The 225,724-nt window shown below is 41.8% G+C and overlaps 1 protein-coding gene and 1 long non-coding RNA gene across 40 annotated transcripts; one reads left to right on the forward strand and one right to left on the reverse strand.

Moving 5' to 3' along the window:
• Window positions 1-10,409: 10,409 nt before the first annotated feature.
• MAP2 (microtubule associated protein 2) lies at window positions 10,410-183,620 on the reverse strand. 39 transcript variants are annotated; one of them, XM_015635030.3, is made up of 18 exons: window positions 138,305-138,529; window positions 138,147-138,200; window positions 137,851-137,913; window positions 107,051-107,110; window positions 76,911-77,196; window positions 57,671-57,784; window positions 55,322-55,399; window positions 40,159-43,959; window positions 39,702-39,908; window positions 39,166-39,300; window positions 34,957-35,018; window positions 31,000-31,173; window positions 29,411-29,564; window positions 26,918-27,261; window positions 13,916-14,008; window positions 12,391-12,472; window positions 11,780-11,892; window positions 10,410-11,176 (listed from the first exon to the last, which is right to left on the reverse strand). In XM_015635030.3, exons 5-18 carry the CDS (start codon window positions 77,170-77,172, stop codon window positions 10,961-10,963), a joined length of 5,835 nt encoding a protein of 1,944 aa, XP_015490516.1. In that variant the 5' UTR covers window positions 77,173-77,196; window positions 107,051-107,110; window positions 137,851-137,913; window positions 138,147-138,200; window positions 138,305-138,529; the 3' UTR covers window positions 10,410-10,960. The 39 variants fall into 39 exon arrangements, with proteins under 39 accessions (XP_015490516.1, XP_015490530.1, XP_015490526.1 ...); XM_015635044.1 differs by lacking the exons at window positions 138,147-138,200; window positions 138,305-138,529 and adding an exon at window positions 183,558-183,620 and having other exon boundaries at window positions 40,159-43,947; window positions 55,322-55,396; window positions 57,671-57,781; XM_015635040.1 differs by lacking the exons at window positions 138,147-138,200; window positions 138,305-138,529 and adding an exon at window positions 183,558-183,620 and having other exon boundaries at window positions 55,322-55,396; window positions 57,671-57,781.
• Window positions 26,599-38,497, forward strand: LOC117244701. Its single transcript, XR_004498253.1, has 3 exons — window positions 26,599-26,735; window positions 35,932-36,067; window positions 38,424-38,497. It is a non-coding gene; the product is annotated as an uncharacterized LOC117244701 (long non-coding RNA).
• Window positions 183,621-225,724: the final 42,104 nt, after the last annotated feature.

The following is a 225,724-nucleotide window of genomic DNA, read 5'->3' on the forward strand; positions in this document are numbered from 1 at the left end:
CATCCCAGAGCATCATCCCAGAGCATCATCCCAGAGCATCATCCCAGAGCCCGCCAGAGAGCGGCTGCATCCCTCCACCTTCCTCCCTCCCTGCCTCCTTCCCACATGGGGAGAGAAGGGAAGCAAGGCAGAAAGCCTCTCTGAAAGTGAAGGTTGGTGTTGGGAGCAGAGGAACTTTGGGGGAGTTGTTCCACGGATTTTTCTTAGGCAGAAAAGCCGAGGCAGAAGTGGAGAGGATGAGGAGCACCGAAGCAGATTTACTGGTGTTTCCAATTAGGCACCAGACTAATTCGATTAATACAAGCTTATGTTTGAGTCAGGTTTGCTGGAAATACTTCTCAGGCACTGTCAAATTAGCTGTCCTTCTCTACCTAAGGGTATCAGAGAACAATATACTACAGCAAATAATTAATAGAATAAAATGAAAGACCTATTCAAGTTCATCCCAAAGAGTTTCCACAGGAAAAAAAAGAAATAAAAGTGACATTCCATTGCTTATATGAAAAGATTGAAAATTTAGAGAGATGCTCCAACGAACCAGGGCCATAATTCTTCCTGTCTTTCAATCTCCCTACTAAATGTTAGGCACCTAAAGATTCACCAAGGTCATTCCTTCTGGTAGAGGAGCAGAACACATGAACATGAACACTATTTACTTCTTTAGGGGTACTTTAAGGAGAGGTTTGCTGAAAAATCCAGTGCTGCTACTTAGGTAATTTGAATTTACTCCCACTTGAGATAATGTTTTTTTCTGGTGCCCAAGACAGTACTTGATTTTCAGTCTTGATCTCCTGTCATGGAGAACAGGTCCTCATGTGATCCACATTTTGCTAAAATCTCCCTCTTAAACAAAAGAAATATTAAGACAACTAATTAGAAAGTAATCTTTTAAATAATAAAAAAAAAGGTTTGCAACCAAAATGGTGTTCTAAATTTTAAATTTTTTTTAAATCAAAATCACTAATCTCCCTGAGTACTGAAATGCTGAACCAGTTGGCTTTGCTCATATTGTCTGGCTGGGTTCTTTGCCAGCAGCAACTTGACAGAAGTATGGCTTTTTATTAATAGAATTACCTTGCTCAGGCAGGAAAGCTTTTAATTACCATGTTCTTTCCTTCCATTTTGTGTAATTGGACATGGACAAAATTATCTTGATTTCTTAAATCTTGTAAGAATACAGAGAGAAGGTAGTTAAAACTGTTGACTTCTAAATGCAAGGTCCACATCCCTTCAATTAATCCAGGACTTTTGTCTTCTTGTTTGGACAGTTCAGAAAGTAAATTTCGGCATTAATATCTTCTAGAATGCCTCTTAATTGTCAGTACTAAAGCACTATGCAGTAGGAATAATGAACTTATTTTTTAATAATTGGGGTTTTTTTTAGGTCCTGTCATGTGCTATGAAATTATTGACTAAAGCTGATACTCAGCAACAAATCTGAAGTCCAATTTTTTTGAGTTTTAGTTATTGTCAAGCAGGCAAATCACGTTCTTCCAAGCAAAGTATGAGGACAGAAAAGTTTTAATGCTATTTGTAATTAAGGAGAATAAGTGAACTGAGCTGTTGAGGCCTGAAAAAGTGCAAGGTCAGTGTCTTCCTGATGGGTGTTGACAACAGCACTAACTAGGACTCAGCTTTCCCACAGGTAGAAGGTTGCAGGGCAGGGGTGGTTTATCTGAATGTTGTTTTAAGCGTTGTGTAGTCTCACTCTTAAAATTAGTGCCATTTTAGTCAGTGATAATATTTACCTGCCTTGAGTTTAAGACAATTGCATTCTCTTAGTAACTAGTAGGCACAGTTCAGATGTGTTTGGTTTGTGTTTTGTTTGATTTTAAAAGGGTATCTCTCTTTTTTCCTGCTTTCAAGAAGCAGCCACAATAGTTTCCAGTTCATCTCTCTAGGCCTAAGCTTATTATACTTATTTGTTCCCATGCTTTGCTATGCAACAGGAAACCCAGGACCAAAAGAGAGCACTGCAGCTTGCTCCAGACTACAGCCAAAATTTCCTAATGATTGTCCTGGTTGATACTAAAGGGCACTTGATGTGGTCAGCTCCCTAATAAAAAGAAAGGGATGAAAGTGTGAACACAAAACTCCACCACAAAAAAAACCAACCAAACCAAACAAATTTTATTGGAAAACAATGGCATTCATCAGTTTCAAACCTACACAGGTGAACACTCTTGCTGCCCTGAGTAGAGGCTGTCCTAGAGAGCAGAGAAGATCACTAGCAGGACTTCATGAGCCTCCAAAGGGGAATCCAGATGGCCTCTTTACAGTCTGAAGAAGAGCAGGAGTGGAGCACACATGGGACAACTGCACATTATTGTCAGTGTTAACTATCACTCAGAAAGCAGGAGGACAACACACCAGTACCTCACCTGGCTTTCTGTTACATCCTTGAAGACTCTTTAGAGGAAACTAATAGCTTTGAAGTTCAGGATTATTTTCCTTGCTCTTTCTTTGTGCATAGCCAGTGCCTTGCCCTGTCACAAGCCATTAGCAAGTGGAGGTCACAACCCAGCACTGAGAGGAAACTGAATCAGTACTTGGAATTTTGTTCATGATTACTTTGTAGTAACTGAAAATATAACTGCAGATTGCAGTTCTAGTCAAGCTTGCCATCTGAGTGCAGCATATTGCTCTCCAATTGCAGCCAGTCACAAAAGACACATAAATCCCTTTTTTTGTACAAAGGTTTGAAGTCACAGAACTTCTGATGCAAAACAAATCAGAGAGTGAAGAAAACATTATCAACAGCTGGCTCTGTCACAAGAACTGCAGGCATGAAGATGTAGACCTCAAATCCAGCCAGGCCACGACCAGCACTAAACCCAGGAGGTGGCAAAGGTGGTTTACATTTTTTGACAGTGGTTAGAGACAAGTTTTGTTCTTGCTTTGCTTTGGAGACCATGCCCACCACCACAAATGGCACACAAAGCTGAAGTAATCTGTGTCTCTGTAGGTAAAATGAATTGCATGTGTAAGAGAAGAATAAATTTTACAGCCTGGAAGATTTTATTTATCTCTATATTGAGTTTCTGCTGACAGCAGTGGCTTTCAGATTTGCAGTCAGCATTTGACCACACCTAAGTAAATAATAATAATAATAGGTGCTACAAAGGGAAAGTCCTGCAAATCAAATGCCTTCCTCAAAAAGAGGAAAGAAGTAGACTCTTCAGAGAGGCCATTACAATAGGACAACAGCAAACTGTCCTGAAAATTCACCTGTGCTCTGTTCTCTAGGCTACACTGGCATCCTGGGCTGACACAGAAGCACAGGTTGGTTTGCCTGCAAAAAGGTCAAGAGCACTGCAAAAAGTCACTGCTGTCAGAAAGCAGGTGAGGGAAGAGTGGAGAAAGCTCTGCACTACTCCAACAATTCCTAGCCCGTGCAACTGCTTAGTCACAGAAGATGCCCGTGACACTATTCCCATTTTCTACCTTACTGCAGAGAGGAGGAGTCTGACATGCCTCTAGATCATGATTCTGCCTGATCACTGCTTTATTCAGCAGACAGTTATGTTTACAATCCATCACAGCAGGATTTAGTTTTGATCCAGAAACAATCAAGGCTGGCAGCATAGCACAGAGTGGGGACACGGAGCAGAACCTGAGCATGAAGCCCCCACCTTATACAGAAGTGCTCAGAGCAGGGAACTGCTCAAACCTCACTGCCTTGCACTTGTTTCCATGGTTATGTTCTCCAAGTTCCCACCCTCAATCAATCCCTGCCATACACACTCACAAATAAGAATTCACATCTTATTTCTCCGAACTCTCTGTGCAGAATCCAGGCTCTCAAGAGTATGTCAAGCCATTCTGTTGTGCAGCAGCCTTTCCAGGAGCAAAGCTGCAAACAGCTTCTAAATGTCACTTCCAGAGCAGGGAAAAAAATATTTGCCACATCCTCGTGATCTTACTCTTCCACTGGCTGCTGAGCAGACCCATCAAGAAGGAAAACCCTTTCTCTTCTTGAGATAACCAGTCATGGAAGATTAGCACTGATGGATGTCACTCATTCTACCCTTTCCCATATGGGTCTGTCAGGTAGAAAGAAAGTAAAAATGTAGAGAAGCCTAGGAAAGCCCTGTTTTTTTCTTTAAGGGCTTTTAAACAGGATGAAAACATTTCAACTAAGGCTCTTTAAGAAGTCTCCTTCACACTTAGCTCTTCTAGCTAGCTCTGCTCAAATGTAACAAAACTGTGTTCAGAAACAAGGGTAAATAATCCCTAAAACTGCAAGGATCCCCTAAAATTATAAGTTTTGCTGCTGTTGCTGCATGAATTTGGGCAGGAGTGGACTGCAGTTCAGTTGGATGAGATTCCACAAGAGCAGTGAGATATTTAATCCCTTGGCCACAATTAGGTGGAACCAGTGGAGTGGCACAGGACTCATGCATCTGAGAACTCTGTTTCAAAATGGAGCAGAAACACAGGCCCTCCACACCTTGTGCAGTAAATTATTGCCTTTGCATAATGTTCAAGCAACAAAACATATTCATACAGACATTTAACTGCAATTACATACATTACAGGCGCAGCTAGATAGGACAGGATGGGAGGGAACAAAATCCTGGAGATGATATGGGGGGATTATCTGGACAAGACTGAGGAAAAGAAAAAAACCTCAGCTTTCAGTGTCAGGATACCATAAGGACTCTCCATGCTCCAGTAGTAGCTGAAAAACAGGTTCTTTTGGGGAAAAAAGGGCAACAAACCACCTCCCCTCAAACCCTGCACCACCCAACCATTTTTACCTTCTTCCTAGAGAAGAAAGTGTGGATCTCTTGTTCCACTGAGTTACCAAACATGCTTTCTTCTCTGTTGCTCAGAGAGCTGAGCACTGCCTCCCCAGCATGCTTCTCTGTCCAGAACCAAGCTGCTCACACTAAACCAGGTTTGGGAACCCCTCCACTAAGACCACACTGTCTTTTAGTCCCAGCAACTGGGAGCTCTGCATGGCCAAACACCTCCAGGTGTTTCTGCCTCTTACCCATATCTCTGACCTTTTACCAAGCTCCTGTACCATGTAAGGAACACCCCATGTGCTGAGACAGGCACAGGATGGACAGATGCTCTGTACCTCTAACAAACATGGTAGCAGGATTCCTGGGCCTCTCTCCCTCTCAATAACAAGTAGTTCATCTAGATTTTGTTCAGAAATTGTACTGATCTCAATGTTCACAATCTACCAGCAAATTATGAACTAGATCATCTACCACATGCTGTTAATAAGACTCAACAGTCACAGAAATATCTCTTCCTTGTTCATGTGAAAGAGAGAAACAGGTTCTTACCAACTGTCCTCAATCATTGTTCTAGCTGTGAATGCTTAAATCATGATTTACCCTTTTTTCTTATCTTAATCTTTTCCCTTTCCACAGAGAGATATTGCATGAGTTCTGCCTTGTACCTAAGCATGCTTAGGACAGTGGTTCTATTGGATAATTAACAGCACTTAATCATTCCTCCAGGTTGTTTGACAGCATTTACTTAGGAACATTGCAGCAGTGTGTGTGAAGTCCAGCTTGCTCAAGATTTGGGATACTTAAGGCATTCAGTTTTGTTTCCCTCCTACACCATGCCCTGTGCTGAGCAGGCACCCAGCACAAACATTCTCTGAGGTATTTGCTGCCCAGAGCAGCAGCAGTACTCTCAGCAGTATGTCATACACTGCAGTATCCTCAGCAATGCTGCCCAGAGAAGCTGTGGCTGCCCCATCCCTAGAGATGTCCAAGGCCAGGTTGGACAGGACTTGGTGGAACCCATCTAGTGGAAGGTGTCATTGCCCATGGCAGGGAGTGGAATGAGATGAGCTTTCAGGTCCCTTCCAAACTGATCTGTGACTTCTCCGTTCCACCCTCAGCACAGAGCTGCACTGCCCTCGGCCTGAGTTCAGGCTGGGACTGAGCATCCACTGTGGGTCCAAAATGACACACTCCAAGCATCCCTCCAAGTCTGCACTGTTTCCCGTTGGTTTCCAAGACAGACCCAAAAGCTCAGCTCCAAGCCCCAACTGCTGTACCCATGAACCCCCCAGCACTGTCTGGGTGCTCCTGCTGTGCTGGGCTGCAGGAATCCATGGGGAGGGTGGGCAGAGGTGGCCCTGATACCGTCACAGACAGGGGCCACCATTTCCCTGGCGTGGGGGCCCTGAAGGCCAGCGTGCGGCCACGTGTCACCGCACTGAGGGGCCGCTCTGCCAGGACTCCTCTGCTCTGGGCAGGGTCCTGCCACACAGCACCCCCAGGAGGGAGCTGCCCTGCAGAATCACAGCATCAGTCTGGTTGGGAGAGCATCTCAACACCTCTGAGGCTCTGGGCAGGGTCCTGCCACACAGCACCCCCAGGAGGGAGCTGCCCTGCAGAATCACAGCATCAGTCTGGTTGGGAGAGCATCTCAACACCTCTGAGATCAATGAGTCCAACCAACACTGCAAACCAACTCCACCTGGTCAAGCAGACCATGGAAGCGCTATGTCCAGGCTCTCCTTAAACACCTTCAGGGATGGTGACTCCACCACCTACCTGGCAGCCAGGTCCAATGTCTAATCACACTCTCTGGGAAGAACTTTGCACCCAACAGGGAGATACTGACTCTCAGAAGAGGATGCAAGCCATAAAACCTGATCTTTTTGTATGAAAGTTAAAGGGATTAGCTGAAAAATACAACTGGATCTGCTGTGATTGCTCCTGGGTGGATTGAGGGCAGTGCCAGCAGGTGCTGGTTGCACAGCTCTTGGGTTCAGGAGGAGCTGGATCACAAACACAAGAAGCCAACACATGCAATTAGATGACAAGCGAGTTTATTTTGCAAAACAATCACTATACAGCAACAAATACAATTGCAAATCGGATTGAAAAACATGAACTACCTACCACCAGCCATTCAAGAAATGCCTCTTTTATGGTAACAGGCTCTAGAATTATCAGAAAAAACACAGGTTTGTAACAGCATTCCTTGATATCCCAGCATACAGCATATTTACTTGTTGGCTTTTTCTCTTTGCTAAAGTTGAAGTGGCTTTTATATGTTTGACTTTTCCCAGTGTGAAACTAATTTACCTTCCTGCAGTGGGAATTGCTTGAGTTGCAGAGGGAGTTGCTTTAGCAATCTGACTAGTGAGTGAACTCACAGACACCTAGGCTAGAAATCTACCTGCGCTGATTTTCACAGCTAATGTGATCTACTCTTCAAGGCATTTGCCTTTGAAGGGACATATACTTGGGTTTCAAACAGTATTTAGTCCAGCATGGAAAAATCTCCTGCTCGTGTGCTAGTCAACACAGGCTGCCTTTTGACTCCCTTAGAGTCATGTATTTAGGCAGACTTAGATGTGTGAGCAGTCATGATGAGGTTACTACTGTACCATAGCAGAGGGCTGAAGGAATAATTCCGTTTACTGCTGTACAGTGAAAATATATATTGCCCTTGTGGGCTCATAATTTCCCTCATCAGGATTAGTTTTTCCTTTACTCTGGCTGGACAGAGGTTTGCTCATCTTTGATTTCTTTCAGCTTGTGGTTACATAGAAACAAAACTGCAGATGAGGCAGAAGCACTCTTTCATCTCTACAACCTGATGGATTATTAAATTTGGGGTGCTCCCCTAAGTACCCAAACAAGATTTCACCATTCCTTTTCTCTGGATTCTCTGCTTTGTTACAGAATTGGGTCTCAGGCACCCAACAAACCTGCTGGCTCAACATGCCTGTGGAAAAGAAACACAACAGATGCAGTTTCCAGGAAGCTGGCTCTATCTTTAGTGGGCATTACATATTTACAAACTGTTGTATTTAAAATGAACACTCTTCTTGAGAAGTTAAGATTAGTATGAGCTTTTCAGTGAACATCTAGAGTCATGGTACGTGACTTGTTTTTTTTTAATTATTATTTAAAAGCACAAAACTCTTAATTTCTTTTCATCTAACTCCACAGCATTCTAGGATTCTTTCTATGGAAGGATGATAATGATTACAAAGGTCTTTGCTTCAGTCAAAACAAGAAAGCTCATTTTAATGCATTCATTAAACGACTTGGTGTGTTACACCACTCTAACTTTGGACTCATAGGTGGATTAACTAAGCTTAATTTTCTAAAGTATGCCAATTTTAAAAGCAGAATAAAAACACTTGAGTCTCAGGTTAGCACTGTTCCCATGAGATGCTGCTCAGGTTCAGAGAGCAGAGGTTCAGTAGTACCACAGTTTTTCTCCTACACTGGCAAAAGGCATAGAAAGAAAAACCACTGCAAGGATAATTTATATTAATTGATAGCATAATCAGAGCAGTGTGATACAAGTACTGTCAGTTTTCCTTTCTGACATTTTTCTGAAAAAAATGGGAAGAAGTTTTTAATGCACCTCACTTGACACTGTTTTCATGTGAATTCTTAGGATTGCTTTAAGCAGAAGTGTAACAAATACAAGGCAGAAATCAGAATCCTCCAATTGCACTTCGGATGGTTCTAAACTCACCGTCCTTTGTAAGCAATAACTGACTTACAAACAGTGTTAGGTACTTTATTGTGTGGAAAAGCTTTTTTCAGAGCTGAAATGTCATGTGTGGGGCTGTCAGAAGTTCATATTCAGTAAAAGTTCGAGAGATTTAACCACTCTGTTTTGTGTTTGTACTGCTGCAGCAGCTTAGCCAAAACCCCACTTTGGTCCACTGAATATTTACTATCCAGTAACTGCATTACTACCTGAATGTAATGTGGGGAATCCTGTGCCATTAATTATTAGGATTTCCACAGACATAAAAATCTCTGTGCGTCCTTTCAGACCGAACCCCAACACACACATACACACACATGTAAAAATGAAGAAGGAAAAAGAACAGATCAAAAGTTTCCAAAACACATCATTAACCTAATACATATATCACATATAGCTCAACTGACAGTGCAAAGTTTAGTTACAAGGTTTCAAAAGGAAAAGATTAAAACAATCTGCAAGAATGTAAACTGGTCACTTCATAATGTCTCATGTACACAGGGCACCAGCAGGTGATTATTTGCTGCTGAGGATGGTCCCCATCACCAGGGTTCTCTCAGGTAACTCCCCTAGATTGGTTGGTTGTGTATCTCCCTTTTATCTTTCATGCACACTTTTTCTTATACTTTTTATAATCAATGTAATCCCACTTTGCTCAGATTTTAAGACACCCTATTTAATTGATGAATCACTATGACAACCAGTCTAGGGAGCTCATTTTTATTTGTTCATGTATTGTAATTTACAGGCATCTTTGCTATGATTATCACTGTTATCTGAGTGCCTGAATGTACATGTGAGACATCACTAAAGGAGTGGATAAAACATCTTAATATTTTTTCTGTGTTTCAACTTTAGCAAAAGAAAAATAATAAATCAAACATTCATTGTTACTATGGGAATGAAAAGTGGAAGGAAGGAAGGAAAAGAAAAAGAAAAGAAAGGAAAAGAAAGGAAAAGAAAGAAAATGAGAGGAAAGGAAAAAGAAAGGAAAAAGGAAAGAAAACAAGAAAAGAGAAAAGAGAAGAAAAGAAAGAGAAGAGAAGAGAAGAGAAGAGAAGAGAAGAGAAGAGAAGAGAAGAGAAGAGAAGAGAAGAGAAGAGAAGAGAAAAGAAAAGAAGAGAAGAGAAGAGAAAAGAAAAGAAAAGAAAAGAAAAGAAAAGAAAAGAAAAGAAAAGAAAAGAAAAGAAAAGAAAAGAAAAGAAAAGAAAAGAAAAGAAAAGAAAAGAACTATTGTGGATTTTTAAAAAATCCATAGTCCAAACTCAGCCTTCTTTGGAGACCCTTTGACAAACATCTGGACCCCACAAAAATCATTCCTTTGTGAAGAAAGGGAGGGAAGGGAAGAAGGAAGGAATCCTTTTTCTAGCATCACAGAATAGACTTGCATCTGTCACTAAAACAGGGTCACGGCTTTTAGTTGTTACAGAAAGCAACTTCATGCTACAATTTTCATCTTTTTTTAAAATGTATTCTTATGAATAGGGAAAAAGCCCCCTGCTAACATCTACTTTTACATACCTAAAATTGCAACACCAAAGGGTGCAAGAGACACAGATACTGTGAATAAAGAAGTGGAATATTCAAGTATATGAGGAGGGCGTATCACAAATGGCCACAGAGAAATATATATATCTATATAATACTGTATCAAACAGATGGAGAGAATGTGAAACTGGAGGTATGCACACAAATCTAGCTGCTTAACCAACTTTTCTAGTAAGACACAAGTCTGTTGGGGTATGAGTGCTTGCTTTCAGCAGCTTTTTTATGTCACTTCCCAAAGCACAAGTCAAATGTTTTCAGCTAGTGTTTTTAGTTATTAGTTAAATAATTATTGGCTTTTCAGCTATACACTGACATAATTAACCAGGTTCAAAAAATGTTAATAACTTAATTCAACTTTTGTTCTACTTATTTATACAAAGTAACATTTTTATTTTTTTTTTTATTAAAGTTGAATTTCCCTATATGCCCTTCCTTCTGGTAAGCAGACTATTAATTTAACCTGTAATAACTTACAATGGGCAACTTTTTTATTTCCCCATCTATCAAAAGAACTGTGAAATGAGCAACTTGGGGTATTAACAAGGCTCTTCAGAAAGAGGTGGATGGCCTTCAGGCACATGAAAGGTAAAAATGCAATTTATCATACTACAGTACTCCATGCAAGACAGAGCAGAGCAACAATAATTGTCCAATGTAACATACTGCTGTATACCCATATAAAGCCAGTGTCTTCCTGTTGTAAATGGAGGTCAGGCCAATTTCTGCATCTATGGAATTTTTATTATTTTTTTTTCTGTTTTTTTTTTTTTTTTAAACTATATGGTAACTACAAGTCTTGGGATGTAACTTAGTTTTAGACATGGTAAAGAATGAACGTAACACCTGCTCTGAGCCCATTCCTGCAAAGAGCTCATGCCTAAATATTATTACCTCATACAACGCAAAATGAGCAAATTCATAACCCCTGCTTGGCAAGGGCTGCTGTGACATCTTCAGCAAGGGTAGCAAGCTGGGGAGATTCAAGCAGGTTGATGCTTCCAGAGGAGGAGACGTTGCTGAGTCTGCGCGGCGAGGCCATGCTGGACCTGCCCGGTGACTGCGTGATGATCTCAGCCCCGTGATCAACACGGGCCTTGGCGTGCTCTCTGAAGTTCAGCTTTTGGCTGTCAATCTGCTCCAGGAAAAGAGAATTTCACACATTATATATTCACTGAATATAGATCATCGTTTGGGAGTCATTTTGATTACTTTTAAAAACTATTAGAAGGACTGAAGCTTCTTCGCTCCTTAGAAAATTGAAATTGGACATTTTTTCCCCTTGTTTTCACTATGTTACATTCTCCTACCATTATTGCCTCTGATGGGTGCTTTAAAGAGAAGTACTATTGTTCCTAGATGTACAGATTTCATAAGCACTATATAGGTGCTATGATTTTCTTTTTCAAAACCTGTATTTTCAAATGTTTGTGGGAGTGATCTTACTTTCAGGATGTTTTCCTCCTGTTTGACAATGGAGTCCTCATCTCAGATCATACCTGTGCTGTCCAACAGTCTCAAACAGTTTAGGGGAAAAGACAGTGCACAAACTGCATGACATTTCACTCTCAGCTTAGATGAGGATGCAAGATGGGTCATTCCAAATTTCAAAGGGAACAAATTGGTATATGAGTGTGCTTGAAAGAGGACAGCCAGATGTTTCCTACTCAATTCATTACAGCTCTAAATAATTTCACTGGGACACAGTGGGAGCCTTTTCTGACAGCTGTTTCTTTACCTTGACATTACCACCACCAGGTACATGGTGGGCATTTTCCAGTGAGCCAACTTTAGCCTGAGCTTTCTCTTTGAAATCCAGTTTCACACTCTCAATTTTCACACGCCCACCTCCTACAGAGGAAAAAGAAACACAGATAAAGAAATTGAAATGGTGCAGGAGAAAGTGTGACCTGAAGCCTGAGTGCACTCACATTACTTCCCTTTTAGTTGAGATCTAATAGTTTTGGAGAAGCACAGAACAATGTGCTGCATGTTCAGTAAAATATAAAATCTTCAACATATATTTAAGCAGTAAGCAGGTGCTGCAGCCCTACTGGTTTTCATGGGATTTAAGCACATGCTGAAGTATTTCACTGCCTTCAGCCTGCATTTCAATCTTATGCCAGAGCACCATCTTTTGGCATTATTTTTTTATCACCTCTCTAAACTAGCTGGTCTCATACCATTATGTCTTTATGTATTTAGTGAAGTAGTTTAATGCATTTTTATTACTAAAGAGTATTTATTTTTCTCTTCGGCTGTAAAAGAGATGTATCATCCATGATTTTGAGTTCAAATAACAGTATTAGGTCCTTGCTTTGTCCCACAACCCAGAAATTCCTGCAGTACCTGGCTTGTGGTGGATATTCTTGAGCGAGCCACACTTGGAAGTCACATGACTCAAGTCGATCTTCTTGGTTACAATTTGTACCTGTCAAAAGTGCACACATACTCAAATGACAGGAATGAAGATAATAAAATTAAAAAATAAAATAAAATAAAAAGCCAAGCCCTGCAGAGAAAGAGTGAGAGGCTTCTACAAACCACTGGAAAAGGAGAAATGGTTGGTAGAAAACAGACCACACCACAAAGGAGGAAACTTCCCACCTAGGGAGGTGATAGAGCTGGGTTAGGCTTTCCTATTAGCAAAATGAAGAGAAGGATAAAGGATATCAGCTTGTGGGTTCTTTCTAAAATGTTTCTGAGCCTCCTCCTTTCAGAGTGGTTCCTCCAAAGCCCTGCACACAGCAGGACTCATCCCATTTGCTTCTGTCTTGACTATGCATCCTGGCAACTAGGGTATTTTGGTGACTGGTTTTTTTTCTCTACCATCTGTTTGGTATTTTTCTGCCTCTAAATGTGGTATGCATTTCCTGTCAATCCACTATGGAGAGTCTGAGTAATCTACACATGTGCCTCCTGCAGCTGTACCTGAGCAGGCTGAGGTTCAGCCAGCTGGCTCAGTGCTCACTGGAGAGCAGCAGCTCAGGCACCCTCCCTCCTCCTGCTGCTCCCTGCCCTGCTGCCAGCCACCTTGCCATGGCTGTGCTGAGCCCAGCCTGGGAAGAACCACAGAGGGACAGTCTCATCTTGCTTGCATTCCCAAACAGCTCCAAGATAAGGCCCACAGCCATAGGCACTGAGCTGGCAGGCCTCGAGAAGTCACAGCCCTGCAGGCCAGGCAGGAGCTCCAGGGTAACTGCAATGCCCCTGGCTCACTCACCACACCACCAGTGATCTACACCAGCCCTGGCAGCTGTACTGAACCTGCCTTGATCAGGCATGCCCACACCATCACCTCTTCCCATCTCAGGGGTGATCATTTCCATCAGAACACCTGTAGCCACCTCAGCTTCTTGTACAGGAAAAATGCTGTGACATCAGCACTCAGCATGCTGGCTGATCACACCCTCTTCTCAGAGCCTTCTCTGTCCTTCTGTTTCATTTTTCTTCTTCCCCCCTGCTGAATGCACATAACTGAAAGGTTAGCTGAGGAAGGACTGGTGAATAGAAAATGCCCAACAGGGAGGCTGCAGTCTCTTTCTGGAAATTTCTTGGGCTGCTCCCATGAAAGAAAAGCACAGAACCACTTTGGCTCACACTGCACCTTCCCCTGGGCATTTAGAGATAACCCATCTTTTATCATTTCCTTTCTCTGTCCAAGTTCTGAAAATAGGTTGTGCTCTGTGGGGAAAAGCTCAGGAGGCCAGCACTGCACACACAGGGCTCGCTCGACTACCAGACCAAACTCAGGTGTGAAACAGCAGCGAGAAGGAAAGCAGTGCTCAGAGGAAGGGAAACAGAGAGTTCTGGCTTGTGTGAGATGCATCACCACAGTGGAAGTGCCTGTTCACAGGGTGTCCATACTACTTACATTTCCTCCCCCTGCAGAATGTTTGATGTTATCTCTGGAACCACACCGGGACTGAATATCGCTAAAATCGATCTTCTTGTTTAAAATCCTAACCTAAAAGGAATTGGAGGTAACTTACTATATACCATACACACACTCAGTTGGGGATGCAGGACAAGGAAACCAGGGTAATTTGCCTCCTACAGTGACTCCTTCTTCTGACACTTGTATTAAAATGTGAGAAAATGAATCCTCTCAATCTCAGTGCTTAGTGTGTTAACAGCATCTGTAAATATATTACACTGCTCTTTTTCTGCCTCACCAAGTGGTGGTGAAAAACAAAGGGGAAAGTTCAATAGTGGGAGGTAGGAGAGGTGGATTTTCCCTGAGAAATTTAAAGAACTCCATGCTTGCCTGGACTGGACCTAGTCTTTGGACAGCCTGTCCTAGGGTCTACTGAGTGATGTTCAGTATTTCTGCTGAACTGGCACAAGAAGATGGGAACCCTCCCCTTCCCACATCTCAGCACTCCAGCCTTTGATGCAGAAATCCCAGATTCAGCCAGCACAGGCACAGGTTGAAATCCTGAGGTGTTTCAACCCACCCTCTGCCACACAGCAGTAACAGCAGCTACACACATGAAAAAGTCCTCAGAGTCCTGTGAAAGGGGAGCAACAAAATTACTTAAACTGTAGTCAGGGTTCTTTACTGCTCTCTCTCCTTTTACTGTCATCTACTACAGGGCAGAAAACAACAGCATCTGGAAACCTAGAGCTGGAATCAAAGCTTTTTGATTTCTGGTGCTGTCCAGAAATCTGGTGTGCCAGATTTGGGCACAATTACTTTTTAGTGCAAGCAGCACTGTGCTTCTTTTCCCTGTGCTTTTAGTCTCTTCACACAACAAGATAAGGTTTTTGCTTTTCCCTCAATGATGCAAGCCTCCCTTACACATGCCAGAGTCCACATTTTGAATATTTTACCTAGCCACAGATGCACTGCAGGCATAAGACAGTGCCTGGAGGCAAACTCTGTCAAGGGCAGGCCACACTGTCCTGTGCTTGACCCCCATGACAAAGCAGTTCCTCTACTTTGCAGAATTCAGATCCATCAATAATTGCACTCCCAGGGAATGATGTGCAGCTGGATGGCAATTACAAGTGGGCAGGAACAACTGGATGCACACCATTTTCACCATTTTCAGATTTATTTCTGAGCAAGAGCAGGGGATTGTGCTCATCAGTAACAGAGAAGTGTGAGAATGTGTTTCTTTCCAAGGCTGCACCTGCATTCTTTGCATCAGAGTGCCACCCAAGCAGCAAATTCTTTCTCTGGGTTAAATATGAAGTCTTTAATCAAGTGTTACATTGGATTTTATTTTTATGTATTAATATACAATAGGAATTTACTCTCTTTCCTGGACAGAAAGGCAGAGAATTTGGGTTACTATCTATGCATTTTGCTAAATGGCACCTACAGAATCTTCACTGACAGAGTACTCAGCACAGCCCTGTTGGCTACTGTTGTAGGTAAATCTACAGTGATTAATCAATATTGAGGTAAGACAGAGGGAAATGCACACTGGGTTCCTTACTGCAGCCTCTCACCACTTCAGGAGCACAAAGCAGCACCAAAACAGCTGAAGCAGTCAGTAGGAGGACGAAGAACCCTGTGAAGGTTCTGCTTCCTGGCTCCAGGTCCCCAAACTGCCCCAGGTTCCTTGATAAATCTGAGACAAATCACTCCCTCTGTGTCTCACCTCTCCAGACTAGGAAAAGACTATTTGGCCTCTTACAGGGCCATCAGGTTTTGCAGCCTTTACCTGCAGAGGGGGTAACAGCATATTTAGTGACTTGAATCCTCTGGTACTGAGCACCTGGAGTACACCCTAACTTAAACCCAGTAAACTCTCAGAGGAAATGTTCAGAGGGTCACTCTTTGCAGCTAGTATGAAGAAGTTCTTCATAGCAAGGTCTTTCATGGATCCTTCTTGTTACATATAACAACTAAAACAAACCATTAGAATGGTTTAATTAATTAATTTTCTTTTTATTTAAACTTTTTAGTTTAAAGCAAAAACCTTGCTTTAACTGATAAAGATCTGGTGTGATGGCATGCTCAGCAGCAATGATGATGACAGCACCAGCAAACCCCACACAACTAACCTTCAAAAGGGTATCTTCAATAGTCAAACTGATTTCTGTCTTTCCCCCTCCCATCTACTTATCTGTCCAAGTAAACCAATGTATGCTGAAACATGAAAGCAAATGCCTTTGGAATTTTATGCTTGTGCTTTCTCTCAATATAATGTTTGTTTAAAATTGTACCCCGGTACTATATCAGACACATGTCACATCAGTTACAGAAACACACATCAGATGTGTATTCAGATCTGGTTCCCTGAGAGCTTTCAGCCAGACACAACTGGGCAAAACAGAAAGCCTTCCTGGCACGTTGTGAGCACATCACGTCCAGTGATGGATCAGCAGCACTTCTGAGCTATGGCCACAGGGATGCATTTGCTCTGAAAATGCTGACTTACGGGTCATGGCAAGATCTCTGCACTGTGCACTGGGGGCCTGCAGTTTAAAATGGAGCCAGAGCAAGGTGAAAAGTTGAGAGACTGCCTTTGATCAAGTGCCTAAAGGTTGATTTGCACTCAGAAGTCTGACAGTTCATGAGTCTCATGGCCCATGGACCTGTCTAGCAGATATATAAAGAATCAATCATCTCAATTATGCTGTCTGTCTCACTGGGTGAAATGTGTCCCTGTGTAGCAGGGCCAGCAGGAGACCTGTGCATCATTTGTGTCCTGTGCTGAGGGCTGGAGAGAGCTGAGTGACAGGAATGCATTCTGCTGGTCATCTGGCACAGGGAGCAACTAAACTCACTCAGGTTTTTCCCTGATGATCTGTTTCTCCCTTTCCTGGGGTATATCTGTATCCCTGCGCATATTTCAATCATAACCACCCTCTATAACTAAGTGAAGAAGTGGAGGAGGGCTGAGTTCAGTGCCTCACCCACCACTGATGGTGTTGTGCTGAGTCTCTATCTCATACTCTGTCAATAACCATCGCTCGGTGGGGAAGGATCGCCCGTATTTCTCACCACTGCTCCCTCACCAGCACTGGCTGAAACTGGCCAACAAGTTCCAAAGGAGTTGAGAAAGGCTGAGATTGCCAGCCAGCCAGTGTGACTGCAGGAGCAGTTTTATTTGAGGAATCAGACTGTAATCAGCTTACCAGAAAGGGACAGGAACCATTTAGGCTAAAGAGAAACTTTGGCTTGCAAACAAAGAATGTAAAGTGATTGTGAATCATTTGAAGTTGGCATCTGGAGAGAAATCTTTAACTATGGGAGCAGGGAGGCTCTGGAACTGCCATGTGAGGGAGCACAGCTACAAGAAAATGGTAAACTTTTATGGTGGCACTTGATGAAAGTAATTAGATGATGCAGCTGCCTGCACCAGAGGTAGCACAAACACCATGACTCACCAGGAAGGTTCTCTGTGCTCCAAATGTGTATGTACATCTTGTGTGTGGGTGGAGGTGTGGTAAGGACACGTACATATGCACTTCCATTGTGCTGAAAGTTAAATGAAAGATCAAGCCTGCTCATGCTCTCATTCAGGAAAAGGAATATTTTATCTGTGGCAAAATGAAAGTCTGTGGCAGTAACTGGACTACCTTCAATTCACACTCTCCAGAAATCCCAACAAGATAATGTCATGAAAGAGTCCCTTGAAACCCTTGCTCTCACTTGCCAGTATGAAGTGGGTACTTTCTATTGTGATGTGATGCTGGTTTGCCCAGGGATGCTGGAAAGGGCCTGGAAGTCAGGATTTGGATTAAGACAAAGCTGAGGTTTCTCAGCACTTATCATAATTACGTGCAATTAAACCACAGTGGAAAATTAAAGCCTTACAGACAATGCAATGTTTATTCTACAAAACCATATTGCCCAAAAGAAAACTGGCTTCTGTCTGAAGCCCTGGAAGTCTGACAGGTCTTCCCTCACTGTGTTCTGATGCCTCCTCAGCAATGGTCCAGGACTGAAGCCCAAGGCAGATTGTGTGCCAACATGCAACACCATGGCCCCAGTGGCTCCCACTGCCTCCAGAGGGTCCCCAGTGAGGGGGACTCCAACACCCACCTGTGCAGTTTGAATGCTACCTGAGAGAGCTCAGGGCAAGGTGGAGCATTCATGCACAGCCTGCAAGGAAAACAAGTGCTGGAGGTATTTTTCTCAGAGTTGATTTAGATGAGGCATATATTGCTCTGCACTCATCAGAGTTAACTAGCTCCCTTCCTACTCCTTCAGTGGCCTGGCTGGCAGTCAGAACAGCTGGAGGCTGTGGTCCAAGGGAAACATCTACACTAGAGCACAGGGAATAGTTTTGGGATAAGCCTGCTGGCACAAGAAGAAGACAGGCTTTGAGATACAATACTTGTGAATCTTCCAGTCTTCCTGTTAAGCAGAATATGAGCTGGATTTCAAAGACTCCAGGTACAACAGTTTGCAGGTCCTCCTCTGCCAGTACTACACCATTGTGTTTGTGATGAGCAGAAATTTGTAGAAACACTCAGAGGCAGGCAGAGAAATGCCTAAGAGAATTTAATTCAGATGTGTTTACCAGTTTAGTTCACTGCTAAAGAAAATACCAATGTCCAAAAGCTGCTTATGCTAGATAAAGAATTATAACCATTGCTGCCTAGAATAATTCAGTTTAGCTGCTTTTCCCAAGAAGAGGAAAAGCCCCAAACTTATCAACATCTGGGCAAAGAGTCCATAAACACCTTCCCTTCTATGGCATACTACACTGGTATACATTGAAACACATATTTGAAGAGCAAAAATTGTGATGCTGATGAAATTACAGGCTCTGAATATTTTTTTCCAAGGAGATGATAGCTTGTGTTCTTCCTTGCCTTGCAATTAGGGCCTCTGAGAAGCTTTGCCACAAACATTCCCTAAAGAATTTAAAAATACTCTAGCTTGGCTGTACTTGCTGTTTGAACATGCTGTGGTGATGTGACACTGGGAAACTCCAGACTCCTAATAGCTTATCAAAAAGGAAAGGATCCTTTTATTTACCACAGCAATTTGACTAAGCTATATCCCAGGACTAGACATTATTTCAGTGTTTGATCTCCAGGTTAACACTGGTATTTAAGTGAGACAAGAATTGGTCTTGCACAGGAAGTAAGGTTAAGGTTAAAAACTGATTAAAATCAAGAGACAGTTCAAAGTGCTTCCAAATTCATCTGCTGCCAAGGACAGATGATATTAGTCTTCATGCTCCTGGCAGAGGCTACAGGGAGAGGAAAGGGAGATGGAGGGTATTTATTTGGCCTAGTAAAATCCTTGAAGAGAAAGACTGTGCCTCAGATTTTCCACACCTACAGACAGGGCTTGTGATAATGTTCAGCCCTTGTGGTTACACACACCAGCAAGGCTGCCAGCCCAGAAGCTAGTGATATTCAAAATAAAAGGCTGTGCTGGACATAGGCAAAATAATGTACCATTCTCACCCTGCTCTTGGTAAAGGCTGAGCAAGGTACAGTAACTTCTGACTTTTAAGAACATATTGAGAGGCAGGCACTGAGCAGATAATATTGTGATCAGCCAAGCCTTGAATCCTTGCACAGGACCAGAGTGGCTGATTTACAAGCTTCTTTATACCTGCCAACACTGTACTAAAGTAATTAATAAGATGGCCATGCTGAACGAGGAATGTCCCTACCAATAAGGGGAGGAAAGACCTATGGACAAATACTGAGAGGGTCTGAATAATTTTGCTAGAAGTACAAAGTGAAGTGACCATTTTCCATGCCAAAGAGTTTCTAGTCAATACACAACAGCTGGATTTAACAGAGAGTTCAAGGAAGTGCAAGATCTCTGTCCCATGAACTGTAGCATATTCTGCAATCACACTTCTCACTAAAGCTGGGGAGCTGAAAAAAATAATGGTAAAAAAGTATTTGGGATTCACACCAAATAAAAAAAAATCCTGGGAGTGCAATTAATTCACCTAAAATACAAAATCCTTGGTTTAGTACTGCCTTCAACAACAACAAAACCCTGACAACCACCAAACAGATTTTGCTAAAATTCAGAGTCCAATACTTAAATTTTAGATACAACAGTTCCTACTCATGGTAAGAGTACTCTTAGCTTCAAATCTCAAGTGTTGAGCATCATGTATCAGTTCCCAAATCTGTTCCTGTATCTTTGAGAAGAGTTTTGAGTCAGTACATCTGGAATGTCTTTAGCATAATGGAGACATTTAGGTTGTTCAGTTCAAGTTCAAAAATATCTTGCAGTCATCTCTTCATGCAAGCTGGCTTTTCCAACATTCATCAGACACATCCCTTAGCATTTCTTTATTGTTCAAAACCAAATTTCCAATATAAAACTCAAAGTTTCTAGTATTTTCTTTCCTGTCTAGCAAATCAAACTTTTTCTAAGCTTTCCACACAAAATGGAACACTATTATATGATGCAACAGTTCTGATCCAGATTACATATTCCCTGAACATTTTTCCCAAAGCAGCAACCTTTCTCATTTTTTTTTTCCTCAATATTTAGACTGAAAGTTAGAGCTCATCTGGAAACACCTCCTTTGCTGAGCTTGCTGCTGGGATAACTCAGACTTCCACAGGAATTTACACCTTGGTAATTTCAATCTACTCCAGGAAAAAAGAATACAGCTTCTCCCCATATTTTTTAACAAGAGAACAAGGCATGGTACCATCACAGCTGGGATTTGACTCTTCTGACATTAATCAGCTAAGAGCTGGAACTGGTTGCTGAAGCTGCCAACTGTAGTTGGTGGAAAGATACTGCATCATACTTCAGCCCTAGACTGAACATCTGAGCAGCAGAAATCAGGGCACTGCTGCATCCAAAAAATGGAGACATATGGCTACTGCAGTGAGTAGAAGTTGTGTGAGTGGCTAGAGACCATGAGACTGCTTGGGAGCCTCCTGATTGTGGTTCACAGTTTGTCTCACAGGCAGGGTGCACATTTTACAGATGGGTTAGATACAGCAGAGATGTTACTCTGTCATCACCAGAGAGGAAGTCCTAATTCCCTGCTCATTTCTAGCAACCAAACACCTTTCCCCAAAAAAGCCCTTCTGAAACTTGCTGGAGGCTGGCAGTGATTGCTTAATTTTTCTAAAATGTGAGTCAGGAAGAACATCTAGCTTTTTATCCAGAATAATTCAAGGCTTAACTGTACAGACTGTACTCAAGCAAGCCTTCCTTCAAACAAGTGCAGTCTGAATACAGGAGCTGCAAGATGTCATTATTTCTGTCCAATCTGCAATTTTCAACCAAATTTCATAAACTTAAAAATTACAGGTTTGATCTCTGACAGAGTTTTGAAGGTGTACCTGAAAGTCCTAATTTCTCTTCACATTTGTAGATCTGTAATTAATAAGTGCTGAATTAATTTCTAATTTTCAGTGCAGAACAAATCCCTTCAAATGTCTTGCAAATCCCCAAATTTGGGATGCACAAAGAAAGCAAAACCAGACTGACAGGGATTACTTTATTTTACAGCTTTGAATTGTTGAGCTGACAAACACACAAACTTATTCCAGTGAGTGCAGCCAGCAGTGTGGAAACAATTGCTTCCCAGTGTTCATGAAGTGGTGCAAAGACATGTGAAACAGCAGGAGGAGGAATTATAAGATGCCACCTCAATGGGAACTTAACTGAGAAATTCCTGCCATCCTGATGTCTTTTCACTGGTCCTAAAATCATGAGCCAGACACAGTTAGGTGATAAAAGGTGACCTTTACAAGGATCCTTAGGTGTACACTTTGCCAGGTGGAAAATGCCAAAGATACACAGCATAATGTGCATACATTTTCTATAGGTTTTGCAAATTAACATGTCTGATAAGAATCCCCAGTTAGAAGCATAGTTGGAGAGGTAATCCCCCCAGCTCCACTCTTTTTTGAATTCCCCCTCCTCTAGACAGGGACTCAACTCTGTTTATACAAATATGTCTCAAAGGGCTGGTCTCAACCTTGGTTCCCAGGAAGAACCAAGATGGAATAGGAGCCTCAGACCCCCAGCTTGAAACCTTTGGAATGTGTTTTGTCTTTCTGCTTATCAGATAAGGTCAGGAAAAGTACTGGAGATGGGCTACAAATACAATGACAGGCTACAGAGCTACAAATTTATGTGTAAAGAACACACAGAGAATATATAAAAGAAGGCAAGGCAAAACCAACCAATCTGGCATAAATTCAAACTGATTTTGAAGCTAACAAAAATATCCATTCAAGCCTACTCCTCTGCCCACCTCTGAAATGTCTTCCCAGTGCCAGTCTATTTTATCATCTAATGCTCATGCCCCTATTCTCCTTGCATTTCTGTGGTTTTTGGAAAACATACACTGAATAGTGGTGTCATCGATTTGTTCAAACTTGCTGACTCATTACTAATTGCACTTTGTGTGAAGTTCTTCCTTAATCATCCTAAAAACCTTCAAGGAACATTTCATTCTTAGGCATGGCTTAGATATTTCATTTTTCTATGTGTCATCTTACTTCTTACAATGTGCCTGGCTGTCACTATAATTAGTGGTATTTTAAAGCTTATGCATGTAATTCTTGTCTGTGCAGCTCCATTCACTTTGATGAAGCTCTGCTGCTTCATATCCACTGAAGTTCTTGCCCATGGCTGAGATTTTAGGTATACATTTTAAGAGAAAATTAAGAGAAATCTAGGTTAGGTTTATCCTTGCTTTATCCTTGGTTGCTGGCCCATGATGTATTATAAATACTCTGCCTTGCCAGGAATGAAAAGACTCAATTGGTGCACTTCTGTACTCTGATATGGCACCAAACACAATCATAGACAGAATTTCAAAAGCAAGACCAAAAACCCGAACCAAAAAAAAAAAACACAACAAAAAATGAGCCTTGGCATCTGAAACAGATTTCCAACATCCTCTCCTGGCTCCCCATGCTTCCCTTGGGCTGTCTGAGAAATAACAGATGCAAATGGGCTACATTTGAAAGCACAGCATTTCCTCCACAGCTGATGCAGTGTGAAAATCTATCTGAAGCCCAGCAGACATACCCATAAGCAAGTCACCTCTGAGCTTTGCCAGTAATGACACATTTCACCATACTGTACCATAAAGAGAAAACCAGACAATCACCTACTGGCTGCATCACAGAGCAGAGAAGCCATCATTTCTTCCCACTGCAGAATACCAATTAAAAAAAGTTTAAAGCCACCTATTCCTAGCTGAATGCAGTGCAGAGTTAGCATTCTCTTCACACACCACACTCACACAACCCCCCATCAGGTGGAATGATTTCTCCCCTTTTCTTTGTTCCTGTGGCTGGCAAGTCAGAGCTGAAGGAAAATCTGTCTGATGAGCTTTTGATAAAATTCCAGGCTGAAGCACTACACTTCTTGATTTATTTAGCATTCAAACATCCCCAAGAGCTTCTTCAGTTTTGTACCCCAGCCTCTGGCAGTTTCAGAGCACAGCTTTCTCTAGAACAGCTCCAAGTAAAGACAAGACTTTGTGCCAGGTTCAAATATACCACTGGTAAAAGGATAGCCTGTCTCCAAATGACACTTTTGGGCTGCCTATCTGTGTTCCTCCAGTGATTTGCATGTTATGTTTATGGACTTAACTTGCCAAGATATATGCTGGGTTTTTCTCTGCTTGTTTTTCCTGTGGTTATTGCTATCAGCACTTCCAGGTTATAAAGAAGTTTTCTGTTTGTTTCATGTATCATCACTAAATGCAAATAGCAGATAACAGCTCATTTCAGCCAGGGTAATATTGCTACCAGACATTAAAAGAACTGAGCAGACACAAGGAAATTAAATTAGCTTTCATGTGTTGCTCTCACAGACCCTATAAAACTCAACTGTAGAAACTGGAAAAGAATTATCCTAAAACCTCATGTCTAGACTGAGCAACTATGGCATAAAGGAGACATACAGGAAAAATTTAGTGAGCTTCTCTTTGCCCAATCCACAGCTCAGTGGCTACATAGCACTGGAACTAAGAAATGCTTTAGCTTCAGTGATGTTTTGTTCACCCAGCAGATTTCCCTTGTAATGCCCACAGCAGTGAAATGCCATCCTGTGCCACGCTGTGCCATTCTTCACTGCTCAGCAAGGACTCTGAGCAGTTTTTTAGAGCTGCTAAGGAAATTTAGCTCTTCAGGCATGGTGTCTACCAAGAAATACAATTTGCTGTGGCCCCCTGGTTCTTGTATAATTGTTACAGTCCAGAGAGAGTAACAGAGAGGAGGAGGAGGACAGGGTACCATGGTGCTGGTTTTGGGCCCTGAGTCCAAGAGCTGGGCCTGTGTGAGGAATGCTAACCCAGAAGCACAGTCTGAATTTGTGTTGCTGGGGTTCCTGCACACCATGACCATCTGTACACAACATATCAAACAAAGTGGAGCTCCCATGCAAAATAATCACACCTGTCAAAATAAAGGCAGAAGTAGCTCTGGTAAGGCATTACCTTCTTGACTTTATGAGTAACTGGTTACTGTCCCAATCCTGGAAAGTACTGAATGTGTTAATTTACCATGAAAACAGGATCAACACCTTAGAGGTATCTTACTGTTTAAAACATGAGCTTGTTCTTTTTCTCTGGAAGACCTACAGCAGGCACAGGGCTGCAATGATAAGTTTTAATCCAATTTATTATTTCTTTCTGACACGGCATTAGGCTTCAAACTTCATTGTCCTCTAAGTTCCACAATCAAGTCCAATACTAATACACACACATATATAAGTTTCTGATCTGGAAACACTGTACAAGCCAGATTACTGCAATGTCCTGTTTTCAGGACAGCCAAATGGGGAGCATGTTATTCACCCTGATGTCCTGCCCCTGGAGGCAGCTGAGAAATGAACCTTTCATAAAGCACTCACACTGCTGTTGCTGTAACTCAGGAAATAAAAGGGAGCTGGAGGCTCTTGGTGTTTTTGCCACAGGGCTCTGTCTAGAATCAATATGAAATTCACAGGTACTCATTAGGAAAAAAATACATCAACATAATTGTTTACACCCACAAGACTGAATTGTCCACATTTTCAGCATAAATGTTGGTAAGCTGTATTCTTTTTTCTCTTTCTTCCTCTTTGTTGCTGAATCACATAGAATATCTATCAGGTTACTCTGGGTTTTATATCTTAAACCTTAACAGGATGGATGGCTTCCTAGTGTAAGCTGGAACAATTCTTCCAAATGGAAAGAAAAACAAATTGCTTGGGCATAATTTTGGCTTTTAATGCCATCTGTGTTAGCATTTCTGCATTGCTCAAAAATGAGGGAAGACTATTTCAGCTCTGGCTTTGCTTGGTAGAGTATTAAGCAGAGAGTCTGAAGAGGAAGGTATAAGCACCATACCCCAGCAAGATTTATGGTACTTCCTATCTGACTTTCCCTCAGTCTCCAAAAGTTTCTGCTTAGCATGAAAGTCTCCATTTTTACTGCCCCTTCAAAAATTTGGTGAGTTCTGTCTGTAATAATGGGATTCAGCAAGGCAAAGTGCAAGGTCCTTCATGTGGGTGAAGGTAATCCCAAGCACAAATACAGGCAGAACAGAGCATGGACTGAGAGCAGCCTTGCTGAGAAGGATTTGGGGGTGCTGGTGGATGAGAACTGAACAAGAGCTGGCTGTGTGCACCTGCATCCTTGAAACCAACCATGTCCTGGACAAAGAAGAATGATCCTCAGGGTGGGAGGAGGATTCTTTCTGCCCCTCTGCTCTCCTGACACTTCCCCTGGAGTACTGCATCCCCAGTATAGGAAGGATGTGGACCTGCTGGAACAAGCCCAGAGGAGGGCTGTGAAGATGCTCAGAGAGCTGCATCACCTCTGCTACCAAGACAGACTGAGAGAGTTAATATTGTTCTGCCTGGAGTAGAGAAAGCTCTGGGAAGCCTTTAGAATCACTTCCAGTGCCTAAAGGGGCTCCAAGAGAGCTGGAAAGGAACTTTGGAGGGGGGGCCAGGAGTCACAGCACAAGGAGGAATGGATTCAAATTGTCAGAGGGCAGGCTTCAATAGGATGTTGGGAAGAAATTCTTGATTGTGAGGGTGGTGAGGTGCTGGTACAGATTGTCCAGAGAAATGGTTGATGCTCCATCCCTGGAAGTGTTCAAGGCCACATGGGAATGAACTAGAATTAGATGATCTTTAGGATCATGTCCAACCCAAAGCATTCTGAGATCCTTTGATTTTGCCACCCTACACACAGGTTTGGTCTTTAGCTGAAAGCAATCCTTATGAAAATGTGCTCCATTGCATAACTGCAAGGTATGAAATTACCTCTTTTTTCAGGGCTTAATCACATCAGGATGTCACTGAATTCTTGTTCTTTCAGTGAGAATAGAAAATCCTGATGTGCCTTAAGACACATTCTTATGTTTACACTTATATGCATCCTCCAGTTTATACAGTTTAAGCTCTGTTCCTGCTTATTTGAACCCAGGAGCAAGAAAATCAGTTAAGTCTAATATATCTGTCCCCTTCCCCCATCTTTACTGTGGGGTGCATTTACCAGGTTGGAGGCTGCAACCATAATTAACTTCACCCAACACAATGCATGTCATACAAATGGCACAGGAAAGGCAATGTGCTGTGTAATCCTGCTAGCATAGATGTGGATTGATTTTCAGCTAGGATTAAACAAACCTCTTATTTGTTTGTACTGATAAAGACTGAGTAAGCAGAACTGCTGAGACTCAGGAAGAAACGTATCTATGGCATGGAGTGCAAAGTCCTGTTTGAATTTTTTTAATGGATCTCAGTTAGGCACTGTTAGTTTCCATGTGGCAAGGTAAGTTTTTGAAGATTGTCCTTCTTCTTTGCCATTTAACATCACTTAAACAAACAAGGGACTTGGAGAACAGAAGAAGCTTTACAAGGCAACTCAAAATGTCTCCTGTGCCATGCCTATCACAAAGGTGCACACAGAAGAGTAAATAACATATGAATGAACACAAAGAGTAGAATCCTTACCTGCCCTCCTTTAGGCTGGTATTTGATATTATCTGTTGACCCAATTTTGGACCTGACATTCTTGAGGTCAGGTAGAGGCTGATTGATAACTCGTAGCTGCTTTGGAGTGGCTGGAGATTTAGGAGGAGTGCGAATTATGGCAACTTTTTTCTCAGTAGGTACCAGTATTGCAGATTTGGGAGTCCCAGGAGTGTGGGGAGTTCTGGAGTAACTGGGTGTCCCTGGAGTGCCTGGGGTACGGGAGGCATAGCTTGGTGGTGTCCCTGGAGTGATGGCAGTGGAACCAGGAGTAGTGGGGGTAGAAGTTCCACTTTTTCCCGTTCTGCTACGAATTGGCTCTGATCCTACATTCAGGGAAAAAAAAAAAAAACAGCTTTAGAGGCACAGAAGTACAGCTCTTCTTCCCTTTGTACTCCCAAAACTGCATCCCTACATGCCAAGTGAGACACAGCTCTTGAGATGGCAGTGCTACTGCCAAAACAGCAGCTTGAACGGGTCTCTCTGTGTCTTACTTTGCTAATCAACCTGCCAGCAATTACCTTGCCATGAGGGGTTAAGTTAATGCCCCCAGAGAGACTGAGCTCTCCATTCTGTAACACAGGAATGCTTCCAACAATACCTCTGCTTCCTGCAAAGCTGGCTAAACAAGGCACATCATCACATTTATTTCCATTTTGGGGAAAGGATGAGAAGCATCCTTGGAATCCAGCCTTTGGGACTTGATACAACCAATTGCAGTGGACCTGGGCAATAAACAAGAAAGCAGTAAAAAATCTGATGATATTCCTGTAATGAAAAGCTGTGAGTGCCTGGCTGGTGCTGTTTCTCATACCACTGCTGGTAAACTGCAGATGAACCCCAGGTGGGAATTCAACTGGTGAACAAGCTTTAGCTGTGTTGTGTGGATGGGTACATGTCCTCATATTCAATTGCTATTTTTCATTAGTGCTGTGAAAGAAAGCCATTAACAGAGGCAACCTTGATAGAAAGTCATATTCTACCTACATTTGCATGCAAGTAAAAAAAAAAACCCAACTATATAATTTTGTAGTGGCTCCATTCGATGTTTATGACATTGCCAGACCTTTTCACTGAGCACAAGGATCAGCTTAGCTGTGCTTTCTGCATCCAGCTCTGCTCCTAACTCTCAAACATAAATAAACAGAAGCTGAGATACCTCCAAAGTAAGATTTTGCTGAGAATACTTAAGGAGAGAAAGATCAAAATAACTCCCAAGACCTGGGAACCCCAATGCCGAATGGGCACGTGTGTTTTCACTCCTCAAATGTGCAGAAATTATAAATCCAATGGACCTCTCAAAAGCATCCAGTGAGACTAAGCAAATTCTTATTTAAAGTATTTGCTAATCATTCTGTTTATGCAATGATGGTGGCCCAAACCCAATGCACTCCTGTCCCTGGAGCTCAGGAGACACTCTTTGCTCTACATGATTCATTAGGCAGACTGAACATACTCCACTCACCTCCAATTTCTTTCCAAACCAACCCTAAAGTTTCTCACTATAGCATCTGAGACAGAAAGGGAATTATTTTTTTCCCCACCTCCTTGCAGGTCTAGTATATTTATTTTTCATTCCTCAGCCTTTCACCACACTGCTGAATTCTTAATGGGCTCACACTCCTGGTCAGAATGGGCTGGCTGCTGTGGCAGCTGGAGGTCACTCTGCTTTCAAAGGGCCTCTGTTTTACCTCTGGAGCATCACTTAGGCATTTCAAAGGACTTTTTTTGCAGAATTTAATCACCTTCTTCCCTTAAGCTGTCTTAAAAAGGGCTGAGATTGGTTTCCAAAGAAAGAAGACAGAGGAACTCCTATTGGAAAGCAGGAAGCCACATGTGTGTTCTAAGGCCTGGCTAAAAGTTCTGGGGTTATTTAGTAAATTGTCTTTGTCCTGTGATTTATTTTGGCTTATGATTTGATAACTTTGGTCCTCATAAAAGGAACCTAGCTGGTTCACTATCTTAACTGCCCCAAGTGAGTCACTCTGCCAGTTAACATCTCAATTCTCAGCAGAGATTTTACCCTAGCATACCCAGCATAGGGAGATAATTACTAGGAAACAGCAAATTAATGACTGTAACTATCAGGTTCACTTTTCCAAGACCCACCAGAATATTTCAGGTTGTCTACTTCAGTTTTGACTCACTATTTCTTGCTCCTATTTATAAATGCTTTATCTTAAATACCTCACCCAGCTCTGAACTCCCTGCAAAGGCATTTTCTAATATCAGCAATTAGTCTGGGCAGAAGTCATGGCTCTGGGCACTGCAGGTGCATCCTGTCCCTGGTTTCAGGCACTTGGCATATGAACAGAACCAGTCTGTAGGTTTTAATTTCCAACAGCACTCCCCAGAGCTACTCCTCTGTCTCAAAGGCAGGGACATGTGGTGCTAGGCAATGTGACAAATCTAACGAGGGTGGAGACATCCACAGAAGTAGGAGAGGGTTAACATGCAGAAAAAAGGACAACATACGGGTAGTCCGTCGTACTGAAGAGGAGAGAGAAGTTGTGAGGGAGAGGGAGTTCTCCTCTCTGTCTCGGTCTCCGGACACGCCTCGTCGAGGAGGAAGGATGGAGGAAGGTCTTGGTAGAGATGAACGCTTCTCGGGGCTCTTGCTTACTCCATCCTAATAGCAGCACAATAACAAAGGAAGGTTTAGTTTTCAAAACTCACTCTTTGGGCTATGACCTCCTGTATCTACACACAGAGGGGGAAATCTAATCCTATGGGCCCAGTTTGCTCCTCACACAGGAACCTGAGGGGTTCAGTCACCCTACGTGCTCTGCTTTAGCTCCCTGGTGCTTCTTTACTGCACCAAAACATCTTCTGATGCCTGTCCCGAGACATAGAGGGATATTATTGGATCTAAATATGGATGGATCCCACAGCTGGCTCTTCATAAGGAAAAAGGTGGGGTTTTTAAGTGCAAGTTGAAAGTAAAACAACTCTCTAGAGCTCAAGTGCAAAACTCCTATGTGAATTTATCTGCAAAGTAAGTGCACTACTGGTGTCCAGAATACACCATACACTAGATTGGTAGGTGTTGTGTGATTTTTGCATATTCAAACACTAACTTGTAAATTTCTTAGGGAGATAAAATTTTAGCTACAAGCTTTGTTGGCTTTTTCTGTTGCTATTTATTTTTTTCCCCTGAGTGTAGGATTATAAATCCTGTTGTTTAAATTCCATCTATAATAAAATGTTTACTTTTTGAAATCAGTGCATACCTTCCCTTTACCAGGGTAAAGTAAACCCCTCTTTACCATTAAGGCAGCAGACATGTATGTTAGAATATTTCTGAGCTTATGGGATGTGCAGCCAAAGACAGACCAGCATAAGCAGACATTCTGCCCAAAGACAAATGATGATGGTCCCAACCAGTAAAAGACACTCCAAGTATGGCAGTAAACAAAAAATATAAGTCAATGGCAAAACCAATTTTTACATGGGGATAGTTAACTCACCATAATGTAGATTTGAAACACAAGTGAAATGCAAACACAGAGAAGCTGGAATGGACTGCCAAACTTCTTTTTAAATTTATACTGCAACTTCTTCAAAAAATCCTGTGCACTGACTTAAAATTTGGTGCCTTGAGCGTTTGGATTCTGCCCTATTCTATCACCTACTGCTGGTGATTAGAATTGTACCCTCCTACGCTGGAGACTGAATTTGATTTTGAAGAGAATATTAACAGGTCAAAAATTACATTTTTTTAAACTTGGATGGCAAATTAGTCCTGCTGCTCTTTACCACCTACCCACTTGCAAATAGCTGCAACTTCTTGGCAGTTAATGAAGCAGCATCCGTATGGATCAACAGAAAGAAGACATGTCTTTCTAGTTATAACTTATTTCACTTACATTTCCTCTGGAGTACCTCCTTTTTTATCCATTTTGTAGCAGAGATCTTGTAGCCTGCTAATCAGTTTTCCTGCCTCTGGCTGTAAGTAATCCCACAGGAGCTTTGCAGAGAACGACTCAGATTCAGTGGGTAGATAATGTGTTTCGTGGAGTTCACCTGTGCACCTCTAACTCTCTTTACCAACTCTGCTACCTTACCTTAGCATCTGATTTTGAGTCTCTTGGGCCTGCAGAAGAGGGCCGAACAAAATAACTGTCTGTATGGAGAAATGTGGCCCTTTTAGTGGTTAATGAGCAAGCTGAGCTGGGTCTTGGAGGAAGCAATGACTTTGCTCTAGACTTTGAGGCAGGAATCTTTGACAAAGAGGCAGTCTAGTCATGAGAAAACAAACAAAACACAACATGAAGCTGGACAAAAGGAAAATACATGCAACATGGACCAAAAAAAAAAAAATAATATGCCAATCTATGAATTAATAAATTTCCTGTGTCTGGTAATGGTCTATGCAGATCTGATAATCATGGAAGTTTCAGTTTTGTGTTGTTTGGCTGAAATCACCTAGGTCTGGACAGAGTTATCTATTCTAGGAATCTGCCTTTTTCTGCAGATGCTATTTTGGTCTTATTAGGAAAAACCTGGGGCTAGGTGTGGCATTTAACTGGTACAACTGCTGGCTGGCTGCACTAGAAACAAGTGCAAAGCTACAGAAGCACCAAGACATTCCAGCCCTTTAAAGCTGAAATATATCCATCCAGGCTAAAATCAAGAATAAAATAGTGGGAATCCTAGAAGCAAAGTTACACCAGTATTCCCATAACAGTGGGAGGGCAAGACAGTATTCCTTCTTTTGCCACTGTGTACAGACAAAATCCCTAACACACGCCAGATACTGCTCTGTGCATTTGGTGTCACTCCACAGAAATGAATAAATTTATATTGGCAGTATGGAGTCCTGGCATGAGGAAAGCTATATATGCTTGAAAGGCTGACATGGTATGTTACTGTGAACAAATACTTGTTTGATACCAAATAATGACAATATCCCATTGAAAGAACAATTAAACACCAACAGGACAGACAGGAAATCTTTGTTTGTAGTTAGGAGTCCCTTTCTGCTTTACAAAAAGGAATCTCCTTGAAACAGAATGGGGCCACTTTGTTTCTTCCATAGGTATAACTGGTATTACAAAGAACAATTGCAAAGGTGTTACCTTGGTTGTCCTGATCCTCTTTGTAGTCATACATGAAATTACACATAGGAACAATCCCAGTGGGCCTGTCATTCTGGGATTTCTACTGAACTTTAGCATTGAACTTGGAATTTGAGCTCAATAGATCCCCTAGACTTTCCCAATGTTCAGAAAAGGTACATGAGTTGATTTTAAGTTGTCTTGTTAGAAAATGAGAAATAAGAATGGGCTTCCCACTCTGACAGACCTCTGGCTTAGGCTATATACTCAGCCTATGGAAAACTGAGGCTGGTGTGCTGAATGTCATCCATGACATCACCCACATGATTAAGAGTTGCAGAACTGTGTAACAAGCAATTCCAGTCCTGCAATACAGCTGAGAGGAGTTCTGTTGGATGTCATCCTCCAGACCAAGCAGCAAGACAAGAAATTAGGATGGAAGTGCTTTACTAGCAAGAATGTATTCCCATAATGCGTTTTGCCTCTTTTTAAATTCTTATTTTACTGTCTGAGAACAAACAGAAGAAAACCAGTGAATAATTATTTTACACAGAAACTACAGAATATGTTTCTGTCAAATTAAAGGTTTTTCCAGACTTTGACTGGTTTGTCATAATTAAAATTATGGGTCTCATTCATTTGTGAAACTTTGGATCTTGTTTGGAAATCCATGAAGGTATTTATTGATGCTGAAACTCTACAGAAGCAGAGTATCTATGTTGGGTGGCCCCAAGAAACAGACATTCTGCAAGCACCTTTCTAAGCTCATATTGTTTGAGGCTCAAATCATCATTCTGCGTTTTTCACCATTTTCAACTTGCATGCATGAAATTACCCCTATAATGAGACTGCAAAACTCTTACAGATTAAGGTTCTAGTCACAGACACAGACTTTTCACTGATATTGCTCAGTGTCCTCTGTGAATACATGAACCTAATGTGGATGCTAAAGATGGACAATGCTGAGATCTGTCAGTGGAACAGATGGGGGAAAGGCATGACCTTGAGCTTCTGCACAGCTCTGGTTATCACAGTCTAGGGTCCCTCCATGTTATTTAGGTAACAAAGCACTTTTTAGCATCAGTAATAGAAGCAGAATCTGCCCAAAGCTGGTTAAGCAAGCAAAAACACAGTCTCACTCCCTATAGGAAAACTCAGTCTCTGATAGCAATACATCACCTCTGACCTCTGTTTTAATTTATGTTGCTGGAAGGGTCAGCAGAGGACAAAGATCTATGTAATTCTCACTGAAACTCAGGGATTGCTGAAGTGGGGATGCAGAAACCTGATTTTATTTCAAGGTGTTCCAGGTTTTCATCACCTCACTGAACTGCAGGTACACAGCTGCTTCCAGCAGATGGAACTGTTTAGCTTTTCCTGAACTTGTCCTGCAGTCTGAACATGGATAACAAAACTGACCAGGCTGGATGATCTTACATTACCAGTGGGGAGGAAAAGGATGTACTTGAAAGACATAAAAGCTGAAAAGCACAAAGAAAGTAAATGACATAAATAGGGAGAGATCTTTATAAAAGCAGAGGCAAGGCACAGAAGAGAAGATGTCCAAGAGGTGTGTGAGTGTGGCAATCAGAAAGGCAAGGCAAGAGGGAGAGAAAGTAAGCAGGGGACAGCTTTCTGATCTGTGCTATAACATAAGGGGCAGGAACAGGAAAGGTACACAGAAAGATAATTTCACAGAATGATTTTGCAGTGCTCGTACTAGAGCACTCCATAAACACTGAAAATGGGTATTGGCTTCTCTTGTGCAAGTGTTGATGGTCTGCCAAGAAAAGACAGTAATAAAACATGCTCAGACTCAGCCCAGAAACCTGCCCAGATCTTATTCACTGTACTTTTAAAGAAGCTCTAACAGTTTCCCAGCTATGAGCTGGAATGGGTCAGACCTGAAAAACCATGGTTCTCCAAAGCCTCCAATCAGTTGTGCTGTTCTCAGCACTACCAGTTTCTTATGATTCATAAACAATGTGTAGCACTTCATGTGACACAGCTTTTTGCTCCCCAAAGAATTGAGAGTCTGGTTCAACAAGTGAGAGAAATCACCCATGGAATATACTAGGAAATGTATTAGGAAATTTAGAGAAATTCTATAGAAGTTCTTAATTGTTAATGATGGAGGTTGGTCCTGCTCAGGGCCAGGAGTTGGACTTGACGATCCTGATGGGTCCCTTCCAACTCAACATATTCCATTATTCTATGAGAGCAATGACACAGTGTTGTGCTGCAGATGTGGATCAGTATGTGTCACTATCATGGAAAAAAATAAATGCATAGGGGAGAGTGAATGGAGCTTGGTTTCCTGGGGATTTTGGAGAGATGGGACAGAAACAGTGCAGTGTCACCAAGGAGCAAGGGAGTCTTTCCTTAAGAGAGCCAGACACAGGAAGCAAGAAAGTCTGTAGGGCAGCTGAAGGCAAGGCAAAGCAAGGTTGCAAACTGACAGATTATAACACAGACAGTGGCTCAGGAAGTGGCCATACTGAAAGCACTGAATCACATGTACATTCTCCTGGCCAGCAACTTCTACACAGGCACGGCCCCTGCAGAACACTGGGCTGTGAAATGGTTCACCAGGAGATATCCAGGTCCTGGGGGACTCAGAACTCGAGTCATTGCACTGGCAATGCAAGCTGGGTGCTGCAGGAAGGGCCAGGATACACAGCTTATCCCACAGAACAGCCTGGCTCAAAATGCTGAGCAGACTTTGAGTCCTGCAGTTGGGAGTCTGTGTGCCCTCTGTGGATCTGAAAACTGTCACCATCTACCACTTGAGACTAGGCTTCAAAGGTTATTCAGGAAAGGTGGTTTTAATTATCCTTTTAAATGAATAATGAATATGGAGAACAAATTTTAAATGGAACACACACTTACTGAATTAACACAAAAAGAGGTGAAAAAAGGGCAAAAGGAGATTATAAAGATGAACAATAAGATTATTTTACTCACTGAGAGTTTTTCCTTTGCTTGTTTAAATACAGCAGGAGCCTGGTTTGTTTCACCACCTGCTGCTGAGAAATCCAAAGAAAGACTTGATAGTTAAAGACAGTAATAATAAGCATTTCCATTTAGTACACTTGTTAGACCAATTAAATGCCTTAAAAAAATACTGTGCAAAGCAAGTACTTTGTGAATTTCCCTCAGCAAACTGTATGCAGACATTTACTTGCCTTGAAAATTTTCTGAATTCATCTTACTTGAGGTAAAATGGTGTTCTATGTGTTTCAAACAAAATGAAATTTTGTATTCATGTTCCTAAAAGTCTATAAACTAAAAGAAAAAAGGTGCAGAAATAGCTGAAAAATATAAAAGTTTCTGGTCAATCCTCAGACAACTCAGCATCCTGATTTTCAGGACTGTCCTCTAAAAATCAGGCTCCTTTAAATCATCCACAAATTAAAATTTTAAGAGAGGCCTCTATAGTCACCACTTTCAAAATATTAGCCAACATTCATAATGGAAAGAGAGAGATGCACTGATGAATTATCATCCTAGTTAGTTGTGTCAACAAGGTCAGTGTGTCATGGTTAGCTAAGCTCTCTAGAATTTAGAAATTCAAGGTTCATCTGGGACATCAAGAATGTTAATTCAGTATTTGATTTATATGATACAACATGGTTTGAGATAGGATCTTTCTCTTGGCCTTTGAATCCATCCACACTGGTTTTTGAACAGGGCAGATTTTTGGAAAGCAGGTTATTACTTCTCCCCAACACTGCTACTTAGGAAGGGATGTGCCACTTAACAACTAGACATGAAATCTTCTGGCACCTGTGCCAGGATGCCCTTGGTAAAGGCAGAAGTAGGACAGCAATCATAAATTATGACCTTCTGCTATACACCCAATTGTTTTCCAACCCTAAACTCAACCCTAATTCCTCAGACAGGAAAGGTCAGGTTAATTTTTTCCCTTTTCTGATGCAGGTCCCAGGTGTGGTGACGTTATCCATGGCTTTCTGTCACACTACCCACTCTAGTCCAAGGTGTAGGAGAGAGAATTTGTGAGGAGGAAAAGAATATGTAACTGCATACTTCAGTTCTTCTGAATTTTTTAAGAGAGGTAAGTGCAGCAGAGCCTTCCCATGTCACACTTTACCACAGCTATTACTGCTGCTTCAGGTCTGGTTTCCATCTCTTCTAGAAAACCACAAACAGCTTCTTTCCTCCTTCCCTTGGCATTCAGCCCTAACCAGTCACAAGTGGAAAAAAAGCTGTGTCACTTGTGCAGGTAATGCCTGGTAACAACCACAACTTCTCCATCTGAACACAAGATTTCTACAGGCCCTGCTGTTGGCTTGAATACATAACAAAAATGTTTCAATTCTGAGGTCACCAGAGGTTGACCTCAGAATTGAAAACAAGAAATATCATAGCCAGGTCATTGTCCTGGCCTTGCCTCCAAAAACACTCCTCTGATAACACAACTGCAGTAGCAAATCACAGCCACCCACAAAATCCAGGCCAGGCTGGGGGTTTCTACTCATGGAGCTACACTAGTCAAGGCAAAGACTTCCCAACTCTCTCATCAGGGTTGGCCATGACATTTCTTTTTCAAATGGCAAGGACAAGTCTCTCAAAAAACTGTCCCTGCCTCGTGGATATGGTGTTGTGAGTTACTGGTATTTGCCAGCGCTTACCAGTGACATGGGAATTGTTTTCAGGTATTGAGGGGCATTAGGGCAAAGATGTACTATTCTGGGCCATTTGTGCAAAACATAAAAGAAAATATTAACTTCTTTTGGTAGATATCTGTATCTTATGACTGGACATGTTTCATTTTGAAGTCATGGTAAATGCAGTGTGGAGCTTTTAACTGACTGCAACACACTCAAAGCTCTGTGGACTACACTGCCCAGAACTTTTGTGGGGCTCTGTTACCTAGGCACTAGTAAAGCTGAAATGACCACTTCAAACTGGATGCACTGGCAGTCAAAACTGGCTTCAAGAAATGGTGCTGTATTTTATTTGAAAATGGGAGAGAGACAATGTCCCTCTAGATTCCATGTCCTGGAGAAACCTGGATGACACACTCAAGCTCAGGGATATGTAAGATAACATATGACCACCTGCACTCTTACAATATCACACAGTGTTGCAGTCTTTCTCATGGTCTCCCCCCAAGTCCCATCAGGAAGTATAAAAATGGGAGGTAGAAGAAAATAAGACATACTGTAATTTTTGCAGCAACAGTGAGTGTGCTGAAACATTCTGCAAAATATTTTTGATCATTTTCTGTCATAGTTTCAGCTCCTCTGCTTTAGAGCTCAAAGTTCAAGCCACATTTCTGGAAGTTTTATGATGAATCTGGGTCCATCATTTTGGTTAGTGTCCACCACAGGACTTAAATAAAGGAGGACTTAAGTATGGGGGGGTCATTTTTGTATTATATTTCTCACTTTGATTAATACATCTGCTTCACTGTGTATTGCAGTGAGAGAGGAAAAACCTCTGAGATGTTTCAGGCACATGTTTCAGGTACAGGGCAAATTTCCTTATCCAAGTTCAGTGGTATGACTCAGTTCTCTTTGGGATTCTGTGGGTCAGAACAGTTCAGAGGAGGTAGTGGCAGAGCACCTGAGGGTGTGACAGCACTGACCACGCAGCTGTAGAAGTGTAGAAGAAGTTGAGAACACTACAAAGCCAATGCTTCCCCCCACCCATGTCCACATCTTATTGAACCCCCTGGGGCTTTCAAAAAAACATGTGAATTATGAGTTGTAACTACTAAGCTATCAAGCTGTGCTTCAGCAAACAGCAAGAGATAGCAAGGAGAAATGTTTTAACTGGTTTTTAAAATTCTGCCCTCTTGGGTAGTTCTGATCCATAGTGCCAGTTAGGACAGCCCAGGGACTGCAAACTGAGGAGGAGCCATCAGTGCAACACAGAGGGGACTGAACCAGCTTTTTCTTTCCTGGATCCATTACTCCTGAGAGGGGGAAGTGAAAGGATGAGATCCTGTCATAGGAGTGAGGTGATGGGATTATTAGTTCTGCTGTCCTAAAGGAACACAGCCAGGACACAATCTGCACTTCGTACAGCAGAGGCACAGTTCTAAACCTGTTCTAATCCTCTGGCTGCATTTTCACTGGTCACACCTCCCTTCTGGGGCTGCCCTGCATTTACAACAGCAGTGACTGGTACAAAACTGCAGGGGAATGACTGCCTGGGGACATTCTTAGTATTGCTTTGCTTGTCAATATGATGGGTAACGAATCTTCCTCTTAATTTCTAAGCTGTGAGAAGATGCCCATGCACTTCTGCATTGCTGTTCATCATTCTCCTCTTATTAGTCCTAGATCCAAACAACCACAGCATGTGGCTGCATTACTCAACAGAAAACCTGGCCTCTTTCAGTAATTTTTTTTTAAGATCACAATGAAAGTCAAGATGTTCATCCTTCCACTTTGAACTCACAGGAACCATGGACAATATGTGAAAATGCTGGAAGAGTTATTTTGGTCCTCTAAATAATGATACACCTATGGAGTCGTAACAGGTATAATTTCTTTCTTCCTTTCATCTTCCTCTACCAAATATTAAGATTTTTGCTTGGAATGCATTTCGTAGTGTGAGCCCAGATTTCTTCTCTCTCAGCTCCATGCTGCATGTGGCTGGATTCCCCCTGTGGATTTTGACTGTACAGCATAAACATCAGTGACAGATTGGGAATTATCAGTGCAGATAACATCAATAAACAATATGTAAGTCTGAAACACTTCTTATTATGCATGAGAGTAAAAAAGCAGAATAATGGAAATGCATACCATGGTTTAAGTTGCCAACATTTTCCCACCAGAAAATAAAATAAAAGCATAATTTTTTGAAGAAAAAATAAAAATAAACAAAAAAGATGAGTAGAGATTCCTAGAACACCACACTCTAAGCACGATGCCAAGTTACAACCACAGCACTTGGAGGCCCAAGCAATGACAAGCATTCATGATCATGGTCTCCATCAAACAACAAACAAATACCAGGAAAGAAAGAATAAAAGAAAAATGGTACAAAACACTAAAATAGCAATACTATTCGTGAAGATTGATACTCTTGGAGGAAAAAAAAAATAAAAAATAGAGAAGCTGCTAGAGCTATGAGATTTACAAAAGAAAATGTCTATGTTTGCCAGCCACATTGCATAACTGAACAGAACGCAGTCACCTGTCTGCTTCCGTTTAACACAGGAGAGATGAGTTGGTCTAGTATATTTGATAGCAGGTTTTAAAATTATTTTCCTGGAGGGAGAGTGGGCCTGAACTTCAGTTTTTTTAGCAAGTTCAGCTTTCTTATACACTGCTATGGACAAAAAGAACACAAAAACATAGAATCAGAAAAAAAACCAAGCAAACCATTTCATATGATCAATACATCAAGTGTCAAGCCCACTGCTCCACAACTCCAACCCAATGCATTGCTTCTTCTGAGGGGAACAAATGCTGTGCTGGAAGAGGGACAGCACTGGTGCATTGGCTCAGGTGCATTACCCAGTGATCAGTGGGGATGTCTACAATGAAATAGGACCAGTGGAGCAGTGAGCCTTGGACATGGCTTCTCACATAATTGTACAATATCTCATTAAAGAACTCTACCGTTAATAATGTTATGGTGCACATAATCTACAACAGAGTAACCAGGTAGTACTGTAAAATAGTAAGAAAATAAAAAAAAAAAAATTGTAATAGGAGTGTGAAATGAACCTTTTTTCCTTCTCACTTCATCTCTGGAGAGTGTGCTAGGTTCCTTTTTAGCTATTTTCCTTTCAGGAGTAGAAATCCTGCCTCTCCCAGTTTTAAAAGGTTTCTCTTTTTTATGCTTATCAAGAGATGATCTTCGCAATTCTCTCTCTGCTTTCTCCTCTTTAGGAACAGTCTCTAACTGTTCAGTCATGATGCTCCTATCATCATCTGTAGGATCAGAGCAAATTACAACAACAAACAAAAGATTAGCAACAAATGTTAACAATACTTCAGAGGAGCAGGGAAAAAATAGTTGAAGATAAAGCAGATGATTAATTTTTAAAAAAGAAAACTATTTTTACCATTTTTTCTGAAACATGCTGAGATTACTATTATAACGGAAATAATTTTGCTTTTCAATCATTATGATTTGGAAGCAAAAATATTCAACAGACAAAACAGAAAGGATAATGCACACCTTGAGTGTCTGCCCAGAGACTGTCTGTGTCCATGATGGAGTCATCAATTGTTGTTTCATCTTTGTAATCGTCACACGTCTCTGTTTTGTAGTTAGTGAGCAGGATTTCTTCTCTCTGGGGTGAAGCAGGAGCCTCTCGGGAGCCCTCCTTGGGCTCAACTTCCACTTCTTCCACATCTAGCTCCTCTTCAGCCTGGGAGTCTCCTGTTTCAATGTCTTCCTGCTGAGTAGCAGCAAAGCGCACGCTGTGAGAAGCAGATTCACCCTCATCAACTGTTGTCTGCACCACTGTGATAAAGTCATCCTCCACCGTCACCACTGACTCAATAATGCCTTTCAGTTCAGGCAGTGCTTCTGGGCTACCCTTGGCTCCCATTTCTTCTGCAGCAGGCTTGCCAAAGTCTGGGGGCATTTCTGATACAAGGTACTGTTTATCCTCTTCTTTTGCTTCTTGCGCTGCTTCCATCTCTTCCTCCTCATATTCTTTCTCTTCTGGGGCTCCAGCTGCCAGTTCACAAGGCAGCAGCTTTTGGGTTTCCATAGGTTTCACAGCTCTATCCAGAGTCTCTTCAGCTCCTTCTACAAGTTGTGGTATGCTTTCCATCTGAATCTCAGCAGGCTCCTCCTGGAGAGACTCAGTTTTTGGAAAGAGGAGCTCCACAGAAGTCTCCTTTGCTGGTAACTGTGTAGGCATCTCTTCCCCAGACATGGGAGGTTTTGGATGTTCTGCTTTGATATCCTCTGCTTTCACAGATTCTCCATTCAAACTTTCTTGGGCTTGATCATGCTCTCCACTAGATTCATAAGATTCCTCCTTATCAACTGCCTCTTGATGCACCAGATCTGGCTTAGTTACTTTTTCCTTAATTTCTGTTTCTGACAGTTTGGTGATGTCCTTCACGTAACTAGGCTCGGTCTTGGAAAGTACATCTGCCTCCTTTGCTTCTCTGGAGAAGGTGGTCTCCTCTTTCTGCTGAGTGTCTTTGGGTTCAGGCTCTGCTCTTTTAAGAGAGGTTTTGTCTTTCCCTAAAGGAAGAGAAACAACCTCACTAATCTTAGTGTCTAACTTACTCTGATATTCTTGGCCAGCTCTCATTGCAGCCACCTCCATGTCATGCTTAATAGCATTGTAATCTGGCTTAATTGGAGCTTCTATCTCAGCTATTTCAGGAACAACACTAAGAGTCTTCTCCTTCTCCATCAACAAACAAACAGAATCCTTTTCGATTGATATCTCTGAAGCAGAAATTCTGTCACAGATTGAATCAGCAGGTAAATGAACTTTACTAGCCACACTTTCTTCTTTTCTTTCTAACACTGCCTCAGCACTCGTCTTCTCTGGTTCTGCTTCTTTAACAGGACAGACTTCCTTAGAGTCAACTTGATATTCACTTTTTTCTAGCACAGTATCCAGTTTCTCTTTTTTCTCCTCCTCAAACTCCCTCACCAGAAGGGACTCACCATGCTGCCCTAAGTCTTTTTCACTGAGGAAGCCTTCTTTCGATTTTTCAGCAGCTGCCAGCTTCACTTCTATTAAAGACAAGTCAGGAGCAAGGCCACGTCTCAGTTTTTCATCTGTGCCTTCGTAGAAGGGACAGGTTTCACTTGTTAAATTCTCACTGTCCTGAACTGGAGAAGGGAGTGGTACTGTGTATTTATTGAAAACACAGTAGCCCAAGTCTTCCAGCTGACTTTCAGCTTTTAGAATTACATGGTTTTCGTTTGTCACAGGTGGCAGGGCTGTGCTGCTGTCTTCCACAACAGTGTCAGAAGGAGCTGACTTCTTCTGTGCCCCCTCAGCATCTGCACTCACAGAGGCTAATCTAGATCTTGTCCCTGCCAAATCCAACATTTCAGGCAGGTCAGGAGCCAGGACAGCCCCATTTTTGTAGTAGTCTTTGGCCTGGAAAGATGGTTCAGCTGAGGTCTCAGGCTGGACATTTTCTTCTACCATTACTTTTTCTTCTTCTATGTGTTCATCTTCCTCTCTGCTTTCAATGGGGAAACAGGGGGCCTTCTCCAGTGCTGGTGTGGTTGCTGGCAAGTAGTCATCACCTTCATCCATACTTCCACTAGTGTTAGTTAGAATATCTGAAGCGAGGGGAGAAAGATCATGTGCGCGACCAAAACTAAAGCCTAGGGCTATCGAATCCAGACAGGACATGGGCAAGTTAATAGACATACTTCTCTGTTCAATTGCAGATCTCCCCCCAAGTCCCAAGCTCCTGCTTAGAGTTAGGTCATCTTTATTTTTACTGTGAAGTTCTCTCTTATCCCCATAGACTTTGGGGTCAATAGTGAACATTCTTTCTGTTGGAGAACTGGGTTCTTCAGATGTGTCTGGTGTATAGCTCTGAGCCAGGGTACTGTACCCCATTTCACGAGTATGCACATTCTGCTGCTGACTCAATTCTGCCTCAAATTCTTCCTCCTCCTCCTCCTCTTCATCTTCAGGTATTAGACGACCTCTCTGATAAGGCTCATATTTACTCTCTTTAGTGTCACTTAGCTCATAGTAATCACTGCTTTGTTTCAGACTATCTGCTTTGAAGGCTTCCTCTTTCAGAGCAGAGGTTTCAAAATACTTCGACATTCCTGACTGATCCTCCTCTTCTTTCATTTGATGAGGAGCTGAAACACTTGTCTTATCCTCCTCAGTATCTTTTTTAACACCTTTCTCTTGAGAAGCTTCAAGAGTAGGAGTCTTCTCAGTGGTTAAACCAGGTGCTTCAGGGGCTTTCTCTGTTACCCTGGATAACTGAGTGGTATCAGGGTGCTCTACTGTTTTCTCAAGGGTCAGTTCATGGCTTAACTTAGCTGAGGGTACCTGTGTGCTTTGCTGTGCCTCCTTTTTCACATCTGCTGCTGCTGAGAGCCCACTTTGGTCCATTTCTTTTTCTGCTTTGAGACTATCAGGTGATTTTTTAGCTTCACCATCCTTTTGAAGGTCTGTTTTGTCTAGGGAAAGTGTCTTAACTTCTGTTTTTGTGGGAGTTTTACCATAATCTAATATTCGAGCCTCCTCTTTATCACAGAAGTCATACCTTTCTTCCTCATCGCTCTCATCCTTAGTCATGTCCTTCTCCTCTCCCCATGCAGGGGTTTTTGGGGTGCTTGGAGTTTTCAATCCATCTACAGTTGCTGCTGAGACTTCTTGTAGAGCAAATGTCCTGTCTCTGTGGATCTGTTCATCTTTACTGAGATCTTTGGCAAACAGTTGGTCAGTGGGTTCCTGATGTGGTTTGAAACCATCTTTGAGTGAAAGCTCCTGGGGTAGAACAGGAGATGGACCTGAAGGAAGTTCACTTTTGGCTGCTTCTGCCTTGGGTTCTGGTAGCAATACAGAACTTTCACCATGGCTGATGGCACCACCTTGGATATCTTTGAGGTTGTCTTGGAATTTGATAGCCATAACTTGGTTGGTTGATGAGGGCACACCTGCAGTCCTTTCTTCCACCCTGCTCTCTTCAGGCAGTTGAGATGACAAATGCTCTTTTTCTGGGTGAGCAGGAGGCTTAGCAGCAGGTTCTGCAAAACTGGCTTCCTCTTTCTTTTGTGAATCAGTTTTCAAGATCCATTCTGAAGGAGGTGAAAGCATTTTTTCTTTGTCTTTGCTCTCTGAATCCTTTTTATCTGCAGCCTCTGTTTTTGCTGACTGTGGAACTAAGGCATCATATTTAGGTTGCTCAACAGTCTTATTGTCTTTCCCAGATTCACGTTGCTTTGTGTCTAATGGTTCTGCTGCAAAAGGGCATGTGCCCTCCTGGACACGGAATTTCATCTTCGTGGCTGCAAGTAAATCTGAAGTAGTTTGTTTGGGTTTTATAGCAAAATTATTTAAAGCACTTACAGGCAGGCAATCATGTAGCTTACAACATTTTGGTATGAATGATGGAATGGAAAGGGAGAAAGATGTGAGCATGCAGCAAGGCATCCACCTAGAAATCTGCTTTTAAGTGTTAAATACTAGTTTCCTTTCAATGTATAAGGTTTTATAAGGAAAATGCGAGTTGTACACATATAAATGTGAGGACTGAAATGAGATGACTTCATGTAAATCCTTCATCTTCATGATTTGTATACAGCAGCAAAACCACAAATAACCTCACTTCATTACAAGCTTTGCTGGACTCTGTAGCTTAGTTTTGTGTTAGTAAAGTCTGCAGCTTTAAAGGAATCAATAGTACCTTTGTGTGCTGGTGATACTTAAAACATACAGAGCTATACATTTCTATGTATTTTTATACATTTTTCCTCTACATGCTGCCTAAACTAGAGATAATGCCTGCAAAGGGTTTTGCAAGTTTCAGAAGAGGCTTGTTTTTTAACTGTACTAGGTTATAACATTAGCTCTTTGTCAAATGACCAAAATCTCACTGCTGCCACCAAACCAGCATGTGGAAATCAGCAACAGACCTATGAATAATCCCAGATCTTGAAGGTCTGGTCTTCAAAATGGCCAGTCACCAACAGCTGTAGCTGAAATCAAAGAATGCTTACCATGTTTCTGTGACTCTAGATCAGGCCCTAATTAAGTTAATTTGAAACTAAAAAGGCTAGTCTTATACCCTGCCACTTTATTTTCCTAGTTGGTTTTTTTTTAAATACTCAGTCTATTAATCATTATTAGCTTGATCTTTCTTTTAATGTCCTGTGGAATATATTGATTCCTAGCTCACTGAAATCTTCCTATGATGGAAAATATGAAGAAGAAGACTGCAGAATATGGCATATCTTTCTGCACTAATCCTTAAAAATGGTTTTATGAGTTTTTTCTAAAGCTTGTCACAACCAGCACTGGGCTGACTCTGAATTTCCTCAGATCTGAAGTCCATGGAGCCATATTTTTGCTCTGAAGAATCTGTTTTTAGAACAATTATTATTGCTCATTCTTTAAATATTTGCATACGTTAATACTGAGTCAAGAAAGCAACTGCTATTCTAAAACCTACAGGTAACCAAACTGGAAATCTACACCTATGGTAATTTTTCTATTTTTACATTTGGTGACTGCCTTGCAATCCCCATGAAGTGTAAAGCATGGCCAGTGGGATGATGTCATCCTCGTTTGACAAAACTTAAACAGCAAAATACTATTTTGCTTTTCTCCATGCATCCTTCTGTGCCTCGTACTGTAGTGTAAGCAAACAATACCAATGGCATCAGAGCATATTCTGACTGCCAAAGGAATTCAGTGTTCCTCAGAACACAAACCTCCTAAATGCAGCATTCCTTAAGCAGGTAGGGAGTAGCTACACTACTACTCCACACAAGGTGTCTTTGTCCTTTGTTCCATTGGCTGAAGAGAAATACCATTAAAAAAGGAATACTGAAGCCTGGTTACGTACTGGTTACGTTTTCTTACGTACTAAAGATGACTGCAGTAAGCATTTTATTTATTTTTTATTTATGTTAAGAGACTAAGTCTAAACTTCACCCAGTCCTAACCTTCACTTTGAAGGCAAACATCACAGTGGAAGTGATGGAGATTTTGCCTAAGAAGGGCACTCCAGCAGGGTAAAGCACTTGTAATAAGGTGGCACACAAAAATAAGAGTTCTGGCAATGACTGAGGAGGGGAGGGGTGGATTGCAATGGATGACAAGGGTATGATATCAGAAGCAATAGCTTTAAGGAAGCTAAACCAGAATGCGCTGAAGCACACACAAAAAAACCAAACCAACCAAACCAAAAACCTGCACACTGCAAATGGAAACATTTCTACAGTTTAAGCATCTTTATGTCATAGTCAAAGGCGGTAAATCTGCTGTTCGAAAGGAATGCAGATGAACCTCTGCACCAAAAAGAAAAAAAAAATACATAGATTAGCAATGTGACTGGCAAACACATCTGAGATGGGGAAATAAGGCTTACACAGAGGAATAAGCTCAGCTGCAAAGCATATTTTATCATGGCAAAGTAAAAAACTCAGGAGTCAGCCGCAGCGGTGGGAAACCATGTTGTCATACAGCACCTACACAATCATATTATCCACTACACACTCTTCAAGCATAATAACAAGAACAGTCATACTAATAAATGGGAAAAACAGAAAATGAAGCAGGCTTGGAAAGCACTGGAGAAAGCTGGAGAAGGATTTGCTGGCAGCAAACACATGCAAACCTAAGGAGGACACACCTTCCCCAGGCAAGGAAGGGGATGTGTCTTCCAGGAGTGCTCCAACCACAAAGGTCACACTCTCCCTGCTGGATGCCACACTTGGCACTTTGTCTTCATGACACACTGAACCGCAATCCCACTGACCCTCACAGAGGCCCTCTGCCTGCTCTGAAGGCTTAAGGGGCCTGTGCTCTTTCCCCACTGGCATCCCAGGAAGAGCAGCAGGTTTCACTTCCACAGCCATCAGACTCTTTACTGGTTCTTCTTCTTGGGGATGGAAAAAAACAGGTGACATCAAAACCAACAGTAAACACCGAGCAAACAGCTGAACAGGATTGCTTTTACATAACCCTTCCAGGACTGCATTTACATAACCCTTCCAGCTCAATACTTTCGATTTAAGTCTGTAAAGGACTGTCAGTACTCAGTTCATTTTAGCCACCATGGAACTGAATTTTCTTTAGGGAAAAAAAACCAAACCTAAAGCCTGCCTCTCCCCAGACAAGCATGTTTATGCTGTAAGATGAGAGCTGAAAGTGTTTTACAGGAATACCTCTCCCAAGGGTGACAGTGGGTTAAATAGTCATTGGAAATGGAGATGGAATGGAATAATGGATGGCTCTGACAACACGAACACATCAATGAGCTCAAAGTACACTGATATTGTTCTAATAAATGTGCTGTTTAGGCCAGTACAAGACATTCAAACTGAGGTGGAGGAAGGTATGAGGCATTGATTTCTTTCCACTGACCTGGTAATACAGACTGCTGAATGCCAGCAAGTCAATCTATTGTATGAATCCTGGATTTGGCAAAATACTGAGAACTTTCATAGTCATAACAGGCCTTATGCATGGCTAATAATTAATGGTTTGTGCAAGATTTCTGCCAAAATTCCTACACTGAATGGGTTTAGAAATGATTTCTCCCTTACACTGTCTGACATCTGAAATCTGTATGTGAAAATCACTATTTTAACACAAGGACTCTTCATTTCCTTTGCTGTTTCCCCACTTATCCCCAGGCTCCTCATCATCAATTAAGTCAAAGAAACCAATGAATGCAATATAACTATTTGTTCAACCAAATTTCTAAAACATACCACTCAGCCTATAGGCTGTTAGGATCAGTATAGTAGAATCAAGAACAGTCTTTGCTTGTGCCATGGTAGAAGAATTATTAGAAAAATCTCCATCCCAGTCTTGTAGTCCTGCCACTGCTACTCAGACAAAAATTACTGTGCACTATTAGTATTTCCTCTGGTAAGAAATCAGGATTAAGTGTGAATCCTTTGATTCAGCAACATACTCAAGGAGCTGACCAGCAGCCATGCTGCAGACAACCTGATGACATCCCTGAGTTTCAAATGTGTCTCATAATGAAGTACTTTTCCTAATCAAGCATAGAACAAAGCAGTTTTAAATCTGGGAGTGGCTGTATCCAGCCTCTTGGAATTACAAGGGCTTCATTTTCCTCCTGAGACTGGCCCAGTGAAAACCAATCAATCATCTGTTTCAGCTTAAAAGAGTGACCTAAGAAACATAAACACTATTTGAGGCTGAGAAAATATCACTGTGTAAAGAACAACACAGTATTGATAACAAAATAATTAAGGTTAGATACTGTATCTCAAATGAACAGAAGCCAGAAGATTCAGAATCAGACCCTGACCAATGCCTGAGCATTGTAGAAATAGAAGCAGATTGTAAAAGCAGCCTTGCAGGACAACAGGTGTGCAGCTACAAAAGACCCTGACTTGAGTAACTTGCTTTACTTTTCTTTTTCTGATTTTATGTACTTTTGTATGTGCTTCCCCTCTCAATTAAAAAATTCTAAGGAAAGCCTCTCCTTTTACTCTGAGCAATACTCCTTCATTTCCTGAAACACTTCACACAAAACCACATGAATAAAAATACTCAAAGTAGAAAATTATCACTGAATTAACAGAAAAATCATATAGTCTCTCTTTGTGCAGCAGACTCTTATGTCAAACAGACTGCTGGCCAGCAAGACCAGCTGTTTCACACAATAGTCTGGAATAGCTGGAATAGCTGGAAGGGACCCAGAAGGATCATCAAGTCCAACTCTCAAGTGACCAGCCCACACTTGGCAAAACCTTGGCATTTTAGCACTGTGCTCTCACCAGCTGAGAGGATCTCAGGGTCTCATAATGCCAATCCTCCCACTCATGATCCAGCTTATTTGCCTTTTTTCTCCCCCACACAGATGTTCTGAGATCCTGCACTTTCACCAGAAGCAAATGCTATGACTGAAAAGGAAGCTGCCCATGAACTGTTATGTACAGCTATAGGCACACAGCTAAAGTAAGGCTAATTGTGATTTTTCTATCTCCCTACCTTCAGTCAGACATGCTGACATGAACAATCTTCAATTATTAGTGATGATCTCTTACTGATGCTGTTATTAGGCTGTTAATTCTGTAATTATCCTGTTAATTCTAAACAATGGTTTTCTTAAAATGAGCCAGTGACCAGTTTCAGGGAGACAGCTCCATCCTCCTGAGACACAAGCCTTTAGAGGACACAGTACTGTTTTTAACTTCAGGTCCCAGGACTGAGTGCTGTGAAATGAAACATCACCTATTTCACCTTTGAGAAGTCAGCTGTTCTATTAGTCACTGAAAAAGATCCTCCCTTGATTTTACTTTTACATGAACCCTACTGGGAAAATACTACTTACTGATGTGCTCATGTCATAAAAACAGGAAGCACAGAGAGGCTTTTCTCCCCTCAGTGTTTGCAGTCAGCTGGCACAAGGCAAATGGAGTGTGCCTGCAAAACAACTGGAAATCAAACATGACCCAATATGGCCTGAAATTACCTGTAAGGGATAAAATTTACTTCACCTGCTGGAGAATTCAAGTCCTTCCAAGGCTATCTTTGGTATAGATATATTTTTTCCCCATTGTGTAAACAATTGGCTTACTTTCAGTAACAATATTTTGGCCTACTCTGCTTACTCTTCTTGGCAGTATTTCTCTGGTATAAAGAACAAATTAGCTTCCAGTTCTTTTAACTAGCTGCTCCTTTTGCTTTTGCTATAAGCCAGGCCTGAAGAACAAGAGCCCTGATTTAAGTGGGAGCCATGGTTACACTGAGCCCAAAGCTGCTCACGCTGCAGCTTTACCCAGACATGGAGAGACTCTTGGAGGGATGGCACTTCCATCTGGGGAGAAAATACAACTAAATTTCCCTCCCCAGAAGGCAGCAAACCCAGGCACATAAAGAATGGAATGGATGGCAGGTGAGTAGAGGCGAAGAGGAGCCAAATTGGACCAAACTACATATTAATTACTTGGAAGAACACATGCTGTGCTATACCCATATATATTATACACCTGACTGACTGTACTACAAACCTCTGAAGTGTCCTGACATAGCTGTATCCCTCACAGATTTACTGCTTAAAAGTGAAATATTTTAAAAGTTCTTTAATTAAAAAGAAAACCAGCTTACAATTTGGCTTTATTTCTCATCATATCTGTTTCAAAATTCCCCACTTTTCCCTATAAATAAGCAGCATTTAAATAACAACAACAACAAAAAAAAAAAATCTTCCCCAAATAGGTAGCTACCTTTTTTTTTCCTGATAAAGGCCACAAAGTGCTGCTCACAGCAGTCTCTGTCCTATATTTTATGCTGTTGTATCACATTTCTGTGAACTAGCTCCCACCTTGGTGTTTGCTAATGCTTTGGAATGACAGGTTTATTCCCATCACTGAAGCCTTGCAGAAAATCACATTAGTGGGACTAATGACAAGTACAGGGACAGGCAGTTGGAGCTGTTTTTGCAAGACAAAGAGAAATAACACTACCCAATGAAAATGACTGGCCTTCCACCTCATCCATACAAGCCTAGAGGGGAGACTTGGGACCTCCTGTAGGCTGAGGAGTCCTCTCATCACAAATAAAGCTATGAAAAACTAAACATCCAGTGCTAGAGAGAAGATGTTTCAGTCCATTCTCAGTGTATGACAACTGGCAGTTTGATGAACACAGATTCACAGGGTGCCTTAAGCAGCTGCAGCTATTCCACTGGATTTCCTACCAGCTTCAAGTACAAGTCCATGCTTTGAGTCCCTGATCTTTCTATAGGCAATTATAACTTACAGGATTTCTCCCAGAGCCCCCAAAACTTTCACTCTTAGATCCAGAACACTGTCAGAAAGCAAGGCCTTAACACAGGCAGCATAACAGATCTCCTTGTAGGATGCCAAAAGAAGATGGCTCAGGAATGCTACCCTAACTCAGATTAGCCAAGTCTTGGAAACAATTTTGATCCAAAATAATCCCATTTATAAGAGCTCTAAGGTTCTTCCTGGCAAACAGCAGTAAGTTTTAAGTTTCTTATAGTATATCATGAAAAAACAGCCTCTGTCTCTTTACAAAAAGCTTCTCTGCTTTCTCAAGTAACTGGCAGTAAGTGTCCTGTAATGTCATGGCACGGATTTCTTCTGCCTGGGAAAGGATTGCTGTAGGCTCAATCACCTTAAGCTCAATCACAATTGCTTCAGGCTCAATCACCTCCCAAAAGGAAGTAAAAGGAGCAATGAATGGCAATCTTAGCAGCTTCTATACATATCAGAGTCCTGTAAAAGAAAGATGGTCCATGTTTAAGATGGGTGCCATCGCTGAGGCTGGCTGGAACCGAAGGCATGCTGTGTGCACAAAGATCACACATGGAACTCAGTTAGGAGAACTGTATTCACAGATTCTTTCAGGGCACAAAGAGTGCCTGAACCACTGATGGCTTGGCTGCTTCTCTTCTGTAGTGGAATCCAACCCCCATATTCAGGGGTTTATGCAATATTAAAAGAGGCAGGTATGGAAAAATAACCTGGCAACCCACTTCTGCCAAGCAGGAAGCTCTGCAGAGCACTGCAATAGGAAATGCTAAGCACAGCATTGTGCCCAAGCTTCCCACTTTTCCCTGGTACTTAAGAGCCAGAAGCAAGGTTGCAGGGAATCATGTCAATCTGCTTGCAGTGCAGAACCTGTGGATTTCTTCTCCACAGCAAAATCCACAGAATTCTGTAACAGATTTGAAGGCTCTCAGGGTTTGTGAAAGGCAAATTACAGGGGGTGAGCCCACAGTTCAGGGCATCAGAGACCAGGAATCAACTCCCTCCTAAATCCAAGAAGGTTCAAAACTTCAACTCCCCCTTCTCTGCAGGGTGCCCTCACACCAGCCCATGAATTACTGAAGACAAAGCACTTGCCACCTCTTCAGCTGGATCTGGGACAACATGAAGGAAAGAAGGGAAGGTGGATACAGTCAAGAAGCTGAACACAGAGAAGGAAGATGTGCAGAAGGGGAGGTTCTCCTTCCAGCTGTGGGTTTATTTATTTAGGGGCCCTTAAACAGCAAAAGGCATCAACAAGAGTGAAGGTGAAATCCCAAGACTTCTCTATACTGTTGCAAACAAGACTAAAAATCTCTTCTTTACAGGCTCTGAACAGATTGTAGGCAAGAAAACAGAGGTCTTTCCTTTGCTCCTTAAAACTGCAGGAACTAACAGCAGAAAAATGCTTAATATACTTTTTTGTCATGGTCCAAAATCACCAGGAGTGGAAAGCCTGGTACTGTTTGGGGCTGTTACATTTTAAAAATGTACATTGGGGTTTTTTATCAGTTTGAATGAAATGAATGAATGAAAATATTTTCAGAATTAATGCAGATAATTTCATTAACAGGATAATGATATCTTTAAGGAGGCTATGCTTTTATTTCAGCAACAAGAAAAATCCTTTGTTATTCTACTCCCTTCTAATCTTTTCCATCTCAAAGCATGGGGAAAATCCCTGATGCATTTTAAAGTCCAAGATTAAAATCACTTCTCACAAAGGCTAATTCTGCTTTACTTTCCTTGTATATTTTGAGAATGTCTTTCAAGAAGTAATTTTCATAGTCAACAGATCCATTTTCATACAACACTTGATTTTTAGTTTACAAAACATTCTCATTTGGTATATAAAGGCTAACCTGACTATTTCAAAGTGAAAGACAGTCTGTCAGAGACACCCTTCTATCCTGTAATGTTTATTTTTTTTACATGAAGACATTGTTGAGCATCATCAAAAGGCACAGAGCACAAAAGAAATGCCAAGAAATTAGAATATTACGTCTGTCCTGCATGACCAGATACAACTGATAAAAGGATTAGAGGGTGCTAGAGAGAATTTAATTTCCTGAACAAAATTATGTTATTATAGTTGAAATAAATATAATAATTTCAATAAGGCAAATCAGTTCTCTTACCTTCTGCAGCAGTAAAAAGGGACAGGTTCATTTGAATGTTTTCCTGCAGCCAAATCAAAGAAACCTACATCCAACCGACTTCTTTCTCTCATGAAATAAACTTGACCCACAAACCTCTCTGTCTTTCCTACCTTTTTTTTTTTTTTTTCCTTTTAATTTGTGTTTGCTGCATGGCTGGCCACATCCACCTTTGTCAGTCTACAACAGTGATTTCCTTCCTACATTGACTGAAGAAGTCTCTTGGATTCAAAGCAATGTGACACACACTGACAAGTGCATTAGGAAATGCTTCTAGAAGGAAAAATAGAGGTCTGAGGCAGATACACCAAGTGCTCACCTTTTTTGTTCAATAAATTAATAAACTGTATTTTACTAAGCAGAAAGACATTCAATGTAAGGATGCATGAGGATGGATAGCCAGATGGTGTAGGAAACAGGAGGTTTAAACAAGGACAGTAAAATTGGGTCAAACCCTACTGAGGCAAACTCTTCTGAATGGGAACTTTGCCTAAATAGGTCTGGCTCACTCAGGTCAGCAAAAACTGAACCTACCCACAGAAAGTAAGGACTGTATCTTCTAATACAGAGCAGAGCAGAAGATTTTTACTTCCATTTTTACTACACTGAACTGACAACACTGTATTTTGGTAAAAAGGAACATCATAAATTTCCGGTGAAATTATTTCCAAGTTCTTTCTGTTGCTTCAAACAACTCTACTGTGAGTTCCTGTTTGAGAGCCAGACATAAACAAGAAGCTTCCAGCACACTTCATTACAGACTCAGGACATCACTTCTCTCCCTTCTTCCCTTGCAAACTGGCCATGTGCTCTTAAAACTGAATCAAAATCTTCTATGTTGTGGAAAAGTCTCTTTTGACTAATGTTAAAGAAAATTATTTGAAAGCTATTAAAAACCATGACATTGTGTAAATCATTGAAACATCTCCCTAATACAGTGCTTTCAGCCCTTGTAACCACCTCTGCAGGTTAAGTGTTATTATATTAATTCAATCCTGCATGCAAGGAAAGAGAAAACCAACAATGTTAAGTGACTTGCTGAGTCATTTGCACAGCTGGGAACTGCAGGCTGGCAGTGGATAATAACCTCAAGCTGCAGAGTGTTTTGTCACCTTCCTGTGTTAGTGCAACCAGGAAAATGCTTTCCCTTTGCTATGGGTCCAATCTACAACCTCGTGGCAATTAATCAATAGAAGTACTTTATAAAATCCTAAAATACATGCAAATATACAGCTGATACAAACAGCACACAAAGCCAAACCTAAACCTGAGCCTAACAGAAGAACCTTGACATTGGCCTGAAGCAGAAAAACAAGCCCTTTACAGTGATATAAAAAATCAAAAAGCTTACACAGGACTAGCCAAGTGAATTACATACTAAAGCATATGATAAAGCCCTGGTAACAATTCTAAAAATCTTTGCTAATGCCTTAACAATTCTCTTTGCAGTTAATAGTTTTGACTGCCATTACCTCTCTGTCATGAGTCCAGGAACTGCTGTATTATTTTTTTAAACACACAACAAGCAGATGTTTCTCTAAAAGCAATCAATTTTTCAAGTTCTTTATGTTACTAACTGTTACTAACCACACCAACTAGGCCCTTCCAGTAGAGGAGACTGATAAATGTTGTTGTTAACACAGCCTGTAATTTTGTTGTATCAAAAATGACTGCACGATGGAACATGCCTAATTGTAGCGTCCTCATCAACTGAGTCAGACCATGCTAGCATGTGAAATAGCAACCATCCACTTGCAAAATTCATAGAGGCTCTGTGCTAAAATACCAACAAAGTTTGTTCAGCAGATGATAGGAAATTATTTTCATGCACTTATGTAACAAAAAGAAAAAGAAAATGCTGAAAGAAAATCCAAGAAGGAAGTGAGTGGACACATAAAAATGTGACTGAGATGGTGGAGTTCAACTGACAATCCCCTGGAGATTCTGAACCCAAATCCTTCCTTCCCCATGATACAGCTCAATTTTAACACACTGCTCTCTCCCTATAGTGCTGGCCTTGATGCAGCAGCAGTCTTCTATTGAGCAAAGCACTCTCACACACACCTACACTGCAGCAGCTGCACTGGGATTTAGGCCCATGTTTAACATTAAACCAACACTTCAGTTCTTTGCTGGAGGAGGTTTCAGCAGGAGGAAAATACAGTGATCACGGGCTACTGAAACTGAACACTTGTGCAGAACAGAAATTTGCTTTGTAAGACAAGAATGTGACTGCTGCACTTTGTGTACAGGACTTCCAATACATGCAGGCACTGGAGCATGAATTACAGGTCAAGGGCCAAACAAATGATCCAGCTCTGAATCTCCTTGCTTTCATGCATTTAAGATTCCAAAGCAAAAGGCAATGGTAATTTAAAAAATGCAGCCAAACACATCTCAAGAAACAAAAGATGACCTATACTTAATTGTAGGTTTGGTGACCACACTGGGACAGCAGACACCTTGGCTCTTATTGCATACAACAGACAAAAAAGTGAGCAACTCTATCTCTTTTTCTTTAGCATGGATGTACTTAGCATATCCCTCCTCTGTGCATGTGTCTGCCTCAGCCATGCACTGCAGTTGGTTTGCAGATGGGGAGTTACTGCTGAGAATGCCTTCTCTTTTGACATGAGAAATATCTCCACTGCAGAAAGTCTCTCCATTTTCTGATTCCCCCATCCTTTAGACTCATGTCTCGTCCCTCTGCTGACAGCTCTGCACTGCAGTGTCCAGGGGACCCTTACCTTCCTCCAGAACTCCAGTCTGCTCAGAAGCTGGTGATGGAGGTGGGGAAGGAGGCAGGTTGGCTGATTCTTCAACTGCTAGAAATCAAACAATGAAAATGAGATACAGTCATTAATTCCAGGAAGACCAACATATGATATAAGCTGCAGTCAGCCTGTTTTGCTCAGCTGAGGAATTAACTGATACCTGTCAGATTTCTAGACAGACCCTTGCAGAATACGTGGACTTCTGAAATGATATTAAAAGGATTTATTCTTCTGTTGTTGATTTGTTTTCTCATGGTATGAATTATTTATAAAATTATGGTTATAGAGAACAATAAAAAAATGAAATATGAGATACTCTTTTAAATCAGTATTGCCTCTCAAAAAGCATTCAGTCACCCAAAGCAACAACAAAAAAGCACAGAGGTATTATAAATTCACACCAACTATCAGAAACTGGCATCCAATCTCTTTAATCCACCTCGAGTACATGAAAAAACTCCATCCTGCACACTTTTTTTTTTTCTTCTGCTGAGTTCAAGGTTAATTGCAGAACACATGCAAATATTGCTTGTCTAAATGCAAAAGATATCAGCACAGGGAACTTATATCAGCTGTGACATAACAGTGATTCAGCTGAGCAAGGCACAGTGGAAACTTAGATGTACTTGGATTGGGATTTACATTCATTCCCAGTCATGAGACAAGATGCTGAAAACAAATGGTTTTTTTTCAATTACTTCAATTGAAGTATGATGAAATCCTAAACAAGCTTCTTAAATGAACTTAGCATAACCTCTGCATTTGATCTCATACCAACCACTTTGAGAATTTTTTTTTCCACTTCTGGGGCTTAACCAGTATTTTAAAAAGAAAAAAAAAATCCAAACAAGTCTGTTTTCACAGATCTCTCTTATCAACAGCACCTTTCAACAGGCAGATCTCAGTTTACTATTCAGGGCTTCTTTCCAAGCACAGACAGGCCACTTTCAAAGCCCCAACAGAATTTTCCAGGCTTCTTCCTATTGATTTCAGTGTGGTTTGGAAAAAAGTGTATGTGACTTGTCCTTAAGATGTGCTGCCCAGGGACAGAGTATTTATAAACTCATTACTATGCACCTGTAACACCAACAGTTGCTAACTGAAGACATACTTCTCACAATGTCTTTTAAATTACTTATCTGACTAGATGGAACTGAATATCCAGTTTGCTTCTCCCTGGCCTGAGTGATTTGGGAAATTGGGGTCTTCCATGTAAAACTGAGGCTCTGCAAAGAAGGGAATTACCAAGCAACACCATCTCCCTGCTGCAGTTCTAAGTGAGTTCAATGAAGGAAAAAACCATGGGAACCAAATTTCCAACAAATATTCTAAATTACTCACTGAATTTAATTCATTCCCAGGCAAGAGCCAAGCACTGCACCAAAGCAGGCAGATTGCCTGTGGGGAAAACACCACAGGGCACTGTTTTGATTTGATCACAATGAACATGCACTCAGCAGAATCTACCCTAAGACAGGCTGGGAAGACTTCCTTACCTCAAGATGGAGTATGTCTTTTCTTTGGCCCTTGGTGTACATGTTTTGAGCTACTGCAGAAGTGTTCTGGCAAGGAGCAAGCATTTTAGGTACAAATGGCTGTATACCTACCTTATTTTATAGATGGATGGATAGATGGATGGATGGATAGACAGACAATAGATAGATAGATAGACAGATAGATAGATAGATAGACATATTTCAAGGATATTTCAAAAAGGAGGCAACAGGAGGATGGAGACACAGCATGGACCAGTGGCATTGTTACCCTTTCCAGTACAGACTGCTGACATTTGCTTTTACCACATGACTCCTTCTTCCACAACCTCTCCTCACTCTGCCTGCTGCTCTCAAAAATGGTGTGCCCTATTCCTTTCTGCTTCTTGTGGAGGTGCTTCCCCTCCATCTATCTGAGCAGCTACCACCCAACCAGCAAAGCCTCACTTTCTTTCTATGTGTCACTCTACCTTTGCCTCTTCAGACATTAATCCTTCATTGCTGCACATGGCTGAACACAAACAGTGCCATGATGATGACAAAACCCTACCACCAAACACACTCGTGGCTGAGCTACCCAGGAGTCAGAAACAAGGTGGAGAGCTGCTGTTAGAGCAAACAGGGAGTGAGACAGTCACAGGGCCATGAAGAACCAAGAATAAAAGGATCCTGCCATTATCCTGTGGTTCCAGCATTTACCCAGTGGTGGCTGTGGTTCACCCACAACCATAACCAATGTGAATGCACAGCTGGAACTGCATTTTTTAAATATACATACAGACACTTGGCAGACACAAGGATACCTGGAACATTCTTTGTCTCATTTTACCTAAAGGTAGTGATCCAGGCTGATCTTTGTGCTGGGCTTCTTTTTCCTGTTCACCTTTCAGGACCGCTACAGCTTCAGCTGTTACTACTTGTACTATCCTCGCAGACACTTCTTCTGTGGCAGTGGCAAAGTCAGAAAAAAAGAAAGAAAAGCATGCTAATCAGAATGGTGTTTTAAAATCAGAAAGATTAGCTTAAACAAGAACAAACCCAGAGGGTGACTTAATCCATTTTTAAAAGGTAATCCTTTTTCCTGAAATAGAAGGAAATAATTAAAAATAAAAGAGAAGGACCAGATATTCCAATGGTTTCAGTGGAAAATGCCAAGTATTTATAAAAATCAGGAGCTTGCTCGAAGCAAGATGCACAAAGCATCATTATTAAATGTTCTTCCTCTTAGGGACAACGTGCAGCAAGTGCAATATTTTAAGACGATCATCTATTCAATGTCTAGAAAAATTTCTGTATGTAGGTATTGTTTTCTAAACAGGGGTAGAATGAGCAGCTGAGTAATGTAATTGCTTGACATTTAATATATGAAGTTAGCTGCATTCCAACATGCCCTTTGGATGCCAATTCCTCCTCAGCAGCACACAGTGTGCATTAAAGGCACTTCCCAGACAACCATCTATGCTGATGAAGGACTTGAAGGGCCAAATAACATTCCTGCATGATTAAAATCAATACTTCATCTTCCTCATCCCTTTTAGGACTGCCACACACACAAAGCTTTATTTAGGGCTGAGTATCATGCAGAGGGATTGCAGAGGATAACATTATTTTGGTGGAATGGGCTCCTTGCTGCTGGCCCCTGACATTCTCTACGTGTGGATCTGACTCAGGCACTGCATGCTTGACAGAGCAGGGTGCCACAGAACCCACACTTTGCTCTTCCCCACTGCCCACAGGGTGTAACACACTTGAGAAAGGCTGAGGAACTGCCTGCTCTGGTGAGAAGAAAATAGTAGGACCACTCAAGGAGTGAATTCTTCCAATCTGAGAAACTGTCTCACCTCGACTCCAGACCCACCCAAAGGTGCAGTGAAACGTGGATGCATGTGGAAGTGACCAGAAATAGAGAAATTTCCTCCCCTCTGGAAGTTTAGGTACTTTTGATGTAACAAATCAAGATCTTAAGGGCTGGTCCAGTAGAATTCAGAGGGGAAAGGGTTTGTGGTTCTTATCTGTATATATGAATCTGCTCTCCTTTAGTCATAATCAATATATTTCTCTTTGTCAGCCAAACTCAGTGGAAATAAAGCCCTTCCCTCTCCAGCTACATCCAAGTGCTGTCTGAGAACTGTTTCCATTACAGATGGAGCTGACCCCTAGGGAAGGCCACAAGCTGCACTGTCACAACCCACCAGCTGCACAGCTGGGCACACCTGGAACAGGGCAAAACTTCACTGCTTCTCCAGCCCTTGTGTGCAGACAGAGTTTTGTAATGCCTGATGTCAATATACACCGCTCCTGCCAGAGCCCCCATTAATCACCATCCTGAGGGCAGGAATAAAAGCTCTGCTCACCCATTACTGGCATCCTTCAGGCAAGAACTGGCTGGGAAGGGCAAGTAGGTTTAAATCAATGCCCTACATGTAACTTGACAGCAACCACACTGACAAGGGACTGCCCATTAGATTAATAATGATTTATTTTCACAGTTACTCTTACAGATTTCCCTTGTATTTTTAATGTTAAGCTATTCCTCTTCATTTGTCCTTTAGAAAAGCCAATTGTTTTTCCCAAAAAAACACAGATGTGAATTACCACAGCCATGTTTGTCTAAAGCCAAAGTACTAAGTTAATCTTTCTTTTACACAAACTATTGAATGAGATATTAAAAATCCCCACTCACTGGCAAAGAACATTCCTAATTATTGGTGTTTATACCTTACAATTCACTGCACTCCTGGCTGGTCACCTGGAGGGCAGTGACTGCAACAGCTCCATTGCCTGCTGCCAGCAGCAAAAGCAGATGGATGAATACACCAGAACAACTATCAAGCAATGAAAAAAAGCTGATTTGTAAAACATGAATTTGAAAAAAAACCCATTTGAAATACAAAAATATAAACCTGAGGATAAATTCAGATTAGAAATCTAAAGATGCTGCTTTCCTACTGTCAGGGGTGAGAAGTTCTGGCAGCCTTCCACATTGGAGGGAATAAAAACTGGTTTTTGAGATGAAGCTATGTATGATATAGGTGCCTGTAGGAGGAGACTATGAATAGCAGCTCTAGTTCTGTTCTGCTATTCAACAACACATCCCTAGTATAAGATGAAACTCCCCTTTGTGGTTAAGTAGATCAAATTGAACAGCATCAATCAAGTCACACATGTGGCCAATCCTACAGATAAAAGAACAGGGATATTGATTTAAAGCCCAGCAATCTTCTCAGATGCCTTTCACGGGGCTGCACATAGTTTTGGGGCTTTGCACCTCATTTTGGGCTGCTTCCACACCTGCTGGATGCTGGGGGTGCTTCTTGGCACCCCTTGGGTACTTCCTCTCGTTCCCAGATGCTCCCAGACTCTCACAGGGTGCTGCTGCTGCAGACCAGGGGACTGGACACAAATCTGGAATCCTTCCAGGCTCCCTGTGTTGTGAGGCACACACAGCCTGCAAAGCACAAGCTGGGAAACCCTGGGAGAACAAACGTGTGGTTTGGGCCATCCTCCTCCTCCAGACACACGGGGCCCTCCCCACAGCACCTTCCATGGCTTGGAGACAAACTGCTCTTCCAGAAAGCTTCCTTTCATCCCTGTTGGGATTCTGCTCTTTCAGATTGCCCTGACAGCTCTGGTGAGCACAGAGAACACGCAGAGCTTCACAGAGTGCCACGGCTACAACAGACCCCACACCAATTCCATCACCTGAAGGATGTGGCACATGGCCCTCCTGTCAAAATCTCCACCAAGCTACTAATCACAGCACCATGGACAAAAGCAACATCATCAAGGCTATTCTATCAGCTCAGATGAACAAATCAAGACTCAGGGAGGAAGACTGTTAAAAGAATCAATTTTTGAGGCTTATGTTCACATGAAAATTTTAATGAAAGGCACCAATTAATTTGTGATATAGAATATGCAAATTCTAATATGTATATCAGATTTAGTACCCTGGAGCATATCCAAAGGAAATCCCCTTGGTCAACTGCTTTCCATCAGCCAAGCTACTGCAACCCTCCTCCAAGCAGGGCTGAGACAAATCATTAAAACCTGCCTCCTTTCTAATAGAATTTATACTTGTTCCCATCCAGCCTGGTTCTCTGGCACAAAAGGGCTCTACAAGCCTGGAAGACAGTTCTCACCCTCTCAGCTCTCTTCCTGATTTAATTTGCTTGGGACAAAGATAATGTTCCATAGAGAGCTATGTCAGAGGGTGAAAGGTTGTCTCCTGATAAATAGAAATTTCTATTTCAGGCTACGTAAAATAAGTAAATAAAAATACAAATGGCCTCTGGGCTTGCGGGTTTTGTTCAGTTTGTTTTGTTTGGCAGTGTTCTTTAATCAAGAAAGACTTATTTCTGAGCACTCTGGTGATGGATATTTTGGGTGACACAGGAGTCATGGGCAGTTCATCAGAAGAGCAGTGCTTTTGCCATACATGACTGCTGCAAAAGGACAGACTTTTCTGTACTAATGGACACTATAAATAGAAGATCCAGTGCCTAAGTCAAATCCTCACAGGGCTGCTATTGAGACTTTTCATAGTTTTCTTATGGTTCAGTTAAAGTTCAAGGGAGCCTAATGATAAAGAACAAACAAAAAACCGAGTCAAACAAAAAAAAATAAAAACAGGGAAAAAAAGGAAAATTAGGCAGCTTGGATGCTGTGGAAGCTGGGCTATGCATTCATTAGACATGGTTTTGCTTGTAGACATTTATTTTCCCTCTCTTTAAACAGGCAGACTCTCTCTGCCTCTACTTCATGGCAAAGAAACAGCACTAACATACAAGTTACAACAACTAGATTTATTTCTTGAAAGCAGTAAGGAGCACAACTTTATGTTAGACTCCAGCAGAACAAAGAACAGCAACATGCCTTTTCTTTGCATTTTGTAGAGAGTAAAATGCTGCTCTTTTTTACCAAGATGTCAACTGCTCATGATACAGGACACAGGAGCTTCACACCTTGATTTCAGGGAATACAGTACCCTAAAGTATAGGCAATCCTTGAATAGGATGTCCATAACAGAGAGAAAACATCGTAAAAACCCTCAGTGTGAGCCCTGAGAGGGAGCAGGCTGAGGTGAGAGGCCAGGGGCTGACATAGCAGGATGGCAGACCTCTCAAAGGTCACTTGAGAGCACACTCCCACACTGCTGCCAGGCCAGCTGTGCCCAGCTGCTGCCAGGGCTGTGGCTGTTCTGGGGCAGGAACAGAGGACTCTGCCCTGCTGAGGGGACACAGCCCTGTCTGGAGCACTACACTAATTTAAACCAAAGTGAATTAAGCACTCTGTGCTCCTGGTTTTGGAAGTCAGCCCAATTCTCCAAATCCCAGTATACCTAATCAGGGGATCTAAAATCTCCGTGTCCCAGAGATGACTCGGGGACACAAACCCTTTCCAGAGTATTAAGATGCACAGAGGATGCTGAAGCAGCTGCTGGTGGGGAGCCACAGCTTTCCCTCTTGGCTGTGTTTAGAAGGCCTGCTGCCTCCAAAGGCTGCTGCCCTCCTCACAAGTACACCCAAGGGCACAAGAGCTGCCCAAACCCTACCACAGCCATTCTAGCACTGGGAATTGCACCGAAGCAGGCATCACTCAGACACTCCCTCCTGACACCTGAGACCCCCTTCCCAGACAGAGACTCAGACAAGGGGCTGCTAAATGAGGTTACATGACTGGCTACAGCACAATCCAGCATCTGAGATCAGAGCATGTACAAGGCCAAGATGTAATATTAAAGCTCTCCTTCATTCCTTATTGATACTGCTGCATTTGTCAATGGACTGCAGATGTCTCCACTGGCATGTTACCTACAATACCTTTATTTCCCATGACAGCTTTCCATTCCATTAACTTTTATAATAGACAGTATGTTTACCAGCCCCAGAGACAGATATACAGATGGTGGCAAGAGTCTTTTAAAATAGGTGTCTGAGCTTCCAGGTCCTGACATAACATTTCCACAAAATAGTTTAAAAAAGTAGTGTTTTTTTTAAAAATCTGCAACTATAAAGGCAAGAGCAAAAATCAGATCTGTGAGACATCTCCACAGTGATGTGCAATGACTGTTCTTTACATGCCCTTTTAATGGTTGTCCTTCAGTCTCTAGCACTTTTTCGTCTTCCTCTTCCAACCTACCACAGCCTCAGACTCAACTCATGAAGAAGCTGAGTTTGCTAAAAACAAACACTGCTTCTCAGGTGAAACTGTTCAGCTGTTTGTTCCTGACAGCCCTCATCCAGCAGAGCCTTTTATCTTCTCTCCCCTATCACTCTGTGCAATGCTGCCTGGTTATTCTGAGGACTGGTTTGGATGGGAGAGACACTGCCTCTCCCTGCCTCACAGGGATTAGTGACTGGCACTAATGCAAGAGTCCTGCTGGCACACTGGGAACTGGTTCAGCTCGCCTGCTCATCACCTCATGCAACAGTGTCACTGACTTCTCTGGCCAGAGCTGCTCCAGTCAGATCAGAGTTTGTCTCCTCAGCTCTCCTCCTTTCCTGCCTGCAGTCACCCGTGTTTCATTACTGCCATCCAGCAAGATCACTCAGCCCACTTATCTATTTCTCCTTCCCACCTTGGGAACCCATTTCACAGCAACAGGGCCAGCACCTCCTAATATGAAAATGCATATCACATCTCCACAATTTCATCAGGACAGTCTTCCCAGACTAGAGCAGCATCACCCCTTCCTCTTTCTGGCAACAGCTCTACCCTGTGCCACTACAGGGTGGCAGCAAGACCTTGAGTTTCCTGTGGCCACAGAAGATGCCACCTGGTCTCTGTAAAGCATCACTTGTTTAAGGAATAAACAAAGTTAAACATGCTTGAGCTGCACGGCACAAGAAATGCTCCAGGAGAAAACCAAAGCAAAGGGATGATAGGAAGGAGGGACAGAAAAGAGGAGACTGCAAATTGTGTCAAAACTTCACACACATTCATAGGGTCACCCACCAAACACCTACCCAGAAAAAACAGTGAGCTGAGTTAAAAGAGTAATTAATGTCCCTGGAGCACTGAGGCAAAAGAAGGGATTAAAGGAAGCTGTAATGAGATGGAAAGGATAAAATAATATGTTTCATTAATTTTGCTACATTTTCAGGAAAGAACACAGGCAGAGCACATCGAAAGGATTAGCTACATGTATACTTGCAGAATTATGAAAACAAAGCAATTTCAGTCAAGATGTGCCTGTCAAAATCCTCAGTGGGATTCAGAGCTGTTTCCAAGGTAACCAGCACCAATTCTTGGCACAGTGGAATCGAGTCAACAACAAAAGCACAAAGCAACCTGCACTGCCTTGTGAGGCAAAACACCCTGCATATTCCTGCAGAAAGAAAAGATACAAAATGGCTATTTGCTATCTTAGACTATTTGAAAAGCAAAACAGAACCTATGGATCTTTTTTCCCCAGGGAGCTGCAATTCTGAGTGCAGCCAGGCTATAAACCAAATAGCTATTCGATTTGTTTAGAGGCATTAGCCAGTCCCCTAAGGACAGGTCCTGATTTCATGCACAGCTCTCCTGGAAGCTGGTGGATGACTTGTTTCAGTCAAGAGTACTGAAATGTTGTGGGGGGAAAAAAAAGACACAGGTATCACCCAGTGACATTTGGGGTGGAAAAACCAAAGGCACATCTTGGACCTGATCTCTGGGATCACAACAGCTCTAAATACTGCCTTTTTGCATACAGACTAAAAGATAAATGCACAGCAGCAATCAAAGTATTATGAATAAGTTATATAAACCCCAAAAAGTGCCAGCAGATTAGTGCTTGAGATTGAAGAAAAAAGCCCTAACATAGCTTTACAGAATTCAAATATTGGCTTTGAAACAGCTTTTTGTGAGTGTAAATATTTTGCTGTAAGTAGGTCCTTGATCTGGATGTTGGCAATATTAACAATAATTGGCAGGAGGTACAAAGGCAAATAATAGGAACATCGGCTTTTAAATTAAATACAGCCACAACACAACTAACAAGTATCATTTTCCTAGTAAACTCATTGACTTTAATGTACTGCAGCATCCATGAAGATAGTAACAGATTAATTTAATTACCAGGATTCACCAGCTAACCAATGGAACAGGTCAGAAAAGGTCTGTTTTTTGGGAAAGAGCGAGCTTTGATGGTTTAATGCATTGGATTACCATTGGGGAAAGATGGATTGCAGTCATGGTGTGAGAAGAGCAGGAAAGGGGAGCTACAGCACAGCAGCTTTGCACCCTGGTGAGCCCCACTGCAAATGTGTTACACCTCTGTGTTTCAGGGTATTCTACAGCCTATGCTGTCCTTAAACTCTAGATTGTAAATCTAAACTACCACTATCCACCACCTCAACACTTCTGAACTCGATGATCTTGGAGGTGTTTTCCATCCTTAGTGACTGTATGATTCTTGTGCTATCTGCTCTGTATCAGAGCAAATCTGGTGCACAGCTGGAGCCCTGGAGAGTGGCTGTGGTCTGGTACAAACACAAGGCTGGAGGGTGCCTTTCCTGGGCACCCTCAGCTGCTCTGCAGCACTCAAGGAAGCAGCAGGGAAACTCAGGCTGCCTGTGCTTGGATTGCCTCCACATGTTCTGTGTGTGTGTCTCAGTTCCCCTGCTCTGACTGAATTTTCCTGATCACTTTCTTCAGTGAGAGAGCTGGACACATAATCCAAATCTCCAAGGCACACAGTGCAAAATCTGAAGTGACTCATGCTAGGAGCCAGGAGCCATTCTGAAAGCATCCTCCTCCAGCTCCCTAGCACATGTATCAGGCAGAGGTCTCTGCCATGCTGTCAAGCAGCTGTAGAACGAAACACCAAGGGACCAGTCCCCTCCTCAGCCCCCCTGAAATACGTACGTCTGTTAAAAAGGAGTCATACCAATTTTAGTATAATAATGCAACACTTTAAAGATGAGCCCTCATTACTGCAGTACTTGTTTCCTGGGCATCCCCTGAGTCCACCTTCTTAATTCTACTGCCTGGAACAAAATATTTACTGTCAGCATTTCCCAGACAAATCACAGGTGGGAAAAGCTATCAGTTCTGTTTTGTCTGATGCATGGCCAACACAGTTTAGAGCTAACATGCAATATTGAAGCTGACAACACCAAACCCTCAGCCAGGGCAATGCAGTGATGCCCCACTGCCTTTCCTGGGTCTTGGTATCAGCTCAAAACAACACTTGCACATACAAAGCAGCTATATCTATCTTTCCCCAAAAGTATTAATTCCCTAGGACTCACACAAAAGAAACCACTTTGGCTTCAAAACAAAGAAACAGATATTTAATCCTTCGAATGTGAGTAAATACACATAATGGGTAACTCACTCTTAAATCAATATTAGTTTTGGACTTCAGTACAAGTTGACATTTTAAACAAACTGACTTTTAAGAACCTCTACAAAAGTCAATGAAGCATCAGCCACCTACAGAAGACGGTGATGCATCCCTTAAGGTTCATTTTTAGCTCCTTTTGGGATGATTTTAAACACTTTTCACAGTGCTTTCTTTGATCTTTTTTAAAAAGGATTCACAGTATGCTATAGAAACTTCGCTGGATTTAAGTTTAAAATTAACCTGTGCACTTATTGTGTGGGATTTAGTCATGCCTGGTCAGAAGGACTGAAGATCAATCTGTCAATGGCAACAGAATGCTGGTTTAACCTATCAGGGGATATTTAACACATGAAATGCAGCAATGCCATGCCCTGCTCACCTCAGTGCTCACACTGTTGCTCCAGTGCAGCTCTGCACTGCAGCAGCAGCTGCATGGCTGATCTCTTCCAAGCCCTGCTTCCCAGTCCTGTTTGCACCTGGACCAAGGCAGATGTGTTTGGAGGAATGGCTCTGCATCCTTCCAAAGGAGCATGTACAAGTGTCTCCAAAGACAGGCAGACTGAAGGTGGCCTGTGTCATGTACAGATTAACCCAGTCCCACAGGAGCTGTGCTGTGGATGGACTTTCAGAGCAGCTCTCAGCCAAGGCCAACAGTTCTCCCATCTCTCCCCATCTTTTCTGGCACTGCCCCAGCTGTAGGAAGCCTTGCCTCTGACCAGGACTCATCCCTGAATGTTCACACAGCCTGCTCCTGTCCACTGCCTTGGAGACTACTGGCTCACACCTCTCTGTGTGCAATGTGATTAGGAAAGAGAAACGTGCAGCTGCTCTTGAAGAAGGAAAATGTGAGATGCACATCAAAGCCCTCAGTGCATCTTCAGTGTCTGACAGCACTGGCCCAGAGAAGCTGTGGCTGCCCCAGCCCTGGAACAGTCCAAGGTCAGGTTGGACAGGGCTTGGAGCAACCTGGGATAGTGGAAGGTGTCCCTGCCCATGGCATGGCATTGGAATCAGATGAGGTTTAAGGTCCCTTCCCACCTAAACCATTCTATGGCTCAGTGACCTTCTGAACTACCTCTTCCACTTCTACCAAAGCTGTGTTCTCTGGGCACCTAAATACCTGCAAGCCATTGTGCTGGAGACATCCAGCTGCTGAAGGGAGAGCTGAGACCAGGGCTGGGGGCACTGCAGCCTCCCAGAGAGCTGCAGCCAGAGGCTGAGCCCCTTAGTGCACTGAAAATGAGCAGCAGTTGTGGAAATTCCAGGTAGCAGAGGAGCTACACTGGATGGGTGGGATAAAGCTGGAAGCACGTATGGAGGGCAAGATTAAAAAAAGATAGAGATAACATAAGTGAGAAAGGAGAAGGAGAAGGAGGAGTTGACAGAGGAATTGTTGAGAAGGATGACATATTCTTAAATACAGAGAAGGGATGATGGGAAAAGGAAAGAGAAAGCAACTCAAACACAGGAACAGCTAGGGATTAGTTTCAGCTCACCAACAACCTGTGTGGGCTGCGTTACCCTACATGGGGCACATCCTCTGTGTTTGGGGTAAAAAAGCAACAGTCACCACTGAATCCTATTTCTTCTTCTCAAATGTGGTGTGAGGCTGGGGATGAAAACAGTTTCAGTACATCAGCAAGACTGCCACATCTACACAGCAGGGGCAGCTGATGCATTCATAAAGAGGAGCAGAAGTATCCGTCTGGCCTGATGCACAGACAGAGAACCAGACTGTAAATCAGTTTTATCCTAACTGCCATAGGCTATATGGGTTGCTGGAAGCTCTACCAAACTGATCAGGCATCATAATGAATTAGCCTCAAGGAAAGAAAAAGAAACAGAAAGGGAAGTACCTGGGGTTTATTTTCCTCTCCCAAAATACACAGCGCCTCCCAGTGAAACTGGTTTCCATGAACTATTCAATCTCTTTCGCTCAGTCCTGAGTGAAATGACTCTCTGGAAAGCATCTAGGAGGTTTGTCTGCCCTGTAGCTAATGATATCTCTCAGTTATTTTCCAGATACTGCATGCTAAAGTTTTGAACATTTATTTTCCACACACAGGAGAAGGGTTCATTCCCAATATTTAATGTACACAGCTGGAGTGCCTTGAGTTTCCTGCACTTTTTGCATGTCATGAGGAATGCCCCAATAGTAACAAAACCCCAGGAAACAACCAAAACTGCATTTCTAAATCATCACTTCAGAAGAGGTTTTCCAAGCACTGCTGACTGTGCTCTGCAGTCAGTCTGGGAAACAGCAGAGAAAATGTAAATGTTTTGCTCAGAATCTCCCAGAGAACAAATGACAGCGTAAATACCATCACACAGACATCTCACTTTGAGTCTTGTCTTTGAATTTCCAGATCAGCCATTGGTAGGGACATGCACTGGATCATCAGTGCTCATCTGATAGATAATGCCAGCTGTTTTGTGCTGATTTCCACATCTTTAGCTGGCAAAGGCAAGCAAATCTGCATTATCATTAAAAGGACTGATTTTAAAGTGAGCAGTTAATCTACCAGTAGCAACTCCACAGAACAAAAAACCCTAACCAAAACACTACTACATGCTAAGTTTTGCTGTCCTTACACAGGTTATGAATACAGCAAAAGAAGAGATGGTTTCTTCTCTATACTGTAACCTCAAAGATTAAAACAGCATAAAAGACAAAGACAGGGAGTTGTCCCTTGCTTCCCTCTTCCCTTTCCTTTGAGTTTCTCACTCAAATTAAAACCCAGATTGCCTTTGCTTTCCAATTTTAATACAGAGTGGCTCATTGTGGTTAGTCAAATCAAGGAATTTGCATATATATATATCTCTCTTGTACTTTGTACAGAAAATACATCCCAAAGTAATATTTTCTTTTAATTTCCATGAAAGTGGTGGCTCAGTGAGGACCACAGAGTGAGGTCCCAATCACAAAGTGCTTGCAGCTTCTTCCTTATCTCCCTTAACCTTGAGAAGCAAATGCTAGAGGAAAAGAGGAAAAAAACTAAATCCTCCTTTCCTTTGTCAGCCAGCCTGACTGTGGCTCACAGACGTCACAGGGAGCCTGTGCACTCCTGAATGCTAAATAATCTCCTAGGCTACATACTTTCTCTCAGCGGAGCTTAAAAAGAGATCTCACTTTGAGCAGGGCCATGTTGACATGGCAACGGGGGAAAAAGGGAATCAGCAAGCCTGGTACTCCTTGCCAGGAGCAGCAGACTTTGTGTGACTCTCATTTTTGTGAGAGATGTGATGGTACCTATCCCCTCTCCACCAAAAGTTAAAGCTGTGCCTAGTGGGTGAGGAAGGGCTGATGTCCTGCCCCCATCAGCCACACTCGACACCTTGTCCTGGGCTTTCCTTAGCCTGGGCTGGAAAAGTGCAGCAACCTAACAGCTGAGCTTGCACAATGGAGAAATGGGAAATTGCACAATGGAGAAAAGGCTTTGTGAAGCGTGGGGCTGAGCAGGTTAATGACTGCCTTCATGACACAGGGCAAGGGACCTGGAAATGGGGCCAGCAGTGCTCACCAGCACATCCCATGCCGTCACCTAAGAACCTGCTGCTTCCCTTCCAAGGTGACTTTGGAGAAGAAGATGCCATTTCAGCTCTGCCTGAAACAGGAGTAGCTGTGTGCCTGCAAAACAAGGCTCTGTTGTTTAGTAATGAACCTTCTTCCAAAGCTTTCTGCCCTCAGATCAAAACTGGAATGAAAGATTGTGTGCTGGCAGAGTCCCCAGCAATACCATCTCTCTGGTGCTGCTTGCTGCCAAGTGTTGCCCAGTGTTTCTGAATGTCCTTTATGATGCCATCATGGTGATGGAGACCATGACAGACTCTTTAAACACAACAGGAATGAGCCATTGAAGTGCCCCATCTCTACTTCTCTCAAGGGGGAGAGCTGAGACCAACCCAGAGGACAGAAGCCTGTGGGGAGGTGGCACACAGTCCTGCATGGTGCTGGGCCACCTGTCCATGGCTCTGCACAGACCCCCTGAACGACCTGGGGTAGCTCTCTCCACCCTTGTGCTTCTTCTCCTGGCTTTTACAAGTCCTGTCAACTTTATGTAATTTATAAATGCACAAGCTGCCTCCTACCACACACTTTATAAGCTGAAAAGGACTCCAGCAGAACAGGTTACAAATTAGAATGTGTCTTCTGGGCACAACTGCCCCCCCAGTCACTCAGCTAATGCTGGATGGTTGAGATCTGACCAACAGAAACAGGGAAGTCTGCATTTACAGCCCTCATTAGAACAGGTACTTAAACATGAATGGTGGGGAGGGAGGGCAGAGGTAAACATAAAAAGCAGAGACAAGGCAAAAATGAAACTGCCAGAATACATTCGATATTTGATATTTTCAGCAGCAGTAACTCTCCTGGCTACAGCAGTCACCCAAAAAAGGGCTGCAGATGTTTCCAAAAGGCAACTTTGACAAGCAGAGCTCATGGCATACAGTGTAAACTATGGTGTGGCTCAAACATGTTATGAAAGATGCTTCTTCCATATCCCAGCCTTGTTGTTCCTTGTTACATCTCCGAGGTTATAGATTATGCTTTCTGGGAGCACTGACAGCATCAAGTGCGTGCTGGTTGCCAAGCCAACATGCTCACAGGCTCTCTGCTCTCACTTCTTAAGGAAGCACAGCTGCTTCTGCAATGCTTGTATTGTAACAAGGAAATACCAAAGTGAATTGAAACACCAAGAGGGAGCCCAAAGGAAATGGCTGCTGATGCCTTCTCTTGGCCAAAAGCAGCACTGATGTGGTATGATGCAGCGGTTGGCTCTAACGTTGTTACAGCAGCTGGTTTGACACACGATTTTCAGAAGCAAATCTCAGCCACACATTCCCAGAGGAGCTTAGGGATACAAGAGACTGATGGCTGATATTCTCTCCATGACTGAGTCCCAGCCATGGGAACCAACAGCACCTGTACACCAGGTTACCTCACCCTGCTCCCTTTCAGACAGTAATTTCTGTATTCTGCCCACAACTGTGCCAGACCCTCCAGCTCCTACTGACACATGTCAATCACTGACTAATTTCTGAAGCCCTAAGAGGAGGTGGAGGGGCAGTGCCAGCCTCATAGAGATTGTGAATGGTCAAAAAAATGATGTATTTTTTTTATATTTACTGGATTGACTGATAGGACCAGCCACAGAAAAAACGACAGAGACTGGTCTACATAGCAGTTTTGACTATTTTAGAGTAAGGGAGAAGATAGCTGTGGGTAGAGAATGTGAAAAGATGGAATTTCTGTGCCTTTACTCCTGGTCCTCTACAGGAGGACAACTGAGAAGGACCTTTACAGCAAGGTTAACAGAGAATAGTAAAACCCCCAGCATTTTCTACAAGTGCCCCAGAGGGGTTGTGTTGCACCCACCTACACTGTCTTCAGCAACATATTTTGAATACATCTGTAATATTACAATAATGTGTCCCAGAAAATGACACTTGTACTACACTTAACAGAGAAGAAAAGTTTCAGATGCCTGGTATGTTTGTCTGTATCTAAACTGGCAGAGATGATGGTGTACAGTAATTACTGTCACATTTCCTGGGCAAAGGGAGGGAGATCAAAATGCCTAATTAACAGCTTCTTTCCCATGGGAGCCATCAATGACATAGTAAGATACCTTCTTCCAGCTCTGTAAATTAAATAACAGAAATGGGACAAACCCAGCAGTCACATTCAGCTCTGAATGTCACTGACTTTACATCCTTCTGTGCATTTTGTCTGCATTGCTCAAGACATGCCGCTTGCTGAAAATGCACATCTGACAACAAGGCTGGGAGGCTCCTTTGGGAAACAGGCATTCAGGGAGCTTTTTGGGGGAGGTTTACTAGCTCCACAAGGACTTGGGCAGCAGTAGGACAGTCAGTACAAACAGCCAAATGAAAAGAAGTCCTGTTGGAAAGACCAAAAATGCCTCCATACAAAGGACTCTTTGTATGTCTACTGCCAGTGCTGTCAGACATCACCACTTGTATAGCAAGAGAGAGAGAAAGGAAAAGGAGATTAAACAAGATGTCACTAGAGGAGGGAACAAACCACCAGCACACCATGGGACCAGGCCATGACTCTCAGTGCATTTCAGCCTGGAGAGGCTGTTGCATTTAGTGACCCCAAACACGGAGCTGCCATTCTGCTCCATCACAGCTCCAGGACTAGTCAGGAGGGGCTCTCAGCCCACATAACCAAGCACCAATGGTGATTTTCCAACAGGGCTGTGCTGACAAGGGCTGTGAACAAGATCCTCTTTACCTGGAGACTGGCTACTACAAGGCAAGGTTATGGAAGACAATGGGATACAGACTGTTTCCTGGACACACAGCAGGAGGCTGAAACAATCACAATTCCTGCCCTCAACATGGTTTTGTTTTTTGGGGTTTTTTAATAGCTAACCTAAAGGGACTCTGCTCAAGCTCCACTTGCTATGACAGGGCAGTCTTTCAGGCTTGCATTCCCTGCACCTTATAGAAATATGCTTGTTTAAAACAGTGGATGGTCAGAGGAATAAGTCTGCTCCAGACACCCATTTAGTCCAGCTTTATAAAGCCTGAAACAAAGGGCTGAATTAGGACAAATTACATTCCAAATTGTAATGTGGTCTGTCCCTTCCGAGTTTTCTCTTCAGTTGTTTCCTGCTATCTGCATCCCCTTCTTTCTGGGGTAGTATCTGCCATCACACAAAAGCTGGTTTGTCTCTAGATAGCAGATAAAATTGGACCTTTTTCTATTGTCCTTAGCTTATCTTACAATATTCCTTTTTTCCCTGCCTCTTCCCACCCCTGTCTTGCTCCCTCCTAGTCTCCATCTCACCTGCTCTCCTGCTGCTGAGTCTGTCTCCCCACATTCCTCAGCCCCTTACTCCTCCTTCACATCAATACTGCCACTTCTTCATTCCTCTTCACAGGTCTGGGGCTCCCTCTTTCTGCTTCACTTACAGACTGACATACACCAGTGTCTGCATTCCCCCAGCCTCTCTCACAGATCTGTCATGGGCTGCCTCTCACCCACTTTCCTCATGACCCCAGAGCCAAAAGTGCCCAGCCTGTGGTGGGATTGCTGTGCCATGCCAGGGCAGTCACTGCTGTGTGCTGCAGTTTACCACAGTCCCTTTGCACCCCACATGGATGGATGATGTTGAATTGCTGGTTCCCAGAGAATGCTGCAGAGCATCTCTAGTCCTCTTCACAGCTTCTTCCCAGTCAGCTGAGCAGAACTTCCCAGTGAGCAAAGAAAAGGCTGCCACTCCTGTGTTTCACTGCAAGTCAGGCACATCCTGTGCTCTACCACTGGGTCCAATACAAAGCTTTCCTTGTCAGCCTCCTTCAGAAGATGTTCCTGAGGATTATGCTATCATGTCCCTTTGCATCACAGATTTCACATGACATGAAAATGTTTGGCTTGACAAAACCTACAGATCTCATTCTCCACTCCTAATATTTCCATGGTCTCCACCAAAGATGCTCTGCATGTGCAAGTGAGAAGGGACATGGAGCATGAAGCAGGGGGAGCACATCAAAACTCGGTGGTCTCAGGCTGTGGGATGCTGTAGACTGCACCAAAGGCAAGGTGTCTTCAGGAGCACCTCCAGAACAGTGGGATTTTTGTGTCTGGCAGAAGCACAGGGCTCAGCTGGTCAGCAAGGGGTAGCCCAAGTAAATACACAAATTTATATCCACAAAACACATACAGAAAGAAATAGGGGCTTTACCACCCAAATTATATCACACCCCTAATGGCTTCCTGTGGGCAATGCCAAAAAAACAGCCTGTTCTGTTGCACACATCTGCCTTTGACTCGGGTGGCTGTCGGATCAGGCCCTGAGGCTGCCCTGTCCACAGCTCTGTGCTCTCTCCCACATTCCCATTGGTCTGTTTGAAAGGAGGGCATTGATGTGTCTCCATAATTCAGCCATTACCAGCACGATGCTGAGACAGATCAATCAAAGGCAATACAACAGCCAGATTCAGAGGATTCCAAAAATTGAGGTCAGATTCTCTTAGACACTGAGAGAGAGAGAGAGAGAGAGATATACACAAAGACAAATTTCAACTGTGCAAATGTAAAAGTGTCACTTGTAGTGATGGATTGGATGTGTTTCAGGAAGAACTGTTACCTCCTCCCCCATTACCATCCCTCGCCTCTGCATAGTGCTGGTGTAAGGTGACTTTGTCAGGTTGGCCTTATCCTAACTTTTCCCTTAACACGTGGCCCTCTGATTTTACAGCACAAGCCCTGCAAATGGGTGTCCTGCTGCTCTGCTGTGCCTTGAAGGGTCAATTGCCCAGCTACAGAACGCCTTTCCCTAGGAGAGGGCCATTTTGTGGCTAAATCCCAGCTCCTGGGTCAGTCAGGTGCAGCAGCCCTTCCTAAGGGGAAAACACCTCAAAATGCACCAGGGATTGGGTGATGGACAGCTGCCTGGGAAATCTCTGTTTAAACTAGTGCTCTGATGCACATAAGGCTGTTGCAGTTGCTGGGGATTTACAAACTTCAACATGAAAGCTGAGAATCCAAAGTTTTTCCTAGGTTATAGTGCTGGACTTGTACCAGAGAAAAGAAAATCCCTGTAAATCTACTCAAACCTACAGCTTGGATTAATTATCTCCATCGACCTTGGCTTCCTGATCATTTTCTCCTCAGATGTTTGGAATCAGTAAGCTACTACAAATAATTAAATGATTCATATTATTGATAATTGTGTGTATCAGAGTGGCATTTAAAAACCCTACTTGATGTAATACCCCACTGAAGTTACAATTTGCAAGCAGACAAACACAGCAAAGATGACTAAATTTTGTTGTGAATAACAATCCTTGATTTCAAGATCAAATTCTGAATTGAACACCAAAAATCTAGAAGTCCTGTCCCACACTGCATTAAGCACATCCAGCTAGTAAATACTAGTATGAAGTGGCAATACACACTCTAGTCCTTTTCTATCACTATAGTAAATTGCTAACTGCTTTCTCCTTCAAAAAGAGAAAAAATATTGAAACAAATGCATCTTAAGTATTCTACAAAGGTTTACATTTCACCAGTTAAATGTGGGCTTAGCCAGTTCCTGATTGTGCAGTGCACAAGTTTACAGAGAGCTAGGAATTCAGGCATGAAGGCAAGCAGTTCTAGAACTTTTCCAGTGCTCAAGGACAAAGATGTCATGAGATAAGCTATAATAAGACTCCCAAACAAAAGCTGTACATATTGACAGTAAGTCTCCACACCAGAGATCTTAAGAGTCTGAGCAGACAGTGAGAAAACTGCAGGGAAGAGGAGGAAATGAGGCCACAAAGCGGTGACTGAAGCAAACTTCACCTGGATCTCTGCTTTTAACCACTTGCCTTGAAAAGCAACATGAAAAGGCCCTACTATAATGTTGATGGCCAGTAGTGGTTTCCTTCCTCCTGTCACCCATTAGCTGCAAACTCAATTAAACATTTGGATCTCTCTCTGACCAGCACTCAGAATTTGAGCTTGAGAGAGCCTGAGAAAAGCATTTCTCTCCTTCCTTTCTAAGGATAGGAAATTCCTCTTCATCCTGTAAAGTTATCCACATTTTTCCATACGTTTGGGGGAATTGTCCAACATGGGGTGACAAATCTGTGGCAAAGATGAGAAATGCACTCACTGCTAAGAACTCCTGCTTATATCCTGACTAAACATAGAATAAAGCTGGGCTACAGCAAAAAAGACAAGACATCATTATCATCTCCCCAGTCATCAACACTGTGTTCACCTGAAAGCTCACACACCATTTCTTTCACCTTGGCCAAAATTTGAAAGCCAATCTGCAATAAGAGACTTAAAATATAAGTACATTTGCTTTTAGTAGAGATCTCAATTTCCAACACAATTGTTTATGAAATGACTGTATGGTCAAGGAGCCTTAAAATTCTCCAGCTGCTGAGAAATTATGGATAGCATCTCCAAATGCTGTCAACAGCCAAAAAAACATTGTTAGAAAGATCTCATTAGCATGCATGAATGGATGCATCAAGGGCAGTTGTGTCTATACAAGTGAAATCCTTCTTGCACTGTGCTTTTGGGGTTTGGAGTGGGAACTCTGCACAAAGATAATTAGCATTTACTTCTAAAACAGGAAACTTGCTTTGCATATTTCATTTTGACACAGTCACACTCTCCTTTTTTTCTGCAAATAACAAGCTGAATTCTAAAAACCTTACATAGTTTACAAATAGACTAAGTCCCAGTGAGTTTCCAGTGAAAATATGGCTGGGCAAGGATGAATAAACGCTGATACTGAATTGTGGTGTTCCCAGCCAGAATGAGCAATGCATTATTTTGCAAATAGTACATGGTTTCAAGAAGGTCTTGTTTCTTGTGAGCAATAACAGAGAATCCATCCTTCTTGCACACACAAATGCATGAGCCATCCATGCAAGACATTTGGACAGTTTCCTACTCCCTTGTAGCCAGAGGACCCGAGCAGCTGCTCTGTACCAGTTGCCACATCTCTTGATGGGTAACCAGGTCTTATTTATGAAGAAGGCCTTTCCTGAAGCCTTCTCAGAGCAGTGCCCAGCATCCTAAGCACGTATCATCTGTGGAAGCCTGGGTGAAGATGCAGGCCTTGCTGTGAAGAGCTAGTGCCCTTCCAAAACACACACACCCTCATGTCATCACCCCCATGCACCATGGAACGCTTGACTCCACCTAACATTTCCTCTTGGAGAAACACCCAAGGTTCTGCAGCAGGGCATCGAGGTGCATTACCTGCAGTCTCCCTGTTCCCTGATGACAGCTCTCCGTTGATGCCATTCTCTTTGGTCTGAGCATACGTCCCTGGCTGCTCGTGGCTGCCCAGCCTCAGCTCCTCAATCTCTTGGTACGGAAATCCATTGGCACTTCTGACCAGTCCGGCACTCGCGCCACCCTGATCCTTAATTTCAGGTGAATGTGGATGTGAAGAAGCCTCTGTTAGCTGACCTGAAGTCCAGTGTGGGGCCTTGGCTTCGTCTTTCCTATCCTCGGCCATGGCTCCTTGCCTTCACCGCTTGGCCTGTAACGACATGAGCAGGAGAGATCAGTTCCAAATGGGTGACTGTGAGCGTCAGCACAAGCATGTCACCACCACTGCTGCTGGTAAATTCAAGTCTGGCACAGGAAAGATGTATATCTGTGTGCTTGTCCTAGCTGTGAGTGAACTGATTTAAACCCAAAACAAACCACCAGCAGGAAAAATTATGGGTCAAGTCCTCCCTGACTCTCACATGCCTTGCAATTATCAGCACTATTTTCTTGATGGCTGCCCGTTCATTAATCTGATTTTAACGCATTAATTACAGTTAAAACATCAACACAATTAACAAGAGATGAATCTGTCGTCACAGTGCCACAACCTGCTCCCAGGGCAATAAAGGAAGAATGCCACAACTGCTGCAAGTTGAAGCTGCTGCTGCAGCTACACCAAGGAGGTGCTTGTCAGGCACAGAAGCACAAGGTGACGTGGCCAATCTGCCACTTGTCATGACAGAAGCAAGTCTGGGAATGCACACTGGGTTCCTGAACACCCATGCTGTTTGACTCCAGTTAAATCCCCTCTTATTTGCTGTTATGTGAACATTCACACACATTTGTCCAACCCTTTTGTCCAATACAGTCCATGGGGAAAAGTTTGTTTCTCACACAAGCATTTGCATTATCTTTTGACTATCAGTACTTGTACAGAAATAAAACTAATCATTATTTGCTACTTCACACACATTTCACTCCTGTTAGTTAGCTCTCATTTGTCTAAGCAAAGGAAAAAAGCCACTGCATAAGCCATAGTGCTCGGCTAGTCCTCACAGATAAATGCAGCAGTAGTTCCTCAATATGTAAACCTAGGAAGGCAATAAATAATAATCATGTTTTGATGATACAGTAGCCTCTGGAGAGGAGAAGACGACCTGCTCTGAGCTAGCTACTTCAAAGTGGAAAGCAGCAGGCCTCTTCCAAAAGCACTTGCCACCTCTTTTTTACCCTGGGAGAAAAACACATAAAAGCAGTGAGCTGAATGCAGTCAACCAGCCACATATCACAGAGGCTGAGCAGTCTGGAAAAAGCAGCACAAACTGGATAGTGCATATATTCTGCAGACATTTAACAAAACAAAACAAAACAAAACAAAACAAAAAACCAGAAAAAGAATCTAGTTTCCATAATGTCAGGTCAGTTTGAAGAAAACCTCTAAACACAAGAAAAGGTTATTTGCCAGATAATCACTCATAATTGATAATTTGACCTCTTTCTGATCAGACATTATAACTTAATAATGATGGCTTTCAGAGCTTCTTTAGATTTTTAAAAAAACATGTTGAATCCGAAAATTACATTTAATTCACAATATGTGACTCCAACTGGAATTCCATATCAAAAAGGACTAAAAAATTATTTTGCTCATAAAATAATGAAATAATTTATAGATGTTATAGAAAGTGCTCTGCCTGCTCTCACCCTGACCCAGCATGATTCCCTGGAGGTACCTGACTGAAACTTGAAGTCCAGGTATTCCTTTAAGCTGGAATGAAAATGATGGGATGGGCATTATCACAAAGAAATGACACATGTCTCAGTCAACCACAAGAAGAGTAAACACACTCCACATCCCTTTGCCTTCCCCACCTCCTTTACCCTAATGGGAGACTCAACAAGGAGATGTTCTGCATGTACAGACAGAGCTTTAAAGCAGCCATCTCTCATCATACCAGGAGAGCTGATGGTGTCATTAAGAAGAACAGCCCAAGACAGGAAAATAACCACTCCTACAAACCAAAAAAAAAAATAGACCTCTGCCTCTAGATCTGTTTATTGCATGATTCTAGAGAACATTTTCTGATCAGAGCCTTGCCAAAACATGAGGCCATGGGACAAATGTCTTCCTTTTTACATGGATGAGCAGCACACATTCAAAGCCACCAACATTTGAGATATGAGGACAGAACAAACCTGTTCTGGGGGGAAAAAAAAGGGAGATAATTCTCATTTATGTCCCCTGGGGAAGCTCAGGAAAAAAACACAAAAAAACTCAGAAAAAAACAACCAGAGAAAAAGTCCAAGCCCTAACTCAACACTTCCCTCACCAGCCCAGTGTGCTTGGAAGCTGAGAGCAAAACCCAAAGCAGGATGAACCTGCCCACCAGCTTCACCAGTTCAGCCCCTGGGTCAGCCATGAGAGGAGCCCAGAGGCACAGCAGGACAGGGAGGGTTATGAAAGAGCCAAGTGTGGGGAATGTGGCTCTGAAAATGTACAAATGTAATAGTTGTATTCCACAGTTCCGCAGTTTGGTAGCTATTATCCCTGAAATATCCTCTTCCTGGTTCCAGGCAGACACTCCCTGCTTCACTTGAAGCTCTTGAGGAAGGATATTCACATCTTCACAATGGACTGTGTCACAGAAGTCCCCAGTGAAAATAACAAAAGTGCTTTTATCTTTAAAAATAAATACAGTGGGCAGACTTCAATGCGAGCTGCGTGTATCTGGAGGCAGAATTTGGCTCAGTACTTTTAAAAGATGGTTACAGAGTAAAGCATGGATGAATTCATTCTTGCCTCTCTGTTATTCATCAAGTGCTCTCAGGCTTTATAATGGTAGAGAGAAACAGCAAGTGAGTCACACAATGCATCTTTGTACTCAGCAATTTAGCAATGACTATCTGCTGTGTGCTGTGATTCATCCACAGCTTGGGTTCAAATCCAGAATACACAGGTGTGTTTTGTACCATCAAGTGAGTTGTTTTTCTTTCATTTCATTAGCATACAATGGAATTAAATTAATCAGGTAATGTAAATAATGACAGAAATACCAAGAGTGGCCAGACAATATAGCAGAATTTAAATAGTGGTAACTATGTAACAAGAAAAAACCTGGAATAATTTGGGCAACCTATGGAAACACTGTACTTCAGGGAAGCAAAAAGTCCCTCTTTTTCCCAGTTTCTTATTCTTTGCATAAGCTGCAATGAAGGCTTTCAGAAAAACATAGATAAGAAGGCACAGCCAGTCCTCTAAAATGTCATGTTGCTTTAGTTAAAATTGATTTGGATCTTTATGAACCTTTCTTTGCTAACCATTACAAAAGAACTGCTTTATCAGGGAATACACAGCAGCAATCCTACAGCATGCTCTCACTCATTCTCTAAGGTCAGTGGTAGTGAGGGGGTGACCTAGGCAGGTGCTTGAGCACAGCAGAAGGAGCAGTGGAGCTCACAGACAGTTCCAGCCTTGGCTTCACTGACCCACCAGCACAGCCCCTTGCTCCAGAGCCATTCTGGCTACACAGCACAGGATTGTGGTAACACCTGGGATGCTCCTCACCCTGAACTCTGATCACAGTCACCATACATGCAAATCACAGTGTAAGACTGGGGTGGGAAATGTGCCCTCCATCCAGAGGGATCAAGTAGGTGCTGTTGAGCACCACAGATCACATCAGTGATACTGACCCACACCCATGGGCCATGCACAGCCTTCCCAAAAAGGCTTTCCTTGTCCAGAGTGACATGGAGGATGCTGCTGAAGCAATTGCTTGTCTGGAGAGATCATGCTTCACTGGCAGCAGCAGTGATGCAGCAGTGAAGAGACGCCTCACAGAGCTTAAGTTCATGTCGTTGTAACTCAGGCAGTGCACTGAGGGGACAGCATTATGGATCTGGACATCCTGTCTTCTGAACTAATAACCTGGAGGAGAAACGATGATAAAAATGAACCCTCCCAGCTTTTTCAGCCATTTGGGAACTGTACAGAGACAGAAAATACTGAAACACAGAGGGACAAATCTCGTGGGGGATATGTGGTCTGACATTGCAGTTGCCTCCTCCTTTTGCAGGCACTCTACATATATTTATTAATCCATATGCTCTTCCACGTGACACCAGCTCCCGCTGCCATGGCTGGCTTGAACCAAGCCTGAGTGCTTTGAACTCTGTGCATAGCAAATCACCCACAGTAATACAGCATGAAGCCATGATATGCAAAACTCAAGGTAATGCTGATTTAAATTTCCTATTGTGCCAGCTGTCCAGAATCATCTTAGTGTTATATTAACACTGCCTTTGCATATAAACGGATGAATTTTCTACAGATGTCTTACTTTTTAAGACAACAGAATTAGGCCAATACTGAAGACTTTTGCAAATAGCCTGCCTTCCTGCTTCAAGCCATGTTTTTACCTGCCCTTGTATCTGTAAGTCCATTCAGAGTGAAACAATGATATTTAATTTCAGGGAAGCTAATTTATCAAGTAAAAGAAACAGCCACCTGGATACACAGAGGAAGAACTACAATTCTAGTGCAGGCAAAAATTGTCACTGGAGGTTCCTGAAGGGAGAGACAAGACACTCTTTAAAAAAAAGAAAAACAAACTCTGGCAGGGTGTATGGCCAGATCATGAGGACAGTGGGAAGAAGAGGGGATGTGCCCTGTGTATGGCTCCAGGACCAAATCCTACTTCCCAGAGGGCAATTTAATTCAGGTGCACCAGAGAACTGACTCAGTTGCCCTGAGTTGCAGCTGCTTCCAAGCCCAGAGCCAGGAGAGGGAGGGGATTGCTCCACAGACTGGAGGGTACAGATATGGCTAATGACCTCAGGTATCCAGGGCTCCCAAAACTCCTCAACTAGACTACCTAGAAGAGATTTATTTAATAGAAATTTAAGAAATCCAGGGAATTTCTTTCAGAGAAAAGAAATTAATGAGGCATCATGCTTGTCATTTTTTGCAGAAAGGACACCAAGAATTAAAGAAGAAATTAAGATACCTTCAAAATTAGTTATAAATAACGTGCAATAGAACTTACACTAGTAAATAACACAACAAAAGAAATTTCATGACCACACACCAACTGTCCAACAGAGATGATGCATCTGAAAATACCAGGCACAGTGATTTAAAAGGTCCCAATGGAATTTTCCAGTAAATTTAACTTACTAACAACTTACATCTAGAAGAGCCAAGGAAAGCAGGGAGGTATCAGGAGGCTGGAATAGAAACAAGAGGTAGAAGGTGGGAAATTTAGATGGACAAGTTCCAATAACCTCCTGCCACCACCAAAAGCTCAGGCTGTAGTATATAGTACACAAACCTTACCAACACTGTTGTCTTCATGGACTCTCCACATATTTACAAAAGAAGAAGGCCAGTTGTGGATGCCACTTCACTCCTGCATTTCAGCTAACATGCATCTCTTAAATTAATGTGATTATTTTCAGACATGAGTGGTGTGCTTCACATTGCTCAAACAGAATGACAGAACCCAGCAAGGGATAGGGAGAAAGTTTCATGGTGTCTAATGGGAACCATGTCAGCTTCCTAAGAGGAACACACAGTCATGATCCAGAAGCCACAAAACAATTAACCAAAGCTACACTTGATGCTAAATGTCTAAGTGCTGTAATTGCAGTAATATGGAATATTATTAGAGAGAATTATACATTCTCTCCATGGGAGCCACTTTACCTCTATAGCCAAACAAACGATGAACAAATTTCTCTGTTATTTTATAACAAATATGATTTATTTCTTCCTTGTCCACTGCTTGAGTTGTTAGCTTTCAGCTAGATCCCTCTTTCTTGACAACAGGAGCAGGACTATCCCCTTGGACACCACCTTGCACCCCTTAAAAATACAGGCAGCATTCATCTCCTCACACCTGTACTAGCACTGGTGGATTTTAAAAGCTTTTCCATTTCCACACTGCAAACAGTTAGTCAATAGCGACATATTCTTTGAAAATCCTTTTGATTGAACCTTGGATTATGAAGCAGATAAAAAATAATGGATGATAACTGGACCAGAGGAAGCTTGCTGTGGGAAGATGAAGAAAACAAACCACAATCTCCATGACTGCCAGAGCTGAGAATGAGGGATGCCTGCAGCCTTAAAAGCAGTGGATCAGACTTGCAGCACTGGCACAGCAGAGACAAGCCCTCTGATCCTTCCTGCACAGTGTCCAGGCCTGTGACAGCAGAGATTTTAACCCTTCACAGAGCTCCCAGCAGCTGAGCTGGACACCAGTGGAGCCAGGCAGGTGGGAAGGGTGGGTCATCCCACTGCAGGAATTGCCCAGGTCCTAAAGAAAGGGGAATGCTTTCACTTTGAGAAATGTTTACCTGCCCAAGCCCTGCTCTGGGCTGAGCTGCAAACCCTGCTCAGGCAGGTGGTGCACCCAGGTGCTGTCAGAAGGGATGAGGTGCAGCATGGTGCATTTCCACTGGTAACAAGCAGGTCTGTCCCAGTGCAGAACACAGGCACAGGTACAAGAATGAGACATTCAGCTATTACTCCTTCCTCCCTTGGGAAGGTGCTCATTTCTCTGGGTTGCTGAAAAGCACCTCAGCTGACTCCTCTTGGATGTTCCCCTCTGAGACATTCTTGTCCAGCTTGGAGGGCTGCCCTCACTCCCATGATCAGGAACCAGATATATCAACTTGCTCAAACTCCAGAATGTAAAACTGAGTGCCCTTCTCTCTTGAAATGGTGACATCATGGTACTAGCAGCTTGTGACTAAAAAAACCCAATAAAATATCTGCTAGAGCTCACTTCTAGATAAAAAGAATCCCTGTACACCCCTTCTTGCTCAACACCAACCCTTTTCAACAAACCCTCACACTCCTATCTACCATAATTGCTTCCTGCAGGATACAGGAAAGGCATTTTAGCTGGTGAAGGAGATGGTAACCATAACAACAGCACCATGACAACTACAAGTGATATCTGAAACATGAAATACAGCAAGAAGTTATTACCGATAAATTTGTTGAAAAATAAGGATGGGAAAAGCAGCAAAGAAGCCATAGCAGTTAGTGCAGGTGCCAACACAAAGAAACACAAGTGTCCCTGGGTTAAACTGCATACAGTCCTGCACATCTTAAGATGAGGCACCATGACAGCCCTGTCTTCTGATCAGCAAACAGAGAAAGCAGTGTCTGCTTAATCCTGGACGAGATCTCTCCTGTCTTAAGGGAGCTGGAGAGACTGAAGGATGGAAGAAGAGCTTCTGGGAAGCCAGGAAGTTTCTTGGCAGCTCCCAAATTTCTCAGTGGAGCTTTATGTTTCCACAAGAGTCATTGAAATAGGACCTGAACAAGAACAGGGCTCCTCTCAGGGAAGCATCTCTGTGTCAGGCACACTGCATTGACTTTTCCACCAGGCACAATTTCAAATGGGCACCGTGCACTTCAGTTGGCAGGCTTGTCTGAAACAGGAGGCTCTGCAGCCCTTAGCCAGCAGCCATCTAAACAACCTGTGCCAAGGCTCTGACTTCAGTTCTGGCAGAGAAAAAGATTCACCAACATTTGTGGCTACATCAGCTTTTTCACCCCCAGTGCAGAAGGCGCATTAAAACCCACCATAAACAAACAGCACGAGGTTCCAAGGGCTGTGGCAGATGAAGTCATTTGGGGGGTGATCAGACAACATTCAAAGACATGGCCCTCTTAGAGCTTTTCACAAGGAATTCAGCTCACTGGATGGCTACACAGGATTGCTCAGGCTAGGCACACCAAGCAGCGGGTCCTTTCCCAGTTCAAATACTTGGTCACCCTCTGCACAGCTTTCCTCTTCTAACCCCCTTGTTCTTTAAAACACTGCAATAATCTAACTGGGAAATAAACCTTTCTTCATGGTACACTTCAGAGATTTTCAGGTATACGTTGAAGGCTTAAAGAAATAAGCACTCAATAACTCAGTCCTTATTTTTACTTTTACAGTCTGCTTTTTCCTACCAAAATAATTTATTTATACTATATATATATATATATAATATAGATTATATATATAGATAGATTGATAGATATATAGATATAGATATAGATGATATATAGATGATATAGATATAGATTATATAGATATAGATATAGATATATAGATATAGATTAGATATAGATATAGATATAGATATAGATATAGATATATAGATATAGATATAGATATATAGATATAGATATAGATACACACACACACATTTATACAAAATAATTCTTCAAAAAGCTAAGAAGAAGAGAGGAAACCTTTCATTTATGGAGGTGATTTTGAAGGCAAAAGATGACTCAGATTGCACCCAGGAAATCTGACTCCAAAATAAGAAATTTTTTTTCATATTTCCCTCTTACCACAGTCACTTCAAACCTCAGTAAAAAGATAGCTGAAGATCTGTGACAACACCATAGCTAGCTGGAGGATGGGCTATATAAACAAGAGTACTCAAAATACTGTTTAAGGAGGAAAATTCTTCATCAGTCAGGGAAGAAGTAGACAATGTGATATAGCCATTGCAGGCTAGGGAAGACAAGGTAGAACAACAAGAAATACAAAGACATCAATGCTGTCAACATTCCATAAGTGTGGCCAGCTAAAACCTTGGCTGGCTAATAGAAATGAATACTGAATATTTGGCTCCCCTCCCCACTGCCATTTCCAGTATAACTTTCAGTACTTATAAACAGCTGAGACCAAACCATCATCTTATTTATTGCACAGGTACAGAAAGCGAATACAGCACACACTAATCTACTATCTATCTACAATCTATTAATCTACAATCATCTAATTCTCACCCTCACATTTTCAAACCTGTTTTTTGAAGGGCCAGCCAAATTGGGTATTTGCCACAGACCCTGCAAACAGGCCACACAGCTATATGTGCTTCCTTTGCTCTCAAATTATAATTGATCAGCATTTGTATTTGGACAGGGGCTGGTAAAGGTAACCCACAAAAAGACTGGGGTGAAAGTCTAAAGGGTTTGTTTTCCTCACATTGACCTTACTAACACATATAGATTTGATGTTGCATCTCTTCTCTTAAGAGATTCCAGGATGGATGACAGCTCACATTAGGCAGTGAGGAATTAATTAATTATGCTATTATATTACTTGCATATTCTTCACTTGGGACAGGTCTATGCTCTTGTCAGCTGCAGGTGAGCTTCTCTTCTTGCAGGTGAGGCAAACTGGTCCACTCAGCAGACATGATACAAACTTGTCTGCTAAGCAAAAACACCCACAACAAAATCTCATTTATCCAGAATAAAGCACTTTTAACTACACTGCTACGTCTTTGCCTTCTCTGCACACGTAACTTTTTGACATAACCCTCATTTCTTCTGATTTCACCAAGATCTCATCAAGCATGACACATACTCATGATCTTGACTTTATTCAGTGAGCTTTTAATTATTAAAAAAAATAAATGCTGCCTCTACAAATGCGTCTGCACATTTTGATTTTTCAAAGGTCTTAGCTACCTTTAAAAACTAATTCTGCTAAATCCCTGCTACAACACAACCTTTGAAAAAACCTAAATGCTATCTTTGGGAACATCATCATGTCAGCTACTACAAATGGTAAAAAATATGTACTGGGCTAATTTCTGACAGATTGTTCCCTCTAAATACATGCAGGGGAAACAGCAGAATTCAGAAACAAAGCTCTCTGCACCCTCTCCAAGGCCATGAACCCAAAAGGGGATCCAGGGATGGAGCTCCTGATCCACCTGCCATCCTAACTTAATTCTGTCCTTCCATATGCTGAATTAAAGGAATATGGTTCATTGTTCTATAACTGAATAAGCACCACAAAGATGATGATGCTAAAATGAAGCATCCCAGTAAATGAAGGGACTAAAAGGAAAGGATCTTCAAGCTGTTTGGGTAAAAAATCTTGCTCATGTGAAAGAAGTTTCCTCCCCAAGTCAAGGGCAGCAGATTACTCTTTTACTGAGAGTGCTCTGAACTTCTCTTCCTAACATTTGGACACACCAGGCAATCATGCCAGGCACACAGTAAAGTAAAAGCATCACATTGTCTACCAGAAACATTGTTCATTCATGCTGAAAAAGAGCATCAGGCAACAGAAAGCTGGTGCCCAGATCCCTCCACCCAGACTCACTTAAACAGCTTTGATTCTCAGTTTCATGGTGAGGAAACCTTAGAGGGCCCAGGAACCCATTATAGCCAACGGGAATCAAAGCTTTTAGCTGTGGCACAAAGCTTCTAACTCTAAATAAATAAATAGAAATAAGGAGACAAAGCATTGGAAAACCGATTGGGAAAGGAACTATTCACAAATTCAGTTTGTTTACATATTTATAATAAACTTGGCACAGATTAGTTAGTGCTAGAATTTTCCTTCCTAGAGAATGCCAGAATAGTGTTTGTTGTGCTGTAAAACCTTGGTCAGAAGTGGTAAGATTTTCTAGCTAATAATGTTACAAATAAAGAATTTATTTTAAATTAAATATACCCTTATACTTGTACGACTTAAAAATATGTTGTCCATCCCACACTCAGCCACCCACTTGTATGACCAATGACTGTGTACCCTGGCAAATAAAATAATCTCTCCCTATCTCAAAATGAGAATACCCAGAAATCTGTTCTCTAAATACTCAAGACAGTAAAATCACAATATTTGGGATATAGTTTGACCATGTGGTAGGTTTACACTGCCAAATCTTTACTAAACCAACCTGTAAAAGAAAATAAAGCTGGCAGTCACTCTTTAGCCTGTTCAGGCAGTGAGGCAAGAGGGCAGGGAGGACAGAGACAGTACTGAAGGAACTTGGGGCCACAGGAATTGATTTTACAGCTCTCACTTTCAGCAGAAGTTTTTCCTTCAGAACTGTTTCAACCAAGCTCTTAGACTGTGCACTGAAAGAGGAGCATATATGCCTCAGCCTGTTCTTTAACTACAGTGATATTTTAAAAGTTTAATTTTTAATTCCTTGTGTTTTTGACCTTAGAAAATTAAGGTATGCATGCTGCATACCCATGCATATCCTGCATGAGCAAGAACCAAGTCCCTGAGTCACTCAGCCTTTCTGAAGTCTTAATTGCAGGATTTTCTCTCACAACAAAGACCTATTCCAGAGACTTATTTTCTCCCTAAGCTTCTGTGGGTGTGTGCAGCTACCTGATTCCTGCTACAGGTTGAGTTTAACCTTGTTCTGCTGCCACCCCTTTTCCTGCCACTCGGTGCCAAGGAGCTGATGAATGTTAAGTCAGTGGTGTGCTCCTGGGATAAGATGGAGTGAGGAACAGAACAAGCCCAGGGCCAGGGAGTTGGGAAAGGTAAGAAAGTTGTATTGGATGAAGGAACACATTCTTGGAGGAAATGATCTGGAAAAACCCCAAGCCATGGGGCAGAGTGTGTGTTGTTTTAATACAGAGAGACAGACTGTGGGAAAGCTAGGTTAATCTCCAATCAAACTATCCAGTCTATTCTCCTGCCATGAGCAGCTCCACACGAAGAACCAAGGAGCTCCACAGAGCTTAGGCCAAATATCTGCATTTTCCCAATGCAGCCTCTAGCAAGTGACACAGTGCTGGTGACTTCCATGGCATCCAGGTGCCCTCATGCCTGCGAGGATCCACATCACCATGCTTAGCACTACACACAGAAGGTTCCCCAGGGTGAATTTCTGGACAATGAAAGCAGTCTGTGTCCTTCCATGGACTGCAGTCAGAGATTTCCACTAAAAGGCCAAGAAGACACAAAAAGCACAATAAATGCAACAGGTCATGCAGAGCACTGATGGACACAGAGTATTCCAGCCTGGATCCTGGATTCAGCTTGAATTTCTCTGTACATTTCCTTTTGTAAAGTCTGTCAGCAGTACTATTGAAGATGTTTGTTTAGGATGCCTGAAAACATTAATTATTAATCACAAATGAAATAAAGGAGAGCTGGATAAGGTACAAAAGAGAGCTGAACAAGGATGATAAAAGACCTAGAGAAGCTTCTGTGAAAGGAATGACTAGACATGCTAACTCTTCATCCTGGGAAAGAAGGGAACAAAAATGCTTACAAAAATGCACACAAGTGTGCAGGGAGAAGATAAGCAGAGAAGAGAAAACAAACAATCCTCTCTCCACAAAGAGCTACAGAGCATCAAACAGAACTCACGGGTGATGGGCTCCCTGCAAAAAAATACAGCAGTGATTCTTCCCACCTTATGGAATTACACTGTGCAGCTGGTGTTGCATGATGGAATTTTACATAGGTTCAAAAGCAAACTTCTGAATTTTCCTCTCATTGTTTTTCCCATAGTTTCTCAATCTGAGAGCCTTTTTGGGGAAAGCAGTGTTTTTACCACATAAATAATATGTAGCTCTAATGTGGATTAGTTACTTTGTTTGCTGTTCTAATATTGACTTTAAATAATTGTGTGGGGTTTCTTGTCATTCATTTTTAAAGGCCATTAAGTGTGATGAAATGTCACAACCCCTCTCTGAGCATCTCAATGTTTAACAACTTCTAATGAAAAAACACTTTACAACACAGACTATTGCTCTGCAAATGAAAAGCACCTATTGATAAGGCAGGCTCTAGGAAATGAACAGCTTTGTTGGGCTGATAAGTTTCTAATTGAAACACAACATTAATCCAGATATTCCTCTGCTGATGCAGCAAAAGAGGCTCTGCAGACCATGTCCAGCTACTTGCACAGAGCTGGTTCACCACATGAAGAAAGGGTGTGCCCATTTTCAACTCATTCTGTGGAATCAACTTGATCACCTCATGCTAAAAATCTAGAGGCAGCACTGAGGTGACTACAGTGACACAGAGGTAATCATCAGGTGGGGGACATCACCAGGAAGACGACCTGAGAAAAACATTCTGTGGCAGGGGTGCAACAAGGAAGACAAATGACCTTTCAAAAAGGACCTGGTTATATATCCAGAGACACTACTTGTAAGAGGTCTGATGAGATAGTGTGTGTAAATGTTTTATAGCTGAGAGGCTCAAAGCTCCCACAGTGTAAGCAAAGTCTTGTACATTTTCTTTTTCATGCAGGGTAAGCAGTTGGAAACACATGTCCCACCAGTGACCTCGACTCTGACCCAGAGGGGCTGTCTGTGGTTGAAAAGATGATTCATTCACTCAGCTAGATTGGCTGAATGAATAGGCAGTATTCAGACTGCAGAACACTTATCACTTGGGATTCCCTCAAAATTTAGGTCTGACATGACTGGGTCAGTAACCACGTGCTTTTGTTCCTAGCTCCTTGAACAGAAATGTCTCCTTGCATTCTTCAGTGGTTCCCACAAATCAGGTCGATTTTTATGGCTTGCTAATTATTGCTGCTAGACTTCTGCAGGGCTTCACGATGAAAAGTAGTGTATTTCTGAAAGCTCAGGGCACAAAACTTACAGAATAAATCACTGTCTATCAGACAGCAACAAAATCCAGCCATGGCAGCCACTTGAATATACACATCTGGGTAGTGCTTAACTTTATTTGTCTAGGAAAAGAAAGGTTTTTTTTGCTTCTGTTGATAGAGCATACTAAAAATTGCCAATAACGCAAAAGGAGCAAAACAAGAAACTGTCACAAGTCAGACTTTGTCTAGAGGTGCACCAACATCTATCACACATACAGAGCAATCTGAAATGCCACTAGGGTTGCACAGGTACTCCTCAGGAGCTGAGCTGTGAAAGAAAAGAGGGATAACAGCATAATCCTAACTGGGTCTCTTTCTGCATGTGTAGTATACTGCCTAGCTCAATAAACATATTTTATTCTTCTCATTGCCTCTGTCTAGATTATCTCACTGGTGTATTTACTGCACCAGCTGCTCAACCATTACCCCATGGGCTTCAGTCCCTCCCCCAGGGGCTGTCCGTGTTCACTGTGCAGTCTGCAGTTTCACCACTGCAGACATTGTGAGCACTATCCTTCCCACACCAACATCCATTTCCAGGTCCTCTCCTGCAGGTTTCATTCCAAGCATTCCCATTCTTTAATGAACTTCCAGTTTTCCTTCCTGGACTTCTGTCCCATTCAGCCCCTCTCTCCAACCTGCCTCCATGTCACTACTTTCCCATCCTCACCTTTCCACACACATGTTTTCATCAAAGCTGTTTCTTCTGCCCTTCACTCCCTGCTTCCACAAGATCTTAGCCATGTTTTCTAACTTTGGTTTCCCCTGATTTTTAAAGCACATACTTTCTTCTCTTCTTCCAGAGACTATAAGCAAAGGAGAGGGCAGTAATTATTTTTTTTTCCCCCACTCACAGTGTTATGACATGACATATATCAGGCTGGACAGGCTTAGAGAGATTCAAAGCAGCAGAGGCTCCAACAAGTCACTCCTGACAGCAAATGTTGAAAAGATGTGTTAGCCCCTCCTCAACATCAAGGTCATTAAAGAACTTCAAAGACAAGTTTTAACTTTAAATGGCAGACCTGGATTCCTCAATGCAGCCAGGGAAGTTAACTTTTCTCCAGGGAAGGACAGCTTGGGCCAAAACACGTGCATAAGAGAGCAATACAAGACTGACTGCCAGAGAGGAAAATTGCAAGCTGAGCTAGAAAAAGTTTGGCAAAGTGGTAATAGAAACAGGGTCTAATAATGGAAAGTAGCAAGCTACCTGAGCTGGCTGCCTCACCTGCAACACCCTGATAAGAAAATGTGTGAGGGGATGTGCATGTTATGCTCAGAGACACACGAGCAGATAGGATTGCTGTATCCACAGGGATGGAAAGCTGTACACTGACTGTACTGCAGGCCAGAGTCTGACAGTCTGATTTGAAGTACAAGGTGTAAAGAGACCTGCAAAGAGTTTTCTGAAGAGGCAGATAGTCCTTCTTTGTATCCTCTGAAAGAAAGTATAGATTCAGTCAGGGAAAAGCTAAGAACTCCCAACAGAGGCATCTCATAGACTTTGCTAGATACTCTTCATCAGCAGCGTGCTGCCTGCCACTCAGATTTGGGCTCCATTCCTGTCCAAACTCCTGGTGCTGCTGGAATGGCTTTTGGGAAGAGACAGCTTGAATTCTGGAAAGTTCAGAGGTGTGACAGCTATAGCTGGTCTATGGCTGCACAGATAATTTGGCCTAACAGACACCAGCTCAACCAGCCTAGCTCATTAGAGAAACAGAAGTGAACAGGCCCTTGGATATGACAGTGATATGTTGGATTCAAGTTCAAACAGAGGACCCCAGCCAATCCCTTTGAAGTACAAATGCACCCATTGGCAGTGAGCTGGGCAGAGTTGAGACCCTTGGCTAATCATGTCTGTAAGCACAGGAAATTTGAAGCCCCTATAAAAGGGGTTGCCCAACAATAAACTTTGGCCGCTGCTGCATGAACATCAGGGTGTTCTTGTTGCTTATCTGTCTACAAAACTGGGACACAGAGGGAATGGGTTTGGACTCTGGGCCCCTCTTGCTGAGAGTAATGCAGTGTTCGTTCCTCTTGTGAATTCCATAATCTCTGGTCTTTTCCTCTGGCACTGCCACCACAAAATGCCACAGCCACAGCTGCTCCCCCAGGCAGGCCCTGGCCACCAAAAGGGACAAAACATGCCAAGGTCTCCCCTTCATCTCCCTGTGAGCCAGTGCTGAGTAACAGGCAGCAAGATACTTGTCCCACATCCAGTCTCAAAGGTACAAAATCACCTGAATTTATTCAGCCTGAGCCCCGAGGAGAGGTTTGTCCTGGGCAGTAGCACAAAATGTCACACTGAGGCTCCTAACAGCCCGTGCAACACACCCCATGCAGAACATCACAACACCTTTTCCTGAAGTCCAGAGACCTGCCCCACCTCCAAAAATTATCAGAAGCAATAAACCACCATTGCTTTCTCTGCATCTAGACTTGCACCACGTGAAAGAAAAGACCTCCCCCCCAACTTCAAATATTGGATACCCCTTCAAAACTGTGAGAATGCAGCCGTGAATAAACAAGCAGGAAATTCAGTAAGACACAAACTGACTGCACCTGTGCCAATGTGTCACTCCAGTCTCACTCCTCTTAGCCCCTCTCTGGGCACACGAGATGTGCCTCAGCATACAGCCCACGTCCACCAATCTCTGAAACACCCCTATGGCCAGGTAAATGCAAATAAAGACACAGGTTCAGGGACTTCCTGATCAATTCAGAGACTGCCATAGCTCCCTCCCACCCCACACCTGATGTCTGCACTTTTTATTAGGCTGATGTGGCATTTGGAGGCATTTTTCCAGGGCAGAGGATTGAAGTATATTCCAGCATCACTGGGTACCCTACATATGCACTGTCAAAGACCAAGAAATTATGAAAACCACTTTATTTATTTTTTTTTTACAGAATACTTATATATATTATAAAAAGAATGACTTTGCTGCTGTCCTTTTAGCTATTACCAGTTTGAAACACTTTACATGAGTGGGGCTGCAGCACAAATTAGAATAATGAAATCCTAAAAGCTCCTTTTCCTGAAGCACTGCTAGGATCAAACCCTACTGTGTGCATGCCAATTGGCAAAGATTTTCAGAGAGGGCTTACTCTGGTGCTTTGTCACTGTTCCTCTGTGAATATTAAAAAAAGTCAGGAGATTTTTCTTGAAGCAAATTCTTGCAGCCCTCAAGACATTTCAGTTTTCTTCACATTTCTGATCAGTTTAGAGGTCTTGTGAAGTGCATACTGTTAACATCAGGCTAATAAAGACTACAATATCCACTTTATTATATTTGACATAAAGCCCATGCTCAGTGAAAAAAAAAAATTACCATTTAAAAAATACATTTTTTTAAATCAAGCATTCAAATGATAAGCTGCTTTGAAGAATGCAGTGCACATCACTTTGTTGTACCACTTCCAAGGAGCATTGCTCATGACCAACTGCAGCTTCTGAAATGCAGGTGGCATTCTTCCTTCAGCCCCAGCAAAGAACTACTCACACACACATGATCTTAAAGGGGTTTCTATCAATACTAAATGAACACAAAGGTGACAGGAAGTTACAGTATAATCAGTTCTCTCCATATAGTTAATATTTCATTTCTCTTTGTTCCCGAGCATGAAACCAAGCTTGGCTCTATTTTCTTTAGCTCTTGACCTTTTACTGCTTTTTATACTGATTTACCTGTTCAAAACCCCAGGAGGCTTTAATGTGAAAGATTTCCAATGACAACAGGAAGATTTATGAATACTGCCCAAAGCTCTCCTCATCACACTAGAAAAATCTTCTGCATCCAGAAAGGTACAGAAAGAGCTCACATTAGGGACAATCAGTGCAGCATTCATAGTCTCCTGCTCAAATTCCCAGACTAGTTCTCAGTCAAAGGTATAAAAAACAGCCAGGGAAAATACTCTAAAGACATGGTACAAGAACGTTTCTCACTCCACCTCTTCTTAAAATCTAGATTAAAAAATTCCTTGCAATTTAACTCCCAACATTCATTTTTCTATTTTAGCAACTGCCAAACAAGACACATGATGATAAGAACAGGGACAGCAGCAAAGCCCAGCGCTGTAGCCATGGTATAGAATATACATTAAGGCCCCTGGACATCCCCATTTCTGCAAATCATTGTCAAGTGTTAATGCAAGGCCAAATTAGGTACGAAAGGGCTTTAGAACTGGACTTTTATGCAATAAAATGAGTAGCCAGTCCCTTGGTAGGAAGAGGTCTAAGCATTCAACATGTTCTTGAGCAGGAGGAAGAGCCAAGCAGCCCAGCCTTGCAGCAAAACCCGTGTGGAAAGCCAGGGAGACAAGGAGAGCTTTCTTCTCCACAGCCAAGATGTCTCTATCCTTACCCAACCCAAGTGCAGCATTGTCTCAGTGGCAATCCTGGTGTTTCTGAAAATCCTCCTTTCAACACTTTTCTGACGGTGTGGGCTTGGTCCTACCAACAGCCAGGCAGGTCTGCTGGGAAATCAGCAATCTGCATCAACAATCCCTGACATAAGCTCCTGAGACAAGGATCTAATTCTTCTGCAAGGACCCTAGGCAAGGAGATTTGGGGTGTTACACTGTTAAATCCTTCAGTCCTTCACTGTTCATGTCCTGTAAGCAGGCTGTAATAATAGCAATTAAAAAAACCAAACAAACAACCAAATAAAAACAAAACAAATCCCAAACACCACCACAAAAACAGAACCACCAAACCACACCTAAAAAAATGAAACTTCATGTGTTTAAGAGCTGGAAATACTCAGCACATTTTCTCATCATAAATCAAGGTGGTTTTTTCCCTCAGCAGCTAAGAGTGAGCTGTATCTCAAATTTTTTAACACAGGATTACTGACCTGCATTACCTTGGTCACTGCCAATTTGCAGGACTGCAAATACATGGCACTATAAAATACTGGGTGCCACACAGCATCAAACACAACACATTTACATCACACCTGGCAAAGCACTAGACACAACTGACTTCCATGAGTTAACATGTTTTCTTTTGTAGTTTTTGTCATGCAGTGTTTTCAAGATCATTAACAGGAGCTGAGGCACTCAAACCAGCTCCTTCACAATTTCATTTTAACCCCTTCTGGCTGCTTTTCTCTGCATCTTTTCCTACCTGCAGAAATACATGATAACTCCATACAGACTTCCACAGTTTCTCAAGGATTTTCATGTGTGCTGCTTTGACAGGGAGGGGCTCATGTTTACAATAGTGAATCAAAACATCAGTCAATAAAACTGCCTACCTCAGGAATTAGAAATATGGCATAACTGTGATGCCAGAATATATCTGAAAGAACGAAATAGCAACATAAGCAGTACATTACACACTACTTTAATTGCACCCTCTTTATAGAGAGGACAACAATGGAACCTGGTAAAAAGATGATGAATGTTTTCTGCATTTAGCAGCACCTGCTTCCATTTTACTTCCCTTGTCATCTCTGCACCAGAAACACTGAAATAACCAGCATCACTGCAGTTGTAATGACTTGAACACCCACCTCAACCACATACAGAAAAAAAGCCTAATTTTGTAGGCTTTGGTGCTTTTAAATTATGCCTGTTACCATGAGAACTCGATTAAAATGCCACCCACAAGCTTTCAGAAAGGGGGTAAAAACAACAACAAAACAAGAAAAAATTAAAAAATAAAAAATATATACTTTTAATCAGTGGTAGTACACTTGCTGCATTGCAGCATTCTCACAAGCTCCCCAGCCTTCTGCAGTAAGAGGCAGCAGAGACACCCAGAGAGATATATTATGCTGAATACTTTATTCAGGAAAAAATTCAGCTGACGGATTGTTGTCCAGTATTTTTGTACAATATTCCATTCAAAAAAGCACATATACATGTTTTACACAATTATACAAGGTTTGATTTGAAAACCAGACTGTTTCATGTATGTTAAATGTGAGGGCAACTCTGACAGTCACCCAGGACAAAAAGGTTTTTTGCTGATATCTGAGATAAATCAAAGCTATGACACCCTCTGCTTTGCCATTCATCCTACCAATTTGTTAGCTTTATAAATTTGTGCTGATTTTTATGAATATTTACTTCTAGAAATTCAAGTGATAGCACTGTATCTTCTAGGCTTTGTTTTTTTTCTTTTGAATTTACAGCCTTACATTTGGATTAATGGACATGGATGCTGCATTCCTGCAGTCTGACCAGGAGCCAAAGTTTGCACCCCAAGCCTTCAGCCATGTCAAATCAGATAATTAGACTGTGGCCAAAACAAAAGCCAGCAACAAACCACACCAAACAGCTTGGTCAGCAGTGTGTGTGTGTTAAATGCCACAACTGATGCAGGCTGTAGGAATGGCCTGCAGGCAAGAAAGGAGGAAGAGTTTCACACCTCTGATCAGAAGAACTTACTAGGCATTTATTCAAAAGGAGTCATGTCACTGAGCTTTCTCTTAAAAGACATATCTACTCCTCCACAGGAGGGAAATGATTGCTGTTGTAATGAAAGGGACCAAGCAGACTGTATCTCATTGAAGGTGAGAACAGAGTTAATTTCCCTGTGGAAGATCAATCACCCTTTCCACAACACTGTCCATACTGGAGCATCCTTTAGGCTTCAAAAGCAGCAGCTCCGTGAGTTAAAATCTATCAGCCAGAGAGAGAGAGAGAGAGAGATGACATGAGCAGGAACTATGCCAAAAATCCTGGATACCACCTTCTCAAAAGGAAAATGTAAATTAAGTTGAAACAAGGGGGATAAAATAGACCTTTGATATGGCTTCAGGGGAGCAGTCGGGTCTCCCAGTCCTTCACTTGCATCTCTACACAACATTAATAGTTGCTCTCTCCATTTTGAACGTTATGTGTAATGTGTGCACTTGCAGCTGTATTTTCACCTGTCATGAGTTAAGCACTGCAGATGACCAAGGGTTCCACCAGAGGAGGGAACAAACCATGCACCAGCAGCAGAGGACACCCTAAAAGACAAAGGTGTCCTATCCAAATCACACAGGCTGCATGGGAAGATTGTACCAGCCAGGCTGGGGGAGGCACAGACATCTCCCAGTGACACCAGAGGCTCTCAGCTGTGCAAAAAAATACAAGTGTATTTGCTTGAACTTAGAACACCAGATGTGGAGAGTGTCACAACCCCCAGCAGGCAAGATCCTAGAAGAGACTTTTTAGATCACTGTCAGTCATATTTTGGGAAAGAATTTTAAGGAGCACCTATCACAGGTAATTTCATTGAGGTTAAGAGAACTACCTTGACTTACTTCACCTCCAAATCTGTACCCACTGACTGCCTGGAGCTTCCATGTCAACCCCTTTCTGCTCCTGCACATGTACAGAACTCACTCCACCATGGGCTGTACACTACACAGGCAAAACATGAGCAAAGCTTGACCCTGTATCCTCAGAAGACCACGGACATATCATACTGGAGGATGAGACATGGTGCAAAGAGATATGAGAAGAGGGCTGAGCTGAAGATAGAACAATCAGAATAAAATTATCCATGGCTGGGCTCTGTGCAACCCACATTCATGCTGATGACCCACAACACAGTGTCTGACCAGTTTAGGCCAGCAGGACCAGCTCAGACAGCCCCTTGGGTCAATGGCATCATTTTCTATTGCTTTTCCTCCTCTCCTTTTTTCTTTCTTTCTGCTAGTTGCAGTGACTTTGCAATCATGCCCCCATAAGCAAGAATAATGCTTATGATCATCCAAACCTCCCACTGACAAAAAAACCACTATGTTCAAGTAAAAGCTTGACTTATCCTTCATAGGCATGGATTTACCAGGAGATTAGTAACATTAGAAACTTTAAATAAAGAGATTTTCCTCTTATTATCTATAGACTGCTAAGCCCATGATTGTCTCACCTCTTCTATGGATTACTGTTAATTTATTATTTTCTGGTAATTTGTCTTCATCCACTAGGCATCACTTGAATAGAATTTGCTGAAGTTCATCAAGGGATGAAGAATTTCATGATGTGCCTTCAAGAGGTTTTCTTCTTCGTGCAGCTGTGGTGTAATATATATATATTCTTACAATCACAAGGATTTTTAGAAAGGCAGAGCAGTTTATGGGTAAGGCACTGAGATCCAAGATTAGAATTAGAACAGGACTCTGCTGCTCACCTGGCGCTAGTACCTTGAACTTATGAATAAGCAAGCCCATGGCTCAGTTCTCCTAACTGTAAAATATATCTTATGATATTCACATTGTGTGTAACTTGCCTATTTATGCTGCAAACACCTCAGGTCAAGGGCTGAGTTTCTTCCACATGTGCACAGATGCTCTGGCTCCCAATGAAAGCCTTTGGATCCAGGTTTCACCAGAAACCAAGTTTTTGCTCAAGGAAGGACATTTATCAGGCACAGCATCTGCCTGAAGGCAGCACAGCAAATTGAAGCCACAAAAAGGGGTCTCAAAAGGAAGGACTGCAACACTGGCCACTGGCACCAGAGCCTGAGAGTCCTCCAGAGCACACAGGGAAAACAGAGGGATCTGGGGCACTGAGTGCCTGCTTGACAGCTCTGGGGATAGAGGCTGCCCTCAACTCTGGCTGTCAAACAGCTCCAGTCCCTGGGTGCCTCAAAGCTCTGCTCAGGCCTCCAGTGCTGCTGAAAGGGAACTTGGTCCCTTAAATCTCTCCATCAGCCAGGACTGATAGAATAGCCACAGTTTAAAATATGGATGTGGAGTCTCTGATGAAGGTTGCAGCCTACAAACTACATTAAGGAGTCCCTGCTGTTGGTATTATCATAAAAACAAACAAAATTGCAGATTCTTATTTCAACTCCATAGGGCTGCTGGCCTGAGCAACTGGCTTGTCTTTAAATGACTTCTTTCACAGATACTCCACAGCACTTCCCACATCTTTCCTCCAGGAATCTATATAAAGCTTGCTGCATTTCTTCTTCTGATGGATGCTCATTGCTAAAAATACTTGTACAAAGAACTGTCTTTGGTAGGAATTAAAAATGTGACACAATATAGTGCCAGAATTCATTTAAGAAAGCAAAAAGCACAAGGTAAGCATCAAGTCCCTGATATCAATCTGTCACCATCCATACACAACAGGTCCTTCAGATTCCTCCCTGATGTTAAACCAGTACTGGAAACTCCCTGGCTGATTCTGCTGGTCACCTTATCTGAAGATACAAGAACACACAAGCAACCCACAAATTCCTTCATTCTCTTACACTGCTTGTGCTCCTCTTTCCTGTCTCTGCCTGTCTGCTGTGTCTATCCACACTCGTAATTGTCAATCACACTGGCCAATTTCTCCCATGATTCACAGATGATTTTAAGCTCCTACCTACCACCTTAGGAAATCCACAGATGGATCAAAGAGAGAGAGGATAAATGCCTCTATGAAGGGAAAAAAAACAAGGAGAACAGCTCAGACTGTATTTCCCCTGTCTGGCAGTATCCTGGTGGTCTGCTCAGCAGATGTGGAGCTCACATGCAGCCACAGCATATATTCTTCCTGGCCAAATTAACTGCCTAAGCACAGGCAGGTTAAGGATGAAACAGGTGCTGGTTAACCTACAGAATGAGAGAAATCACTGCAGAGAGGATACAGAAAGTTGCTGAGAAAATGCAACACAAGTCAGGAAATCCCAAAGGTCCAAGGAGTAAATGGAGATAATTCAGTGAAGAACAAGGAAAAACAACACAGATAAGGCAAAGTGGGCATTAAAGGAATAATCAAATGCTGAGGATCTGAAAGATCACGGTAGAGTGTGTGAATCTTCCACAGGGAACCAAGAAGATGAGAAAATTAGCAGTACATGCTACCATTGGAAGGGATACAGGGGCTGGTGAGGCAGGGTAGAGATTATATGTAGAACAGTGATAAACATCACAAGCTCTAAGTAGAGATCCAACACTGGATACCACCCCACACTGACAAATAATGCCCATTATTTTTATTTAAAAAACAGTTCAGTTGGCAACACCATTTCCAGCACTGAGCTGAACTCAAACCAAGAGAAAGTTCTGACTTCAGGCATTTCAAAGTACAGATTTACTCTGCAAGGTCTGCATACATTTCAGCCTGTAAGAAAAGGTCCTTTCACGACTTTACCAAATCTACCTCACTCAGGCCAGAAAGAAATAGGTTTTCTCATCTTTACTTGATGGTTTTACTGGGAGCTGGGAGCCAGTTATCTGAACATTCAAAACCTAGGGGACAAAAGGGGCAGCAGGATAGCCCAATTCTGTTTTAAGGCCAAAATTTACATTAGTTTTAAATGGAGCTGAACTATTTTGTCCATTTCTGTTACTTGCTACAGTGAACAATATGCAGAAATAGAGCTGCAGTACTAACTAGACTTTTGCTGTATTAGGGCAAACAACATTACCAATGGAAAACATACAAAACCAGCAAAGACAAAAGGAGGTGCAGCTGACCTCCTGTTTTTTACAACTTGCTATTCACTGGATTTTAAATTGAAACGCTCCCCAAGTAAAACAGGATTTGATCCCTTGTAGACTGCATATCCTATGAGGAAACAATTTCATAGCATGAACTATGGGGTCTCTAAGGTACTAATTACAAATATGGTCTCATCAGTGTGTCCTCCCTGGCTCTGTGGAGATTTGACTGTAAGCTCCATGGGGTCTGGAACAATTCTGCTGTTTGAGCACACAGCATCCAACAGAGCAGTGATCTAATCCAGACTTGGACACCTAGTTACTAATATTATGATAGATTCAGCAATGAATCACGTAGCATTAAGAAGAATCAGAGCAAAAGCTGTTGTACACAGTATCTAATTCCCCAGGAATGCCACCATTAACCTTAGCCTCAAAATCCTATTGTGTCTAATTCTGTTTTCAGCACAGAGTGGATGTTCTTATGATTTTTAGCAGCCAAATTGATGCAAGAGTAACTGTATAAAAAAGCAAAACATTTTTTTTCTTGCCCCAAAGAAGTTACAACTGAAATAAGAATACCAGGGAGTTTTTATTAAGAGTACACTGCAGGAAACTCACAGAGATCCAGGTATGGGCAGTATTAGGAATTAGTCATTGAAGCAGGACTCCTGATCAAAGTGCCCTGAAATTTACCCCAGATTTCCCACACAGGCATGGCAAAAGGCAAAACAACCAGAAATCTTACAGCAATGTCTTGAAGCCTTGTAAAATTCAAATTTCCTGAAGTCTGATGTAAAATTCAAGGATGATTTGGAAAACAACAGAGACAATCCATGTGAGGATCTCACTTTTCACATCAAGACCTCACTTGAACATTTATTGTATGGTGTATTATACCCCCTTCCCTGTGTAATTATTCCAGCTGTCCAAAATGTCATGGCTAGAGACTGGACTGAATTATAACTTCCTGCTCAGAAGGGACCAAAGTCTTAGAGGGATTACAAATAAGAGAAAAAAATAAAAAAAAAATACCTTAAAGATGACAATTACAGTATTTTTTGGTCATTATTATGAAAGGTTTTATCAACTATGCTGGAGAAACATTAGGATTCAAACATCTGTTCTTCTCATAAGTGTTGTTCCCCAATACAAACCAATCTGTGCCTCTCAAACTTCTCTCATGGAGAATGTTTACAGCACTCATTATTCCCACTATCTCTTTCAAAAGCATGTTTGCTATCTCAACTGCTTAACCACACTTAAAGAAGGCTTAACTGAGTGCCAGGTTCCCTAACACTGAACTTACAAGCTGTATTGCTTAGGAACTGCTGGCTTGCATTACAAAGCTATTTACAGGTATTAAGTGTGAATGGGATTATTTTCCCCCCAATTGCTTTGCAGGCAGCACTGACTTCCAGCTCAGCCCTCAATGAGAGACACAAATCCCTGTGTGCTGCATCCTTGTCCTGACACCAGCCAGAACCAGATGCTCCACAACAAAGTTCAAGAAAACATGGCAGGAGGACTAAGGTGTTCTGTGAAGATGAACAAAGGACATGTGGTCCTTCAGAGCACTGGAGGAGATGATACAAGGCCTTTGAGTGCAGGTCCCCAGAGCAGTCACACCTGACAGATAGTGCAGACATCAATACAACACAGAGCTGCCCTGCAGTTCTTGTGAAAGAAGGGCTGATGTGCACCACTCAGCAAGGACTTTTGAAAACTGAAACTGTATTTTTTACAAGTGTGAGCAATTCCTTTTTTATATAGCTGAAAAGCTATAATCCTTAGCCAGATGATTAGTTTTCAAAAGGATGTTCACAGCAAAAAATTCAACTGCCTTTAGAAGAGATGAGCTTCTGTTCCATGGTGTTTTCTTTCCCTCCACATCTTCCAGGGGACAAAACTCACAGTTGTGAGAATTCAGCATTAGCACACTGAACTGGTTCCTGAGCTACAGGAGGGGTTATGTTGACTTGACTGCTGGAGATGCAGAAACAACCACAGTAAGTGTTCACAAAAATAAAATACAGCTCAGCTACTCACCATCACCTCCTTAATTTTGTCCCTCTATAAAGTCACTTAAGTACTGCACAGAAATGGAAAAGTTTTGTATTGGGGTTGGCTGCTGATCCTGACAAAGGAATCAAGCATAAGCTGCAACACACAGGATACCTGTTTCCCTTCCTTATAAATCTCTTCCTTGAAGTTAAACTCTCCTCATCACAATAGAGAGGAAAGGAAGGATGACATTTCCTTCTTCCTCTCCCCTCCTGGTCTCTCTGGTCCATCTCTTGCATCAAAAGAGCTGGGAAGAGGCTTACTGAAAAGCTGCAGTAAATCAGGTAATCTGTCCATTGCTGCCTGAATTGCTTTGCTTCTTGGCTGTAAACAGGTTTTAGGCATGTACTAGTGACTCAGCCTGCTACACAGGAGTATTACTAACTCCACCACCGTCATCATCGTGATTTGACAGTAACAGAGGACATTCTGTGTCCTTCCCACTGCTTAACCATCACGTCTGAATCCTTTCAAAATGTAGCAAATTCTACCTTTGATATTCACTAATGCAAGTAACAGAATATTCAAAACAGTTTGTGTTCAACACAGGTGTTTGCAAATGAATGAAGGTGCAGGTAGACTGATGCTAAGTGATAAACACAAAGAGTAAATCACAAAGGCTAGTTTGGTATACAAGGACCTTTTGTAAGTTTTACCTGGAAGCTAAAAGTTTCTTGCAAGTGGCATTGTAGAACAGCCTACTGGTTGGTAGGAGACTATTTTTAAGAGGAAGGCTGATGAAGGAGGAATGGATGCCACACTGACTATGACAGTAAGTGTGCCAAGATCCTCTTCAGCCCCATGTCAGAACCACCCAGTGGTGATGCCTCATTGCAGCCCTCCCAGTGCTAAGCAGGAGACACTCAAGCATGGGAAAAGAGAAGACAACACCAATAATGCCACCAAGCTCCACCTTGAACTTGCCAACTTTTCCTAGTGCTACAACAATCATTGCATAAAAAAAACCCAAACAACCCAAAGTAAGCAAAATGAAAAACAAGAACATCTCTAGAATTTTTTACTCTTCAGAAATCAAGCCAACATTTCTTCTGCAGCTACTACAGGAAACCTTTCTAGTGAGTATCAATTCATATCTCTTTTCTAAAAACTGTTCTAATCATTCCTCACTGACCTCTTTCTGTATAATGTTAACTTTCAATCACTGATGCGGGAAATTTCTAACCCTAAAATACAAGCTATGGTGTATTTATGCTTTGTACAAAATTCATCTAAGATGAACCTGTATCCAAAGAAGTTCCAGCCTAAGTGAACAAAATACCAATACACAAATGCTCTCCCTGAGTACACTGCATGCTCACCTTGACCTCCTGCTGCCCTCAAGGCTCTGTTCCAGGTGGCTGCTGCCAAGCTCTGTCCCCATCTACATGCCCCCCCTTCTGAGCACTAGTAGGTTCACAGCAGAAAAAGAAATTCAAGCAACGCTTACATTCAAAAGATTACTCAAAATTACCTGCAATCTCAATGTGACAGAGCCTTAAGAGGATTCTCCTGCTTAGAAGCAGGGCCAGATGAGCAAATGGTCTTAGCACCTTCATGTTTTGGGGTCCCTTCAGAGAGACAGCTCACACACAGAAAAGCTCATGTCAGAAGGAGATGCTTTGTTCACAATGCACAGGGGCCCAGTGAGCAGCATGAGGAGTCACTGCAGCAGCCCCAGAAGCATCCTGCAGTATCAGAGAATGCTGCAACTCTTCCAAAGCTGAGTTCTCAGCTCCAAATGCTGCAAACAGGCTGTACTGACATCCCAGCTCTGAGGAATATCAGCTCTATCACCCATTCCTGATGCCCTTACACAGGGGGAAAACACATCTCCTTTTGCTGGGCCCCCATTTCTGTCACAACTTTTCCTGTCACACACCTGTGGTACATTATTTCCACTGCTAATCCTCACTTTTAGCCACACAGAGACAAAGGACACAGGACAACAATGCTCACAAGATCTTATATCTGTATTTTATCTCCTAATCACTGATGTAGCAACCCTGCAAAGAAAATGTTAGTTCTGATATATGATTGTTTCTCTCTCTTTTCATTTCAGACTTGCCAACTTCTTAAACTGTCTGTGGCCTTTGAGCAGCATCAAGAGGTTATGCAGCACTCCATGGTTATACTCTTTATTTCAAGAGCAATAATTTAGGTCTGTGAGTTAAGACTGGGATCTGCACAGACAATTTAAGCTTTGCACAGCAGACAACTGAGAACTTACTTTATTGCTAATGGAATATTATCTATAGTGAAAAGGCAACTGCAATAAAACTGCCTGTTACTTTAAGTCTTACAGACTAATTTAATCCTTTAGTGCTTTCACTGCTGCAAGAGTATTCTGAGGCCATGGGAAAATTCCTGAAGCATGCAGGATCACTGTTTATGGTGCCCCTCCTGCCTGGCAGAGGCACTGGATGTGCTGGCTGCCTCCAGGAGCAAATAGGAGCCTGATGGGAGCAAATGCCAGGGCTGTGGTGGCTCCTGCCCTTCCACAGTTTGGGGCTCAGAAGGTGAATGGGTCCTTCCCAAACTGCTGGGCTGCCTGTGCTGTGCTTTCCAGGAGGAGGAGCAGCACTGAAATTCTGTGAAACAACAAGAAGCACCTTAACCTTCAGGCACATCATATGCCCCAGGGACAGGAAAGGCTGGCATATACACATTTTATGTGCCTCCATGTCAGGCCTGTGTTGCCATGGCTTGTGAGAGAGGAAAGTTCACATATGGAAAGTCAGCTGCCTTGTACTTGTGTGTCTGCTTTTTACAGCCTACAAATGCAGAGAGCCAAATTTGATTCCCTATTTCAATTTCCTTCAGATTCATAAATCCAGGAGAGACTGCATGCAGAAGTAAACTAGGGGCTGGTTGGTAAATTGATAGATTTACAGGCTTATAATAGGTCAAGTCCAAAACCAGATTTGTACCCAATGCATACACATACAAGTGCACCTGTGCATGTCCACACAAATCCCACACCATACACTATTACTTTCTTTCATCCTGTAGTATCAGCTTGCCCTCCTTTTAACCTATGCTTGATCCTTCCATTTTTTCATTAAGTATCCTGGCAGCCTCAGAATCATGGCACTGACTGCTCAAGGAGAATACAGGAGATTTATTTTGCTCACTGTTCAAGAATGATCTCACAGAAGAAACGTGTCCCAAACTGCCAAAATCCAGCACCTTCCTTTTTATTAGTGACAAGGCAGGGTGGGTACTTTTACCACCTGAATAAAACTTTCATGCTCATGTTCATGCTATTTTTCAAAGGATGCAGAGTCTGAACCTTCTCTAGCTTGTTGAGCTGAGAGGACACCCAGGGAAGGGGACCACCACCCTGTCATGCCTTACATGAGCTTCTACAAGCATCTCCTGCATAGGCATCTGTGCTCACTGAAACCCTCATTTTGCCTGTGCTGCAAGGCCAGAGCAAACACACCACTTCTCCCCAAAGTAATGGCAGTATTTCACCCTGCCCAAGTTACACCAGCAGAAGCTCAGGCACTTTGCCACTCTGCTCACTCTGCATTTCTTCCTTACACTTCAGATGTACTTTTTCAATCAAACTCTGTTCCCATTTGCTGGAGTTCAGTATTCTGTCTTTAGCATTTTAAACTCATGCTTGTGAAAACAGTGACTGTGTTCACTAGAAAACCAAACTGAAATGAATATATGTGCACACTGAAATACTGACAAAACAAGTATCTCATGACACAGGTTTTCTTTAATGCTTGTTTTTATTCTTCTGGGACAGGAGCCTCCTGAATGTTTTCTCCTTCCAAAAAGCAGAAAAAAGTGCATTTCTTCGATCCAACCCAATAATTTTTGATTCTGGAGATCTGGAAGCATTGTGCTTGTGATTATTCTGTCAAATCATTCTCATCTTTTCTGTGGTATGACTCAGTGCAGCAGCAGGACCTGACAAACCAGAGCAGAGTGCAGGAGCACTGTCACCTCTCTCAGATGCTCTGCCTTTGTATCATCACCATCTTAGGCCCTTTCCAAGCAGGGCTGTAAGCAGGTTCTTGCTAAGCCAAAAGTGAGCCTAAGATGCTTTGACAATGGATAGTGCAGTTCCCATCAGGTGCAGGAAGCTTAAAAAAAAAAACTATTTAAAATGCTCCTATTTTTTAAAAGTTGGAGTACTGCAAAAACAGAAAATAGCCCCAGAAAAATTAAGTGCTCCACGAGCTAGAGAAGTTTTCTCAAGCCTTCTTAGTTTGTTGAAGCAGCCTGCTTGTTAAACTATGCTAACAAGTTAAAAGGTCATACCTGGGTAGGCAGATGATAGGATGCTGTGTCTGGTCGTTAAACAAGGGAAACTCTCTGTTCCTAAAAAGAAATAGAAAAATATGTTCACTATTTAGTCATTATGCAGTGAATTCAGCATACTGTAAGGGAGTATAAAATGTCTTTATAGCTTATATATACATTCCCTGTCTAAGCCTTTTTCTCTCAGCTTTATTTCCCAAGACTGATTAATTCAGATTCCCTGTTATGTCCAGGCTGCTTTGTGACCACCAAGGAGCTGCTTACTCCCTAGGCCAGCCCTAAAAAAAGCTGGCATTGGTTCCAAAACTTTGTCCATCAGGGAAGGCAAATAGAGCACAGCACAATTCCAGCCAGCCTCCCTCCTCTGGGAGAACTCTCAGAGCTGCTATAGGCAGAGACTCCACTGCAGGGCAATCCCAAGCAGGACTGAGGAAAGTGGTTGCTAAGATGCACAGAAAGTAATGGAAGAAGAGCAAAAGTCCCTGAGTGGTTTCCCAGTATGACACTTCAAAACAACTGAAGATACTGAGGCAGGGAAATCAATTTCCTCTTTAATCTGTTTTTTTTTTTTGCTGAAGTTGTAGCAGAGGGTCTTAAGTTTAGCTGGGATAAGTAACAAAGGTTACCACAGATGTTAGTGCCCTTTTTGTGACCCTCTTTATCAAGAGAGAAACACCTGGCCAGTAAATGTAGTTAGCTTGATGAAATAGCCTCTGCATGCCCCACCATACATCCTCTTTCCTTTCTCTAAGTCTGGCCAGAAAACATTACAGGTGCAAGCAGCAGCCAGACACACAAGTGGCTCAAATCAGGGTGAAAGGGGTCTCTGTACCACAGCTCCTTGAGTATCCCCAAGGATTCCCAAACAGAACCAGTTTGTACTGTCACCTGTATTTCAGGCTGCAGCTTCTCACAGCCAAGACACTTGTAACTTTTCTGACTTTAATTGTTCAGAAATTCATAGTTAATGCTTTTGTTAGAGAGTTTGCTGTTTTCAAGAACAGGGCAGGCATTCCCAGGAACTAGAGCAGTAAAAAAAACATAACTAAACCAAATTAAAAAGAAGGATAGAAGGTCATAACAAAAAGTAAGATGTAAGTATGAAATCAGGGAGAATCATAATGCATACTCACATAAGCAACTAACATTAAGCTAGAGAGCAATTCAGGTTTTTATTTCCTGTACTGTCATCCTTTGTCACTGAATTAGTCACCTTGTCTGTACCACATCACTGGCATTGGGTTGTGTTAACTACAGCTTTCCATCAGTTTCACCAGTTAACATCTAACTAGAACAGAAAGATTTTGCTGCCCTGGGGAAAGGTTTCATATGGTTCTGACAGCAAATAAATGAAAAATTTGAAATAGAATAAATTCCACCTTCCTGCAGAGGCTGAATGCACCATTCACTTACAAGCAATAATTAGTTACAGTAAATGAGCTATGTGGAAACGAGGTTCCAGCCAGCATCAACTTCACCAACCCACAGGACAAAGATGAATGTTAAAATAAGTTAATTACATTTTCTCTGGCTCAGCAGAAAGATCAATGTTCTTGACAGCGAGGGTTCAGCACGTGGCATCCCAGCAGCCCTGTGATGTGTCACCACAAGGCCACACGGAACCAGAGGAGGTGAGACACCCCTCTTGGGAGAGGCAAGAGCAGGAGACAGAGGCATTCAACAGGGATGTTAACAGAAGGATGGAGACACCTGCTGTGTGTAGGCCAGATGGTGAGATGGCATTTTTACCAAAAATAAACTTGGCTCTGCACTTTCATTATCTATTCTACCACTACTAAACACATGTGCCAGTAGTCTGAGCTGAAACCTCAACCATCTCTCTGCTGAAGGTCCACTGCAATAAATGTGATTTTAGCCACCAGCAGAATACCAAAAACACCAGGCAATCAAAATACAGATGCCAGAAACAGGCAGTATTTTTGCTGCCCCACGAATTTGCTGGATTCAGGCTGTTAACACCATTTCCACCTCTTGCTGACAGGGAAGAAAATGAGATGATTCAAAGGTTCTTCTGCTAGAGAACAAAAAAGATATTCACCCACACAGAGATGCCCACAATTCCACATTATGGGCATTTAAACAAAAAACAAGAAGTTAACATTTAAGTGCCTGGTCAGAATGTGGCACCACATATATCAATGGGGTTTTCCACTTCCTGTAAGCATCTTCTAGTAATCACAGTGCAGAATGCATTAGGAAAGGTTTCTTTTTGTTTGTATTTCTCCCAAACCCTGTTGCTTGAGATAGAAATCCAGAAGAACCTGTCCCAGTAAGGAAGTACATGAAACTGGCAGTCTATTTAGAAAAGCTTTGTGCTCTGATGAAAGGACATGCTGGTTTATTGATGTCCCAGAGCCAGGATGGCAGGGGATGGAATTTTGGCTGCTCCAAGTGACACCTTCCACAAGGGACAAGGCACAAAACAGATGATCTGGTATTTTCACTCCTAATGGAAAGCTGTGTTTAATATCTTCCATCCTTGAGGATTTGTCCACAAATACAGCCTGGTAAGTGCATTCAGCACATTTTCTTTCACTGCAGTGATGCAGATTTCTGATGCAGATTTCTAAAGGGTGGACAGCTCTAGGCTGGATGCACTGTGACCTAGCATCAACAGCCAAGGAAACCTGTTTATTCTGGCTCTGCCATTTGTCTGGATCAAGCCTACTACTTCCTCTGCTGTATCCATTAGGAGTTGCCTTTTCTTCTTTTTGGTAAACACTGTGACTTCTACCTACAAAAACTGATAGAAAAAACCCAGTGTGCATGTACATACACATGCATAACAGAGGACTGAGGTTCTATTTCATGCACAAGGTATTTGTAACTATTCTTCATTAATGTGCACTTACTCCTCTTCTTATAGAACTCTCAAAACCAAAAGGATTGATAAATTTATATGTTGTACTAATTTAAAAAAAATATATCAGTCTTTTTCAGGAGCTGTTTTACTTTCTCATTTGAGGGTTTGTGTGTGTTCAAACACTTCTGTGTGACCTACCCAACAACACACCTGCTCTGCACAGTCACCTGTAATGAAAACTGTAAGGATTAAGTGCATTCTTTCCCTAAGCTGTTCCACTTGTTCTCCTGAGGAAGGAGCTGTGCTGTTATCCTGACAGGTCAGCCCATCCACCTGAGGCCCTGACTCTGCCTTGCAGATATCTGTTAGCTTCACCAATCTGCCTGCAGAAATGCACATTTAAGGTTATAAACTCTTAAGTCTGGGAGCTTGACTTTTGAGATATATATATATATATATATATATATCTCAAGAATAACATACACACAGTGATAAAAGCCTAAATTGCCACAAATTACTTTTCAGCACTTTGTGCTTTGCCTAAAATTATATAGATAAAATAGATCCAATCTACTAACACCAAACCTTTCCCCACAGCTTCTTCCTTTTACACTACACTCTCCTCCTCCTTGCTACTTACCATCTACTCCATGCTTTCCCCTTGGCAGCAGAGGATTAAAATAATAGATATTTTTCAAAGGGATGCAAAAAAACATATTCTGGTTATCTGCAGGGCAAAATTCACTACACATTTATTATTATTATTATTGTTCAGTTTCCAAAGTGCTAGGGAATGGAGGCCAAATATATCTGAACTTCTAGCTAGGGTTGATGCAGTGAACAAATGTCTTTAAACCACTTCAGCTACAGGAGATAAACCAGAGGCCAGGTTGTGGTGCTGTAAATTACTGACCATCAGCAGAAGTCAGCAGCTTACTGTGGCTGTAGATATGGCCCTGAAATTCAGAAAGGACTGCAGTAGATGTTGCCTCAACTTGAGAATCAAGACTCCAGAGCCACAATGACTGAGGAAAATGTGTACCAAGATTTTCACCATCATTTTCACAGTTTGAGTTGGCTTTGGGCAGCACATAACTCAGTACTTCTCTCACTCCTGGAACATGTTGCCTCTGAAAGCCAGCTTAGCAGTATGGACATGCTCCCTTTTGACCAGGCTGATTTAGAAAAGGTTTTAATGATGCAAAACCAAGGAATGCTGATCACACCATCACAAATTTATTTATAAAAAACCTACTGCACTGTGTCTGCTTTAAAATGACTGGATTACTTCCAACACCTCTTAATTCCCATTGCTTGTCTGGTGACTTGTTTTCACTAAAACATCCACACCAAATCTTTCAATAGGTTAAAAGAAATTTTTAAAACCCTGCAAATTGAGAAAGGTCTATAAATGGGGAAAAGCATCTTGGGGTTGCTACTGCCAGTCTAAGCAGCTCACAGTCATTAAGGTAGAGGAGACAAAGTCTGGCTTAATTATGATTGTGAGGAGGAGATGGGGAAGGTGAAAAGCTTTCTCAGCATCCATGAATCTTGGCTAAGTGGGGCCTGAAATACACAGCACACAGGAGACACTGTTCAATCATTTATAGAAATCAAGGTTAGCAGTGTCAGCACATTTGGCCTGAGAGGAAACAGTTTCCTGATCCTCTTGAGGCAGAAGTAACTTGGCTACATTAGTGTCTGCCACTAAGAAAGGATTAAAGAAAGAAAACAGAGGAGGACAAGGACAGCAAAGGATAAAATGAGCTTGTCAATATTTTCACAGCTTGTATGCAGCAGCCCAGCTAGATACCTAAGGGGGTTTGCTTCAGGAACCCCAGAGACAGAGACAACTGCTACATTTGATGGAAATATACGGTGTCTGGGTTTTACAAATGGTGTTTCTAACAGTTTATCTGGTTTTGTAACTAGCAGGGAAGTAAATGGTTCTGATGACAATTACCACTGAGGCATTTTGTTGTGTTTACTGGCACAGACCTGTCATTAACACTCCACTTCTCTTAACCACAACTTACTTCCCCTGTAGTTATTCACTGAAGATAGGTCTGGGGGCTGTTTTTCTGGTGTTGTCACGTTGAATTGTAATACATACTGCTTGGATGATGTACCACCTGCTATTATACACCTATAATTTTTTGTATAATGAGTTCCTATAAATTCTTATGATAGCTTAAGAGACTTGCAGGGTGGATTACTGGCCTATTTTTTTTTCTCTCAGTTTGTCAGCAAAGCAGAGAAAGTCACTGAGTTCCTCTTATCACCCACTTTGGCCACAGCTCAGGCTGTCTCCCTCCACTGAAGGATCTTACCTCCAGAAGAAAGGCTGTCATAAGATTCTCACTGTTAATGAAGATGCTGGCATAGCCATGTGCTACAGTCTTTGCAATTACTTTAGGAGGCCCCAGCTATTTCAGACACCCATGAAATGGTTGTATGGGCACAAAGCTTTATCTTCACGTGTTGGAGAGGAAAAGCTCACATGGGTTCTGGACAGGGACTGTAATTTAGTGAAACAGGAACCACCAGCCCTACAAGTTGGTATCCAAGAGAAAATATTTATTTAGGATCTGGGACTGAGAAATCTTCCACCTATTAGGGACTCACCTATCCATATCACACACATAGAATATGTTTGATATGTTTCCATACTTCGGTCCAGCACCACAAATAAGAGCTCCCATTGGAAGCTGGAGACTTTTCCATTTGGGACATTACATGCCCCTTATGTCTCAGAGCCAAGGCAATGCAAAACACTACTAAGAAGTTTCAAGAAGTTATTACAATTATTTTTTTTTTCATGAACAGCAAAAAAAATAAAAATAACAACCTACTTCAGAATACAGGTATTGTACTATATGCATCTTATTAAACTCTGCTTTTAATGTGTCTTTGGACTAATATCAGTTTCTAAAACAACCCCTAGCCCTGAGTTAGCTTATGGATGCAAATCCAAGACTGTGTGTTGATATCAGGCTGCTCCCAAGCAGAGCTCTTCCAGTGAATAAAACTAGGATGTGCCAGGATTGCAAATGGCTTTTACTCACAAGCAACACACACTATCAACAGAGAAAATCAGACATTGCCTTTCATCTCCTTACAAATGCCTTGACAACCAAGATGCTGCAAACCAACAAGAGTCTTTCCCTTAGCCATCACAGTAATTCAGAGAGGGGAAAAAGGCAGGGAGGAGAGGATGAAGAAGAGGGCCTGAGGAGCTGGGATGAAGTGTCAGGACAAAGCATCACAATGAGACTGACAGCTGGCCAGAGCCATTTCAGCTTTGCTAAGCATGGATTTAAGGATGCTGCACATCTGGACAAGCCTGGCATGAGCACACACAGCAGGCTGGCCTCAGGTCTATGCTGCCCCACTCCAGGGACACACTTCAACTCAGAAGCAATGAGAGCATTTTCTCAGCTGCTGCTGTTTAGCCCTGTCCTCCCAGAGCTCTAGGACACTTGCCACAGAAGGAAAGCAGCATACACTAAAATCATTGTTGCTGTGGCTTCCAGGCTCTCTTGTCCAAAATTAAAGATGTGTTTCCTTTCCCTGCAGCATCCAGGACTAACACAGCTATAGCCCATGCATGGAGTGGAGGTGAACAGACAAGGCAGATAAAACAATCACCTTCCAGAGGCCAGCACTGGAGCCTTTCATGTTACTGATGGAGCTGGGGCAAGTCTTATGCCAGGAAGAAATTAAGGACATATGAGTTATGTCAAGCAAGAACTGCTGTACTGGTTTGGGTCTGTCTTCTTGCTTGAGCATTCTTTTCTGACACATCAGTTCTGTTTATCCTGAAGATTTGCCTGTGATATGCTAGGCAGATAGAAAATTTCCTCAGCACATCCTATAACCTAAGAATCAACTTGATATATCAGAGATGTGATGGAAATACAAAGTAAGACACAATTAAATATATCACCTTTTTTGGCTTGGGATGAGTTTATTTTTCTTATCATCCATGTGATATTACACAATTTAAGGGTGTCAATAAAATTTCAGATGATTCTCTTGAAAAAGTAAAAATCCCCTTTGACAGGACTGTTGAGTGAGAGACTTTCTGTGGGTAACAAAGCAGGTTACTGCCTGAGACAGGACCAAAACCAAGGTCTCTCAGCTCCTGCATCAAAAGATAAGGTTGAACATACACTCCCAGCATAGCCATGATGTAGCAACAGTGTGTAGCTCTGTAATCCTGTAGTAACCAAGTGCAGCTTTTTCCCAGTGTGCCAGTTAAAATAAATGATGGCAAAAGAACAGCAACAGAGGATGCACAGCTGCTCTGGGAGTGCAGGAGGAGCCACGTTAGCCTGTGGATAACACGACATGGGTTTCTGTAACCAGCTGGCTCTATGTTATCTCTAATTTCAAGTGTGTTGAAGTTAACTTTGAAAAGTCAAGAGTAAGCTGGGAAAGCTGTGCAGTACCTTGAAAACTGAGCTCAAGCTGTGGATTTTTGCACAGATATGGATGTCTTTGAGATTAGAAGGCCCAAAGCACCATATCTGCTAGAACACATCCTTGAAGGCATGGCTCCAATATCATGGTTCATGTGCCACCAGAGACACCCAAGATAAACACAAATGGCATAAAAACATTGCCTGAAGACCTCCACATGGGAGAAAACATGACAGGGGATGCAGTACAGGTTAGCCAGTGTTCCCCACCTTTTAAAATAAATTTTAGTACCATACTTTGGATTTCTGTTTTTTCTTTCTCCCCAGATTAGAGCATTACAGCCGAGCAGTACTGACCCCATCCCATGGCATATTCTGGGAATTTCACTGGCACTATTTTGGAAAGAACCACAGGATCACATTAGAGGATCACACTTCACACACATTCCCATAATACATGCACACTTCCCATACACAATACAACTGCTGAGCAAAATCTCCCAGAGGCTTTAAACCTGCTATTTCTTAAGTCACCTCTAAACCACTTATCTCCATTAGCAACCTGGAATGCACAAGTTACCTGTCAGAGGGTGAAGGGGAATTAAGTAAAGGAAAGTCTTTCAGTAGTTGAAAACAGGAAGGTTTTTGCTCACTTTGCTGGGGATTTTCAGACATCCCTTACCATCATTTCCTCCAGGCCTGCCTGAAGGTCTGCACTTTGAGAGTCCCTAGAAATGCCCACCACCACTCAGAGCACAGCCAAGCTAAATCTGAAACACAGCATCACTTCATTTTCTGCTCAAGCAAAGCCAATGCTAACAAAAGCAGAGTGTCTCTCCCAGGCCAGGGACTGCTGAAGCAACTACACCTGCCGTAAAATTCCTCTTAGCATGCATCCTGCTTTGTGGAAAACCTAGTAACCCACTGATGACTTATGCAAATAAGGAAAGCTCCATGCCAGAGACAATATGATACCACAATCAGCCAGGAAGAGATGTTTTCACTGTGAAACAGGACTCACCAGTAGCCACATTATCACCCCCAGAACACAGGATGGCTGGCACCAGCACATTCACATCCAGCCTTGCCCCCTTCAGTATTTTCCCTTCATTCCATGTTTTCTCTCTCATCCTTGCTCTTCAGAGAAGCAAACTCAAGTGACATTTGCCTATCATCAGGCATTTGGTAAGAAACACCAATTTCATTTAAAAGTGATTGATGCTTATGGGACATGGGTCCCACAAGTGCCAGAGTCGTGTCAGCCACAGAGGTGTGACAGTAGGAAAATTGTCCAGACTGCAGTATGATAGCTTTCCAGTCCTTAAGAGACTCAGTCCATGGATGACCTATAAAAATCCCCAAGTTCTGACTTCTGTATCTGATAAAGAAACAAGGAAAATAGTGGCAAAGCCTCTTCTCCTGCTGTCCCAGTTTGATGAAAGCCCTTGTCTATTTGCAGTAGAGCACAGGTGGGTTTTGCTGATAAGTATTCAGGCACAGATACCTTACTACATGCAGGCAATAAATTTGTAAATAGAATGTTTGGGTTGGGCAGAGGGATGACCTAAAAGAGAACTTCAAGCTGGGGTAGAGATCAGATCTGTAAACAATTTCTAGTCACAAAGTTTACACCACTATACTCAGCAAGTATGTCACCCTCCATTTATGTAATTCATAAGGAGTCTGGAGCCCTGCTCATGGCAGAAATTTTCAATCTCCATTCTCCTGGTGCCCCACAAACATGCATTGCCCAGCTCATCCTGCACAGGCTCTGCAGGATGCATTCCCACACGACCTCCTGCCACTGACCCACACCCTCAGCCAGGCTCAGAGCTCACCAGCACTAACATTCCATCTCTGGAACACATGGGAACCAAGGGCCAGCCTCATGGAGCAGCTGGCTTTGGGGCTTGTGGGCACTGGCAAGTGCATCCTGTCATTAATTCATTCTGCCTGTCTGCTCTTACAAGGAATCCTATTTTATTTTCAGGGCTCTTTCCACATAGGATGCAGGCAGTAGGACTGGAGCAAAACAACGTGCCCATAAATACAGCTAAAGACACAAGTCTTCCTGTAACCTCTTTACTGTTAACTTTTTTTTCCTCCTATCACATTTTTTATTAATTACATTATTCTTTTACTTCTTAAAAAAACCCAAAAAACCATGGGCTGGCCTTGTCCACGTGCTGGGCACATGGATGGCTATTGGAGCAGTGCCTTCACACCATGGGCATCCTCTGCAGCTCCAGAATCCCAAGCTGATTCCATACCCCAACAAGCCTTGCTGAAAAATGAAGGATTTCAGCTGGGCTCAGGGGCCAGGCAAAGCAGTCATGCTGCTTTTGAAACACAAGTTAGCTTTTCCCTACTGGGCTGCACTAAACCAGGAAGGAATTCCCTGGGTAGATCAGTGCTGTACTGCTCTGATCATCAATGCCCAGAGCTGGCAGAGATCACCTTGCCAGGTCCTATAAGTTTTGTCAATCCAGGCTCAAGATATCAAAAAATCCTAAGTATTTAAGAATAGGTCAAATGGGATGTTTCAGCTATGTTATACTTGTTTTTTTTCTTCAAGTTTTCCTTCAGAAATTTGAGCTATTCCAAACAAAATGAATTTTTTTCTTCCATTTTAAAAATGTCTAACAAAATACATTTTAAAATCAGAAAAAGGGGAAGGAATTTTCAGGAATAGGAAGTTTTTGAAACAAATCCTTTCCCAAAAAAACAGGTAGCATTTTACACATAGATTCATTACATTTTTCTGTTAAAAAACCTGTTTGAGTAGATAGACTCCATTAAGCTCAACTTCCTACTTCAGTATCATAATTATGGGAAACAAGGCCTTTCTTACTTTCTCCAGAAACAAGATAGAACAAACTGACTGGCTTTCATCTGGGAGATGAGTTTGCTGTGAGGACTCTCCCCAATAATGTATATATATTCAAAAACTTGTTTATTTGAAAATGATGTAGTTCCTGGGAAACCAAATGTTCTATATTTAATATCTTGAGCTGTAACTCATAAAAGCCCAGTTCAGCAGAATGTATGTTACTAAGAAATAGGGCTGGCTGAGGTCAAGCTGAGGCCAGAGTGCCCATAATGAATACACACATCTGTGTCCTTACTGAAGCTTAGGGTTTTAGTAAAAATAGGAAATAAAAGGAAAAATAGTTTTCCTTTTAGAGCACTCGTTTCAGATAGCTTTGTTTACTTTAATAAAATACCCAACATCTTCCACAAAGTTTAAAATAACTAGAATATGACAGAAGTGACAAACCACTATATTGTGAGTTTAGGAGGAACTGCTGTGCCTTTTTCCCCCCCACATACTTAAAAATAACACAAACTCATAACTACTTTTTGTTATAAGCCAGAAGCTGTGTTGAGGTTCCTGCAGCAGCTCGAGGGCTCAATTATCCTACAGAAATGAGTCCCACCTCCTCTTTTAAAGTGAAGAAATCAGTTCAGCTGAGCCTGGAGCTGCAGAGGGAGTGTCACCCTTCACTGCTTCACCAGTAACCTCACTCAGATTTTGGATCTGCAAATCTAAAGGCAACTTTTTACAAATTCCAAAGCATCAGGTGGTCAGACTCAGTTAATGTGAAAGGCCTTGGCTCCAGCAGGAAGTTTGAGATGGGCCAGTGAACAGGATGGCTCTGCAGCCATCCCAGGTATCTGTGCCATGGGGATCCAGCAGGGCCTGCCTCACATCCTGTTTGATACTGACAATTCCCAACACACAGCTAATTAACAGCTGATAACATCGTGACATAAGACTAGGGCAAGATGGAGCAGTGAAATAAAAATGGAGGAAGTTGAAAGGGTCCTGGTGTGCTCTTAAATCCCCATTGTAATATCTCCTTTCCTATCAAAATCCCAGTGCCAGTGACTGGACGAAATCAGACAAACTCATCAGGAACACTAATTGCCAGCACAGCAGGAGGCACAGATTATATTGCCAGCCAAAATGCTCCTCCTCCTAATTTTCTATCACCCTTTCTCTAATAATTCCCTTCATTTATTAGCAGTTCTGAAGTGTGTTCCACTACTACACATTAATTTGCTTTTCATTAAGCAAGCAGGCAATGCTAAGGAGATGAGAAAACATGGGGTAATACAATAAAAAGCATTAAGGTTCCTTATTTGTTCCCCCAGAAGAACTGTGTGGTGTAACTGAAAACACTTAGCAAGTGGAAGCCAACAAGAAAAGCTGGACAAATACAGATTCCTAACTTCTTGAAACTAAATCCCTGTAAAGAAAATTACTATTCTCTCTCAGCACCACATGCTTTTGATTGTATCAAAATGCATTAAAATAACATTTTACCCTAAATGGACCAATCTTGGGAAGTGATTTACATGGTGAAAAGCTGTTTTTCACTGGCTGGAGACTACGTAAGTACTGGGCTGCATCAGCTACTCACAGTGCCACGCTTTCTCCAACAAAAGCCAGCACTGATTGCAACACTTTTATGAAGACAGAACGAGTTAAAAATAGTGTTTTGACCTTAAGATTACAGACTTTATGCATCACAGCAAAGCCATTAACACCTGTTGGAACGATTTTTAAAATAAGTATTCTATTCCCTAACTCACATAGCAAACTTGTCTCTTTTTTAGAGCTAGCACGTAAAACTTGTGGATCTTTCAAAGCAGAAGGCCATTACTCAGAAGCACATAATAGCCTCCTTAAAACACAATGCTCTGTTACAGAAATACCTTAATAATGATTAAGGAAAGTGCCTGAAATCAAAGATTACCAACCCAATTGAGCACAAGAGCTGCAACCTTCTGCAACAAAGGATTTGAGATACTTTAGCACAATGATGAGTCACACATAGTGGGAAGACTTAAAGAAAACTCAGTTATATAGAGACCAGCATTTCTGCCCTCCTGGAAGATACATTTTTTTTTTTTTTACATTTCAAATCCACGCTTTCAATTCACACATTTGAAAATGGTTTCCAAGATCTGGAGACAACATTACAGAGCTGTTTAAAATATAAAGCTGTTTAAAAATATTTGTGGACAGCAATGAAAAACACAATAAGGAGAATCTCAATTTCTGCATTGATGCATTTGCTAACAAAATTCATGCTTTCTATTTTGAAACTATTACAATTTATAATCCCACCCTATAGTTCAAAATTATTTCCATAAATGTGAAGACATAATAAATCGCCTTAAAAGATGAGGATGATCGCACTTCTTAACATGATGCCAGAAGTACAGGTTTTACTTTCAGCTCCAGAGCTGTTGTGCTTTACATCACATGCAGGAGGATGTGACAACACTTGCAGTTCTCATTCCAAAGTCCAGGGATTGCTCCTGGGTGAGCACCTGTCAGGCAAGGAGCTCTGCTGAGGGCAAATTTCTGTGTTAGAGAAACATAAGGAAGGTGTGTGAGGTATCCAAACCTTCTCAGCCAAGAGGAACAGCAAACTTCCATGGTTGTGCAAAGGCAGAAGGATCCATACCCTCCCAGAGCTGAAGGAGGCAGGTTTTCCTGCACACATGGAAGGTACCACCAGATTCCAGCAACAAATCAGCCAGACAGTGGCTGCCAGATCCTACAGTGTGGATCCCCTCTGTTGAGAGCACAGAGACATACACTGCTGGAGTCAGTTCATACAGCCCCATGCAGACTGAGCTCAGGCTGAGAACCATCTCTCTTATGGGATGAGCCCTCTCATGAACCTTACGAAGCCAAACCGACTCACCTGTTTCTAGCTGTCTTTTTGGACCTCAGGCCCAGGGACTGAGGCACCCAAACTCTGAGAAAAAGGTTTTCCTTCAAACCACAGGACCTGAAAAACTTCATTTTTTCAGCAGACTCCTTTGAATTCTGTATCCCACAGCTTGATCAGCTCTAAAACGTTGGAGCAAGACCAGAGAAGAGACACCAAGTTGATTAGAGGGCTGGAGCACCTCTCCTGTGAGGAAAGGCTGAAAGAATATGGATTGTTCAGTCTCAAAAAGAGAAGGCTTTGGGATCACCTAACTGCAGTACCTGAAGGGATCCAACATGAAAGACTACCTGTTAGACCATGGAGTACCAGAAAAGGGGGAATGGCTTGACACTGACAGAGAGCAGGTTTAGACTGGATATCAGGGAAATTTTCTTTACTGGACAGGTGGTGGGGCACTAGAATAAGTTGTCCAGAGAAGTTGTTGATGCTCCATCCCTGGAAGAGTTCCAGGCCAGGTTGGACAGGATTTGGAACAGCCTGGTCTAGCAGAAGATACCCCTGCCCATGGCAGAGGGAGCTGGAACTTCTTCAGTTCAGTCTTTAAGGTCCTTTCCAACCCAAATAGCTCTGTGATTCTATGGTTCTAATCAGCACAGCAAGCACCAACAACCTTGTAGGATCTGATTCTTCTTATTTCTAGTTTATACCCAAATGCCAAGTACATCCTTAACACATGTAGGCCGTGGCCAACAGTGGGAGCCCTTAGAAGTAGGCAGTGCCCTTACTGAGAAAAGACATCAATCCTTGAACAGTTTATATCCCAATACAGACAAACAGAAGAGAGATAAGGAAACCTCTGTTGTTCCTATGTACCTGTATTTATGATGCAGAGTCTCTCTGTAGTAATCAAACAACTTGTCCTTCAGCATCAGTGCACAATATGGTTCAGATGCAAACTATACAACAGGGAAGTTATCTATGTTTGCTCTCCCATAACCTGATTCCCATTCCCCAGCTGTTCCACTATTGCCTGCTCCCTGCCTCTGATTTTTGAGGATGTTATGCAGAATAATTTTCAAAAATAGTTAAGAACTGTGTTGTATTGTGCTATTGTGCCAATTTTTTTTTTTTTTAAGATTATGAATTGAGGCTAAGTAAGATAAAATGCCTTGCCTGAAAGCATGCACGGGCTCTATGGTATATCAGGAAAGCACATGCAAGATCTTTGGAGTTTCAATCCAAGTTCTAGTGACAGAATCATTGCTCCTGCTTAGCTAAGTCTTTATATGCAGCAAACAAATCATATGGGCCATGGGCCTGAAGTTTATCTTAAGCTCCTTTAAAAACACCGCTCATTATTCAAAGGAAAACATGTGACCTTTGTGACATCTCTCTGGAAGAAGCTTTCATGTCTGCTGCTCTGAGATGATTAGAAGATGTGGTATTTTGGATGCAAACTAAGAAATCCCAGTGCTTTGATGCTTCTTATTCTAAGGCATTAAGAAACAGATTTCTCTGGGTTTTGTAGGAATTGGAGAAATACATGAAAACAGGAAATGAGCAATGGAGTGGCAGGGAGCTTTGTCTGGCTCCTAGTCCACTTCTCTTTTCAGATGCTGAAGGACGCTCTTCAGCTCCATATTGATCAGAGAACACTGACTGGAAATTCAAGGTACCTTTTACGAATGGACAGCCACTCCTTATTCTGCCTTTCCTTCTGGGCACACACTAAGGCATTTCACTGAACAGCTCCTTCTCCACCAAAACAAAAGCTCACCTACTGCCTCATCAGACTGCCCATGACGTGCTGTGTTTTTCTTTCCTGCTGCATGAGGCCCCAAATGGTTAAGGAGGGAGAATGTCAGGTGATATAAACCTTGTACACATACTCCCTCCTTTGGGAGATGGTCTCTTCAGTTCTGAGTGTATTTTGGGGAAGAGGCTCTAAGACTATGGGAACAGGACTGGGTTTGATCTTCCAAAGAAAGGATGGTTCCCTATCCAGTGATGGCATCACTGGATATAGAAGAATACAACTGTACCTTATTAACAAAAACTACACCTATCACTTGCAACTCTCTATGCTCACCTGGCCAGAGTTCTATCTCTTCCTAATGAGGTATACTGTTACCAGGCTTGGCTTGGCTCAGCTCAAAACAAGCACAGTGACCTAAATAGGACAATTTTAGACTCTATCAGATGAAAGTGTGGCCTTAAAGCATAAGCTAATTTAGGTAGAACTCAAAATTTGATCATCAATACAGTACTTGTTTAAGGCAACAGAACAAGTCAGAACTGGAAACTAAAAAACACCTGAACTGAGCCTCCTTGAGGTAAATCAGATATTATTGGCCTTTATTAAGGTTTCATTGCTTCAAGCCCCTTGCATCCACATGTTTAGTGACAATTTTCTTGTAGCCTCTTAATACTGAGCTGGACCATTTCCCAGAAAACATATGCCATGTGAAGTAGCTCACCCCTACAAACTAATTAAATCAGTTTTTCAAATGAATTGCCTCTTGGCTGAGCATATTTTTTTAAGCTGTATTTTTCTGTCCTTATTGACTGTCATGGTCTTTTATGGAAGACCCCAGTCATGGTGGCATTAACCCAAAATTGCTTGAGGGAACCTGAAGTCTTCCCTCTTTTGGCCAAAGGGCACACAGGTATGTGCTCCAAGCTGTGCCACATCCCAATTTAATGATGGGGATATTGGGAGACAAGAATCAAGGTTGAGACAGAGAAGTTCAAAGGCCTCCTACCAATGATTAACTGACTTAAAAAGGCAGAACTACAACATGGTGCTCTTCAGTCAGGGAAAAAATAGAGGTATTAGAGAGGAGAAGCTGCCACCAATATAACATTACCTAAAATGTGTGTCTGAATTCTCTAGAGACATATGGTGTCCCAGCAACAGGCTCCACCAGAAGTAAATACGGATACAACTCATCCTGAACATGTGTGACAGTGGGGCCATAAAGTCTGTGAAACCAAAGACAGAATTAATCCCCTGTAACCCAGTATATGTGCTCAGTGTCACAAAATAAATAATCAATTTGCCTCAATTAGGCTATATTCTCCTGCTGTCACACAACCTTTACTTGGCAGCCAGGCAGTTGGGTGAAAACAACCCCTTATGTATCAGTAACTAGTGAATAAAATTTTGCCACGTTCTAGTATCTCAATGGCTCACTCTGTAAAGTTAGCCAGGGTATTTTCAATTCAGATGGATATATGAGATGGTATACTTTACTCATCACTTCACCAGTAACAGCTTGAACAGATCAAGAGGATTTAACCAATTAGCCCAAACCTCAAAAAAAGTGAAACGAAGAAATGCCAAAATAAAGACCAAGAACATTCTTGGTATGAGGGTAACTGTCTAAAGCAAGAAAAATAATACTACAAAACATTTTACTGTATTTATATGTGCACTTGTAATAAATTTCCTTCAGCTCTTTTCAGTTGTTAACAGCCTATGGAGTAGCAGTCTCACTAACACTACTCCACAAGGCTATTTAATGCCAAGAGACTAATGGGTGCTTAGATGCCTTGAGGTGCTTGAAGAGGGGACCTATTCCTTTGGATAAACTGAATGTTGTGAATTACTTGTTCCAATCTTGTTATTCCTAAGAAAAATAAGGTAAATAGTTAAAATAAACAATCCACCCTAAACTTGCCAGTTACAGGGAAAAAAAGGGAAGAAAAAAAACAACTTGCAAAAGATATTTTATTAATGGAACTAAAAACTGAACTACACTACACAAGAAGCAAAATCTTGTATTATGAGGGCTAGCATGTGTTTTGACTTCCAGAGGTGATAAACTAAGAGCTACCAGGGCACAGAAGGAATGTTCTACTGCAGCACATGTGTACACAAACAGTAACTGACTTTATAGGCCACCTATGGCTTCAACTCTGAAAATGAGATGTGCATCCCCCACTAGAAGTCTTTTCCGTCTTTTCCATAACATTACTCTTTCCTGTGGATTGTTAGAAGTACCAACAACTCACAGAAAATCATCTCCAAAAGTGACACAGGGAGTTTAACAGGAAACCATTCTCAACTGGCAATAGCTAAAGAAGCTCACAAAGAAGTGAAAGGGGAGATATTCACTGTGGCATCCCTACAAATGCCATGAGCTCAAAACTTGTGCCCAATTTTTAGCCTTCCCTCAACAATTGAAAAGCTGATCAATGGCACATATGCCAAATGGCAAATAATCATTTCTAACATGTTACAAAATACTGAAACACACACAAGGAAGCTAAAAGCCATCCCCAAAGTCTATACCATTTCAACTGCATATGCTTTAATGTACTATTTGCAACCAGTCAATAAAACCATAGAAATTTGTTTGAATAGAAAAATGAAAGCATTTCAGTGTAAATTTAAGTTTTAGGGTTGAGCCCACACAGCCATGTGTTGCTATTAAACCACTTGTAAGTAGCAATTTATTTTAAAGGGCTTTCTTTTGTATTTTCCCCCACCATTCTTAGCTTTAACATTCAGCCAGGTCCACCACAATTACTATCTAAGTATTTGTTATAATGATGTAAACATGTGAATTAAAGTGCTTTAATTTGTATACATAGAGCACACACTCCATCATCAATATACATTCACACCCAACTGTACCTTAGCTATACCTTAGCTAATTAATAGTTGGATCATTATGCTAATTTACTCCACTGAAGATGATCAACCAATGAACAGACATCCCCAGCAAAATGCTGACAGCTTTTGAGATATAAGGGTTGTATTACAGTACTATCTGTGGCAGTCATGAGCATTATGGAGGAAATGGCAGTTTGGAAACTAAAGCAAGACAAAGCTCCCCCATCTCAATTTAAGTGAATAATTAGAAGGTGAATTTTAGTTGTTAATATTAAACAATAGATTGTCCCACCCTGCAAACATTATTAATGTCACTTCTCAGCATAATGCCAGCCTCTGGCAAAAGACTCTGTGGTGACAATTCCAATAAACTCTCCTCATCTTTATCTCACCTGTCACCTGTTAAAAAATGCATGTTTACTCCATGTTCTCCCTGAACAAGACTGACTGCAGTTGAGGTGGTGTTCTAAGTCAAGTAGGTCATGCCATCTAAGCTCCACTTTGTACAAGTCACTCTGAATGTTGTTTGAGCTGGCATCTGCCATGCCTTTCTCCCCAGCTGCCTTGTGCTCTGGAGTCAGCCTGCCTCTCCTTCCCTTAGCAGTGGGAGGGAACCCTAAGAGCCACTGTCTTCACCTGCAAACCTCAGCAGAAAAGACCCCGCTAGCAAGAGCAGCCCTTCTCATCTCAAATTTGCCTAGTGCACTCTTTACTGATCAAAGCAGGTCCTTAGGGGACCAATTCAAAACCCCTTGAAGCTGATGAAAGTTTTCAGCTGAGTTTCAGCAGACTTTGAACCACGTTCTCTTGACAGTATAACACACTTCTGACAAGTAACACAGAGAGAAAAGGGGGAGAATCTGTTTTATACAATCCTGAGTTCCCCTGCCCTTAAGAAAAGGGTGGTCAGAAGGATCATTCTGGTATATCAAGAGTGTTTAGGACCCGAGAGGTGGATTCAGAAGTCCATCCCAAGTTGATTTACAGCTGTGGTGCACAGTGCAATGACAGCAATCAGCTGAAGAGACACAGTGGGGTGGTGGGATACATCCTCACAGAAAGCATCTGCTTCCATCCTGGATGCTGCTGTGCAGAGACAATTGTAGCTGAGAATTTTCCACTATGAATACCACCTCCAGTCCCTACCCCTTTGCCAGGGAGTGAGTTCTTTCCCAAAAGGGAACTCATATGTCAAACCTGAAACCACATAAACCATCGTATCCAAGTGATATGATACCACAAGGGTGTCACATAACATCAAAATCTCTACAGGCCTAAGAGCCAGATTGACTCAGAAGGGATGTGGTCCCAGAGTGAAGAAAAGTTCACTCTTTCTTGGTGTACAACAAATAAAGTGCACACTTGTTTAATTATCCACAGCCCCTTAATACACCTATGGGTCAAATGGTACAGGTTTTGCATGCAGACAAGCCTTTAAGAGCTGACTGCACACAAACACACAAGTTTATGGAAAGATTAGATGGTTCGAGAAAGGGGAAGGTGAAGTTACTATTTTAAAGCACTAAGATCAGTTGTTAGATCTCAGCTTTCTGATGGAGTGTAGAGAAAAGTAATGGAAAGTTCATTGCCCCGAGTCCAGGAGCATTTCTCTTTTTGTGGCCTTCAGTGTCAACAACTGGGTCTTTTTTAGGCCAGGAAACAACTAAATCCAGGTCTTCTGATAGCTCTATCTTGGCATAATCAAACAGGTACCTGCAAGAGTTTCATATAACATCTGCTATACAGGGAACCTTAGGCCCTAACAGCAAGTTTTGTCTATCAGGACTTTTAAGCAGTTAAAATTTTCATTTCTGGTGTTTAAAATACAAAATAAAAGCATTTGCCATTTCTGCTTATACAAGCAAAGGCTAGGCTAGTGCCCTGCCATGCTACAGACCACAGGGTTTTGTTTGCTGCAAAAAACAAAGCACTGTCATTCAGCTCTTTGCACATACCCCATCCACAGCATACTCTAACAGCAATGCCTTCATCTTGTGAATCCTTTTGCATGATCTAGGTCCATTCCTGACAAGTGACTGACCTAGTCACCCCAGTTTCAAGTGAATATAAGATATGTACAGGCTTTAGATAACTATACTAATTCCTATAGTTTAGGTATCTACCTCATGGCCTCCAGAAACATGTTTTCCACGTGTTTTCTAGGTAAGAAGAAGTAATGTTGTCTGGTGTGAGAGCAGGAATTAAATTACTCATCCCAAATTACAGAGAAATCAGTGGAAGATCTAGGAGAAAACTGTCCTTGTGCAAACAATTTTGTCTACCAGCTTCTAGAGAACTCAAGCACTGTAGAGCTGCCCCATCACATGAACTGCTTAAAGTCTATGGACTGGCTCTTCATCTCCAACCTTCTCCTCTTCCCCCTGCCAGAAACTGCAACTTCAGGTACATGAGGACCACCAGTTGCATGACTGGAGCCTAAAAATACAAACCAAAACTGAAACACTAAAGTGGGGAAAACCCTATAGGTAAGACAACCCAAGAAGTATTCAATAAACATGCAATTGTGCCTATTTCTGCAGCCACCAAAGAGATATTGCAGCAGGCTCCCACACAAACGTGCTGCAAGCTATGGGAACAGCTGTCTTCCCAACCCATACATTTTACATATACACTACAACATGCTGGAGGGTCAAGGCTTTAACCTGAGGGTGCCTATTTGCTCCAATCTATTTTTTTTACCCTTTAAGGGCTGCAGTTGTTCCATTGCTCTGAACTTAAAAATCACAGCGAGTGAAGTAATATATTTTCATAAGTGCAATTGTGTTGTGTGTCAATGTCCCCACACCAGCTTCCTAACTCTCAATTTATTTTATTCAGTGTGTCTAACCATCCACAGTTATTTATGTTTTCTTTTACAATGGCTAACTACAAACTCCTCAGTTTTACTTAAGTGACAATGCAACCCCCCAGTTCTTTCTCCTCCCATCCTAAATGCAAACAGTGCTCAGGGTGGTTAGGGCAGGAGGAATAAAGGTTCATTTTCTACAAATTTGTTACTCACTGCAACAGAACCAAAGCCACACAGGGGGCCAGTCTCAACAGGAATTTAAAACAGAATAGAATCTTTCTATTCCCCTTCCTCCTCTGCCACTTTCCTTTTTGTTTGATTAGGTGGGCTTTTTTTCAAGTTTTAGATTAAGTTTTGCAGATAGATGCTTCCCCTCCAAGCAGCAAGGGAGCCCTGACACAAAGTAGCTGTGACCAGAAGCACCCAAAAGGAAATATTCACTTGGTCATCCCCTTGCTGATATTGTCAGCTACCACCACCACTGACTCAACAGCCCAGGCACAGCACTCCATAAAGATAACCCTTTTAGGATCTATTAAGAATGGATTCATGCAGTGCTTACTTGGGCACTTCAAACTTTTTGTAGAAGCTCAACAGGTATCAATGGGGCAGAGACTAGGAATGGGAAAAAAGATACCAGTACACTTCTTAAAAGACCTTAAAATTCAATTGTCTATTAATTCATTCATGTACCACCCACCTCCCAACTTTCACCTCTGGTAATGGCAACAAGGTCCTGAGAGTGTTGTCATATTTCACATCCTGGAGGACTCGCCCCTCCCTCTCACCCTGTCAGCACAGAAATGCGTGTAGGATCTTGCTACAGAAAGAGCTAAGACGCCATTCAATTTTTAGTTCCCAGATGTGCTCTGGAAAATGACAGTGTTAAGCACCCAAAGACAATTCAATTGTCTCTGCACAACTCTGCAGCCCCCAGGAACACAACAGTAAGAGAACACAGTAAGAGCAACAGGGGAACCCTAAACTTGCCTGGGCTTAACCTCTGTCTGAGGACAGCAAACACCTCCAGAAATCTTCCAGAAAATTCCTGCTTTCTTGCAAGTATTAAAACTCTAATGACAGGTTACCAGAGGGAAGAATGTCTCTAGAGCACTTCAGTATTTGCTACCTTTTAAAAAGTCTTCACTGTTGATGTTGAGAACACTTGGAAAGAACAGATCAATAAATCATGAATTGCAGAGTGATTCCTATTCCCACTCACATGCAGTGCTGCAAATCTCCTGCAGCTGTTGCATGTAACTGGATCCAGAGGTGGTCCAGAGGTATCCAGACCTTCAGTCTGCTCCCTACTGCCATGTGGACAGTGGAACCAAGCATCAGCATATGAATCACTACCATCTCCTGACAGGAGGTAAGCAGACGGACTGGGATAAGAATTGGCACAACAAACAATGTCTACAATGCATTACACATTTGCTCTGTATTTTTATTACTGTTAGCCCACTTGAAAACTCCTTCAAACCTCTTAACTCTTGCTAACAAACTTTTTACAGAGTTCCCTGAAGCATCCTCCACACCCAATGCTTGTTCTCCTTGAAAGTCTGCTATTTTTTAACCCCTCCTAATATTAAAAATAAAAAATAAAAATCATAACATGCATTTTGGCTTTTGGTGCTTAATGCTCCAGCTATTGCTTAGATGGCCACTGCCTTCTGTTTAAAGCAAAGCACCCTATTAAAGTGCTGTGATTAATCAGGATGATAAATGCTGCAGTGAGGTCCCTGCTATCAATCACATTTCTTGTGCAGAAAGGCACTCACGACAAAACAGGGGGAAAAGACTCATTTACCACTATTGTAGTAAGATTATTTTCTGCTAAAAAAAAGTGGCAGCCTCTTTATTCAATAATGAATGCAGACTGACCAGCAGTTTAGAGACCTAGTAAGATATGGTTAAAGATGATAATAAAACAAAGTTACCATGTGTAAAATAGGACAGATGGCAGCCACACAATAGCCATCAAGTCTATTTAAAGAGATAAGTAGTTTTCCTATGCCCAGCCCAGCTCTAGACATGATGATTCAAAGGCTGGCTCTTGTCCCATGGAGCCCTCTAACCTAAAACAGGTGCAGAGGTCATGGGGGTCCCTTCCATGCTTTCATTTAGCAATTCAGCCATTCTCTCCATCAAGCACGACATAAGCAGAGCCTGGGACAGATGCTCCTGCCCAGCAGTGATAAGCTACGCCTCTGAGCCTTGCTTCAGACCCAGGGACAAAACAGCACAGCTCTGGGAAAGACAGGGGCACATTGTGTTGGAAATGTGGCAGGCAGCCTGGCAAGCCCAGAGTGTCACTGGGGGTCTGAGACAAGCTGCCGTGGACAGCAGAGGGCCAAAGCCAAAAATGCCCATTTTGCTTCAGGGATACAAACTTTCTGCACAGACAGAATCAGTGACAGATACAGGGCTAAAGGACCAGAAAACCAGTGTCAGCTGAGGTAGCCAGAACCAGTGGGCTGCAGTAAATATTGAATGATGTGGATCAGTGAAAGACTTAATTCCGCTAAGTAGCCAAGGGGCTCAGATCCAAGGCTAATTTCTGCTGTGAGGGAGCATTTTACCAAAAGCAAAAGCTGCTGATGAGCCTGACAAACAGCCAGAGACAACCAAAAAAGTGCAGTGGACACATTGGAGGGGCTGGTGAGAGACATGCAGTCAGAGACATCTCAGCAAGTTTCTGTGATGTCTGGCGGGCCCTTCCCCTACAGACACTGCAAGACTGGGGATTTTAATATTGTAAGGATTACTTCAGTCCTTAGTCCTTAACCTTCATACAGCAAACCTGCAGAGACAGTGGCACTGCCTTTGTGCTGGCAGGCAGCCCATCAACCACAGCCCTAGCAGTCAGCATTTCTGGCATGGCTACATTTCAGCAGCTACAGCTTCCCTGCAGGAGCTGAGGGTCCCTGCTTCCCACCTCACTGACTTCATCTTGCACTTCTTCATTTTATAGATACCTGACTCCCAATGATCTCTGCAAGCAGGATTGCTGGGAAATTAAAATTAGTTCAGTTCTCATAAACACTCATGGCTGTAAATCCTCAAAAGGCTTTTTAAGCTTTGTCATAATATATGACTTTCTCACAACACGGTTTATTATACAACTATTTCTTTCTCTTGATTAAAGAGGAAAGGAGCAAAACTGCAAGAAAGCATATTAGCACCATAACATTAACCCAAAAGTGGTGTAAGAGCCTAATAGTAAGAGAAATAATAAGAGAAAGGCTTCAAAAAGTGCTTTGTCATTATGTCCACTTATCATAATCACTCTTTAACACCTGAAAACTACACGCAGTATTGGACTTTGAGCAGCCCACCTTCAGGCCCATAAAAAGAAAGGCAAAACTGGCATAAAGCATGGAGGGGAAAATATATAAAAATATATAAAATTTTGGCTTTACCATTTAATCTTGTTTGGTTTTAATGCTGATTTTGGGAGTATTTTGAACTTCCAAAGTTCTTTCTGTTCTTTACACAGAGACTTAGCTTTCTTTGCTCTTCTGGGTTTAAACCTGTTCATAACAGGTGGTAATATATTTTTGACAGAATACACATGAAGATTTTGGGCCTTTCATTATATTTAGTAAACTATTCAAACAGAAATATATATGGACAGGAGATGCTCACATCTGGGATTATCCTTCACTGCAAGCCTTGTCTAAGGTTTTTCAAGTCAACAGTCAATTCCACTAGGCCCAGTAAGAGTATTTTTAAAATGATTTTATCAATTTTAGCTCAGCAACAATATTTCAGAACACCTACATAACCTTTCTGCCTGACAAGATAGAAACAACCATCTTCTCTCTGACAGATGTAGAAAGTTAAAAAAAGAAACCCACCCTAAAACATCCTAAACACCGGGGTTTTAAAAACTGAGTAAAATTCTGGATGAGTGAAAGAAGTTACACTGTTTTATTTCCCTCCTGACACCATGGTTTTATATATATTTCTATATTATATTTGATTATGCACATATATACACACTGAATAAATTCATATTTGGTTACAGTGGTCACAGTATTTTACTGCAACAGATCTCATAAAAATATTTCTAACTCCAGCACTCCTTCATTGATATTAGAAAGAAGAGTTTGTTTTGGTATTTCTCATGGTCATTTGGATACTGCAGAAAAGAATTTTATAAGTCACAACAGCATTATTACACAGGCTAAACACTAAAAAAATGTAGGTGAACATGTGGACACAAATGCAATGATTTACTGTATCCCCTTTTGTACAACTCACTACTTTTCTCCACTGTTAATGACAGATATTTTAGGGGTAAAATCATAAATATTTTTCAAAGCTATTCACCATGGCTGAATAGTTAAGTCTGCTGGGCTCAGATTAACCTTTAACATATGAAGAACAATAACAACAAAAAAAGTTTTTGGTTTTTTGGGTTTCTTTTACAATAAAAGTGTAATGAAAGTGCCAAAGAAACACAAAAATAAAAACCAATAAGACCTTCCCACCTAAAGACATCCACAAATGCCCAGGAGCAGAACCAGCTCCATTCAACACACCCTGCTGCTCTTGTTCCCTCCGTTCAATATGCTAAGTAAGATTAAACACCTTGTATTTCCTACAGACACACAAAATGAGAAATGACAGAGCACAAAAAAGGTGTACTCTAGGCTTTTCTCAATCTGTGAATATCAGTCTGAGGTAAAAGTTACAGGACAACAACACTGAAAACAACAGGACTTCACCACAATAACGATATGCCCATTCAAACACTAGAATCCAACCCAGCCAGTTCCATGTACCAGCCACCCTTAAACAGATTTCCATTAAATTGCTGCAGCTGTGGAAGTCCTAAAGCATAGTTCTGTCCTAAATTATGAAATGTTAATGGATTTGTCCCTTCTCTAACCCCTGCCAGAGACAACTTTAGGTAGACTATGACTGCAGACAGGGTTTTTATGTCTCTGATTGCAGAGACAAAGGCAACTGGAGCTAAAGTAAGTTTCTCCTCTGGTGTGCTCAGGGAAGAACGATGCAGCAAAGCTGAATCCCAGCAGGGCAGGCTGGTTTCCAGGGCCAGACTGCCCAAAGGCAGAGCCTGATCAATCTCCAGGTTGTGATAGCCCTGTGTTGTGCACATCTGCTGCCCCTTCTCCATGACACCTCAGCCTCGAGTATTTTAAAAAACAGCGGTGAGGAGGGGGATGTGGGTGTAGAAAATCCTCCTGGAAAGGGTTCCAAGCCTGTGAAACTCCAAATCAACTCCATTGACATCTTGTACTGCAAATTATCAGCTCAGAAATGCCAATAATAACCCTCCCAGTGCTCAGAGATGTAGAATACAGATGCAAGAGAGCAGCAGTCCCTTGCCTGTGCAGTGCTGCCAGAAGCTGAAGTAGGGCCTGAGAGCACACTGAGCACCACTACAGCCCAGGATGGGCAGGTGAACAGTGCTCCTGGCACTACAGAGCAGGAAGAACTAGGGGCTTTCTCCAGAGCAAAAATGAGACACCACTTCAGCAGAACCTCCTCTCTGCTGTACTACCTGTGCTCGGGGACTGTGCTGCCCTGTACTTGCAGCTGGCAGTGATTTGTCAAGGAACTTTCCACAGAGATGTGTTGTGACCTTGTTTCCACAGCTGTACCTCAAACACCTGAAAGAGATGTTGGAGGATGTGCAAGTCCCCAGAGCTGTCCCATGTATCTTCTTCTCCCCAGCCAAATTCAGGGCTATGAATTCTACCATAAGATCAAGTTTCTCAATTTCAAATGCTGCCATGCTGAGGAGCAGCAAGAGTGCTCAGGTCCCTTGGGGCATGTGGAAGGAAGCAGCTTGGGAACCACAGAGACAGAGGCAACTGGATGAGACAGAGACTTGTATCCTGTCACTTAACACACACCTCTGCTCTTTCCCCCACTGCTCTCTAGTCCTGTCTCCAGCAGTCATGAACCCCTTCCCCCTGACAAGGAAAAGGCAAAGAAAGGCACCTCCTAACATATGATTCATTTTCTTTTAGCCAATTTTAGCCAATTAAGGTATACTTTTGCATTTTTAAGCAAAATATACACACCAAATACGAAAAAAAATTAGAAATAAATGCAGTTTACTAACCATATACAGTGAAAAACTCACCTTATCACAAGAACTGTAATGACTCAGAAAATAAATGTAAATAGCTTCTGTGATTTAGCACCGACTGACACCCAATGTATTAAAATAAATTGCCCATGATTTCTCGCAAGCTCCATGCTAATGCACTCCATAAAAGGTCAGTGAAAACAGCAGCAGTGCAGAACTATCTAGAGGCTTCACTTGGTGGCAAATAATGAAATTAATTGTCCCCTGACCAGGATGGGGAAAGGAAGTTAATCTGCACCTCCAGCCTTTCAGGGAATGTTCCAGGGTTGTAAAGCATGAGTCAGCAGCACTGCTGCTATAGAGGTTTTTTCTTAGCATGCTATTGGCAACACAGACTCTGCCTTTCACAGCTTTGGTGTGCCAGCTCAGTGTCCATCAGGAAACAGACATTCTTTTCTATGAAATGGGACAGATTAATAGATTACTATTTATTCATTAACATCTTAAATGTCATCACTGACCTCTATGATCACAATGTAATTCAATACAGCAAAGAAGAAGGAAGAGTTAAGTTGATGGATGAAGCTGGGAGAAATCAAGCCTTAGTAAATGTATTTTAACCTTTTTATTGTTACTGCTACTGCAGTAATACCACAAACACCTTTGCTCCTGCAGCAAAGACAAAATCCACCATCCTAAGACTCTGATCAAATTCCACAGCTCCCTGTAATTAAGGATCTCAATCATTTTGCTAAGCTGATGAATACTTCTCCTCAGAAATCCACTAGCATTTCTTTGTTTCAGAGACAAAGAAAATAATGAAGAGAAAGAGGACACAAATTTTCAGGAATTAACCTGGCAGTTTACAGCTGTTCACAGGAACCAGAGTCCTGCACCTAATCATGTGCACCTTCCTCCAGCTGAGGCCATGTCAGCACAGCTCTTGGTCCAGTTCATCCTCCATTGGATTCTTGTGCTTTAATGGTTGCCTTCTTGACAGGTTACCCATTACTAAACCAAACTTCTGCTGTCTAATTACCCCTAGCTTTTAATATTTAAATGTAGCTCAGCAGAGAATTAGGGACAGAAACTTTTCTTCCTAGAAATTAAAACCAAAATTCAATTGGAATTTTTCCTTTAAATGAAGAAAGCACTGCCATAACCTCAGCACTCACTGTCTCTGACCTTCCAGACAAGCAGCACATGCACACAGTGGCCAGTGTCAGCAGTCAGAGCAGCTCTAGAGCACGCAGTGTCCTTGCCCAACTGGCAGCACACGGCCACACAGAAACTGGAATAGTGGAAGCTTTGGCACAGGAGGAGAGGACACAAGATGCAAATGCATATGAAAGAGCTTTCATCAGAATATATTAGCTCCAGTCGCAGTCACAAAGTTTTTTGTAGATTATGTTCTCTGCAGTTTGTAACTTTTGAGTCCCTTGACCAATTTCAGCCTGTTTTGTTACAGAGGTAACTGCCTTCCTGCAAGTCTCATGAAAATCAACATTCAAGGAGAAAAAGCAGACCCTGAAAGTGACCCTGCTCACATTTCAGCTGAAAGAAAAGCCATAATATTTGCCACCAAACCATTTGCCTAGGTGACAGTCTTTCTAATAAGTAAAACAGCAGGAAATTCATCACTGAAAATTGTTCCTCAAGCACAAGTCATAAATCAAAGCCAGCACCATTCATTCCAATGCTCAAACCACTACTTGTTTCATGTAATCATAGGACAAGACAACATTAACCCTGCTGATTGAAACAATCTAAGGATGCTGAGACCCAGTCTAGAACAGTCATCAAGCAAATGGTGTCCTTACCTCCCCTTTACGAGTGGGGTTCAAAACCAGCTGACAATCTCAGGGCAGGGGCAGACATGGAGGCCCAAGTTCACTCCTGCAGCAGAGTTCTGGGGATGGGCTGACACCATGTGCTCCTCCTGGATGCCTTTGGTGCATTTGGTCACCATATCATCATATATTTAATTGAAGGTGAGTGCCAAACATCACGTCATCCTCAGAGTCCACAAACTGTAATCCAGCACACCTCACTGCCGCTGCACACTCTGGCTTCTGTCGCCTTTTTGTACCAGCTAACAAAATGGTTTTCTTTTCATATTCCAAGCCAGCTCATGTTACCCCTGTGGCCACAGGATTTTTAAAGTCCTGTCAATCTAGAATTCTCTTCTTCCAGCCAAAGTGCACCTTACCTCCTAGTCAAGAAAATGATATTGTTTAAAATAATTTCCATTTTTGCCAGTATAACATCTCACTTTCTTCTTTGTAACCTGATTTGTAGAATGAATCTTAAAAGCCCAGATAAAAGGAGGACAAAATGACTACTAAATCAGAAGTACAAGAAATATATATGTATTTTTATATATAGTAAAAAATCCAGTCTCTACTAGCTCTGATTTAATAACAAATAGCTGATGCCCTTCCTTTGTTTTTAGGATACCATAGAGGATTGATAAGATGTTGTGTACAGGAGATAAGAGACATTTCCATAGCAGGTAAAAACCTGCTGGGATCTGAACAGATCACATTGTCAAGAAATTGGACTCTTTACCCACCTATACTATAAAAACTAGGCAGTTCTACTTGCCTGCTTACAATGGTATAATTTCTATTTGTGAGAGATCCTTCCTTTCCCTTTCTCCAATGCTGCAGCAAAACCTTGGATTCTGACATCAAGCCAGCAAGCAATATTAGTCTTTGAGACAGAGTTTGCAAAACATTAATGAAATCAGAATGAGACTGCCGTTAGGCTTGTTGCCTTGAACAATGGAAGTGAAATTCAAAGTGGAGGGAAAAGAAAGGATTTTCTCTTAGCTAAAATCAAATAGTTGAATGCATTTTTCACAAATTAAAGCATTTTAAACACTATTTACTACAGGCTTTTCTATTTCCACGAGTCTAGTGATAACGGATACCAGGAGGAAACTATTAAAAGCAGCTAAGATAAACTAGCAGGTAAAGAATTCCTTACAAGAATTTTATTCAGCCAGGTAAAAAAGCCTTCTACCAAAGACAGGAAAACTAAAAGGGCCAAGAGAAAGGAAGGATGTGTAGAAGAGGAAAACAAAGAGAATTGTACGTAAGAAAACAGGAGAGAGAATATCTGGAAAAATTCACAATGCTTTTCCTCAGGAAACAGCATTTATCAACCAGTCACAGAAATTAATTTCAATGATAATTGATTATTCATTACCTTTCTGTGGCATGCTTTGCTGTTAGCAGTGGCCCACACCTTTGCCAGTGCCCCGGTTCTGGATTGGGACTCCTGCCTGTCTGGGGAGCCACACTGGCCATTTCAGGAGCCTAGGCTTTCTCAAAGAGTGAAACACAACCACCTTTCCAGAAAAAAAAACCTCTGTGGGCTTTTTTTCAGGTTTTGAAAAGGCCCCTTAAACCTTCAAACTAAAGACACATGCATATTGTGATTGCACATATTCCCTCCAGGTCTGAATGCAGACCTAAGAAGTATGACCATCTGTAGGGTACCATAATAGAGAAGAACATCATAAAGTCAGGTTTGATAGGTGTTGGGTGAGAACTGGTACCTGAGAAGTTAATTCAAGATGGATACACCTTTTCCTCTCTCCATTAAAGTGAAAGGGAACAGATTTTCAATCCTGCCTAGATTAATTTTTTATTTTCTTTTTTTAAAGCACAGTCCTCACTGCAAATCAATGAAATCTGTATTCCTTAGCTACCTGACACACCTAGAAGTCCAATACAAAGTAACTTAGAGATTTTATTCTGTAACATTTTATCTCCCTCTTTTCTTTACAGGGGCAAGGGCTTAAAGAGGACAATCAACAGCTACTCCTGGGAATTAGCAATGACATTGTCAAAAAAAAACCCCAGCTTGTTTTCCTCCTTTTGATATGCAGACATAATTTCTGAAGTGCCAGTAGTATGTCAAAAAGCCATCAGACAGATGCTCACCCAGCCCTGACAGGCTGCTGGAACCTGAGCTGCTAGAGCTGCATCCTGAGAGAGATTGTACCTGCTTGGAACAGGCTGCCAGCTTAACCCTGTCCTTGCTGATGCTAAAATCAGTATTAGGACGAGCCCAAACGTGGTATGACAGGAGACAGGTTGCACCCTCACTATACTAACACAAGACAATAGGCATTCGGGTTTGTATCTCACCCTTTGGTGGCTGCAACTAAAAGGACTAATTAGTTACCTAGAGCATATGCTTACACATCAAAAATAACTTTACAGTGCCTGGCACCGTAAATCTCTGCAAAGCTGACAAAAACAAAACAACTAGCATTTAAATTAAAAAGGAAAAACAAAATAACAAAGAGCAGCCCACAGTCTGTACCATATTCATTGCCATATTCAAAGAGAGGAGTCCTACCTTTCCGATCTTTGAACAAGATTCCAATCAGCACGCTGCGTCCAAGACTATACACTGAAGAATCTGCTAATACAAAACAAAGGGAGAGGGAAAAAAACCCTGAAAACACTTAATTTTTGCTGAAAAACAGTTTTTAGCTAAAAAAACCCCATATTTTAGCTATGTAGTCTATCATACAAAGACAAAAATGCATAAACATATCCATACAGTCATCTGTGTAAGAAGGTGTGTCTGCATATAACACACACTATGCATGCATCAATGTATTTATAAACAAATCCACAGAAGTTTATTACCTATTCATTTTAATTCATCCAGTGTAATTCTGCAGCATTGCTACAGATCTTAATCTACGGCAGATAAAATCCAAAAAAAAAAGCTTCAGCATAAAGGTATAACTCTCAAATTCTCAACAAGCAAACAAAGCTGACATTTTTTTAAATAAAATCATTACCAGCTCATATGCTGCCATACCACAAAAGCCTATCCTTAAATAACTGCTGCATAATCATTCTCCCGGAGTGTTGTTATCCATCGGCTCGCTGCCGAACTCCAGCCAGACGCAGTCTGCAAGCCACCAGCTTGTAGCTAACCATGTGCACGTCAGGAAAAGGAAAACTGCAAATCAGGAAAAGTCCCCGCAGTGGTGAAAAGGAAAAGAGGGTGAGTGGGAGAGGAAGAGGGAGTTCACTGGCCACAGAAATTTCGAGAATGACGACGAGCCAGCCAGCTCCGCCATCATCCACTTACAATAGGATGCTGCACCTCGCGGCTGCTGAAGCAGTTTGTCAAGGGGTTGCTGGTATCAAATGCCTGACAGGCATTTTAATTGCATCCAACCAAGTGTGTCCCCAGGAATCGGGCCTTTAATCCTATGAATATCATCAGCTGGTTTCTTTTGTGCTGCTGCCAGACACACACAAGCCTGCACTGCACGCAGGCAGCGACGCACCCGGGTTCTGCCGTGATGCTGATCCAAATCCCAAGCAGGGTTTATGGATGGTACATGCCAAAAAGGAGGTCTGGAGGGATTTAGTATTTTCTGCTTTACAGATCAAGAAGGAAATTTGCTCTCCTCTTTTATTTTTCTATCTAGTGCTGTTCACGTGTTGGAACCAGCTTCACTGTGTTATTTGAGCCTTGAATTTGCTTATTCACACCAAGGGGAAATAAAACCAGGCAAAATGCAGAAATGCTGCAGGACTGTGGGGGCAAGCGAGGACCCTTCTGGACTAATACAAGATTATAACAGGGCTCATTGCACAGCTCAGCTCAGAAACAAGTTCTTTCTGAAGTGAGGATTTTAGTTTTACTGCCACTATTCAGTTGTTGTGTCTGCTTTGATCTCATCTCCTTATTCCAAGGCTTTCTTCAGGACAATATTAATCTCAGTAGGAAAAGGAACCTATGAATTCAGAAATCACCCCATGTTCTGTAAGGAGATGGAGTGTTAAACAGCTCAACTGGGGAGGGATAGTAAAGGAGTACAGAAACATAAATGAATTTTTAAAAAGAATATTAGACAAACTAAAAGATGAACTGGTTTGTTTTCAAGCATTTTAAGTTTGCAATGAAACAGCATACACAGCAAATAAGCAGCCAGTTTGGAGTAACCAATGAGCCCCGGACTCTTAAGGACTGAAGACAAGATTAAATTTCCCTGCCCTTAGGACACACAAGTCATCTAGGCTCACTTCCCAGCAGTAAGCCAGTGTTTCCCAGTCCCTGTGACAGCAGAACACCTGACAGGGAAGGCTATCAACAGGAAAATGAAACATCTCCCTACCACAAAATTTTTGGGAGAGGTCCAACAAACCCCATTTACGTTTGAGTGGACTAGGGGGCTTACAGGAAGGAGTAACAAATTTCCCATTGATCTCCAGGGGTTGTCTCCCAAAATTTTGGGGGTAGAGGGATGCAAAGGGAATCAATTCCTTTCTGTCTTCCCCCACAACCACAGGATGACTTCACACATCCATCAACCGTTGCATCAAACAGAAATTCCACCCTCGCTGCTATAAACAGATCTTAGTAACTTTAGAGCATCTGTCCTGAGCTGACAGTTCTTCCCCACTCTCTCAGCCACCAAAGCAGTGAGGAGGATGAGGAAATGGAGGAAGGTAGGCTGTATGGGACAAGGATGACAGTGGAGCAAGTACCAAATGGCGGTAAAAAGGCCTTTTGGAAGGAACAGAAAAGAACAAGCGTGGCACTAGCACAGTTCTTAGACCTTTCCTCTGAAAAAGCCTCCTGTGACTCATGGGAAGGGGTGCCTGCTGCTGCCAAACCTCCCACTGCAGAGATCATCCTCTGCAGAAACCAAGGAAACCCTAATCGTGCCTTGTCTTCCTTAGCTCCACCATTCACCAGTTGCTTGTTCACTGCCTTGCTATGATCTCTCCCTCACTTCTACAGCTCCCCTTCACCAGCCAACATAACCAGGAGCTCTGGGAGGTCCCAGCAAAAACACCGTGGAGCTGGGATGGTGGAAGAAGTCCTCAAAAGTGTCCTGTAATTTGTCTCAGAGGTTCCTAAGAGAAATCACATGGCTCACAAGGGATGGATAAATATTGCCAGCCTGTGTCCTACACCTTGGAGCCTAGGGATGAATCTTCAACCAGCTACCCAAATCACCTCCAGTCTGCCCATGCAAGCATTTCCAGAGACACAATCTGCTGAAACAGACCATGGCAAATGGTTTCATCTTAAGATACTGCAAATAAAAAACATCTTAATCATCAAGTTTGTTCTGCCTGCCCTGTGATATATGTTTTCATACCTATAAAAATACTTCTGACAAAAGGCATTGGAGGAGACAGGGATGAAAAGCCTAATCCACAGACAGATGCTGGAACACACAGAACACACAGCCCTGTCTGAGATTAAACCTCATTTTTACCTGGCTTACTCACAGAAGTAGGAAATCACACCAATGCATCCCAACACAGTGAAAATACAAATGTAAGGAAGTTGGCAAGTCAAAATCCCAGAAATCATTAAATTATATTTTCAGCACTGTACTTCTCAAAGAGGAGTAAAGACATTTACAATCTCAGTAAAGGAGATGGTGAGACTGTGACTGAGGCCTGATCTAAACTTTAAAAGATTTTGCTGGTTCAGGTGGGTTTTATTTCATTATCACATTCACATGAGATAATGAACTCCATTTCAATTTACTGTCCAGCTGCATACTGGGACCCTCTGTGCAAGAAGACAGCTGCCATTATAAATTACAAGAGCCAAAACCCTAAAGAGATAATGAGGAGGTAGGGGAGGAAAGAACAATCACCAATTTGTGTTTTCCCAAGGTCACACACAACTTTTGTTCCCAAATAAAGCAAGATGCTGCCACAACCTCAGCCTAAGGTTTTTAAGATCTAAGATCTTTATACCCAAATTACTGCTGAAGCCATGCAACCAGTGTTTAACAAAGGACTTGTGGCTTGGTTGCTTCCTTTTTAGCAAAGGCTGGATGAACATTTTATGCAATGCCTAAAACAGTTTCCAATATCATCAGTGATGTAGATTTAGAGGTATAGGTCTACTGAACAGGAACTGCACCACTGGTAAAAATAGCCCTGGAACAGGGAATTTTCTTTTTATTCGCTATTGTCTTAGCACTTGAAACAAGGATGGCTTCCTTCTGGAGAGCTTGAGAGGAGACAAATGCTTCACCACACTCTCTAAATATCTTCCGATCTTCTGCAGTAGTAATAAACGTCAGATTACCTATTTTACGATCCATTTGAGGGAAAAACTTGCTTTTATTTTTTTTCCCCTTCTCAAGGCAAGGGCAAAACAAAATAGAAGAGCATTAACTAATTCTAGAAAAACAGATGCAGTTTAGCACACGAGGGCTATGTAGTGAGGAAGGCTGTAAGGCTGGAGTCACTCTTCCTCTCTGAGGTTACTGACAAAACAGAGGATGGATGTGGAGCAGTTATGAAGAGCCACAGGCTGAGTAAGCAGCCTCTGCAGGTAACAAGGATTTCAAGGCAGGTTAGAAAGTTTCAGGATACAGGGGGACCCTGGTTTTGTTTTTAGTCTTCTTCTCCAAGTAGAAGCATGCAGGAGCTGATCTGCCCACCTCATGCAGCCAGTCCAGAGCCCTTTCAATCATATTATTTCCTTTACACCAGTGGTGCCACCAGCTTTGTATCCATAGCAGATCCCAATATCTTCACAGGACTCATCTGTCCTTCCTCCCAGACTACCAATAAAACAAATCTGTACTGGTGACATTACCCTTTCCCAGCATTCAGCCAAAGTCATCCCCTCACGCTGACTATTGTGGCCAGCTCTCTTGCACCCATGGACACACACCTGCTGATACAACATGAGATTCTGTGCAGCATGATTTTATAAACTAATCTTCAAATCCCAGGCATATTATGGCTTCTCTTCCCCCTACTTCATTTTATTTGTTTTAAACATTTCACACAGATAATTTCAGGCTCTCTTTTGTGAATCCTATCTGACTTTCCTCAGCTAAGGAATTGATACATGGAATATCTAGAAAAGGATTTTCTATTTCTCTCCGTGCCACCATGTCACTAAAATCAAGCTGGAAGATGTAGGATATTCAAATACTCCCAGGTCTGTTTTTCAGAACAACCAGTTTCAGAACTGCACTTAACCTTTTGAAGTTACCAAATTCTTTGGCTGCCTGAAGAAATCCTTTAATTTCTAGCTTGACCAGTGACAACAAATAAATAGGAAAGAAAAATCCTTGAAATGTGTTTGTTAGTCCCTAAACCTTGTATGTGTATGTGGCAGAGATACTAATAACAAGCTTTTGTATAGTTACCCCAAAATAAACCATCCTCTCTGTTCTGGGTACTGCATCTGGGGAGGAACAGCTTGTTAAGGGGAACTCTGCCTGTTCAGCCTGCTGTTTCTGGGGTGCTAGTATCACTGACAGCTGGGCAAAAATAAACACTCCAACCTCAAAATCCATCCACAAAGAAAAAGCAAAGAGAAGAGTGAGCAATCACACCCCAATTTTTGACATGGCAGAAGCAAACTTCCATCTCAGAGAATCACTGAAACGTTATAAAGACATTTGATGTGTCCCAACTGGTACAGTCTAAAAGTGCCTTGTTCCTGCACTGCTTCCTCAAGACCCCCTGAATTTTCAGTTGATTCCCTGTGTCCACAATATCAGAAGTAATTGATAGAACCAACCCTGCTGCAGCAACCAGTGCCACCTGAGAGTGCCGTGACTTTCCTGAAAACCAGATCACTGCACACATCCAGGAACACAATGGCTTTGAAGGCTGTGAGACAGACCTGTGCAGGCAACACTGCATTAGTGGGAGGCTCAAAGATGATATGAGTGAACACACAGCCCTTGTCCTGATGCTGACCACATGACAAGCTGTGCATCAAAGAGAAACACCAACTGTTTTTCCATCCTATCACACGGTTTATGACTAAGAAAATACTGCAGATAGAATCTGTACCACTTGTTCTCACCTTTTCTCGCTCCTGGCCTACCAGTGGGGTGATGAGTCAAGACAAAATCTTGCTTACTGTAAAATATCACAGCTACTGTACTAGAATTTATTAATACATCAGTTTTTCCTTCACTTAATCAGGTAACCTAATGCTTTTAAATTGTCATGTCATAACTTTTAACAGAAGTCTTAGCTGTTATTCTACATTAAATTTATAAATAAATTATTCTAAACTAATGAATCATTTGATGAAGCAGATTTTGAAAAACATGCAATTAAAATATAAACAAAGCTGGCACGGCCTTAAAGACCTATAAAGCAGTAACTGCAATGCAAAATACACAGGTTTATCTGTTTGTCTAATCATAGGTTTTGGATAGTATTTCAATTCAAATACCATTTATATTTAGGAAAATATGGGTTTTTTTTCAGTCAATAGGACATTGTTATATAGTTCATGCAGTACTGAAAATAGAAGTTCCCCTGAATCAGGTTGGTATCTGTTGCCTCTTCCAGTGAAAAGATATTTGCTCCTTAACTTAAAGATCAATCTTTTCACAGAAATATGTTCTCTAGCAGCTAAGTACTGCCTTCCTAAAAGCTGCCAGATGATTATTTTCTCATAGGTCCATACTTTCCTTCAAGAATTATTTTTTTTTATTTGGTTAGCTCAGCTAACTGCTGTTTCTCCGCAGCAAAACTAACCAGACAGGCAATATAAATTGCAGAAACATGTAGTAACATGTAGCACAATTGGTTTCAACAGCTTCTCACTTAGCAACACTTTATGTAAGGAAGGCAGTCAGGCAGAAAGGCATGGAAGAGCTCCCAGCAGCTGAGCCATGTGGAGGGGAAGCAGCTCTCTCCTCACCTCGCAGGAGAGACAACAAAAGCAGCCTTATGAGAATGCTGCTGGCTGTCAGCCTGACCCACATGGGCTCAATGTGGCACTGCCAGAATGATGTAACAGCTTATCCCCTCTTCACATGGGCAGCCAGGCTGAGCCTGGCAAATACCTGCCCTCCACAGACTGCAGGTTTCCAGTAAAACCAGCCCCAGGCAGCAGCCACTCTGACCTCTGAGACAAAGTCCTGATAAAGACCTTCCTCGTCTCCAGTGCACCTGCACCACAATTTGTACTTCTGCACACTCCTGCAGCATTTCAGACAAAGGTGAGGAGGGCTGGCAGCGTGCACTGCGTGTTACAGATACTGTCTTTGCAGAGGACCCCCTTGCAAGGGTTTCTTAATGGATTCTGACTATCACATTTACTGTGAAATGAACAGAGCAGATACTCTAGGCTAGTTCATTAGCTACTTATGATTGATTCTTGTTTTCATCATCATAAAAGCAGATTTCCTGTGGTTAACGCAATGATTCCAATTCCCTCTTTGCTTAGACACATTTAAGTCAGCCACTGCTCCACTGAATCCACAGCACTCACCACATCAAGACTAAAACGGGTTTGACGACTGAAGACTTGGATAACTTAAACACAGCTTTCATTCACCCTGGTCTCACACTACTGCCCACAACTATTTTTAAGCTGTTTGTACATGCAAATTACATCTCTCATCTGAGCCAGGTAGATGCCCCAAGGGTGAAAGGCAGTAGTTATTTCACAGCACTCACATTGTCCATGAGCTCAGGGTACAAAGGGTGCCACATCAAATCACCATCACCAGGGAGACTTTTGGAAAGTGTAATGTGATTATAGTCAAATCTAGTTTATCAGAATGGGGTGAAAAACATTAAAGTCATTAGACAAAAGGGATTTTTGGATAAATAAAGGACCTTGGAACTTATCTCATATACCTCAAGGGACGTGACCTTCTTTGAGATGAAGTAATGCTTTGATCAATGGCATTTTAGATGACAGGCCCAAACAGCAGTATGGACAGTAAGCCAGAATACTTCTCCTGCTGTTTCAGTGACTGGCACAGGACTTCTTGCTATAGCCATCCAGACACTGGTTTCAAAGGATGGTACTGTACAGCACAGAAGTGATCCCACAGCAATTTTAGGGCATCAAGGAGAATATGATCTGGATTTCAAGGGGGGAAAAGGCAGAAGGGAGGATGAAGAGAGCAGTTGTCAGTCTTGGCCCCTCTACCATCCTACCTGAGCTTTTTTGGAAGACTTGTATTCAGTTTGGCAGGGAACAGAAGCATGGACAGCTCAAAAGGTAAGGGTTTATGCTCTGTGCAAGGCTCTAGAGATACACATAACCAGAAAGTAAAGGCAGAATTAAGAGTTTAGCAGCATTAACAACAAACTCTACAAGTACATAGGAAGAGTATGCTAAGCTTTTTAAGAGACTGGATATTCAAATAAAAGTCATGCAGAAAACAGAGATAAATCCCATATAAATAAGGAAAAGCAAAACTGAGAATATAATCAGAAAAACTAAGGAACAAACTGAATTATGATTAGCCAGGACCAACAGTGAGCAAATACTGTATATGATTGCTTTAAAAAGAAGGAGAACTTCAGTTTAGAATAGGAAAGAGCAACTTAAGAAACACTCAAAACAAAGCAGATGCAGCTTAGAAAGTTGTGTGGATCCTCCCTGACTCAAGAAGAGTATTTCAGACTTCAGAACAAAGCAGACAAGAGTCTGCTTTATCTTCACAAACATCTTCCCAAACACCATACTCTCTCTTGAGAGGTCTCTTGAAGCTGTGGAAAATTACAAACTAACCAGTTAAATGCTATCTTTGCAAAGGTTTTGGAAAAAATAAACCAAGTAGTGTACAAGTACCTAAATACCTACAGGGTAAGAGCACAACTTACAAAATACTTCTGGCAATATCAGTTTGTCAGTAACAAATGCCAACAAGCTCATCTCACCACTCCTGATTTTGCTTTTATAAAATTTGGGTTTCACCCCAAGTTAGGATGAGTTTGTCACAGGAAAGCGTCTCCAGCCAAGATCCTTGCAGCATACTGCACAGCAGCTCTCATAAGCAGGAAATCAAGGAAAAAAGGACTGAACAGCACCTTGAGAGACAAGGCCTCAAACACATAACTAGACAAATCAGGAGTAAGTAGCTTGGCAGTAGTTTGACAGGAAAAGGCTTACTGTGGGCAAAAAAAAGACAAATCACAGTTTTATTTGTCCTAATGGGGATGCTATCCCTAAAACTCTGGGATGATTATTCCATTTTTTTTCATGCTGGTGTCTCAGCTGGAGAAATGCCAAAATGTGGGGTTTGCACAGTAAGATAGATACTGGCAAACTGGGGAGAGCCCAGATAAGCAAAAGGAAGAGTTTGGGAAAACATTCTTCTAATCTTTCCTTGTAAAGCACATGTTTTCAGATAGGTTTCTCTAAAGCACAGAAAAGCCAAGCACTAACAAAAATTTTTCAGATAATATAATTTTTGAAGATGAAGGAAGAAAGCAATTACATTCTAAATCAATGGGGGGATGGGTGAGGAGGATCAAGGAGGGGGGAATAAAAGAGTAATTCACTGGGCTAATTAAAAGCAAATCTCTGTGTGTGTGTGGTGTGTGTGGTAACTAAAACCCCTGCTATGAGGAAAGTTAAACTATTTATTTTTATACAAAGAGCACCAGGAGCAGTGCCTAGACAGGCTGGCATCCTCCTTGAAGAGAGTAAGGATCCTGTTGTCCTGCAGGCATCTAGTTTCTCTAACTGGGCAGCTGGTACAGCCTGCAGCAAAATTTACCTGGCCACAGGACTAACTTACACCGCCTTCTCTCCATCCTGCCCAAGCCTAATGGGAATTGCTGGCACAGAGTACAGCACTGCTCCCTCCACACCTTCCTAATCTGGGCCAGCTGGAGTGCTGGGAATCTCAGCCCCAATCTGCCATTCAGGTCCTGCAAAGCCTACAGCTTCAGGGAGCCTGGGGCTGATAAAGGAATTCCAAGGGGAGCTCCTACAGGGCTCCCACTACATCAGCTCAGTCTCTCAGAGGACAAGGCCTGCAGTTCTTCCACATGAAACCCACCTGCTCCTTCCCTCTTTACTGCTGGAGGACCTCAGTGGGGTGGAGAGGGCACCAAGGCTGGCCCCTGACTCTCCACAATGCCATTGAGATTGTACTTTAGGATCTGGAGACAACAATTTTACTGGGTCTGTGACCTGCCATCCCCCAGACTTCCTCCTGGTCCACAGGGTGCAGCTCAGATAAAGGTGTCTGACCACTTATTAACACCACCGTAAAGACTGAAAAATAAAGATGTTCCAGCATTTGCAAGAAGGCTCCCTACCTCTTTTTAGAAGGTTTTAAAAACCAAGTTAGTCTTTGGGGCACAATGGCTCCTATATTTGAGGAAAAATCCCCATGCAATGATGCAGAACCTGTGAGTGAGAAACCAGGAGAGAAGCACTATTAAGAAAGACCGCAGAAGGAATGAAGAGGAGAGAATAAATGGAATAACTAATACACATTTGCTCCAAGGTTCTCTCTGCACCAATTGGCAAAAAGAATACAACTGAATCATTAATAATTGAAGGAACTTGAAGACAAAGAGATTTTATCCAATGTTAAAGGGATGAAAGACGGCTGTAATGAGAATTCTGATGATGAAATTATTTGCAGAGGAACTGGGAAGGAGGAGGTTATATTTTAAAGAAATGGTTCCTTTGTAAGACAAGAGCCATCATTCTCATTACTAATGCAGACAGACACATCTGAAAGACCTTATTCAGCTGGTAGTGTCACCAAACACCCTTCTGGACACAAGCTCTTCACTAACAGTAGTAAACAAGGACAGGAGACTGCTGTAACAAAATATAAAGTGTCACTTGTTTATTCTTTTTAGCCTCATAAATCATTTAAGGATGAATATTAACAAGCACCCAGTTTTCTGTGCCTTTCTTAACTGATGATTCTCTGCACATAGTTGATGGGAGCTTGAGCTTTCACTGCATTTGGAAGTTGGCCCTGTAGACCAAGTCAGGACCAACATCAGAAACAAAACACAGGGGGTGTCCCTTCTTAGGAGCTGAAGCTTGTACAGAGGAATTTCCACTGACACCATCAGCACTGGAGTCATGTCAGCCTCTAGTTCAAGGCCTGGAGTTTTGCACAAGACAGTTCCTGAGCAAACAAACTGTGCTAAGAGACAAACAGCACATTAATTTTACTGGCTTACTGCCATATTTGAGGGGAAAGATGTTAATGAAACTCAGTAAGACTGAAATGCATTGTTTTTCTCATAAAGAATAAAAAGCAATTCAATTTCAAAAACAGACAGGAATCAGACTAGATAAATTTCTTAAGAGGAGGAAAAATCAGAAACAAAGAAACAAAAAGGAAAAAAAACCAACAAAACCAAACAACAAAAAACCCCCATAAAACCAATGCACAACTCTGCATCATTTACAGAAAGGATTACTAGAATCCTACCCTGAACCAAAAGCTCATGTTATCAGGGTAACCAACTCCAAATTAACTACTGATCCCCTAAAGCTATCCTTGCAAACCCCAATTGTGGCAGTGCAAATCACAAAGGCCTTTTCAGATTCACGCTGTAACATCATCACTCACCACTGTTAAGTCAATGAAGAAGAACTAGTCCACTTTTCTGCAAGGAGGTATGACAGAAAATGCAACACAGCATGGCTCAACCTGTCTGAAGCCTCACCTGAACAGAAGCCATGAACAGAAGGGTGTCCTCCTGCAACCCTTCACACCTCAGTGGGACTTCTTCCAGCTCCACACAAAGGTATTTTCTGGTCTGCTGGCTTTGCTCAAGTTATCTTCCACCATCCCCTGAATATCCCCACTGCCATCAGCAGGATGGCTGGAGCTGCAACAACCACTCCCCCAGGTGAGTGTGGCAGAATGGATCCCACAGATTCTGTTCTTAGCTGTCACCTGGCTGCAGATACATGCACAGAGCCACAAAAGCCCAATAAACAGAATCCTGTTTTTGAGGAAACTGTGCTTTTTGTGTTATTTTTGAGCTGCTGGGGATCTTGTTAGAGGTGTTTTCCTCATAAAGTGTTAGTCTCACTTTTGTAAACCCTGGATTTTGGGCACTATGCTATTTTCTTGAGTCTCTCTGAGATTCTCCCTTTGCAGAACTTGCACTTTACCTGGTAGAGAGTGCAAAGGAAGCTCCAAGGGCAATTCCCTCCACCACCCTCAGTACTGCAAGTCTGTACCAAAGACATACACTTACCTCCTACAAACTGACTTCAGATTATAAAGCAAACCCCAAATCAACTCAAATACAACAAACTTGGGATGCAACTCTCTTGACAGCAGAAGTTACAGTTTCCTAATATTTTGTACTACCTTCATTAATCATTTTCGCTTTCCGGTCAACGCAAACCACGAGCCTCGGAACTTGCAACTGGCAAAATCATCCCTCAACATTTCATTGCTTACACTCAGATATAAATCTTCTGCCTGACAGAACTTTCATAGGACAAGAGATTAATGAAAAAGGAATGGGTTTTTGTTATAGAAATTATACTCTATTCACTGCATATGTGAGGTTTTTAAGAGACTGTGTGTTGATTTGGAAACTACCAATCCTCTCTTTGACTTAATCTCTTACTCTTTCGTATTCAGAGACAAAATTTTGGAGAACAGAGAAAGAAATATCTATTTCACCTCTTAATAAAAGGAACCATGAAAATTTATTAAAACTCAACAGTTTTAGTAATAAAAATACCCGGGGCCACACTAAAATAACCAGCCTTCACCAGCTGACAAAACCTGTACCTGCTGCAGAGAGCTGCAGGTCAAGAGTCAGAAAATTCACATCTGGTAAAGCTGCCTGATCCTTTATTAACTTGTGATATTACCCCAGGATATTTTGGTTCTATGCTACAAGAAATCTATGTCATCGGTTAAGCTGTAAGAGTTCTATTAAAATTCATGCTAAATGTTTCTCCAAGACCATTCACTGATTACATCTGAGTGCTGAGCTCTGACCACTGCAGTTCTGGGCAACAGTTTTCTTCCAGCCCTTTTTATTCCCCTAACAGATTGTATTTGGTGATCCTCATTTCCAGCTGCTGCTCCCGCTTAGTCCAGCAGGAGGGGGCCCTGATGAAACCAACTTTCTCATATTTTCTTCTGCCACTGTTCCCCAATCTTACATGCACAGGTCTCTACTCCAATTTCTTCTTCAGCCTCTCCTGAGGGCAGGGTTCAACATTAAAGAGGCAAGTCACTGAAAGAGCACGTGCCAAGGTTCAGTGAAAGATGCTGGCTGGACCAAAGGTCTATTCTTTCCTTACATCTTTGGAGAGCCTTAAGAGCATCTTATCAGTAAAAAGACATGTCTGCACATATCCCATATACTGACTGGCAAACACACCAGCTGTGTCCCACTGTGTTGGTTTTGCATGGCCTGGTTTTTGGTAGCAGTGTGGGAGGGAGAGGGAGGGCTGGTTGGCAGGGATGTGTTTCTGAGAGAAGCTGCTGGAAGCTTCCACCATGTCCAGCAGAGCCAGTCCCCGATGGCTCTGAAGATGGACCTGCTGCTGGCCAAAACTGTCCTAATTAGAGAGGTTGGTGAAGTCTCTGCGATAACATATTTAAGAAGAAAATCAAAACAAAGTGGGGGACAGTTTTTTCTTTCAGTCAGAGAAGAGGAGGAGGTGAGAACATGTGAGAGAAACAACAAGGCAACACCAGGGTCAGTGCAGAAGGAGGGGCAGGAGGTGCTCCCAATCCTTATCTCAACTGAGGAACCCTTTGTTAATATTCTTTCTCTCTTCCCTGCCCAGCTGTGGCAGAAGAGGGTGAGTAAGCAACTTCTGTGAGTGCCCAGCATTTGGTCAGTGTCAAACCACAACACTCACCCTTCCCAAAATCCAAAATACTCTCTTACTCTAGAGTTTAACAGGATCTATCAACAATTAAACACAGTTAAACATTGTGAATATTTAGAAGCATTAAAAGCTTTTGGGAAAAAACAAGGAAAAGGCATGAGCTTAGCTTATCTGATGTCTGCTTCTAGAGGCCCTTCCTAGGGGTCACACCAGATGCTTTCAGGTAAGAAAACATCTTCTTCTCCTGAGAGATTTAGGATAATTCTGAACTGTTTCTGTACTATAAATATAGGAGCAAATGTAAGTAAATTTGAAATTAGATAAATGTGTAATACACTCAATGCTAACACTTCCATTTTTTCCATCTTTTTTCCCTTGTTCTTCAACCTGTTTGCTGAAATTTATAAAATTCTCTGACTTTGGCTTTCATCCATCTCTTAGAGTACCTTAAAACCTTTTTCCTTGTCTCTTTTCATTCCCTTGAACAAGGGAGAAACCAAGTGTGAAAACATTCTCTATATAAAGCTATATTTTATTAATAAGTATAAACACATGCATTGGTTCAAACTGACTCCAACATACAGCCAAGACAGAAATAACTGGCAACTATTTTATTTTGTAATGCCTTGCTAGAAATTATTTTACACTTCAGTAATTTGAAAAAAACTCACTGTGACCTGAAAATGCTTTCTACCCTGCGACATGTGATCAGCAGACAAACGGAAGGCAGAGTGTAAAGGCAGGTATCAGCTGAAGATAAAAAATCTCCTTACTGCATGCCTCTAATATCCAGGAGCTTGCCATATGACAGAGAACTTGGAGAGTAAGCTAAACTAAAGAGCTTAAGGCACTTTTTTGTGCTTTCATTTTATTTTTATTCGACTACCACTCTACATGTTGCTATTTCATTTCTGTGGCTCAAAGGTTTTGCCCCTTTAAAAGACCAAAAGATTCTCTCATCCTGAACTAATCTTTCATTCTTGAAAAGCACTGGGCTGAATCTCCTTATTTCCCCTGGGTATACCAAGGGTAGGAACAGCTGCTCCTTGCCTATACTGCCCAGTCAATTATTCTTATTTTCCTTCTGAAGCCCACAAAGACTCCTCAGTACTGAAAGCTCTCCCAGTGTGAGGGCACCTGCTAAGAAATTAATGCATGAGACAAAATAATGGGTGGGAGGAGGAAAGGGGCTGAAAGGCACCAAGAAGCTCACTGGAACCAGAGGCAACAGCTCAGCCCAGCTCCTGCATCTCTGCTCTGACTTCCAGAAACTGGGCGAGAATTTCTTCAACCCAGCTTTACTACACATTTGGCCTTTCCTACCCAATAGCAGGGCAAAAGATTATTGTATTGTTTCCATTTTGTGTACACAGTAGCAGCTTGAGACCTGAGTTCCAAATCAGCCCCAGGACCCAGAGGTTCTGCATTCATACTTGTACCAGCTCACTGTTGGTGTGTGTAAATAGAGATGGACAATGCCTGCCGGCTGCAGGTGAGGTGATGTCTCAGTGGGGACCTGCTGAGGCACTTCCAGCTGGTACTGCATGACACAGAAATTCTCTGAGAACAGCACTGTGATTTGGCTGCCACAAGATCCTTCCTCACACCTCCCAGTCCATGTGGAGGGTGAGCAGGAAAGAATCCAAAGAGGATGCAGCTTGAAAATTGAGAGCAAGTGCTGTACGGACTGCTCCTAGAACTAATACACACAAAAAATTCAATGAAATAAAATCCCTATAAGCAAAGAGCAGTTGGGTCCAAACAAGCTCATGCTAAAATAGACCAAGAATGTCTCTAGCAGTCTCTCTAAGTGAAAGAAAGCAAAACCCCTGGATTCAGACAGGTGTCTTCAAGCTCTTAAAAGCTATAGAAAGACTAACCCAAAGAATTCATTAAGAGAAGAAAAATGGATTTTAAATAAAAGATTTGTCTTACCTGAAGATTCAGAGAACCTACATTACAAGAAGTGAAGCCCAGCCATACACACAGGTCCTGCTGAAAACCTGGCTGCTCTCAGGGAAGAGCTGATCTGAGCAAAGGCTGACCTTAGGGACCAGAGTTTGGGGAGAGAGGGGTGGGGCCTCTCATCTTCCCGATGAGATCCCAGCAGGAGCAGAGGCTCCAGTTGAAAAGCCCATCTTTGGCCAACATGGGACACACATGCAGAGCAAAGCCCAAGCTGACAAACAGATTCACTCAGTCGCTGGCTGCTGATGAAGCACGGTGCCATCTGCTTTACTCTGTCCTTGGAGGGCTGTTGCAGAAAGGAGGAAAGCAGCCTGTTTGCCACACTCCTGCTGAGGAGCCCAGGAATGGCAGGCTGCTCTGTGCAGAGAGGAGCTGCCCCTTCCCCAAAAGTATCTGTGTGGAAGGGACCAGGGTGCAGGGCAGGCAAGAGAACGGAGGGAACGAGACCAGAAAATAGGTGAGGAAAGCAGCCAGGTGACTTGGTGACCCATCACAGGCTCAGCACTGATGCTGCTGGCAAAAGGGAGGAAGGAGACTGCAGAGTCAGGACTGGAGTGGGATCTCACCATGGTCAGAAGAACACCCATCATCCCAGTTATAACATCCAGACTGCTGCACAAGCTGGATGGGATGCAGCCCTCGGCAGCTGGGCTGCTCCAGCTATCTTAGCAAGAGGAGGGAACCCACATTCCTGCAACTTTGCAGGATACACAACCGCTGCTTCTAGGGTAAGTTCTCCTTCTAGAAGTTATTCCCACCCTGATATTAAAGTACTAAGTACATTTGAGGCCCAGATTCCTGAAAAAATTTGTTTACTGATTTCAGAGCTGTGAAGCTTCAAACAAGAAGACACAACAACCTTTGAAAGGGTGTCTTGAGGTTGTCACCAAATGCAACACAGCCACGAGCCATGGGACAGCTCACTGAACACGTGCCCATCTCATGTGGTTTTGGGGATACCAGGATTAGATCACTCATCCCATCCCACCACTGATGCCATCCTCTCACCCATTGTGGTTGGTAAAACCTCAGCACAGCTCTGTGGAACAAGTGCTAGAGAACTTCATATATATATATGTGTGTGTGTGTGTGTGTGTATCCAGACACAGAGCACATAACTGTGAAACGCCCCATCTGCTCACGTTACAACATTTTAAACACATGCAATTAACTGAACTGAAATGGCATAAGGATCAGTCAGTGTCTTATTCCCTGACTCCCACTATTTCCACCTTCCTCTCACCCTAACATATGGGAATGCCATATGAATTACTAAATGGATCATGCTAAAACTGGAGACTGCAAAATCTATTTTTAATACAGATTATGGGGGGATATTGTCAGTCCGTGGTGCAGCATTGTTTCCCTTACAAGTTTGGTCTGTTACTACTTCTGGCAAGCCCTACTTCCAGTGCTGACATCTCCAAACTCTCCTGTATTTTTCTCTGGTGTTCTGAAATAAAACTCAGTTTCCTTGAGAGTTCTTTGGTGGGAACTTTGCAGGAATAGCAGGTCAGGAGAGAGTTAGCACACTGCAGTTTTTCCTGCCCTTCTGAAGTAGCCATGAGATACCCAGTTTTCCCTGTCAAAGCTACTGAGGTATTTATTAATCAATCATGTAGGGCCATTACCCTGAGCTTTCACAAAATGTCATGGAGACACACAAATAATGTGCTGCCCCAAGGAAATGGACAGAGAAAGCTCTATATGTTGGGGTTTTTTGTCCTCTGGTACAAACTGGGAAGGTATACAGTTTTTTCACTCACTCTTGAAAGCCCCTCCACCCTAAGGAACCAAAAAAACAAGGTCAAAGTGTTAGGAGAAATAACTGGAGCAACCTGATTTGTTTATATGTTGATTATTAAATCCTGATGCAAAGCTAAGGAGATGTACACTAGAGATCTATCAGCAAACAGACACAAAAATACAAAATCTCTTTACAAGGCCACAGCAAGTTCTACTAGGCATTTTAAAGCCAAGGCAGGTCAGGTCAGACAATTATTATTGCTCTGAGCAGCTCACACATCTGTGTTAGCATGTGTTACCTGAAATTGCAATGGTTATCAAGAACACCATTTTCTCCTATGCTTGAAAATTAATTAAACCTCATCTTTACAGCCAAATGCACTATCAGCAATGCAGACTCAATCCAAAACCAATAACAGATAAAAACCTTCAGGTGACATCACAAAGGACTAGAGGGAACACGTGCCAAAAGAAAGTGATTTCTGGACAGTAACCACTTCTTTCCTTTTAACCTGTACAGACTTACCAGAATTTGGCTCCACTAGAAGCTTTTTCTTCTATAATGAATTTAACAAGACAAAGAAAAACAATTTACACATACACAGAGAATCATGTGGATGCACAGTTTCTAACTGATTCCAGAAATTATGTTCATATTTGTATATTAGATTTTACCTCAGAAAACACAGGTGCTACCTAGGCAAAATGGGATGTCGGGACCTATCCAGCATTTCCAGCTTTGGCTGGAGACAAACAAGCCAGGGGTTCACAGAGTTCCCAGTAGTTAAGGAAGGGAAGCTGGGTGCATTGAAGCAGCTTTAAAAATATTTAACAAAGCAGAAACTGGAACTGATGTGTCATAAACTACTATCAGCTACCATGAAACTGTTACTTCATTTTAATGTGCCACAAATCTAAGCCAGCCTCTTCAGGGTACCACCATTTCACAAGCAGAGGCAGTTCAGAGTCTCACACTTAAAATACTTTCACATATTTATTTTGCCCTCAATGAAAAAGAAATTCCCACTCATTCCTTCCTGGCTACTCTCTGCAGGACTGAAACTTCAGAAATGTTCTCATGGTTTTCCCTGTGAAAATTTGTTGGCAAGGCTGTGCTTTCTTGCATATCAGGTTTTTACTCTTCACAGGCAAACTCCCTTTTCTCTTCATCACTCAGCACCACAGATTTAATTTCATTTTTCCTGATGTAACCATAGATCAAGGGAGCTGAAACATTTTAAAGCACAACTAGTATCTGTCATGGATTAGGCACCCATGTAAAGGCATAAAGACCCTGTGCTCCACAAAAAAACAGGTTCCTACTCTTCCTTCGTCAGAGGAGATCAGGAAGAAGAAGTGGGCACCTATTTCTTATAGTCAATGTGGCCAAACTCAATTGGAAGGAAGCCCAAGTTGAGATAAAACCACCAGAAAAAGCCAGTAAGAAATGAAACCTTCAAGAAGCAGTAGTGCTGGGGAGAGGCAGCATGCCTGACACAGCTCAAGGGGGGAGACAGCTCAGGTTCAGTGACCAAGACACTGCCCTCACATGACAGCCAAGCCCTTGAACCGGTCAGGTGGAGCTCCCCCATCCCATATGTTCCTCTGGCTCAGAGTGTGATACCTTTCCTTCAGAGGGGGAAGACAGGGAGTGACAAGGGGACAAATTAATTCAGAAGCTCTTTGCAAGCACAGAAGTAAAAAAATAAAGACAGAAATTACTCTGTGCTGCCAAATGAAGTCAAGTGTGTCATAGTTCTGATGTGAGTGTATTTTTTAAATCTTTATTGGTGTTGTTATTATTATTATTATTATTATTAGCATTTGGCAAAAAGAGACAGGAAATACCTTGCTGGTGATGTCTGCTCCCAGCACAAGCCAGTTTGGAATGCTGAATAGCTTACCCTGGAAAAAAGGGAGAACCAACTATTTTCAAACCTCAGCTTAGACTGTTATTTACGTAAGCAGCATTGCAACAATTTTAGTTTTGTTTCTATTTTATATAAGAGGCTATTATAAAGAGAACAAACATCCCCAAGAATGCTTGTTTTTCTCCTCCTCTTAACTGGGCATGGTCTCTGAGGGAAGGGGAAATTTGCACACTTATGCACTTGTGAAAGTTGAGTTAAATTTAACAGGGAAGAGCCTCTGTTCAGTTAAAAGCCTTATAAAGAAATGAATCCTGAAATAATCCTGTCTTTCAGATATGTAAACACAAAACCAGAATACACTGGCTCATCTGTAAAGTGAAATACATGGTTCCACTGGAGGACATAAGTAACTCCCAGTCAAAAGGGTTGGCTGGCTGACATGAATGACTTGCTCCCTGCAGCAGCAGAACAGTGTGGTCTAACAGGGAATCAAATTTGGAAGGAACTTGTTTTTAACTCCAGGATGAAGAAGCAGTTTAAGCATAAGGAGGCTGTAAAATTATGTTGCTTACAAAAGATAGGCTCAGTTTAGCAATATACAGAGCACCAAATTCATAGAATACTAGGCAAGCCACCTACAAATCTCTTGCTTGAAGTGAAAGCCAAAATTACAGATCTGTTCTCCGACAGAATACATCCCTCCATCTGTTTGCTGCTTCAGGTCAGATTAAATACTGCAGCTTCCTAGAAAGCTAAATAAACTTTACCTAAAGAGACCCTCAAAACACTGACATGTGACTCTGGCTGGCTTTATTCCTTCTCTCCAGAGTCTGCAGCCACAGAGAGTGCTGTGCCACTGCTGAGAGACTTACCACACTCCCCGAGGCAGCGCCTCCTCACACCAGGCTGTTATGCCAAATGCTCTATCTTTATCATGTTACTGAAAAGCAGTTGGATGCTTCTCGTGGGTGAACCCCAGGACCAGATTCTTTCATTTCTGCAGGCTTTTTCAGAAGCCTAGAAATAAGCTCTACACTTATGTTTCACCCAGACACATCGAGGTCCCATTTGCACAATCACATACACAGCAGCACCTCTGTACTCTTGGTAGTACAAAATGTGTCTAGAGCCAAACACTTTCAATCCAACAGCCTGATGCCAATGTTGTGAATCAGCATAACAAAAATTCAGATAAATAAAATTACTGTGGATGTTTCATTCTCATGCTGGTGGAATATCAGGACTCCAAGTCCTTGGTTTCAAAGCACAAGACTTCTGTCATCTTAAATGATGGAGAGTCTCTACAGCTCCTTGTAGTGGTATACCTTCAACCCAGTCTGCATGGGACACCACCACTATCCACTCCTCATTTTATATAAGCCAATATTCAATTTAAGGCACTCATCTATGCCTGCCCTACTTTGCACAGATGTGTGTTACCTCTCTTTTTAACATTACTGAAAGCTAATGGCTGTTTCCATCACTTCCTAATAGAGTATTTCCTAACACACTGGATTACTAGAAAAACAACTTCCTCTTCAAGAAGAACATCAACATACACATAACTTTGAATGCAAAACTAATCTTACTGAAAACTGTCCTTACTTAACTAAGACTTTAGCAGATGAGAGCACTGTAATGTAGGGGCAAGGAACATGAACTAAACTTGTTGAGGAAGATACCCAAAACAGTTTCCTAAACACCCTGTACAAGTAGCTGCTTCAGAAGCACCTGTTATGCACAAGTGTTTAAGAAACCAGTGTTATTTCAGAGATGGCATTATGTGCTTTACAAGGCTACATGTCCAAACTGGCTCAATTCTCACGTTTTATGGACCAAACAAAATTTTCATTCACTCTTACACCACCACAAATTCCTGACAGAAACACAACTCTGATAACCAGCCATTTACAAATTGCTCTTTCACATCTTGGCCTCACATACCTGTTTTCTTATAGCCGTGGATGACAGAAAACACAGATGTATGCTCTGTGTGGAAGCAGGAACAGTTAGGTTTATAGCTATTATTAAACCAAATGAGAAGCCAGTGAACAGACCAAGGGAATCTGATGTGTCATAACATCAACCATATTGCATTTATCTCCTGTGGTTAGGATAAAGACAAAACTTAAAATTAGTACAGCTACACAGTGCTTCAAGAAGAAACAGGGCAAGAGAACCACAACAGAGCAGCAGCCAAGCACAAGCTGATTGATGATACCAGTAACCCTTCAATGTGTATTGTCACAATCTGGTGTCAGCCCACCAAATTACTCAGGAGCACTTGCTAAAGAAATGTGAATCACTTTGTTGCAGCAGCCTTTTTCACTTTACATTAGGTGTGACAGCTGTGCAGCTGCACCAGCATGCAACAGCCCCCCACAGCTTGTTCACCCAGGACACACACACCTTCTTCCACTTACAGAAAATAAGGTTTGCTCTCAAAGCCCGGACTGTCACAAGCTCAGAGCCATACACACACCTACCTAGCAGCTTTCAACCTGTAAAAGTCACCACCATAAGAAGCATGGTGAGGTGGCCCTGTGATTGCTGTCTCCCCAGAGCCCTGCATAGAGCCATGAGGACTCTGTGTGAAATTCACATACAAAAAGTAAACTATTAGAGAGTGCAAAGTAGCTTGTTTTCTTGAGTAGTTGTTACATTGTCACACAGCCTGCTTCCTGGTAAATCCCTATCCTGCACCTCTCCAGTAGACCGAGGTGTGTCTATAAACAAACCATAAATATCAAAAGAATTGCAGCCTGATGCAAAACTCCTAATGCCCAAGTCCAGGCTGATTTGCTTTATTGCAGAAGGGCTGTACTCAGAGAAAGACAAGCTTCTCAATGGTAAACAAGTGCTCATTTGTTTCCATGCCCACCAAAGCCTGTGTCAGGCTGCAGGACAAGCAGCAGGTTCATCACTTCTCCCAGCACTCTGGGATTTCTTCCTGAACTGAATGCAGTTCTTCCCATTTTCAACTCTTCCACCTTTCACTGTCTCTCTAAGCTGAAAAAGAAAAACTTCAGTTTGACAGAACCACAGGGAAAGACAAGGACACAAACATGTTATTCACAATCCAGAAAATCAGTTTTCTGAATTAGAAGCACCCAAAGGCTGAATTCTCCAAGGCAACTTGCTCAGAGTACTTGATGCGGCCAAGAATAAAGCTGACAGGGCAGAAAAACCCCTCGGATTTAAGCAATCAATTGCTGAGCCACTGAACCGAACACAACTGAGGATGGGACTTTGGAACTCTACTAGACACATTTTGATTTCATTTGTGCTTCAGCAGCATCCCCCTCCTCACCTGTGTCACAGATCTGCAGCTCTGCTCAGCACAGCTATCAAGGCCAGTGTAGCCCTTCCATGACCACCACAGACCAACAACCCATTTCTCTGGGAGGATTATTTGGAGTTCATTCCCCTTGGCAATCCAGTTTGCTGCAGCCATAAAAATAACTACTTCAATAAAGTAATACCTATGCAGAAAGACTAAATTAACAGAAGTTCAGACAATAGCAGAGATTGAAGTATCATATTCAAATATTCACAAGATTACTGTGCACAGAAGAGAATACACGCAGTGGGTATGAAAAACAGGCCATTAAAGCATTAAAAATCTAAATAGTATTGAAGGAACTTTCTATCAGTAAGGACAATGAATCAAAAGTTAAGCAGCAGTAGCACCACTCTATGCACTGCATCTCTGAACTACAGTTCTGGGGAACAAGCTCTAACTTCTGGCTAACCAACTTCCTTAACCCTGCCAAATAATTTTATTTGCAATTCTGGCAGCTCCCAACACAGCTTCTCCCCCTCCATTGCTGTGATTTTCAATTTAATATACCATCATTTTCTCCTGCTACATTCCCTCTGAGCTAATATCCTGCTCCCATGGGCAGCACAGAGCATGTCTGCTGGATGCTAATGTTCCACTTTGCAAGATGTGCAATGCAGCACTTTATGCACACTGCAGGAAGTTTTAATTCAGAACCAATCCCATGAATACCTTCTAGGCACTAGCTGGGTTGTTTGGTGAGAAAAAGCAGCTAGGAGAACATTAGAAAAACAGTATATATGCCATTTCTTCAAGCAGCAGGGTGCTACTGATAACAAAGTCTTGTCTCCCTTGCACTGCCAGTGTGTAGTAGAAGGGCTGGAGGCAGCTCTGTGCCAATGTTACCCCAGCAGGCAGCAGAAAGGCCACACCAACACATAGCTCCAAACTGGTAGAAAACAGATGCACTTTGGATGGTGGGGAAGAGTCACCACGTTGTTTTCCCAGGGCCACCAGAGTCGCTGCAAGATCTCCATAAGGGATCCCAGCTACGGTCACGTTCCAAGGCGCCGTCTGTCCCCGTTCCCGCAGCTCTGCTGCGGTGTCATAGCTCCTTACATAAGGCACTTCCCAAGCCAGACAGAGAAGCCCTTTAACACACTGGCATCCTATCCAACCCTCTTCCCACCAAAGAGTTTAATGAGGGCTGTTTTCAAGTAAGGTTAGGAGGAAAACAATTATCTTTCTTATTTGTACGAACACAGAAAATAATTGAGCGGAGTACAGAGGGGTGGGCAGGAGGGAAACAAAATGCAAGGCCTTTTTCCTCCACTTGCATATAACTTTGAGCCTTAGAAATACTGGGGTAAATACTTAAGTTCAAGGGATACACAGTATCCAAACGGGAAAAACATGAAAAGAAAGAATAAAAACATCCACAAACCTTCAGCTCTTTTTCTTGACTGTTGAGGAGATTTATTTGGGTTTTGCTACTCCTGCCCAAAATCAAAGAGAAACTGCAGTGAAGCTGAAACATTTTGTTCATTCACAAAATTTCTCTTTCCTGAAATGTCTCACATTGAACCAGTCAGACCAATGTGAGAAACATTCTTGTAGGGAGTGTGGAGTTATGATTTGCTCAGTGAGGAATGACTTGATTTGCCTTCTACTCATCAAGGCTTGGCACAGCTTACATGTTTCTCCAGCAATACTAAAAACCCAGCTATACAGCCATAAACTCATACTGGTGCTCAATTGTTCTGCAGAAGTGACTGCATTTAAGAATGTTATGTTCCTTATAATCTATGTACAATTACAGCTTCTCCCATTCTTGCCAGGACCAGGCTTCTCCCCAACACCCCTTTGTGAAAGGTTACACCTATTAAGCCAAACCTCATTACTGCTTATTTTGATCACAACAGTGTTTAGGAAACAGCTGAGAATGGGTCTGCCTTGTACCAGGTACTGTACAAACACACAGCAAGAATATTTATATAGATACATAGATTGATGTTTTTATGGAAAATGAACAGTAAAAGCATATCACAAACAGAATTTCTAGCAACTCCAGGACTCTTTTGTAGTGGGGTAAAAACACTGCTTTTGCAGTGTATAATACATAACATATAATAGAATACATAATGTATTTTTGAAGTATAGAAGCTATATGCATTTATTTTCATTTGGTGGCAACTTGTGTAGCAAAAATAAATCAGATTTTGAAAATGCAAGTATTACTGCAAGACAGTGGAAGATCCCTGTCCCAACTAGTCTGCTATCTCAGTCATCATTAAATATCAAAGTGGGAGGAAAACAACAAAGTTCTTCATTTACATGATATAAATACACAGTTTCTCTAGACAAAGACTACTACTTTAAATACTGCAACTTCTGATGAAAGCAGCAGATTTTTTTATTATTTTAAACAACTTCAGCTAGAGAGCAAAACCCTAGATGTGGTGGACAGTCAACATTTTATACCAGAAATGTTTTTTTTGTTGTAAAGTATCTCTCATGTTTAAAACACAATTCAAACAAAGTGCACAATTCCATTAACATTTGTAAATAATGTTAGAAGACAAGTATCCCAAAAATCCCAGTTTGTTTAACATCAGTTTGAAAACTGTTGTAAAGGATGGATGGTAAACGTGATATTGAATGAAAAGACCTTCTTCCTATTTTAATATTTTTTATAAAACCCTATGTAAATGAAAAGGGCTATTCATGATCTCAAAAGGGTGGACTGTCTATGGAATTCTGTTCCACTTCCCACCTACTGGTTTTATAATTAAAGTAAGTTTTAATACTGATTAAATTATCCAAATACTTATTATGCTATACAACCCTATTCTGCCATGCACCCCCTCAGGCCCCCCAGAAAAACCCAAAACCTAACCCAGAGGTTATTTTGGTGATTATTTTTTCCATGGTAAAGTAAGCAAGAACATAACAGCAATAACATGCTTTCTTTCATACAATTCTTATAGCTGCTGACACTGCATGAGGACTCCTTCATCCTCACTTACTTCAGTGAAATTTTCTACAGAATCCCTTGGGATAAAGTCCTTAAACACTGAGTTTACAAAGCATTTAAGCATCTGTATAACTTTAAGCACTTGGGCTATCCATCCTCACTTAGAGCACTTAAGCACTTAGACTAAATCATGCGCTTGGTGGCATCGCTGACTCCAGGCTTTAGTGTTATGTCTTTACAGGACTATCCAGCTACCATAGTGTAACTGAAATACAGAACCTGCATTTCCAGAAGTTACAGAGCAAGATTTCCTTTGCTCTTACACTGTGGTTACCAGATGCAGCATGTATTTGTGCAGTACATAAAAACCCCTGATTGGGATCAGGTATTGGCGGAGTCAACAACTTGCTGTTAAATGAAACAGATTGATTGATGATGTGTTTCAAGTGACAGGGAACCTTTAAAAACCAGCATTTAGTAAACTGTAAGCACTCTTCAGAATGAGGGCAGCACTGAGCACAACGAATGTAGCGTTGGGTTCACCATTATGTACCTGAATCTCTGCAAATGGCAAGGCCAATTTGCATCTCCTGTACTTCTCAATTACAGATTACTCCTGGGCTTGGTCTAGTTTATTGGCTCATGTCACCATGACAACACATCCAAAGTCATAAGATACTTACCCCTCTCCCTTACATTCCCTTCAGCCAACTTGGAAGACATTTGGCATTTATTTGAAAGCCTCCTCCACACATAAACCTCCATATGCTGAGCTACTACATGTGCTCCAACCAGAAAGGTATTTTACCCTCTACAGGTCCCAAGGTAAATAGACTACAGGATTTACTTTGCCATTGAGCACTCTACACAACCTGATCTGTGTGTCAAGTATTTGACAATTTTCACAACAAACCCACCAGTCATTGGCAGGATTGCTGCCTGATTTAGTTACTTCTGGTCCCATTCATCTAATCATAAAAAAAAAAAAAGCTCTGAATTTCCAGGCATAAACCTTTGGTATATTGACCTTTTATTGCCTAAATCTGGAAGTTTAATTACAGCCCTAAACAATAACTTCACCACTTTTAGTGCTACTTCTTCCCCTAGATGAGCAATGGCAACATCTCTGTTTATTAACTTAGAAATGCTGTACACAGGAAAGCAAGATGCTTCTCTTTCAGAGACACACAGTTTTTGTGTACACAGAAGAAAAAGCTAACAGAGCACTGGCTGAAGAGAAAACTGAGCCAGAAAGACATGGAGGCAGGACCAAGTTGTCTTCAGAAAGTCCCAGAGGAACAGAAGACACAGAGCACACAGCTACACCGTCATTTAAGAGCCTGCTGTCAAGATTGGATTTACCCATCATCCATACTGTAAATCCCTGGCTGATGATGAGAGGATGCTTCATCCCAAACTCTCTGGATGAAGGGATTAGTAATGTTCAGCATCTTAGCCACAGGCCCAGACTATTAATGGGATCTAGAGAGCTTTGACATGGGAAAGGTAAAGCAAGCTACTGACAGCCCACCAGCAGACTGGAGAAGATGGCACCACTTAAGCACACTTCAGAAGCTCTCATCCAGGTATAAAGCCCAGCTCTGGCATGCCACAGTGAGGACTGATGTGCCAGACTCTGCATCTTATTTCACATTGCAAAATCAATCAGAGCTAAGAGAGGTGCAAGAACTACCATAAAAAGGCAACAGTTTCCTATACCATAATGATGAAAAATCAACATCTGAGATCAGGGCCCAGCAGAGGGAAGAAGGCAAGGAGGAATTTGAAATGAGGTAACTTCACAGACTGGAAATATCCCAAATGAAACACACAGTCAGAAAACTATGGAGAGCAAAAAGCAAGCTACTCCAATAAAAGCACAAGTCCTTGTGCATTCCCAGAAAAGAACTACCAGCTAGCTGAGGTTGGCAGGGGCCTCTGGAGATTTGCCTTGTTCAACCCCTGTGCACAAGCAGGGTTGCATGTGTTCATAGCAGCAACTCTTTGTCCAGAAGACAGCTGAAACAACCCTTTGGTTCAGTTTAATTAGAAATGCAATTAAAAAACCCACAGTCCTGCATGTTAATTGGTCAGGTCAGTGGATGTTAGTCCTTTCCCACATGAAAACACCGATTTTCACCTTCATTACAAATCATATGATAATCCCTGGCTTTGCACAGCCCTCAGCAAAACTCATACCTCATCTCAAACTTGGCTCTACTTGGACACATTCCTCAGGGGTACCCTAAAAGCATTTTCTGTTACACAGAAGACAATGAACAAATGAGTCAACACACACTGGGTATGAACTTGTCCTGCTCTTGACTGCCTATTTATTTCTCTAAGTGTAAGTCAGGAACAACTCCACTGCTGTCAACTGAATTATATCAAAGTAGGAAAGTGCACACAGCCTTCTAAATGAAAGAGGCAGTATCAAGTTTCATAGCTTGTGTAAAACACTGTATGCCATTAAAGGCTGAGCAGAACATGGGTGTTTCATGTCCTATTTATTAAACCATACTTGCTGTCCTACTACACAAAAAAGGGATATAAGTCTCCCATACAAATGCAAACCTACCTGTTTTCTGAAGTACTGCTAAAACTAACATGAATAACATACCACTTCCATTAAAGGGATCCGGAGAAAAAGAAACTGAAAGGAAACAGAAAAAAATGGAGAAGAATACAAGACAAAGTCTAAGATACATAGCAGATAATGACATAAAAAGGACACAGGATTGTGATTTTTAGAAATCCAGGGGTAAGCTCTCAATAGAGCACCTGCTTTAGCAGAAAAGTATCCAGCAAATAAATGGCCAGCAAAGCCACCCCTCTGCCAAGTGCCCCACATATGCTGGGAAAGCAAGTATGTGACTCACATTGCTGCTGAGAAACTCAGCTCCTCACACAGGTCTCATCACAGAGTTCCTTGCTCTGAGACTGAGCACCAGCAGGAGTGGTCCCCTTGCTGCTGAAACTCCCTGCTCTCCTGTCTGGAAAGTGTCTCAAATACTTTCTTGCTTTGCATGACAAGAGGACAAGAGAGATCCCTTGGTGGGTAGAAACAAAAGGTATGACTCAGTATTATTACACTGGAAAGGCAGCTAGCTGCCTAAAGGCCAGAAACCATGGAGATAAAACCACCCATTTGGGTGGGCCTTTGTGGCATCACTTCCATAATGGTTTTCTGCTTTTGAAAGGAGCTTTGGAGAACTCAATTAATCAAGGCTTTTGATGCTTCATGAGCTAAACCACCACTAGGACAGCCATGGAAGTACTAGCACAAATTTGTTTTCACCTACAGAAGCACAAGACCTCTTTACATCCTCTGCTAATTCTCAAGTTTCTAAAGAATCTGCTTTTACTGCCTGGTCCACACCTGCATCCATAGACATCTCCTGGGCTGATCCTGTATGCTTCACCTAGAGCACTCATTCCCCTGCCTCTTTGAGAGTATTTAAAATCAGAATAGGGAGCAGGGCAGAATCCTACAGCTCAAATCATTCTAAAGTGAAACAAGGAATCAGCATGTTTCCAAAGATGGGGATAATAGTATGCAGTTCAGTTTGGAAAGGAAAAACAAAGCTGTACAGATGAACATGTACACACCTCAAGCATGTTCCACCCAAAACTTGAAATGTTTCAGCTGCAGCTGAAAAGGAACTGTCTCTTTTATCTGATGCGTTGCTAAACAGTTGTAAACTCCCTTTTCTTGTGGTATAAGCATGCTTTTTCTCTGGAGAGATGCAATCTGGCTTACACAAGAGAGATGTTTTTCTAAAAGTAACATACTTCCTTATGCTCTCAATGCACCACAGGGATGATATCTGGGATGTAAGCACTTCCATGTTGGAATGACCAGTACTTCCTCCAATCTTGTACACCATCCTGATACAGTGGACTCCAGAGAATATAATAGATCATCTCCATTTTAAATATTTTTTGCATGTTTTGTTCCATTCACTCAGCAGTTTCACTGACCATGAGGCAATCTTCTTAGGATAGGAGCTGAGTTCACCAACATCTCTTCTGCATAAGCAGGAGCTAAGAGATGGATGTTTAAGCAGACAGATGACAAACAGCAACATTCATATCTCAGGCTTCAGGCCACTGCCCAGGAAAAAGCTCTTATGTAAAGAGAATAACTTTAATAATACACATAGTCCTCTAGAATCTGCTTACAGCCTTGAAAAATTAAGACTGTATTTCATTATTTTTCTGGAGGGAAGAAGCCTATCATTTCCTAAAATGATAGAAAATGGAAGCATTCCAAGACAACTGTATCAACATTATGGTTTAATGTCCACGTTCCTTGGTTTGGCACTTCAAAATTACCTTTAACAGTCTACCTGCAGGACTTCCAATACCACTGATTCAAGGTTTTCCAGTAATTCATTATTATTTAAATGTGAAATGAAAACAGAATAAAAACACAACAGAAGCAAACACCTTTAGAGTGTAAAAATGACAAAGAGCTCCTCCTGTTATTAAAGGTATTTTCCAATCACACCAATATATTTGTTTCTAGAATGAAGAGAATGAGGCCCATCAGCCCAAAGGTAATTTGCAAAACAGTTCATGGAAGATAATAAAGATAAAAAGGCATAGTGATTCAGACCAGAAATGTCACCTTGATAATAACTATTGTTTCTCTATGAAATAGGTTCATTAGTGAGGATGATTCACAGCAAACATCACTGCCAGTCTACCCAACAGTATTTAGTTGAAGTAATGCTGCAACTGTCAGGAATAACATGTAATAACCAGATGATTTCCTGCAACAAAATGTCAGTCCAATGCTATTGCTGTGAAGGCTGCAGCTGTGTCCAATGAAGACCAGAAACACTCTTCCCACCCCCCAGCAATGTTTCAAAGCAATAGTGGCACCTTGTCAAGAGGGCAGAAGTCACAACTCCTCTCAAATCTACCAATGATGATTTCTTGCCATTGTAGCACAAAAAATCTACCAACATCTTATTTTACAAAAAGGCCATTTCAGCACATGCTTTTCTGAGTATCATCTATTTCTTAAAAATACATGAAAGCATTTGTTCAATGAAAACTAACAAGTGTCACAGTGGCTCTAAGGATCAGTATCCAGAAACCACAGGAAAAACCTAAAGGCAATTTTTCAAATACTTCCCAAATACTTTCCAATACCTTCCAAGATCAGAGGACCAGATGTGCTCATCCTAGAGTAGCCAGGTTGATATTTGAAATATAACCAACAACCATTCAACACATGAATGTAATGGGAGGAAAATCCAACTATTGCTGGATCTGACATGTCCAAACTATGCAATTTCAGACTTCAAATGACTCCTGAGACTGTCTCCATGTCTTTTTTCAACTGTTACCACCTAAAGGAAAGTAAGTATGCACATCTTCCTAATTAAATATCTAATCACCTTACTGCAGGTACTACCAGGGTATCTGTTTGCAAGCACCAACACACACATCCACTGTTCCTTTATTAGGAAATCCACCCCTTCCCCGAGCATACCATGCATGCTTCTGGCTTTTTGCTTGCAGAATGTGCAGCTTTCTTGATCCAGTCCAGAAATGAGATTTACAAAGTTGAGGGGGAAGAAGCACTCCACAGCTGACACTACCATCTGTGGCACAGTAACTGTGACAGCACTGCCCTGGCTTTCTCCTTTGGCACTCCTAAGAACCTGGCTATCAGAATGCCTTTCAAGCCCCAGTTCTATCATCACAGACTCCTATCTCCAACTCACTCTCCTGCTTGATATTAGCTGTTTTTAGAAAGATTCACAGATCTTTCAAAATTTTGGGAAAAAAGTTCAAACAGACTGAGATTGGTTTTGAATACACACATGATTTGCAGCACAACACTTTTACAGACAGGATTTCCATTTCCATTGGTGGAAAATGACTGTTCGAAATGACTCCACTCTCACATCTCTACTCTCCTGTGCTTTTATTTGGATCACATTTAATTTGCTCACTCTCTCCATACATTCAGACCACCTTCACTAACACCAGGCTGGACAGTGCTGGCCTCCTCTTGCACTCTCAGTGTAAGTCTCCTCAGCTTTTTTACTACTCAGGTGAGTTAGCAGGCCTGCTACTGCAACTACTTATGTGCTCCTAGATCCTTATGTGACATAAGCCTAAATGTTAGCAGTGTCAGGAACAAAACTGCTTTTGGCTACAGTAATATCAAATTACTTGGACCTGGCTTTAGCTCAACAGTGATAACCAGCACAGGCAAATGTTCACTCTGTTCTGCTCTCATGCACTGATGCTGACTTTATGATGTGGCTTAAAAGCTTTAATCCCAGGTGATCAGAATACACATTACCTTCAGGGCTTTCCTTTTGGAACTGTAGCCTGTCTGCATGTAAGAATCATGATAGCAACACTGCCAAGCAGACCCTTTTTTCTTCTTAAGAAAAAATAACTTAGGGGGAAGGGGAGAAAAAAAAAAAGGAAAAAAAAAGAAAAAAAGGCAGTAAAAATAGATCTGGCTGAAGACCAGAGGCCACAAGAACTGGCTTACAGGAAATTGTCCTCATCAGTTACTAGACTGAAAATTTTTTCCCACGTATTACATGGATCATGCAGGGACAGGATGGTTTTACACTCACTCCAAAAGGCATGTTATCACAGGACAACTGAACATCCAATCTTATATGGTTAGGAAGAGAGGGAACAGAGAGGCTGTCTCTTTTCAGCCAACCCCAGCAAAGCATAAAGGATTTCAGAAGATGCTTTCCCCACTTCGTTAATTTGCATTACCAACTTTCAGTTACTGAGTTTTAAAACAAAAACATTAAAACGTTTCAGTTAACACGAGGCATCAAAATAAAGTCAACAAAACAGTAACAGATGAAAAAGTGTTTTCAGAGCCCTTGACTTCAATGTCTCTACTCATATAAGGGAGCATTATTCATAACACCTCATTCATTCAGGTCTTTACATGATCTTTCCTTGCAGAAGTATTACATCTATTTTCACTGTACCACTCTAATTGAGCTTAATAGCATATTACTTAACCAGGTCCACAGCTACAGGCAAAGCCTTTTAATACAAAAATTTCCTAGCCTGCCAATATGAGTGTTTTCGTCTCAGAATGAGGAAATGTTTGTACCAATGTGGCTGCTATTACAGTGTGTTGCTGTTGTTGGTCTAAGCCATGAATGAACAGCTATATCTCCTCCCAAACAGCTTTTGTGATGTGCAATGATAATGACTATTTGGCTGTATCATCTGGCCAGGACTTCATGCAGATTTTACTAGTTACTCCTCAGTGCTCTATAGGCAGTAAACCATAGGCTTCTCTCAAATGATGCTGACTCTTCTCTGAAAGCTTGTTTTTGTTTATGAAACCAGTTTTCCCAACAGCAACACTACTAATGCACATCTAAGGTGAGCAGATTTGCTGCATGGTTCTGCAGCATGCTAAATGTGTCGTTACACTGCTTGAGTACACCCAGGAATTCAACATCAGAGCTGGGTTTGGAGCACAGCCTGCCTGAAACCCACTCACCATTTCTGCTGGTCAGGGGACCAAGATTCACAGAGACACTACACTGTGCTCTTCATCACAGTCTTCAAAGCCAGTCGTGGTCACAGATACACACACACACACACACACAGCAAACTTAGAATTAATCCTGATACCACACCAACAAAGAACCAGAAAACCTTGGACGCTTTTTTACCTCCTGCTGAGCTTCCATGACCTCACTGAGCCAATTTTTCAGGCTGGTTCTACTGTTCCCATTATGTGGCTTTAAATTATAATTCCTAGAAAACCCATTCACCAGCTCCTCTAGGAACTCAGTAACTCCCCCATCCCCAGCACCTTTTTTCTGTACTTTTTAAGGACCATACACACATACTAACTAGCACATTCTTTCCCTAACATTTCCACTGCTGCCCTGCAAATTCGATGCTGTGGCAGAGTTTGGCTGCCATGCAGCCAGGACAGCAGCAAGGGACCTGCAGCAGTGCTAAATTAAAACATTTACTGGGCTGTAGACATGGGAGTGAAGGCCAAAATGTGGACCATAAGCAAAGACTGGTCTAGGGAAGAAGTTATATGAAACTGCAAATTTAAACATGTAACACATAAAACATCTTTTCTAGGAAATGTAGGTGAGTTGGTCAGACTCCCTACCTGAATGCAGAGGTATTTGGCAGAGTTGACACCTTCTGGTGCTCACTCTCAGAATTATGTAATAGTCAAAAATTACAGATTTAGAAGTTAGGCTTTAAAGTAATTTTTATGCCCAGTTTAGACCCTTCATAATGCAACCATGTAGCAAGTGCTCCTATAGCACTCTAACAAGTATCTTGTTCCACTTGTCATTTTAAAAGAAAAACATTTCAAAGAAATATCCTGTAACATGCAGAACTGTGTATTTCGCAAGTAGTTTTCATGGAATTGATATTGAAAGCTCAGAAATAATACTCAAATCATACTCATGTTTGATAACAGAAATCCATCCTCCAAAAGCCAGAAAACAAAAAAGGGGATCTGGAAGATATGTTTACTAGAAGACAAAGTTCAAGATGTTTAAGACACTGTATCTCCCTTTATTCACCTGTAGCTTTTAATACCTGAAACCAAGGCTGCTCACACTACATGAAGACATGCTCTTGCAAAATGTGGGGCTGAACGTAGTGCCTCACTCCACTGAAGAGTCTTCAAAACAATTTTACACCCTGCTTATCAAGAGGCAGGTCAGGGGCTCCTCCAGAACCCCACAAAGCTAGACTCCCCCTCATCTGGGGAGACAAGTTGTCTCCTGTATCACACACAGCTACAGAGTACTGCAAAGTATGAAAACTGTAAAAAAAGATGGTCATGACAGAAGCCTGAAGTTTTTCACCAGCTCTTTATGTTTTAGCTCTCATATGTTCCAGATTCTGTACTGCATTGGTATATAACTCTGAACTTCATACAAAGTGTTAGCAAGTTCTCCTCATGGTTTAGTTAGACAAAACAATCCTTTAACAGCCCAAGAACCAAGGACACCGTTGCAGCTTCAGGCCCAAAAGGTATAAACAACAGGGAACTGAGGAGAGAAAATTGGGAGGATGGGATTACATAACCTGAAGCTGTAATTGGACAATTAACCCCAATATGTAAATGGACCAAAACTTTAAAAAGTGTGAAAATGTGACCATGGTGGGTGTAGCCTCAGCCAGGCTCTTGTACTGCCCAAGGTGTATTCTTTCAAGGCCTTTTTAATAAATACCTACTTTATTCCTTTAACACTGCCTAGCCTCTGCTCTAGGTAGCCTCTCAAGGCATCATTTAAGTGCAGACCATAGTGTACTAACTTCATCACACCAGATTCCTATGAATTCAAGTGACCACACAAGGCACAGCCAGTCATTGCCAGCCCTGTTTTCCTTGTCAAGGACACCACCAGAATACAGCACCTCTAGAATCACATCTCCAGGGAGCTCTGGCACTGCCCTTGCCCTGTCCTATGGCATGGCTCATTTACCTGGCTCTGAGCACTGACCTTTTGGCCATTTTTATTTCCTAGCTGCTGCACTCCCTGCAGCTCACACCATCCCTGATCTAACCTCATCATGGTAAATAGTCACAGTCTGTTCTCTGTGCTCAGGCAATATTTTCATCTGCACCGCTTCATTTGGCCTAACTTTCCCAGATTTTGTTATTCCTGCCTGAATAAGCTATTCCTACATCTCTACAGGACTTTTCTCTCCAACTTCTTGTATCTACGAAATGTCTTTTCCACTCCATCTCCTTCAGCACCTAGGAAGCCTACAAAGGCCTCAGCAGCTAACCTGTTATAGATCAAAATATCCCTGCTATTTACCAATTTGCTTCAAAGCAGAACACTACATGGATCTCTGCTTTGCCCTGAGGAGCAGAAGAAAGGTCATGTCTTCTACTGTTCTCCTGCTGATAATCCAAGCAGTCTTTCCTTTTCCATTTGCAATCAACACTCAGAAATTCTGTGGTTTAAAGGCATGACCTAACACAATGCTGCACAACCACATTACACAAGTCCAGAGAAGGCACACAATCACAGGGGCTCTGTAGAGAGATACAGTGCCCCATAAAATACACAGGCTGTGTGCCTCTGAAACACAAGATGTGTATGGGGGCAAAAGCAGTGCCCGTTTCCCAACAACTCACCAATACACCTCGCTCCACTGCTCACTGGTGGAAAAGAGGGTCTGCAGCAATACTTGTTAATCAAGGGGAAAACAGAAAACATCTCCAGAGGAGGGCAAGATTTAAACAGGAGAATAAAAGACAGCTTTAAGTGAAAGTGATGAATGTGACAGCTCCCATGCAAAGAGTCTACTGGCATATGTATTAAGACACACTGAACTCACATAAGCCTTCAAAACTAAGTAGCATTCTTGCAGAGGAAATCAATCAGAGCTGAAGAAAACAGCCTTTCTAGAAATGCAAGCACTGACATTTTACAGGCTGTTTCTCAGGATTTCACAGCTAAAATATTTAGTTCGATCTGCCTGGAAAACAGACCCAGAGCAATGCAAACAGACCAGGTCCCAGACTCTTTCATTAACACAGCACCATTTTTATCCCCTGCTCCAAAGAGTCCATTTTCAGACTCATAGGGTGGATAACAGCCTTCTGAAATCTGCTGCCCTTGTGAAAGTTGATATGAAAAACACTGTGGATTTAACATCCCCCTTTGAAATGTCTGCACCTGCAAATGCAAAACTCACACTTTCACCTCATTCCTCTACTTCTTTCTGATTCCGCATATGCCATCACTGAACTTATACCTAAATTCCAACTTCCAGCTGCTGTATATAGCTAATTAGGGAGCAAATACTGCTTCCTGATGAAGGCAGACAGCCCAATAGAGGCAGGGCAGTGTCTGCTCTGCACTGATTGAGAAGAATGCACTGAGCACCCCCTTAACCTCGCAGCAAGGGTTCAGCCTGCACTGACCTGGCTGCAGGGCTGGGTCATGTTGCCCACTGATAGAAGGTTCTGGAAAATGCCATCCCCTGCTACAGCTACAAGGGACTCTGTGCAAGAGGGAAACCACAGGATTTGTGGACAGGCCAGCAATATTTCCAGACCTGTAAAGTTAATCTTAGGCTTTCCTGCTCAAATACTCTAAACTTTTTTTTAATACAGAAAAAAAACTCCACCGCTTCTTATAAAACTTCTGGTCCAAGTCTCAGTCATTCCACTTAATCTAAATGTCCTTCTTTTTTATTTCCCCCCCTTGCAAGACTAAGTTTTATCCACAAAGTCATGCACTTTAAAAATGCCCTGAAACCACAAATCACAGTTGTTATGCCCAGACACATGATTCATAACCACAATAAAGTTTAAGGCTTGCCTTCCCTTTTCTGCATTGACACTAATTCTAAAGATGAGGTGCAGATTGCTTCTCCTGCAAATATACTCTGTAACCTTGAAGAGACCAGGGCAACCTTCAGCCTCAGCTTCATTCCTTAGCTGCCTAAAGAGATTACAGTTTAAAAAAGACTGCATCAACTACATCAGTGTCCAGCATCCATGATCCATCCTGTGAATACTGCTCCCGAAGAGGAGTGCTTGCATCTTCAAAACCCATCTTCTTGATGAGAAATACAGGAAATGGTTCCATACACAAGAGCAGCCCCCTTGTGCCAGTCAGGTCCTTCCACAGCCATGAGGACTCAAGGAGGAAGGGTGGGTGAAGTCAGCATTAGGGAAACCAACATCCTGCTCCTGACTTCTAGCTAAAAAATATCAGACCCTACTTCAAAAGAAATTACCTGCCACTGTTAGTCCAGGTAATCTGCAGGGTCTAAATGGCACAATCTCCATGAAACCCACAGCCCTCCTCCAACTCAGAAGCCTCTCCATGTATGGCTCAGCTGAATATGAACCTTCTTGCCTCAGCAAACAGGCTGCAATGCCCACCCATCTTTACTCCTGCTGCCTTCATTGCAACCACAGGATACAGAACAGCTTGACTCTCAGGGTCCCAGAGTGGGGTCCTCCCATCAGCAGGGAGCTGGGGCTGGGCATCTCCTGTTTCTCTTCTGACTGCTCTCTGGCCTTTCCAGCCAGGAGTAACAGAAGCACCCAGACACTCTGAGCTCATCCACCAGGTCCTAGCACAGAACTGGGTAGGATGACTGGCAAAGCTGCTTCTGTTTGCACATTTGATTCTATCATCTTCCTGAATGGAGAGTTTTGCATCAGTACAGTAGCCAAGAAAACACAGAGCTGCTTCAGCTGACATGTAGCAGAACTTTTCTAACCTCTCTTCCTTCAAATTATTGCAGTTGCCCCAAAAAGCACAGTGAAAGCAATATTTTCCCACAGACATGAATAGATTACAACATTTGCATAGAACTGCAAATTATTCTATTCTTAGTTTATGATTAGAAGTGCTATAGGAACAGACAAAACACTTCAAACTCAACTCTAGATTTTGTTCTGAAATTCCCTTTCCATGTAAGGTGCTCTCCATGGTACTGCACTTAGGAAAACAGAATCACTTTTGTCTATTCACTGAGACACCATTTTAAACAAAGGGATGGATTTGTCTATGATGAGCAGAAACAAAAAAGCCAAATTCTTGCACTACAGTACTTTTGTGAGAATTGCTTCTTCCATCTCACATGGTAACAGATGAACACAACTGAACCAAAGATGAGGCTCCTCAAAGCCAAGTCCTTGGCTGTTGTAAACTTAGTCAGCATTACATTCCCAAACAATCTGACCAAAGAGAAAGCAAACCCTCCACCACATGCTCCCTGTTGCTGCCAGGGTCCAAGACTAGATGTAAATGAGAAAAGCATAAAGGCTTTCCTGTTGCTATGCTACAGATGTTTGGTATCTTCATGGTGTTTTTCTGAGACTCAGGTTTTGCAGGACATAACTGCATGTGGGTGCAAGTCTATTGAAATCAATGGACCTAAGCAAGTTCAGAGATAAAAAAGCATCTGGCCCTGTTGTTTCAAGCCTTCTAGCACAAATACAACATGCACAATTGCACTGTGACATGAAGAGCTTGAGTACAGCAATCCTTAGTTTCAGCTCTTGCTTATGAAAATGCATAATTGTCCATACAAAACACTGGCAGAATCAGTCAGAATTGTATTTAAAAGTCCAGGCTTTCTAGCTCAGCTCCCATGGCCCATGGAGCTGAGCTAGCAATATGAAACTTGCCTTTGAATTTGTCTGAAAAAAGCATCAGATTTTCATCCACAGCAATAGTTTCCTACTTGGTGGGTTGGAGTCCACATTTTCTCCTTCTGAGCACATTGTAAAGTGGCATGCACCCCTGCTCTAATTAGAAACAAAATACAATTTATACCAGTATCTGCCCATACAGTTATTGTTTGCACTGCAGAGCTATTTCTCAGTTGTTAGATCAGGCTAAGCTGCTAATTAAGATGTACAGCAGAAAAAGCCGCTTTGGTGGAAGAAACAACAAAGCGCTGCATGAGGCTGAGGAGATTGGAATTTTATCCCAGCTGGGTCACAGACTTGCCTACTTATTGCCTGCAGATAACATTAATATCTTAACATTCCTCATTTCCTCAGACACAAACTGGAAACACTAACGGAGTCTCCTAATGGAGACACTTTGTATTTCAGGACTGGAGCTCCAAGAATTCTCCTTCTTCACTGTCCCAACCCTGGAACAAAATACCTGCACAAAAGAGTAACATGGCATTTTTCTGGCTTCTGAACTTGGCCTCCTCATCACAAGGTGAGCAAAGACACAGAGCTGTACCCTGTACACTGCTGGAGAACAGGGGCTTCCCCTCTACCCACAGTCTTGGATGAATTCAAACTCATTTGTGACTCCTGCACCTTTACATTCACCTCCCATTAAGAATTTTTGTGCAGGCTCTATTCCCGGACTGGTGTTTTTCCAAACCAGGTCCAAAAGCCTTTCTCAAATGTAAACACTCAACCACACAGAGCCTCACCACCCACCTGGCTCCTAACCCTGTTACACGTATTTCCATAATCTTTTCTATAGAAAGATCGTTATTTAGTTCAACAGGTACCTCAAGGAGAAAAGTAATTAACAGAAGTTTATAAAGCTCTGGATTTCAAATGCAGCACCATTGTGATGCACTGAATTTCCCTTATCTCTGAGATTCTGATTCAAATATTTAGAAAGAGCAGTCTGAGTGAGACAGCTCTGTCAAAAGCACATGAATCATTTGAATTCTTGCCTACAGTTTCATACCATAACTAAATCTCTCGTAGGAATGCACTTAAAAACTAAGAATTGATGTTTTCATGTTTTCAGTCATACCATTCCCATTGACTCACATGCAGATGATGGGTCTTTGGAAGCTCAGCTCAAAGCAACCACAACAATAAAGTGTGAGAAAAGTGCATTTATATCAATGTCTGGCAATGTAAAGCGCCACATTTTACAGCATTTGGATTACAAACCTATGTGATGGAGAAACACAGCAAAGCACAAGCAGTCCCATGTGCCAGCAGTGGGTAAATATGGACAACAGAGACATGGATGTCTAAAGAACATTGTTTTTCTCTTTTTTGATCAGAATCAAAACATTATCCAGTCCCCTAGAAGTGTACAGTTGACTTGATTTTATCAGGATTTCAGACACTAGTATTAACAGCCTAGGAATCATAAACCTGACAAAGTTATTTCAGCTACTCAGAAATACCCAGAGATGTAATACAGGCTATATGATCTGTGTATTCTTAAAAGTATAATGTGTTTCATTCATAGAACAAAATAACCTAATTATATATTATGTATTATTTATTTATCTATATTTTCACATATATGTACACATACTATAATAATAAAAAGGAAAATCAGTTCTAAGCAAAACCAGTTGGGTTTCACATGAAAGTTTTAAAGTCAGCAACTCCTGTCTTGATACATTTCTCACACTACAGTCCACCTTTCAAAGCCTGAAAAATCAAGAATTTGGTGAAAGTCTTCCCATTAGTATCAAAAGATTCCAAGGTGAGAAGCACCACAAAAGCAAAAACTGTATTACCTTTAGATGATGAGTCATGTTTATGCCTGCAGCATTTAAGAACTGGAAGAAAAATAACTGATTCTTCCTATGACTGTAATTTCTTTTTCCTCAGGATGTCAACACTTTTCTCTTACAGACCTAGCCACACCAGAAAATCTGACATTTCCTTTTGGCAGAGCTTCAGTGAGACACTTCATACAGCCCTATCATATTTGAATAGCTTTAACCCTTGTTCTGTTATTACAGGTACCAGTAGGAAAAAAAAAAACTGATGAGTGATTTTATGGAAGAAAGATTCTTGACATATCAATTCTTAAGTGGTAATGTGTCCAGAAACCTGTGAAGATATAAGAAATGGAGATAAAAATCTATGAACAGGATATGAGTTGGGGCTCTAAGCAACAGAAGAGCTTCTACCTCTGAGTCCTACACACACTGAAATGCTCTCTCCCCACCAATAATAAAAGACACTGAAAATGTTAAGGCATTACAGCCACTCTTTTCAAAGGTTGTAAGTGAAGCAAATCTTGTAGATAAAGATACTATTTCCTACACCTGGAAGGGGGCGGAGTAAAAACACACACCAAAAAACCTTTCAGGAACAGAAACCTTTATCCAGGTCTTCACCATTCACCTGCCAACTTATCCATTTTTCCTGCTGTATCAAATAATCTCATAAAAGATGTTTTCTATCTCCAAAGAGACTTGTCTTGCTGAATTTAAACATTCCAGGTTAGAATTAAAGGGCATAACATTTCTTCAAGACTGTCTAAGAAGATGTCACTGCTGCACATCACAAAAAAAGGACTGGCTCCCACTCCCATTGAAGTCAAAAGTAAAACCCCTACTTTCTGCTCTGTAGAAGGATCCAATCAAAACTATTTATCCTATTGCTTTCCAGCCTCCTGGTATGGTATGCTGGAGGTAGTAAGGAATGGGGGTTTGTCCCACTGAATAAAATAAGGTTAAAAAACATTGTAAGGGCCTACTAACTGGAATAGCAATTTATTCCACATAAATGAATGGCATCTCAGAGCATCTGAGCATTAAGCAGAAGCAGACACTTGCAGTTCTACAATATTTTTCCTCTGAAAAAATAAGTTGTGTGCCACCTGTTCCTTCCATTTTTCTTTTTTTTTTTTATTTTCTGAAGACACTGGTGGCAATGGAATTAGCCATTAAAATACAACCCACAAACATTTACTTGGTTAACTAACTAGCACTCAGAAGCTGCTGGCATCAAGAACAGCTTCCTCAGACATTCCCTCAATAAATACTTTGCTAGCCTCTGGGTTTCAGACATGGTGTTTGGTAGAATGGTAACCCAGGCATTTGTTATTACTCAGAAAACTGCATCTTTATACATCATACGTAATCTCAGAGAATAAAAAGTAAAGTGGCCCTTAAAAGAACACCTATTTCTGTTCATCCACAATCTCAGGCTTCAGATTATTTGGGCAAGTGGAGTTTGGACTTGCAACCCAAATGCCCAGATGCACCTGAAAGAGAACTAAACCAAGTTATTCTGCTGTGCAATAGCAACATACTTGTGATAACTTGGGTAGAGCCATGCCAATGAGAAATGTGAGATTTCATGCTACCAGCACACCTGCTTCAGAGTCATATGGGTGCCAACTGGTTTGTCTGCAAAAATTCTACAGCCACCACCTTCATTCAGCAACTCCCAGGTTTTTGCCTCCCAGATAGAGGTCTTAGGGCTCCCCTAGTCCCCATCCTACCCACAAGCTTCTGGGGAAAAAGACATCACACCAACACCTTTCCTGCTTTTCCACGACCACAGGGAGCATCACGCAGTTCTTCAAGGCCACAAGCCTGGGCTGGTTGATGTCACAGTTTGATGGCCTCCATCCTGAACTGCTGGATGCAGCCCAGGTCATGTGTTTTTCTAACTCAGCAGCATAGTGGCTGGGCCACAGCCCTTCCACTGGCCAGAGCTAACAGGACTGCCCACTGAGAGTGCAAGACAGCACCCTGCACATCCCAGCAAAGCGCTGCTGGGGGCAAACACCAGGGGAGAACTCTACATGGAGAAACTCTCTCCCTCTGCCCCATACCCCACTGCAAGGCTCCTTCTTACAAGAAGAGAACTTGGAACAACAAGACAAGGAGCAATTCCAATAAACTGGGATGCTGGTAGGTCTTTTTGGGGCAAACTCAAGTTGCTTACTATGTCAATGTAAATAGTGAAGGCTAAGTCTAAATAGCTTCTACCTCACACAATTCTCTCTCAAAAAGATTCTCTCCAAAGGATGTTGGATGTAATGTCAATGCCTTCAACAGATAGGTCTGGATTTCTCTTTTCTTTTTTTACATCTTAGCACAAGAAGAATAACATACAGAAAACCTGTCACACAGAAAGAAGTAGGTCCCAAGGATAACATCCTGCTGTTTGACCATGTGGACTGTTCTCACTGCTCTGTACCACATGTGACATTGCTTTCCTCAGGAGCCTCTGCTTTGGCAGCAATTTGAACTGTTGAATCCCTTTACACTTTCTGATCCTAGCAGTAGAGTAGGAGGAATGGTAATGGTGTGTACAGGTAAGCAGCTCTGCAAAACAATTTGAGGTGCATAAACTTACACTGGAAACTAGAGAACCAGTATACCCTGGTAGAATGAAACTTAGATTTCCCCAAGAGATCAGGTGCCTTATTACAATTTTTTATTTGCTGGGCTACAGCAGATCACTTGTACAAGAGAAACAGCCCAGAACAGCAGCAATTTAAAGACAGAAGTACAAAAGACTCCACAGTGGTGATGCCAGTTCTTGTATCTTTTAAAAACAACATAAAGGCTAAAATGTTCATCTAGCTCTGTCTGTTTATAGGGCTTCTAAGAACAACAGCTCACTCATTTCTTTCATTTTACATATTCTAGATTCTTCTTCTAGATTTGATGGAAGGAGAGAAAATGGCTCAGTCACACGTGACCGTCCCAGCTTCCTGAGATGCTCTTCTACAGTCTCTGCTCTCTGCAGGAGGTGAGCAGGGTAAGCACACTGCTTGCAAGCAGTAATGACATACAAGGGCCTAATGCTAGGCTAGGCAGTGCAGATCTTCAGGCTTTTGAAAAAATTCTCTTCTGTTTTTTCTTCATACCACAGAGAAATTCACCTTGAATAAATCCAGGCTTTGGTACCATTACATACACTTAGGTTGTTCCTGTGAAATATTCTGATAAGAAATAAAACCATCTTTTTGTTGCCTTTTTTTCTTTTCCCCCAGGTTCTCAGTAAAATACAACAGTTCTACTTACATTTAATATTTTCTTTTGAGGATTGGGGTTTTGTTGCTCTTAAAGCATGAAAAATTAGGTAATATTTATGTTCAATTAATGCCTGAGCTTGCAGAGACAAGCAGTCTTGCTTTCATTTCTTTGTGCAAGATACACTGCTGTCTGATGAGCAAAGAAGGTGCTGGGGCAGTTCAGAAAGTGATGCAACAGAGTGAGACCCATAAATAGGTGAAGAGCTTCTCTGTGCCATTATATGGGTTGTGTACAAGCCTATGAGAGGGTTAGAAGGAAGACTATCAAGACAAAAAAAGAGAACATGCATGATCTGCATGTGCCTTAGATTCACATGGAGAAGACAGAAAGAGAAGAACAAAACCTAATAAAATTGAAAAAGTTTTATGTGTTTAAACAGCCTTGGTGCAGGACCGCTTCTCTAGTCTCTACTGTGTTCAGCTTAATAAAATGAGATTTAGACAATGGATTATTTAATTACAAGAAGGTATTTTGCTCACCATTTATGCAGGAACACAGCTTCTATTGATAAACCGTGAGCAGCTCAAATGCAGGTGAAAGTATCAATATTGTAGGCACTGGAAGAATTTAATTACTACTCAATTCTGTCTGTGAGCAGACAGGAGTTTACCTATCCCTTCCAGCTGAAGTTCACCAGCCTGCTCTGAATTTCCTGGTTACACACATCAGCTGTGATATATCTTTGGTAAGAACAGACCTTTGGCATTCAAACCCTGCCACAAAGACCAGCACCAATGAAGTGAAATGCAGAATGAACTCTCCTCAACTTCCTTGCTGCTCTTTGCAAAGGGCACCCACCAAACAGCTTGGTCTGCACTTTTAGCTCAGATCCTCTATCACTTCTTCCTATTAAAGCATTTGGCCTTACTACAGCTTTACTACTACCTGTCTCTTCCTGACCATTTAACTTTTTGCCAAATGATTCAAGTTCAATGACATGCAGAGGCTGACAAGGAGCAGATAAAAGAAACCTCACTAAATCTCACTAAAATCAAAGCTAGACCTCACTGGATAAGGATTAATACCATGAGCAGGGTCTCTGGCAGTTTCCACTCAAGAACAATGACAACAGGAGCCTTGCTGATAAATTCTCACATCTCATCTGATTCTCTCACTGCAAGAGGGGAGGCTTACATGACTGTGGCAATTTTTTAAAACATCTTGAGAAATACAAGTGGTACATCTGCACTGCAGCCCATCACAGTTATAAAGCAGTATTTCAAAGCTGGTGACAAGAAACACACTCTGAAATACCCAGCAGAGAGACTGCTGCTCTGCACTGAAATACCACCATTCACTCTCTGGCTGTGGACACATACTCCAGAAAGACTCACACCTTCACACAAAGGAAGAAACTATGACCTCCAAGAGAGAAATGTGAAGCTACAGTAAGAGCAGCAATGCTGTGACCAGAAACTGCCTCCAGCACACAGATACAGGCTACACATGTCCCAGCTTTCACTCCATTCTCCACCCTATAAAGAAGACAGATAAAAACCAACTACAGAAAAGACAAAATCCAAATCCAAGAACAAAATCCAACTTCATCACGACTGTGCATTATAACCAGATAAACCTGGTGCTTGAAAACTTAACTTTTCTTGGAAGAGGAATGACCAAGTAATTCTTCTTCCAGTTATCAATGGATAAAGTGAAAATGGTGCTTACCAGCTCTCTTTGTGCTGTTTTTCACTTGAGTAGTTCAAATAACTAAAAGCTGTCTGCACCCATTACACAAACTCCCCTCTGGAAAGATAATACCAGGGGTGCAAGAGGGAAAGCCTGGGATCAGCATCTCTTTGCATCTGCTCCAAATCTGCATATCCCATAAACAACCTCAATAAAACATTTCAACAGAGCAGAACAACAAATCCTCAGACAAGGTGAGCATGTGGTGACTAACACACAAGTAATCAGCACATATTGCAGGGAATATTTTTTTGCTAGCTGTGAACTCTAAATTTGAAGTGTGAAAAGAAAAAAATGCCACGTCACAGATTCAACTTGTACTCAGCAGCAGCAGCTTTTGGATAGCTCAACTCGCAATGACAGGAGGACATTTCCTACAGAAAAGATGTCTACACAAGAAACTTGGCAAAAACCCCAATGTGTTTTTTATTTTCACTTGTTTCCAGCTCTGTGCCATAAACACCTTCACTGTGCAGCACAGAAAATGTACATATTTTCTTTGTTTGAAACACCATTACAGTACATAACTCATGTACATGCAGGCATAGGAGGAGTCCTGTCAAACTATTTGGGTTTGTTTGAACAAGCCCCAGAGATTCATTAGGCAATCCATCCCAGAAAAGTCAAGATGCACAGTATTTCCAGACCCCTGGAATGACTGATACGAGACCAACAAAAACAGTAGACTCACCTTATGGTGTTGTTGTCACCTTGTCAGTCACAGGATATTTTATTTCAGGTTTCCACAATCTGAAACAAAACAAAACTGTCAGTCAGTGGCAGCTGTTAAAGGGGAAAGCTTAAATTTTATTATATTAATTAAAGACTCATGAATTGTGACATGCTAGTCACATGTTTTCCTTCTCTGCTTTTAGTAACATGTGTAAAGTTACACCAAATGCTCTTTTCCAGTGACCAGAGCCCAAGCCTTCAGAATGCCTGTTTTTGTATAACGTGCATATCCATGGAAAAGCTGATTCCTCTGAAGCACAGGCTATGCTATGGTGTCTGTTAGGATCAGAGTTTCTTAGAAACAACTAAATCCCTTCCTTCTTTACAGAAAGAAGATGATCTGAAGGCAGAAGACCTTTCATGTATCTAGATTCACTGGGGATGATTTGCCAAAAATTAGAAAAGACACTTCCAGCAACAGTCCTAAGTACAAGGAGTCAGCAAACAAACAATGTAGATAATCCAACCTAACTTGCCAAAAGCTTCCTTGTTGCCAGGAATCCCACAGTTACACTGCAGAGTAACAAATGATGTGCTTACAAACTGCAGACCAGACTGATGGGACCTATTAATTCAGTATCAGGTAACGTGGTATCAAGTACCAAAGAAAATCTGCAGCAGGGAAGTGCTGTTGAGCAGTCACAGAGAATTCTCTGGTACTACAGCTGTTTTACTGCAGGGCCTTGGACATTTTTGCTTTGTGCTTGAGTTACTAAACGTATCTTACAATGGGTATAATATCATCACAGTGGCATTAACAAGAACTAATTAATGCTTTGCAAGTCTTGGGAATGGCTAGGCAAGGGAGAAGCACCTATAAACTGCAAATTGCTGGCATTTACAATTGCCTGAGAATTGCCCGAGAAGGAAGAAGTACAGACTTCCCCACCCAGCTTCAAGTCGACAGCCAAGAAATGGACCATTTTCCAGCCTATCATCTTCAATCAGCATGAATCCTACCTGCAGAGCTAACTTCTGCTAAAATGGGGGTAAAAAACTCAGGGCTGGACAAAGCTATTTAAGATACTCATTGCTTCAGAAAGGAAATATGGAGAGAAGATAAATGTCACCAGGAATAACAGCACCTTGTACTTTTAGTGAACTTTGCTATGCTTCCCTGCAGCCATAAGCATAGGGGTTGTCACTGAAAGCAATGGGAGGCTCATCTCTGACTTTACCAAAGCTAGAGAAGAAAACATTTACTTTCACAGAAAGGTAGAGAAGGACAGATTCAATGTCTCACCAAAGTTAACAGGAAGCAGCGACTGAATCATGCACAGAAAGCAAGGACCCCATCCCTCCCTCCTTTTAAGCAAGGGCCAAAAAAAAAGCAGAAAAAACTTAAGTCTCTACAGCACACTGCTGTGGTAAGGGTGAGTAATTGTGACATAAATGTCACTGAGGATGAAGACGGAGGTGTAACCAGGAGAACAGAAGAAGCAAAGTCAAGCTCAACTATTTCTTCTTTCCTCTCAACACCAGCAAATGAAAAGTCAGTTCTTACAATATACTGGCCAGGCATGGATCTTACTATCTTTGGTTAATTCCATATGTCTGAGAAGAAAATCAGCTGTAAGCCGCTTAGGTCTACTAAATGACATTTGTCTAAGGCACTACCCCCATGTGCAGAGTCATGCACCAAAGATTGAGCATTCTTTAGGAAGACACTACTGGCCCAGACACTGTTAGCAATGGTCAGCAAAACACAACCATGTTACAACTCATACATAATATTCCCCTCTTGAGCAAAACCCCGTTCAGCACCCTCCAATCTTTGAGGAGCTCCCAGTTCATATCCAAACCTGAAGACAAGGAGGAATGAATGGTTCCAGCAAGATGCCTTTTCCCAGGCCTCTGATGAGCAGTGATGGACAAGCACACAACCCTCACACCTCAAGCAAGCAGAATTTCGAGTATTTTAACAGCTTGGTCCACAATTATTTTCTCCTTAGAGACTCCAGACTCATCCTACTATCTGTGGTCATAATAAAAGGGAAACAGACTTGCTGCTAAAATGGCCACAAAACACCAAGCAGACACCTCTTTACACTCCTGCTATGGTTACACTCAGTTAACTCCACTTTAAAAACATCAAGATTTTCCAAATCACAGCCCTGACTCATGCAGCCTGTGGTGAACAGGGGATATATTCTGGAAAAGACTACTAATAAAATGCCATGCAAACTGCTTGACTCAGAGAAAACAAGATTAGCATTGTGAAGTGTTGGCATTTTGACTTCTGAATACTTGCTGGATGATAAAATCAGGAGCTGTCTTTAAAGTCTACACTGAACAGAACTATACACTCCTTTCTTGTAACTACAGTGGCATTTGCTAATGCTGTCAGCTTTTATTCCTGCAAGGAGTCACACTGACAGTTCTGGTTACCAAAGTCTTTCACTAACTGCTTTCCAATAGCATCCAGTAGGAAAATAAAGCTGTCCAGTATTTTTCATGTTTCAGTATACACCTGCCCCAAGAGATGAGCACGTACTATAATGATAGCTGAGCTTATCCAAAAAATTCATTGGCATAACTGGACACATTTTCCAACACCCTGTGGATGGTTCATGTCAGAAGATGGAGCTGGTTTGGCTAAAAGGGAGAAACTGTTTGGAAATCTGAAGATGGAAGATGGATTGGGTAATGGTGATCACAAAATGATAATGCCAACTATTCAACTATAAGGAAGAAACAAATAGAGCAGATTAAGGGCAGTGAATCTCAAAGAAGAAAGACAGATTTTAAGCAACTCCACACAGGTCAGTAAGGCTTTATAGAAGGCAAAAAAAATGCAGAAAAGTACTAGAGGTGGAATAAAAATACAGAGAAAATCTACTTTATAGTAAAACAAAGTTGGGATATCAACTGACTACAGTGCTGACCAGAGAAAAATGTTTAAAGAAGGAATTCATGTAGGAAAGTCAACTTAAGCAAATTAAATCTTGTTTTTTTTATCATTAAAAACACCCCAACCAACAGACTGAAACCACACACTAAAGGATTAAACCACTGACACCGTGAACTCACAGGAAATGAGAGAAGACCTAAAGCACTGCCTAAAAGCAAGCACAGAACCATCAACCACCATAAAAAGGAAAGAGGATGATAACCACACAAGGAATTGGAGACCTGTCAACCTCAGACTCCCAAAACAAACTCTGAATTAGTTATAAAAATCTGACAGACAGATGGGCAAATCTACTTCTACTGGAAAAGGGCAGCACATATAGCCTATATTCTTTGGGGCAGGGGGACACAGTTGAATGTGTGCTCAGGGAGTTGGGGTTATGGTTAGGGTTAGGGTTAGGGTTAGGGTCAGGGTTAGGGTTAGGGTTAGGGTCAGGGTTAGTGATCCTGAGGCTCACCTCCTTGCAATGCTTTGTGTGAGCAGCCAGAAAAAAACACTGAGCTGAAAGAGTTTATGAGTATTTAATCACATTCAAAATCATCCAAAATCAGTGCTGTGGAACTCATTGATCCAAAGTGGTTTTGTTGCAGATGCAGCAAAAAGGAAATGTTGCCACATAGAGCTTCATCCACCACCATCATATTTGATGAACCAACAGGCTGAGCCCAGGTACACAATGCTGCTCAGCCAGAGCCGCAGTGCAAGCCCACATTCCTCTCTGCTGTGCTGGCTCTTAGGTGGAGACAAGTCACACCCCACGGTAATAGCAAAGTGCACAATTGAATATTCAGCTGCCTCTAAAGAGGTGGTTCCTAACAGGTTCTCCAGAGCTCTTCTGTCAGAGCCATCAATCTCTTACTGTTAACTGTTGTTTGACACACAGGCATGCCTTAGCCCAGGAGATAATCCTACAAAGCATAATGCTAGCAGTTGTTCAACATGTCTGAAAGGCTTGCAAAGGCAATTTAGGGTAATCTAACTAAATTAGGAACCTTCTGAAGCTGTCAGTTGCCTTCACTGGACAGCTGAATAGAACCACATCAACAGGATGGAGATACCTCAGGAAACCTGCAGCCACAACCAAGATCTGCATTTTATCTCTTGCAATTTCTTCCAGCCTTGCACATTTACCATTCTTTGATCTGCTCACTGAAGATAAAGGACAGTCCAAGATTTTGGCTGTTCACCTGCCTGCATGTGATGAAGCTGAGCTGCAGGAGCTGTGGCTGCACAGCCTTGGCCCTGAAGGTACACTCAGCTAAATGATATTTTGCACTGGGGTTCACATTTGAAGCCCACTGGTTCAGCAGCCTGCTCACTGCAGTCCATGTGAAGGAAAAACATCATAATCTTCCATTTCCTTAAAAAGATAGAAATTTCAGTGCTCAGTTAAACTAACCTAAGACAATTCCTCACCTGCTATGGTACTTTTTAGTAGCATCTCTTACCACTTCTAGTGAAATGCAAAGTTTAATGAATTCTAAAACCCCCAGAATATTTGAAATTGTTTACACATGAGAAATTATCTGTGGCTCAGAGCTGAAGCAGCTGTAATGTAACAGATCTATAGGGCACCTTTCCTGTTGTACCAAAAAGGAACAGATACACATTCCACATTTCCAGTGGAAGCCAAGAGCCTAGTTTTCCAGGAGCACATACCCTTTCAATTTTAGTCTGATTTTAGTCTGCCTGTTTCAGGGACAGGAATTCACACAAAAAGTACACTGAGCACTGCTGGTATTTCTCCAGTGAAAGACCCTCAGAGCTCCTGTTTGGTTTTCTAGATGATCCTGTTACCCATTTTTTTTACTGTTTGAACACATTTTCAAGGGTGCAACCCAAAACACTGCAAGGGTACCAACAGTGCAATAAAACATGTAACAAACAAAAACTGACTTTCAAGAGAGATCAGTGTTGTTACCGTGTCTCCTATTCAAGTAATTCCTTTATTCTCATGACAAGATACTTCTGTTGCTATGAGCCTGCAATTTTTAATTGTTCCCCATTCTCATTCACATGCAATGTCTCCCTCATAGCAATTCTGATTTCCAGGAGTTTATTCAATTTATCCATTTGCAAGTAACATTAAACCATATCCTTTTATTATCTGCTCTTAAAATTTTTCCATTTCTTGGCATTAACATTATAAGAGTTAACATGGTCAGAAGCTTTTTGTGAGGACAACAGTTGCCTGAAACTTTTTTCTTCCACCATCAGATTTCATACTCAAAGGCCTGACTCCTAGCTAGGACAGATCAGCATAGCTCCATCAAAATTCCAAGAAATGCTACCAGTTCACAGGAGTTAAGGATCCTCAACACTTGTGTCAGGAAATCACAAAGTGAGTTATTCTTTTTTCTGCAGTAATGAAAATATGCTTGAGAAATATCTTTGCTTTCTTTTCCTGAGAATTTACATGTTCCTAGAAAATCCTCGAGCATTTCTTCTGTTATTCTCAGATGTGGTCCTGAGCCCATAAGTTCAAATTGGAGCTTCACCACTGACTACCACTTTCCAACCACATAACCACACTCAGCCCTGCCAATTACAACTTTTCAAGAGGAAGTACTAAATGAACAGTCTCCCTTCTCCTTTACAGGCTCCTACTGTTTTAATGTCCAAATACCTCCTAGCCTATAATCTTCACCTTCCCAATTCTAGTACCATACAGCAAAGCATCCCAGTACAGAAGGGTTACTGAGGCACAGAGAAATTAAATTCTTTATTTCAAGTTCCCTATAAAATCTTTGGAAGCATTTACAGACCTCAAGTCAGAGGAGATCCATTGCAGCCTCAGATGATGCTAAGAGTTCTCATCAAACAGGCCCATGGCAGCCACACAACTTTGAAAAGTCTAGGAGCAGCACTAGTTAAGGTTTAATAGTTAAAAAACCCCTCTTTCAATACCACCATAGGCAGCTTCCTTTCAACAAACAGCCAATCAAAGAATAAAATGCAAAGCTTCAATAATACAGAGAAGAGTGACACTGACTTCTAAAAATCAAGTTCAATTTAAGGCATTCATATCAGAAATAAATGAGAGTTCTTCTGGAGTGTCACATGCATGAAGGATTACTTTGTGGAATCTTATTTTAATTCAATAATATATCAATTCAATTTGTGGTAACCTAGGCTTTTAATACTCACATGGGGTGATATATGAATCTTGAATAAAGTAAAAGGATTCTGCCATCCCAGAAAAGAAACAGTTAAAGAATTAGCTTTTCTGAGCAGTTTAAATTCCAGTTTCCTGTTGCACAGTTTAGCCAACTGTTTCATTCCCAGGCCCTAGCCAGGTTCTGGTAACCAACCTCCTTCCCCATGCTAAATTCTCACTCAGGGCCAGAGCACAGTGCTGACAACTCCACAGTGACCCCAAGCAGCTTCCACTGTACACCTAAATGTAAAGTTACTCATACTTCAAATAATCTTTTTTTCTACCTCTACAGTGGAAGTGCCCATCCACTCACTGCAGAGCTCAGAAATATGAATTCCTAAATGCAAGATAATATAAGAATGACTGATACAGAAAAGTCAGTATTTTCTGGGCAGTCTTACACAGTTTGCAGAAAGCAGAAAGAATTATGATGTGTTCTGAAAATACAGGAGAAAAGCAAAAGCCCTGAGTGGCTGTTCCCAAATGGAGGAACATGTGCTTAATGAGGCAGGAGTTCTGCAGAAACAAGTAATAATATGATCCCATAATTAAAGACTGCTTTGTAATATGTAGGCAGAAGGCTGCCACAAAGACTGCACAAACACCCCTTTTTCTAGTGTTTCCTGAAATGAGCCATTTGACTCAGCAATGTTAAAAGGTTTCTTTAACAGCCTTTTTTGGTCTGTGATACATCATCTGATGTGACTGAGTCCAGTGCATTAAGAATCTGTGTAACATTTTGTGCTGCAATATGACAAAAGAGGCACTGTCTGAGCTGCAAGGGCTGACCAGCACTCCATCTATTTCTACAGCCATACTAGAAACACATGTGGAAGTGTACAGAATTTAGAATTTGTTTTAAAGCTCTTTAAGTAAATACTTTATATTTTATTTATATAAAATATATAAATACAAAGTCCTTGTGGCCCCCTAGACTATATATGAAGGAGAGGGGCATTACAGAAACAGCACATTAACACTACCCACTCAAAAAGTTAATAGGGGAAGGCAAAGCCACTTAGTAGGACTTTCTGTGTGCCTTACCAGGCCTTACTCCATTACAAGTAACAATGGCAAACTCATTCAAATCTAGCTTAGAAACCCCATATTTACAGATTTATTAACTTTTAGTTAGTAGGCACAAGCATCACTCTAGCTCTAAATAATCCTTCCTTGGGAAGTGACATTATCTCTATTGTATTTGTATTTCAGGGGAGGAAGAACACATGTTTTCTTCTATTAAAAGGGCTGACACTCAGTAACACAAATAATGAGCAGCTTTGAATGTTATCTTCTTTTGAAACCCTCTATTCAGGATTGGAACACTGTAATTATAGGTGTTGAGCAAAGAGCTTGTCTAGGTACATTTCAAAATGCTACATATACAATTCATCTTGAGCTTTTTTTTTCAAAATAGGTATTTTCAAAGACTCAAGGAGCTTTCAAAATTGAGAATTTTATTTAATTGGGACTGGTCACTCAAAGCAGATACTCAGAAAATTGCTCCAACAGCCCTAAGCTGGCCACTGTGGCAACTATTCTATGAGTAAAAATGTAAACTGGGCTCTGATACAGCAAGATTAAGTGATTCCTGAAAGTCCCTCCACCACTTAAACAGCCCTGCTAACCTCAGTGGGTCTTACCACATAACCACTTGTAAAATCAAGACATACCAAGCACAGGGCTGAAGGGATCCCATGTAACATTTCCACTAACACTTTTAGGTTCTGGAATAATCTCTTTGACAGCCTATTTTTTTATTTTTTTTTTCAAAGATACAAGGAAAGCACTTGTGAGTAGGCAAGTACAGCTGCAGCATTAAATAAATTAGAATACACTAGTCAAAATTCTAGACAATGTGTTGGTTTAAAAGGAGGAAGGTGTGGGACACAGCATGCAATAACAACACAGGCAGAGGCCACTTGAAGTCATTCTATTCAGGATCCACATGAACAGGAGCAGACTGTTTATAAGCTGCACAAGTTCTGGTCCTCAGTATTTGGGTGTGCATGGATGGATGGATGGGGGTGTTTGCATGTATATGTCCATTTACATATACACACACACAGTAACTATGTAAACTATTTTTTTTTAAATAGATAAGAATGGAAAGCAGGTGGAAAAGGAAAGTTAACCAGGACACAAACATCTAAAGAGCAAATATATTAAAAATTAATCATCCTATTTCATTATAGTAGGTTCTACAATTATTTTCTGAACACTGGCTTCTACAAGCTTCTACAAGACTGCCTCTGAATAAGAATTACCACTTCCACTCTGAGATAAAAGCAAGAGCATAACTGATTTGAGCCTTCTGCTGTGTCAATAGAAAGGCATGAAGCCACAGATATCTATTTTTTTTTTTTTGGTCTTATAGCATAGTAATTCTGACACTGAGTCCCTCTGCAGTGGCTGAAGCACACACTATCTCAGGGAAAAGACTTGTGCTGGCTGCCAACAACTAAATCAAGCTAATCAGCAATGTGCCGATGCATGCTGATGTTGACACTTCAAGGATCACAAAATATTCAGTTCTACTCATTAATCCTTTAATGCTGGTTCCCATCAATCAAAGAGCCCACTCTAATTACAGGTTCCAAAAAGCACCAGTAAGATCATTAACAGAGAAATGCAGAGGACAGCACAAGAAGAAAGGGACTTTAGATGCCAAATCCCTTCTATGCCAAGCCTAGTGTCTGCAATTTCCTCAGAAGCATCAATGTCAAACTACAGGCAGAATTACCTGCATGTGGTTCACAGAGGTATGGTAAGCCAACAAGCTGCAAGAGCACACTGCAAGCACAAATCACCTCCTAGGTGCTAAACCTGTCCCCACAGTTAGGTACATGCACATCACACTACAAGGGCTGAAAACTCTCCTGCTGATTATCTGGACACTGGACATTTGCACCAGGGGCACAGTTCTGCTGCTCAGCAGCTCATTTTGCTGAACAGAGCCCAGAAATCATGGGAGAATCTGCAGAAAACATGACTTAATGACTCTGCAGTTTCACTGCCCCCTTCTGCATTTGGAGCTAATTCTTCTCTGCTATATACAGTGAGCTCGCAGTTCTTCAGAAAAGAATTCGCTCTTCGTACTGGTAAGTCACATCATCCAATTTTCAGTTTCTAGCTGCACTGTACTAGCTTTACATTTTACACTTTCCCTCCCTTTCACCATTCCCACTTTACTGTGCAGCCTTTTGCAATCTCTCAGCAGACAAATCAATTCCTACTATCATTCTTTCACCAGTCTTCTTGAGTAACATCAGTGAGACATGCAGTGGCTTTGGGGAGCTGGACAGTTTTGGTAAAGATTAATTGAAGCAGACACTCTCTAGAAAATGCAGTCAAGAACCTTCAGGGTGCCAAATTCTTTGAAAACTAAACAGAGCAAATAAATATAGGCTCTTCTGTCCAAGTGTTAGGATTTTTCCCACTTCCTCCCTTCATGTGTTAAGGGTGAGATCCTACCCAGACACACAGACCCCATGCAGGAAAGCATACACACATGAATTATGCTTTATAACGGGAGGAAGAGAAGCCTATAAATTCTATATGCAATTTCCAAAAGACAAACTATATTTGGCATTAAACATTTAGACAAGAGCTAAGGAAAAATAATCAGAATAACTAAAGTTGATCACTCAAACTGCATGTTACAAGGGGAAATAAAGAATTTTCATATTATGTTCTGTTTGACAATAACATAACCTTCAGTATTGTTTTCCAGCAAGAAAGCCATCATTCTATTTATTATTTAAAAACAACATCTGTGCTTGCAAGTATCCTTGTGAAAAAGTGCACAATATACATCTTTTGCAGAGACCATGGGAAAAAGAAAATCAAATATCTCAGTATTTTTCTGCTGTGACGAAGAAGGCTAATTAATGGAGCTGCCTTGGCAGCTGTCATGAAAATATTACCTCTTCTTATGTGGATCAGATGTAGGTCTTTGTTTTCTAGTTTATATTCCATTCCTGGCAATTATTCCATAAATCTCAAGTTTCCCTAATGGAAATCCCTCCTTTTCTTTTCTTAAACATATCACAGTTGTAAAAGGAGATTCTATGTTCAATACATTACAGGAGTTTCCTTTGCAAACAGCAGCCTTCTGGGGAAAGGCGTTTTATTCACTCCTTCTGTTCTTTTCACTTTGTTTTGAGGCCACTGAATTCACCATAAAGTGATGTTTGACAACTGTCATGCCCTCTATCCCAAAGGAATGTTTTGAAACTATAAAGGATGTTGGTACTTTGGTTGGGATTCTTTTTTCCTATGAGAATTTTCAGTACATTATACAGTAGCATAATATAAAGGAAAAGATCTCCATGCAGTACAATGGTGGCAGAGATGGTCACAACGTCTCCTCAACCTTCTTTTTTGTGGCATCTCTATCAGGTTGGCAATAGATGAGGACAAAACAGGGCACTCCACCCACACAATGCAGCAGAAAGAATCAGATATTCCTCAACTCACTGAAGAGCTGGAAAAACCTGATCACAGTTTTCCTTTCCATTCTCAAATGAGAAGCAATATAAGGAAAGATAAGACATCTCTTAGAAGTGTATTTATCTTATATTTTATACATTTAAGTGCTACTTCCTTTATGTTCTGTGGTTCTCTGCAACACATGGGGTTTTTGCCTCTATCATATGCTACAGTCTCATTGCTTGGGACAGCTGGGATATTCTATTTAGCAGTCATTTCTTGATCCTTCTATCATTTTCCCATCAGCACAGCCACTCAGCCATTCAGGCAGCCACGATATATTACAGCATCTTACTTCCACCTATTGCTGAATCATCAAAATGATACTTCTAAAGGACACAATTCAAATATTTCAAAGGAACAACAGATGCTCGAAAAGATAAAATGCACAGAGGTGGCAGCAGAATGCCACACCACCATTCCACCACAAGGCCATGGTGAGAAGCACATTGTGTACTGCAAATGCCCTGTTTTTCAGCCACTGTTTACACCTTAAAATGGTCTTCCCAGCACATTACTCTTTATGAAGCTTGATTTCAGTTTAGGTGTTATTTCAGAGAATGCCTCAAAATGTACTAGTACAAATTGTTTCAACTCTCAATTCCCAAAAATTACTAACATTGATGTTTGTCTGCCCTTTCCTCATACATGCAGCATACACCTCCAAAACTAAAAGAAAAACAAAAAGAGAAAAAAAAAACCACAAAAAACTAGAGCAGTGCTACTGCAACATAATCTGTGCTGGCACCTACATGACCTCAAAGGCTGGGTGGAATGCAGACAGCTTTCACAGCCCTTATCACAACTGTACCCAACCACCTCACTGCCACCAAGTCACCCTGGCAGCAGAACAGACCAGAACAGAGTCCTGTGTGACAGAATCCAAAGGTGTCTACTCTGACCACAAGGACCAGAAACACACTTGATGTCCCAGCAGTTCTACAGCTGCAATAGTGCAACATTTGTTCATAACCTAATTGCCTTCATGTCTCCATTTATATATCCACTCCTGGGTCTTGGACATCATCAGGGGATCTTTGTAGGTACATATGATCACTCACATGGAGTTTATGGGTTTTTTGCAGTGAAGCTCTCAGCACCAGAGAAACTATACTGATTACTTATGTCTGATCATGGCCAAAATTTCAGAGGTCAGTGAAATTCTGCTGTTAGAGTGATGGTTCACTCTAACACCATGTTCATATGTTCCCATACTGTGCAGGGCTCAGAACTGGCAGAGAGCCCAAGCACAGTAATGCACTGGAATGAAGAGATCCTTGTGAAAGCAGTAAATCTTAATAATAGTCTGATATTAGCCACAAATGAAAGGTGCTGTTTATCTCAAACACTTTACAAGAGCTTCTGAAAGATGTTTGCAGTCTTTAAAGATAAAGACATTTTTTAGTCTAAGCATTTCCATAGCAGATCCCCAAGATGGTACTGAGACACAAACCAGAAGCTGGTATTGTTCCTGTTTTTCTCCCAGGCTCATTCACTTTTCACATCCTACCTCATAAAAGTCAGTGTTAACCAGGCAGAAGACATTTAACCTTGGCACAAGTTATAACAACAGCCAGCAGCTCGATCTTGCTAAAAACATTTGTCACCCACAGACTAGCCAGAGGAGGAAAAAAAGCAGCCTACAATCAGTGGACACATTCTGATGCCTAGAGAGAATAGCTGCTGTGAAGAATCAGCTGTTTTGGCCATGAGTTGTCCATGGGCCATGTGGTTGTTCAGCAGCCAAATTGTTAAGTGCTGTAAACAAAACCGCTCTCTTCGTATCTTTGCTATGATTTTCCGATGACCCATTTGGGCCACTGTGCCCTCTCTCTTCAGGAAAAGCAGTACAGCTCTTTCCCTGGCACTTAAAAAAGATTCTTTGCCAGGCCAGGAACAACACATGGAGGAGCTGCTTTTAATAAGCAGCTAAGGTATACAAATATAGGAGTGGAAAAAACCTAGTCTGCTTTAGAAAGCTACTCTGCTAGTTTTGTACATCTGCTGATGTTTTTTTGCTGTTCTGTAGATGTGCTGGAGTTCACAGCTTCACCACTTCTACACAAAATTATTGTTCAACAGCTTACAGCAAACCCTCTAAACTAGAACAGCAGCAGAGCATGAGCTGGTATGGGAGGAGGATTTGCACACCTGCTTTACTGAATCTGTAACACTCAAAGTCAATGCTAGAACTCAACCCATGAGTCACACAAGAGCTGCACATGCTACACAAGAGCTGACTACCCTCAAGCACATCTGATTCTCCTCATGGGTTTCCATTCAAGAGGCCACAGTCCTCACACAGATGTAGGATCACAGAATCTAGAAGGGCCTCTTGAGGTCTCTTGTCTACGCACCTATCCCAAGCAGTTCACCCAGACCTCATCCAGCTGAGCTTCAAAATACCTCCAGGACTGAAGAGTCTACAACTCCTCACAGTCTCTGTTCCAGTGTTTGACCACCCTCATGGTACAAAAGGGGTTTTATATCTATCTGGAATTTACTGTTTCAACTTGTATCCTTTGCGCTGGCTCCCTCATCATGCACTTCAAGAAAAGTTTAGCAGCACCTGTTCTACGCCCTTCCTACCCACAAAGTAGCTAAAGGCAGCACTGAAACTCCTGAATAACCTCCCCTCTTGGCAGAGAGAAGAAAAACATTTCCAGATGGAAGGAAAACATTTCGCTGTGTCTCTCCTCAAACCTCATTGTCCCCTTAATCACCCACTGGATTAATTGCAGTACATATCAATGCTGGGTTTACACTGGAGAACCCCAAACTGGCCATAAGATGCCTTACCCATACTTAGCTGTGATTCCAGAGCTCACCTGTCTGAAGGGTGGATTGTAGTATATTTCAGCTAAAAACAATGCACCTGTGTGCAATTGAGACAGGAAATCACTATAATTCTGCAGAGTGGCACTCCCAAAGACAGATATAAGATGCTTACCAGAAATTCTGATTTACTTTGTCAAACCTTCGCTCTTAACTTACTTTGCAATGAGACTTCTCTTCCCATTGTGAAGCATTTTGGAGATACAATGTTTTTCCTCTGTCTTGAAAGCAAGAAACACCCTGATGCAGTGTATTACATCTGAACAAAAGTATTTTATGAATACAGCTCCAGCTTAGAGCTAAATCTTACTAGGAAATAGCACAGTAGCTCCCAATGACACATTATACCAGTGTTACAGAATTTCCCAGAAATGCAGTGGCAATGTGGAGTTCAGGTTTATCCACACTGCTTGCTGTGACAGACTATATTTCTCACACAAAAAGGAGCAAGCAGTTGAACTCTCAGTGATGGGACTTCTTACCATTAAGAAGAAAACATAATAAAAATTCAATAAGTGACTCAGAAAACTGAGCCTGAGTAAAAGGCAAAACCCTCACTAGCTTCTGAAAACAAACTTGAACTTTTTAATTAATCTTATTATCGAGTGCACTCTACATTAAAAGAGTGCTTTGCTGTTCAGAGCTCTGAAATGCAGCAGAGCTGGAGCAACACTTTTTTGAAATAGTAATGACAAACTCAGTTCCAGGCAATCAAAGGAAGGAGATATTGGAAGAAAACAAACTAAAAAAATCTAGCCCCAAATGGAGCAAAGGATACAGTGTTTAGAATAGCAGAAATGTGGGAATCTGTGAGGCTCACCTTATGAGGTGTCTGTGAGAGCAGGGATTTAAATTGTGTGGTGACGTTTAGCGAATTGGAATGTGCATGGAGAAACATCCTTGGTTTTGCCTCTTTTTGCAAGCCTGACCTGAACCTGCTTTTGGAAGCTGTTAGCTGGGGAGCTCTTGATCCCAGCCTGTTGTACTAATCACTGGATCAGGCAATGGGACTGCTAGATCTTGTTTGCCTTAGTTGGCCTAGTAGTGCCTTTCAATCTGTGGCACTGGGGTGAATAATATACTCAAAATTTGTCCTGGTATCTTCATTGTAGGCCATAGGTCTTACAATGTAAGTTATTAAATTACTGTAGATGAAACACCAGAGAGATTGGTCCTTGAGTCCCTTGGGGACTGCAGAATTGCAAATTAACTCCTCACAATTTACTTAATCAGAGCATGTATTTATTTTTTCAGAAAACCTTCTCGTGTGACAAAAGTTCATGAAGCGGCTAATTGGAACAGAGGTTCAGCTGGGACTGACAGCTTCCAAGAGTAGCAAGCTTCTTTTGTGCATTTTTGTGCCAGCTCTCTATGATGTACTGATATTTAAGGAATTTACATCGAACCTCTGTCAGGGGCAGATGGGCCCAAAACTCCTCAGCACTCACTATGGAGGAAAATTACTGTGCTGACACGGTGCCTCACAGATAATGTGGCTTATTCCCAGTTTCCAACATCCTCTTCTTTGTTCTTCTCACTATAATTAATGCTGCAGGGGATATTTTTGTTAATGTTGCTTGTCTTTCAAAACAAAAATTTCTACTCTTTTGTGATATATCGTAAGGTGATGCATCTCCAAGTTCATTGGATCTGTGGTAAACTATACAGTTTGTATAGTTTAGATCGTAGGATGGCCTTAGACCATGAGATCTTTCTTGCTAGTCTGAAAAATCTAGATCCTCAAAGAAAATGAGTACAAATGTTTGGCTTTTCTGTGAAGTGATCTGTTGCCTTCCACGTGCTTGCAGGTGTGGATGTAGGAGCCAAAACCTATGGGCTGATATATTCAAAAGTATCTGAGTGAAATGTCGTCGGAATTGAGATGCACACAAATCCTTTGGCCCAGTAAGTCATGGGCAATGTGTAATCCAAGCTAAATGTTTTCCTTCTGAGCAGCTCAGGGTCTGGGTGGGTGACTGCATGGAGCTGTGTGAGGTAGACATTCAAGCTGCCCAGGTGCCACCTGGCTGAGGAACCTGCTGTCCTCCTCCCTGATGGACAACTGTCCAAGGGGAATTTGGCCCTGATGTTGATGTCCTAATTCCCTACAAGCAGTGTAAGACAAAAGAAGATAAGAGCTCTTGGGTCTTGAGTACAGGGACAATGTTTGTCCAAAAAAAGAGTGTCATTATTTCAGCTCATGAGATGGAATGAGGGAAAAGACTTTAGTAGTCATAGTTAAGTTTTTATTTTGAGAGAAGAAGAACATGAAGTGAACTTCTCGCTCAGTTTACTTTTCCTAATGCTCATTAAATTTATCTTCTGTGCATTTGCATTATGTTCAGGTTATCTAATGAGCTTGCAATTACTCCTCTTTTTCCACCCTCAATTTTCATCTCTGCTATCATCACCATGAAAAAAAACATGCTATGGCAATAGATTTGCTGCTTTAAATGAAAGAGTTCTTTTTAATAAAAGTTGATTTAGTGTCTAAAACCAGAAAAGTCATGGTTTGTCTCCTCGATCAGGTGCTTTTAGTGGTGAAGACCAGCTGACACAGGAGCTTTTTGTTTTGTTCTTGGAGACAAGTATTTTTCTGATAAAGAAGAATATGCAACTTTAGGAATTTGTGGCTACTTTAACATCTGGTGTCAACCAAAAGAACTGAGTGTGCTCAAATATCAGAATATTATTTTTCTGTAGTTAAGACTGTGTTATGTTAACATACTTAAAGTATGTTAAGACATCATAAAGACTTTTAGAGTCTTTAGGGATTACAGGATGATAACAACTTGGCAATTAAAGAATAAAAAAGGAAAATTTGCCAATTGAAAGTTGGCTTCAGATATATTCTCCTGAGTAGATTTTTTTAACCATATCATAACAAAAATAAATTCTTATATTTAGATTATATCAGATAAAAAAATTCCTAGCAGTCTGTCATCTGGGGTTGGATTTTTGTGGTGAGAACTGCCATCTCAAAAGGAGAGATTCACTTTTGGCGTTTAAAATGCCTGGTGGTTATTTTATTGCCGTTGTTTTGGTTTGTTTGGGGTTTTTTTTAATATAGAATTCTTAGCTATCCTGTAATTGCAAATAATCTGTGTCTGCAAATTCTAGCTCTGCTGGAAGTGTGGGGAAGTGAGGTTCCTGGGTGGTGTTGCTAAGTCTTGGCATGAATCTGTCTGCCCCTCTAGAGACACAGTTGTGTCCCTGCATGCTGTTAGTGAGGGCTAGTTCCTCCATCATGCAGCACACTGTGACAGTGCCCAACTGATACATCTTTATGGATACAGATCCTGATCCTGCAGTGTGCTCTGGAAAGAGACATTCTGGTTCCACTGGAGTGCTTTGAACAGGAGTGGATTGCTCTGGGAAGATGTGACTCCATTGTGGCTCTGCCTATGAGTGGGCTCTCCATCCCCCCCTTCTTCCTTGGCCTTGAGGAGAACCAATGCCATGCACAAAACCCAAGTGATTTCCAGGAAGTCGTTCCAGTCTGCTTTGCAATAATTCTCTCTTAGAGTGAATTTGCTTGGTAAATTAGCAATAGTGTCTGGCATACTGAGTGCAGAGTTTCCTGAAGGGAAAACAAATATGAATTTAATATGAAGAGTTAATTTACATGTTTCTGTTTTGAAACTGAATTTTTGCACTGTTCTGGAAGCTGGATGAATAGCCCTGGAAGCACAGAGAAACAAGAATAGGAAACATGCAGCTTGAGTGCAACATCTGAGATACTGCCCTGTGCAGAGGCTAAGCTGGAGACTCCAGCCCAGCACTTTGGGGTGGAGTTGCTGAAACAATCTTCTCTATAAAACAGACCTTAGAATTTGTTTTGCTGTTTTTTGCAATACGTCAATTGTGAATCCTTGTTTGCATTATTCATTAGGCCTCAAAGATGGAGAAATAGGTTTTAATTAATTCATGCACTAATATTTTTCCATCAGTAACTGAATCAATTCCTGGAGGTCAAGCATCTGTTTCCATTTGAGATGTGTGACCATTCAGACCCTGGCATCTTTGCTGATGCTGCCACTGAAGAGGCCAGCTGTGTGGATAATGGATCTTGGGACCCAGATGTCTGTCAGCAGCTGGATTGCACCATCATGGAATTTCATGCAGGCTGTTTGCATAAGGGTTGGGTGAAGCAGCACAGTGAGTGAGGCTTGGGAAAAAGTAGCACAGGTAGGCAGTGCTGTGGTACCTCCCAAAATAATCATTTTTTGTTTGTCCTCTTCTTGAAGCACACGTGCTCATGGGAGAGGTTACTGCTTCAGCCACTGTTGCCCATTCCTGGCTGAGACAACTGTGCTGCAGGCTCTCCCTCCCAGTTTGCTGAACAGAATAACTGTGCTAACTTAGCCTGGTTCAATAAACTCCTGTGAGTAGCTGGATTGACAGCTTGTGGGGAGGCAGCCCCAGTAGGAGATAGTGTGTTTATGGTGACTGGGGAGCAGTAACTGGGGAACTACCAATGCATTTTTGTTTGTAGGCAGTATGGGAAGACCAGATTTAATTTTTTAAAGATCTTTCTTGCAGTTTAAAACCAGCTCTCTGTTTTGAACAAGTATTTGCATTTGAGCCTTTGGAAGTGGTTGTGGACAGAGGCACTAGCAGCACCTGCAAGTGGGCACCTTAGCTAATGCTTGGTCCCTTTTCAGTTTTGTGACATCTTGAAAAGGAAGATCAAAAGACTTGGGAAAACTGGTGGGGATGAGTGGGTGAACTGAAAATAAAATGGTTTGGTCCAACCTGTGACTGGAGGAAGATGTATTTCTCTATGTTGTAGACAGAGTACTTTCAGGGCTTTGCCCTTGCTGGCTAAGATTACATGGGCCAAGTGACAATCAAGGGCATTCTCTGCTGTCACAGACCAGTGGTGATTCATAACTGGATAGGTCATTTAATTTCTTGCTGCCAGGTTAAAAAGATTAATAAAAGCCACACAGCATCTTTAGAGGGCCATCTTGTATGAGCCTAGCAAGAGGACCAGAATAGAGAGCAAACAGTGCTGTGAGTCCAGGCAGTTCCAAGCCTCTCCTCCTATGACTCAAAATGAACAGCCACTAGAGTCTCCACTTCCAGGCCACACTGTGCACTGCCAAATATTTTAAAAGTCACTGTTATCTTTTAAAGAACTCAAAATTACCTGAATACTGTTTAAACGTCTGTCGTAATTAATCATCTACACAGATAAAAAGTATCTTCTTTAGATTTGGCTACATAAATAAAACATTATATTGGGCTGATCAATATATTGTTGTAGAGCAAATGGTTTATATAGGCTGGTGACATGCACCCCTCACCACATGAAGTGTAAATATAAGTGTGACAATTAATTTGTCTCCAACCAGTACAAGAAATAAGGTTTTATCAAGGATAAAAAAAAAGTCACATAATTGCTGAAAACTTTTGAGATTTGTTTCTGTGGAAAATGATGGATGTTTGTGCTAATTTTCAAGTTTTCCACCTATATATCATCAAATATAAGGCAAAAAATATTCAGTTTACAGGTGAAAGGATGCAACTTCAATGCTTTGATGCAGAATACCTGATCTCTCTTTTCACACAACTGTGAGTATGAGTAATTCAGCTGGAAATTATGAGGAAGACTCGTAGAGTTCTCCAACTGGTTTTTTATTCATCTGCTCCAGTTGATAAAATACAACTTATGTAACTAGGACAAGGCAATTGAGCAATAAAGACAACACAGGAAATGCCATTTCTGCCATTAATCAAAATACTCATGGCATTTACATTCTCAGAGAACCACTGGGAAAGTCTGTTCCTTTTTTTCTTTCTTTCTTGAGAATACAAGTGTTTATAAAAATCAGTAACACCTCCTTTTTTTCTCCACCCACATGGACTTGGCAGCATATCCAATATTTTCTTATGTCAGCTTCGAAGAACCTGCATTGCATTGCTTCAAGGCCTCAAGAAAACCAAAACAGTTAAATTACACACTGATTCAAGACCTGCCTTTCTCTTCTCTATGTGACCTGCACTCAAAGAGAACTTGATTCCCCCGCTAAATCTGGCCCAAATTCAGTGGCTGATTGGAGCTGGCTTATGGGATTAATGTCCATGACACAAACTAATGGACATTTATGAATCAGGAAGTCAGTGTACTGGACAGTGTATGGTGTTATCACCAGTGCACGTGGGTAGAGTGTTAGGGTGTTGGAGGTTAGGTGTCCTTCCTTTTGTTCCTTCTCACCTATAGGATTTTTATTAATTAGTTGTGGGGAAACCTGCTATTTATTGCATTCTTGATAAACACAGGGAGTTTGGTTGGGCCCAGAGGGGAGAGGGGAGGAAAAACGGGGGGCAGAGGCAGCTGGGGCTGGCTGGTTTTTCTTTGAGTTTCAGAGGAGGACACACTTGGAGCTGTGGTTACTGGGAGAAGGGAGTTTGCCATGAGCCAGACAGAGCTGCTTCTTTTTTCTTCTGTTCTTCATCTGGGAGCCCCCACACCCCTCCTGTGTTTTTAGATTAATTTGCCAGTTTATGTTCATGGTCTAAACAGGTAGGAAGTCTCCTTCATCCTTCCCAAAAGTCACCACACAAGTTACACACAATAGTGTACAAGTGACACTGAAGGATCTCCACTTTCTCCCTTTAAAAAAAGCTGGCAGGCCATTGAATTTGTTAGATGTTGTCCTTGCTCTGCAAGGAATCTCTTCATAAATCCCAATACATCAGTAATTATGCCATAATTTTTAGCAAGGTCTCTATGCTGCTCACTTGTAGGACAGTCTAGAAAATTACAGAAAAATCACTAAGAATCTCATCCAAGTTACTACTGACCTTCCCACAAGCTTTGTACAGAACAAATGAGAGCAACAGGCTTGTTTTAAAATCATCCCCACATGGCAAGTGGGGTAAAACAGGAATCTAATAATATTATTTAATAGTTCTTTTCTTGTCAATTGATCATGAAGATTGCTATAATATGAATGTTCATATTTCAAAAGACATGTACAGATCATTCTTTCTTTACATTTCTCAATACAGCACTACATTATTCTTATTGTGTATGTTATTGCTGTCATAGGAAAAGCTTCCTATTTATAGTTTTTCTGTATGTGCAGGAGCTATTATCCTGACATGTGAATATAGTATGCAGAAGGGTTTAGTGATTCATGCATATCAGTGCAAAATTGAATGGTGTAGCGCTGACTGCAGGTAAAACATATTTCACTTGAAAACTGTCCTGGTGACAGCTCTCATGTGTTGGCAGTCATGTCCCTACTGTTGACATTGTTTCTGTTTAACACAATCCAAGTATTAAACTCCAGTATTATTTGTATATTAAGTTCCATTCAGCTCAGTGGAGTCATATATGTGCACACAAAGACATGCACATGCATAAATAGTTTTATGAGTAAGGATGGACAATGAAAAGTTTACTGAAAATCAATAAAAGGATCAATGCTGATCAGTTTGAAATATCCTTGGGGAACTTCATAGGAATGCAAATCAGTTCTGCAAGAAAATGTTAATATCCTTAGCACTTTGGGGGCGAAAAACTTCCTGAAGAATTTTTCTAAGCAACAGATGGCATTATGAAGCAGGAATAATTCCCTAGTAAAGGGCTGAGTTGGTTTAAAATTTTCACAAAAATGTAGTAATTCTCTACAAAATTGTCAGATTCAGCATTGGACACTTGTAGAAAATCATCTTTATTTTAGTCTCCTCCCCAAATGGAAAAAAAAATCCCTGAGTCATAGCTCAAGAGTAACAAATACAGGACTTAAAGTAGAGCACTATATGACTCCAGGAAACTATCTAAGCAGGAAGTATCTAAGCTATTTGCTGAGAATAAGTGACAACATTAGCCCAGCTAGGCACCTTCCAGTATCTCAAATGATGTTTTATGAAGATGCACTTTTCCATCTGACTAACAGCATGATTTCACCAGCATGACTGTCACCATAAAAAAATCTACACGGCAAAACCAGAATCAAACAACAGCTTTTTCAGTATGGAAAAAGGAAAACAAATATCTGCTCTGCTTTCTGCCTCCCTAGTTAGTATATTATGCTAGACAATGTGAAAAAGCACTATTTTAAAGCACTGCTATAATATTATTTATGTCTCTGAGCCATCAAAGAAAATATCAATGTATAGGACCGTGATTAAATTACACAAAAGACCACTTCATAACACTATTAAAAAGCTAGGCTGAAAGAGGCTTTTCTCTAGACTGAAAAATTATGTCAGCCAAACCCTTAAAACTCAAGACCATTACAATCTCTTTAGACCATGAATGTCTGTATGACACATCTCAGTAAGTACTTCATGACATTCCCTAGCAAAAGTAATATTGTAAACAATAATTATTACTATTAATTGGTTATAAATTTGAAGTCTTGAAACTATTTTGTCATTAACATCCCCCTACATTACACCATAAGTCTTCTGGAGAAAAAAGATAAGAAAGAAAAAGAAGCCCAAAGTTGTCAGGCACAAGCAGAGAGCCCTAAGCACCTTTACAGACACATTTACAGACCTTTACAACATTCTCAACATCTGATTTAGTGTGAAGGCAGGTGCCAAAACCCCAACACCTAAGAATAACAAACACCACAGTCACTCAGCTTCCAGCTTGGAATGAGTCACAGCCTGCTTCCCCAGGCCCATTCCAACCAAAACTCTCTCTACTGCTTCATACATGCTCAGGCCTCCAGCAAGTTCCACACCGTGTTAGGACTCCAACTCCCTGACAAAAATGAGATTATTGTGCCTGTGTTACCACTTAAATGTTTCTGCAAAATATGCTTCTTTCAAGGACTAACCCAAGCCCAGCAGAAACAAAGTAAAGTCTTCTAGCTAAGGCAAGCCACCTTGCAGCCCAGTTCACAGAGGTCTTTATTGGTAGCTCTTTATTAGAGGTCTCTCACTGGCAGGCCCATGGGAGCACCCACCAAGGCAAGACATCCCAGGACTTCTCCACTCAAACTCTGAAAAATGCCACACAAAATACAGAAAGACCCATACCAGAACCCTCTACTCATTTTAATCCAAATGCATTACTGGAGCAGTAATTCTGTACATTTAGAAGTACAATTCATCTGATTTACACACTGTTAGCAGCAGGACTCCTGGGCAAAAAGAACTCATGTTCTGGTTTTTGTCCCAACTTCAGAGAGCACTGACACAATATGCTAATTGTTAAGCATCTTGTCCTTCATTCACTGCTCAAACATTGAAAAACCTGCATACTCCCAAAACTAAAGCTGCTTGCATCACATTGTCTAAAGGATGTACCCTAATTCTGCCTAATTTAGGATTTACATTTTAATTTAAACTTTAAGGCAGCTGGGCTATTCTCAAGGAAAAACCAAGAGCAGCACAGTAAATCCTTCGGGCAAACTCCCACTGCTTTTCTTTCCAAGCTGTTGCTGTGGGGTTTTCACTGGTTGAAGACACCATCAACACAAGCGATAAAATATTTTTGCCTCTCTGCATAGTAAACTACTAGTGTAAGGACTGCCCAACCTGGGGTAGTAGCTTTCAAGAACTGCAAAGATTTATTTTTCCTCTCCTGAGGGTTAAATAAATGCGATACAGCCTTTCAGATTCAGAGAGACAAGAAAATGAAGACTTAGTGAACAATTTGATCCACCCTTTCAAGACAGTTGTTCCATATTTATGTGGCTGCCCCATACCATGTGGCAGAGTACCATTGGCTTGCTTTTAATAAAATATGAACACTTCAGTTGCATAATGGAAGTTAAGATTGTCTTTAACAAGAATCTCAGCTGTAGAACCAACCCCACAGGATGTAGACTTGAAAAACTGAAGCAATACATAAGACAAGGTTTTTTAGGTGGGTTCCTCAGAACTCAATGCATTAAATTCACAACAAGCTTTGATATCAATGCTAACAAGTGCGGTGGCTAACAGCTGGCCTGAAGACCTCACAATTATAAGCAATCCTAACTACAATTTTATAACTGAAACATAACTGATTATATAACTAATTATATAATTACATTGATTATAAAACTCCACCAGGCTGGACTGTTGAGGAGCAGGCCCAGGCTGTTAGGGACAAGGTTGGCCAGTTGGCCAGACAGCAGCTGGTTCAGCCATTCAGGCCTAACCACGCAGACTTTCAAATCTGTGTAAGGAGAACAGCACTCAAGAGAAGTGCTCAATCCTACAATGATTCCTGCCACCTGGGATATTCTGATTGTTGACTTAAGAGATTGGTTTTTCACTATTCCTTTACACCTAGGTGACACCCCAAAGTTTGATTTCATGGTGCCATCCATGAATAATGCTGCACCAGTCGAATGTTATCAATGGAAAGTTTTACTGCAAGGGATGAAAAACAGCCCCACAATTTTTCAATGGTATGTTGCTCAGGCATCATCATCATCAGTAAGAGAACAATTTCCAGGAGTACAGTGTTACCATTACATGGATGAAATCTTAATAGTGACCCCAACCAAAAAAGACCTTTCACAGATTTGGCCAAGCCTGATGCAAGCTTAAAAACATTTGGGCTGCACACAGCACCAGAAAAAGTGCAACAGCAACCAGCCTGGATGTACCTAGACTCAAAATAATCAAACAGACAATACAGTCACAAACAATTCAACTGTCAACAAAATTTCAAACTTTAAATGATGCACAAAAACTTCTGAATACCACAAGCTGGCTCAGACCCTATCTAGGATTGACCACCTCACAATTAGCACCCCTATTTAACATCCTAAGAGGTGATGCTGATCTAAATTCTCCCAGAAAATTAACCACAAAGGCAAAAGCCACTCTTCAAATAGTAGAGCAAACTATCACAAACAGTCCACCAAATATGCCCAGATGTATGCATTACTGTATTTTCATCACCAATTTTCATCCTACCAGGATTGTTGGACAGTGGGATACTCAGTGGTCTGACCCTCTGTGTGTTTTAGAGTGGACATTCTTCCCACACCAACCTAAAAGGACAGCACCTATCATCTTTGAGTTAACTGCACAATTAATCATCAAATGCCATCAAAGATGTTTACAATTAAGTGCAAGAGATCCTTCCAAAATTCTTGTACCTGTGCCACAAGAACAATTTGAATGGTGCTTTGCCAACAGCACAGCTTTACCAAGTGCCTTGCAAAATTTCTCAGGACAGATTAGTTACCATCTACCACACCACAGAACATGGCAATGGAGTGGAACCATGGAACAATCCCTAAAACCACTGAATAGCTGCACACCCTTAAAAGGTGTTACAGCATCTACTGATAGTTCTGGGAAAACGGGAAAAGCCATTGTAACATGGAAGAGGAAAATGAATGGCAAACACTGGAAGGTTGTGAGAGTGGATCACCTCAGTTGGTGGAGCTACATTCTGTAGCTATGGCTTTTCAACATTTTCCCCATATTCCTTTAAATATTGTGACTGACTTGGCCTATGTTGCTGACACCACACAGAGATTAGACCAAGCTCTGTTAAAAGAAATTGACAATACACAATTATTTGACCGACTAAAAACTTTGTAGCATACCATCCAGGCCAGAACGTGGCCTTACTACATATTACATATTAAAAGTCACATGAATTTACCAGGTTTTATTGCAGAGGGCAGTGATCAAGCCCTGCTTGGACAGCACCACAGCCAGATATGCCAAGCATGCCTTCTTCCATCAAGGTGTTCAAGCTCTAGAGACAATTCCTGCTGTCAAACACAGAGGCTTGTAATGTAGTTAACAGCTGTGCTGACTGCCAAGGCCACACTGTACCACTGTAAACAGGATAAATCTTTGTGGGCTGCTTGCTTTACAAAGATGGCAAACAGATGTCACACACATTCATGAATTCAGGTGTCTAAAATATGTGCATGTGTCCATTGACACCTTTTCATCAGCCATATGGGCTTCAGTGCACACAGGGGAAATAACTCAGGATACCATCTCACACTGGCAATCAGCCTTTGCTGCTTTAGGTATCCCCCATACCATCAAAACAGACAATGGCCCTGCATAGATTTCACAAAAGATGAGACAATTCCTTCAGCTTTGGGGTGTGTCACACCACACTGGTATTCCCCACTCAGCAACAGGACAAGCCATTGTAGAACGTGCACATTCTACACTTTGAAACAAATACTTGATAAACAGAAAGGGGGAATGTGTGGTGAGACTCCACAGAGTGGAGTGGAGAAAGCTGTTTATGCCCTGAACCGCTTAACAATACTGGAAAATTCACGGAATCTAGTAATATTAAATCACTTTTTATCATTGCAATCATCTAGTGATACCAAATCACCTAAACACAAGGTAATGGTAGGAGATATTATCACTAATAAATGGGAAGGTCCATGGGATCTTTTTACTTGGGGACGTGTGTACACTTGTGTTTCCACAGACACCAGAACACGATGGACACCTGCCACGTGTGTTTGCCCTGCTCTGTGTCCTGCTTGGAACCAGAAGCAACACCATCCTGACAGCCCCCCAGCACACACCATGGAGCAGTGATTTAAACAACTTGTACACCTGCTACATGGAGATCTGGGATTTATTTAAGAATTTTTATCTATTCAAGGATATGAAGATTTTATATGTTTAAGAATACGAGGACCCAAGGATTTTATTTAATGACAAGAATAACAAACCCAAACTAAGACAAATCATTTCTCATGCTATCTGGTTCTATCGCAGATCTAAAGTTGAATTGTTTCCTGTTTGTAGAGTTAAGTTGTAAAATTGTAACTTTTAAGTAATAAGACTCCACTGTGCCATTTTGAGAATTTGTATCAGTGGTAATCCCGTGTGACAGCTTCTGGACATGAATGTTACCTTTTCAATGATACATGGGATACATCACTGGCTGAAACTTCACTAGACTTGTCAATTGAGTGGAAAGCCTCATTCAACCTAGGCTTTTTATTTGACATCTGGATTACTCCATACATTGTGCTGTATTTGTCATCCTGTCTGCAGGAGCATGACAGATACTACTTTTGTATTTACAAACAAAAAGGGAGGACTGTGGTGGCTAACAGCTGGCCTGAAGGCCTCACAAGTAATCCTAACTATAATTATTTTTTTTTTTATTTTAAATTTTCTATTTTAAATTTTTAACTATAATTTTATAACCGAAACATAACTGATTATATAGCTAATTATATCATTACATTGATGATATAACTCAACCAGTCTGGGCTGCTGAGGAACAGGTCCAGGCTGTCATGGATAAGGGAGGCCAGTTGGGCAGATGGAGCTGGTTCGGCCATTCAGGGTTAACCACACACACTTTCAAATCTGTGTAAGGAGAACAGCACTCAATAAAAGGTGGCTGTTGTGCATGAACCTCGGAGTATTTTGTCCCATGCCCGTCTCCAACATCAGCCACAAAAATGTAATTAAATTGGTGTTCCAACTGTAAGTATTTTCAAGCTGTGCTTACAAATGTTTCAATGTGAAACTGACAAAGAAATACACTCCTGCAAAGAAGCTGCTCAAAAGAATATAAAGGATAAAAACCAGCAATTTTCTTATTTTTGTATCAACATCATGAGAATGAAAGTAACAAACAACCTATTCAAGCTTCCTGAAGATGCTCCAAAGTATTTGTAAGGAAAGCAACCAGCATTTTTCACAGGTCCTAGACTAGCAAAGTTTCTTCAGCATTTGTTCTTCTCCCAAGGTAGCTGAAGACCTTTCAAGAGCAGGTAAGTACTACAAGGCGGTATCGATCAGTCTGGGATTCAGCAAGAGCCAGGAGATCTGAGCCATGTATTCACAGAGCAGCTCCCTCAAGAAAAGGCACCTCCCAGTGCAGCTATGAGCCAGCCAAAACATACCCACACACCTCAGTACTGCCATGCCTCTTTACCTGCTGGAGTAAGCAGATGAGAATTGAGGATGTAGGAGGGAGAGCAGTTTCCTCTTGCTCACTTCTGTGCAACCACACAGGGTCAGCCTGAATTCCTGACTCCCACATGCCACCAACTGCTGCCAACTGGTCAACACCACAAAAAAGGTTGTGTACCGTTCTGCCCAGATCTCTAATTCCCTACTAATATTCTTAAAATTCACCTGAAAACTTTGAAACCTTGAGCCTGCCCTTTATGGACTGCAGGCACTTTGATGGGGAAACACAAAACAAAATTAAATGTAGGTAAAACATAAGATACTGAGTCAGGTATATATTATACAAATCACAGCGCAAACCACACAGTTGTATTCTACTAATAGTCCAAGTAACATTTATCTGTTGCACACATGAATATTCAAAGAGAAGTACCCTAAAACCGACTGGCCACAGGAAGCAGAACAATGCAAGTTGCACATTACTGCCACTGCTCACAGCCCTGCCATCTCTAGCCCACCTGCCACCACCCTGGGTGGCTTTGTGCCTCTGACTAGAGAGCATGGGCTACTTTGTCAGTCACCTAGAAAATATCACCCTAGTATTTAATTCCTAACATTTCAAGTAGCTCTAATTCAGCTTTCAGCTCAGTTCTTTGTCCTCTAAAAATAACTCATGTTTAATTGCAACTGGCTACAATTTTCTAATTCTTTGTGACCCCAAACCTCTAAATCTATTACCCAGAGACAGCCAAAGTAATCCTTAATGAAGGTGTGGGTACAATGCAGCATGCTAGGGGCCATCTGGCTGCCAGGTGTTTCCTGGCTTAGCTTTTCTTCAGAATACACATCACTCCTCCTCCCCTAATTCCAAGGAAGGCAATTTCTACCTCAGAAAAGTCCTTCATTAAAGACACAGACAAAGGCTTTATTGCAAGCAAGTCAGCTGCAGCACAGCAAAGTTTAGAGCCCATAGCAGAAAGCCTAGAAGGGCTGCTTATTACCACACATATCTCCCTGTGACTATCACCAAAGACTGTGCCAGGACTATTTCTGACTGTTAGTAGGAAATGCAACATTTTCACTGTGACCCTATGCTTTGCGTCCTTCACCAAAAAAAAAAAAAATTAAATTCCAAGGTAAGAGCAGCTGTTATAATAGCTCCATTTATATAGAAAACAAGTGATTTAAAATGTACTAAGCAAGATTGACAACCAGGGTAATTTGATTTCTTTCAGGGAGCAACACAACCTATCAGTGTGGTTAGATCCTGTGAACTTTATTTTCAAAACAGAGCATTTAACTTCCTTAAAATCTTTAAGACATGTAAAAGCATTCCAGCTTCCAGACATAAATTCCTGCCTTCCCCCCACTCCCTTCACCAGTGCTCTGGAACAATTTAGGACTGATAGAAAATAATTTTTGTACAGCACTTGCATTGCACCAGCTCAACTTACTAAGCCAGCTTCCCACAGGGTCAGGCAAGGACCAGACATCACAGGAGCAAAGAGGCACAAGACCCCCACAGAACCAGCTGGGGTAAGCCCTGGCTGCCAAGAGACCACCTCCCAGACTACTCAATAGGAAGGCTTCTCCTGGTTCCCACCACTGTGCTAAGATTTAGTTTGCATCAAGCATCTCTTATTTCAGGCTTGTGACAAGCAATTGCATGGACTCAGATTGGTTGGGATACTGAGACATTTATTGTGAGAAATAAGTTGGTTTTGTACACTTCTTCAAGGCACAGTATTTCCTTATGTGGTATTTCTTCACTAAGTGACCTATCACACATTGTCACATCAGGAACACATTTTAATGTCCTTATAAGTGGGTGACCATGTGCTGTTCACTGTCCAGCAGGCTCCTCTCCACAGAGCATCTGCCACACCACACCTCCTCCTCTAAAGGTCAGGTGGAGACAAGCTTCTCTGTGCTGTCATGGTGTGCGGCAGGCACATCTCACAGATTGGAGCTCAATTCTATCTTATCTCTCTTCTACACATCCCCCTTAGTTTTGTTTTCAAATTGTACTACTCTTTTTTCAGTGCTTGATCAACTATACAAACAAGAATCACAAAACAAAACACTCCCAACATTAGACCATGTTTGATCCACGGCCCAAAGCAAAGAAGCTCCATTCATCTTGTTCCCTCAGTTTCCCAACAAGCTGATGATGGAGCCAGAGCAACCAAGGCTGGTCATACCACTCTTGCAGGCTCCCATCATGGTGTGAAATCTGTGGAAACACAAGCATATCCTCGCCCCCACGTTATCAATGGAAAAGGTCCTTACCATTTTCCACTTTTGAGTTTCTTAATAAGTACTTGAGCTTTTCCTAAGTGAGCCTGTGATCCACTAAAATGGTGTTGGATAGGGGTTAGGTCATTCTGAACACAATTCAAAAAACTAAGGACATATAAGGCTTTTTGCAGTCTTTTATGGCAGGTATATCCCATCTCTACACTTCCCCTTTTTTGTTTTAACCACATGGACTTGAGAGTCCTATGGGCCCATTCAACAATTGCTTGACCTAGGGGAATGTGGAATACCCATGACACAGTGCACCCCCCACAAATGAAAAAAAAAAATCAGCCATCTGTCTGGATGTATAGGCTGGCCCATTCTCAATCTTTATGGAGACAAGCACTCCAAGGGCTGCAAAAGTGGACAAAAAATTACACTGAACATCTTTCACCTGTATGGGTGGAAGCAAAAATACCCACAGAAAAGGTATCAATCATAACATGAATATATTTCAACCTACCAAATTCAGGAAAACGTGTAACATCAGTATGCCAGATCTCTAGAGCCTAAAGTGCTAAGTTTACACATCACTGTCTTCAACATAAAAGCTAGAGCGAGGAAATTAACTACATGTGCCATTTCAACTCCTTAGCGTTTTATAATTTATCTCCATATCACTCACTGGAGTTTGCCCAGGTTCTCTACAAGATAACATGACTTCACAAGAGCTTATTTTCCCCATGAACAGGCAGACAGATCAAAACACACAATAACTGGTAACCATCCTTCCCATGAATGGAGACAGCGATTCAACAGACAGAACCTTGGGAAACAACTTAAAATTACAAGGAAATGTTTCTGCCTACATACAGGAACCAAAAATAAGCAATACAGAAGAGAGTTAATGGTTTTGTGTGATTTCAGCTTGAAAGAACAACTTTCAAGTCAGGATTATCACAGGAGCATCCATCACAAAAAGCAATCAGAACAGTGCAGGCAATCAGCAGGATACATACAGTTCATCTTAGTCCTGCATCTTCCCTTCCCTAGGTAAATCCTGCTGTGTGCAGGGAGCAGCTGCTACAGCTGCCACCACACTCTCACAGAGGGCAGCTGGAGAGGGAATACGCTACCGGGAAGGTAGCTGCTCCCACCACTCACCGCAGTACCGCTCCAGCTGATCCCGCATGGTGCTCTTTTATGACACCATAAGGCAATCCTTTCCATCTAGGTGGTTGATTGAGCTAGTAGATGACCAGAAGAGTATGCAATAAATCCACATCCCCCTCTGCTTGTTTTCTCACCACTGCCCGTCGGTCATGCGGATGGAGGGGGAGAAGATCAAGCTCTCCCCCGGGATCAAAAGGATTGGGGGGCAAAGGGGCAATCCTCCAGTTCTCCTTCCACAACCTCAACAAGTTTATGATTAGAACCTTGTGTTTCGCTCATGGGCAGCACAGAAGTGGCCGGTGCAACTATTGAGGCAGCACAAAGTGTCCTTCTTTTTCCAGTCTCTGCCATATGCACCATGAATGCCTCAAATACTGCCTGCCACAGACACAAAAGCTCTGCCAGCGCTCTGTCACCACACAGCATCCCCTGAAGTGTTCCATGTCCATGGGTCGAAAACATTGGTGCTATTTAGAGTCAGATCACAGTCCTTAGCCCATAACAAAAGTCTGCTCTAAGCTGTAGATCCAATTCTCCTGACGTGTTTTTTCAAAATCAGTTGCATCGTCTCTGGGATGTCTTTTTGTTCCTGGGATACATCACTCCCCATAATTCTCGGCTGCTTACTCTCACTCCTACAGAAAGGTCAGTTGGCACCACAGGCTTCATTTCAGCCCCCAGGCTTCATTTCAGCCCCCTGTAAAGTTCAGCTGAGCATTGTCACCAGTGCAGCCACTAGTTGCCTATTTAAGTTCCTGTTTGGCTGCCATTTGTGACAATTAATTGCACAGACTCAAAGGCACTTGTCCAGCAGGCTCCTCTCCGCAGAGCATCTGCCACATCCCATCTCCCGCCAAGGTCAGGCAGAGACAAGCTTCTCTGTGCTGCCATGGTGTTCAACAGGCGCATCTCACAGCCTGTAGCTCACTTCTATCTTATCTCTCTTCTACACAGGCCAAAGCCAGAAAACATTTACTTGTGTACTTGCAGTAGTCAGTTCTCAGGAATGTTTCAGTATGAGTAACAGAGTCAGTGGGCATGCACAGAAAAATGGTGTCAGTATTTCTCAAATATGACAGGGAAAACTAATTTTTACAGCAAAGACAAAAGCCCTTATGACTCCTTTTAGTGAATGGAAAAGGGGTCTCTGCTGGGGAACTTTCTACAAAGTCAGGATGCTCCTGCTGTTCTTGGGAATTAGCAGGTTATGAAATGGAAACAGCTGCTGCTCAAAGAGCAGGGCAAAAATACCAACTCTGCCCAGCATCCAGGAACCTGCTTTGCTGGTCTTGGGCATCCAAGTATCTCCAAAGAGCCACTGCCCCAGCAGACCTCAGCACAGTCTATAGGCACAGGCTTTCACTGCCTATAGGGATATGACAGGCCCTGACCAATTTATTGGTGGGTACAGAGACAAAGCCAAAATTTGCTCAGAAAACCACAACACAAATAACTTCAAAGCCAAGAAGAGTTTCTCCAGTTCTACTGTGGATCAAGACCTTAAGCAAACAGGACAACCTAAAACAGAAACCAACAGCACACCTGTGATGGACACACCAGCGACTCTCACCACTATCCAAGCTCCACCAAGCTCATACACACTGTTCATCCCACAGTTGTCTTGCCCACAAACTCAAGCTCCTCAGAAAACAAACACCTCATTTCAAAATAAAATCCAGCAGAAGATCATGTTCTTTTTCCATGGTTTCATCTATACAGCAGGCTTTGCATTTATGTGGAGTTCTGCTCACATAATGGGCAATGTTTCAATACAAAATGAGTGATTAAACTGAAAGGTAACAAACTGAAAAAGATAAATGCAGACAGAGCTATATTAGAAGGGGAAATTGCCCAGCACCAGTTGTGAAGGATTTTTAAGTTCAGCTACAAAATCCATTACAGAAAGAGAAATATTAACAAGTGACCAAAGATACAGTACCTTTATCCTTGAGGCACACTTGCTTGCTTGTTCATTTTACTATCTGTATATTTTACTATCTTTTAAAATGCAAGTTTCTCTTAGAAATTATTTTCACAGGCTTCAAAACATTCTTCAAAGAGCTACTCATCTGCTTAGGGACATAGACATGGGGCAGGGCTTATTTATTAATCTAGGAGGATTACACTTCAATCTAGATCAACCTTTGCCTGCAGGTAAGAGCAGTAGGGCAGATAAATCCATCAGATTTTCCAACTGCAAAGGCATGAAAGGAAAAGAATCCTAAAGAAAATTATGTCATGCTTGGATGTGGAAAAGAGGTGAATATAAGGATAGCCACTTTAGCTGTTGTTCAACAGCTGCTGGAACAGGCAAATTCTATTCCTACTGACATATCAGCTGTGAACCTACCTCTAATAGCTGAAACAAGTCTCCATGGCTAGTTTTTCAAGAGAAGATAAAGCATGTTTCTCTGATCTCTTTTCTTCTGCCTTTTTAATGTGCCTAAAAGATCACTTTCTTGCTGGAGGAAACCTCATTTTTCACTTACCTTCCCTTTCTTTTAGCCAAACAAGAAAAAGGCACCAAAACACTGCTACAGAAAACACAAACACACAGTACAGGTAAAATATTCATTCTCTTGCCCATCCCAGGATACAGACAAATCACTTATTCTACTGCACACTAGAATAAGCAATATCACTGAGACTGATCTTGCAATAACTTAAAATGCAGAAGAAAATTCCAGCCTCTTCAGGAAAAAAAAAATTACAGCATGTACCAGTATATAAAACAAATTAGAAACAAAAATAACTCAAATCCTCCAAGTAACTGAAACTTCAGTACTTAAATTCACATGAGTTTGGCAGAGGAGTAAGGACAAATCACGTGGTGCTGACCACAGAGGTATTTCAGAGAAATGCCCCATAATGACAAATCTGCAGTACACTGTCTGCAAGGAAATATTTCCCCTGGTACTAAATATGACTTCATGTCCTGAAGTATGGAATACATTCATTTTGCTCAATATTTTTTTTCCAAGTATTTATTCCCTCCTGCTGCTTGTAATAGGTTGTTAAAGAGTTCAGTCCTGAAATACTTAATTTAAAGGGTAAACAAGTTTCCTTAAGTACAGCTTGCACATTCACCAAGTTGCTCTATTCCCATAAAATAGAAAATTCATGACACCACCCAAAAAAAGGAGTATCTGCTTTAAAACAGCCAGTAGCATTTTTATCTGCTGGCTCAGAGAGGTACACGCTTTCCACCAATTAAATATTGTCAATGTCAGCACCTTTAAAAAAATTAATTAATTACAATCAAGGACTACTCTCTCATAAATAGCAGTGTACAAATCCATTTGTGCTAAAAAACAAAAAGTAGAATTAAGTTCATAAAAGGATTTCAAAGCACTGAATAAGGCATTGTCTCAGCAGATAATACTTACTGTGTCACAAAGCCTGAGCTTACAATACAGGGTTCAAAGACTACTTAGTCCAGATGAATCAAAGGACAGAAGTCCCTATAATTATAGCTGTTCAGTGCACATCAAGCAACACTGGCAGCACTTTCACAAGTCAGCACCCACCCATAGGTCAGTCTCTGAACAGACTCATGGTCTGCAGGGATGGCTGGTAGGAAAGGCCTGACTGACTGTGCCTACTGGTAACTACAGGTAATGATGCAGGTCAGAGCTGGCATTCTGATACCAGCATTACCATCTAAATAAACACACATTCCAGCATCTGAAGTATCAATATCATAAATATGGTAAAATAAGAAATGTGTTTCTAATTTCCAAGTGCCTGTAATTATCAATTAAAGCTCTGCAACAAATTATTAATTCCATTTATAGCTATGAGTGATGCTGCAAGCGTACAGTGGACCAAAACAAGTGAAAGAAAAAAAAAAGCCTGAGTGAATTCAGCTTTTGTTGCTCAGAGAAGAGTACTAGAGGACATTCTAAGAGCATACAGTTGGACTTTTTTCCCAAATACATTCCACAAAAAAGTTCTCAACTATTCGTATAGAAATGTACATTTAGAAGAGTTTTTAACACTGCATTCAAAGTACTGCTAATGTTTTAGGCAGCACTAGTAGCACAGCATTAAAAATTATCTAAACTAAAAGACTAAGTATTATCTATAAATCACTTCTACTAATTTTGGCAAAATGTGAAGTATAAAACTATATATATTAATTTACAATAACCTAAAATGCCTTTTATTAAAAGTTTAAACCTAAATTTATTATATGCTGTAACAGACAGCACTGGGTAATTAAGAAATGCTTAGAATCAATATTCTTCTGAGTTTTATTCAGAAGCACAACCAGCTCTCTACAGCCTGAAAAGCTTAACTTTGCAGAACAACATGGAATGAAAGCTTATTTACCACACTCTATCCTTTGCTCTTCGGAATGAATCAGGTTATTAAGCATTCCACACATAGGGATTTGTTTGCTTTTCTTTTTCTTTTCTTTTTTTTTAATTACTTTTGGAAGTTAGGATTTTGGTTGTGGTTTTTTTTCTTTCTCTCAGGGAATTTTGTCCCATTTGTTGCCTTAGAGATGATAACAATTGGTACTTAAGAGGCAAAACTGGCCAAAGTGACGGGAAAGGGTGCAGCTGCTTACTCTTAGCTGGGGTTTTTTGTCTCTTACTCATTTTTCTGGAAGAGATTTTCTTTATAGGACATCGAATCAATCATGTTGTAAAAGACAGAGGATGGGCACACCCTTCCAGACACACTTAGCCACAACCCTAAATACCTAGGTCTGCTCTGAATTCCTGGCAACACAGACACTGACTCCAGGTATGTTCTGAGCATGCTGATAGCCTATGAAGAGCAATTTCTGGCCCAAACACTGCCTTAAACTGAATCAATGTAAATCAAGAATTCTGATACAAATCTGGAGGAGCTAAGACTCTTATTTTAGAAATATCCCTTCTATTCTTGTGGCTACGTCCCTGCACTATGTATTTTGTAATACAGGTTGCAGGGGAGCACTGAAGGAGGATAGGGTATCCAAGCAGCTTAGGGCCATCACATCTGCCTTCCTCTCTGATGCCCTCCCACCCCAAGCTACAGGTTGACAAGAAGGATGGGATATGAATGACTGACCATCCAGACCACCCCTTGAGCAAGGTCTGCTCTCTTCCTTTGCGGATCATCCAGCTCCATCCCTGCATGTCTCCTTTTTGAGTCCTTGGGGGATTTTTTCTCAGTCTCCTTGAACAATTTTCTAATTGCTGATGGAAATAAAAGCTAGTATTAATTTCAGCATACTCAAGGGAAGCAGACAAATGCCTACGCGCATGACTAGAGTCTTGCTGCAAACAGGCAGGGCAACCTTCCCTGCCCGGCACACCCCATAACACAGCCTGCAAGAGGAGCAGCCCAACACCTCAAACATCAGGCACCAGCAGCCAGGGATGTGTCAGCAGGAGTCTTCTGTCAGCAGAAACCCACACATGAACGTACAGCTGCTGGCCATCAAACCACAGTCACAGCACTTCAAACAAAAGGAGAAGCTTTGCTGTCTGAGCGATACCACGCGGTCAGAAGACGAAGGGATGCCTAGGCACACCTTAGACATCACACAGAAGCAGCTGCAAGAATCAGGCAGGGGCATTAAAAGACTGTAGGGTCCCTTTGTCCAACAATCAGCCAGAGGCCAGTAAAAGCATGTTAACATTAGCAGTAGGTCCTGGCACAGTATATGGCCTTGTGTCTGGCCAAAGTCCTCATGAGGGGATCAGATCTTTCTGCTCAGACCTGGTGGTCACAGAGGAGCTGCTGTGGAAAACAGAGTAACTTGACACAAGACCTGGTTAGCTAAAACAAGCTGACCAGATTTCCATTTAACCAGAATTCAAATCCACACTTGAATCCTCCTTAAAGTCAAAGGGTTTTGAGCACACACTTTCAGCCCATTTCACAGCAGACACAGAAAAAATGCTTTCCTCACAGTCCTTCTCAGACTCTGAGCCCTCCCAGATATAAGGGTGTCCTTGCACTTAATGTCTGGCACCTTGCAATTGCACTTGCTGCACAAGCAATTCAGACACCCTCTACACAAAGTGAGAACAAAAAGAGAGAAACTTTGCTGTACCTCAAACTCAGCTGAGGCTCCTCCAGGCACCGCCTGGACAACACCATGGTGGAAACAGGGAAAGAGGCCAATCCATCTTTGCTCACAGCCAGCAGATACAGGATTCTGGCCCAGTAGTAAAGCACACAGGCTACTTCTGAATGTCTACAGCATTTTCTACTGTTCATCTCTGGATCAAATTTGGACCAAGGCTGGAGTTTTCAAAAGCACATCCCAAACTATGTTCAGAATCTTTATAATATGTTTTCATTTTGAGACATTTCCTAGCTTTGTTCATCCAAGATCAGAACCTCAGGAAAAGTGGCAAGTTTTGTATAGCCAAGCAGCTGTTCTAAGAGAAAATCTATGTTCCTAAAGACAGAACTGACAGTTCCTACTTCTAAACCAGAAATCAGCCCCTGCCATTCTCTCCAGAAAACAAAGTGAAAATATAGGGTTAATTGAATCAATAGGTCCTATAATTAAATGCTGCCAAATTAGCTGACATGATTGGACTACTGGGTTTGGTTTGTTTGGGGGGCTTTGTGTTGTTTATCCAAAGGTTGTGTACACTTCAAATACAGCTAATTTTGCAAACAGCTATTGAAATTTAGTTTAAAACTCTCTTAGGGAATAAAATTACAAGTTTCACAGAGACATGGACTCAACTCACTGGAAGCTACTGCAATCTAACTGTCTTACTAGAAGTACTAAAAGAAAGAATTCTTCCTATTTCTTGCAAGGGGCTTAACACAAGACAACAAATATTCCTCAGCTGCTTTTACCCATGAGTGCCAAATCTAAATGAAGGAGCAATTAGGTCCTTCTAGCATGGGGTTAGAGGACCTTAATTCCACCTACAAATCCATAACTTAAGAATTGTCAGGTGTAAACTGATTACTCCCCTGATGGCAAAAAGTACCCCAGATTTTCAATAATCAGAAAATAGAGCTGCAAATGGCATTGTCTCTTTCCAGATGGTGCAACTCAGGCACAGATTCAATGAATTCATCACAGTATTCTAATTTTCACCACTTAACACTGCTGGTTTTAATAATGCCATTGCCTCCCTTATACTATATGAAACACATATATATTTTATCTGGAAGGATCATATGCTAAAGTAGATAGTTTCTGTGATGGAATAAATAGTCTCATTGCATCACAGAGTTAGAAAAGCATGTACTTCACAAATGCTAAAAGAAAAACAGCATACCATAACACTGGTCAAGCTTATCAACCAGCACTAACCCATCTCACAGATTGCAGAAAACAAAGAGAATTGACCAAACCACACCTTTTCCCCATAATTCCTTTCAAACTGGCATCCTAACAAAGATACAGGATACACTCTGAAGCTGATGTCTGTTATGCCTTTCTGCCACCTCTCCAATCAAGAAAAAAGAACAAAGATCAGTTTCATCTGCAAGACTGCTGTAGGGAAAAACAGCAGTGAGCGTAAAACCATAAGGATTAGCTCATCTTTTCTCCTTAATACAACAGCAAACAATTAGTGTTAAAGTAAAATGGGTCAATCAAGACCTCAAATCCTCTTAACAGCTAGCACAGTAACCCATGTGGCCACAACAATCCAAATTAACCCCTTGGATACATCAGTTCTTTACTCTGATACCTAGAAAGCAATTACAAATGTCACACTGAACAGCTGTCTAAAACACTTTCGTGTAGTTTAGTAGCATAACCTGTGATTAAGCCTTACCACAAAATAAAAGGTTTTTCCTTTACTGAGGCAGGCAGCTTAAACCATCTCTTTCCCAGCACCAATCCTCTAAATCAGCTCCACCCCATGGAAATAAGTCTTGTGCTGTTTTTTTCTGATTAACTGAGATTCAGTACAGAACTGTTGCTAATAAGCACACCTGTACATGAAGCAGAAGGATGGAAGAAAAAGCACCAATCCTAAATATGACCCACCCATACTCTGCCTCAGCGTGTGCACATGTGCTTGGGAAGAGATAAGCCATGTAATGATATCAGAGAACATTGCACATTTCCATGCTTTCTCTGGAAGTACTTGGTATCTCTAAATATCATCAAGGGGTTTATAACACTGAGTCCACATACCATGAATTTATCTTCTTTCTCTTTTCAGAAAAAAAAATTCCCTTTTCCGTAAAAATATTGCTTTTAAGCATGCTTACAGATGACATTCAAGCACAATTAAGCATGTGTTTGAACTGAATAAATACAGATGGACCAAAACGAGCATCCTTGAGTCTTAAGAAACAATTCTACACATCAGCACATGCATACTTTTACTTCTTCATCAAGTGCACACATGGACTTAAAGACAGCACAAAATCCAAAATATCTAATATCTAATATCTAATCCAAAATCTAAAATATCAGCAGATAACACAGACTAGAAAGGACCTTGGGAAGTCACCTAGTCTTAGGACCCCTATTACACCTTCCAAATTCTGGTCATTATTTGTGCACATGTTAAGTGCAACACTCCCTAATCCCTTCCTAGCTAAGGCTTCAGTTCAGCTTCAAATGTCCTGCAGTCAGAAATGCTTCTTCTGAAACCCAAATAAAGCCAAGGAGTGATTTTTTTTCTTTGACTATGAGCCAGAAGTTTTACCAGCACAACTACTGTCCGCACTGTAGGTGAAAGATCTGTAAGGAACTCAGGCTTTAGGCACCAGTAGAACCTTTATTTTCATTTCTTAAGCTGATTATCATTTTTGCCAACATGGCAGATCAGATTTGAGATCCTTCATATGCTGCAGATGTATTACAAGCTCTGTCAGAACCTTGTGCCTTTGCAGAGAAATTAGTAATCAAAAGGTGAATTTTAGAAAGCCACCGTCATAAATTCTTCAGAACATAAATTATTTTTGACTTCTCCCAACCCCATTAAGAAAACAAACCTGTCTAATACATGCATGACATGTCACATTGGTAGGTGAAGCTGAAACAGCCCAGCAGAATCTGCAATGAGCCTCACCCTTGTTTCTGGGTTAGATACTTCTAGCAACTTCCACAGTTGTTAAGTGAGCCAGAGCCCACTGTGGTGTCAGCACACATAGCAAATGTTTCCTCTGTGAATTTAGGTAGATGGTTTAGCAAAGGGTAACTTGTACAGAAAGGGACATGACAATAGACTGAAAGGAAAGGTATGGTTCTGGAAAAAACATCTAGCAAGAAGGCAATTCTTAACCCACAGACTGCAGCAATTCATTTAGGGACTGCTGTGTTCAGATCACTCCTGCCTAGGCACAGCACCTCAGGGGTCAAATTTCAACTATTTCTTTATTATCCAAACATATTAAAGAACACAGCTAAGTGGGTATGATATAACATACCATAACAATTACATCAGACCTCTAAATCAAGGCTCAAAATGCTGCTTTATGTAACAAACTGCATTATAAGCACAATGGCCTGCCCTCCAGTGTGCTAAAACTCTCCACAGAAGAACAGCAACTTTTAATTCTCAGGATGACAGCTCTTTGGCTTCTCTCAAACACCCACAGGAAATGTGCAGTATAGGTGTAACAAACTGAAAAGTTCCATTTACCAAATCCTGTCCCTTGATGAGATAAGAAAAGATGAGAAGAGATAGAATTTATGGCACCACGCTCCACTGCTGAGATCACCCCTCTTCCCAGAGCCCTTGCCAGGGCTCACATTCATGTTTCATTGTCATGCAGAATGGCCTCACTAAGCTATTGGGGTTATTTTCAGTGAGTATACTTCAGCTCATCTGTAAATGCCTGAGCTCCAGGAAACTGGTACCACATGAAGACTGAGGTCCTGCCCACTGCTGAGTGCACCATCAGTGTCTTGCAAATGAAATACACAGTGAGGAATTTGGTGGTTCCCAAGTCTTAGGTGATACATGGGTGAGTCTGGGCTCCATTACACATATCACACTTTCAGAATATCAGCTGGAGAAATGAACAACAATCCACAAATTTAACTGCACTGCCTTTACACTAACTGAAGAGAGTTTGTAGCACACTCAGGGAAAGTGCCCAGTCTTTTGCTGTTCATGAATCACTTCTTCGTAATCTGTGATGTAACACAGGGGCAACTTCACTGTGTCGTGCCCTCTCAGCACATCCTCTTCCCAGGCAAGGTCTGAGATGCTGTGATTACGCCATCCAGTCAGGAGGAGCAAATGAAGCTATAGAAAATAAATGCATTCTGCAGCTGAGGCTTTTCTTGGGTCTTTCAGCTAGGGATGTCTAGATCTGTAGTCTAGACATCCCTCCTAGTCTGAACCAGCACAGGTGAAAAGAAACAGCTTCATTCATGGAGAGAAAAAAAAGGTTTGTGGCAAAAACGGGAAGAAACAGAACCAAAAGAATATGTGATTCACATGGAAGAGCCCTTCTGAAAACAAAAGGGACAGGTTTTCTGAACAATAAGCAGCACGAATGCTTGACAGCAAATGTTTTTTTTGAGAAAGGATGGGGTACGATTTATTGACATGACCACAGAGACATGACAAACTATGAAAATTGATGCTAGAGACCTAGAATAAGAAAGACTTTAAACATATGTGTGCATACATCCCATTCTACTGCATGACTCTCTGTTAATGCTCGCTTACAAGTGAAAACCGGCAACTCTGTCTAAGAAGGAATCCTAACATGAAAATCCACCAAAAAACACAAGAGAATATTTTTATCTGGAGGAAAACTGAAAGTTCCTGCTTAACCCAGGGAAATCGACTATGCCGGTACCTTTCATACCGAGAGCAATTCTCCCGGCATGCGCCACACCCCCTTCTTTCCCGAAGGTGTTGCATGAAGCACTTGTTATCCAAAGGGCAGATCGGAGTGTGTCCAAGGAGTACAGGGCAGATGAAGGCGAGCAGGGTTTATTCGGTGGCTCGGTGCAGCACCACGGCAGCGCAGCGCAGCACACGCCTACGGCTCCTACCTGCAGCCATCTGAGCCGGGCACGTTTTACATCATTTTCTCTTACATAAAAAGGCATTGTTCGCCGCTGGGCTGCCGCGCACGGCTTTCCTCCGTGATCCATGCAACACAGGGAAACATTTTTTTTAGGTGGGTTGGTTTTTTTTTTTCCCCCTCCCCGATGCAAACTAACAGCGCTTACAGCCCTCGCCTCACACAACGTTCTTTGTTCAGCCGCGCAGATCCCCTTAGAGAAGCTTAGGGCTGGGGGCAGGAGAGGACAGAGGTTCACATCCTCCAGAGGGGTTTACAGCCTGGAGAGATCCTCAGAGCCCTCGCAGGCAGCCGCCCCCATGAAGGTAAAACGGCCCCGGGAGGCCGCCGCGCTCCATTTTCACCTCCGGGAGGTCGGGCGGGGGCGACCCGCGGAGAACTCCGCTCTGAGTCCGGGACCGAAGGGCCCCAAGGAAGGACGGAAGCCCGAAGGACGGCGGGACGGAGCAGCCGCGGCACGCGGGCGGCACGAGCCCCCAGGAAGGGCTCGCGACAGCCGCAAGGCGGGAAGCGC

Source organism: Parus major, chromosome 7 (assembly GCF_001522545.3).
Source record: "Parus major isolate Abel chromosome 7, Parus_major1.1, whole genome shotgun sequence".
Classification (NCBI taxonomy): domain Eukaryota; kingdom Metazoa; phylum Chordata; class Aves; order Passeriformes; family Paridae; genus Parus; species Parus major.

What these genes read in the sequence shown, in the direction of transcription:
- MAP2 (XM_015635034.1), bottom strand. Translation starts at nt 77,172, where the DNA reads ATGGCCGAGGATAGGAAAGACGAAGCCAAGGCCCCACACTGGACTTCA. An exon ending in GCCTGGATCACTACCTTTAG is followed by an intron (nt 55,400 to 57,670) that starts GTAAAATGAGAC and finishes TTTGATTTCTAG; the next exon opens with CAGTTGAAGAATCAGCCAAC. An exon ending in GAATATCCACCACAAGCCAG is followed by an intron (nt 11,893 to 12,390) that starts GTACTGCAGGAA and finishes TTTCCTCTGTAG; the next exon opens with GAGGTGGGCGTGTGAAAATT.